Source organism: Eubalaena glacialis, chromosome 18 (assembly GCF_028564815.1).
Source record: "Eubalaena glacialis isolate mEubGla1 chromosome 18, mEubGla1.1.hap2.+ XY, whole genome shotgun sequence".
NCBI lineage: Eukaryota > Metazoa > Chordata > Mammalia > Artiodactyla > Balaenidae > Eubalaena > Eubalaena glacialis.
Window position 1 is genome coordinate 69,073,693 of NC_083733.1, and position 213,760 is coordinate 69,287,452.

Genomic DNA, 213,760 nt, shown 5'->3' on the forward strand with positions numbered 1-213,760 from the left:
GCAACATTATTCACGATAGCCAAAAGGTGGAAACAACTGAAGTGTCCATTAACACATGAATAGATTTGTTTAAATTTACTTATTTATTTATTTATTTATTGGCTGTGTTGGGTCTTCGTTTCTGTGTGAGGGCTTTCTCTAGTTGCGGCAAGCGGGGGCCACTCTTCATCGCGGTGCGCAGGCCTCTCATTATCGCGGCCTCTCTTGTTGCGGAGCACAGGCTCCAGACGCGCAGGCTCAGTAGTTGTGGCACACGGCCTTAGTTGCTCCGCGGCATGTGGGATCCTCCCAGACCAGGACTCGAACCCGTGTCCCCTGAATTGGAAGGCAGATTCTCAACCACTGCGCCACCAGGGAAGTCCTAGATTTTTTAAATGTGGTACATTCATACACTGGAATATTATTCAGTCATGCAAAGGAATAAAGTTCTGATACATGCCACAATATGATGAACCTTCAAAACATGCCAAACGATTAAAGCCAGACATGAAAGGAAAAATATTGTATGATTCCACTTGTAAGAAATATCTAGAATAGACAAGCTTGTACAGACTGAAAGTAGATTAGAGGTTTCCAGGGGCTGGACGGAGAGGGGAATGGGGGATTATTTCTCAATGGATACACATTTCCATTTGGTTTGATTTTTTTTTTTAAGCTAGCGGTAGTAGAAGCAAAATATTGCAAATAATGGGTGGGCTAAAAAGTTCGTTTGTTTTTTTCTGTAAGATGGCTGTAGTAGCACTTAGTTGTCTTTAAGTTCATTCGAAACAATGTTGTTAGATTGTATGTGACAGCTGTCATATCAGTGTGCATTTAAAAAAAGACTTATCAAAATTGGTGAATTTTTGTGTAGCCATTTGAATATTGAACATGGAAGAAAAAAGCAACCTTTTTGGCATATTATGCTTTATTATTTCAAGAAAGGTAAAAACACAACTGAAATGCAGAAAATGATTTGTGCAGTGTATGGAGAAAGTGCTGTGACTGATTGAACATGTCAAAAGTGGTTTGCAAAATTTCATGCTGGAGATTTCTTACTGGACAATGCTCCACGGTCAGGTAGACCAGTTGAAGTTGATAGCAATCAATTAAGACATTAATTGAGAACAATCAACGTTATACCACACAGGAGATAGCCAACATACTCAAAATATCCAAATCAAGCATTGAAAATCATTTGCACCAGCTTGGTTATGCTCATTCCTTTGATGTTTGGTTTCCACATAAGTTAAGCAAGAAAACCTTCTTGACCATATTTCCACATGTGATTCTCTACTGAAGCATAATGAAAATGTTCTGTTTTTAAAACAAATTGTGATGGGTAATGAAAAGTGGATACTGTACAATAATGTGGAATGGAAGAGATCATGGGGCAAGCGAAATGAACCACCACCAACCACACCAAACGCTGGTCTTCATCCAAAGAAGGTGATGTTGTGTATATGGTGGGATTGGAAGGGAGTCCTCTATTATGAGCTCCTTCCGGAAAACCAAACGATTAATTCCAACAAGTACTGCTCCCATTTAGACCAACTGAAAGCAGCACTCGATGAAAAGCGTCCAGAATTAGCCAACAGAAAACGCATAATCTTCCATCAGGGTACCACGAGACTGCATGTTTCTTTGATGACCAGGAAAAAACTGTTACAGCTTGGCTGGGAAGTTCTGATTCGTCCACTGTATTCATCAGACATTGCACCTTTGGATTTCCATTTATTTCGGTCTTTACAAAATTCTCTTAATGGAAAAAATTTCAGTTCCTTGGAAGACTGTAAAAGGCACCTGGAACAGGTCTTTGCTCAAAAAGATTAAAAGTTTTGGGAAGATGGAATAATGAAGTTGTCTGAAAAATGGCAGAAGGTAGTGGAACAAAAGGGTGAATATGTTGTTCAATAAAGTTCTTGGTGAAAACGAAAAATGTGTCTTTTATTTTTACTTAAAAAACCAAAGGCACTTTTGGGCCCATATTTAATGCCACTGAATTGTATACTTGAAAATTATTAAAATGGCAAATTTTTTTAAAATAAATTTATTTATTTTATTTATTTATTTTTGGCTGTGTTGGGTCTTCGTTGCTGGGCGTGGGCTTTCTCTAGTTGCGGTGAGCGGGGGCTACTCTCCGTTGCGGTGCACGGGCTTCTCATTGCGGTGGCTTCTCTTGTTGCAGATCACAGGCTCTAGGCACGTGGGCTTCAGTAGTTGTGGCACGTGGGCTCAGTAGTTGTGACTCGCAGGCTCTAGAGTACAGGCTCAGTAGTTGTGGCGCACGGGCTTAGTTGCTCCACGGCATGTGGGATCTTCCCGGACCAGGGCTCGAACCCGTGTCCCCTGCCTTGGCAGGCGGATTCTTAACCACTGCACCACCAAGGATGCCCGCAAATTTCTTGTTATAATTTACTAGTATATATACACACACCAAAAAACTGCAAAGTAAAAAAAAACAAAAACAAAAACAAAAAAAACTGCAAAGTGACAGATTTTTGTCCAAATTCCCAAATTAAAAAATTTTCTGTTGGACTATTTCAGAATTTCATGGAAATTTTTTTTGATGTAGCTAAAACAGCTAGTTTGATTGTATAAATATTCACCCACAATATTAGATCTCTTATAGGAATATGAATTTTAGGACCTAATTGTTCCCATCTGCATAGAATATACTTTCCTATAAAGAATATGAAAATTATTAGTCAACCAAATATTAATAGATGAGGGGAAAAAATTGAATTTCTGTAGAGAATAGAGTCAAATGGTCACAACCAAATTAGCAAAAAGTGTTTTCCTTGCCTAGAAGATAAAAAAAAAACTGCCTTACGAGTGACACGAGTATCACTGCAAATCAGCACAAAGGGGCTGAATGTTGGGAAACATAAAGACAAAAATATAGAGGTATCCACCAGCCACTGGCCTGGAATAACAAATAAACTCATCCAAATAGACAAAAGAGAAGACAGTGAGTAAAAGGAGAAAAAGGAGCTCACAAGGATCAAGATGGTACATGTGGCTCTGGCCTCAGCAGCAGATCTGGAAGAATGGCTGTTGCTACGAATGTGTTGGACTTGATGCTTGTGCCTGTGCAGGAAAACGACCATGGAGCCACTAGTCCAGACCATGAGGTCCGAACATATGAAGTCTATTGTGAAGAATATGGCTGTAACTACAAAACTTATAATCCTGTCTGGATTCAGTGAGGAACAGTATCCATAATTTACTTTTATATTAATATTAATGCTTTCACTGTGCCTTGGATTAGTCATTTGAAAAGGAATAAGGATATTTACCAAAACATGCAAGATCCAGCAAAGGAAGCAACAGAAGGCAATGCACTTTGGTGATCTCATTCTGAGCTCCATCCACTTAGAGAAATTGGGGCAAAGCCTAATGGTTTGGAAGCCACTGAGGATGGAAGTAGTGCTAAGACAAATCCCTCTGGCCACCCTTTGAAAACAGAAGAGAAATTTACATCCAGCCTCACTCAGGAAATATTTTGATCCAAAAGCTGTCATTGTACGAGGGATTCCTCTAGAGAAAAGCACCAAGGAGTTGGCTAGGACTAGTTGATTGAGAATCAAGTCTGTGGGTCTCACCTTGTGTCCAGTGAGCAAAGTGAAGTTATAAAGACAAAGGAGGAATGAGTTCCCAAGGATTCCCACTCCCATCTGAGTGACTAAGATAATTCCCATTTCCCACTTTGAAGAAGCCATCACATCAGTATCTATGGGACATTGATTTTAGTTGGAGCCAGAGGAATGGGCAATTCAACCAACAAAAAGAAATATGTTACCATCACCACCATGCCCAGTAACTTCCAGTGCTAAGTGTAACACATACTTTCTCAATTTAAATGAGCATTAAGTATGTGTTTATGGGTGCAGGGGTTACTCCTGAAGATTCTGGTTCTACTTGGAAACATGTATGCCTATTTATGGGATCTGGGTGAATGCATTATGGCCCATCTGTGCAACAGAGTTTTCTACATCTGTAAATGGAGTGAAGAGAATCTCTACACTCTGATCTACAGTTATGACCTGGATGCATTCTGCATTGAAAAGCCAGTTACAAAACTGTGCAGAGTGTGCTGGAGTTTTCCCAAGTATATGAAGAATTGAAAATACAGGCACAGAACACATATTTGTATAGGATGGGGCAGAATTTAAAGCTAGACTTTTAAGGAAAAAACTTGTTTGAGTATTTTAATTGTACAAGTGTACATGTTTCACATAATTATTAAATGATATTAAAGCAAAGTAAATGTTTTAAAAACACTAAATACACAGGTTAAAAAAAGTGATTGAATATCCAGTTGTTGGTCTCTATATGTAAATGAAATACTTCAAGTGAATTGAAAATACAGAATTTTGACTGTATATCCCTAAGGGGAAAATATGAGGCAAAACTACCTACAAAGAAACCTTACGTATTGTTTATATATTTTACTATAATGCATTGGTAGAGTATTTTAGAATAAAACATGTTAAAATAAATGGGAAAGTTTTTATGTGAGATAAAATAAATGCAAATATAAAACCAAAGAATTTTAATAAAAGTTAAAATCCACATTTGATAAAAACAATACTAACTCGTATAGTATTAGATTTTAAACTGATATGTATTTCGTTTCCCTTTCCATTGAAAAAAAATTCTGGAAAATTTGGACAACCCTACAACAATGTCTAATTCTAGCACCCAGTTTATGGACTCAATATATGACCCAGTATAAGTAAACAGAGTGTCTTGAGGGGAGGAAAAAAAAATCTTAATTACATTTAGGACACGAGCTTTCCAAGATAATCCTGAAACTACTTGTCATATAAGGGAAGCAAGGAAATTGAGCACCGATGTCACAGGATTCCACCTGAAGAAGCTGCTCCTGCACAATTTTGGTACAGTAGTAACTCCAAAAAATTGACTCATATAAATGAGATGTCTATAAATGATATAAAAATAACTACAAAAGTTAATGCTGGGGCTTCCCTGGTGGCGCAGTGGTTAAGAATCCGTCTGCCAATGCAGGAGACATGGGTTCGAGCCCTGGTCCGGGAAGATCCCACAGGCCGCGGAGCAACTAAGCCCATGCGCCACAACTCCTGAGCCTGTGCTCTAGGGCCCATGTGCCACAACTACTGATCCCACATACCACAGCTACTGAAGCCCATGTGCCTAGAGCCCGTGCTCCACAAGAGAAGCCAACACAATGAGAAGCCTGCGCACTGCAACGAAGAGTGGCTTCCGCTCGCCACAACTAGAGAAAGCCTGTGCGCAGCAACGAAGACCCAACACAGCCAAGTAAAATAAATAAATAAATAAATAAATAAATAAATAAATAAATGAAAGTTAATGCTGGAAGATGTTGAGGAAACAACTCATTATTCAAAAAACTGATAAAGCGTAAATATCAACAAAGTCTCCTGCAATAGCTGTACAGACTATATTTCTCAGAAAGGAATCTCGTGCAGGCACACAAAACAGGACTGTTTTGGATAAGACCTGTGGATGTCACATAAAAACATTATCCATCATGGGAAAAGATAAGACATGCAAAATTAAATAATAAAAAATAAATTCAACAATATTTTAGGGGAGACTTCCTCATGAGGACAATTCCTTCTTCCAGGTACACTAATGTTTCAGTATTGGATGATGAAATATGAGGACATTTTCAGATTGTGAAGACACAAAACCAGTATGCTGGACAGCACCTTACTGAGTCACCATCTTCCTGGCATGGTCATTTCAATATGGAGGGAATAATAGCTGTGAGATGAATTTCAGTTTCATGATCAAGAACTGAAATGGTTTTACACTTGAGGAATAAAGAAATTGCTATTAGGATCAATAATATAATTTAGAATAGTCACGAATCAAGACAGCCAACAGTCTTGCTTATTTTTCCTCTATATAGGCAACAGTCTCCTTAAACGTATAAGCAAAAATACATAAGTGAAATTTTGGAAAACATTTTTTTTAAGAAGTTTTATATATTTATTTATTTTTGGCTGCGTTGGGTCTTCGTTGCTGCGTATGGACTTTCTCTAGTTCCCTCAAGTGGGGGCTACTCTTTGTTGCAGTGCACGGGCTTCTCATTGCGATGGCTTCTCTTGTGGAGCACGAGCTCTAGGTGCGCGAGCTTCAGTAGTTGTGGCAAGTGAGCTCAGTAGTTGTGGCTTGTGGGCTCTAGAGCGCAGGCTCAGTAGTTGTGGCGCACGGGCTTAGTTGCTCCGTGGCATGTGCGATCTTCCCGGACCAGGGCTCGAACCCGTGTCCCCTGCATTGGCAGGTGGATTCTCAACCACTGCGCCACAAGGGAAGCCCTCGGAAAACAGTATTAAAATTAAGTAATGCAGGGAAAACATTGACTGAAAACCAAAACCTGCATTTAAATCATAGGATTCACTTTAAGTAACAGCAGAGAAAACTCTTGTCCTGGATGGCAATTTTCCCAATGTTAATATTTCAGTTCACACTAAGAGGTATGTTACTGAATAAAATTCCAATGAAAATGTTAACATTTCTGAAGTTCCTCTACTGATATCAAAATAACACAAATTTTGGGGCTTCCCTGGTGGCGCAGTGGTTGAGAATCCGCCTGCCAGTGCAGGGAACACGGGTTCGATCCCTGGTCCGGGAAGATCCCACATGCCGCAGAGCAACTAAGCCCGTGCACCACAACTACTGAGCCTGTGCTCTAGAGCCCGTGAGCCACAACTACTGAGCCCACATCCTGCAACTACTGAAGCCCACGCGCCTAGAGCCCGTGCTCTGCAGCAAGAGAAGCCACCGAAATGAGAAGCCCGCACAGTGCGATGAAGAGTATCCCCCGCTTGCCACAATTAGAGAAAGCCCGCGCGCAGCAACGAAGACCCAACACAGCCAAAATAAATAAATAAAAATAAATTAATTAATTAAAAAAAATAAATAAAATAACACAAATTTTGTAAAAAAAAATCAGTTTAACAAAATGAACTTGCCTTACTATGTATAAAGTATAATAATAACTACAGGATGCTACTGGCAAAAGTCAAAAAATAGAATAGAAGAAGGAGTTTGCAAATTATCTATGTTTGCAGGTATTTATATGATAAGTCTAGAGAAGTTTATACATGATAAAAGTTGATGAATTAGTTTGGAGAAATGACTTATTTAATATATGCTGTTAAAATATTTGGAGATTTAATTAAGACATTAGAGCTATATTTCCAACTTTAATCTTAAAGAAAATAAATAGACACTAGATCTAAACATAAGGAACAGCCAATCTCTTAGGTAAAAATGCTGCAGTATATCTTCATAATTTTGCCTGGGCAAAGTATTACTAAGCATGTACCAAACCTGTGGACTTAAAACATCTTTAACACATTTGTATTTATAAAAATTAGAACTTTTTTCACTTTTATCATACCTATTGCTAAAAGACTCCTAAAACAAATTTAAAAAAACTCAATGAAAACATTTAAATATACAGAACAATAAGAGGTGATTATAATCTCAGTGCTTTTTTTGGGGAAATGTATATGAATAAGTAATTCTTAGGAAAAAAATCACACGTTATAAAATATGATTTTCTCATAAACACCAGAAAAAGCCAAGTTACATTGAAAAGGACATTGAATGTTTCATATATACATTGGAAACTGACATTAGGGTCAGTTTCCTCTAATAAAAAATTATGTCGGGAATTTCCTGGCTGTCCAGTGGTTAGGACACCGCACTTCCACTGCAGGGGACACAGGTTCGATCCCTGGTCAGGGAATTAAGATCCTGCATACTGGGCAGTGTGGCCAAAAAGAAAAAAGAAAAAACAAGAATTAGATCATCTGTCTTTTGCATCAAAACCAATAATCAAATGATTTAAATTTTAGATTTTTAAAAAAACTGGCTTGCTACACTGTAAAAATTCAGGTTTTCCTGCTGCCTCAACATCCTCACAGACTGGGCGTAAACATCCCACCAGAGTGACCAGGTGCACCAGTGTGGAGGCTGGCCCCTGCCACAAATTCCCCTTATTGCCCTCCCCGGACTGTGACCAAGGAACATTCAAACCTTCCAGTGAAATCCTCCTTCACCCTTTGTCCCCTCTGAAACTCAATAAAGGCACTAGCCCACAGATTCATCCCCCTCCTTCTCTTTCCCTCGTCCCCACCTACTTGATTGAGCCCACTCCCTTGGTGAGCTCTCCCCATGTGGCCTCCTCTTGCCATGAGTGCCTGTGTCTCTAAGGCTTGTGACTATAACAAAATTTGTTTTCCTGGGCCTCTCGCACGTTCCCTTTTGTAGCTGCATCTGACAGAACATATGAAAGGTTACAAAACAACCACAAATTTAAATTGTTTTGAAAATCATTTAGCGTGCTGAATACATAAAATTTTATATGATATATTTTTCTAATCTTGTTTCCAAAATGATTGTGCAGTTTAGGATTCAGTAAATTAAATGCTTTGTAAAATATATATCAATCATATTTCAGTAACTGAAATAAAGAGAACAATTTGTATTTAAGTGTGAGGACACGCCTCGGTAAACAAACTACAACACTAGTGATAAAATGATCTAGCTGGGGGTGGGGTGGGTGAGTAGGAGAAGAACATATCTTATTACTGATGTCCATTCATATCCCTTGGACATTGATTAGTATGTTGTATAAGAGATGAAGAAGATGAATTCACTCAGCCATAAAGCAGCAGATATGATTTAAGAGAAATCTTAGTGACTGAATATAAATTCGCCAGAAGGATACTTCACTAGGTGAAGCAGGGTTACCTATCTGAGGTGAGACGGTGGAAAGAAGCAGGGTAGGGGGTGTCAGAGTGAAGATTCACCTTAAATTTATACACCTATAGATTTGTTAACATTTTCACAATGAAATTTATAGTTTTACAATTAAATTTTTTAACTTTATAATTTGGAAAACACCACTTAAGATTGAAAGGAGAAAATTTGGGTATAACTAATGAAATAAAAATATGCAATAGCATTTATTTTTTTGCCCAAAGGCAAAGATTTGTGAATCTTTAGGAAGAGACATCAAAAAATTAAATATAGGAACTTCCCCGGTGGTGCAGTGGTTAAGAATCCGCCTGCCAATGCAGGGGACACGGGTTTGATCCCTGGTCCGGCTAGATCCCACATGCCGCGGAGCAGCTAAGCCAGTGCACTACAACTACTGAGCCTGTGTGCCGCAACTACTGAGCCTGGCGCCGCAACTACTGAAGCCTGTGCGACCAGAGCCCGCGCTCCGCAACAAAAGAAGCCACCGCAATGGGAAGCCCCGCAATGAGAAGCCCGCGCAACGCAACGAACAATAGCTCCCGCACACCACAACTAGAGAAAGCCCACGTGCAGCAACGAAGACCCAATGCATTCAATAAATAAATAAATAAATAAATAATAAAACAGGTAAGAAGACATGGTATGCAAATTAATAACGTTTGTTTAAGTAGAAAGCCAGGATCCTGTAGATCTGGCAGTTGCTGCTGTTATTCATCATTTCAGCTCTTAAAGACTTCAGCAATACACGACAATAAAAGATCATGATATTTCCCTGATCATGGGGTTTCGGGTAACAAAGGGAGGCTCTAAATTAAGTGACTCCTGTTCTCAGAGAGAATGATGTGGACCTGGCTATCAATCAGGTTCTCTAGTCAGAATTTTATTTTATTGTTTTTATTCTTATCTTTTTAGACCGATACACTCATTGTGCCCAGCCCCCATCTCTGACAACTTCCAACTGTTTTCTGTATATATGAGCTTGGGTTTGGGTTTTTTTCTTCTTTTTTTAGATTCCACATATGAGATTATACAGTATTTGCCATTATCTGTCTTATTTCACTTAGCATATAATATCCTCAGGTCCCATCCATGTTGTCACAAATGGTAAGATTTCATTCTTTTCTACAGCTGACTGATATTCATCTATCTATCTATCTATCTATCTATCTATCTATCTATCTATCTATCTATCTATCTATCATCTATCTATCTATCACATCTTCTTTATCCATTCATTTACTAATGGACACTTAGGCTGTTTCCATATCTTGGCTGTTGTAAATAATTGTGCAATGCAATGAGTTAGTGTTTTTGTCTTCTTCGGGTAAATACCTATAAGTGGGATTGCTGGATCATAAGGTAGTTCTATTTTTAATTTTTAAGGGAGTCTTCATACTGATTTCTATAGTGGGTACACAAATTTACATTCCTATCAACAGTGCACAAGGATTCCCTTTTGTCTTAATCTTGTGTTTATCAACTTGATCCTTCCAAGTGTTGTGCCTATAGTTGCCCAGATAATGTGATTTGCAAATAGATATAAACACTGAGTAGTAGAAATTCGATTTCATCTGTAGTTGATGAAAGTACAGTGGAAAAGGACACGGTACTCCACACTTCCACAGTCCAGTGGGAAAGCACAGGGATTAGAAACACACAGATAAACATAAAGTTGTAACTTTGATAAACACAGTGAAGCAGAAACAAATGTTGTTCACAAGGAAGAGTAACTTTGGAGAAAAAGAAAAAAACAAACAAACCAGGAAATGTGATGAGGGAAAGTTTCCTAAGGTTGTATCACTGGACTGACGCAGCGGTGTAGCTGGGGTGGCCAGACAGATGTCTGCGCCTGATGAAGTTTTCAGCACAGAGAAGTAATTTTTATGGATTCTGCCCTATTGTTTCTATTTTGTTCACTTTTCTCTACTTCTTCTAATACTTTATTTTCTTACAGTAATTGAAAGAACATACTTCACACAGATCATTGTCTTTATTTAATTATATTGAACCAGTGTCATGTTTTTCATAAATCAAGTGACTGAGTACATGTCACTCTGTTTTGGGACACTATTCTGTTCTGTTGCTCTATTTGTCTATCTTTGTGCCACTATGACACCATCTTAATTATGATAATCTCAATAAAATTTTACTATCTGATTGTGTAAATCCTCCAAATTTATTCTTCAGAAATGCCCTGTCTATTTTTTGGCCTTTTGCTATCCATGTCATTTTAGAATTGCTTTGTCAATTTTCACACACACACACATACACACATCTTTTGGATTTTCCTTGAAAATGCATTGATTATATAATCAATCTGGAGAGAACTGCCATTTCCTACAATATTGAGTCTTTCTATCAATTCGTAAACATAGCTTTTCTTTCCATACATTTATTAATATCTTGTAGTTGTCTGTATAGAGGTCTTGTATACCTTTCATTAGATTTGTTTATAGGTATTTAATATTGGTAATAGTGATAAAAAGTTTTACTTTAATTTTATCTGCTTCTCTTATGATAGAAATTGATTTTGGAATATCGACCTGTATAAAGCACCTTGCTAAATTCATCTAGTCTAATATTTGTAGAATATTTTGGATTATTATTCAAACAAAATCGGGCCATCTATAAATAATAGTTGATACATTTTCTTTTTTCTATTTTTTTAAAATTAAAAACAATTTTTTTTTTTGCTGTGCCATGCGACATGCGGGATCTTAGTTCCCTGACCAGGGATAGAACCCATGCCCCCTGCAGTGGAAGCATGGAGTCCTAACCACTGGACTGCCAGGGGATTCCCTGATACATTTTCTGATCTTATTTCACTGGCTGGGTACCAGTCACATGTTGCATAGAGTTGATAATGGGCTTCCATCTCTCAATCTCAAGAATAAAACTTTTAAGAATAATTTTTGTTGTAGCTATTTTGTAAATACTTTATCACAATGAAAGGTTCCTTCTATTCCTAGCTGAATAAGAGTCTTTCTCAGGATTGAGTGCTGACTTTTATTGAGCATATTTGATGTATCTGCTAATATGATAGCATGTTCTTTCAAGTCTATTAATGTGGTAAATTATATTGCTTTTTGAAATTTAACCCAAAATGCATGTAGAAGATAAAATCCACCTATACATGACATATTTTCTTTATAAATGACTGGGTTTGATTTGCAGATATTTAGATTAGGATTTTTGCATCTATGCACATATGAATTATTGGCCAGTAGTGTTCCTTAATGTACTTGTAAAGTTTTGTTATCAGGAAGGTTAATTAATTAAAATAGGAGTGTCTCCTCTTTCTCTATGCTCTGTGAGAATTTGTGTATTATAAGTTATTACTTTCTTAAATTTCTCAAAATTTACCTATGAAGTAATCTGAGCCTGAAATGTATGCTTCCTTTTTGTTTTTTAATTATGTTTGTGATATAATTAGATATAAATCTCTTCTGTTTCTATCTTATGATCTTTAAGCCTCCACCACTATCAACATATCATGCAACATTTATGCAACATTTGATTGTTACCTAACTAGTGAAATAAGGCCGGAAAACATATCAAATATTATTTATAAATGTCCTGATGTTGTTTTGAAACAGATCTCCAGAAACACAGGACTTCAAGAACTAAATCCTGGAAGTTGAATCTCTGAGAAACATTGCCAAGAATGGATTACAACTTCAGAACCTCATTTCTATGTGAACCATCCAGGGATGACCCAAGATCAGCAAACACAGATTTTAAGCCCAGCCGAGGACCTGCTCTTCAAAAGGCAGAAGATATCTCTGAGTTTCAGAACACTGAGCACAGCTTATTTCAAAACACCAATAACTCATGTGCAAGGAAGGAACTGCAAAGACTCTACAAGTCATTTCATTTATGGCTGCAGCCAGAAAAACACAGCAAGGATGAAATTATTTTTCAGGTAGCTCTGGAACAGTTTATGAAAAATAAGCACTGCAGTGAAAGGTCTACTTTGAAAGAGAAATGGGAAACAAGTGATGGAAACCTGGAGAAATTCATGGAACACTTGAGTGAGGATGGCACAAGGCCACTTGGCTTAGTGAGTAGAGGATTCTGACCTCTGGGGTGACGGGCAGAAAGGAGTAAGGAATAAATACATTTAGTTGTAGATAGATGCCTGGAAGAAGAGAAAGAAGGGTTATTGTACACCCAGTTATTAGTCAGACCATTCTTCCTCACCAAGGCAAATATTTACTGTCCTAAGTAAGCACGAATAAAAATTTTATAAGCATTTATTCAGTGGGACATATAGGAACCAACGTATTAATTAGTGTAATTGATTTTCATTGGTGAAGTGGTAGGAGGACGCACTGAGAAATTGTCAATTGGGCAGAAACCTCAGGCTGAGAAAGCCCTTGACAAGAGCTGGTTCTTCCCTCAGAAAGCCTTAGTATTCATCTTTTTTTCGTTATGGAAGACACACTAAAGAAGAAATTACCATGAAATTTAATACAAGCAGAAATAGGGCAGAACAAAGGTGTGGGAGCCCACAGTACAAAGATATTGGGAAAGCCTGACTGAGGAGGGTTTTCCACAACAGGTTTTGTTACATAGTAGATCCGTATGTGAGGAATCATGCTTTTTTTTTTTTTTAAAAACAGGTCCATGTCCACATGCAGGGAGAGGAAGCCCTCTTTTCTGAGAGTATGCCGTTAAAAGAAGTCATTGTTCACCTAACAGAACAGTTGCCAATAGGAACCCCAGCAGGGGTAAACATGGAGACACCCTCCTGGACTGTGCAAGATACTTCCCTGGAAACAGGACAAAGTGAGTGGGGAAAGCCCAGGTACCAGAGGGATGATCTGTGTGGACTCTTTCTTGGGTATGACTTCACCGAGTCACATTTTCCCCCCCTACAGGAAATGAAGATAAAGAAAATGGTGGCAACATTTCTTTGAAAACTTGTCAAGTAAATGACAGTATTACTAGTCCAAGCAATCAAGCACCTTCCTTACTCATTATCCAAGAAGAGAACAGTCCAAGGCCTGAAGAAGGAGGTGTTTGTTTGGAGAATCTACTCAGCTCCAGAAGAGCAGGTCCAGGCCCCTCCAGGTCCCAGGAAGGGTCCCTGCAAGGACCCTCCTATCAAGATGTCCTTATGGAGGTGGAACCAGTGTTTCTCTCCAAGCCAGAACAGGTCACCCTTGAGCCTGTTTCTACCCACCAGAGCACTGAGGGGAACTCTGCACGTGGGGAACTCTGCACGTGGGGAACACCAAGAAAGATTCTACGGAGCCCCAAAAGTATACAAATGTGAGACGTGTCCCAAGATCTTTAGGTATTCCTCTCGGTTGGAAGTTCACCGAAAAGACACAATAATGAGAGGACATATATTTGTGCCGAGTGTGGCAAAGGCTTCTTCCAGGCATCAGACCTACATGTGCATCAGAGGATTCATGCAGGAGAGAAGCCTTTCATGTGCAGCATGTGTGAAATGGCCTTCAGCCACAAAACCAACCTTCGGGCTCACGAGAGAATCCACACGGGAGAGAAGCCCTATGTATGTTCCCTTTGCCAGAGATGCTTCTGCCAGTCCTCCACCTACCACCGCTGCCTTAGGTTTCACCAGAAAATTGCCCTCAAAAGTGTTCCCTCCACACTAAAAGCTTCCTTGGCTATGGCCCCAATGTGATGTATATAAATATGTATGTGAGTATGTGTATTTTCATAGTATTGTACTTCTCCATTTAGAACATACTTTATAATTTCCTGATGTTATTTCCCATTGTATCACCCCATTAAAATGTAGGTTTAAGGAAGGAAGGTAGTTTCTCAGTTTTGTTCACAAACCCATCTCAGGTGCTTTGAAATAGCTGACACATTTCAAACAACTAATAAATATCTGTTGAATACGTGAATTTATCTTTAAAGTTGGTGTTATTTTTAAAATTTAGGAATGTGCCCCCCATGAGAGGACAGTGAGTCCAGTGCCAGAACACACAGACACCAGCTCAGTGGTCCAGTGAGGCTTTTGCTGCCTGCTACCCTGTTCTCTGTCCACACTCTTAATCTCTTGTGGGTCACAGGAATGTGAGGAGCAGAGGTGAGAACCAGGAAATAGGCCCTAGCCTACGAAAGGGAACATTTATATTTAATAATCATAATCATTTCTTTAATCCACTGGAAATAATAATAGTTAAACTGGACCAAAATAAGACCTCTATGAGGCGGGGACAAACCTTTTCTAAGTGACTTTATTAATTACTAAACCATCAGTTCCATGTCTTCTGGAACACTCGGTATTGTGACTCGTCTGACTTTAATATCCAGACCCGGGGTACAACTTATTAAATTAAGTGGGCAAAATATAGGGGCTGGCTCCACCCCCCGTTTAGCCAATATGCTTGGATTTTGCAAGTTAAATGCATGTTTGACACTTCTCCATGACACACTAGCTGCGTGTTGGACTCTACTTGGCATCACAGAGGTACTGGAGTCACAAATAGATAAAATGATCTCAGGCATCCCACCAACTCTGGATCTCAATGTTTGTGTCCAAAGTTCGGGGATACAAAAGCTTTTCGACGAACATCTTTGTACTTAAGCCTTTATACACTTGGGAGCGAGAGTTAAATCCCTTGGAGGAAAAGGTTGGAACAAAGAACGTTGGGACTTGCAGCCAGCCACGCGCGTTGCTCTCTGGGACTCGCCTGCCACAGCGAGCTCTGCACACGCGCAAATGAGGTGTCTTCTCCAGGGAGATTTCGGGGGCAACGGCACGTTATCTATTGCACTAATGCAATTAAAAATGAACATTTAAAGATTAAAAAGGAATAATCAAACCTGCCTCCTCACCTCTATAATATTTGCTTCAGCTTTTCAGCAACTGTGAAGCTGGGGAGATCCCCATCGGGTTGAGGACATCAGATCTCATTGTCCTCCCAGGTCATCGACCCTCCCCTGAAGACCCTCAATAAAATGGTTTGATCCAAAACATTTAAAAAATAAATAAGTAAAATATTTCCTTCAGTATCATCTTCCCTAATGAGTCTTATTATTAATATCCTGTTTCATGTTGCAACCCTTCCTTGACAACTAAACATCTGGACTCTGTTTTTTTCCATTTTCTATGCAATATAATACCCTCTGAAAAGTAAAAAATTTAATAACTTAATTTTATTTAATGCTCTCTTTCCCTCCACTAGAATTTAGGTTCCATGGTTATATACTGATGGTCCAGTGTAGCTACCAAAGTGCCCAAGAGACATAAGAACCTGAATAAATATCTTGCAGAACACTTAATGAGTATGAAATCACAGATTTCTGTCCATTTGAACAGATAGGCTATCCTATCTCTATTCATTTACTACTCTCCCTTCAATTTCAGTGCCCTCAGTGAACTCAGGAATGGAAAGGAATCACATTTTGAGACAAACTTTCAAAATTATTAATAATCCTGGGTAAGGAGGTGCTCATTTTCATTCTCTCACTTATTAGGTTCCAATGTTTTCTGGCCTGCTCAGTGTCCCCTGAGTTTTGTTTTGTTTTTTTAGTGTTTCACAGGTAAATTGTTCCCCAGCTATTTCTGCATTTTTCAGTAGAAAATTTTATAACCTAATATTAATTGCCTTAAGTAATTTGTACAATCTGCAAATGTTTTTCAAAGATAACCTCAATTCCCTATTCAGGTATTGTCACTAAAGTTACAGGTGACACGATAATCACTTCCCAACAAGCAGATGACATCATGGTATCACAAACCTTTATCTGGGGTAGACATGCCTCTTTCCACACTTGCACAGATACTGCCTGGGCACCCACTGTTCTGATTGCCAATTTTATTTGATAAATGTCTATTTTTTTTAGATAAGTGTGAGATTCATAGAAGAATTATATCACAGAAAATCCAGTTAAAAATATGAACATAAATCTCTCATGTGTTTTCTGGGGTTAGAGCACAAATATATTCTTGTATATAGTGAAGAATGAAGCTTTCTGAGAACATCTGATGCATACTACCCCTTTGCCACCTGCCTCAGGGCTGCCTGATGTCTCTTCTTTTTTCTCACAATTAAAGATTTTGTGAAATCTTCTTTCATTTGTCCTGTCTAAAGTGCTAAACCTCACAGCAGTATAGCAGGCCAATTAAAAAAATTCCAAACTGTGCATCATATTTGACTAATTATTATTTTTTATATGAAAGAAAGATGACACAACTTATCTTTAAGATGAAATTAATCCTAAAATGAAATTTGAGCAAGAGTCTGTGTATAGGGCTTCCCTGGTGGCGCAGTGGTTAAGAATCCGCCTGCTGGTGCAGGGGACATGGGTTCGATCCCTGGTCTGGGAAGATCCCACATGCCGTGGAGCAACTGAGCCTGTGCACCACAACTGCTGAGCCTGAACTCTAGAGCCCGTGAGCCACAACTACTGAGCCCGCGTGCTGCAACTACTGAAACCCACGCGCCTAGAGCCTGTGCTCCGCAACAAGAGAAGCCACCGCAATAAGAAGCCCGCGCACCTCAACAAAGAGTAGCTCCCGCTCACCGCAACTAGAGAAAGCCTGCACACAGCAACGAAGACCCAACGCAGCCAAAAATAAATAGTCTGTGTATATATATGAAAAAACAATGTCATTTTCAATGTAATATGGCTTTTTCTGATTTTATGAGAAAAACATATTTTATAATGTATAGTTTATTTTCAAAAAGTTGCCTCTTCACATACATTGCCAGGAGAAGCACTGAATTTATTGCAATTGCCCCTTATGTTCTACATATTTAATTTTTTAAAGTTTTATCTTCTTTTTTGGCCATGCCCTGCGGTATCTCAGTTCCCCAACCAGGGACTGAACCCGGGCCACAGCAGTAGAAGCGACAAATCCTAACCACTAGACCACCAGGGGAACTCCCTAAAGTTTTATCTTTTTTTTTAAACATCTTTATTGGAGCATAATTGCTTTACAATGGTATGTTACTTTCTGCTTTATAACAAAGTGAATCTAAAGTTTTATCTTCTGTTTGTTTTAGGAAACTTAAAAGATACTACAAAAATGAGGAGTTTTAATTTTTTTATTTAAAAATATGGTAAAAATGTTTGAGTTCTTAAGTTGGGTACATGCTTAGTAATATGTACTTTGCTCAGGCTAAATTAGGAGAGCATATTACAGTACTTTTTCTAAGAGATTTGACATTCTTTATGTTTAGAACAAATATTTATTTTCTCTAAGAGTAAAGCTAGAAATATACCTATAAAGTCGTTTTTTTTTTTTGTTTTTTTGTTTTTTTGGCTGCATTGGGTCTTCGTTGCTGCGCTTGGGCTTTCTCTAGCTGTGGCGAGCGGGGGCTACTCGTCGTTGCAGTGCGCAGGCTTCTCATTGCAGTGGCTTCTCTTGTTGCAGAGCACAGGCTCTAGAGCGCAGGCTCAGTAGTTGTGGCACACAGGCTTAGTTGCTCCATGGCATGTGGGATCTTCCTGGACCAGGGCTTGAACCAGTGCCCCTTGCACTGGCAGGCAGATTCCTAACCACTGAGCCACCAGGGAAGTCCCCCTATAAAGTCTTAATTAAATCTCCAAATTTTTTAATACTGTCTGTTAAATAAGCCACTTCTCCCAACTAATTCATCATTTAGTTTTTTTATACATATGCTCCTATAAACTTATCCTATAAAAATGCCTGCAAATGTAGATATATTGCAACCTTATTGTTCTATCCCATATTTGTTTTTTGCCAGTAGAAGTCTGTAGTCACTACTAAATTTTATATATATGTTAAGGATAGTTCGTTTCATTAAATTGATTTAAAAAATTTTGTATATTTTGATGTTCGTAGAAACTTCAGAACTGTTAACATTTTCACCGGAATTTTATTAGATAACACACTTGTTGTGTGAATTGAATTATTAATATTGGGAAATTTTCCAACTAGAAAAAGTTTCTCTGCTGCTATTTAATGTGAATCCTATGATTTGCATACAGTTTTTGATTTTCACTCAATAACTCCCTCACATTACTTAGTTTTTAATGTTGTTTTCCAAAACTTAATTTCTTTCACTGGTGTATTTTTGCCTATGCATTTAAGGAGATTGTTGTGTATAAACGAAAGTATTGGCAATCTTGATTTGTGACTGTTCTAAATTATATCATTTATCCTAATAACAAGTCCTGTGTTTCTAGAGTGTACCTCAAGTGTATAAGTGTTTCATTTCTCAATCATAGAAATTAAATACATCTCACAGTTATTATTCCTGCTATATTAAATGATCATGACAGGAAGATGGTAATTCAACAAGGTGCTGTCCAGCATGGTGGTTTTTTGTCTTCGCAATATGAGAACGTCCTCATATTTCATTGTCCAGTACTGTAACATCAGTGCATCTGGAAGAAGGAATTGTTCTCATGAAGAAGTCTCCCCTAAAATGTTGTTGAACTTATTTTTTATTATTTAATTTTGTACCTCTGTATCTTTTCCCAGGATGTAAAATATTTTAAGTGACATCCATGGGGGTCATCCAAAACAGATCAATTTTGTGTGCCAGCACAGAGATTTCTTAATTGTGAAATACAGTCTGTATAGATATTCCTGGAGAAATGATTGATACTTTCCCATCACAGTTTTCTGAATAATGAGTTGTTTCCTTAACATCTCCCAACATTAACCTTTGCAGTTATTTTTATGTCATTTATAGGCATTTGGTTTACGTGAGCCAATCCTTTGGAGTTAGTTCTGTACCAAAATTGTGCAGGAGCAGCTTCTTCAGGTGGAATCCTGTGACCTCAGTGCTCTGTTTCCTTGCTTCCCTTAAATGACAAGTAATTTCAGGATTTTCTTGGAAAGCTCCTGCTCTAGACTTGGAATAAGATTTTTTCCCCTCTCAAGACACTCTGCTTACTTATATTGGGAAATGAATTAATAGTCCGTAAAGTGAGTAGATTTAGGCATTGTTATAGGGTTGTTCATAATTCCTAGATTTTCTTTCAATTTAAAGAGTAAGGAAATGCATGTATTTTTAAAATCAAATACTATATGAGTTAATATTGATTGTTCCTATAAAATGTAGGTTTTAGTTTTATTCAGATTCTTTGGCTTTGTATTTGAATTTATTTATTCTTACATAGAAAGTTTTGTTTTCCACTTATATTAATATATTCGTTTCCAAAATACCATACCAATACTTTTAGTAAAATACATAGACAAAGTTTAAGATCTTTGCAGGTAGTTTTACCTTGATATATCTCCCTAGGGATATAAAGTCAAAATCCTGTGTTTTCTTTTCTTTTTTTCCTTTTTTTTTTTTTTTTGGCCGCGCCTCACAGCTTGTGGGATCTCATTTCCCTGACCAGGGACTGAACCCAGGCCACGGCAGTGAAAGCACTGAATCCGAACTACTAGACCACCAGGGAACTCCCTGAAATCCTGTGTTTTCAATTCACTTGAAGTATTTTCTTCTCATATAGAAACAAGCAATGGGATAGTCAGTTATTTTTTAACCTTTAGAGTTTATACTTTAAAAACATAAATTTGCTTTACTATTGTTTAATAGTTATGTGATATTTGCACATTTGTACAAATAAAACACCATAACAAGATTTTTTTTCTTAAAAAGTCTAGCTTTAAATCCTGCCCCCTTCTATATATGTTCTCTGCCTATATTTTCATTCCTCAATATACATGGAAACACTTAGCATACTCTACAGAGTTCTCTACCTGGATTTTCACTTCAGGAGACATAAAGTTCATAACTGCAGATCAGAGTGTAGAGATCCTTCTCACTCAACTTATAGGTGTAGAAAACTCTATTGTGCAGCTGGGCCATAATACAGACATCTGACTAATACAGATAGACATTTAAAGTTTTTTCAAGTTAGAATGTCCATGAATAGCCTCTGCACCCAAAAGCACACATACTTAATGCCCATTTAAATTGACAGAATATGTGTATGATTTAGCATTGGAGGTTACTGGGCATGATGGTGATGGTAACTTTTTTTTTTTTTAAAGACTATTTTTTAGAAGAGTTTTGGGTTCACAACAAAATTGAGAGGAGGGAACAGAGATTTCCTATATATCTCCTACCTCCACACATGCGTAGCCTCCTCCATTATCAGCATCACTCATGAGAATGGTACATTTTTTTTTACCAAAGATGTAACTATTTTGATACAGCATAATCATTCGATATCCATAGTTTAAGGTTCACTCTTAGTGCTGTAAATTCTATGGGTGTGGACAAATACATAAGGACTACATTCATCATTATAATATCATACAGCATATTTTCACTGCCATAAAAATCCTCTATGCTTTGTCTATTCGTCCCTCCCCACTCCTCTCCACTCCTGGCAACCATGCTCTTTTTATTGTCTCCATAGTTTTGCCTTTTCCAGAATTTCAAATAGTTAGAATCATACAGTATGTAGTCTTTTTAGATTGCCTTCTTTCACTTAGTAATATGCATTTAAGTTTCGTCTATGTTTTTTCATGGCTTGATAGTTCAATTCATTTTAGTGCTGAAGAACATTCCACTACCTGGATGTACCAAAGTTTATTTATCGCATATATGTTTTTGTTCGTTGAACTGTCATTCATCGGGCTTCAAATAAAATCAATATCCCATAGATATTGATGTGAAGGCTCCTGCCAAGTGGGGAATGGGGATTATCTTCCGCTCTCAAATAGGAGTGGGAATCCTTGGGAACTTCTCCCTCCTTTGTCTTTATAACTTCACACTTCTCACTGGACATCAGATAAGACCCACAGACTTGATTCTTAATCAACTCATCTTAGCCAACTCCCTGGTGCTTTTCTCCAGAGGGATCACTCATACAATGGCAGCTTTGGATCAAAATATTTCCTGAATGAGTCTGGGTGTAAACTTCTCTTCTTTTCCACAGAGTGGCCAGAGGGGTTTCCCTCACCACTACTCCCCTCTTCAGTGTCTTCCAGACCATAAAGCTTTGCCCCAATTTCTCTAGGTGGGTGGAGCTCAGAATGAGATCCCCAAGGTACATTGGTTTCTGCTGTTTCCCTTGCTGGGTCCTGCATCTCTTGGTAAATATCTTTGTTTCTATCAATCTGAATGGCCCAAAGCACAGCAAAAATATTAGTGTGAAGGACTTCCCTGGTGGCGCAGTTGTTAAGAATCCGCCTGCCAATGCAGGGGATACGGGTTCAAGCCCCGGCCCGGGAAGATCCCGCACGCTGCGGAGCAACTAACCCTGTGCGCCACAACTACTAATCCTGCATGTCACAACTACTGAAGCCCGCGCGCCTAGAGCCCGTGCTCCACAACAAGAGAAGCCACTGCAATGAGAAGCCCGGGCACCGCAATGAAGAGTAGCCCCCACTCACAGCAACTAGGGAAAGCCCGCGCGCGGCAACGAAGACCCAAAGCAGCCAAAAAATAAATTAATAAAAATAAAAGAATAAAAGTTAAAAAAATTAGTGTGAAAATAAATTATGAATATTGTTTCTCACTGAATCCAGACAGACTTACCAAGTTTGTAGTTGTAGTAATATTCGTCACAACTGACTTTGTGTGTTTAGGCCTAATGGTCTGCACTAGTGGCTCCATCGTCCTTTGCCTGCACAAGCACAAGCACAGGCAGCGAGTCCAACACATCTTCCAGATCTTCTGCTGAGGCCATAGCCACATGTACTATCTGGATCATTATGAGCTCCTTTTCCCCTTTACTCACAGTCTTCTCTTTTGTCTATTTGGATGAGTCTATTTGCTATTCCAGGACAGTGGCTGGTGCATACCTCTATGTTTTTGTCTGGGATGGAACCAGCCTGGAGTCTTTTCTCTCTCGTCCTGACCCAACGCACTGAACCCGTCCATCCTCTTCAACGTAGGAGGGACAGACCCACGTTGTGTCTAAGTGACTCTGTAGAATGATGTGTCCATGTCCATGCATCACTTTGGGAGCCGCTGAAATCATATCTTTAGCCTTCAAAAGTAGTTGAGCTTGAAGAAGGCTGAAGTGATTCCTTTCTCAACACTTCGGTGACCTGCAGACAAGATTCCCAGAAATCAGCCTTCGGCCTCTTTAAGAAGGAGTTAAGCTCCGCCTCTGCGCCCGGAAGTTGGCAGCTCCACTTCCCAGTGTCCCTAGTGGGGCCGTTTAACCTGTGTTCCCCGTCACTGATGCGGCGCGCCGCTTGCCGAAGCCTGTGGAGCTGTGGGAACAGCCCAGAATGCCTTCTGCTAAGCGGAACAGACGCTAAGCCAATGAACACTGGGTAATGGGGGGTGTGTTTGGATCACAGGCTTGGGGCGGGACTTCCGGCATCGCTCAGGTAGCGGCTGTTTTGTCTGCTGTTAGCGTCTGTCCGCTCCATCACAGCTTCAAGAATGCGGTGTTGGGCCCAAGGTGACGAGAGCGGGAAGGCTCGAACGGAAAAGTTGTCCCTTCCCAACTGCACAGCGACATATCTGAAGGTCAGCGGTGGTGGATAACAGCTGTGCCCTCGTCCCTATGCTTCTCCACCGCCCCTTACGACCCCGCTCGACCCACACCTGCGATGGCGGTCGCCGCGTGGAGGGACCCAGCTCAGGTAAATACAGCGTCCTGCAGGTCCTCACCCTACCTTACCCCCACTCGTGTCCTAAGAGTGAGGGGTGCCTGATCACATCACTGCTTCCCAGCCACAAAGATTTTAAAAAATCATTCTGACAGAATATAAAATATTTATTAGATACAAATGATTAATATTCCTGACTATGAGTTCATGATATTTTATGGTCAAGAACTACTGAGATCCTCTCTCTTTTCTTTTTTAATATTAATTTAATTTATTTATTTGGTTGCGCCAGGTGGGCTCCTTAGTTGTGGCATGCATATGGGATCTAGCACCCTGACCAGGGATCCAACCCTGGCCCCCTGGTTAAGACTCCTGAGCGCGGAGTCTTAACCACTGTGCTACCAGGGAAGTCCCCCAAAGCCTCTCTTTATTCGACAATTCTTATGCATCAAAATTGAGAGAACATGAACCCAGGAGAGAAGCATATAATTTTAAGGTAAGAGTTAAAGTCAGCTGTTATTTCTGATAATATAGCAGGGAAGGATCCAGAGCTCACTTATGTACTGAAACAATTTAAAATGCAGGATTTGAAAAACACACAAAGACATCCTTGATCACCATCTGAGAGTCTGCACTGGAATAAGGCTTTAAGAGTCTAGAAAATGTAGGAAGCCTTTTGCAACAAGTTCTCATGTGTTCAGCTCTAGGCAGTCTACACTGGAGAAAGGCCTTACTGGTAGTGCAGTGAATATGGGAAATCCTTTAGCCAAAACTCCTATCTCAATGGCCATTTGAGAGTTCACACTGGAGAAGGCCTTATGAGTGTGGGGAATGTGGCAAAATCTTTATGTACAAATACAAACTTGTCCAGCACCAGAGAACTCACAGCAGCAAAAGGCCTTTAGAGTATAGCTAATGTGGGACGTTCTTTAGACAAAACTTCAGCCTCATTAAATACCAGAGAATTCACCCTGGATCGAGGCCTTATAAATGCAGCAAATGTGGGAAGTCATTTAGAAAACATTGCAGCCTCATTCCCCACTGAAAATGTCACACCATGGACAGGACCCATAAAAGCAAATGTGGGGGCTTCCCTGGTGGCTCAGTGGTTAAGAATCCGCCTGCCAATGCAGGGGACACAGGTTCGAGCCCGGGTCCGGGAAGATCCCACATGCCGCGGAGCAACTAAGCCCGTGCACCACAACTACTGAGCCTGTGCTCTAGAGCCCGTGTGGCACAACTACTGAAGCCTGCGTGCCCAGAGCCCATGCTCCACAACAAGAGAAGCCACCGCAATGAGAAGCCTGCACACCGCAACGAAGAGTAGCCCCCCCCTCGCTGCAACTAGAGAAAGCCCGTGTGCAGCAACGAAAACCCAATGCAGCCAAAAATAAATAAATTAATTAAATAAATTAAAAAAAAAAAAAAAAGCAAATGTGGGAAATCATCATTTCCAGGTCTAACATGTTTTAGTACTAGAAAGTTCACACTTAAGAAAGGTCTTAGATCTGCAGAGAATGTGATTGGTGGTAAAAGTCATTTCTTTGGACTTCCCTGGTGGCGCAGTGGTTAAGAATCCACCTGCTGATGCAGGGGACACGGGTTTGATCCCTGATCTGGGAAGATCCCACATGCTGGGGGGCAACTAAGCCCGTGCACCGCAACTACTGAGCCTGTGTTCTAGAGCCCACGAACCACAACTACTGAGCCCGTGTGCTGCAACTACTGAAGCCCTTGCACCTAGAGCCTGTGCTCTGCAACAAGAGAAGCCACCACAATGAGAAGCCCACGCACCGCAACGAAGAGTAGCCCCCACTCGCTGCAACTAGAGAAAGCCCGCGCGCAGCAGCAAAGACCCAATGCAGCCAAAAAAACAAAAACAAAAGTCCTTTTATGAAATGTGGGTGAGAGTAGATGATAGTTGATGTCTGTGAGATGTCCTCTTTGGACCAAAATCATCAGCAAATCATCCTCTCCCCCACCACTGTGACCATTAAATCCTCCCACTCACACTTCCCCCTTACCTCATGTCTACTTTCCTCCATGGCTGTTGGCCCCACACAGCTGCTATGAGCTGTTTCCTCCTTAGTGTAGCACCCAGCAACACATCTCTGGAGCCATTCCACATGGTGTCAAATCCCAGCTCTGCTACTTTTGAGCAGTGTGACCCTGGGCAAGTTAATGAACTCTGTACATCAGTTTCCTTCTTGTTAAAATGGGGTAATATGACATCTACTGTGCAAGATTGTTATTAGGATAAAATGTTTAAGAGAGGAGCACAGAACACAGCCTGATGCTGTGGGTGAATTAGTGGTTTTGATCCCTGCTGTCATTAGCATTGTGATCATCCTGCCTGATCTCAGCACCTTGTGGAAATAAAGTCTATACACTTCTATTCCTTGGTCATCAATTTTAAAGATCCACCTACATCTGTTTTGGAACTTCTGTTTCCCTTCTTATCCTCCACAGTAGAAGTCTTGCATCAGGCCATGGCCAATTGCTATAACAGAGTATGCATGATACTTTCTCATGTTTTCTCTGCAAACTTGCTTCATTTATTTCCTGGATCTTCTGTATCTTAATCATCTCTACTCAACAAAAAATATGCTCTGATTGGATGAAAAATAAAGCCAACAAAAATATTCTTGGATCTATAATGACCTTTAAACTGTGTTGACTTTACTCATAAAATCAAGCTATTAGAAGAAGTTGAGTAGTTCTTGAAAGGGAAGTGTGTTGTTCCTTTTTTTAATCCCATTTACTCTTTTTGATTTTTGTTTTTGTTGTTGTTTTTTGGCTGTACCGCATGCGGGATTTTAGTTCCCTGACCAGGGATTGAACCCGTGCCCCCTGCAGTGGAAGTGCAGAGTCTTAACCACTGGACTGCCAGGGAATTCCTTCCATTTACTCTTTATTTCATTTTTTAACTAAAATGTACAATGATGCACACAAATCTTATGGGTTCACTTATATTTTTACACATGTATAAACCAAAATGTTCTTCACTCAGATCAAAATTTAGAATATTTCCAACACTTCGGTAGGTTCCTGGTGGCCCATCCTTGTCAATAGCTCCTCCTACAATGGTAACCACTATTTACACTATCACCATGGATTTGTTTTGACTGTAATTGAGTGGAAGTAAGTGGTGACCTACAAAATTTTCTCTTTTGTGTCTTCCTTGTTTTGAACATTATTATGTCTATGACATACGTCTGTTACACATACCAGAATTAAGTTAGGATGAGGTCAGAATGCAGTAGTGTAAGCCCTTAATTCAATATAACTGGAATCCATATAAGAACAGAAAATTTGGATACAGTCCTTAGAAGAGAATGCCAGGTGAAGATGAAGGCAGAGATTGGGTTGATGCTTCTGTGTAACAGGAATCATTAGAGATTGTGAGCAAATCATCAGAAGTTTTGGGAAAGTCATGAAACAGCTCTCAGAAGGAACCAACCCTGCTGACATCTTGATCTCAGGCTTCTAGCCCCCAGAGCTGTGAGAAAATAGAGGGACCCAGAGACATATGTCACCCTTGTCTACTTGCTTTATGGCTGCCTGATTTTCTTCTCCACATTCTCTCTGTTAGCCTGTCTGAATTCCTCTTTCATTTCTGACCAAACTGACTGATCCTCACATCCATTCTAAAGCCTTCACTACACATGCAGTGAAGATCAGTAAAGAGTGTGTTGAACTCACAGCTACTGAGCATTCTTTTAGCATCTCTATAGCCATTGTTGACATACACTATTAAAAATTCTTTTCCAGGTGCAATTTGCTAGTGGAAGTTGAAAGGAGTTTTTCTCTAAATTTCTCTCATCACTGAAAGAGATAATCGTCCTTTCCCATTTTGTGAACTGAAAGAGTCACATAAGAAAAACATGACTGAATGTTTGCAAGTTTCAAATGGCAGGAATGATCAGGGATGTGAAGAATCCCCAGATATAAATGTTACTGTGAAATAGAAGCATGTTTTATATGTACTTAATATCTTAATTCCAATAATATCTCACCTCCATTCAGTATAAAGATCTCAGATACTTCTTGGTTCTTAGTGTACCACTTACAAGACATTAAACAGTTTGGTTTAACCAATATTCAGACCACAAACACTGTGCTGAGTATCTTCATATCCCTTTCTTGGAGAGAGGCATTTTCTTTTTTTTTTTTTAATAAATTTAATTATTTATTCATTTATTTATTTATTTATTTATGGCTGCGTTGGGTCTTCGTTGCTGTGTGCAGGCTTTCTCTAGTTGCGGCGAGCGGGGGCTACTCTTCTTTGTGGTGCATGGGCTTCTCATTGCTGTGGCTTCTTTTGTTGCGGAGCACCGGCACTAGGCATGCGGGCTCTAGAGCGCAGGCTCAGTAGTTGTGGCACACGGGCTTAGTTGCTCCGTGGCATGTGGAATCTTCCCCAAGCAGGGCTCGAACCCGTGTCCCCTGTGTTGGCAGGCAGATTCTTAACCACTGCGCCACCAGGGAAGTCCGGCATTTTCTTAATTAACTCCAATTATGCTCCTGTAGAATCTTTTTAATCAGAGGAAGGTTAAGAGCCTTTATTTGTTATTGAATGACTGAAGTTCTTAAGGGTCAGCTGTGGTCAGTAAGGAGGACAAATTTTGGATTTAAAAGCCTTTCTTGTCTCTAATACAAACTGTTCATTCTTACTCTAAGATGGTCAAACTTTTAAACAAATTTATTTCCTAATTTCTCTTAACAGTAGTTCTGTTTCTTTCCTTATAGCTCTTACTATATTTTGCTTCATCAATATAATTTTTTGCTTCATCAATATAATTCTACTAGTCATTTCTCTTTTTTTCTGTTTAATTTTAGTATTTAATTAGTTTATTTATTTTGGCTGCTCTGGGTCTTGGTTGTGGCACGTGGGGTCTTTGTTGTGGAATGTGGACTTCTTAGTTGCGGCATGCGAACCCTTAGTTGCAGTGTGCGGGATCTAGTTCCCCAACCAGGGATGGAACACCAGGCCCCCTGTATTGCGAGCGCGGAGCCTTACCCACTGGACCACCAGGGAAGTCCCCTCTGTTTAATTTTTTTTTTTTTGTATGTGAATGTTTATAGTGGCTTTATTCATAATCTCCAATAATTATAAACAACCTAAATATCTTTCAATGGGTATATTTTAGAATAAACAGTGATACATGGATACAATAGAATGCTGACTGACAATAAAAAGAACTACTAAACCATTAAAATGTGAACAAATGTCACAGATATTATGCCAAAAAACATATTACATGATGTTCTGGAAAAGACAAAACTAGGAAAACAAAAATTTGATCAGTGGTTACTAGGAGTGGGAACTGACTTTTGAAAAAACATGAAGGAACTTTGGTGGTGGTGGTGCTTCCCAAACTGTATAGATGCCACAGCACTGCACACAAAAAAATCAATTTTACCAAATGTAAATTATCAATAAAACCAACTTAAAAAACCCATCAGTCGTTTTTCACCTATCTATTGCCAAAAACCCAAGTCTAATGACCCATCATTTTAGGGAGCCTGTAGGGTAATGGGCACTCTTATACATGAGTATAAATTGGTACAACCTCCATGGAAGGCAGTTTGGCACCATCTACCAAAACTGCCTAAATCCTTTGACTCAGCAAAAAGCTAATTCTTACCTGGTACTTGCTCATCTGTATGCGTGCCTCAAGTTACTACATCGCACTCCGGTACCCAGTACTTTCTGAAAGTTTGCTTTAACCGAAAGAACTTCATTCGCACCTGTCTTTGTTAACTGGAAAAAAATCGAGATTTTCACATTTATGAAAAAAGGCAAAGGGGGAAAACAGCAGTTTGTTTTGCAGAGAGCCACTAGAGACGGCAGCATGTCTGGGCAGTGGGAGTGGCACTGCCAAGCTCTTTCACTGGGAACTACACTCTGGCATCTCAGCATCCAGAGCCATCACTTTGAACTGTCTGTGAGCATCTGTGTTTTATCCCATTTTATGTCTCTGTTAGCAAGGTTTCAGAGGCATACTCTACTTTTGGATAGCAGGGGAAACCTGTATAATTACAAATGATGGAAACCCAAATATCCATAGAATGCACTACTATACTATGCAGCAGTAAAGATGGACACTTCCTATGGAATAATCAAATGCATTTGTTATCTGTATAACAGCATGTACTGCACATGGGGTTTTTGGTTAAAAACAGGGAAAGGTAATTATACTAATTTGTTGTGTATGCTTTAAGAAACTAGATACACAAGAAACTAATAGTAATGACTATGGAGAAGGACTGAATTGGGCAGAAATGGATGTTAATTTATGGAAAGGGAGGGAAGTTTGTGGCCTGAAGAGCCCACAGTTGTTTCTTGTACAGTTAGTACTGACTTGTTCAGTGATGGCCGGGGAAATGCCACTACTTTGTATTGGTAGGTGCTTTGTGAAAAAGCTGAGAAGACACTTAGGAAGCTAAGAATGTTGATCCAAAGAGGGGATTCCACTGCAGCTGATAGCACTCCCCTCCAATCCCACTCCTCTTAGTAGGGGCTAACATCCCATCAAATTGGCTGAGTCATACCACACCTTCAGGCAGATTAAAAAAAGAGAGAGAGAGAAAAAACACAAAGGAAATGGACTGAGTTATTTAATTAGGTTCTTTGTAAGAAGTTTAGAACACTGCTTTGTGAGGATAAATTCCGTTTGTGAGAGCAAACACAGGGCGGAGGTAGCCCTGGAGCTGAGGAACAGCTTTGATTCTTCGCAGAATTTGTGAGTCCACAGCTTTTTGATCAACCTTGCGCTGCTCTGTAATCTCGTATTTCTCTCTCTCTGTGTTGAAGATCTCACCTTCCTGGTGCCTGGGCTTACGCAGCTTCTTCTTTAAGTAAGCGTCAGTGAGATGTTCTGGGATTTTCACACCACTGACATCAGTTTTGGTGGAGGTGGCAATGACAAATTTCTGGTGTGTTCTCCGCAGAGGATCTCGATTGAGGGACAGAGGCCCAGTCACAAGTAGCAAGCCACTGCTCAGCTGCTTCAGAAAATGACCCTCTTGCCTCTGTGGTGCCCAGTGAGGATAATCAGAATGATGTTAGCGCGCAGTTTTCTCACATGCTTACTGTAGGGTTTTTGCCATGACTCAACAGCTTTCAAGGCACATCTTCAGTAGGATAATACCTAGGCATTTTGCGAAGTTTAACCACCGGGTATCACCATTCTTGTCACCACCAACTGGTTTTGTGACAGTAGCAAGGACCTTCACCTTCTTTTTCTTTTCAACCTTGGATTTAGATGCTGAATACTTCCTCTTGTACAAGGCCTTTCTGGAATACATAGCCGATCGGGAATATCTGCCAATTCCTCTGACCAGGACAGGGTTTCGGCTGCAGTGGGGCTTCCCCTTCTTAATCTGCTTCACCTTTTTAACCTTGCCACCAGCCTCAGCCTTCTTGGCTTCAGGTTTTTTCTCCTTAGTATCTGGCTTCTCAGCCTTTTCACCTGCCATATTGCAAGATGAGAAAGAGCCCCTCTGTTTAATTTTAAAGGATGTTAATAGGTTCATCATCTTGGCAGGGTGCTGAAGCAGTCTTGAGTTTTCTACTCCCTACATTCTTCTGCGATTCATTCTGATTCTCCTCTCTGCACTGCTGCTGCCTCCCATTAAGCCCTCACTCTCTCCACCTGGAATATATATTTAAACTTGACATATATGTCATGTGTTACCATCAAATGCAGGTATGTGTTAAAACTGGGGATATAGTCGAGCACAAAACATAAAAATCACTACCTGTCTAGTGGTAATGAGCTCCCTTCAGCTTTTGTTTATCTGGTAATGTCTTTATTTCTCCCTCATTTAAAAAAAATTAATTTATTATTTATTTTTGGCTGCATTGGGTCTTCGTTGCTGCACGCGGCTTTCTCTAGTTGCAGCGAGTGGGGGCTACTCTTCATTGCGGTGCCCGGGCTTCTCATTCTGGTGGCTTCTCTTGTTCCGGAGCATGGGCTCTAGGCACATGGGCTTTAGTAGTTGCAGCATGTGGGCTCAGTAGTTGTGGCTGGCGGGCTCTAGAGTGCAGGCTCAGTAGTTGTGGTGCACGGGCTTAGTTGCTCCGTGGCAAGTGGAAACTTCCTAGGCCAGGGCTCGAACCTGTGTCCCCTGCATTGGTAGGCGGATTCTTAACCACTGCGCCACCAGGGAAGCCCTCTCCTCTTTTTTTTTTTTTTTTTTTTTTTTTAAATACATATATGCTCTTTTTTTTTTTTAATAAATAAATTTATTTATTTACTTATTTTTGGCTGCATTGGGTCTTCGTTGCTGTGCACAGGCTTTCTCTACTTGCAGCGAGTGGGGGCTACTCTTCGTTGCCGTGCGTAGGCTTCTCATTGTGGTGGCTTTGCTTGTTGCGGAGTATGGGCTCTAGGCACGCGGGCTCAGTAGTTGTGGCTCACAGGCTTTAGAGCGCAGGCTCAGTAGTCGTGGCGCGCCAGCTCGGTAGTTGTGGTGCATGGGCTTAGTTGCTCTGCGGCAGGTGGGATCTTCCCGGATCAGGGCTCGAACTCATGTCTCCTGCATTGGCAGATGGATTCTTAACCACTGCGCCACCAGGGAAGCCCATCCCTCATTTTTTAAAGGGAGTTTTGCCAGGTATAGAATTCTCAGTTGACAGTTTTGTTTTTAATCTCTGTGGGGGAAAGAGGGCTTGGAGTTTACTAGTCCACCATTTTGCTGATGTCACTCCTCACATAGTGTTTTAATTGAAACTTTTTTAACTTAAAAAAAGAATGGGTCTAGCAATCTGGATTGGATGACCTGGTGACACAGTAAAAACTTGGTCAGAACTAGGAAAAAACTAGGAAAAAGAGCACACTATGTTTTTGCCTTTTCCTGTTTGCACATCTGCCCGTATGCCATTTCTTTTAAGAAGTTTTTAGAAACAACATGTATGTAATTTCAAATTTTAAATAAAATTTTTACTGAAAATATTATCATGGAAATGTTTTATCTTTATTTCATTCTCTTATTTATTAATGTAGAACACTGTCATATTGACTTTAGTTGTCATTGGAAATAATTCCTTTTTTGGTTAAATCCAAAGTTTGGTACACAGGTTTATTTTAGTTTTGTTTCCATTTATGTGACTATATCTTAAACCATTTTGTTATATCTATTCAGGCACAATAATTACATAATTCTAAAACAAAAACAAAACAAGTACATTCTGAGCGCTATAGTTTCATCCTTTCTCCTCTGTCCTCTTCCTTCTCCTCATCTCACAGGTGCCCCTTGTATACGGTTTTTATTTTTCCATTATTAAGATACAAATGCATAAATATATAGAAATGCATAAACTATATGAATTATATTCATTTTCTTGCCAAAATAAAGCTAACTGCACAAAGTATTCTGATAGTTACTGACAGTTTAGGTCTGCATAGTTGAAATAACTTACTCCTCATGTCCACAGCTGCCCAGTGCTCTCTTAGGAGGATGCACCCTGATTTATTCAATCTTGGTTATTACCAAAAATGCTGCAAAAATAGTTTTGTGCTTGTGAAAAAATCTGCTTTTAACATTTATATAAAGTTGGAATAATTGTTAGGAGAGCAAACAAGTTTACTGGCTCTAATAACAGGTACTCAATATTTTATAGTTTCCAGAGTCCTCTGATTGCAATAATATCAAGCTCCAACATTCCCTCTAAATTTAAAAATAATGGTTTTTACTAATCTAAATGTGAGTATTAATTTCCTCATTCAGACTAAGGCTGGGATGCTTGGAACTTTCTCACTCCTTTATCTGTATAACTTTACTTTGGTCACTGTATACATTCTTCCATCCACTGACTTGATTCTTAATCAGCTGGTCATGGCCAGCTCTTTGGTGCTTTCCCTCCAAAGAAATCCCTCTGATAATAGCAGCTTTTGGATTGCAATATTGCCTGTATGATTTTGGATGTACAGTTCTATTTACACTGAATGGGCAGAGGGGTATCCCTCAGCACCACCTGCCTCTTTAGTGACTTCTAGGCCATTAAGCTTTGTCCAATTCCTTTACCACCTGTCACACTTGGGGCATAGTCTCCACTTTTCCCAGTTGTCCAAGCTGGCAGAGGGGTCCTGTGTGGGGGTCAAGCCACCAGGGTGAGCCCTGGACTCTGGCTGAGAACAGTGCCAGCCCTTTACCACACAACTGCTGAGACAATCTCGGGACTGGCCTGAGGGAGCAGGACCTGTCCAGGACAGTGTACGCATCACCGAGGCTTCCTGCTATCCTCAAAGTACTGTGGCCAAATGCCGCCCCAACCTTGCAACCCAGACTTACCTGCATCCCAAGGCCCTAAGAGGGCATCTTCACCTCTCCTCTTTCATTCTTTTTTTTTTTAATTTTTTTTTTTTTTTTTTTTTTTTTATGGCTGTGCTGGGTCCTCATTTCTGTGCGAGGGCTTTCTCCAGTTGTGGCAAGTGGGGGCCACTCTTCATCGCAGTGCGCGGGCCTCTCACTATCGCGGCCTCTCTTGTTGCGGAGCACAGGCTCCAGACGCGCAGGCTCAGTAATTGTGGCTCACGGGCCCAGCTGCTCCGCGGCATGTGGGATCTTCCGGGACCAGGGCTCGAACCCGTGTCCCCTGCATTGGCAGGCGGATTCTTAACCACTGCGCCACCAGGGAAGCCCCTCTCCTCTTTCATTCTAATGTACTTTTAATTTAGTACTTCTTTCATGTTTCCTGTCTGTGTTCCTTAAATGGTCGAAAACTCACAAGGGCAGGCTTGTCTGTCTTGTTTTCTGACTTTTCTTGTGCACCTACAGTAGTGCCTGAAACTCAGTAGATGCTCATTGAACATTTACTAAAGAACTGAGGGACTTCTGTGGTGGGGCACTGGTTAAGAATCCGCCCACCAATGCAGGGGACACGGGTTTGATCACTGGTCCGGGAAGATCCCACATGCTATGGAGCAACTAAGCCCATGCTCCACAACTACTGAGCCTGCACTCTAGAGCCCGCCAGCCACAACTACTGAGCCCACATGCTGCAACTACTAAAGCCCATGTGCCTAGAGCCCATGCTCCGCAACAAGAGAAGCCATCGCAATGAGAAGCCTGCGCACCGCAATGAAGAGTAGCCCTTGCTCGGGGCAACTAGAGAAAGCCCGCGCGCAGTAACGAAGACCCAAAAATAAATAAATAAAATTAAATTTAAAAAAATTTATTAAACATGACAACCTAGATTCCACATCCATTTTTGCTTTTTATTGTCAAGGTTACCTTGAAAGTCCTTTTAAGCTATACTTCAAAGTATTAATATTTTCACGAATGAAAAAATAATCACATTTCGAAAACAAAATCCTGAGTGGCCAAAGTTTCAGCATAGCCACTGCTCAGATAACTGTCTCTTCTCAGACTCCAGTGTGCCCTGTTCAGTTTTCTTTGAGATCTTAACTTTTGTTTTTTAATCCTCTACTGATATTTTCCCAGAGCTATCCAGCCATTATCTTTAAATAAGTACATAATCATTAGTGGCTTTCAGTGATTTTCATTTCACAACTTTTTCTGGAATAATCTCAACTTCCCATGCCCATGCAATCCCTGCTATAACAGTAGGAATAATAATCACTTCTCATAAAAGAGATCAGATTTTGGTGTCCCCCCAATTTTTTAATTTTTTTTTTTGGTTTTTTCCACACTTTAATTTATTCATTTTTCAATAAGTTTAAATCCTTGAGGGGTACGGCGTCACACAGATTCTGTGTCCACGGCCTTGGCAGCAAGGTTGCTTGGGAATTCGGCACGAACCATGCCACTGTCTCCGTGAACACAAGGTACCTTTCCCCAGGTTACTCTGGTTTTGTTCGGTTTTCCACCAGGAGTTACTTTGTTTTCTTTGCTTTGTACACGTAAACACGTCTCTTGCCTAGATATTTAGAATTCTGTTTCATTTCGAGCATAGACCCCTTCAATTTTAAGAGCTGTGTGTTCCCTCTGGTTCCAGAGACTGGGCTTATAGCCAGCAAAAATGGCCTTGGACCACAGCCTTCCAGGCATATTTGTCCTTTCAGAAGTCCTGTTCCCAGCGGGCCTCCACAGGCTTCAAGATGGTTGAAACAGAAAGGCCGATGTCCCAAACTTTTATCTCAGGGTTCTGGTATCTTTGCACAGGTGCTCTAACCGGGCCACTTTACCTGGCGGTTCAGGTGAGCAGCGCTCCACGCTCGGTCCCAGAGCTGTTGGAACTACATTTCCCAGAGGACGCTGCGCCGGGGGCCTTCGGCGTTAAGCCAATTAAAGCTCAGGAGAACGACACTTCCCTGCGAGAGCATCGCCTAGGGGCGGGACTTCCGGCATTATCCTCGTGGCGGTCGTTTTGTAGGCACTTGGGGTGTGTTCGCTCGGTTTTAGGTTCCGCAGCTGTTAGTCGAGACCGAGAAGGTCGGAGAGGAGACGCTGTCCGCGCCAGGCCTGGGATAGGGTCCACTGTGCCCGCGTCCCCCCCTCCTCTCCCGCCGTTCCCCGCCCCGTCCACAGTCCGATGGCGGCGGCGGCGCTGAGGAACTCGCCTCAGGTAAACGCTCGTCCTCCGGCCCTCACCGCCCTCACCCCACAGGACACGAAAGCCCCGAGTGCGGGGCGCCGTCTCACGTGCCCGCAGCCCAGACCCCGGTATTCAGGACGGTGAGGCGGCCGTGGGTGGGGCCCTGTTTCTGACAGACGGTGTGATGGCGCGTGGCAGAGGGTCACAGGCGGAGGGACCGGCAGGTGCAAAGGCTTGGAGGTCGGGTTGAGCCGGGAGGATTCGGGAACTCCGAGATCTGCCTTGTGTGTTCAGGGAACAGAGAAGGTGAGGCAGAGTCTCGCTTGGAATGCCAGGCTGCTATTTTCAGGAGGCCGGGAGCATTGAGAGTTGTGAACAGAAAAGGACTCTCCTGATTTAGGCTTTCAGAAGTTTTCCAAAAGCTGTTCAGAGGGTTAGACTGGTTGCCTCGCGTATAGGTACCAGAATGTGCAGGTGCTTGCAAGGGAGACTGAGCTAGTTCAAGGGAATCTCAAGTCTCCTTTGTTTCTCATGGGAACAGAGAGCAGGGGGCAGGAGTCAGGCCTGGAATGGCGCTCTGAGAAGTTGAGTGTCTATTCTGCAAGTGATGGGAACAATGGGAGGTTTGGAGCGGAGGAGGGAGGTGATCTGATCCAGCTCTTATCAGGCTCCCTGTGACTGCAGAATGGAGAACCGAATGGGGCGGGGGGGGGGGGTGAAGAAGGTGGTAGGAAAACCAGGGAATACGCTACTGCAATAGTCCAGGTGAGTCTTGATGATGTGGACCAGTGTGGTGACCTTGGAGGTGGTAGACATGGTTAGATTCTGAATTCAATTTTTTCATTAGATCTGCTCAGATTTTCTGATTTTGAAGGTGAGAGTAGAAGTCAGGGATGACCGCAAGGTTTTGGGGTGTAGCAGCCAGAGGGATGGAAGCTCCATCAGTTGGGATCTGGAATTTGGTAGTAGGATTAATTTTCTTTTTCTTTTTCTTTTTTTTTTTTTTGACTGTGTTGGGTCTTCGTTGTTGTGCCTGGGCTTTCTCTAGTTGTGGTAAGCGGGGGGCTACTCTTCGTTGCGGTGCGCGGGCTTCTCATCGTGGTGGCTTCTCTTGTTGCGGAGCATGGGCTCTAGGCACACGGGCTTCAGTAGTTGCAGCACGTGGGCTCAGTAGTTGCGGCGCGTGGGCCCTAGAGTGCGCGGGCTTCAGCAGTTGTGGTGCGCGGGCTCAGTAGTTGTGGTGCACAGGCTTAGTTGCTCTGTGGCAATTGGGATTTTCCCGCATCAGGGATCGAACCTGTATCCCCTCCATTGACAGGCGGATTCTTAAGCACTGTGCCACCAGGGAAGCCCCAGAATTAATTTTCAATCGGTATTAGGGTTTTTGTTTTGGCCATGTTAAGTGTATGAGATGTTTCAGAGAACAAATCAGTAGAGGTATTAAGTGGGCAGCTGGACACACAGGTCTAGGTCTCTGGGGAGGGTTTCAGGACAGACACCTGAAGAAGGTGGTGGATAGTATGTGGACCAGGGTGGAGCTGTGTGTCTTGGCTTAGATGGCTAGAACAGAATACTTTTTATTTCTCACAGTTCTAGAAGCTGGGAAATCCAAAATCAAAGTATTGGCAGGTTGGATTCCTGGCGAGGGACTCTCTTCCCGTCTTGCAGATGGTTCCCTTCTCCCTGTATCCTCACGTAGACTTTTCTTGGTAGAAGGAGGTGGAAAGAGCAAGAGATGCCTGTCTTCCTCTTATAAGGGTTCCTTCTTACAACCTAATCTAAACCTGATTACTTCCCAAAGGCCATGCCTCCAACTACCATCACATTTGGGGTTAAGGCTTCAACATAACAAATTTTGGGAGGATGCATACATTCAGTCCATAACACTGTGGGTCACATTTAGTGGCGATAATCTTGGTCATGATAGTGTTAATAACAGCCCAGGAAGGGGAGAGTGGGGTCTGAGGACTGGGCCTTGTCCTTGGGCACCAAGGTGGAGGATGATAGACATCACAAACATAGGTGAAGGAGATAAGTGGTCGTGGGAACAGTGTGGGAAAGAGGATGAGCTACCAGGTGATTTAGATTTCTGAGGGATGAGTGCACATGAGATGGAAATGGCGGCAAAGGAGCAATTGAGGCAAGATTGACAGTGAGGCCAGGACTACTGCTTATTCACTGCTCTGGGCTCACCAGGGTTTTGCTGTGACCTTCTGTTTCTGGGGGGTTTTAGTCAGGTTGGTGGATTAGTTTAAGGGACACAAGTGGTCATCTGGGAGAGTCACTGGACCTGGGGTGGAAAGTGTCTGGGACTCTGTTTTGAATGATGGTTAGGAAGGGAGAGGAAGTCTGTGACGGGAGAGCACATCAAGTGTAGCTCATGTGGAAGAGGTACATGGCTGTATGAGATCCACAAGTGGTTCTGGGTGGCGGAGGTTGAAGCAAGGAGCAGAGTCAGGCAGGACTGCCAATGGCAGTGGGGACCAGTGGAGGTCTGGGTAGTTGGATCCTGTTTGAATTTGCTGAGCACTCTGTATATGCCACGTGTTCCGTGACACGTAGGAAGGAGAGGCAGATGCCTGTGTTGCAGGGCAAGAAAGAGGTGGTGACTGAGAGAGTCACGTTGTACAAAGAGTGATGTGGAAAGGGAGTATAAGCTGATGGCCTGAGGGCCCTGGCACTGAGGACATAAGGGTGAAATGTGAGCCCACACCCTCGGTTTTGTCTGGGAGGCATGATCTGGGCCATCCTAGGAGAATTGCCTCGTAAGAGGGAGTCCTTCCCTGTGTGCTAGGCCCAGAGCATAGATATCATCTGTCTGCCCACCTGTCTGGTGCTGTGGGTGGACAGGGTAATCAAAGGGACCATGAGAAGAGTGTGCATATCAGTGACACCAGGGCCTGGTATCTCCTCTGAGATGAGAAAGTGGCGGGGGGTGGTGAGCAGGGTATGAGTGGGTGGGTGGATGAACTTGGAGTCCTGTGAGAGAAGCTGATCATGGAACAAACTGTCCCCATCATGGCAGGCCTGTGTGACCTTTGAAGACGTGGCCATTTACTTCTCCCAGGAGGAGTGGGGGCTCCTTGATGAGGCACAGAGGTTCCTGTACCATGATGTGATGCTGGAGAACTTTGCACTTACAACATCCCTGGGTAAGGCCTTCATATTCCTCCCAGTGTCCTCAACTGTCCTCTGTCTTTCCCCCTGTCCAAGAGGCAGCTCTGTCCATTCCATGGCTAGACCATGGTCTCTGCTAACTTCCCCACTTGCCTGGCATATGTGCTGTGGGTGCCAGTGCTGAGCTGTGTACACTGCCCCGAGCACTGTACTCCTCAAGCAGCCCCAACGTCTGATACCCCGAGGAATGCAGGGAAGTGTCTGGGAGTCAGTCTGGCAGTCAGCCTAATAGAGCTCACATTTCTTGTCCTCTCCTTGGCAAGATGACTGTGTCCAGATCTATGGTACCTTGTGCCCCAGATTCTTCCCCTTTCCTCTTTTTTTTTGAGATATAATTGGCATAGGACATATTAGTTTCAGGTGTATTACATAATGATTTGGTATTTGTATATATTGCAAAATGCTCACAACAGTAAGTCTAGCTAACATCTATCACCATATAGAGTTACACATTTTTTTCCCCTTGTGATGAGAACTTTTAATTTTAAGACTTTCTTGTGACTGCCTATATCAGGATTGCAGGCATTGTCATTGTCACTACTTATATATATGCTTTTCTTGAAAGACGCTGTTTTGGGATTTTGTTGTAATATTCTTTCCTTTCCTGTGGTCTGCTGTTTCCTGAGTTGCTCTGAGCCAGTGCTGACCACTCACATGTCCTGTCTTTCCCTAAGGACTTGTTTCATTCCGGTCTCACGTAGTTACAGAACTGGGGGGGTGTGGGGAGAGCCCTGATTGCTTTACAGGGTGAACATGGCAAGTTGGTCTCAGAGGAGACCTGGTCCTGGTGAGTGGCAACTGGAGGGGGGACGAGGGGTGGGCATGAAAATGAGGCTGTGTTTAATCATACTGGGAAGCTACCCTGTGTCCACCAGTGTTTTGGTGCAAGTGCCACTGGACGCAAATCATTTCTACACTTTCTTCTGCATACTTGACACTTTTCTGATTTGTCATTTCCAGTTTCTGACTGTCCCCACCTTCCAGACCTGTATGCATCATGTCCCTCTCCACTGCACCATCTGTAGTTTCTCCCACAGTGACTTACACTTATCCAGATACCTTGGAGATGTGGGTTCAGTTCCAGACCACTGCAGCACAGTGAGTCACGCGAATTTTTTTGTTTCCCAGTGCATGTAGAAGTTATGTTTACGTTATACTTTAGTGTATTAAGTGCAGTAGAATTATGCCTAAAAAACAATATACCTACCTTAATTTGAAAGTACTTTTTTGCTAAAAAATCCTAACCATTGTCTGAACCGTCAGTGAGTCATAGTAGTAACATCAAAGATCACTGATCACAGATCGTCATAACAAATAATAATGGGACAGTTTGAAAGATTGTGAGAATTACCAGAATGTGACATAGAGATACAAAGTGAGCAAATGCTATTGGGGAAATGGCACCGATAGACTTGCTGGACGTAATGTTGCCACAAACCTTCAATTTGTAAAGAAAAAAACCAGAATGCAGTATCTGCAAAGGGCAATACAGCAAAGTGCCATGATAACGACATATGCCTGTAAAGTGTTGTGAGGTGTGCACACATTCTTAAATAGTCCTTGAAAACCAGCTACTCAGTTCCAATTGTATTTCCCTGGGCCTGGACACAGCCATCCTTCTGCATAGTATGGACATGTTCCCAGCTGACAAAATCTTGCTGAAGGCTGTTGGCAGAGGAGGGAGTAAGTGATCCTGCCTCTCCTCCCTGTGTTACACCCTGTATTTGTGCCCTTTGTCCTGGAAAGTTACCCACCTTCTGTGATCTTTAGAGGCCCAGTACTGCAGAGCAGCCCTCCCTTCAAATTAGTGCCTCATCCTGAAAACATTCCCATGGATTCATTAGCACTTTATTAGCATTCCTCTGCTTTCAGATTGTCAGTGTGGAGCAGAGGATGAGGAGATCCCTTCTGAGCAGAGTGTTTCTGGAGGAGAATCACAGGTCAGGACTTCTCAGTCAGTTCCATCGACCCAGAAGACTCATCCCTGTGAGAAGTGTGTCTCAGTCTTGAAAGACATTTTGCAGCTGACTGAGCTCCAGTCAGCATATCTTGGGCAGAAACCATACTTTGGTGGGGGGTCCAGCGGCTTCTGGTTGAATGCAAGCCTTCACCAGTATCAGGAGCATGGCAATGGAGAGAAAAACTTTAAAATGGACGTGGACAGGGCCTCGATTGTGACGAGCTGCAGACTGCATGTGTCAGGGAAGCCCTTCCCCTGTGGGGAGGATGGAAAAGACTTCCTAGCTACCTTGGGCCTTCATCAGCACCAGGCCGCTCCCAACAGTGAGAAGCCACACAGCAGCATTGAGTCTGGGGAGGCCTTAAACAATGGAAAAAGTCATAACAAGTGGATTGAATGCAGGGAAGTTTTTGGCAACACTCATATACTTCACCACCAGAGAGTCTGCGCTGGAGAAAGTCTTGATGAGTGTAGCAAATGCAAATACAGATTTGTTCAGCACCAACAAATTCACGTTGGAGAAAGGCCTTATGAGTGTAGTGAATGTGGGAAATTCTTTAGCCGTAAAACCCACCTCATTCGACACTGGAGGGTTCACACAGGAGCAAAGCCTTATGAGTGCAGTGAATGTGGGAGGTCTTTTAGCCAGAAATCTGACCTCATTCAACACCAAAGAGTTCACACTGGAGAAAGGCCTTATGAGTGCAGTGAATGTGGGAAATCTTTTATCCAGAAATCCATCCTCATTAAACACCAGAGAGTTCACACTAATGAAAGGCCTTATAAATGCGATGAATGTGGGAAATCGTTTAGCCAAAGTTCTGGCCTCCTTCGACACAAGAGAGCTCACACAAGAGCAAGGCCTTATGAGTGCAGTGAATGTGGGAAAGCCTTTAACTGTAAAACCCACCTCGTTCGACACTGGAGAGCTCACACAGGAGTTAGGCCTTATGAGTGCAGCGAATGTGGAAAATCTTTTAGTGAGAAATCTGTCCTCATTCAACACCAAAGAGTTCACACTGGAGAAAAGCCTTATGAGTGCAGTGGATGTGGGAAAGCCTTTAGCCAGAAATCTGTCCTCATTCAGCACCAGAGAGTTCACACAGGAGAAAGGCCTTATGAGTGCAGTGAATGTGGGAAATCCTTTAGCCGCAAAACGCACCTCATTCGACACCGGACGGTGCACACTGGAGCAAGACTTTTTGATTGCAGTGAATGTGGGAGATCCTTTACTCAGAGCTCTGGTCTCCTTCGACACAGGAGAGCTCACATGCAATGAGTATAGGAAATCCTTTACCTGCAAATCTGACGTCGGTCAACACCAAAGAGTTCACACTGGAAAAAGGTCTTGCACATGCAGTGAATGTGCTTTTTTCTTACTTAGCATCATTGTATTGGAGGAAAGCCTCTGTGAGGAACCATCTGCGTGAATTGAATCTCGCGTCGGGATATCCACAGACTAGGGATTGATTCACCGTAAGTTTCACGGTTGTGTGGGAAGCATGTGTAACCTGTCCAAGGTCACTGCCAGTTTCTCTGGCAGAAACTATCTCACCTCTAGCATCTGGCAGGCCCTCACAGTTGGCATCAGTCACAAGCGTAGTATGCTCAGAGCAACTGGCTTCTGTGCTGTCCCGTTTGTTGGAGGAAGTCGTGAGTATCCTGAGCCCTTATGGAGTCTTCATTTCCTTTTCTCTGACAAGTTAGGGCATGGACCTGACCTGTGTTGGCCCTGAGAACGCTGTCTGAGTTCTGCTGGCAGCTTGCAGAGAAGAACTAGCTTTTTCAGGGACACAGTTGGTCTCGGGTAGTTGTGATGAATGTTTCCAGCTTCCAAGTCACCCAACCAGAAATTGCCTGTTACACATTGCTCTGGTTTGTGTAATAATAAAGGCCTTTTTGTTTAAGCACCTTAATTTTGGAAATGCTCTTCACTGTGTGGAATAGTTTGAAAGCACAATAGGACCATCAACTTGAGGGTAAATGACTTTCGTGGAGATCCAAACTTTGGATGCCTCAGAGGACATGGTATGATGGCCAAATATAGGGCTCTCGTTTTGGCCTAGTTTGCATTGCTGCCAAGGCCTCCTAGGAAAGACTACTTTGTTATAATTTTTTGCCTGGATGCCAGAGGTCTGTGCATTCTAGTGCTTCTGGAGACAACATGGATTCTTTTTTTTCTTGCGCACAGGGGGTAACACACAATGGCCAGCACTACTGAGGGAAATCTTAACCCCAGTTCTCCTCCAAAGCAGCCATATACCCTGATACCTGGTATTCCATAGGCTAGTGTCCATAGTTGTAGGGCTGCAGGGGCAGGGAAGACCGCAATTGGTACAGAAACACTGGTTACTAGGGAGTGGAGGAGACTGCAGCAAGCTACGTGGAACGTACCGCTTCTAAAGGTACATCCACAAATGTTCTACTGACAATGACTGCAGGATGAGTGTGTCCAGAAATCTCAGGACCTCCAGGTATGTTTATGTTGTGAAGTCATTGGCAGACAAAATAAGGTTTTGGGGGATCCCTCTAGCCTTTCTGAGCTGTTGACCTCAAGGCCTTTGCTATACAGGCAACAGAAGAAGGATGGTGAGATACTGTGGTCCAGGCATGTGGTTTTTGTGACCCAGCCAGCAGTCCTCTTGACTCAACCGGAAATGGCCTTCACTGTTTGCCAGTGTTTCCTGTCCCTGAAGAGAGGCTGCACCTCAAGGCATGAGGAATGAGATAGTGAAGTGATTTTCTGAAGAGTGGGATATTTAGATTTTTATTATGAACCACTTTTTAAACCTGCATGATGGTATAATGGGCATAGAAATGTTGTACGTATTTAAAGTGTACAATTTGATAAGTTTTCACATGTATACACTTGTGAAACCATTATTATGATAATGAGCATATCTGTCACCAGCATATTTTCCTCTGCCCTTTTCTAGTCTCCTTGCTCTCCCTGGCCATACAGACAACCATTTATTTACATTCCTTTACAATAGATTGCGTTTTCTAGAATGTTATGATTGATCATAAAGTGTTTACTTTTTTTTTTTTCTGGCTTCATTGATGCTACAGAATTACTTTGAGAGTCATTCATTGTACTTACATGAACATTCTTATTTCTAAGAATGCTTAGAAATGGAAGCTTTCTCTTCCATGTATAATTGACTATGTTCATCCATTCATCTGTTTATGGATATTTCAGTTATTTCCAGTGTTTAGCTTTTGTAAATAAGAGCTGATATGAACATTAGTTTATAATTACTTATATGGATATGTTTCATTTTTCTTGTATTAATAACTCAGAGTGCAGTACCTCAGTCGTGGGGTAGGTGAATAGTATAACTTTTTAAGAAATTGCCAAACTGTAATCTAAAATGTTTGTGTGTTTTTGCATTCCCACCAGCAGTGTGTGAGACTTCCAGTTCCTTCACACCATTGTCAATACCTGGTAAGGTTACTTTTTAATTTTACCCTTTTAAAATAAGTGTGTAGAGGTAATCCACTGGTTTTAATTGCATTTCCCTAAGGATTTACAACATTGAGCATTATTTCATGTGTTTGCTGTATATATCTTTTTTAGTAAGATGTCTATTCTTTTCTTTGTCCTATTTTCTATTTTGTGAATTTGGCTATTTGCTTTTTAGTTACAATAAGACAAACAACAAAGACATGTTGGTATTTTACTTATTCTTCAATGATGTGAGTGACTTCTTTGCTGCATGGGATAATTGTTTTTGAATACTGGAAGAATATTTTGTTATTTTTTACTTTTTTTTTTTTTTGATGGAATGCACAGTGTGTGGACACCTATACCAAACATTTAAGTTTCATCAGCATTATTAACATATTCTCCATCACTTTTCTAAGTGTAGACATTCAATATACTGCATTCAGTAATACTATAAATCAAGCCTTGGTTTGTAGTGTTTGCCAGTTTCTTTGGTATAAATACCATGAATAATTTCAAACTACCAACCTGATGTCACTGAATAGAGTTGGGAAGAGTTGGCAGTATCACACCATTCTAAACAGAGAAATGATTAGACAGTGATGATGTTTCAATATTTGTAACTTAAAAGAGTTTAATTGATATATAATTGACTTATGTATATATTAAAAATGTCAATTTTGATGTTTTGATGCATAAAATTTCCTTAAGCCCTTTTTAAATTTGTGCTTTTCAACTTATAAGATTTCTGATACAGGATATAGTCTACTGTTTGTAATTGCTATTTTCAAATATATACAAAAGTAGAAAAGACTGTCTTATGGATCCCCAACCTTCTGTCATTGTTTATAGTCATTCGTGTTTCATCTCTCATGCACATTAGTGGGTTCTTTTACTTAAAACCCAGAGATTGTGTCGTTTAATGCATAGTTTCTTGAGAATGCTTCTCTAAAATGTAAGAGTATTTCCATAATGACAATAACTTTCTCACACAAAATAAAAATATTTTAAAGTGTGATAAATATGTTATCAGTGCTGGATTTTATCAATTTTCTCAAAAATATATTTGTTCTTTAAGGCAGACTACAGGCGTACCTTGTTTTATTGTGCTTCACAGATACTATATTTTTTTTTAATAAATTGAAGGTTTGTGGCAACCCTGCACTGAGCAAATCTATTGGCACCATTTTTCAAACAGCATTTCCTCATTTTGTATCTCTGTGTCACATTTTGGTAATTCTCACAAGTTTTCAAACTTTTTCATTATTATTATACTTCTTATGAGATCTGTGATTAGTTACCTTTGATGTTACTTTTTTTTTTTGTCTGCCATGCAGCTTGTGAGATCCTAGTTCTCTGGGCACGCATTGAACCCGGGCCCTCAGCAGTGAAAGCACAGAGTATTAACCACTGGACTGCCAGGAAATTCCCAGTTGGTTTTTTTTGTTACTTTGTTTTTTGTTTTTGTGATGTTACTATTTTAATTGTTTTGGAGCACCATGAGCTGTACGCCTATAAGATGGTGAACTTAATTGATAAATGTGTGTTCTGACTGCTCCACTGATTGGCCATTCCCCTGTCTTTCTCTCTCTCTTTGGCCTCCCTATTCCCTGAGACACAACAATATTGAAATTAGGCCAATGAATAACCCTACAATAACCTCCAGTGTTCCAGTGAAAGGTTGGAGTCACTTCACGTCTTCCACTTTAAATCAGAAGCTAGAAATCATTAAGCTTAATGAGGAAGGCATGTCAAAAGCTAAGAGCTTGTACGTCTGTCGGGAGTGGGCCCAGAACAGTATTTATGTACTTTTTCCAAACTTATATTTTTGGCGTTGCTTGGGCCATGCACCTGTTTGTGTGTTTTTTTAAATTAATAGACTTTTACTTTTTTTTTAAAGTATTTGTTTTTTATTTATTTATTTATTAATGGCTGTGTTGGGTCCTCGTTTCTGCGCGAGGGCTTTCTCTAGTTGTGGCAAGCGGGGGCCACTCTTCATCGCGGTGCGCGGGCCTCTCACTATCGTGGCCTCTCTTGTTGCGGAGCACAGGCTCCAGACGCGCAGGCTCAGTAATTGTGGCTCACGGGCCCAGCTGCTCCACGGCACGTGGGATCTTCCCAGACCAGGGCTCGAACCCGTGTCCCCTGCATTGTCAGGCAGACTCTCAACCACTGCGCCACCAGGGAAGCCCCATGCACCTTTATAGCAATATGCGTATTTACTAGGAGAGTCAGGATCCAGCAAAAGGAACAGCAGAAGCCAATGTACTTTGAGATTCTAATTTTGAGCTCATCCACTTAGAGCTACTGGGGCAAAGCTTTAAGGCTTCGAAGCCACCAAGGAGGCAGGTAGTGCTGAGGGAAACCCCTCTGGCTACTCTATGAAAATAGAAGACAAGTTTATATCCAGCAACGACCAGGAAATATTTCAGTCCAAACACTGTCATTTCCTGAGGGATCCCTTTGGAGAAAAGAACTAAGCAGTTGGCTAGGACAAGTTGGTTGAGGATTTGGTCTGTGGGTGTGAGACTTCTTCCAGTGATCAAAGTGAAAGTATAAAAACAAAGAAGTGAGGAGTTTCCCAGGATCCCAACTTTCATCTGAGTGAGGAGGATAATCACCCAGTCCAGGTTAGTAGAAACCATCACATCAATAACTTAGGGATAATGTTTAATCGGAGTCAGAAGAATCAAATTGATATTTGATGCCAGGACAGTAACTGCAGGGGTAATATCCATGCAGGTGTGGAAAGGAGTCATCTGGACACTAATGCAGTCACCCAGAGGCAGAGCTCTCCCCCAGTCCCTGGGGCTCCAGGTATTCCTGCATGCTGGCAGGTTGTGTTCCTTTCTGGAGGCTCTGGGGAACCAGATTCTTGCTTGTTTGGGTTGTTGGCAGAGTTCAATTCTACGTGGTTGTAGAACTGAGGACTCTCAGCTCCCTAGATGCTCTCTGGTTGTGTTGAGGGCATCTGCGAAGTCCCAGTTTCTTCAAAGAGGTTTTTGTGTGACTGACAGCTCTGACCTTTCCATCTTGCTGAGTCAGGACTAAGGTTGCTGGCTGTCAGACGTGTACTGTCCTTAGCTCCTACGGTTCCTCTCCCGTCCTAGCACAAAGCTGTTATCTCAAAACCAGCAATAGGGCATCAAACGCCCTTATCGTACTGCCATATCTCTGACTCTGATGTCTGCAACTTTCTCCCTGCAGCTGGGATAGTTTCTCCACTCTTTTAAATTAGTTAATTAATTAATTAATTAATTAATTTATGTTTTTGATGGGTTTTGCTGGATGTTACAAGTACTTTTGTTTTTTTAATTAATTAATTAATTTTTATATTTGGCTGCATTGGGTCTTCGTTGCTGCGCGCGGGCTTTCTCTAGTTGCAGCGAGTGGGGGCTACTCTTCATTGTGGTGCGCGGACTTCTCATTGCAGTGGCTTCTCTTGTTGCAGAGCATGGGCTCTAGGCACCCGGGCTCAGTAGTTGTGGCTCACAGGCTCAGTAGTTGTGGCGCATGTGCTTAGTTGCTCTGCAGCATGTGGGATCCTCCTGGACCAGGGCTCGAACCCGTGTCCCCTGCATTGGCAGGCGGATTCTTAACCACTGCGCCACCAGGGAAGTCCTAGTTTCTCTACTTTTAAAGACTTATCTGTATTTTTTTTTAAGATTATTTTCTTTGTATTGTAGTAAAAAATACATAACATTAAATTTATCATCTTAACCATTTTTAAATGTACTGTTCAGCAGGGTTAGATACATTCACATTGTTGTGCAACAGATCTTAGGGGCTTATAAAGACAAGGAAAGGAGGTTTACATTACAAAGAATTTTAATTGGAATTGGAGGCAGAAAATAGTCTTGGCTGAACATGATTGACTGCTAAGTCCATCACTGAAGGGAGGTCAAAGTCCGTTACTGTGACAGGTTCTTGCAGAGCTCTTGGAAGATTTGTGGTTTGACCCAGATCAGAAGTTCATGGTTCTACCCGTTGAGGACGTGTGTCAGGTTCACCTCCTTAATGGACTCCCAGCACCATTTTATTTTTTTAAACACTTTTAAAAGAATGTTTTATTTATTTATATTTTAAAAGTTTGTTTATTTTTGGCTGTGTTGGGTCTTCATTGCCGCGCGTGGTCTTTCTCTAGTTGCGGCAAGGGGGGGCTACTCTTCGTTGCGGTGTACGGGCTTCTCATTGAGGTGGCTTGTCTTGTTGCGGAGCAGAGGCTGTAGGTGTGTGGGCTTCAGTAGTTGTGGCTTGCAGGCTCAGTAGCTGTGGTGCACGGGCTTAGTTGCTCCGTGGCATGTGGGATCTTCCTGGACCAGGGATCGAACCCGTGTCCCCTGCATTGGCAGGCGGATTCTTAACCACTGAGCCACTAGAGAAGTCCCCCAGCACCATTTTAAAAGCCTTGACATAAGTGACTCCATTTTGTTTCACATTTCACACTTGGGATTAGAACAAAAACACTGACGGAAGAGACATGTTCCTATGAGACCTCAGTGCACATGAATTAAAGTGTTTCTTTTTGTCCTGTTAATCTGTCTTGTGTCAGGTTTTTTTTTTTTTTGGCCACACTGCCCGGCATTCAGGATCTTAGTTCCTGGACCAGGGATCTAACCCACGCCCCCTGCAGTGGAAGCGTGGAGTTTTAACCATTAGACGGCCAGGGAAGTCCCTTGTGTCAATTTTATTATTAGTCCAGCCACAAGAACTCAAGAGGGGTAGAGGGGGAAATTTCCCCCTCCCTGACATAGCCTTGCCTCAGTCTCCCATAGTCACAGTACCCATTGCTTTCAGATATTCCATATTGGGCATAGATGCTCTGACACAATAGAAATGGATTAAAATTAAGACTTTGACATTTACAAATTGGCTTGATAAATGTGACCCCATGTAAGTCAAAACAGGACCTTCAAGGATTAAAACTTATGTGTAATAAAATGGTGATTATACCCCACTGCTTCTCCATTTACAGTCCAATTTTGCTTGTTCTTAAATCTGAAAAAAATAATGAGCACCACTTGATAGATTACTGCAACCTTAATGCTATGGTCCTGTCCATCAAGGTTCCATATCCAATACCCAGTAAAAGTTACTGATTCTGTTCAATCAACAACGGGTGAATATTTTTTGCTCTATAGATTTGGCTGACATGTTCTGTTCAGTGCCTGTTTCAATAGCCTCTACTGCAATTTGTTTCTACCTTAAGAGGGATACAATACACCTTTTCCTGGCTACTCCAACATATTCGTCATTCCAAATTTTACTTCCAAATTAAAATCAGCAGGCACTCCTGATAGTGCCCTCAGAAACTCTACCATAGAGGATTTGGCAATTTCTCCTTAAACCTGCTGGAGTCTGGACACATGATGGCTGTAAGTTGACCAAGGGCTTCTGATACAAGAAGCTGGCCTTCTCTGCCCATGATGTCTGCCATTAAAACCACCGATGACTGGCTACCTCCTGGGTCTTCTGGAAATAGAGGCTCTCACAGACCCTGAGCCTGTGACTCTCCGTATTCAGCTGCCCATCATGCTTTGAGTCATGGAAACAACACAGTCCAATCTCAGCACAGCTACCGAGGCCTCTGTAGATTAAAAACAGCCTGGAAACAAACCTGGAACCTCTGGCATATTCCACCTGTAGGAGTGGTGGCATCCTCTCTCTTTAGTCACTTGCCAGATTCCATGGTGCTGGAAGGTCACCTCCATTCAGGCCCCTTGTCTACCTGGAGAGCCCCTTGGGATTAACTGAGTGAACTGCAGTGGAAGATGAACAGCACTGCCAACCATCAGACATGGTGGAGCTCAGTGAAATGTTGCTTCTTTCCATCCTTTAGCCAGGACATCCCTGATAAAACACAGGACCCAAGGGACAACACCCTTGGGCAAACTTCAGGCAAGAATCTTAGCATGGGGTGACCTGGCTCACAATGGCCACATCTCCACATTTATTATAAACTGTTGGGTCATTACTTAAAAATTGTCCCCTCGGTAAAAATAGCAAGAACCTCTAGGAATCTCTTGCCTCACAGTTAAATCAAAATCACACGTCTCCACATGTATTAACGCCACAATATGAGGTCTTGCCAGGACATTCCTTTTTCACTTCGGAGTTATAATTTGAACCTAAACTTCCTCCACGAAAAAACCAAAAACCTGTCAAGTGCAGCTGCACACCATTCTTGTGACTTGATTTTTCTGCTACTGGTCTGAGTACTTTTATCAATTTTCAAGAAGCTCCAACCCTCCAAGGAAGCCATTGTTTCAACTAAACATGGCAAATGCTGAGGTGCACATCAACTCAAGCGGGTAACCTCTTAGAAGGGACACTCGCATCCAACATCCCAGACAACATCATCCTGGCCCAGGAGCTCATTGCTGGAGATGACATCACCTCAGATGATAACAGTTCAAATGACGTTGTCCCAACCCAAGACCTCGAAGTTGGAGTTGACTTCACCCCTTACACTAAAATCTTCACCCCGGCAATGCCCATGGACTGCCTCTCCTAAGGCACAAATTGGACGCAGGACATGTATTGCATCTCTTCCTTTCTTTTATTATTATTTTTAAAGGCATCATTTATTTATTGAGGCTGCGTTGGGTCTTCGTTGCTGCACACGGGCTCTCTCTAGTTTCAGAGAGCAGGGGCTACCCTTTGTTGCGGTGCGTGGGCTTCTCATTGTGGTGGTTTCTCGTTGTGGAGCACGGGCTCTAAGGTGCGTAGGCTTCAGTAGTTGTGGCGCAGGGCCTTAGTTGCTCCGCAGCATGTGGGATCTTCCTGGAGCAGGGCTCGAACCTGTATCCCCTGCATTGGTTACGTGCATGTAAAGAACAATAAATAAAAGCTGTGAGTCAAGTTTATTCAGTATCTTACTGAGAACTATCGCCCAGGAGACAGCCTCTCAGATAGCTCTGAGAAACTGTTTCGAAGAGAAAAGAAGGGAGGTCAGGGGACTTCCCTGGCAGTCCAGTGGTTAAGACTCTGCACTTCCAGTGCAGGAGGTGCAGGTTCCATCCCTGGTCAGGGAACTAAGATCCCACATGCCACTAGTCACGAGGAATTTTAGTTAATGGTTTTAGTGTTTTTCTAAGTATGGGAAGATGCAAGAATCCAGGTTCATAAAAAATTTCTCCTCAAAAAATGTAACTTTCTGAAAGCCTGTTCTGCCAGTTTTCCCAGAGCACAGACTGCCTCATTCCTTATCTCTGCCCTGATCTTTTTTCAGGGTGTGCTGGGGATCAGTGACTGCATTGGCTAATGACTCAATCCTTATAGATCCAGATGGCTAGCAGCATTCTTTAGTTGGCACTAACAATGTACATATTTTATGTCCAAATGACTTTATGGAATTGTTTGTCCATTTGTATCTGTAGACTTTGTTTTATTTTATTTTATTTTTAACATCTTCATTGGAGTATAATTGCTTGACAATGGTGTGTTAGTTTCTGCTTTATAACAAAGTGAATCGGCTATACATATACATATATCCCCATTATCTTCTCCCTCTTGCGTCTCCCTCCCACCCTCCCTATCCCACCCCTCTAGGTGGTCACACAAAGCACGGAGCTGATCCCCCTGTGCTATGCGGCTGCTTCCCACTAGCTATCTATTCTACATTTGGTATTATATATAAGTCCATGCACTCTTTCACTTCGTCCCAGCTTACCCTTCCCCCTCCCCGTGTCCTCAAGTTCATTCTCTACATCTGAGTCTTTATTCCTGTCCTGCCCCTAGGTTCTTCATTTTTTTTTTTTTTTTTTTTAGATTCCATGTATATGTGTTAGCATATGGTATTTATTTTTCTCTTTCTGACTTACTTCACTCTATATGACAGACTCTAGGTCCATCCACCTCACTACAAATAACTCAGTTTCGTTTCTTTTTATGGCTGAGTAATATTCCATTGTATATATGTGCCACATCTTTTTTATCCATTCATCTGTCGATGGACACTTAGGTTGCTTCCATGTCCTGGCTATTGTAAATAGAGCTGCAGTGAACATTGTGGTACATGATTCTTTTTGAATTATGGTTTTCTCAGGGTATATGCCCAGTATGTATCTGTAGACTTTGGGAGCACCTACAATATTACTTTTACCGTCTGGGAACATGCTTCATGGGGTCTGAAATAGTATTTCTGAAAACTTTTAGTGATTATTTGCAGACAACACTCCCCGTAAGTCTCCCTACAGCCACTCTAAGAAGTAACGAAAGCCTCCCCTCCAGCCTAGTTAGATCCCTCACAGTGCCTCTGGGTTTGTGGGGGTGGGACCACCAGCTAGAGCCCTAGCTAGACCTCTGAGAACTACATTTCCTAGAGGACTGTGCGCCGAGAGGCAGCGTATCTAAGCCAATGAAAACCCAGGGTAAAGACATTCCTGCGCATGCGCTTCTCATCGGGGAGGGACTTCCGGCCTCCTCCTCGTGGCGGCCATTTTAATTGCTCTGGATTTGTTCTAGTTCCGGAGCGCTCCGTGGGGGCTGAGATGACTGAACTAAGCAGGTCCGAGTGGAGGTGTCCCCGTTGCACAGAGGCGGGTCTGAGTTTCGGCGACACCGCCCGGGGTGTCCCGCGTCAGACCCTGGATAGGGCCGGCCGTGGCTGGGTCCCCTCTGTTCTCCCGCCCCTACCGGCCCAGCTCCGCGCACAGAGTCTGATGGCGATGGCGGCGCTAAGGGACCCGCCTCAGGTAAAGGCTCGTCCTCCGGGCCCTCACCGCCCTCCCCCCACCAGACACTAAATCCCCTGCCCACATGCCCGCAGCCCAGGCCGTGGTGTCCAGGACTGTAAGGCGGTCGTGGATGGGCTCTGTTTCTGACAGTGTGATGGCGCGTGGGAGAGGGTGACAGGCAGAGGGACCGGCAGGTGCAAAGGCTTGGAGGTGAGACTGAGGCGGGAGGATTCGGGAAACCTGGAACTGTCTTGTATTTGCATGGAGCGGAGAGTGTGAGGTGGACTCACACCTGCACTGTCAAGCTGAGGGTTTTGTACCTCCGTTCTGAGGACCATGGCAGCCATGGTGGGTTGTGAAGAGAAGAGGGATATAGTCTGATTTAGGGTTTTAAAAGCTTTCCAAGAGCTACTCTGAGGGAGAACAGATTGGAATGGGGGTGATGAGGGTAGTGAGGCACAGGGAGGTTGAGTCCTTGTCCAACATAGAACTGGGAAGAGGCAGCACTGAGGTCTGAAGCAGAGAGTTTAGTCTTTTAGCCCAAGGTCATCTGGCCTCCAGGGCTGGCGAGGGGTACAGGGAGTTTTGAGCCCCTTAGAATACACCTTTATGGCTTGCTTCTGCCCACAGGTCCCCATGGCTGAGGAAGCACTTATGGAACCTACACAGGGAAGTGGAGGGTGTCCCAGGCCCTCACTGGTTTGGATCTCACTCATATGAACTTGAGATTGTGGTGTCGTGGGACTCTTCACCTGCCATTCTCCCAGCCCTTGGGTTTGGGGACCTGGGAGAAATCCTCTAGACGCATTCTAGTCCAGGCCAAGGGTTTCATGGAAGAGTTACTTTCTGGTCATCTGTGGAAAATGGTGTAGAAGGTTATCCCAGAAACAGGTACCAGCATGTTCAAATGTTTGGTAGTGTGTCCACAAACTGGGAACAGGGCACAGCAGGTCTCCTTTCTTTTAGCAACAGAGAGCAAGGGGACAGGAGTCAGTCTTGTAATGTGGCTGTCTGAGAAGTTGAGCATCTATTGTGGAGGTAATGGGAGATTTGGAACAGAGGAGGGAGATGATCTTACTTAGGTCTAAACAGGCTCCATCTGGTTACAGAGTGGAAAACAGACTTTGGGAGGAGGAAGGTTGGCCAGGGAGGAGGGTACTGCAGAAGTCCTGGTGCGTGTTCATGGACCAGAGTAGTGGCTGTGGAGTTGGAAGAAGTGGTTGGATTCTGTATCTATTATTTAAGAAGGGCTGCCCAGATTTTCTGATTTTGAGGGTGGGAGAGAGAACGGTAAGAGTCAGTGATGGCACTAAAGTTTTGGTCTTAGCAGCTGAAAGACTGGAAGCTTCATTAACTGAGATGATATAATCAGTAGTAAGAGTGATTTTCATTGGGGATATCAGGAATTTTGTTTTTGGCTGTGTTAAAATTATGAGATTCTTCAGAGAACAGATGAGTAGTGGCATCAGGTGGGCAGCTGGACACAGAGGTCTGGAAATCTGGGGCGTGGTTCAGGATGGAGACATCTGAAAGTGGTGGCTAGTGTCTGCACCAGTGTGGAACTATGGATTGTATTTAGAAAGTGGAATTCAGACCATGGTGATAATGTTATTAGCAGGTCAGAAAGAAGTGTATGAGTTCCGAGAATTGATCTATTGCTTGGGCACCTGGTTGGGGGTTATGGACATCATAAACACAGATGTGGGAGAGAAATAGCCGTGAAGGGAGTATGTGTGGGACTGGAGGTGTTGGCAGGTATCCAAGACTTCCAAAGGAAGAGTAGACAGACAGATGCAGAGGCAGAGAACTAATAGAGATAAGATGCATTTGCTAGAATTTTGTGGTGAGCTTTGGTGGGATGTTTCAGTACATAATGTAGATAACATAATGGGCAAATGTGGTCATCTGTGAGAATCACTATGCCTAGTGTGGGTACCATTGTGGCTGGGATTTTAATGAGAGTTAGGTGGAGAGAGGAGGATTGTGGCTGCTGAGGGAATGAGTACAGCCTAGAAGTAGGAGAGGGTTATGGGTATCTGAAATTCACATATGGTTCTGTATGACTGATGTTGAAGCTAGAATTAGAAACAGGCAGAAAGGCCTTCAAATGGTGTTGGGATCCATCAGAGGTCTTGGGTAGAACTGGATTCTGTTTGAATTTGCCAGATTCTCTGGGGTGAGTCTAGGAAGATGACTATAGTGTGGGACAGGGAGTTGGCAGTGGCTGTGAGGATGCAACCATGGGGTCTGGAGATGTGAGAGAGGTACATGTGGAGAGAGGGAGCATGAATTGATGGCCCCTGGGACCTGGTACAGGGGACTTAAGGGTGATGGATGACTCCACATTTTATTGTGAGGCATGATATGGAAGACCCCCCAGAAATTGCCTGGCAGGAAGAGATGGAGCCATGCAGTTCTGTCCCTGAGCATCTCTCTGATGACATCTCTTTGCCTACCTGTCTGTAGTTGCTGAGGGCTGGGCACAGTGATTATTGGAACCGTGAGGAGAGAGCAGTACCAATGGCATCAGGTTCTGATATCTCATCTGAAGTGGGGAGCCTGGAAGAAACTTGGGCATGGGCTGGATGTGTGCAGGATGGATTGTGGGTCCTCAGGAGAGAGGACCAGTGGTTTCATCTGTCCCCATCATGACAGGGCAGTGTGACTTTGGAGGACGTGGCTGTGTACTTCTCCTGGGAGGAATGGAGTCTCCTTGATGAGGCTCAGAGACACCTGTACCATGATGTGATGCTGGAGATCTTTACACTTATATCCTCACTGGGTAAGGCCTGCACACCCACCCCTATGACCTGGGCTAGACTTTGCCTTTCTGCTTTTCCTTAGGGGCTGCTCTGTCCTTCTTGCATCCAAACCATGGGGACTACTTCCTTTCCTAGTTCCTTTGGAAGGTGCTGCTGTTGCTAGGGCTGGGTTGTTTGCACTGCCCTTTTCTCTCCTTGGAGACCTAATACCTGCTGCTCCGAAGCCTAGTAGGAAGCCAAATGGGTCCCATCTTGCTTGCTTCCTCCCTGCTTGGGTGACTTTCCAGATCCATGGTTCCTAGGTTTTGCTCCCTTCTTCTGACAGTTCTTTCATGTCTGTCTGTGCCAAGAATTGCATGTCACTGGCCATGGGCACTACTTAGGTGCACCATGAGCTGTTTTTGTGATACCCTCATCTGAGGTTCTTTTTGTAACATTTAGTTTTCTTTTCTGTGCTCTGTTATGTGATGTTTCTTTGGGCTGGAATTGGCCACTTGCCTGTCCTGTCTGTCCCTTAGGACTTGAATTTTCTAAGTCCCATGTAGTTAATGTGGGTTGCAGGGGAGAGTCTTGGGTGCTTCATAGAATGGCCCACTGTGGCACAATGGGCTAGAGGGGGCCTGGCAAGGACATGACATCAGGGCTGTGTTCACATCATACCAGGAACCTGTTCAAACTAGTGTTTTGGTGCCCCTGCTGGGTGCCACACCTCATTTCCGTCTCTTCTTCCCCATTCTTTATAGTCGGCCAGCTTGTCACTTTAACTCTGACTTCTGGCCCCTGGCTATACCCAACTTTCCTGCCTCCACCTGTTACGTATTCTTCTCTACTGCTGCCTCTGCAGTGTTCTCCAGTGTTGGCGCACATGTAACAGGTGGTGTGCACATATCCTTGATAGTCCTTGAACACCAGTTAGTCATTTGCAAATGGATTTTTCTATCCCTGGACAAAAATTTCTGTACAACACTCACATGTTAGCAGCAGCTAAGGCACTGCTCAAGGTGTGAGGAGTGAGTTGAAAACTGCCTGCCTCTCCTCACTGTGCTGCATCACATTCTTAACATTTTTTCATCTTGTGAGACTTCCCTACTTCTGTAACCTTTTAGAGTCCCAGTACTGCAAAACAGCCCCTTCCTCATCCTGACTCCAACTCCATCATCCTGAAAACCACCTCATGTATTCATTCTTTGGTGTGTCAGACACATATTTGTGATGTGGCTGCCACCAGTCCCCAAAGTGAAGTCCCCACGTACTTCATTAGCATTTTTCTGTTTTCAGGTTGTTTGTGTGGCATAGAGAATGACAAGGCTCCTTCAGGACAGAGTGTTTCTGAGGAAAGAATGCCACAAATCAGGACTCTAAAGCCAGATCCGTCAACCCAGAAAGCTCATCTCTGTGAGATGTGTGTTCCTGTCATGAAGGACGTTTTGTACCTGGCTGAGCATCAAGGAACGTATACTGGGCAGAAATCGTGTACATGTGTAGCATGTGGGGAACAATTCTGTTTCAGGGTGAATCTTCACCAACACCAGAAGGAGCACAGTGGGGAAAAACCCTGCAGCAAGGGTATGAACAGGACCTCCTTTGTGAAGAGCTACAGAATCTATTTGTCAGGGAAGCCTTTCACCTGTGGGGAGGGTGGAAAGGACACCGTGGGCCTTTTCCAGTACCAGGCCACTCCCAAAGCGGTACTGAGTATACACAGCAGTACTGGCTGTGAGGAGGCCTTTCACTGTGGAAAAAGTCCTTACAAGTGTGGTGAATGTGGGAAAGCCTTCTGCCGCAAACGTACACTTGTTCAGCACCAAAGAATTCACTCTGGAGGACTGTATGAGTGCAGTGAATGTGGGAAAACCTTCACTTACAAGCACACATTTCTTCGGCACAAGACGCTTCATACTGGAGAAAGGCCTTTTGAATGCAGTGAATGTGGGAAGGCCTTCAGGTTCAAATATAAACTTGTTCAGCACCAGCGTATTCACACTGGAGAAAGGCCTTATGAGTGTGCCGAATGTGGGAAAGCTTTTGGGTGCAAATCCAAACTTGTTCGGCACCAGAGAATTCACACTGGAGCAAGGCCTTATGAGTGTACTGAATGTGGCAGATTCTTTAGACAAAGCTCCAGCCTTGTTCAGCACCAGAGAATTCACACAGGAGCAAGGCCTTATGAATGTGGTGAATGTGAGAAATCTTTTAGCCAAAGCTCCAGCCTCATTCAGCACCGCAGAATTCACACTGGAGAAAGGCCATATGAATGCAGTGAATGTGGGAAATCCTTTAGCCAAAGCTCCAGCCTCATTCAACACCGAAGAGTTCATACAGGAGCAAGGCCTTATGAGTGCAGGGAATGTGGGAAATCCTTTAGCCAAAGCTTCAGCCTCATTCTACATCGGAGAATTCACACTGGAGAAAGACCTTATGAATGTGGTGAATGTGGAAAATCTTTTAGCCAAAACTACAGCCTCATTCAGCACCATAAACTTCACACTAGATAAAGGCCTCAAGAGTACAGCCAACATGAGAAAGCCTTCAGTTAACAGTCTGCTCTGATTCAACACCAAAATCTCACAACTCAGATCTAAGTTTTAGGAATTCAGCTAATGTGGAAAAAATACCTTCTGCGTGAGGAAATCTACATAAGATAATGGCCTTAGACCTTCAGGGAATGTGCTATCTCTTTGCTCAGTTTGATAGCACTAGAGAGCCTCTATGAGGAGCCATCTGCCATGAGTTCCAGGTATGTGAGAAATTTTCAGGAGTGGCATTTCATATTTTACCTGCTCAGGAACCTTGCCATAATTAAGTCACTGCCAGGTTCTGTGGCAGAAGTCAACTCGCCTCTACCATCTGGCAGGTCCTCATAGTGTGCATCAGTCACCACAGCATGCTCAGAGAAGACAGATGTTTGTGCTCTCTCTCCCATTCTCTAGAGGAAATCATAGTCCAAGCCCCTAGGGAGTTCCCATTCCCTTCTCTCTAACTAGTTATGGCACGGACCTGACCCAGTTTGGGCCCAAAGGACCCAGTCTGGGAACTGCTGGTGGCTTGTAAAGTTTTCCTTCTTCATGGCGTTGTTGGTCTTAGGTGATACTTTTGAAGCATTTTCTATCCTCCAAGTCGCCAACCTGGGAACGATCTGCTGCATATTGCTCTGATTTGTATAATAATAAAAATCTTATTGTTTAAGTCACCTTTAATCTTAACAGTTTTATTCACCATGTGGGGTAGTTGAAAACAGAATTTGAAAAAAACAAAATAGAATTTGGCTTTGCTAGTGTGAACAGGTGGACAGGTTTCATGAGGGTCTCAGGGAACAGTATGGTGTAAGAAAGTCTGTCTTACTGCAGTTTTTGTCTAAGCTGTATTCCTGTCTGTGGTAAAATAAAAAAGTAAATATTTGATGTTTGTCCCCGGTTCCTGGCAGAGATCTTCTAAAACCCTTGGAATTTCCTGAGTAATAAGAGTGTTTTTTTGTGTGATAATGAAATGACTCAAGGCGGAGGCCTGTAAAGATCTTCAGCATGGGGGCTGGTCACCAGATATTAGAGGGTTAGAACTTTTAAGCCCCACCCCTGACATCTGGGGAGGGGAAGGAGCTGGAGATTGAGTTCAATCACAATGGCCAGTGATTTAGTCAACCTTGCCTATGTAATGAAACCTTAGTAAAAAATCCCTAAACAGTAGAATTTGGGGAGTTTCCATGTTGGTAAACACATCCAACCAGGAAGAGGGGTATACCCTGACTCCACTGGGTTAGGGGCTCCTGTGCTTGGGGTTCTTCTGGACCTCACTTCTTTATCTGGCTGTTGACTTGTGTCCTTCATAATAAACTGTAATTGTAAGTATGGCATTTTCCTGAGTTCTATAAGTCATTCTAGCAAATTATCAAACCAGATTTGTAGCCGACTTGGCAGAAGTGGGGGTAGCCTTGGGACCCATTTTGTGGCTGGCAGTCTCATGGGACTGAGTCCTTAACCGGTGGGGTCTGCACTAACTCCAGGTAGTTAGTGTCAGAATTGAATTGAATTGTAGGATACCCAGTTGGTGTTGGAGAATTGGAGAATTGGTGTTGGAATGACATATTTGGTGTCAGAAAAAGTCACACAATGTACAAGGCCTTCTGGGAAAGACTGCTGGCCTCTGTGGTCCTAATAAGTACCTTGGATGCCAGGTTTTGTTTTTTTTATTTTATTTTATTTATTTATTTATTTATTACTTTTGGCTGTGTTGGGTCTTCGTTTCTGTGCGAGGGCTTTCTCTAGTTGCGGGGACTGGGGGCCACTCTTCATCGCAGTGCGCGGGCCTCTCACTGTCGCGGCCTCTCTTGTTGCAGAGCACAGGCTCCAGACGCGCAGGCTCAGTAGTTGTGGCTCACGGGCCCAGTTGCTCCGCGGCATGTGGGATCTTCCCAGACCAGGGCTCGAACCCGTGTCCCCTGCATTGGCAGGCAGTTTCTCAACAACTGCGCCACCAGGGAAGCCCCGCCAGGTTTTTTTTTGTCGGCCCAAAGACCACCCTCAAGAGAGTACAGCTATTACAAACTACAATACTTTTGGAACTGCAGTATCTAGGACGTGATAATTGTTCCCAGGTATAGTGAGAGAAATCAGTAGCACTTAAATTATGCAACATGACATTATTGAAGCATGATAATCTAAAGTGAATTCGGAAAATACAAAGTGCTGATTAATCTTTCTTTGGCTCTGAAATTATTGTGAGATTCTTAAATATTAAAACCAGTTTTAAAAATCTTCATATCGATATTTATCATTAAACTTGAAGTTAAATTTTAGGATCGTCTCTGCATGGAAATTTTATTAAGACCGTTGATGGTGACTTCCTCATTGCACAATTTCCACCTACACTTTTATCAGCCCAGAGGACCTTTGCTGCAGTCTCCATGTTCCATTTGCTCAGCCACCATCTCTTACAAAGAGCCTCACTATAGGCGTACCTCAGATGTTGTGGGTTCAGTTCCAGACCACTGCAGTAAAGCAAATATTGCAGTAAAGGAAGTCACATGAATTTTTTGGTCTCCCAGTGCTTATAAAAGCTATGTTTATACTGTAGTCTATTAAATGTGCAATAGCATGATGTCTGAAAAAACAATGGACATACTTTATTTAAAAGATACTTTATTCCTAAAGAAAAAATGCTAACCATCCCCTGAGCCTTCAGTGAGTCATAATTTTTTGCAATAGTAACATCAGAGACCACTAATAAAGATCATAACAAATATAATAATGATGAAAATGTTTGAATTGTTGCAAGAATTACCAAAATGTGACACAGCCATAAAGTGAGCAAATGCTGTTGGAAAAAAACAGCACCAATAGACTTGCTTGATGCAGAGTTGCGACAAACCTTCAATCTGTAAAAAAAAAAACAACTCGGTATCTGCAAAGCACAATAAAATGAGGTATGCCTATAAGTTCCCTTTTGTTTGAAGGGAACACATATTGCAGAGCTGAACTGTAGTTCTAAGATTTTTTTTTATATCTTAAGTTTTTGTTTTTTAATATTTATTTTTTAATTAATTAATTTTGGCTGTGCCAGGTCCCAGTTGTGGCACGCAGGATCTTAGTTGCAATATGCGGACCTCTTAGTTGCAGCGTGCATGCAGGATCTAGTTCCTTGACCAGGGATTGAACCTGGGCCCCCTGCATTGGGAGCACGGAGTCTTACCCACTGGACCACCAGAGAAGAAGTCCCTATTTTTGTTTTTTTACCCTAAATCTGCACTCTTTGATCTGACATCCAGAATGCTAAGGGCTTCTTAAAATCTTATTTTTGCTTTGTACACTCACACCACTTGAATTCTTATTATGAACTCAGTAGCATCTTCATGGTGTGTCATAGGCCGTTTGTAGTGGAACACATAATTCTTATTTGTGGTTCTAATGGGAACTGTCCTTACAGCACAACCACTAGATCCCAACAGTTAGGAAAGTGTACTTGCACCCTACCCCAATAACCCTTGGCCCAGTTGCACATGCCAGCCACTTACAGCAGGGAGCATAAGATGCAGATACAGGGGAAGACCAGATCCATCATCAGGTTCACAAACACATTCTCTGCTCTTCAGAGCTACATAATTCCTGAGCTCAACAATCACTGCTCTAACATTCCATTGCTCCTGTTGGCTAAAAAGACTCCATATTTTGATTACTTATTAGCCTTACTAACTGCCACCACCTGCAAACTTCACATCACTTAGTTGGGGAATGTCCACATAACCTAGGACCTCTTCTAGCCTGAATTGTCCTACTAATTAGTCCTACTAAGTATCTATAAATGTTTAGTCCATCTGCTTAAAAAGCTGTCATTACTGATCTCTCATTTAAAAGATTCCAAATCCTGGTCAAGGACTTTACCTGAATGCTCCAGTTGTCCCCTATTCCAGCAGCACCTTCCCCACTTCTGCTACTTGCCTATCCAGCTTGGTGTTCCTAGCTTAATATATTCACCGAAAACCTCAAGAATCTCAGAACTATTTGTTACTTTATATAAAGTTCCCCCAGGATTACTTCTATCTATATTAACATTCTGCTACCTTTATACAGAGAAAAGAAAATCATTATTTGATTTTATTTGACAATACCCTCTGCCTCCCAAATCTAAAACAAATATCTTATGGGCTCCCTTATGTTGAGAAGGTAGTGATGCCTCCCCTCAATTTAGGGTCAGTCCCTCCATTAATGCCATCTAAGGATGATTTTCCCATGACTTAGCTTCTGAGGGGTTTTGTTCTTGGTTTTGTAAATCTATTGATGATAAACCACCCATCATTGATCTTCAGTCTTTTAATCTGTTTTACAAATAGCATCAATAAAATTTGTGTACTTCATAAAATAGCTACCCTTCACTCTATGATATAGTACATTTTCTGTTCTACCATTTCTCTCCCTCATGCTTTATGGCTAAATTTTATGAACATTTTCTCTCTCTTTTTGTTTCTATTACCTCAACTCCTATGTAGTTCTCTAATCGTTCTAATGAGAGTTTTTATCTTCACAACTCCATCATCATTAATGAATTTAAGATTTTCCTTAAAGTTCCTTTCAGGAGCTTTTGACACCTTTTTTGTTTTCCTTTGTATTTTTTTTTTTTTTTAATTTATTTTTATTTTTGGCTGTGTTGGGTCTTCGTTTCTGTGGGAGGGCTTTCTCTAGTTGTGGCAAGCGGGGGACACTCTTCATCGCTGTGCGCGGGCCTCTCACTATCGCGGCCTCTCTTGTTGCAGAGCACAGGCTCCAGACGCGCAGGCTCAGTAGTTGTGGCTCACGGGCCTAGTTGCTCTGCGGCATGTGGGATCTTCCCAGACCAGGGCTCGAACCCGTGTCCCCTGCATTGGCAGGCAGATTCTCAACCACTGCACCAGGGAAGCCCCCTCCTTTGTATTCTTAATATACTGGATTTGTTTTTTTTATTTTTTAATTTAGTTTTTTAAAAATTTATTTTTTTTGGCTTGCTGTGCAGCTTGCAGAATCTCAGTTCCCTGACCAGGGATTGAACCCGGGCCACAGCAAGAAAACCCGGAAGGAATCCTAACTACTGGACCACCAGGGAACTCCCTGGCTTTGTTTTTTTAAAATGCATTCCCTTAATATTGTAATAAACAGCGCTCAATCAGCAGTTATTTCTCTCTTCACAACCTATACACATTCTGTTGGTAATCTTATGCAATGGCATGGTTGTAAATGTCATTTTAAGCTCAAAACTTCCAAATGTATATCTCCATCCAAAAATCCAGTGATTGTCTAATGATCTACTTTGTAACCTATTCCTGGACATCTGGTAGACATCACAGACTCAACACCTTCAAACTTCTCCTCAGGTTTCATTTAAAAAAATTTTTTAAACTTTATTTATTTAGAGCAGTTTTAAGTTGACAGCAAAATTGACAGGAACGTACAGCGATTTCCCATATACCCCATGCCCGCATATATGCATAACCTCCCCCATTATCAACACCCCCCACTAGAGTGATATATTTGTTACAATTGATGAACCTAAAATGACACATTATCACCCAATGACCATGGTTTACATTAGGGTTCACCCTTGGTGTACATTTTATGTGTTTGGATAAATGTATAGTGGCATGTATCCATTGTTCTGAGCTGGTCTCAGTCTGTCAGTGAGCAATGTTGTGGTTGGACTGGCTCTTGTGGTTCTTATTGTGATTGCAAGATGCCCTTCAGCAATATCCAGGAAACCGAAAAAAAATACAGGTTTATTATTATTATTTTTAAACAGTTTTTTACTACATTTATTTATTTATTGTTATTATTTGGCCGTGCAGCATGTGGGATCTTAGTTCCCTGACCAGGGATCGAACCTGCGCCCCCTGCAGTGTAAGCGTGGAGTCTTAACCAATTGACTGCCAGGGAAGTCCATATAGGTTTATTATTTACAAACATGGAAATTACATAGTACATCCGGATCCACATAGCAAGGTCGAGGGGAGAGAGACAGTACGTGGGCCTGGGGTTCTGCTTTTATTGTGGTCGAGAGTGGGGGTGTAGGGTTTCATGGGCTCACTCTTTATTGGGGAATTTAAAACATAAGAGTAGGAGTTTAAAGCACAGGAAGAGAAAAAAACAAGTAGCCCAAATGGTCAGTTACATAAATTAACCAACAGCTCCTAAAGCAAAGGAGCCCCAGTGGGAAAGGCAGCCTGGCTCTTTATCTAATCACCTGGCTGGCAATGTTGTTTATTCCAGATAGCCATCTTTGAAGTGGATGCCTCTTTGATGCCTTGGCAAACAAAGTTTAAGTCAGGCACTTGCGTTACAAAAAAGAAAATAAAACAACTGTCAGGGCTTACACTGCAATCCACCATTAGAGTTCCATTCAGATGAGTTTCACTGCCCTAAAAATTCTCTACCTTTTTATCCCTCCCTCCTGCCTAAGGCCTGGTAACCACTGATATTTTTACTGTCGCCATAGGTTTGCCTTGTCCGAAATGTCAGAGTTGGAACCATACAGTACGTAGCCTTTTCAGATTGGCTTCTTTGCCTTAGTAATATGCATTTAAGTTTCCTCCATGTCTTGTCGTGGCTTGATAGCTCATTTCTTTTTAGAGCTGAATAGTATTTCCTTGTCTGTATGTACCACAGTTTATTTATCCATTCACCTCCTGGACATCTTGCTTGCTTCCAAGATGGAACACTGGCAGTTATGAATTAAGTTGCTATAAACATCCATGATGTGCAGGTTTTTGTGTGGACAAACGTTTTCAATTCCTTTGGGTAAATACCAAGGAACAAAATTTCTGGTTTGTATGGTAAGTCTATGTTTAGTTTTTAAGACACTGCCAGACTGTCTTGCAAAGTGGCTGTGCCACTTGCATTCCAGCCAGCAATGAATGAGAGTTCCTGTTGCTAAACATCCTCACCAGCATTTGGTGTTTTCAGTGTGAGCTTTCTTTTAATTCTACTCTGGTCACAGCTTTCCCATTTTCAGTCGATGCCAACGCCATCCTTCCAGTTGCTGAGACTAAAAACTCTAGGGATCATCCTTGACTCATTCTTTTTCTCATACCACAGAACCAGCCCCATAGGAAATCTGATTGGGTCCACTTTCAAAATATATCATGAGTCTCACCACTTTTCATCACCATGCCTGCCCCCAGCCTGATTAGCACCATCCTCTACCTGGATTTTTGCAATGGTCATCTAACTGATTTTCTCTATCCTATGCTTGTTTTTTTGCAGTCTATTCTCAACTCTCCAGCCAACATGACCCTTTAAAACTATGAGTCAGGTAGTGTCCATCTTTGACTAAAATCCTGGAAAGACTTCTCCTTTTACTTAAAGAAAATTCAAAAGTTTTACAAGACCCTGAGGCACTTCACAGGCCTTTAGCCTATGTTCCTCTCGACCTCCTTTTTTTTGAATTTAAAAAAATATTTATTTATTTATTTATTTATTTATTTACTTATTTATTCACACACACACACTGTATTTTATTTTTTCAAGAGATAAATAGACTGACACCAAGCATTGTAAATGGATGACCACAACAAAAGCAACAATGATTGCAATTACCAAACACGAAACACACTCATACTATGTCACAATATTGACATTCAGTCCAGTAATCCTCCACTGTAACAGCTCCTTTACTTTGCAGTGAAAATTGATTTCTATATTCTTTGCCTCTGAGTCCTTGTGGGATTTTTTTTTTTAAATTCAAACAGAAAGTCACAAAAATTATAATCATCCTCATCAGTTCATTCAGTCCCATGGAATTAATTTTTTTTTTCATCTTGATCTTTTGTTAGCACTTTTATGAGTTCATCAGTTTTTCATTAGAGTTCTGAAAATGCTTATTCATTCAGTTCAGCAGTACAGTTACCAGAAACCTGTACTTGTCAGAGTCTTTTCTATGAATTCCTTGAAGATGAAACCCTTTTATAGGAACATATTTGCAAAAGCATCAGAGTACACCCAGAACTGTCTGTAAATGACAAAAGACTCAAAAATGACCACAGTTAAAGATTTGATGAAAGTTCATAATAGTGCAATTGACAAGGAAATTTAGTTTTTTCTGAGATATACATTTTAAAGTAATAACTAGAATTATGACTTATAACATTATACCAGAACATATAAGATTTTTAGAAATTTCACGTAATGTCTGAAACATTTATATTAACATATTTCCATACCAATAACCCAATGAAAGTTTAGTATTAGTTGTTTTGTTTGTTTTTTTATACTGCAGGTTCTTATTAGTCATCAATTTTATACAAATCAGTGTATACATGTCAATCCCAATCGCCCAATTCAGCACACCACCATCCGCACCCCACCGCAGTTTTCCCCCCTTGGTGTCCATATGTCTGTTCTCTACATCTGTGTCTCAACTTCTGCCCTGCAAACCGGCTCATCTGTACCATTTTTCTAGGTTCCACATACATGCGTTAATATACGATATTTGTTTTTCTCTTTCTGACTTACTTCACTCTGTATGACAGTCTCTAGATCCATCCACGTCTCAACAAATGACTCAATTTCGTTCCTTTTTATAAGGCTGAGTAATATTCCAAAAAATATTTATTTATTTAGGCTGCACTAGGTCTTAGTTGCAGCATGTGGGATCTTTAGTTGTGGCACATGTCTGGGATCTAGTTCCCCAGCCAGGGATGGAACCCAGGCCCCCTGCACTGGCAGCGTGGAGTCTTACCCACTGGACCAGCGGGGAAGTCCCTCTGACCTCCTTTTTTTTTTTTTTTCCTATAAATTTATTTATTTATTTTGGCAGGCTTCTCATTGTGATAGCTTCTCTTTGCAGAGCATGGGCTCTAGGTGCGTGGGCTTCAGTAGTTGTGGCTCGCAGTCTCAGTAGTTGTGGCGCTCGGGCTTAGTTGCTCCATGGCATGTGGGATCTTCCTGGACCAGGGCTCAAACTTGTGTCCCCTGAATTGGCAGGAAGATTCTTAACCATTGTGCCACCAGGGAAGTCCCTGACTTCCTTTTTAAAACTCCCTTCATCACTCACCTAGTTCCATGGACATCAGCACCTGGCTTTGCTTAGGACATGACACTGGCTGATACAGTGCTTGGATATGCACAAAAATGCCACATGACTTAATTCTTCATCATTTTTCAAGTCTTGCCTGAAGTATCCATGAGGTTTCTCATTACTATTCTATTTAATATTACACCGTCTCATTCCCTGCTCTTCCCCGAAATCCAGCTTTTTTCCCCCAAGGCACCTATCATCATACAGCATATCGTATAATTTACTTATTTTTTCATAATTGCATCTTTGCTTCTCTCTTCCATCTGTAAGTATTTAAAAAACAAGGAAATATGAGTGGACTATGAGTGGACTCAAAGTGACATTTGATGTGGTGTGTCCATTAGGTTTTGTAGCTTTGGGGAATATCTGAGAGAACATTTCTAAACATTTCTTCAATCCTTGCAGAGTACACTACACGGAAACTGGGCGCGGGCTTCTTAAGAAGAGTGAAGCTCCGCCCTGTCCTCGGAGCCGCGAGGTCCCAGCGTCCCTTGTGGTTCCACGCGAGGGCGTCAACGAGTCGCTGCGGCCGATGGCTCAGCGGGAACTACATTACCCAGAAGCCCGTGCGCCGCGCAGCGGCGGCACTCTTAAGGGCATTTCCGTACGTGCGGAAGTCGTCTGGGAGGGACTTCCGGCATCTTCTTCGCGGCGGACATTTTGTTGGCTCCTGGTCGACCCATCAGAGCATAACGTCGGGAGCTGAGGTTCGATTCAGAGGTGACGGAAAGTGAGAAGGCGCGAGAGGCTACCCTGTCCTCGATGCAGAGTGGCTCGGTGGTGGCAGCGCTCGCGAGAATTCCGCCGCCTGGCCGAGCAACGGCTATGCCCGGTTACCGACCTGGGATCCTTCCCGAATCTGTGTGGTCCAGACTGTGATGGCGGCGGCCTTGGGGACGGACCCGCTTAGGTGGGTGCTGCGTTCCCCGGATCTTGACGCGTTCCGCCCCCCACCTTCGAATCGTAGGACCCCGAGTGAGTGGTGCCTATTGAGGCTCTTGTGGCCCAGACTCCAGGGCGTTTGCAGATGGAGCCGCCATTTCTAATAGCCAGTGTGGTGAAACGTTTAAGAGTGGTACCCCGCCGAGCCACTAGCAGGAGCAAAGACTTGGGGTTGTCACTGAGTCGGGAACTTTCGGGAGACTGGGGTGCTCACATCTTCAGGGAGCAGAGAGTGTGAGTAGTAGTCATGCCTGGAACGTCAGGGTGAGGCGAGTGCTTTCATTAGGAGGACGTTGGGAGCCGTGGAGGGACATGATGTGATCAGGAATTTTTAAAAGTATTCCCAAAGCTCAGGGGAAAACAAACTAGGGTGGGGTGGAAATGATGAGGATGGAGGCAGGGAGACCGGTCAGGAGGCCACAAACTCCAGGAACGTTGTGGTGGTGGCTGTACCAGAACAGTGGCAGGGGAGGGATTGGGACTGGATAAATCATTAAATTCTGGAGAGATTTTAAAGATAGAACCAACAGAATTTTCTGGTGCGTTAGATACGGCTGTGAGTGAAAACGGGATGTGAAGGACCACCTAAGTTTTGTTTTTCCCCTGAACATCTGAAAGAATGGAAATGGGTAAGTTGGACGAGGGACGCACCTTTCAGGGGGATCAGGAGTTGGACTTAGGACATGGTAAATCCATAGTGTTTCACAGTAGAGGCGTCACATAGGCATTTGGATATGCTGGTCTGGAGTTCTGCAGAGCAAGCTGGGCTGGAGACCTCTGAGGAGTGAGGTCTTATCAAAGCCTGGAGATGAGATTTAGGGGGAGAATATTAAGGTTGTTATTTTATGTGGTCCCTGAGGTGAAAGAGTACAGGGAAAAGGGGTGGACGTCCCTGAGATTTCCTCCAGAAAGGAGAGTTCCTGGAATATGAAAGGGTTGTGGCTGATGTCAGCAGGAGGAGAGGGTTGTAGGGTATTAGGAACCTGACCTGAGATGGAGAGCAAGGTGTAAGGTGCTATAAATTTGCCACTCTGTGGACTCAGCATGCCCCTCTGTGGAGCCGAGGAAAAGTCAGCCAGGCTAGTGGAGCAGCCCCACCCCAATCCAGGGCACTGTTACATCAGTTCCCTGACTCCTCAGGTGAGGAGAGATGATGAACACCTCTAATGAAGGGCCACCAGCATGCTCACCTTTAGAGGAATATATACCAGGTAGGCTGGTTTGGTGAAAGGATCTAGTGTATACCTGGCAAGTATACATTAGCAGGCAGTTAAAAATTAAAAATGTTTAGGTATGATAAATTTATACCACTGCTTAATTGATTGAAAAACTTGTCTCTTAAGTATTTGGTTACAATGAAAAGTCTTAAGTACCAAGTTTTATTAAAGATTTAAAAACAAACCCAGAACTTAAAAGAACCTATTACATACTTCATTCGAACCAAAAACATTTGCAAAACTGTTAAGCACGTGGACGGTAAAAGTTAATTCAAAGAGTACTTGACGCGTACTAACACGTCTGATATAAACAACCCTATTAGGTGGATACCACCATTATCCCTGCTTTGTACGTGAGAATACAGAGAAATCTTGGATCGTGGTCACATAGCTGGTAGGAGGCAGCACTAAGGTCTGAGTATCTTAAGTTAGACAATCTGAAATCATCCTCACCAAAGGGCAGGGCAGGGGTGAGAGGAACAGTTCAGTCTCTGAGATCCCACTGTGGTAACCTGCCACTCCCAGTTCCCTCTTCCTGCCAGATTGCTGTGGTGGCAGAAGCGATTATGATCCCTGCATAGGTGAGTGCAAAGTGTACAGGTCCTCAGTCAGCCTAGCCTACCTCTCAATGATCTTGGCAACCCATTATGGCAGATAATGGTGTCTTGGGAATCTTAACCTACCCTTCTGCCTGCCATTGGGTTTGGGGATCCTGGTGTCACCAAAGACCTTGTGCCCTGCAAACTATTCTGGAATTATATGGAAGGGTTTCCATTTCCAGCAAGCAATGGGAAGAAGTATGGAACAGTGCCCATGGGAACCAGCATATGCAAATACATCACTTGAGACTGAACTGGTCTTGTTCAGGGAACTTTAGTTCTCCATTATGTCTAGTGATCAGAGAGCAGGGGACAGGATTCAGCTCTGAAATGGCAGCCTGTGGAGCTGGGCTTCTGTTCGGAAAGTGGTGGGACCCATGGAAAGTTTGGAGCAGAGAAGGGAGTGATCTTATTCTGGTCAGGGTTCCTCTGGCTGCACAGTGAAGAAAAGACTATGGGGGTAGTAAAGAGGACTGCTGATGATGGCTGGGCCAGAGTGGTGGCTACGGGGGTAAGAGACAAGTGCTTGGATTCTGGTGGGGTTTGTTTGTTTTTATTTTTAAAGTAGGACCAACCAGATTTTCTGATGTGGAGCGTGAGAGAAAGACGGGGAAGAGTCAGAGATGACCCCACAGTTTTTTGCCTGAGAAGACATAAGGAAGAAAAAATTCTCAATTGAAATAGTGAAGTTGGTGGTGAGAGTAACTTTCAGAGGTAATATCCAGAGTTAGGTTTTGATCATGTTGAATCTGCAGTGGTCCAAAGACATCTGAGTTGACATATCAAGTGGACAGCTGGACACATGGGTATGGAGTTCAGAGGAGGGATTCAAGTTGGAGACATCCACAGGGTGACAGCCAATATGTGATTAGGGTAGAGCTGTGTATCAGATTTAGAGAGAGAACCTTTATATCATGGTGGCAGTGCCTTTGGGGGTCTGGAAAGGAAGTGGGCACAGTGGAGTGGAAGTAAGAGTTACCTTAGAGGCAAGAAAAGGGAGGTTAGTGTCCATTGGTGAGCAGGGAAAATAGGATCTGGCAGTTGATGAAAGGGAGAAAGTAGACATGAGATGAATGCTGAGGTAAAGCAGTAATAGAGATGACATGAAAGACCAAAGCTGGTGCTTATTCCCCTCTCCGTGTGCTTTTCAGGTTTTTGTGGTGACCTTTGGTGGGGACCTGGGGAGTTCTAGTCGAGCTGGTAGGTTAGTTCAGAGCTAAATTGGGTCAGCTGCAGAGTCATTATGCTTGGGGTAGAAGGCCAGTGGGTATGGGCTTTGAACGAGAGTTTAGTGGTAAGTGTTAAGCCTGTGACTGATGAGGGAGGGTATAGTATTCCCAGCATGCAGTAGCAAGGTGGAAAAGGTCTGGCTTTATCTGATAATCTGCACGTGCTTCTGAATTGCTGAAGTTTAATCAAGGAAGGAAGAAATTAAAAGCTGAGTTTGGCAGTGGAGGCCATTGACTGGGGCTGGATGTAATCCTGGATGCATTAACCAAGCATTCTCTGGATGCCATGTGCAGGTTTACATCTGGGAGGTACCTACTTTGGGAGCCTCCTTAGATAACGAGGGAGGTGTGATCTAAAGAGTGATGTGTCCATGGAGATGGAATCTGACTTCATGGCCTGGGAGCTCTGGTACTGAGGGCTTTAAGGGGAATGCAGAGCTCAAATTTGTGTATGAGAGGCATAATCTCTGGATCCCATGGGAACTAGCTGGCTGGAGAAGGGTTGGTTCCTGCCTGCCAGGCCCAGACTGTACAGTGTTTATCTGTCCACTTGCTTGTTGTTCTAGGCTGGGTGAAATGATTAATGGAAAATGAGGAAAGAGGAGGCATCAGTTACACCGGGGCCTGCTGTCTTGTTTTGAGTTGGGGAGCTGGGGAGGAATGTGAAAGTGTGGTGGATACACTGGAAATCCTGGGGAGAGAGGCTGCCCTTGTGCTGTTGTCCTGTTCATGTAGGATCATGTGACTTTTGAGGGTGTGTTTGTATATTTTTTCTGGGAGCAATGGGGGCCTCTTGATAAAACTCAGAGACTCTCATATCACAATGCAGTGCCTTCTATGCTTTGCTCTTACGGTTTTCCTGGGTAAGGCCCTGCATATCCCAGTTTTCTGGGCTGTGTTCTGCTCTTCCTGTTTTTCTCCTAGAAGTTGCGATTTCCTTCCTATAGCTGGACCGTGGGCACTCCCTCACATATGTCCTCTGGGTGCCAGGTCTTGGCTGGGTATGCTCCCTATGCTTCCCGACTTCTGTTGCCCCAAAATTGTCAGGAAGGATTTGAAGGTCAAGAGTCTTATGGTCAGCCCAGTGGATACTACCCTGCCTGGCCTCTTTCTGGGTGGACGGCTCTGTCTACACTCATGATGCCTTTTTTGCTCCAGATTATGTCCCTTTTCTTTAATTGATGTTCCCTTGGGCCTAACTCTGTCATGAATTACAGTTATGGTCACTGCTTGTGGGGCCCACTGGATTGTTCCTTTAAGATGTTCATTTTGTATTTAATCTCTTCTGGGTGGGCTACCCTGGGCCATTGCTTTCCTATTCGCTTGCCCTGTCATTCCTGTGTGACTTGTATCTTCTAGATCCTCTGTGGTTGCTGAACTGTAGCAGGGGAAAGATGAGTGCCTGATTGAGAGGTCCTGACTAGCCACAGCAAAAGAGGCGTGGACAGGCCCTGGTGAGTGGGAGCCTGGGCAGGATGTAACTTCAAGGATGGGTTCAAATAACACCAGAAACCTGTCCTATGCCCACTGCTGTTTGGTGCCCAGGCTATAGGCCATACCTTATTTCTCTTTTCCTCCCCATTCTGGACTCTTTACATACTTGTCACTTCTATTCTGGTCTGTGACCCAGGGCTGCCCACCCCACTCATCAGTGCTCTCTACTGCTCCCTCTGTGGTGCTCTCGTCTGTTGGACAATGCTAATGTGTCATGAAACATAAACATGTCCTTAAATAGTTTTTGAATACCAGTTACTCATTTTAAATCACATTTTCTGGGCCTGGACATAACATTTCTGGATAGTACTCACCTGTCACCAATAGTCAAGGCCCTTCTAAAAGTCATTTGCAAGGTGTGAGTTGGAGAGCTTGCCTGAGCAAGCTTCTCCCTGAGCTACACCCCATCCTGTGTCTTTGTTGTAAGGCCTTGCCCATTCTGTGACCCCCAGAGTCCAGTACTGCACAGCAGCTCTTTCTTTAACCTAATCCCAAAGCTGTTGTCCTGCCAGCAACCCTGTGGACTCAATCCTGGGTATGCTAGATGATACACATTTGTGATGTGTATCTCCCACTGAAGTCAGCATGCAGTTCAGCAGCATTTTTCTGCTTTCAGGTTGTTGGCACGGAGTGGAGAATGAAGAGGCACCTTCTGAGCAGAGTGTTTCTGTAGCAGTGTCACACGTTCATACTTTCAAGGCAGATTCATCGACCCATATGGCTCACCCTTGTGACTTATGTGGCCCAATCTTGAAAGATATTTTGCACCTGGATGAACACCAAGAAACACACCATGGACTGAAACCTTACACATGTGGGGCATGTGGGAGACAATTCTGGTTCAGTGCAAACTTTGACCAGCACCAGAAGCTGTACAATGTAGAGAAACTATTAAGAGGAGACAAAGGCAGGACCTCATTTGTGAAGAACTGTAGGGCTTGTGAAGAACCTCACCTGTCAGAGAAGCCCTTTGCATGTGAGGAGGAGCAGAAGAACTTCCAGACTAGTTTGGGCAGTCACCAGCAAAAGGCCACCCACAGCAAGAGGAAAACAAGGAGCACTGAGAGCAGGGAGGCCTATCACATTGGACAAATGCATTACAAGTGCAGCGAATGTGGGAAAGCTTTCAGTCGCAAAGATACACTTGTCCAGCACCAGAGAATCCATACTGGAGAAAAGCCTTACGAGTGCAGTGAATGTGGGAAAGCATTCAGCCGCAAAGCCACACTTGTCCAGCACCAGAGAATCCACACAGGAGAAAGGCCTTATGAGTGCAGTGAATGTGGAAAAGCCTTTAGCCGCAAGGACAACCTTACTCAGCACAAAAGAATTCACACTGGAGAAATGCCTTATAAGTGTGGCGAATGTGGCAAATACTTCAGCCATCACTCCAACCTAATTGTACACCAGAGAGTTCACAATGGAGCAAGGCCTTATAAGTGCCACGATTGTGGGAAAGTCTTCAGACACAAATCCACACTTGTTCAGCATGAGAGTATCCACACTGGAGAAAATCCTTATGTTTGCAGTGAATGTGGGAAATCCTTTGGCCACAAATACACCCTCATTAAACACCAGAGAATTCATACTGAGGCAAGGCCTTTTGAGTGCATTGAATGTGGGAAATTCTTTAGTCGAAGCTCTGACTTTATTGCACACCAGAGAGTTCACACAGGTGAAAGGCCTTTTGTGTGCAGCAAATGTGGGAAAGATTTCATCAGAACCTCCCACCTTGTTCGGCACCAAAAAGTTCACACTGGAGAAAGGCCATATGAATGCAATGAATGTGGGAAATCGTATAGCTTAAGCTCCCATCTCATTAGGCACCAGAAAGTTCACACTGCCAGAAGGCTTTAGGAGTGCTTCCAACACAACAGAACTCATGGCGAGGAGCTCTGTGACTGCTTTTAGAGAGGGAGACATCAATCGTGTCGAACCACGTATATCTGGACATTAATACTGTGGAGTATTTATGAATGCCAGGTGCAGGGAAAGCTTTCAGGGGTTATGTTGCACTTTCAGACCTGCTCAGGTTCCTTGCCAAATTTCTTAGTGTCAGTGCCTGTGGCTGAAACCGTCTCAACTCTACCAGCTTAATTACCCTAATATTCTTAAGGGAGGCAGAACTTCATACTCTCTTCAATCCCTAGAGGAAATTATAAGAAACCTGAATTAAATGGTGGTCCTTATTTGCTCCCTTCTGACCAGAAAAGGTGTGGACATGATCCACCTTTAGCCAAGAGGACCTGAGCTATGTTCTGGTAGCAGAAAAGGTTTACTTTATTCATGGACATTGTTGGTCTCATGTGATACTTGTGATGAATTTTTCCAGCCTCCAAGTCACCCAGTCTGGATAACTACTTGCCTCATGTTGCTCTGGTTTGTGTGGTAATAAATACCTTATTATTTAAGCCACCTTTAATCTCGGAGGTTCATTTTAGTGTCTGGAGTGGTTTAGAAACCGTTAGACTCTGCCAAACTGAAGAGGTAAACTGTGGTGGGCTCTCTGTGTGCCTCAAATGGAACAGCAGGTTGGCAGAGAACAGTTCTCAGTCCAATCTTGGTGTTAATTTCCATTGCTGACAAAAGCTTGGGTGAGAACTCAGGGCTTTGTGGGCCTGATTTTGTCTGGATTTCAGAGTTATTAGAGGGTCCAGACATCACCTTGAGGAGGGTGGTATTGTAACAACCTACAACATGTTTGGGAGCAGCATGGCTTCAGTGTCTTGTTTTCACCATATATCCCACATTCCCTGGCACTGTTGAGGGGCAGCTGTTCCTCAGGACCTGCCAAGTGCCATATGCCCTGAAGGCCAGAAACTGGTACAGGAGTCACTGGCTGTAAGACTTACTGTGTCTAGGAAGGAAACAAAATTGATACAGAAACACTGGGTGTGAATAATTGGGATTGGAGAGACTGCTGCAAATGAGAATGGGTATGCCCATGCTAAAAACACATCCATAAACATTCAAGTCACTATTGCTGGATGAGATCATGTATGGAGATTGTCATGCTCTCTGGGGCTGTCTCATTCTTATGACCAGGGTCAGTGGCAGAGCAAAGAATGTAGTTTTCCTCAATTTCTGTGCCTCCGTGGGCTCTTCAGCTGATGTCTTTGCTGCATGGGCAGGAACCCTGGGACTGAGAATAGAACTGTAGTCAACATGCAGTATACTGCACACACTGTACAGTTTGGTAAGCCTTAATATATGTATACACATTTGAAATCGTCTAGTCATGATATTGGATATATCCATCACCCTTTCTCTGTGCCTTTCCTAATACTTTCCCTACCATCCATAGACAACCATTGATTGACTTTCAGTATAGATAAATTTGCCTTTTCTAGAATTATATTTAAGTGGAACCTTAAAAGTTTATTTTTGTCTGCTGTCTTGCAACATGATGATTTTGAGAATCATCCATAGCTCATTCTCTTTATTGCTGAGTAATGTTCTGTATGGATATACCACACCATATCAATTTATCTTAAATGATATTTGGAGGTTTCCCCCCCCCCCCAGATTCTAAATATTAAAAATAAAGCTACTGCAAATATTCATGTGCAAGTATTTTTATGGACATTTAGCTGAGGACATTTCTAAAAATTGTTGAAAGTTGCGGCCTCGTTTCTTCTTACTGATTATAGTAAAATGTGATAAGGAAAAGTAAATATAGGGAAGACATAAAAAACAGAAAAGACCCAAGACTTGATGATTTGGGAAATTCTCAGCACTTTTTTTTTTAAGACTTTTTTTTTTTAATTTATTTTTGGCTGCCTTGGGTCTTCATTGCTGCGCGCGGGCTTTCTCCAGTTCAGGCAAGTGGGGGCTACTCTTCATTGCAGTGTGCAGTCTTCTTACTGCAGTGGCTTCTCTTGTTGCGGAGCATGGGCTCTAGGCACGTGGGCTTCAGTATTTGTGGCATGTGGGCTTGAGTTGTGGCTCATGTGCTCTAAGCCCGTGCGCCACAACTACTGAGCCTGAGCTCTAGAGCCCACAAGCCACAACTGCTGAGCCCATGTGCCACAACTACTGAAGCCTGCACGCCTAGAGCCCATGCTCCACAAGAGAAGCCAGGACAATGAGAAATCCATGCACTGCAACGAAGAGTATACCCCGCTCACTCCAACTAGAGAAAGCCCGTGCACAGCAATGAAGACCCAATGCAGCCATCCATAAATAAATAGATAAACAGATAAATAAATAAACCGTGCCCTTTGATTTAAAAAATAAAATAAAAAATTTAAAAACCAAAGTAGGCAAAAGGAAAGAAAGAATAAAGAGCAGAAATTAATAAAATAGGTAATAGAAAATAGAGAAAAATCAGCAAACTCCAAAACTGTCCTTCGGATCAACAGAATTGATAGATCTCTAGGTAGATTGATCAGAAAAAAAGAAAAAAAATTACCAATATGAAGAATGAAAGATGGAATAGCACTAAAGACATTAAAAGGATTATATGTGATATTTTATTTATTTATTTTGTTGCACTGGGTCTTAGTTGTGGCAGGCAGGCTCCTTAGTTGCAGCATGCAGACTCTTAGTTGTGGCATACATGTGGGATCTAGTTCCCTGACCAGGGATCAAACCCAGGCCCCCTACACTGGGGGCACGGAGTCTTAACCACTGCGCCACCAGGGAAGTCCCTATATGTGATATTTTAAACACTTTCCAACAACTCTACAAAAACCAGAAATTGACAAAAAAATTTCTTGAAATACTCCAACTACTCAGCTTCACTGAAAAAGAAATGAGTAATCTGAAGTGCCCTCTATTATAGACATTGAATTGGTAGTTTAAAATTTTCCAGGCCTTCCCTGGTGGTGCAGTGGTTAAGAATCCACCTGCCAATGCAGGGGACACGGGTTCGAACCCTGGTCCGAGAAGATCCCACATGCCGTGGAGCAACTAAGCTCGTGTGCCACAGCTACTGAGCCTGCGCTCTAGAGCCCGTGAGCCGCAACTACTGAAGCCCACGCGCCTGGAGCCTGTGCTCCGCAACAAGAGAAGCCACTGCAATGAGAAGCCCACACACCGCAACAAAGAGTAGCCCCCACTCGCCGCAACTAGAGAAAGCCTGTGCACAGCAACAAAGACCCAACGCAGCCAAAAATCAATTAATCAATCAATCAAAAAAAATTAAAAAAAAAAAATTTTCCTACTATGATTTCATGCCAAGATGACTAGTGACCTCTTCTAGACATTTAAGGGAGAAATAATTCCAATTCCACTCAAATTATTATTTTTGTAAGATGGAAGTCTTCTCAGCTAGTTTTACAAGATTAGCTTTAACTTGATACCAAAATCAGGCAGTACTGTTAATAGCAAACTGCAGACCAACACCCACATGTACATAGATGCAAAACATCCTTAACAAAATTTTAGGAAATTCAAAACCCTGTCATAATTTGGGATAGAGATGATCATCCTTCAGGTGATTAAAGATGCAATTTACTGTGAAAACATGGTAATACAATACCTGCATGTACCAACACAGCTTCACATGGGAAAAGCACAAGGGATAGAACTTCCTGGAGAAAATGACCAATCTGGATCTGACCCTGTGGTTGATCAGATCTCGTTGATTTGAATCACTGATGCTCTGTTTTCTTCTTTTACAAATTGCATTGTAAATACTGTCTTTTCTATAAACAATAGTCTGCCTACTCCTTGGCCAAATATGCTCCTTGCTTCTTTCATGTCTCTTACTTTTGTGTGACAGTTTTTCAAGAGACTTTTCTGTACTCCCTGTTTTCCTATCCTGAACTCTTATTTCATTTCTGTGGGATCTCACCCTGTCTTATGACTGATATACCATCTAACAGTTCTCAAATGGATGTATTCAGCCAAGTTACTTCTCCCAAATTTCAGACTTGTACCTAATTCCTACTGGACATTATCCTTAGATGTCTGGCAGGTACCTGAGACTGAATAGGTTCATAACCAAGCTCCTTCTTTTATTTTTCCAAATCTTGACTATATTTTTTAATATAGAAAATGCATTTTTGGAAGCCAACCCTAATTTTCCCCCTAACATAATTCTTTACCTGTTGAACAAAATAAAGTACTGGGACTTCCCTGGCGGTTCAGTGGTTAATACTTGGCCTTCCAATGCAGGGGGTGCAGGTTCAATCCCTGGTTGGGGAGTTAAGATCCCACATGCCTCGGGGCCAAAAAACCAAAACATAAAACAGAAGCATATTGTAACAAATTCAATAAAGACTTAAAAATAAAGTCCTAACTCTATATACATCACATGTACCATACAAAAATGTATCCAAAGTTTCTATTTCCCTAAAAACCTACTCCAGGGGCTTCGCTGGCAGTCCAGTGGTTAAGACTCCGCAATTCCACTGCCGAGGGCAGCGGTTTGATCCCTGGTCAGGGAACTACGATCCTGCAAGCCACGTGGTGTGGGCAAAAATAATAATAATAAATAATAAAAACCTACTCCAACTTCAACCTCCCCTATTTCTTTCAAGAGCACCTCATATTCCAGTTGCCCAGGCAAAAATTCTCAGACTCATCCTCGAAGCCTCTGTTTCTCTCCTCACGTCTATCACATAGGAGTCCCGTTGCCTTCACCTTCCAAAGGTACCAGGGTTTGACTACTTTTCGTCATCCACCCTGCTCCCTCCGAGTCAGAACCACCATCATCTCACACTCAGAATCTTCTACATGGTTTCTGTGCTTCCACCTAGCCCCTTCCACAGCATTTTAAAAATTTTATTAATTTATTATTTTATTTTTGGCTGTGTTGGGTCTTCGTTGTTGCACGTGGGCTTTCTCTAGTTGCGTGGAGCGGGGGCTACTCTTGGTTGCGGTGCATGGGCTTCTCATTGTGGTGGCTTCTCTTGTTGCGGAGCACGGGCTCTAGGCACATAGGCTTCAGGAGTTGTGGCACGTGGGCTCAGGAGTTGTGGCTCATGGGCTCTAGAGCACAGGCTCAGTAGTTGTGGTGCATGGAATTAGCTGCTCCATGGCATGTGGGATCTTCCCGGACCAGGGATCGAACCCTTGTCCCCTGCATTGGCAGGCGGATTCTTGACCACTGCGCTACCAGGGAAGTTCCCTGCACCCTGATTTTTATTGCAATTAAAGTACATTTTGATGATAACTCCATAGCAGTGTGTAGATAATTTCCAGATTCATTTGTTACAGCTGCAAAGTTTTACAGTCTGTGTATATGGCAGAGTATGTCTACTGGTACCCTACTTTTACATTGTTTTCAGAACTGTGCTTTTACATAAAGTACTTCAATTAAAAAAAAAAAACCTTTGCTTTCATAAAGACATTCTCAGGTTTTTTTGTTTTAAATTTTATTTATTTATTTATTCATTGGCTGCACCAGGTCTTCGTTGCTGTGCACGGGCTTTCTCTCTAGTTGCGGTGAGCAGGGGCTACTCTTCGTTGTGGTGCGTGGGCTTCTTACTGTGATGGCTTCTTTTGTTGTGGAGTACAGGCTCTAAGTGTGCAGGCTTCAGTAGTTGTGGCTCACAGGCTCTAGAGCGCAGGCTTAGTAGTTGTGGTGCACGGGCTTAGTTGCTCCACGGCATGCGGGATCTTCCCGGACCAGGGATCGAACCCGTGTCCCCTGCATTGGCAGGCAGATTCTTAACCACTGTGTCACCAGGGAAGCCCTCAGTTTGTTTTTAATGTCAGGTTAAGCATTGAACACTTCTGGGAATAAGATTTAATATAGTTTTTCTTTTCTTTTTCAGATTCTTCTGACTACAATTAAACATTATCCCTCAGGTACTGATGTGATGGTTTCTACTAACCTAGACTGGGTGATTATCTTCCTCACTCAGATGAAAGTTGGGATCCTGGGAAACTCCTCACTTCTTTGTTTTTATACTTTCACTTTGATCACTGGACGAAGTCTCAGACCCACAGACCAAATCCTCAACCAACTTGTCCTAGCCAACTGCTTAGTTCTTTTCTCCAAAGGGATCCCTCAGGAAATGGCAGCGTTTGGACTGAAATATTTTCTGGTTGTTGCTGGATATAAACTTGTCTTCTATTTTCATAGAGTAGCCAGAGGGGTTTCCCTCAGCACTACCTGCCTCCTTGGTGGCTTCTTGAGGGGAGGGGGAAGCTGGGGCGAAGTGAGAGTAGCATCGACATATATACACTACCAAATGTAAAACAGATAGCTAGTGGGAAGCAGCAGCATAGCACAGGGAGATCAGCTCGGTGCTTTGCGATGACCGAGAGGGGTGGGATAGGGAGGATGGGAGGGAGGCTCAAGAGGGAGGGGATATGGGGGTATATGTATGCATATGGCTGATTCACTTTGTTGTACAACAGAAACTAACACAGTATTGTGAAGCAATTATACTCCAATAAAGATATATAAAAAAAAAAAAAAAAAACTTTGTCCCAGTAGCTCTAAGTGGATGGAGCTCAAAATTAGAATCCCAAAGTACAATGGCTTCTGCTGTTCCTCTTGCTGGATCCTGAGTCTCCTAGTAAATATGCATGTTGCTATAAAGGTGCATGGCCCAAGCAACACCAAAAATATAAGTTTGGAAAAAGTATATGAATACTGTTCTGGGCCCACTCCAGACAAATTTACAAGCTTACTGCTGGCAAGCATAATATTTTTCATTGACTGTATTTTTGTGTCTCATGGTCTGGGCTAGTGGCTCCATGGTCCTTGTCCTGCACAGACACAAGCAGCGAGTCCAACACATTCACAGCAACAGCCTCTCCCCGAGACCTTCCCATGAGGCCAGAGCCACACGCACCATCCTGATCTTGGTGAGCTTCTTTGTTTTACTTTATTCTCTTTCCTCCATTTTGACTTTCTGTGTAGTCCTAAGTGTGAATCCAGCTCTATGGCTGGTAACACATCTGTGTTCGTGGCTTTTATGTTTCCCGACTCTCAGCCCCTTCGTTCTCATCACCCATGACACGTTTGTCTCTAAGTTACGCTTTGCAAAGATTGCTTTTTTCTTCATGGGGTGTAATAAATCTGTCCTCTACAGGGCACTAAATTACCCATTTCCTTCTTTATTCACATGCAAATGTCTATCAAGTGCCAGTTCTCTGAGGTAGCACCGCGCAGCTTGTGGGATCTTAGTTCCCCAACCAGGGGTCGAACCCATGCCCCCAGGAGTGGAAGCACAGTCCTAACCACTGGACCGGCAGGGAAGTCCCATCTCGAGGCAGTTTTGATTAAGGTAATGTATTAAAAAGTGTATTAAAAAAAACAACAAAAAAACCAGAAACTGCCCTATTAGATTTAGCCAAATTGGGACCTATATGTAAATAGTTATACAAAGACCGTGAACCTAGTTTTACCACCTCCTTCAGGAATAGCTGAGGATATTTAGAAATAGTATAAGACTTCCCTGGTGGCTCAGTGGATAAGAATCTGCCTGCCAATGCAGGGGACACAGGTTTGAGCCCTGTTCTGGGAAGATCTCATGTGCCGCGGAGCAACTAAGCCTGTGAGCCACAACTACTGAGACTGCGCTCTAGAGCCTGTGAGCCACAACTACTGAAGCCCATGTGCCTAGAGCCCATGCTCCGCAACAAGAGAAGCCACTGTAATGAGAAGTCCGCGTACCGCAACAAAGAATAGCCCCCCCACGCCACCGCCGCAACTAGAGAAAGCCTGCACGCAGCAACGAAGACACAACGCAGCCTAAATAAATAAATAAATAAAAACAGAAATAGTATCCCTGATCGGGGAACTAACATCCCACATGCCCACACAGTGCGGGCCTCCCCTGCCAAAAAAAAAAGAAAAAAAAGAATTTCAATTTAAGATTTTATTTTACGTAAGATACTCAGGGATTTTATGGCACTATTTTTTTGGGGGGGGGGGCTTTTCTATATTACCACTGGAATTATATTTCATTTCATTTTTTTTTTTTTACGTTTCTTTACTCAGTTTTATTCTCCTGTGAATGTATAGGGGAGTCTTCCAAAGACTTCATGGGATATTCACAATTAACTGTGTGAGGCTGGAATTCCTCTATGTATTTCAAACAAAACATCCTATTGTATCAGATTGAATGCAGAGGCAATATATTTCATTTCTTGAGAATGTATATACACACACATGTGTATACAATTGTGCACCAAATTTTTCCACTATAAAGCTTGCTCACACTATTTTGGGTTTACCTTTTCCATTTTTTTAATAGAAATTCATATATTCCCTAATATTCTTTTTTTAAAAATTGAAGTATTGTTGATTTACAGTGTTGTGTTAGTTTCAGGTGTGCAGCAAAGTTATTCAGTTACACATACATATTAATATGTATCTATTTTTTTGGATTCCTTTTTCTTATAGGTTATTACAAAATATTGAGTATAGTTTCCTGCGCTATACAGTAGGTCCTGGTTGTTTATCCCTAATATTCTTTTTGCCTGTGAATACACAGTAGACAAAGAAGAATCCTTAATTCTCCCATTACTTCAATTCTCACAGGACTTAGGTTTGGGAAAGGGGTGAGTACTTTTCATGTCAAACCAATCCAAATGCTTTCCAGTTAGTAAACCAAGGTTGCCAGCTGACATTTGCAGACTGCAAACATTGGGTCACTTTCTATTCCAATTCATAACTATAAAATGAAAATTGTGGTCTAGGGCTTGATCCCGCTCTGATTAATCTCAGTTTACATGGGAACATGACGCACCCCTAGAGGAAACAATTCCTACCCTACCTTGATGGGATCCCCTCCCAGGCGGAACCACCTCAAAGTAACAGTAAATACTGACTTTGCTCAGACCCCTTCTTACTCAGTCCTTGCTACTCCTTGCTTCTATTTATCCTTTCCTTGTTCATTTTACATTTTCCAGCAGCAACAAGATCTGCTCAAAAGAGATCTAAAAAAAACTCTCAGATGGGGACTTCCCCGGTGGTCTGTGGGTTAGATTCCTGGTCAGAGAGCTAGGATCCCACATGCCTCGGGGCCAAAAAACCAAAACAGAAGCAATATTGTAACAAATTCAGTAAAGACTTTAAAAATGGTCCACATCCAAAAAAAAAAAGAAAAAAAAAGGGACTTCCCTGGTGGCACAGTGGGTACGACTCCGCACTCCCAATGCAGGGGGCCCAGTTTCAATCCCTGGTCAGGGAACTAAATCCCCCATGCATGCCACAACTATGAGTGTGCATGCCACAACTAAGGAGCCCACCTGCCACAACTAAGATACGGCACAACCAAATAGATAAATAAATATTAAAAAAAAAAAAAACCTCTCAGATGTAGTTCCTGTCAATTTGGAAAATCACACAAAACTTACCTGGTATTTGGAGATTAGTGGGGTGCCCTATAGTTTGCTCTTTTTCATCCTGTTAGATTCCAAGACACAGTACCAGGTTTTCAGGGTGTAATCAAAGCTCTTCCTCATGGTATAGGGGTCACAACTCTCAGAATCACTTTTTTGAGAATCCTCAGTAAGGTAAGGCACTGCAGGAGATGCTGCTGTTACACATGCTGCGATGACCCTGTATAGACTGTGAAGCAAAACGGAAATTTGATTAAGCCTGACAAATAATATTTAAAACTAATGAACTTAAATTTACGTTTAGTTACGTATGGAATGGACAACAGTAAAATGCATGAACTCTTTCTCCCCTGCATTAAAGAAAGATTCAGATTTGCACAACTGTCCATAATATACAACATGCTTTTCACTGGGCACAAAGGGAGACCAACAAACTTGATTCTTCATCAAGTTGCTTCAGCCAGACCTTTAGTTATTTTCTCAAAAAGGATCCCTCACACAATGGCAGCTTTTGGATTGAAATACTTTCTGTAAACGCTTCTATTTTCTCAGAGTGGCGGGAGGGGATGTCCCTCAGCCCTATCTGCCTCTTAAGTGGCTTCCAGAGACACAAGAGAGGCCCCAATCCTCTATTTTTAGGACATCATTTAATGGTTTTTCCTGATAGCATTCCCTGTAGTGTATAATTCTCCGACATATAGTCGAAAATTTCCTGTATTATACCTTTCTATAAATGCAATCATATCTTATGGAATCTGTTTGGTCTAACTTCTTTCACACAATAAATCTCTGTAAGACTCATCCACGTCACTGCATGTTCTCTGTCTTACTCATTTTCACTGCTGTTAAGAATTCTATTGTCATAAATTATCTAGCCATTCTCCCGCTGCTGAGCCTTTGGGTTGCTTCCAGTTTGGGACAGGTACAACAATGATACTATACACATTTTTGTCTACGTATTATAATGCATATAAGCAAATATTTTTCTAGGCTAGAAGTTCTCAAAACTTTTGGTCTCAGAACACTTTTTACACCCTTAAATGTAATTGAGAAATTCAAAGAGCTTTTGTTCATATGAATTATATCCATTTAGGGTTTTCCCATTTAAAGATAAATCCCTCTGTAATCCATATGCAATCCATCTGCAATTGATTTTTTTCCCTATTTTATTGTGAAGGTTTCAAATAAACAGCAAAATAGCATAAATTTCATAAGGGACAGCTGTAAACTTAGCACCTGGATATGATCCTCTATCCACCCATAAATCCATCTTATTTTTTTATACATTCAAAGTAAATTACACACATCTGTACACTTCCCCTAAATAATTCAGCATGCTAATCACGGAGTTCAATATTTGTTTACAGTTTAGTTATTTATTTATTTTGGCTTTGCTGTGCGGCTTGCAGGATCTTAGTTCCCCGACCAGGGATCGAACCAAGGCCCCCAGTAGTGGAAGCCCAGAGTCTTAACCACTGGACCGCCAGGGAATTCCTAACAGTCCATCCTTTTGATATAAAATATAGATACAGTGAAATGCTCTAATTGTAAATGGATATTTACCGAGTTATATAGACCATTACCATCACCCAGGGAGTCCTCTCATGCTCCTTCCCAGTCAGCCCTCACCCCCAGTCCTAAAGAAGACAACGGTTTGAATTTATTTTTCCATCAAAGATTAGGTTACTTATTACAGAACTCTATATAAATGGAATTATTTGTTATGTACTCTTGTTGGTAAGGCTCCTTTCTCTCAGCACAGTTTTGAAATCCATCAATATCAATGTAGATCATGGGTCCATCTTTCTCTCTCTCTTTTTTTTTTAACATTTTATTTAGTTATTTGACCACGCCATGCCACTTGCGGGATCTTAGTTCCCCAACCAGGGACTGAACCTGGGCCCTCGGCAGGGAAAGTGTGGAGTCCTAACAACTGGACTGCCAGGGAACTCCTGGGTTCATCGCTTTTCATTGCCAAGTAACAATATGTTATTTGGATACATCACATTTGCTTCTCCATCATCCTGTATGTGTATGTGTGTATATCCACATATATGTACATATACACACACACATATATATGATTTTTATTTTTAAATTTTAAAATAATTGTAGGTTCATATGAAATTGCAAAAAAAAAAAAAAAAAAAAAAACAATGTACAGGGATGTCCCATGTACCTTTGTGCAGTTTTCTGCAATGGCAACAGTTTGTAAAAATGTACTAAAATATCAAGGATGTTGCAACCATCCACAGGGTTTTTTCAGATTACACCAGTTTTATATGTATTTGTGTATATGTGTATGTGTACGTGTGTATAGTTCTATGCAATACCACCAAATTCAAGATGCAGAACTTTCCTGTCACAAGTTTCCTTTGTGCTACCATTATAGCCTCACCTTACCTATTCCCCCCACCGCCGCCCCTACATTCCCAGTCCCAAGCCACCACTAATCTGTTTTCCACCTTTATAATTTGGTTGTGTTACACATGTTATACAAATGGAATTTTATAGTTTGTGACTTTTTAAGCTTGGCTTTTTAAATTCAGTGTAATGGACTTATGATCCGTGCCAAGTCATTGCATGTATCAACAGTCATCCCATGTTACTGCTGTGTAGTATTCCATGCTATGGCTATATCATTATTCATTTAACTATTCTCTTGTTGAAGGATAACTGAGTTATTTCCAGTTTGGGACTATCACAAATAAAGCTGCCATTTGTACAGTGTGCAGATTTTGTGTTATTATGTTTTCACTTCTCTGGGACAAATACTCAGGAATGCAATTGCTGTGTCATAGGGGCAGTGCATTTTTAGTATTGTAAAAAACTTCCAAACTCTTTCCACAGTGGCTGCATCATTTTATATTCTCACCAGAAAGGTATAAACCTTTCACTTTCTCATGTTCACCAGCATTTAGCGTCATCACTATTTTTTCTCATTTTAGCCATTCTGATATATGTATCTGATTCTGGTTTTAATTTGCATTCCCTAATGCCTAATAATATTGAATATCATTTTATGTGCTTATTTGCCATCTGTTTCTCTTCTTCAGGTTCTGTCTTTTGTTTATTTTCCTGTTGGACAGCTGTTAAATTTTAAGAGCTCTTTATATATTCTAAGAACAAGGCTCTTGTTGAGTATTTTGTTTGCAAATATTTTCTCCTACTCTGTAGCTTGCCTTTTCACCCTCTTCACAGTTCTTCAATAGAGAAAAAATTTTTAAATTTGAAGAAGTTTAACTTTTTTTCCCATAGATTGTACTTCAGCTGCCATGTCTAAGATCTCTTTGCTTAGTTGTAGGTGAGAAAGATTTTTTTATTTAAATTTTTTAATTATTTTATTTTATTATTATTATTTTTTAGAAATTTAAATGTTTTCTTTTAAATTTCTTTAAATTGTTTTACAATTTAGATTCAAACCTGTGATTTATTTTGAGTTAATTTTTGTATATTGTCTGAGGCTTAGGTTGAGGTGGGTTGTTTTTTTTTCCCTATGAACGTCCAATTGCTCCAGCTACATTTGAATTGTTGTGTAGGATGTCATTCCTCCATTTAATTGATTATGCAACTGTTAAAAATCAGTTGGGGGCTTCCCTGGTGGTGCAGTGGTTGAGAATCCGCCTGCCAAAGCAGGGGACACAGGTTCGAGCCCTGGTCCGGGAAGATCCCACATGCTATGGAGCAACTAAGCCCGTGTGCCACAACTACTGAGCCTGCGCTCTAGAGCCTGTGAGCCACAACTACTGAGCCCGTGTGCCACAACTACTGAAGCCCACATGCCTAGAGCCCATGCTCTGCAACAAAAGAAGCCACCACAATGAGAAGCCCACACACCGCAACGAAGAGGAGCCCCTGCTCAACACAACTAGAGAAAGCCCACATGCAGCAACGAAGACTCAATGCGGCCAAAAATAAAATTAATTAATTAATTTTAAAAAATCAGTTGGAATCCATATGAAAAATTAACTGGAATCCCTATGAAATTCATCTAAATTGATTTTTTTACATAAAGGCTGCTGTTTGAATAAATGATGCACCATTCACATACTATCTTTCTCTACAGGCATAATTTGAATGAAGGTCCTCCTTACCATGCCCATGCATGATGTTACCTTCAGGATATATTCTTTTTTTTTCTTTTTTTCTTTTTTGGCCACGCAGCATGCAGGATCTTAGTTCCCTGACCAGAGGTTAAACATGTGACCCCTGCAGTGGAGGCACAGAGTCACTGGACCGCTGGAGAAATCCCCAGGATATATTCTTAAGTGAAAAAAGGGAGGTGAGTTATGTCCACAAAAATTCAATTAACTATCAAGTTAAGAAGAAAAAAAAGGGAATTTTATTCAAGCCAAACTGAAGATTATAAGCTGGGAAGCAGATTCTCAGAAAGCTCTGAGAACTGTTCTGCCTATTAGAAGTTGAAGGCACAGTCATATACATTTTTGAGAGAAAGGATTGTACATCAAAATGACATATTGATATTTTACATAAAGTCCACCAAGGATACAAAGTCCAGGTAAGCACATACAAAGCAAACAGCAAGTCACCATGACCCCCTGCAGAGCTGGGAATGAACACCATTTTAAGAAGTTACACTGCTAAGTGCAGAAGAAAGGAAAAAATTGATCTTTAGGGTTGAGCAGGCACTTCCACCTTGAGGATCTCTGGTTAATGTGTAATGCAGATGCACACTGCACATTAGGGAGGGAGGGAGGAGGCTCAAAAAAACACAAAGAGAATTTTATGTGTAATTTTTCTTGTCCAATCTTAAAGTATAAATTTTACTTCCGGGACTTCCCTGGTGGCGCAGTGGTAAAGAATCTGCCTGCCAATGCAGGGGACACGGGTTCAAGCCCTGGTCCAGGAAGATCCCACATGCCGCAGGGCAACTAAGCCCGTGAGCCACAGCTACTGAGCCTGCGCTCTAGAGCCCTAGAGCCACAACTACTGAGTCCGTGTGCCACAACTACTGAAGCCCGTGTGCCTAGAGCCCGTGCTCTGCAACAAGAGAAGCCACTGCAGTGAGAAGCCCGCACACTGCAACAAAGAGCAGCCCCTGCTCACCGCAACTAGAGAAAGCCCGCGCGCAGCAACGAAGACCCAACGCAGCCAAAAATAAATAAATAAAATAAATAAATTTATTAAAAAAAAAAGTTTTACTTCCTCAGGTAGAGTGTATAGTATTCTACAATTATTCTTATGATTGTGAAGGAATAAGAATATAAATAAATGTAAATAAACACACATGCACATATATACAACTGCATTTTAAGTACTTACATATTTTAATATTTTAAAATATTTAAGAATTAACTAGAATCTTAAAAGAGTGATGGGGCAGAGACAAAACAGTATGGAGGAACAGTAATAGAATCTAGACATATGCAAATTTACCTGAGTTATAGTTTTGAATTTTGGACAAAAATACATATTTTATATATAATTATCAAAAAAATATCAAAATGAAATTAGAACAATCAAATTCAATGACAAAATTATGACAAAACATATAAAACTGACCATGTAATAAATCTGTAGTTTATCCATACAAAATTGTAATATTTCAAGTATATTTTAAAAAAATAAATTTTGATTGTATATTTCTACTGAAATATATGCATTGAAAATACCTATAAAGATCTTAACATTTTATGTGTAATTTTATTTTTCATAAAATATTGATATTAATATTTTGGTATTAATAAGTAAGTACAGTACACAGTGGAAACTGGGGCTTTGATCAAAAGGGAAAAAAATTGAAAAGAATTTAAGTAAACACTGTATAACTTTAAATTTGTTTGGAAGAATAAATATTAACTTGATCTGTATTTGATTTAAGCCATGTATATTTATTTTACCTCTTTCCATTAAACACATCTACATATGATGGTCCTCTCTGGAGTAATTACCATCCCAATTACTCAGGTTGTGTTATTCAAATGCAATTTCTCACTAAAAGAATATAGTGTCTTTTTAAAAATTGCCAATTCCAGATCTCAAGCAGGAAATGTTCAAGATAGAACATCTATTCAAACCAGGACACAAGGAAACTATCAGAGGACCGGGGTCAATTTAGGATGAGGATGCCACAAGATTCAACTTGAATAGAATCCCATTCCCCAATAAGCATCAAAGAAAAGCACCTGAACAAGATTTAAACACAGCAAGTATTTTAATATCCACATTCTCCTAATTGATAGAAAGCTACATTGTTTAAGGAATTGACTAGTTATTCTGGAATCTGAAAAATAAAAGGAAAATAGGAAACATTTCTCCTGCTTTTCCAGTACAGACTACTTCAGGGTAACCAAATAGAGAATGGGGAAAAGGTCTTCTTTACAGAATTCTAAGTGAAAATTCACAACTAGAAATAGGATATCAACATTTTGCTTCCTCTAATATAATAATAGACCTACAGAATGATCATCAGTAACAACTGAAACCAGCAGACAACAGGCTGGTGGGAAACTGGTATTGGGGAAGCACATGGACTTCTCAATCGTCGCATCACAGAAAGAGCTATGTACAACATGTCATAATGGCACCCAGTTGTAGGCAATGAGAAAGACACTGCACCACCTCTGAAGTATCATTGACAAAAAACTGAATCTGATTTATATTATCCTCTAGAGCTAATTCTGCATTTATTGGCAATTTGAGAGAATGCGTTAGGCAACATCAAAAGGCAGTAGTTACGGAATTCCCTCGTGGTCCAATGGTTAAGACTTGGGCTTTCACTGCCATGGACCTGGGTTGATCCCTGGTTGGGAAATTAAGATCCCACAAACTGGGCTGTGTGCCCTCCTCCCCCCCCCCAAAAAAGGTGCAATTGGCTAGTATACTGGTGGAAATGATCCTAAACAAATGACCCATTTTCTTCTTCAAAAAAAAAAAAAAAGTAAGAAAGAGAGAGAGAAATTAAAAGACGCCTAAAAGACAAAACAGGTAAATGCAATGTAGCTAACAATGCTGAGATCCTGATTCAAATTATCTAAACCTTTAAAAAATTTTTCTTTTGATAAAATTGGGGAAGTGTGAACCCTGACTGTGCAATTTGAAATTGCAGTCTGAAATGCAAGAAACTGAAATCTCCTATTCCTGAGGGCTCTATACTTGTCAGCCCTGCAGAGGAAAGAGCAGGGAGTGACCAAGGTGAGATCCCTGTCTTCAAAAGTTCACATCCAGTAAATAATGTGAGACATTCCTCTGCTCTGTCCACTCAGAGGTGATCATAGTTAATTTCATTTCAAACACAGAACAACACTACCACGTGAAGAAATTTAAATACAAGTGAATAGTGTAACTGGCACTCTCCTTGCCCCATCAGACACAACTAACCCCTGTTAAAATGTTCATGTTTACATCCTGTCTTTCGCATAATGTGCTTTACTATGGCAAATCAGCAAATTGTAGGAGCACCTCCATAAAAAGTTTTATGTATGTTCAGCAGCAGCTCTCAAATCTTCATATTGTCTCTGTCCTCCCACTGAGAATTCCAAGGAGGCAAGTCTAAGCCTTAAGGCTCATTTCATTTCTGTACATAATGTAATCTTACAAGGGAAGATGGGAATGTAGTTAATATGGGCAGACATAGGCCCACAAAACAGGGGCGAATACATTCTAGCGGAAAACTTGTAGTTTCCAGGCAACCGCACATCTGGGTTCCGGTATCCGCAGGCCCCACCCAACTCCATCTTTTTTTAAAATATTTGTTTATTTTTATTTTTGGCTGCATTGGGTCTTCGTTGCTGCCTGCGGGCTTTCTCTAGTTGCGGCAAGTGGAGGCTACTCTTCATTGCGGTGCACGGGCTTCTCATTCTGGTGGCTTCTCTTGTTCCTGAGCATAGGCTCTAGGCACATGGGCTTTAGTAGTTACAGCATGTGGGCTCAGTAGTTGTGGCTGGCGGGCTCTAGAGTGCAGGCTCAGTAGTTGTGGAGCACAGGCTTAGTTGCTCCGTGGCATGTGGGATCTTCCCGGACCAGGGCTCGAACCTGTGTCCCCTGCATTGGCAGGTGGATTCTTAACCACTGAACCAACAGGGAAGTCCCCCACCTTCTCATTTTAAATGGGCATTAATATGTGTTTATGGATTCAAAGCCTAGTAATTAGAATCCCATGTTGGAAACAAACATACAACTAAAAGAGGATGTTTAAATAAATAATGCACCATTCACACAACAGAATATCAACATTTGTAAAAGTGAATGAAGAACCTCTCTAGACATGTGTATGAAGTTATCTCTGGAAGAGAAGAGGAGATGGGGAAGAGAATGCATAGTATGCTACAATTTTCTTAGGATTCTGAATGAATATGAATACACACATGTATATGTATTAAATTGCTTTAAAAATCCATATTAGAATGAACCCCAAACCCATATAAGATGAATGACATAGAGATGCATAAACAATACAAGCTTGGAGGTTCAGAAATGAAAACTAGATGTATATGGGTTGATCATGTGTTATAGTTTTTACTTTTAATAAGAACTAAAAGTTCACTTCACTTAAAATGTAATTTAAAAAGTCCTAAAATTCAAAGGCAAATTTATGATAAAACATATAAGGCTCATTATGTAATACGTATGTGGCCTATCCACAGAACATAGTAAGACTTTAAGTAACTTAGAAAAAATGTTTGGGGGGGACTTCCCTGGTGGTGCAGTGGTTAAGAATCCTCCTGCCAATGCAGGGGACACGGGTTTGAGCCCTGGTCCGGGAAGATCCCACATGCCACAGAGCAACTAAGCCCGTGCACCACAACTACTGAGCCTGCGCTCTAGAGCCCGTGAGCCACAACTACTGAGTCCGTGTGCTACAACTACTGAAGCCCGGGCGCCTAGAGCCTGTGCTCTGCAACAAGAGAAGCCCCCGCTCAACGCAACTAGAGAAAGCCCATGTGCAGCAATGAAGACCCAACGCAGCCATACATACATACATACATACATAAATTAAAATAAAATAAAATAAAATAAAAAATGTATATACCAAGCTAAAGCAGGCCCTGCTGCATGAGGCACTCAAAGAGGAAGTAGGAACATACCCTACACCACAGATGGTAACTTGCCAAAACCTCCAGTAATGACTCTACCTCTTGTTCAGTGGGGACCAGAGGATGAACATTAGTGCTCTCAAAATAAGGAAGGCAATGGTCTTCCTTTACCAATGGAGCAAGCACAGGGTGTAAGGAATTCATACAATGCAGTCTATCCCCACTATTCACTCACTCCGATTTCCACGTGGGGAATAGACCACAGTGTCGAATAAGCAGAGTGCATGTAATTCTCCTACTGGTACCACATGCTTTGGATAAACATTTCCCTAACGTTCATATTTTTACTGACTTCTAGTCAGTGGATAGTGAACTAACTATTTGGTTGAGACTTTGGCAACATTAGGGCAGGAAAATACAAGGCGAAATGGGGTGGGAGAAATCACCACAGTGGCTCCCCCTCTGCCAATCCTGGTGCAACACATGTCAGCTCACACCGAACAAGGCATGCAGGAGGCACAATACAAGGCCAAAGCTGGCAAACTAAATAAACCACCAAAGCAGGTAAGCCTCTTGGTAGAGGGGAGCCACAGAACTTTAGGACAAACCACCATGTTTCTTCTATCTATGAGCACATGCGAGATCAGAGCAATGGGGCATTATGGGGATTATGGAAATAGACTGTTAATACAGGAATTGATCCACAGAGCATGATTTACATAAAGCCATTAGAGACTGTGTAACATCGCAGGAAACTAGACACTAGGCCTACTATATGGGAGGATAAATTCACAGAGTGGACAGGACACCAAATGCCACAAAAAGACTTCATGGTTACTCTTCCTACAGCACAAGGAGCCATTAAACATGCCTTAACAATTGGAGATTCCTATTCTGGTCTCCTCCTGGCCTACCCATGCAAGGTACTAACCTCTGATAATATTACTGAGGAGATAACAAAACAGCTTTTATACCCTTTGAGAACTTCCACGAGTTATACAGTTAGAAATAGGCTCCCACATCACCACAAGGCAAACACAACACTGGCCATTAAAAAAGCATTGTTGATAGCTTTTCCTCTAAGAGCAGGAACAAGACAAGAATGCCTACTCTCACAACTTTTATTCAACACAGTACTGAGAGTCCCAGCCAGTGCAGGTAGGCAAGACAAAGAAATAAAGGTATCAAAATGGTAAAGGAAGAAGTAAAACTGTCACTATTTGCAGACGACATATTATATACATAGAAAACCCTAAAGACTAAACATCAAAAAGCCTATTGGAACTAATAAACAAGTTTAGTAAAGTTGCAGTATACAAAATCAATGAGCAAAAAACAGTTGCATTTCTATACACTATCAGAAAGAGAAAATTTAATCTAACAATCTCATTTACAATTGCATAAAAAAGAATAAAATATATAAAGAACTCATATAACTCAACTAATTTAAAAAAAGTCAAACAATCCAATTAAAAAATGGACAGAGGATCTGAATAGACATTTTTACAAAGAAGACATAAAAATGGCCAAGAGGAACATGAAAAGATACTCAACACCACTGATCAACAGGAAAATGCAAATCAAAGCCACAATGATTTATCACCTCACACCTCTTAGAATGCCCATTATCAATAAAACAAATAAGCGTTGGTGATAATGTGGAGAAAGGGAACACTTGTGCACTGTTGGTGGGAATGTAAATTGGAAAACAGTATGGAGTTCCGCCAAAAAATTAATAGAATTACCATATGATCTAGCAATTCCATTTCTGGGTATTTATTTGGAAAAAAAAATGAAAAAAGATATATGCACCTCCATGTTCAGTGCAGCATTACTTACAGTAGCCAAGACATGGAAAAAGCCTAAGTGTCCACTGGTGGATGAATGGATAAAGAAAATGTGATACAGGGGACTTACCTGGTGGTCCAGTGGTTAAGACTCCACGCTTCCAATGCAGGGATGCAGGTTCAATCCCTGGTCAGGGAAGTAAGATCCCACATACCGTGGGGCAACTAAGCCCGTGCACGGCAAAGCCCGAGCACTCTAGAGCCCCTGCACCACAACTAGAGAGAAGCCGGTGGGCCACAACGAAGATCCCGCGTGCCGCAACTAAGACCCAATGCAGCCAAATAAACAAATAATAAATGCTTTTTTTAAAAATGTGATACATACACAAACACAGACACACAGACACGTACACAACAGAATATTATTCAGCCATCAAAAAAGAAGGAAATCTTGCCATTTTGGGCAACAAAAATGGACCTTGAGAGTATTATGATAAGTGATATAAGTCAGATAGAGAAAGAAAAATATCATATAATCTCACTTATATGCAGAATCTAAAGAAACAAAAACATCAAAAATAAGAACCAAACTCATAGATACAGAGAATAGATTGGTGGTTGCCACTGGCAGGAGGTGGAGGGTGGGTAAAACGGATCAAAAGGTACAAATTTCCACTTATAAATAAGTCATGGGGATATAACGTACAGCATGGTTACTGTAGTTAATAATACTGTATTGAGGGCTTCCCTGGTGGTGCAGTGGTTGAGAATCTGCCTGCCAATGCAGGGGACACGGGTTCGAGCCCTGGTCTGGGAAGATCCCACATGCCGCGGAGCAACTGGGCCCGTGAGCCACAACTACTGAGCCTGGGCGTCTGGAGCCTGTGCTCCGCAACAAGAGAGGCCGCGACAGTGAGAGGCCCGTGCACTGTGATGAAGAGTGGCCCCCGCTCGCCGCAACTAGAGAAAGCCCTCGCACAGAAACGAAGACCCAACACAGCCAAAAATAAATAAATAAATTTATTTAAAAAAAAACCAAAACAAACAAACAAAAAAACTTTATAAAAAAAAATACTGTATTGAATATTTGAAAGTTTCTAAGAGAATTTTGAAAAGTTATCACAGAAAAAGAATTTTGTAACTATGTATGGTGACAGATGTTAACTAGACTTGGTGTGGTGATCATTTTGAAATAAACATATACAAATATCAAATCATTATGTTACACCTGAAACTAATACACTTCTATATGTCTATTACACCTCAATAAAAAAATACTCCTGTGTTCTTCAGTTACCCTATCATTGTACAGCAGCTGGTATCACAGAATGATATAATGGGCATTTAAAACAGGGCTGCTGAGAGAACTTGGAAGACGATCCCCCAGTTGGTCAAGAATACTGTCCATGTCACTACATTAAATCCAGACACCTATCACATAATTATACTATATTTAAATGCGTGGGAAATGAGGAGACCACCAATTGAGCCATGGGGACCTTTGCTGATGCACACACCCACGCCATAAAATGCAGTTTCCAGTTTTCCCAGACACGAGAGCCCTGATATTGCTACCCCCAGCAAGGGAACATCCACCTCGTACTTTCACGTTTTCCTCATAGAGAGTCCAGAGCCCAGTCGCTTCTCCCTGGATCCCAGTGAGGACCTTAAGTGCACCACTAGCTCTGGGACCATCCTCAGCCTGTGTTCACTTATCATCCAGTGCAAGCCAAAAAAACCCCACCACTACTCTCTGAAGAGGCAACCTAATCTGCCAACCATGTACTTTGCTCCACTAAAGGCATTGTGGAACAACCTGGACCTGATTTCAACATCAAGAAGTGGAACTAATCACGCCCAGAACAAGTGACACCATTTGGGTGATACCCAAGGGACAAACAAATGCCCTACTACTGGCCTCCGGATGACCCCCTACTTTAATCCTTACTCTGTTGCTATACCCCTTCTTTATCCGAGAAATTCCAACCCTGTGTAGACTACACATCCACTGGTGGACTAACCGATCCATGGTAAGCTACACTCTCTTCATACACACCACAGGGAACCACACAAGCGTCAGATTAGGATCAATGGGAACCATGTTTTTGTCTATTTGGCTTGATCACTCCCACCAACCACAATGATAGATATCAACACTGAGGCCAGTACACTTCCTATCTCTATTGCCACTAATAACTCCTCTTCTACCAAAGTCAGCCTCCATGATACTGCCTATAGGTCACACATGTCTCCATACTACCATGGGTGAAATCTTGTTTCAAATGAGATTAAACACAATATTACCAACCAATGCCATCAAACAAGTAAAGATTCAGTACCTATGGAATCTCATTTAAAGACTGCCCATGCAGGGACTTCCCTGGCAGTCTGGTGGTTGGGACTCCACGCTTTCACTGCCATGGCCTGGGTTTGATCCCTGGTCAGGGAACTAGTATCCTCAAGCTGCATAGTGCAACCAAAAAAAAAAAAAAAAAAAAACTCCATACAGCAACGTGGATGGACCTAGAGATTATCATATATATTTTTTTAATGTGGACCATTTTTAAAGTCTTTATTAACTTTCTTACAATATTCCTTCTGTTTTATGTTTTCGTTTTTTGGCCGTGAGGCATGTGGGATCTTAGGTCCCCAACCAGGGATCAAACCCGCACCCCCTGCATTGGAAGGTGCAGTCTTAACCACCAGAAAAACAATGATCATACCATATCACTTATATGTGGAATCTAAAAAAAAAAAAAAAAATACAAATGAACTTATTTATGAAACAGAAACAGACTCACAGACATAGAAAACAAACCTATGGTTACCAAAGGGGACAGTGGGGGTGGGGGGAGAGGGATAAATTAGGAGTTTGGGATTAACATATTCACACCACTACATATAAAACAAATAAACAAGAACTTACTGTACAGTACAGGAACTATATTCAATACCTTGTAAAAGCCTATAATGTAAAAGAATCTGAAAAAGAATACACACAACACACACATACACATATATAACTGAATCACTTTGCTGTATACCAGAACCTAACACAACATTGTAAATTAACTACACTTCAATTTTTTTTAATTGTTAAAAAAATTTTTTTAAATAAAGAATGCCGAGACATAATGTGCATCCAATATCATAATCAAGATGCCCATGTCTGTGCAAGCAAATCAAGATTAAATTCACACAGAACCAGTACCAGAAAACACTTTGGGATTATGACATAAAATAACAACTCTTGCTTATCAATGAAATAATAAATGTCAAATACTGAGAAGAATGTACACCTTTACAAATATTGGCATCCTTCCCTATCAATTATAACAATCTACTATCACTTCTGGTAAACCTCACTGAAGGCAAAAACCCAATCAAATGGTCAGTGCATATTGCTATAGCTTTCATCTTTAACCACTAAACAGAATTTACAGGGAATAGGATATATGCAACATATCACCTGGGGGATTATATTTGAAAATATTTTTAAGTTTCTGTAGATGTTACTGAAGTTATGAAAGATGCCTTATATTTTAGAAATGCACTATGGAAAGGTAATCACATGATGTCTAGGATTAAAAATAAGGGACTTCCCTGGTAGTCCAGTGATTAGGACTCTGCGCTTCCACTGCAGGGGGCATGGGTTCAATCCCTGGGCAGGGAACTAAGATCCCACATGCCCCTCGGTGTGGGCAAAACAAAAACAAAAAACCAACAACAAAAAATAAAATAATCACCCTGCATGGAGACACATGAAAAATGAACGAATGAACTAATGAAATAATCATTAGTAAAAAATAAAGGTGCTTCCCCTGTGGCGCAGTGGTTAAGAATCCGCCTGCCAATGCAGGGGACACGGGTTCGAGCCCTGGTCCGGGAAGATCCCACATGCTGCAGAGCAACTAAGCCCATGTGTCACAACTACTGAGCCTGAGCTCTAGAGCCTGAGAGCCACAACTACTGAAGCCCGTGCACCTAGAGCCCATGCCCCACAACAAGAGAAGCCAACGCAATGAGAAGCCCACGCACCACAATGAAAAGTAGCCCCTGCTCGCTGCAACTAGAGAAAGCCCGTGGGCAGCAACGAAGATCCAATGCAGCCAAAAATAAAATAAATAAAATAAATAAATAAAGTTTAAAAAACAGAGATAAAGATATAATAAATAAAGATGGAGTATTGGGGGAAGGATTAACAAGACTTCATAATTTTTTTCCAATTTTTGTATTTATTTGAAAATAGTCATTAAAAATGGTAGAATGTCCTTTTATCATCATTTTATGTTAATAAAGATGAATTTTTAAAGGCAGGAGGAAATTTTTGGTTTCAGAGTGTAAGTATGTATCAAATATCAAATGTACACCTTAAATATGTGCAGTTTATATGTTAAGTCAATTACACTTCCACTAAATTGTTTTAAAAACAAATATTCAAGGGACTTCCCTGGTGGCGCAGTGGTTAAGAATCTGCCTGCCAATGCATGGGATACGGGTTCGAGCCCTGGTCCAGGAAGATCCCACATACCACTGAGCAACTAAGCCTGCGGGCCACAACTACTGAGCCTGCACTCTAGAGCCCATGAGCCACAACTACTGAAGCTCGTGCTCTGCAACAAGAGAAGCCACCATAATGAGAAGCCTGCGCACGGCAACAAAGAGTAACCCCCGCTCTCCACAACTAGAGAAAACTGGTGCACAGCAACGAAGATGCAACACAGTGAAAAATAAAATAAATAAATAAATAAAGTTTTTAAAAAGTATAATGGTGGGCTACTGGCAACTTTACCCAACTCCATGTTCAGTGATGCCACACTGGCAGTTTGAAATTGGTCATGGTGGGAGTATTTACACCAGGGAAATTGGCAAACACTACAAACCAGGATTTAATGTACTGTATTATTTAATGTCTGAAGTCAGGAACATGATGGAGAATATGTGAATCATACAGATTTAACTTAAAAGTGGGACTTCCCTGGTGGTCCAGTGGCTAAGACTTCATACTCCCAATGCAGGGGGCCTGGGTTCGATCCCTGGTTAGGGAACTAGATCACACATGCCAGAACTAAGAGTTCGCATGCCGCAACAAAGATCCTGCATGGAGCAATGAACATCCCGCATGCCACAACTAAAACCCAGCACAGCCAAATAAGTATTTTTTAAAAAATAAATAAAAGTTTACAGTGTATGTGAGCATTACACTGTGCATAGCATGAGGAAAATATGACCTGTTTCTTTGCTAATGAAGAGAGAAATAGCCACAATCCACAAAAAAGTAAATAGAGAAAAAACATAAACAGATATTTAAAAAAAGACATACAGGTGGCAAATAAACACATGAAAAAATGCTCAACATCATGAATCCTTAAGGAAATGAAACTATTGCACACTTATTAAAAGGGTAATTTCAAAAGACTGACCATAATAAGTATTGGTAACAATAGGGAAGAACTGAAACTTTCATACATTCTTAATAGGTATGTAAAATCGAACAACCATTTTAGACCACTGTCTAGCAGTCACAAGTAAGCCTTCATCTATCCTGTGACTCCGGATACTTTGAATTATTGGCTCAAGAGAAGTGAAACATATATACATATAAAGAATTAAACACAAATGTCCATAGCAGCATCATTTGCAATAGCCAAAATGCTGGAAATAACTCAAATGCCCATAAATTGGTGAATGGATAAACAAATGGTTATCCATAGAAAATGTACTACTCAGGAAAAAAAAGAAAGAACTGCTCATAAGCATCACTGAAGAAATCTCAAAATAATAATATACAATGACCGAACTCAGAAAATAAGAAAACATTTTATTAATTAATTCATATAAAATTCTAGAAATACAGATTAGTCTATTATAAATGAAGGCAAACTAATAGTTGCCTAGAGGGCTGAGGAGGGGAAGGAGAGGTTTCCAAAGGACATGAGGTAAATTAGGGGTGACAGATATATTCATTACCATGATGATGAGTTCATGGGTTCATATGTATGTCCAAAAAATTTTTACACTTTAAACAACTGCAGTTCATTACACATCACCTATATTGAAAAAAGCTTTTCAGGGTTCAAAATAACATTGAGACCTCCACTCTCTTCGTAAAATCAGGTTGGGCAACCCTGTATTGACTCTCATTCCTGATAAACTAAAGAGGGGGTGACTTGCCTCAGTAGCAGCAAATATTGGTGAGCAATGAAGTTCTTTTCCATCTCAGTCACCAGGAATGATGGCTGCATCCCAAATCCACACGGCTGGGTTAAGGGATCTCCCTTTTATCTAAGCCTGTTTTCTTCCTTGTGCATCAATGGCCTTGAGGTGAACAACCCACAGAAGCTACAGGAATCCACAAAAACTTCTCTGACAATAAATAAAAAAGATGAACATGCCTAGAGGTCCTAATAGCTTATGTGCACATTGATCCTGCAGTCACAATCACTGGAACATTTGTGGATACACTTTTATAAGCGACACATACCATCTACGTGGCTGCAGTCTCCTCCACTCTCTATTAATCAAGTGTTTCTGTACCAATGATTGCGCCCCCTTACCTCTGTACTTTTACAGTGACACTAGCCTACTGAATTCTGGGTATCAGGATACATGCTTCCTTTGCAGTATTTGGGGTAGGGATTCCCAGCAGCAGTAATGGGCATTATGTGAACAAGAAAAACGATTCATGTTGCTCCCAGAAGCACTCATTGTCACATCTTCCCACCTCCTCAAAATGTTTTCTGAGCCCACAAAATAATCCTGGCATCCAGCCCAGAAGTAGAAACACAAAATCCTACAGTCCTTCCTAGGAAGCCTTGGGCAACAATGCGGCCCAAGGGAGCAGCTTTTGGATCTAGGCCAAAACTGGAAAGACAGCTATATTCTTCCATCATTATCTCACCTCTGAGAAAAAGTATGGAATTCCCCCAAAAGCTGTTCATCCCTTAACACTGGCAGAGCCAAATTCTATTTTGAAACCACCTCACACAGCGAATAGAACAGCAAGATCAAAGACAGCTTGAACAATATCTATTTTACTGCAAACCCCAAGGCACTGTGAGACAGAAAATTCTCAGGTTGGTGATTTGGAAGCTGGAATTATCACATGAAACATTTCCCTGAAAAGGCAGTCTTTCTCAGCAAGCCACGAACAGAACTAAAATTGCGGCATCTCGTCCAAATCTGGGTCACGTCCCACCCAATATCATCAGAGAGAAGGGAATAAGAATCCCAGAACAGCTAAGACTACTGATGCGTTCCTCCAACAAATGGGGAGGGGGCAGAGATCGGCTTCCCTAAACATGATGGGGTGATGACGAACGCACACTGTTTAGACATGCCAGGTGGCAGAGGTGAAATCACTGTAGCCACAGAAACTGGCACCAATATAAATCTGCTAAGAGACCTGGGCAGGTTAGAAAGTGCAACTCAGATCCTTACAACTCCCCATATACCTGGGATGTATGAGGAATCTCCCCACCGTAGACACACCTCCAGGTATATGAAAGGCAATTCAAGTAGACATCCCCATCACAGGGATTCTCTTCCAGTGTAATTCTATTAAAGAAATTGTGCATCCCTGTACATCTCAGTCCTTTCCCTAGTGTGAACACTCTGGTGTTGGTTGAAGCTGAAGCTTCAAATAAAAGATTTCCCACATACTCATAAGGTCTTTCTCCACTGTGAACTCTTCAGTCCTGAATGAGGGTGAACCTTCGGCTAAAAGATTTTCACATTCTTTACACTTAAATGGCTTATCTCCAGTATGAACTTCCTAGTGTTGAATGAGGCTGGATTTCCCAAACTCAGCACACTCATAGGCCTTTACCAAGTGTGGACTTTCTGATGAGCTAAGCAGCTCGAGTTATGCTTGAAGGATTTCCCATACTCACGACATTTCTATGGCCTCTCATGACTGTAAACTCTCTGGCATTGCATGAGGCTGAAGTTTCAGCTAAACAATTTCCCATATTTGCTGCATTTATAAGGCCTTTCTTCAGTGGGAACGCTGATGATAAATGAGGTTGAACTTCGGCTGAAAGACTCTCCACGTTCTTTGGACTTACCAGGCATTTCTCCAGTGTAGATTTTCCTATGGTTACTGAGGTCATAGCTTCAACTAAAGGAATTTCCCACATTCACTGTATTCATAAGGCCTTTTTCCAGTGTGAACTCTCTGATGTGTAAGGAAACCGTACTGGCAGATAAAAGATTTTCCTGAATCACTGCATTCATACGGCCCTTTTTGCCAGTGTGAACTCTCTGATGTAGAATGAGAGGAACCTTTAGATAAAAGATTTCCCACGGGCTTCCCTGGTGGCGCAGTGGTTGGGAGTCTGCCTGCTAATGCGGGGGACGCGGGTTCGGGCCCTGGTCTGGGAGGATCCCACATGCCGCGGAGCAACTAAGCCCGTGAGCCACAACTACTGAGCCTGCGCGTCTGGAGCCTGTGCTCCGCAACAAGAGAGGCCACGATAGTGAGAGGCCCGCGCACCGCGATGAAGAGTGGCCCCCGCTTGCCGCAACTAGAGAAAGCCCTCGCACAGAAACGAAGACCCAACACAGCCAAAAATAAATAAATTAATTAATTAATTAAAAAAAAAAAAAAAAAAAAGATTTCCCACATTCACTGCACACATAAGGCTTTTCTCCAGTGTGAACTTTCTGGTGTTGAATAAGGTTAGTTCTTTGGGTGCAGGCTGTCCCACATTTGCTGAACTCACCAAACCCTTCACTAGTGAGGACTCTCTCATCCTCAACAAGTATTTCTGTCTGGCTGGAGGCTTTCTTGCCTTTTCCCCAGCTGTGATGACCTCTTCCACTGTGAAAAACAGCTTCACACTCCTTACTGTTGTTTTGTTGCTTCCTGGTATTAGTGGCCTCTTGCTGAATCCCATGTTGGCCATGAAGTCCTTCCCAATCTCCATGTAGGTAGAGAGATTCCCTGATGCGTAGACTGTGTAGCTCTTCAAAAACGAAGGTCTCCCCACATCACATCAGAAGGGTTTCTCTCTAATGTGCTGCCTCTGGTACTGTTGAAGGTTTGCAGTGAAATAGAATTCTTTCCCACAGGCCCCACATGTGTATGCTTTCTGGCCCCTATTTACTCCTTGCTCTTCAGCAAAGTGCAAAATGTCTCTCAAGACTGGGACACACATCTTACAGGGCTGGGCCTTCTCAGGAGATGAACCTGCCCTGGGAGTCCTCACCTGTTGACACTCCATCCTCAGATATGTTCTATTCAGATATGTTCTATTCATGCTTGACTCCACACCAAGAACCTGAAAACAAAGAAGTGATGGTGAAGTTCTTGTTGACTCCACTGGGGGTAGTGACACCATCACAATTGTATGTCTGACATGTGAAGGAAACAGTCCAAGGGATCGTGTTCAGGAAATGAAGTTGGGGTCACACTGAGGAAGCAGCTGCTGTCACCAAGTACAGGGCACAAGGACTGGATGAGGCCCAAGACAAAAAGCGAGTTCTACAATTCACTCCTCTGTCAGTTGCTTTTACCAGAACCACATCTTCTGGTGACCTGCAATACTGTGCAGAAGTGTATGTCCAGCCCCAAGAAAATCTGACTGGAACAGATAGCCGGTGTCCAGAAATATTAAAGGATACCTGCGTGTTTGAGAACATAACAATGTCAGTAAGTACTACAGGGAAAACAGTGTGAAGACCACACGAGGTAAGTGGTTTAGAGAGGTGGCATGGAATAGATTCTAGCTTAGTGTCAGACTGAAAATGGGAGTAATAGAAATAACAAATTGGTAAAGTGTCAAGAAAGGAGAAAGGAGTAGAGAAGTGATTTGGGGCTACTGGCAATGGCACTAAAACACTAGTCACACAAGATAACGTTCCTGATATGACTTGAACACAGACTTGATGTCAAGCCCTCTTCTAGCTGCCATTCATCTTATCCAGGCTACCTCTGAACTCTTTAAGCTGAGACCAGAGTCATGTCCATCCCATGAAGCATCAAGCACTCTTCACCCCCAGCTGAAAAACTACATGGGATGCAAATGATACAAGTCCTAATGGAAAGTAAGGACAGGTGCGTGGCCAACACTGGCCCAGAGGAATTCATCACACAACAAAGAAATGATATTTAAGTGTTCCAAAAAGAACCTACAGTACAACCAGAGAGAAGGATGTACAGCAGATGGAGAACCAAGTGTTAGGAATCCATCTCCTCACCTAAACAACAATTGTACGGGCAGAATATAACTGAGGTAACTATTTTGCAACCCTGGATTCTACTGAACATTTGCAGTGCCCCAAAAAATAAAGTTTGAAGAGACAAAGGAAGCTTCAGAACCAGAATTAGATAACACAGTGATGTCGGAATGATCATATTGGGAATATAAAAGAATTACAATTAACATCCTAATTAGTATCTGTTAGTGGATAAAGCAGACAGCATACAAGACCAGAAGGGCAATGTAAGCAGAGAGATGGAAATTCTAAGAAAGAACCAAAAAGAAATGCCAGAGATCAAAAACACCAGAACAGAAATGAAGAATGACTGTGATGGGCTCATTCATAGACTGGACACAGCTGAGGAAAGATCTCTGAGCTTGATGTTCTCATAGTAGAAACTTTCAAAACTGGAAAACAAAGGGGAAAAGAACTAAAAGAAGGAAGAAAGGAAGGAAGGAAGGAAGAAAAAGAGAAAGAAAAAAAGGAAACAAAGAAAGAAAGAGGGAGGGAGGGAGGGAAGGAAGGAAGGAAGGAAGGAAGGAAAGAAAAAGAAATGCAAATCAAAACTACAATGAGGTACCACCTCACACAGGGCAGAATGGCCATCATTAAAAAGTCTACAAATAACATGATGGAGAGGATGTGTAGAAAAGGGAACCCAACTGCACTGTTGGTGGGAATGTGAGCTGGTGCAGCCACTATGGAAAACAGTATGGATGTTCCTCAAAAAGCTAAAGATAATGTTGCCATATGATCCAGCAATCCCACTCTGGGGCATATATCCAGAAAAAACTATAATTCAGAAAGATACATGCAGGTTCTTATTAGTTATCCATTTTATACATATTAGTGTATATATGTATAAAAAAATAAATAAAATTCAAAACTTAAAAAAAAAAAAGATAATCGACTAAATTAGTCACCTGATATCGGAATTAAACATTGACCAATAAAAATTTTAAAGATTTAAAAAAAACAAAAGATACATGCACCCCTATGTTCATAGCAGCACTATTCACAATATCCAAGACATAGAAACAGCCTAAATGTCCACCGACAGATGAATGGATAAAGATGATCTGGTACATATATACAATGGAATACTACTCAGCCATTAAAAAAAATAATAATAATCCCATTTGCAAAAACATAGGTGAAACTAGAGATTATCATACTCTAGTTGAAGTCAAAAAGAGAAAGATGAATACCATGTGATATCACCTATATGTGGAATCTAAAATATGACACAAATGAACTTATCTACAAAACAGAAACAGACTCACAGACACAGAGAACAGACATGTGGTTGCGAATGGGGAGGGGGAGGGTTGTGGGGGGGTAGGAGTGGGAGTTTGGGATTAGCAGATGCAAACAATTATATATAGAATGGATAGACAACAAGGTCAACTGTATAAGCACAGGGAACTATAATTAATATCCTGTAATAAACCATGGTGGAAATAATACATAAATAATAATGTATATATAAGTGAATCACTTTGATGTACAGCAGAAATTAACACAACACTGTAAATCAAGTACACTTCCATTAAACAGAAACAAAAACAAAAAAACAGAATACCCAAAAACTCTGGAACAACTGCAAAAGGTTTATTCATACTATAACTTATCCATATATAAACTTATAACCTTATAACTTATTCATCTTATAACTAAAACTCTGTAGCTTCTGGCACCCTTCACCCATTTCATCCAATCCACTTCCTCGGCTCTGGCAACAACTAATCTGTTATCTGTATCTGAGTTTGGTGGAGGTTTTTGTGTTGTTTTGTTTGTTTTTAAAGATTCCACATGTAAGTGTAATCAGGTAGTAGAGCTGACCCTTGAACAACATGGGTTAGAACTGCATGGGTCCACTCACATATGGATACTTTTCAATAAATACACACAGCATTACATGATCTGTGGTTGGATGAATTCACAAATGTGAAACTTCAGAATCAGAGAGATGACTATGGGACTTAAGCATCCACAAATTTCAGGATGTGCAGAGGCTCCTGGAATCAATACTCTGCAGAAACGGAGGGACAACTTTGTCTTCCCCTGTCTGACTTATTTCACTTAGCAGAATGCCCTCAAAGTCCAACCATGTTGTTGCAAATGATAAGATTTCCTTATTTTACGTTTGAATAATATTGAATTGTATTCCATATATACGTGTTTGTTATCCATTCATCCATCAGTGGACACTTAGGTTGTTTCCACCTCTTGGATATTGTAAATAATGCAGCAATAACCATGGGGTACAAATATCTTTTTGAGATGATGACTTCAACCCCTTTGGATAAACACACCGGTGGAACTGCCAGACCATATGGTAGTTCCTTATTTAATTTTGTAAGGATTCTCCATGTTCTTTTCCACAGTGGCTGCAACAATGTACATTCCCACCAACAGTGTACAAGGGGTCTCTTTTTTCCACATCTTCACCAACACTTATTTCTTGTCTTTTTCATAACAGACATGATATGTGAGGTGGTATCTCATTGTGGTTCTAATTTGCATTTCCCCAACCATTAGTTATATTGAGCATGTTTTCATGTAGCTGTTTGCCTTTTGCATGTCTTCTCTGGAAAAAGCCTATTCAAATCTAACAGATAACACTGTTCAAAATAACACTAGTAACAGTGTACTCCATTATGCGTTTTTATACACACACACAGTATGTATTCTTCTGTAAAAGTGAAATGAATGACAACAATGATACAATGGAGGAAAGTAATGAGGATTTTTTAAAATTAGAAGGTACTCAAATTACCTGTCAAACCATACAGTGTTATTCGAAAGTGGACTTCGATTAGCTGTAAAAACATATTGTAAATGCCAGGGCAACTACATAAAAAAAGATAAGAAGTACAACTGATATGCTAACAAAGCAGAAAGAATGAAATCATACAAAATACTCAATTAGAATCATAAAAAGAAGAGTGGAAAATTAAAACAGGAACAAAGGCAATGAATAGGAAATGGTAACAAATACATTAGATACTTATTTCACTATATCAATAAATTAAACATCAGTAGTCTTAGTGCACCAATTCAAAGAGAGATTACCAGAGTGGATCTAAAAACATGACTCAATTATATGTTGTCTCCAAGAAACCCACTTTAAACCCATAGATGCTTACAGATTATATGTGAATGGATAAAGAAAGATAGGACACAGCTGAGGAAAGAATCTCTGACCTTGATGTTCTCTTAGGAGAAACTTCCAAAATTGGGAAAAAATAAAAAAGAGAAAGGACTAAAAAAAAAAAAAAAAAATTAAACACAATATCCAAGAACTGTGGGACAACTACAAAAGGTTTAACATATACATATGGAGAGACCTCCCTTGTGGTTCAGTGGATAAGACTCTGTGCTCCCAAAACAGGGGCCTCGGTTAGAGCCCTGGTCAGGGAACTAGATCCCACATGCCACAACTAAAGATCCCGCATGCAACAACAAAGATCCCGCATCTAGCAACTAAGACCCAGCACAGCCACATAAATAAATAAATAAATAAATAAATAAATAAATATTTTAAAAAATACACACACACACATGGAAACATCACAATGAGAAAGAGACAAAGGAACAGAAGAAATATTTGAAGAAATAATGGTACAGAATTTGCACCAAATTAATGTCAGGCACTAACCCACAGATCCAGGAAGCTCAGAAAACAACAAGCAGGTTTAATGCAAAAAAAACCAAAAAAACAAAAAAACAAAAACCAATAAACAAAACAAAAAAAAAAAACCCTACACCTTGGCATATCACATTCAAATGTAGAAAAAAAAATCCTGAAAGAGCCAGAGGAATAAACCCCTTAACCACAGAAGAGCAACAAAAAGAATTACATTTGAATTCTCCTCAGAACTCACCCAGACAATAAGGGAATTGAGTGAAACATTTGAAATGTGGGGGTGGAGTGGAGATGACACACACACATCACCAACCTAGAATTCAGTATCCAGCAAAATTATCCTTCAAAACTTATGTTCAAATAAAGACTTCCTGTGACACAAAAAAAATTGTGGGAATTTATAAAAAGAAGTTTTACAGAGAGATGAAAAAAGATATAGATCAGAAATTTGGGTTTCATAGAGAAGGGGAGAACATCAGAGAATTTAAAGAATTTCATTTTCTTACAATTGACATGGAACATTGTATTTGTTTAAGCTGTATAAGGAGATTTGACATGTGTATACACTGTGCAATGATTACTACAATTAGTGAACATAGTTACAATTTTCTTTCTGATGAGAATTTTTAAGATCTACTCTCTTATCAAACTTCAAATATACAACACAGTATTGCTAACTAGAGTCACTATGCTGTGCTTAAATCACCAGGACTTATTCATCTTATAACTAGAAGTCTCTCACTTCTGACACACTACACCCATTTTATCCACCCCCTCCTCTTTCCCCGCTGTGGCAACCACTAATCTGTTGTCTGTATCTGAGTTTGGCTTTTTGTTTGTTTGTTTTAAAGATTCCACATTTAAGTGTAATCATGTAGTACAGTTGAACCTTGAACAACATGGGTTAGAACTGCGAGGGTCCACTCATATTTTTCAATAAATACACACAGCAGTAAATGATCTGTAGCTGTATGAATCCAAAAATGTAAAACTTCAGAATCAGAGGGCTGACTATGGGACTTTAGAATCCGCAGATTTCAGTATATTCAGTGGCTCCTGGAACAAACGCTCAGCAGAAACGGAGGGACAACAGTATTTGTCTTTCCCTGTCTGACTTATTTCACTTAGCATAATTTGCTGAAACTCCATCCATGCTGTTGCAAACGGCAGGATTTTCTTCTTTTTTATGGTTGAAAACACTGAATAGTATTCCATACAAACCACATTTTGGGTAGCCATTCATCCGCCAATGGACACTTAGCTTGTTTCCATGTCCTGGATATTGTAAATAATGTTGCAATAAACACAGGGTCCAGATATCTTTCTGACATAATGATTTTACTCCCTTTGGAGAAGTACACAGAGGTGGAATTGCTATATCATAATGTAGTTCCTTCTTTAATTTTTTAAGGATTCTCCATACTCTTTTCCATAGTGGTTGCAACAATGTACATTCTCACCAACAGTGCACAAGGAGTCACTATTCTTCACATCTTCACCAACACATATTTCTTCTCTGATAACAGACATTAAAACAGGTGTGAGGTGGTATCTTATTGTGGTTTTGATGTGCACTTCCCTGAAAGTTAGTGATAATCAGCATCTTTTCAAGTATCTTCACAATTTGCATGTCTTCTTTACAAAAATGTCTACTCAGATCTAACAGATACCAGTTTGTTCAAAACAACAATAGCAACAGTGCACTCCATTATACATTTTTATACAACACACTTAGGTAGGTTTATGTAATATTAAAACAAATAATAGTAATCACACAATGGAGGAGTGAAAGCAATTAGGATTTTTTAAAATTATGAGGTATTCAAACTACCAATGAAGCCATATACTGTTATTTGAAAGTGGACTTCAATTAGTTGTAAATACATACCACAAACTCTAGGGCAACTACATAAAAAAAATGGAAAGAAACAAGTATGTCTGATATGCTAACAAAGGAGAGAAAATGAAATCACACAAAATATGCAATAAAAAACACAAAAAGAAAAGTGGAATATTAAAACAGGAACAAAGAAGGAGGAGGATGAATTGAACATGTTAACAAATATGTTAAACATTTATCCAACTATATCAATGTATGAAACCTCAATAGTCTCAATGCACCAATTAAAAGATTACCAGGGTGAATCAAAAAACAGGTAACATATGTTGCGTCCAAGAAACCCACTTTCAACATAAAGATGCATGTAGATTAAAGGTAAATGGATAGAGAAAGATAGATTAACACTAATTTTTTAAAAAAGTGGTAGTAACTATATTAATCTCAGAGCAGATTTAAAGGAAGCAAAGTTATCAGGGATAAAGATGCCAATTCACCAGAATCCACAACAATCCTTAACATATCTGCACCTAAAACCAGAATGTCAAAATATGAGGCAAAGCAGAACTACAAGTAGAAAGAAATGGATCTGTTATAATAGTTGGAGACTTCATTTATCATACCTCTACCAGAAATGAACAGATCCAGCAAACTGAAAATTCATAAGGATTTGTTGAACTCAAGAGCACCAACATCAATGCACTGGATAAAATGACACCTACAGACTACTACGCTACTCCATCCAACAAAAGCAGAAGAGACAGTCTTCTCAAGCTGACATAGAACATTCACCAGATAGACCACATCTGGAGCCGAAAGACACACCTTAACAAATTTAATTTAAGAACAGAAATCATTGAGACTTCCCTGGTGGTCCAGTGGTTAAGAATCTGCCTTCCAATGCAAAGGATGCGGGTTCGATCCCTGGTCGGGGAACTAAGATCCCACATGCTGCAAGGTAACTGAGCCCATGAGCTGCAACTGCTGAGCCCACGCCCTCAACTAGAGAGCCTGAGGGCCGCAAACTACAGAGCCCGTGCGTTCTGGAGCTCACACGCCACAACTAGAGAGAGAAAACCCGCACACCACAACTGGAGAGAATTCCGTGTGCAGCAACTAAGACCCAACGCAGTCAAACATAAAAATAAATAAATAATAAATAAGTATTGTAAAAAAGAACAGAAATCATACATCTGTTCTCAGACCACAACAGAATTACACTAGAAATCAGTAACAGAAAGATAGTTGGAAAAATTCCAAAATACTGAGAAATTAAAGAATACACTTACAAATAATACATGGATCAAAGAGGAAATCTCAAGATAAATTTTTAAGTATTTTGAAAGAAACAAGCATACCACTTTTCAAAATATGCAGATGAAGTGAAAGCAGTGTTTATAGGAAAATTTATAGCATTGAATGCTTATATTAACAAAAAAGAAAAATTTTAAATCAATCATCTGTGCTTCCACCTTACAAAACTAGGAGAAAATTAAATCCAGAGGAAGAAAGAAAGAAAGAATTTAAACCAATAGAGAAAAATCAACAAAGCCAAGAAAAGCTGGTTCTTTAAAATGACCAATAAAATCAAAAACATTCTATTATTGCTACTGAAGAATTAAAAGGACATTAAAAGGACAACAATAAAATATATGACAACAAACAAAACCATAAATTTGATAACTAGATGAAATGGATCAATTGCCTGAAAGACGCAGTCTACCAAAACCCACACAAGAAAAAATAGAAAATCTGAATAGGTCTACATGTATTTAAGAAATTGAATCAATAAATAATAACCTTCCAAAACAGAATGCAACTGGCTCAGATTGGTTCGCTGATCAATTCTGATGAACATTTAAGGAAGATATTATACAATTATCTACAATCTCTTTCAGAAGACAGAAACAGAGGGAATACTTCCTAAATCATTCTAAGAAGCCAGTATTATTCTCTTAATACCAAACCAAAGACGTTACAAGAAAACTGTAAACCAATACCTCTCATGAACACAGATGCAAAAATCTTCACAAAATATTAGGAAATTTATGCAAAAACTATACAGAAAGAATCATACACCATGACCAAGTGGGACTGATGCAAGGTATACAAGGGTGGTTTCACATTTGAAAATTAATATCATCCACATCCTCGACAGGTTAAAAAACAGCACATGATCTCATCAATAGAGAAAAAGGATCTGACAATATCCCATACCCATTCATGATAAAAATCTCCAACATCTAGTTAACTAAAAAGAGGAAAACTTCAACTTGTTAATCCAAATAAAATCCTATAACTATCATCATACTTACTAGAGAATAGCAGCAAGATTTCTCACTAAGATGAAAAACAAGGCAAAAATGTTCCCTCTTACCACTCCTTTTTGCCTTTATTTTGGAAGTCATAACTAATGCAATGAGATGACAAGGTTATAGAGAAGGTATACTGCTTGGGAAGGAAGGAATAAAACTGTCTTCATTCTCAGATGATATGATCAGCTACGTAAAAAACCCGAAAAATAGACCAAACGAACAAAATCATGGAACTAAAAAGCAATTATACCAAGGTTTCAGGACACAAGGTTAATATACAAAAGTCAATCACTTTCCTATAAACCAGAAATGAACAAGTGAATTTCAAATTAAAAACACACTATCATGCACAATAGCACCAAAAAAGAAAAAAGAGAGAGAGAGAGAAAGGAAAGAAATATTTAGTTATAACTCTACCAAGACATGTACAAGATCTACGTGAGGGAGACTATAAAACTCTGATGAACAAATTCAAAGGACTAAATAAATGGAAAAATATTTGACATTCTAAAATAGGAGGACTCACTATTCTCAAGATGTCAGTTCTTCCGAATCTCATCTATAGATTCAATGAAATCAAAATCAAAATCCCAGTGAGTTATTTTGTGGATATAAATACACAGATCCTAAAGTTCATATAGAGAGGCAAAAGTCCCAATATAGCCAACAGGATACTGCAGAAGAACAAAGCTTGCAGACTGACACTACTCAACTTCCAGACTTCGTATGTCCAGTAATCAAGCCTGTTTGCTATTGTTGAAGGGATAGAAAAACTGATCAATGAGCAGTATTGAGAATCCAGAAATATACCCATAGAAATATACTCAAATATTTGAAATATACTCATCTGTTAAATATATTTTAACAGATGAGCAAAGGAAATACAATGGAGAAAAAGGAAGTCTTTTTAATAAACTGTACTGGAACAACTGAACATCATATACCAAAAAAAAAAAAAAAAAAAAAGTCTAAACACAAACCTTACACCCTTCACAAAAAAATTATCTCAAAATGGATCATAGACATAAATGTTAAATACAAAAAACTTAAAACTCAGCAAGTAAACAAAAACCCAAATACAGAATGAGCCAAACACCTTAATAGACAAGCCTCATTAAAAGAAAACATACGTGCGTATACAAAGAGGCAAAGAAATGCAAATTAAACTTAAGAGATACCATTACATACCTATAAGAATGGCCCAAGTTGGGCTTCCCTGGTGACGCAGTGGTTAAGAATCCTCCTGTCAATGCAGGGGACACGGGTTCGAGCCCTGGTCTGGGAAGATCCCACATGCCTCGGAGCAACTAAGCCCATGAGCCACAACTACTGGGCCCACGTGCCACAACTACTGAGGCCTGTGCGCCTAGAGCCTGTGCACTGCAACAAGAGAAGCCACCACAATGAGAAGCCCATGCACTGCAACGAAGAGTAGCCCCCACTCGCCACAACTAGAGAAATCCTGCCTGCAGCAACAAAGACCCAACACAGCCAAAAATAAAATAAATGAAATAAATTTATTAAAAAAAAAAGAAGAATGGCCCAAATCCAAACACTGACACAAATGCTGCTAAGGGTGTGGAGGAACAGTAATTTCATTCATTGCCCATTGAAATGCTTAATGGTACAGCCCACTTTGAAAGAGAGTTTGGCAGTTTTCTACAAAACTAAACTCTTACACATCATATAGGAATTGTATTCCTTTGTATTATAAAAAAGGAGTTGAAAACTTACATCCACACAAAAACCTTCACACAGATATTCACAGTAGCTGTATTCATAACTGCCAAAACTTAGAAGTAGTTAAGAACTCCTTCAGCAGACAAATGGACAATCAAGATATATCAAGATACCGGGAACATTATTTAGAGCTGAAATGGAATGAACTATCAAGTCATGAAAAGACATGCAAGGGAGTTCCTTCACGGTCCAGCGGTTAGCACTTGGCACTTTCACTGCCATGGCCCGGGTTCTGGAACTAAAATCCTGTAAGGCACGTGGCGGGGGGTTAAAAAGAAAAGAAAAACAGAAAACTTAAATGCATGTTACTAAGTGAAGGAAACCAAGATGAAAAGGCTGCATAATGTATGATTCTAACTATATGACACTCTAGAAAAGGGGAAACACATAGAGACAGTAAAAAAAAAAAAACAAAAAAAATCAGTGCTTACCAAGGAGCACAGGGGAAGAAAGGATGAACAGGTGGAGCACAAAGGATTGAAACACTGAAAACCATTGAAACCACTCTATAATGGGGAATGCGAATCATTAAACATTTATCAAAGCCCATAGAATGTACAATACCAAGAGTCAACCCTAATGTAAACTTCAGATTTTGAGTGATAATAATGTGTCAGTATAGACGCATCAATTTTAATACTTGCTTGGGGGATTCCTGAGTCAATACAATACCTACTAAATTCCCAATGACATATTCAAAAAATAGAAAAACTCTTCCAAAAATTCAAACGGACTCTCAAGGGATTCCATATAGCCAAAGCAATTATGAAAAAGAACAAAGTTGAAGGACTCACACCACCTGATTTCAAACGTTACTACAAAGCTACAGTAAGCAAAATACTATGCTACTGGCATAAAGACAGATATACACAGCAATGGAATAGAACAGGGAGTAGTCTAAAAGTAAACCCTCATATTTATGATCAAATAACTTTTGACCAAAGGACCATTACTATTCAATAAGGGCAGCCTTTTCAATAAATGGTGCTGGGAAAACTGGATACCTGCATACACAAGAATGAAGTTGGGAACTCACCTAATACCACAAGGAAAAATTAACTCAAAATATATCAAAAGCCTTGGGACTTCTCTGGTGGTGCAGTGGTTAACACTCCACACTCCCAATGCAGGGGACCCGGGTTCAATCACTGGTCGAGGAACTAGATCCCACATGCGTGCTACAACTAAGAGTTTGTGAGCCGCAACTAAGGAGCCCTCAAGCCACAAGTAAGGAGCCCAGCTGCCACAAATAAGACCCAGTGCAACCAAATAAATAAATAATAAGTTTTAAATATATATATATCAAAAGCCTAAATATAAGAGCTAAAACTATAAAATTCTTAGAAAAAGCAAAGGGGAAAAGCTTCAAAATGTTCGATTCAGTTATGATTTCCTGACTATGACAACAAAGGCACAAGCAACAAAAGAAAAAATACAAAAACTGCACCTAATAAAAATGAACAATTTTTGTTGGATGCCTTTAAGTTACACAACATTATGCGTCAATTATACCTCAATAAAGCTGGGGGCGGGGGGGAAAGCGAAAAAAGAGACAAACTTTTGTACATCAAAGGACACTATGAACACAGTAAAAGAGCAACCACAGAATGAGAGAAAATATTTCCATATCAGGTATACAACAAGGGATTAATATCCAGAATACATGGATAATGCCTTGAACTCAACAACCGCCAAAGAACCAACTTGATTAAAAAATGGAAAAAGGACCTGAATTTTTCTAAAGATATACCAATAAACACACCAATGAGCACACCATTATGGAAATGCAATCGAAATGGAAAAGATACACAAGTTCACATCCATTAGGACGGCTATTATGAAAAAAACAAAATAACACATGCTGGTGTGAATGGAGAGAAATTGGAAACTTGGAAAAAGGTTCATGATCTGTTTCAGTAGTGACCAAGTCAGTGACTGTTGTACAGTCAGGCACAAATAAATGTCAGGTTCAGGAATGAAGCAAAACTTCGGTGCCATGGATTTTGACATTTGCCTGGTCAGAGAGGGCAAGCAAGGAGAGAGCTACCAGGCTGACTGCAACACTACTGACCCTGAAGCATCACCTGCAAGACTTTGGGGCTACAGGTGTCCAGGCACTAAGGAGTAGGGAGGCACTAACCTAGCTGTAGTAACCACAGCACATAACCAAGGAATTTAACAAGGTGTGCCCGGGTCCAGATGTGAGAAACAGAGCTGTCCTTGGGTAAGAAAAGAAAAGCAGAGCCTAGGTCAGAGGATGGAGGTGGGTGTGAGAGACTTGCCCAGCATGCTGACAAGTGCAAAGTTCTCCAGCATGACATCAAGGTACAGGTGTATCTGAACCTCATTAAGAAGACACCATTCCTCCCAGGAGAAGTACACGGCCACATCCTCAAAGGTCACACTGCCGTGGTAAACAGGGACAAATAAAACCATGAACAGTCTCACTCCTGAAAACCCACAATCCATCTTCCCACACATTTCCCCTACTGCCCGACCAGATGGAGACTCTTGAGACCTTGGGAGGAAAACCTCCCTCCTCTAATCTGAAGCTCCCATTGCCTCCAGAATACACAGGCAGACGTTTAAAGCAGAAATCCTGCTCTTCTGTGTTGTTTACTTCCACTAGAAAAAAAAAAAAAAAAAAAGAGACCTGCACTTACCTAAACCAACTCAGCCTCACCTTGACGCACTTCCACAACTGGTATCGAATCCAGGAGTAACCTTACGCAACTCCTTCCATTTGAGGTGGGGAATGGGACCCCCTCCATAGAAACCGGCCTCCACTCAGGACCCTGAACATGGGGTCCTCCAGGGTTCCCAAACCAAAGGGCTGGGAAAATGACTAGTGAAGAACCCCAAGACCCTCCTCAAATACAAAGAATGTGTGCATGGGGTCACAACATGTGAGGGACTGGGACAACCTCCATTTAACGAAGGTGCTTCTCTGGCCCTTGGAATCTGTGGGAAAAGGCAGGCGATGGAGGAAAAGTGACCAAGGCGGTGCTCCAGGGGCACAGGCCTTCCCTGGCCCCCTGGCAGTACCAGAACGAGGTAACCTCAGGCTGACTAGCAAACCTCTCCTCTGTGCCTCAGTCCACAGTGCTACCGCTTTTACCATTTGGGACTTTGGAAAAGCCACAACTTCCCTCTGCCTCACTGTCCTCATCACCCCCCTACATTATGTTCTTCCATTGAGCAGGCTTTGGAGTATTTTTAAAACCCTAACTCAAATCATGTCCTTCCTATGCTCAAAACTTTCCACAGGGACTTCCCTGGTGGTGCAGTGGTTGAGAATCCCCCTGCCAATGCAGGGGACACACTTCGATCCCTGGTCCGGGAAGATCCCACATGCCGCGGAGCAACTAAGCCCGTGCGCCACAACTACTGAGCCTGCGTTCTAGAGCCCGCGAGCCACAACTACTGAAGCCCACGTGCCTAGAGCCCGTGGCTCCTCAACAAGAGAAGCCACCACAATGAGAAGCCCACGCACCGCAAGGAAGAGTAGCCCCGGCTCGCCGCAACTAGAGAAGGCCTGCGCGCAGCAACAAAGACCCAACGCAGCAATCAATCAATGAATAAATAAATAAATAAATGAATAAACGAATGAATGAATGAATAAATTTATTTATTTTAAAAAAACAACTCTCCACCACTCCCAGGGCCCAAAGAGAAAAGTACAACTCTCATCTACCACTCCAGGTGCAGCCTGGTCTCAAACTTTGTTCCTCCCAGAAACAGGATGGACTCCAGGCTCCGAATGTTCCTCCTTTAGTTGCGTCTACAAGGCTCACCCAGACCACGTTACACTGGTGGTCAGAAATAGGGACACGACACCTGAAGGCCTCACTGTCTTGGACCAGACGTAAACAGGCGCCTCTCACGCCGGCCGTTCGTATTTGGGTGGGGAAACGGGCAGGGGAGAACCCGGAGCACGCAGCGTTTACCTTAGCCGGGTCCCTCAGCACGGCCGCCGCCACCGAGTCCCCAAGCGGAGGGGCCACAGCCCAGTGACCAGGTCGGACTCGGCGTGGATACTCCACGCAGACCGCGGTCTCCCCAGCCCCGAGACCCGCCCCTGTGCATTGCGCACAAGACCTCCTTCTGTGCCTTCTTGCCCCGTCAACTGACCCCCAACACCACACACCTCGACTTTCTGACGAGCTCCTCAGACTCCACAGCAATCAAAATGTCCGCCACGAAGACAGCCCTCTCCCGGAGGTTCGCCCTCCCGGAAACGCACCCTTTCTGGATTTTCATTGGATCAACGTTGCTGCCTTAACGCAAGTTGTCCTGGGTAATGTAGTGCAAAGGCCTCAAGGAAGCACGGGGCCCCACACCTGAATCACTTTGAAAACAGCCAAGTAGCCCCTGAGGAGCGCTGGGAAACGACTTCTAGGGCGGGGTTGGGGGTGGGGGGTAGGGGGCTCCATTATTCTTATGGGGGCGGGGAAACTTTCCGGTGAGTGTTGAGCATTTAAGGCTCTATAATGCTACTGATTGCTGAAGTGTTTGGATGTTATCTCAGACTCCACGAAGCCAACCCAAGTTGACATCCACTGGTAACAGGAAGCAAATAAACATTATCCTATTGCTCTTGAAACGCATGCGGTCTGAAGCGTTAGTCATCTTGTAAGCTTTGGTAAGGGACAAGAGAAAATTAAGACAGGACCCTGACCAGGAATATGGAAAGGAGATATTGGGCAGCCCTGAAGCAGCTGGACAAGAAGGAGAGCGCTGGTTCTGGTCACGTCAGAAATGGCTCTCCTGTCTGCATAGTCAATGACTTGCACAACTCAGCAAGAGACGGATGATCAGGCCACCCACCATGGCTGTCCTCTTGCTCTTTGTACATCCCCTGGTCCAGCAGTCTGATTCACCTGCACCCTACTCACATGGCTGACCTTCCCCCTTAAACATAAAGCGTAATCAGCAAACACCTGGGTACCTGCCCAGGCCTCAGCTAGTGATTAATCTTTAGATCAGAAACTCTCCACTTTGATAGTGTTATCAGAGGGGATGTGAGGAGCATGCTCCTCTGCTGCTTTCCTTGATAACCAATAAGCCAGCATGATGTCAATTCCCGCTAAAGCTGGTAACCTCCTTCTCCAGAAGCTAAAACTGCTGAAACATCCTGCCCGCTGCCTGCCTACCAAGATGGGGTGTCTCTGCAGGACCTTGCTTTGGATGACTTAGATCCAATATCCATTAAACCACTGATGTCTCTGTCACTCATTTAGCAATACATCTTGCACCTGACAGCTCCTTAGGAAGACCACTTGTCTACTTAAAAACAGCCCCCTTCTTTCAGGGCCTGCATTATTGTCCCTTGTCTGTATACACCAGAGTTTGGCTCTGAGCAACCAAAGGCCCCTCATTCCCTGCAGAGTCCCTCCTTCAAAGCACAGAAACTACATGCAGATGCCCAGGGGTCCATCTCTGCTGGTCAGGCCGCATTTCTACCTCCTCAGCCTCAGGACAAAGATCAGTTCCTGTGGCTAACTGAGGGGGGATGGGGAGGTGTCTTGAGGCCAATGTCAAGGATGCTTCCTGTCCTGGGAGACTGTCTTAAGGCTGTCCAGGCGGGAGTGTGGAAGTGATGGCTCCGAGGCTGAAACCCCACATCGGGACCGCAGCGGGCAGGGGCGTCCCGGAGTGGACCAAGACCCTAGAGCGTGGGCCCAGGTGCCACAAAGCTTCTTTTATTTCTTCTCCATCAAAGCGCACGTGGCCTCTGGGCCCTGAAGGAGGATTCAGCCAGGAGGAGGGAGATTGGTCACCGCCACTCAGGGGTGCACTTTTGTGAGGAAGCCGGGCCACGGCAGTGAAAAGGACGGACTCAGCCTTTGGGCAAACATTCTGGATTTCGTGTCTTGCACCAAGCCTGAGGGAGCATAGGGGACACAGCCTGTGGGACCAGGGAGGAGTCCCAGCCCAGGGGTCTTTCATATGGCCCACCTTCGTGTGGCGCCACCATCTCCAGGTTCCCCCCGTGTCCCCAGGCCACCCCGCCCTCCTCTGGAAGTCTGTGGTTCCCCTATCCCCTACCCTGGAGACCACCTAGCTCTCTTCCTTTATCACTGTCTCCTCTGATAGGTTACCTCAGATCACACGTGGTGCCCCTGGACTTGGTGCACATGGGTCCGCAGAGGAAAAAGCCTCAACAGGTTCCCTCTAGTACACGGTAGCAGGAAGAGACACGAGCAAACCAGACCTTGTGGGGCGCCCATAGGACCCTCCACCCTGCACTCCTGGGCCTGAGTCCTTCTGAGAAACTGCAACAAGAACTGGCATGAACTCAGTAACCCTGGAACCCCCAGCATCTTCCCAATTCAGGGTGTCTGTAAAAGCAGCCCCCAGAAGTGGTGAAATCCATGAAGGTAAATAGCTGCTGGAGACCAACAATCAACAATTATAGAATGGGACAGATGAAAATCACTTGGACTAGAGCGCAGAAGGTTAGAACCCCTTACAGGGGAACTGGTTGTGTTTCTGCATCTCCTGTAAAAATAAACCAATAGGGGGACTCGCTGTGCTACTAAGGAGGTGGGGCGGGGGAGGGGAGTCATTCCCTGTTTCCTTTTGATCTTGATAGGTTCAGAGTAAAGTACATCAAAATAGCGCATCTTGGCATACAGAATATCTTAAGCTCAAGGAGATTAAGAAAACCACAGAAGCAGAAAGGTCACTATGACCTCCCCCCACTGCTGAAGAGAAAATTGCCAACCGAGATTTCTATGTACAGCAAATATGTCCTTCAAGAATGGATGAAACAAAACGATTTGAAATGAGAAAATTAATGCACAATTAACCCAGAAAAATGAACATTAAAAGTTCTATTCAAGGACAATGAACAATGGATTGTAATTCCAGTTGAAAGATCAGTGATGACAGAAGGAATGATAACTGAAGAGAGAAATGCATGTGTTGATTGACATACATGTCACTAATTGTGTACAGCATTTAGTATTTCCTTACAGATTTAGCATGATAGAATCCTTATGCATACCTTGAAAAACATATATTCCTATGGGAAAAATTAATATTTTAAACCCCTTGTAATATGCAGAATGAAGAAAAAAATGTATTTATTATAACTCTATGCTCTAATGTGTTAAATAAGTGATTTGGGGCTTAAACAATAAATAGAATAAAGGTATATATTTTCAAAGCTAGAAGTAAAGAAAATTGAATTACAAATAACTAATAAATACAGGGTTAAAATTCTTTTAAAGGCCAAGATAAAGAACAAGGGGCAGGGGAAGAAATCCACAAAATAAAAGGATATATTTCAACCCAAATATATCAACAATTACATTAAATGGCTTGAAATAAACATTCAAAGTAGCCGTCAGTACTTTTGGATGGCCCTAAACTTCCTTAGCAAGGGATTTAATTTTCATCAAGTGAAGTTCAAGGGCAAGTTTTGAATTTCTATTCAAAGAATAACTAATGTTCCCTGGCAGGCTCAAACACATACAGCTACAGATGCTACAGATACACACCACCACCACACAAGTCTTCCTATCCAGCCTCATCTAACCCTGGCAGGCCCAAGGAAAGCAAGGCCACATAAAACTCATCTACCCAAATAACTGTCAGGGAGCAGTCCTGCCTATTTTTTGTCCCAGGCATTGGAAACTTTGGCTGCAGTTACTCCACATAGCTGACAGCTGATCCAGAAATCTAACAGAACAAGCTAAGCCTCTCAGGCCCACAGATGCAACAGCTCGCTCTTGAGGACTGAAGGGAAAAAAATCATTCTCTGGGACTCACCCCATCATCTCAATTATGCACACGTCCTGCCAACTCTGCCTCCTACTAATGTGTCCCAGGTCATCCTGTCCTCACCATCTCCAATGCCACCATCCTGGGCCGGTCCATCATCATAGGGCTCCGGACTACACAAAGGATTCTGTCCTCTCTCCTACATAAGTTCTTCCCTCCTAAGTTCACTCTCCACACAGAAGCCAGAGAGATTTAGAAACAAATAGATGATCACACCATCTTGCTACACCCCTTCTTCAGCCTCCCAGAGTAGTAGGAACAAAATCCAAAGGATATCACCATAAAGAAGTGATCAAAGGAAACACTGCCAATACTGGGAAAACAGACATCGTGTTTCCTGATATGGTACACTGAAAAGGACAAGGCAGCACTTTCGTATTATCTTGGATGGGAGCAAAACAGCAACAATAAAAACAATAAACCACATAATCTGAATCTATTTGTAAGGATATCTTATTGTATATCAAGTGAGGGAAATTTTACAAAATAATTGTCATGTATTGTATAAAAAATACCAAGGGAAAACAACTTGAAGGAAATCAGAGAGATTGTGTCAGAATGGACATTAAAGGGAGATGAGAAATAAATGTAATTTGTGCGACTTTACATGGTTCTGGACTGAAAAGACTAGATATAAAGGACATAAATAGGATGCTTGAGATCAGTAGGATGGCAGTTCTCTGCATTACACTGGTATTCCCTAATATGCCAGAGGTCCTCTCTAATGCAGTAAAGAAAATGAACATATAACAATTGGAAAAGAGGAAAGCAAGCTGTCCTTCCTTAATACAAGTCAGTATTTCCACAACTGTCCACCTTCACTAAAGTCCTACTCTGGATACCCTATTTACTCTTTAAACCCATCCCAAACCCATTTTTCCTCAACTGTAACTTGCTCTTTTTCTCCCTTTTCATAGGAGCATCTCATTCTAATATTCCATGAAATCTAATTACCTAGGTGCAGTTTCCATCAACTATAATATTGCTTACATAAGGACTGACTCCTTTTTATGTCTTGGACATGAATATATCCCATTTACTAGAATATGCCTTACTCACAAGATTGCTGCTATATTTCTTGAGACACTGAACCCATATGATAATAGACGTGTGTTCTTCATTTGCATCACTTCGGATAGTTTTTCTAACTCCATTATGTCTTCTTTCCGTTTCATGATTGCTTTGCATAGTATTGTCATTGTAACAATCTTAATTCTTCCAATGCAAGAGCACAGGATATCTTTCCATTTCTTTATCTTCAATCTTCTTCATCAATGTTTTGTAGTTTTCTGAATATATGTCTTTCAAGCCCTCAGTTAATTTGCTACTAGATATTTTATTCTTTCTGATGTGATCTGAAGCAATTTTATTTTTTTTACTTTTTCTTTCTGATAGTTCATTATTAGTGTATAGAAATACAACAGATGTCTATATATTTGTACTATATCCTATAGCTTTGCTGAATTCGTTAATTAGTTCTAAGAGTTTTGAGGTGGACACTAGGGTTTTCTATATAAAGTATCATGTTATCTGAAAATATCTGTTTTACCTCTTACCTTCGAATTTGGATGCTTTTGCTTGTCTGATTGCTGGGGCTAGGACTTCCAATACTATGTGAAATAGAAGTGGTGGGAGTGGGCATCCTTCTCTTCTTCCTGAATTTAGGGGAAAGCCTTTCAGCTTTCCACCAGTATGATGTTTGCTGTGGGTTTGTCATAAATGGCCTTTATTGAGATATGTTCCCTCTATACCCACCTGGATGGGTTTTCATCATGAATGGATGCTGAATTTTGTCAAATGCTTCTTCTCTGTCTACTGAGATGATCATGTTATTTTTCATCCTTCCTTCTGTTAATGTGGTGTCCTACATTGATTAGTTTTCTCTGTCCTGGGACTGGGTCACATCCACATCCCAAGGTTGAGTCTGTTTCTCGATTTTGGCTGCCCCACATCTACTGCACACCTGTGGCATGGAGTTAGCAGGACCAGATCATGATCGGGTACATAAGTCGGATCCTTCATAGGAAAGCCATCAATATTTGTTCCCAGTGAAACGACAGTCCTGTCCAGTCACATGCGGGGAGGAGGGGGTGTCCTGAGCAGAACTCTTTGTGTCTGTGTGAGGGTGGCAAGAGGGTGTCCGAATGGACAAAGTGTTGAGTCCCCAAAGCAGGGTAGGGAGTGAGAGAGGAGCGCTGTGGCCAGACTCCTCATGGCCTGAACCAGTCAACCTAGCACTGTATCCTAAATCCCTGTCCATTGCTGGGAGTTCACAAGCAGATGACACCCCTTCCCTCACCCTGAGTTTCTTCTCTAGAAATGGTCCATCTGTTGCATGATGACTGCACCTGTTCCTCCCATTCTGTTACCATGTCAAACTCCTCCGAACCCCAGTGGCGTCCTTATCGGCTGCATTCATAGAGCGTTTTCTCCACGGTGAACTCTCTGATGATGAATTAAGCTGCACTTTTGGATAAAAGATTTACCACATTCTTTGCACTCATGAGGCCTTTCTCCAGTATGGATTTTCCTATGGGTACTGAGGATTTGTCTCTGGCTAAAAGATTTTCCACATTCACTGCACTCATAAGGCCTTTCTCCAGTATGAACACTCTGATGATTTCGGAGGCCAGACCTAGAAGTAAAAGATTTCCTACATTCCTTACACTCATAAGGCCTTTCTCCTGTGTGAACTCTCTGATGATTTTGGAGGCCAGATCTCGCAGTAAAAGATTTCCCACATTCCTTACACTCATAAGGCCTTTCTCCTGTGTGAATTCTCTGATGATTTCGGAGGCCAGCTCTCGCAGTAAAAGATTTCCCACATTCATTACACTCATAAGGCCTTTCTCCTGTGTGAACTCTCTGGTGTTTAATAAGGCCAGAAATAACAATAAACAATTTCCCACATTCACGGCACTCATAAGGTCTTTCTCCAGTATGAACTCTCTGGTGATTTCGGAGGCCAGACCTAGCAGTAAACGATTTCCCACATTGGCTGCACTCATAAGGCCTTTCTCCTGTGTGAACTCTCTGGTGTATAAGAAGTTGACATCTATGAATAAAGGACTTCCCACATTCACTGCACACATAAGGCCTTTCTCCTGTGTGAATTCTCTGGTGTATAAGAAGTTGACATCTATGAATAAAAGATTTCCCACATTCACTGCACACATAAGGCCTTTCTCCTGTGTGAACTCTCTGGTGTATAAGAAGTTGACATCTATGGAAAAAGGATTTCCCACATTGGCTGCACTCATAAGGCCTTTCTCCAGTATGAATTCTCTGATGATTTTGGAGGCCAGACCTAGCTGTAAAAGATTTCCCACATTGATTACACTCATAAGGCCTTTCTCCTGTGTGAACTCTCTGGTGTATAAGAAGTTGACATCTATGAATAAAGGATTTCCCACATTCACTGCACTCATAAGGCCTTTCTCCTGTGTGAACTCTCTGGTGTATAAGAAGGTGACATCTATGAATAAAGGATTTCCCACATTCATTGCACTCATAAGGCCTTTCTCCTGTGTGAACTCTCTGATGATTTTGGAGGGCAGACCTAGCTGTAAAAGATTTCCCGCATTCATTGCATTCATAAGGCCTTTCTCCTGTGTGAACTCTCTGGTGTATAAGAAGTTGACATCTATGGATAAAGGATTTCCCACATTGGCTGCACTCATAAGGTCTTTCTCCAGTATGAATTCTCTGATGATTTTGGAGTCCAGACCTAGCTGTAAAAGATTTCCCACATTGGCTGCACTCATAAGGCCTTTCTCCTGTGTGAACTCTCTGGTGTATAAGAAGTTGACATCTATGGATAAAGGACTTCCCACACTGGCTGCACTCATAAGGCCTCTCTCCAGTATGAATTCTCTGATGATTTTGGAGGGCAGACCTAGCTGTAAAAGATTTCCCACATTCACTGCACTCATAAGGTCTTTCTCCTGTGTGAACTCTCTGGTGTATAAGAAGTTGACATCTGTGGATAAAGGATTTCTCACATTGGCTGCACTCATAAGGCCTTTCTCCAGTATGAATTCTCTGATGATTTTGCAGGACAGACCTAACTGTAAAAGATTTCCCACATTCACTGCACTCATAAGGCCTTTCTCCTGTGTGAACTCTCTGGTGTATAAGAAGTTGACATCTATGAATAAAGGATTTCCCACATTCACTGCACTCATAAGGCCTTTCTCCTGTGTGAACTCTCTGGTGTATAAAAAGTTGACATCTATGGATAAAGGATTTCCCACATTCACTGCACTCATAAGGCCTTTCTCCAGTATGAACTCTCTTATGTTGAAGGAAATTGGACTTTTTGCTAAAAGATTTTCCACATTCACTGCATTCATAATGCTTTTCTCCAGTGTGAACTCTCTGATGTTGAATGAAGCTGGACCTTTGGAGAAAAGATTTAGCACATTTCTTGCATGCATAAGGCTTTTCTCCGGTGTGGATCTTCCTATGCACACTGAGGTGGTGGCTTCGGCTAAAGGATTTTCCGCATTCGCTGCACTCATAAGGCTTTCCTCCAGTGTGAACTCTCTGGTGCTGCATAAGATTACAACTTTGGGTGCAGGCTTTCCCACATTTGCTGCACTCACAAAACCCTTCACTAGTGACGACTCTCTCACACATATCTGTGTGGCTGGAGGCTTTCTTGCCTTCTCCCCAGCTCCGATTAATTGTTCCACTGTGAAAAACAGCTTCACACTCGTGACTGTTGTTTCGTTCCTTCCTGATATTACTGGCCTGTTGCTGAAGTCCCATGTTGGCTGCTAATTTCTTCCCAATTTCACTGTACACAGAGAGATTCCCTGAAGCGTAGACTGTGAAGCTCTTCAAAAATGCAAGTCTCCCCACATCACATCGGAAGGGTTTCTCTCTAATGTGCTGCTTCTGGTGCTGTTGAAGGTTTGCAGTGAAATAGAACTGTTTCCCACATGCCCCACATGTGTATGCTTTCTGGCCCCTATTTGTTCCCTGCTCTTCAGCCAAGTGCAAAATGTCTCTCAAGACTGGGACGCACATCTTACAGGGCTGGGCCTTCTCGGGAGATGAACCTGCCCTGGGGGTCCTAATCTGTGATACTCCCTCCACACATATGTTCTCTTCAGAAGGTGTCTCTTCATCGACTCCACGCCAAGAACCTGAAAACAAAGACGTGATGGTGAAATTCATGTTGACGTTGTTGGATGGGGGTGACACCATCACAACTGTATGTCTGACACATGAAAGAACCAATCCACGGGACTGTGTTCAGCAAATGGAGTTGGGGTCAAATTGAGGATGCAGCTGTTCTGCATTATTGGGACTTAAGGTCACAGAATTGAGGAGGCCTCACCAAGCACAGGACACAAGGACTGGATGTGGCCCAAGGGTGAAAGGCATGTTCTACAATTCACTCCTCTGTCAATGGCTTTCACCAGGACCACATCTGCTGCTGATCTGTGATACTGTGCACAAGTATATGCCCTTGCACCAGAAAATCTGACTGAAACAGTAGCTGGTATTCATGGAACATTAAAGGTATACCTGCCTAATGCCATTCAACGATACCTGCACAATGTCATAAAGTACTATAGAGAAAACAATGTGAAGACTACATGAGAGAAGTGGCTTAGAGAGGTGGTAGGGAATAAATCCCAGGCTGCAGTCAGAATAAAAATGAGTAGTCGTAGAAATGACAAGTTGGCAGAGTACCAAGAATGGAGAAAAGACAAAAGAAGTGATTTGGGGCCACTGGCAATGGGGCTAAAACACCAGTCACACAAGATATGTTCCTGATATGACTTAAAACACAGACCTGATATCAAGCCCTCCCCCAGCTGCCATTCATCTTGGCCAGACTACCTGTGAGCTCTTTTTGCTGAGACCAGAGTCATATCCATCCTGTGAAGTCCCAAGGACTCTCCATCCCCAGTTGAACAACTACATGGGACACAAATGACACAAGGCCTAATGGAATGTCAGGACGGGTGAGTGGCCAATACGAACCCAGAGGAACTAAGCACACAACAGACAAAGGAACGATATTTAAATACTACAAACAGAAACGTCAGTGGAGCCAGAGGGAAGGATGTACAGTGGATGGAGTACAAAATGTTAGGAAACAAAATGGAAACAAAATGTTAGGTGTTTTTCTCCCCACCTGAAAAACAGGGGATGGGTTAGGAATCCATCTCCCTACCTGAAAAACACTGGATGGAGTAAAAGGTGTTAGGAATCCACTCCCAACCTGAACAACAGTGTATGGAGTACAAGGTGTTATGAATCCGTCTCCCCACCTGATTTTAAGGGCCAGTGTCTCTTTTCCCACTCTTCATTTTTCTGTTTTTTCGCTTTTGGAGAGTGAGATATTTAAGGACTAACATTCAAAATCAGCCACTTATATGGAGGAATTTCAAAAGTCATAGTGCACCCCCAAGAAAGGCAAAGTGAAAACCCCTTAAGTTTACACCTCATGTTGATATCCAGGAAAGAGTCACCTGAAAACATCAACAACAAAGAGAAGCCCCCACCAGCAAACCCTTGTTAAAGTGAATACAGGATCTCCAGAGTTACCATATTATAAGATACAAATGCTCAGTTTTCAATGACAAAAACACAAGACATACAAAGAAACAGGAATGTATGATACAGTCAAAGGAAAATAACAAATCAACCGCAACTATAACTTATAAACAGGTACACAAAAAATAGATGGCAAACTAACTAGAAAGATTTAAAAACAACTGACTACAGGATGTTCAAATAGCTAAAAACAAAAAAACAAAAAAAACAAAACAGGTGTACAGAAAAAAAATGTTGCCTGAACAAAGTGGGAATAACAATAAAGAAAGAGAAAGTATAAGTATTGTAAAAATGGAAATTTGGGAACTGAAAAGTACAATTGCTAAAAAAAAAACAGGTGTACAGAAAAAAAAGTGTTGGCTGAACAAAGTAGGAATAACAGTAAAGAGATAGAAAGTATAAGTATTGTAAAAAAGGAAATTTGGGAACTGAAAAGTACAATTGCTGAAGTGAAAAATAAAAATAAAAAACACTAGAGGAATTTGAAACAGAAAAACATAGCACACTTATGGATTGATATGAATAGGAACATCCAAAAATCTAAGTAAACTCCAAGCAGAATAGACTGTGAGAGCCATACTGCAGCACATTATAATAAAACTGTTGAAATGCAGAGACAAAGAATCTTGAAATCAGCAAGAGAAGTGACTCATTCCAGACAAGGGATCCCCAAGAAGGTTATCAGCACATTTCTAATCAGAAATCTGGCCAGAAAGCAGTGGGCTGATATATTTAAATTGTTGAAGGAAAACAACATGTCAACCAATAACCCTACATCAGGGAAACATCCTTCAAAAACTAAGGAAAATTAACATATTCCAACGTAAACAAAAGCTAAAGAAGTTCTTTAACACTAGCCTTGCCTTGCAGCAAATGCTAAATGGAGTCTTTCAGGTTGAAATGAAAAAAACACTAAATGGTAATTCAAAGTTATTTGAAGAAATAATGATCTCTGATAAAGATAAATCCATAGAAAATTATAAAAGCTACTGCGATTGTAAGTTTATAACAGCACTTTTTCTTTTTCTACCTGATTGCACAGAATAATGCATTTAAAGAAACTGTAGTCTCAGGTTAAACACACCGCATACAAGTATGTAATTTTGTAAAATCAATACTAGAAAATGGTGGGGATAGAGCACTACAGAAGGAGAGATGTTTTTGTAATGTTATTGATGGTAAGCTGGTGTAAATTAAAATTAGTATACTGGTAGGTTTAGGATATAAAATGTAATCCCCATGGTAACTACAAATAATCATATAATGTACACAAAGGAAATGAAAAAACAATTAAAACATATCACTAAACAAATTTAAATACAAAAGGAGAAAATAACAAAAAAATAAGGAACAACAAGCTCTAAGGCATACAGAAAACAAAGAGCAAAATGACAAAAATACCTCTTATCAGTAATTGCTCTAAATGTGAATGGATTAAACTCTCAAAGCAAAAGACAGACTGACAGATTTTTTTAAATGATCCAACTGTATGCTGTTGACAAAAGTCAATTAAATTGAAAATGAAAGGTTAGAAAAAGATATTTCATGCAAATAGTAACCAAAAGAACACAGGGGTGGCTATTATTCATATCAAACAATAAAGAAGTCTAGGGACTTCCCTGGTGGTGCAGTGGTTGGGAATCTGCCTGCCAATGTAGGGGACACAGGTTTGATCCCTTGTCTGGGAAGATCCCACATGCCGTGGAGCAACTAAGCCCGTGCGCCACAACTACTGAAGCCCACACACCTAGAGCCTGTGCTCTGCAACGAGAAGCCACCACAATGAAAAGCCCGTGTGCCGCAACGAAGACCCAACGCAGCCAAAAATAAATACATAAAATAAATAAATTTTTTTAAAAAGACCCAATGCAGCCAAACATAAATAAATAAAAAAATTAAAATAAGTATACATATTTACACACCTCATAATAGACCATCAAAAGATATAAAGCAAAACCTGACAGAACTGAAAAGAGAAACAGTTCTACTATAGTATGGGAACACTTCAATGCTCTGCTCTCAGCAACAGACAGGAACAATAGTTTAAATTAGATAAAGATCATACAAACTGTCCTCTCCAACTGAAACAGAATGAAGATAGAGATCAATCACATATGGAAAACTTAAATATCCACAAATTTCTGGAAATTAAACAACATGCTTTGAAACAACCAATAGGTCCATGAAAAAAAACTCACACAGGAAACTAGAAAATACTTAAGAGACTAAAGAAAACAATAATATAACATACTAAAACTTATAGGATGCCACAAAAGCAGTACTAAGGAGAAAATTTACATCTATAAATGCTTACATATAAACAAAGAAATATCATCAATCAACAACTTACCTTTACAACTTGAGGAACTACAAAACAAACAAACTAAACAAAGCCTTCTGAAAAAGGAAATGATGAAGATTAGAAAAACAAAATAGCCAGAACATTCTGTTCTTAACAAAGCCTGCCCTCAGTAGAAACTACTTAACCAGAGCCTAACAACTGTCATTTTATCAGAGCCTAACTTACCTGGGAAAGAGGAAATACCCAACTACAGCCCCCAATATCCAGCCTGTCCCAACTAAGGGAGGGAAAATTAAATTGAGAAGAAGTTGTGAAGTTCAGGATCCAGACACACAGGCTCATTAAAAGATTGAAAATTAAATATAATATGAATGCTAACAGCAACATGCATGCTTCCACTCTCCACATCTTACCAACACATCAATAAAAGCCTATCTACAATGGTTCCTTTTAGGCAATACATCATGCCAGTTACAAAGAAAAAAATTACAGGGCCAACTAAAAGGCCAAAAAACAAATTTTGAAAAGGCAAAGGAAGCTTCAGAACTAGAATCATGTATCACAGGGAGGGACTTCTCTAGGGATCCAATGGTTAAGTCTCCACAGTTCCACTGTAAGGGGCACTGGTTCAATCCCTGGTAAGGGAACTAAGATCTTGAATGCCAGGAAGGGAAGGGAGAGGATGGGAGGGGAGGAAGAAAGAAAGGAGGGAGGGAGGGAGGGATATCACAGGGATGTTGGAATGATCAAATTGGTAATGTAAAACAATTATGATTAATATGCTAATTAATGCCTGCTAATGGATAAAGCAGACAGCATATAAGACAAGAAAGGCAATGCAAGCAGAGATGAAAATTCTAATAAAGAACCAAAAGGAAATGCTAGAGATCAAAAAGAACAGAAGAGGAATGAAGAATGAATAGGATGGGCTTATTAAGACTGGACACAACTCAGGAAAGAATCTCTCAGCTTGAGGTTCTCGTAGTAGAAACTTCTAAAACTGAAAAACAAAGAGAAAAAGGACTAAAAAAAAAAGAATATCTAAAAACTGTATAATACCTGCAAATGCTTTAACATACATAAATAGAAACATCAAAAGGAAAAAAAGAATAAGGAATAGAAAAAATATTTGAAGCAATAATGATGGAGAATTTCCACCAAATTGTCAGACACCAACCCACAGATCCAGGAAGCTCAGAGAACATCAAGCAGGTTTAATGCCAAAAAACTACGCCTAAGCTGGGGCTTCCCTGGTGGCACAGTGGTTAAGAACCCGCCTGCCAATGCAGGGGACACAGGTTTGAGCCCTGGTCCAGGAAGATCCCACATGCTGTGGAGCAACTAAGCCTGTGTGCCACAACTACTGAGCCTGCACTCTAGAGCCCGCAAGCCACAACTACTGAGCCCACGTGCCACAACTACTGAAGCCTGTGAACCTAGAGCCCATGCTCCGCAACAAGAGAAGCCACGACAATGAGAAGCCCGCACACCACGATGAAGAGTAGCCCCCGCTCACCGCAACTAGAGAAAGCCCGCGCACAGAAACGAAGACCGAACACAGCCATAAATAAATAAATATATTAAAAAAAAAAACTACACCTAAGCATATCACATTCAAATACAGAAAAAAAAAAAAATCCCAAAAGAAACCAGAGGAATAAACACTTTAGTCATGGGGAAGCAACAAAAAGAATAACATCTGAATTTTCAGAAATCATGCAAACAAGAAGAGAAAGGAGTGAAACATTTAAAGTTTGGCGGGGTGGGGGGGGGTGGCCAATGTCAGCCTAGAATTCAGAATGCAATAAAATTACTCTTAAACAGTGATGGTGAAATAAACACTTTCTTAGATGCACAAAAATCGTGCGAATTCATTTTAAAAAGTTCTTTAGAGAGATGGAAAATAATACAGATCAGAAATTTGGGTTTCACAGAGAAAGAAAGAGCATTGTAGAATTTTAAAAGTTTCACTGACATATAATTGATGTGGAACATTTTATTTGTTTAAGCTGTACAACATAATTTGATATGTGTATACATTGTGCAATGATTACAATAAGTTTAGTTAACACCACAATACAATTTTTTTCTTCTGATGAGAACTTTTAGGATTTACTCTCTTAGCAAATTTGAAATACACCATACAGTATAATTAACTATAATCACTAAGCTATGCATTACATCCCCGGGACTTATTCACGTTACAACTAGAAGTCTGTAGCTTCTGACACCATTCATGCATTTCATCTAACCCTGTTCGCCCATCCCCTACTCTGGCAACCACTAATTTCTGTGCTGTCTCTGAGTTTGGTGTGTGTGTGTGTGTGGTTTTTTTTTCTTTAAAGATTCCAGGGACTTCCCCAGTTGTCCAGTGGTAAAGAATGCGCCTTCCAATGCAGGGGACGCAGGTTTGATTCCCTGCTCGGGAAACTAAAATCTGACATCCCGCGGGAAAACTAAGCACGCACGCCACAACTACTGAGCTCGCGTGCCTCAACTAGAGACTCTGTGTGCCACAACTACAGAGTTCACAAACCCTGGAGCCTGCGCACCACATCTAGAGAAGAGAAAAACCTGCACACCACAACTAGAGAGAACCTTGCGCTGCAACAAAGAGCCTGAGCGTCCCAACGAAAGATCCCGCATGCCTCGATGAAGATCCCGCGTGCTGCAACTAAGACTCACCACAGACAAAAGGAAAAGATTCCACATGTATGTGTAATTATGGAGTACAACTGACTCTTGAACAACATGGGTTAGAACTGCATGGGTCCACTTACACATGGTTATGTTTAATTAAATAAACACAGCACCACATGATCTGTAGTTGAATGAATCCACAAATGCGAAACTTCAGAATCACAGGGCTGACTGTGAAACTTCATCATCTGCAGATTTCAGTATATGCAGGGGCTCCTGGAATCAATCCTCTCTGGAAACTGGCAAATAACTGTATTTGTCTTTCCCTGTCAGACTTATTTCACTTAGCATAATGCTCTCAAGGTCCATCCATGTTATTAAAAATGGCAGAATTTCTTTCTTTTTTAATGGTTGAACAATATTGAATAGTGTTCCATATACAGCACATTTGTTACCCATTCATCCATCAATGGACACTTAGGTTCTTTTCATGTCTTGGATAGTGTGAATAATGCTGCAATAAACAGGGGGTACAGATATCTTTTTTTTTTTTTTTAATAAATTTATTTATTTATTTTTGGCTGCTTTGGGTCTTCGTTGCTGCACACGGGCTTTCTCTAGTTGTGGCGAGCAGGGGCTACTCTTTGTTGTGGTGCATGGGTTTCTCATTGCGCTGGCTTCTCTTGTTGCGGAGCACGGGCTCTAGGCACAGGAGCTTCAGTAGTTGTGGCTCACGGGCTCTAGAGCGCAGGCTCAGTAGTTGTGACACATGGGCTTAGCTGCTCCGCGGCATGTGGGATCTTCCCAGACCAGGGCTCCAACCTGTGTCCCCTGCATTGGCAGGTGGATTCTTAACCACTGCGCCACCAGGGAAGTCCCCAAATATCTTTTTGATATGATGATTTCACACCCTTTGGATAAACACACAGAGGTGGAATTGCTGGATCATACCGTAGTTCCTTAATTAATATTTTAAGGACTTCCCTGTGGTGCAGTGATTAAGAACCTGCCTGCCAATGCAGGGGACATGGGTTCGATCCCTGAGCCAGGAAGATCCCACATGCCGCAGAGCAACTAAGCCCATGCACTGCAACTACTGATCCTGCGCTATAGATCCTGCACGCCACAACTACTGAAGCTCACACATCTAGAATCCATGCTCTGCAACAAGAGAAGCCACCACAATGAGAAGCCCATGCACCACAAAGAACAGTAGCTCCCACTCGGCTCAACTAGAGAAAGCCCACACTCAATGAAGACCCAATGTAGCCATAAATAAATAAATAGATAGATAGACAGACAGATAGATAGATAAATAAATAAATAAATAAATAATGTCGGGTGCAGAAATGGAGCAACCTTTGAGTAGTATGGATCCGTACCCTCACTTGGCCCAAGAGAGGGCAAGCAAGGAGGGATCTCTAAAGCGGACTGCAACACTGCTGAACCTGAACGGTCACCTGCAAGACTTTGGAGCTACAAGTTTCATGGCACTAAGGAGTAGGGATGCACTCTGCCTAGCCATTGTAACCGCAGCACATAACTTTAAGAAGAAAGCAGTGCCCATGGTCCAGATGTGAGAAGGACAGAACTACTTTGGGGAAAAGGAGAAAGGCAGAGCCTAGCTCAGAGGATGGGGATGGGTGTGAGGGCCTTACCCAGCATGCAGACAAGGGCAAAGTTCTCCAGCATGACATCAAGGTACAGGTGTATCTGAACCTCATCAAGAAGACACCATTCCTCGCAGGAGAAGTACACGGCCACATCCTCAAAGGTCACACTGCCCTGGTATAACAGGGACAAATATAACCATGAACAGTCTCATTCCTGAAAACCCACAGTCCATCTTCCCACACATTTCCCCTACCGCCCAACCAGATGGAGCCTCTCAAGACCTGGAGAAGAGAACCTCCCTCCTTTGATCTGAACCTCCCATTGCCTCCAGAATACACAGGCAGTCATTTCAAGTCTAACTCCAGTTCTTCCCTGTTTATTTCCATCAGAAAAAAGGAGACCTGCGCTTACCTAAACAAGCTCAGCCTCACCTCAAAACACTGCCACAGGGACTTCCCTCGTGGTCCAGTGGTTAAGGTTACGAGTTTCCACTTCAGGGGGCACAGGTTCAATCCCTGGTGGGAGAACTAAGGATCCCGCATGACGTGTGGTGTGGCCAAAAAAAAACATTAAAAAAACAATGCCACGTACTGGTACCGGTTCCAGGAGTAACCTTCCACACCTCCTTCCATCAGTGGTGGGAAACTAGAACCCCCTCCACAAAAGCTGGCCTGCACTCAGGAAACCAAGCATGGGGTTCTCCAGGGTCCCCAAACCAAAGTGCTGGGAGAATGGCAGGTGAAGAACCCTAAGACACCTCAAATACACAGAATGTGTGCGTGGGGCGTGAGAACAAGTGAGGGACTGGGACAACCTCCACTTGCCCAAAGTGCTTCTCCAGCCCATGGAACCTGTGGGAAAAGGCAGGCGATGGAGGAAAGTGACCTAGGCAGTGCTTCAGGGACTTACACCTTCCCTGGACCTGTGCCCAGTACCAGAGCCAGGTAAACTCTGGCTGACTTGCTAACCTCTCCTCTGTGCCTCCATCCTCAGTGCTCCCACTTACCAGTTGTGACCCTGAAAAAAGCCACAACTTCCCTCTGCCTCAATGTCCTCATCACTCCCCTACATTCTGCTTTCCGTTGAACACTTTGGAGAATTTTTAAAAGCCTAGCTCAGATTGTGCCCTTCCTTTGCTCAAAACTCTCCACCGCTCCCAGGGCCCTAAGAAGAGAAACACAACCACTCGTCTACCACTCCAGGTGCAGCCTGGCCTCAAACTGCGTTCCTCGCAGAAACAAGATGGACTCCGGGTTCCCGAATATTCCCGCTTCAGTTGTATCTCCAAGCCTCACTCAGACCACATTACAACGGTGGTCAGAAATAAGGACGCCACCCCTGCAGGCCTCACCGTCCTGGACCAGACGCCTCTCACTCAGGGGTTTCGTATTTGGGTGGGGAAACGGGCAGGGGAGAACCCGGAGCCCGCAGCATTTACCTGAGCCGGGTCCCTCAGCGCAGCCGCCGCCATCGGAGCTCCTGGGCGGAGAGGAGTGGCGACAGTCGAGGGATCCGGTCGGACTTTGTACCGATGCACCCCGCAGGCGGCGGTGTCCCCAACAGTCAGGCCGTCCCTTTGCAGTGTGTACAAAGCCTCCTCCTGCGTCTTCTTGGCCCGTCACCTCACTCCCATCACCGCACACTCCGACCTTCCGACTAGCTCCACGATCAAAATGGGCGCCACGAGGACGCCGGAAGTTCTTCTCCCGGAGGTTCGCCCTCCCGGAAATGCCCCCTTCCTGGATTTTCATTGGATGAACGTCGCTGCCTTAGCGCAAATTCTTCTGGGTAATGTAGTGCCAAGGACTCAGGGAAGGTCACCCCGCACCTGAATCGCCGGGAAAAAGCCAAGCTGCACCAAGGAAGCACTGGAAAATGACCTCTAGGGCGGGAAAGGGGCTCCTGTCTTCTTAAGGGAGCGGGGAAGATTTGTTGTTCTTTTTCTAATTCTCATAGGTAGTAGTTTAGGGGCTCCAATCTTCTTAAGGGGGAAGGGAACCTTTGTCGTTCTTCTTTTTCTAATTCTCATAGGTAGGAGGTTAGGCTATTTATTTGAGATGTCTCTTGTTCCTTGAGACCTGCATTGCTATGGACTTCCCTCCTAGAATTGCTTTTGCTTCATCCCATAAATTTTGGAGTGTTGTGCTTCAGTTTACATTTGTCTCAAGATATTTTCTGCTTTCCCATTTGATTTCTTCACTGACCCATTTGTTTTTCAGTAGCATGTTATTTAGACTCCACATATTTGTTCTTTTCCCATTTTTCTTATTGTAGTTGATTTCTGGAGAGATCCCTGCTCGCCTAGTGGTTAGGATTCAGCGCTTTCATTGCCGTGGCAGGGTTCCATCCCTGTTCAGGGAACTGAGATCCCACAAGTCATGTTACAGGGCCCCCACAAAAAAATAATAATAATTACTGTAGTTGTGTTTTTGATGTCATATTTTACATCTTTGTGCTTATCCTGTTGTGTGTGGTTCTACTTCCTTCTACATTTTAAAAAATCTACTTACCAGCTTATTTAAACGATCTTCATTCTTTACTATATATTTGCCATCCCTAGTGAGATTTTCCCTTTCCTGAAGATTATTACTTATTTTCCATTTAGAGAAGACTCTTCAACATTTCTATTACTGTAGGATTAGTATTGATGAATTCTTTTGGGTTTTGCTGATCTGGGAAGTTCTTTATCTCTCCTTCTTTTCTAAATGATAATCTTGCTGGTTAGAGTATCCTAGGTTGCAGCTTTCTCCCTTTCAGCACTTTGAATATATCCTGCCATTCCCTTCTGGCCTGCAAAGTGTCTGCAGAGAAAACAGCTGATAGCATTATTGGGATTCCCTAGTTTATGACTCTTTCTTTTTCTCTTGATGCATTGAGAACTCTATCTTCAACTTTTGCCATTTTCTTATGATATGTCTTGGTGTGGGTCTGTTTGGGTTCATCTTGTTTGGGATCCTGTGTATCAATACTTCCTGTACCTGAATACCAGTTTCCCTCTTCAGGTAAAGGAAGTTTTCAGCCATAATGTCTTGAAAAATATTTTTGTTCCCATGCTCCCTCTCTTTTCCTTCTGGAACCCCTATAATTCGAATATTGGAACACAACGTTATCCTAGAGATCTTGTACATTCCTTTCATTTTAAAAAAAAGTAGTTTTTCTGTCTGCTTTCCTGATTCTGTGATTTCCATTATTCTATCTTCCAGACCACTTATGCATTCTCTGTATCTCTTCCTCTGCTGTTCATTCCTGCTAGCGTGCTTTTTATTTGAGCCATTGAACTTTTTTTTTTTTTTTGGCCGCTCCACACAGCTTGTTGGATCTCAGTTCCCCAACCAGGGATTGATCCCGGGCCACAGCAGTGAAAGCCCAGAATACTAACCACTAGGCCACCAGAGAACTCCCTTGAAGTATTTATTTTTAATTGGGTCTCCTTTTGTTTTCTAGTTCTCTGTTAAAATGTCCAGTGTTTAGGTCAATTATTTTTCCTAGTTCATTTAATATTTTTATTACCAATGTTTTGAATTATTTACGTTGTAACAGTTATTTCTGTTTCATTGTTTATTCTTTCAGGGGTTTTCTCTTTCTCTCAATTGAGAGTATTTCATTGGCAATTTTCATTTTATTTAACTTTCTCTACCTCTATACACTTAGGTGATACAGTTTCCCTTTGGGGTCTTGAAGGGGTGTCCTTCTGAGGGACTATGACTATGCAGAGTGGGTATACCCAATGCTTTTGGTGGGAGGGCTGGATTTGATGTGGGTGCAAGTCACGTCTTTCCTCAGAGCGTGATGGCAGCTATCACCACAGTAAGGGCTGAGACTGGAGACTGAAGGACTACAGCCAGCACTGGGTGTGGGACCTGATCCCAAGTTGCAGGAACAGAAGCCATGAGGGTCGGGCTGGGGCTGGCTCTGTTCCCATTAAGTGTGTGTTCTTCCCTCTCCCCACACTGGGACTTTAGCCACAGGAAGGGAGTGCTGAAACAAGTGGAGTTTTCGTGCATACAGGGGTCTGGTATGCTGCCTGTGTAGGCCTCTGTGGCTATGCTCAGATGCAACCTAGGGTCTTTTCCCCAGTTGTGGCTGCCCCAGATCCAGTGCTGCACTGTGGCATGCAGTGGGCTGGAGCATTTTCTTGGCTTGGACAGGGTGCACTGGACTGGGGACCATGGTGAGGTGATCATGGTGAACTCAACAGCTGCTAGAGGCCTCTCTCTGTCCTGCATTGGAAACAAGACCTCTTGCTCTCTCACAGCTGATCAGTATCTCCACTCTCCCTCACTCCCGCTGTGTTGTGGCACCACTCCATAGGGAGGAGGCGGGTCCCTGTGGTTTCTGTGCATGTATGGTGGGGTGGATGAGCTGTGGCCAACCAGCTGCCGTCAGAAGACTGGGCTGCTTCTGATATACCTGGAAAGTAAGTGCCAAGAATGGCTACCAAAACCCCACTCTGACTCTGCACTGGGACCAGGTTGCCTCTGCTTCCAAAAGTTGACTCTTTTCCCAGGTCTTGGTGGCCACACACGCAGTCCCGTGCTCTGGCATGGAGTTAGTGAGGCCAGAGCATTTGCTCCACTCTGACTTGGGTGTGCTAAGATCCTGGTCACCAGAAACCTGCAAAAACCTGCTAATGCAGACCTCTCTCTGCCTGGCCGCAGGGACAGGCATTTGCTTGCTCACTCCTCCCAAGCAAAGTCCAGGCTCCTCCAGCCTTTCTCTCTGTCCCAGTGGTCCTCCACCCCGTCAAGGAGGCTTGTCTCCACAACATAGACACGAGGACTGGAACACCTAGTCTGTACTTCAAGCCACTCACTCCCCGGGGAGTGAGCTCACTGCCCAAGTGATCGCCTTTCCTCTCTGAGTCCCACATCTCCTGACCACATTGCTTTTCTTCCCTTCCTGCCCAATTACGTGTATATGTTTCTTACAGCCTTGGTTGTACAGGAGTCCTTCTGCCAGTTTTCAGTGAGGATTGTTCCAAAGTAAATGTATTTTTGATGTGTTCGTGGGGGAACGTGAGCTCCATGCCCTCCTACACTGCCACCTTGATTTCCTCTCAGCTGGTCCATAATGAACAAAAACAACCAAATGAGAAATGAACCTATGTTGTTTGGAGGACAAGCCTGCTTAGCCCAGTTTTATCAAGAAACCTGAAAAGCCAGTTTAGTAAGAATAACTCCTCCATTGATGTCTGATCAAACACCCATTTCCTACCCTTGATATCTGATCTGAATAGCAAGATTCTTATTAAGTCGGTTTAGCAAGAACACCCGTTACCCTGTTTTCTGTTGGTAATTTTCCGTCCACTGACTCCTTCACTCTACTTCTTGGCTATAAATCCTCAGCTGTCTTTACTTAATGTTGAACTCAATCTTTCAGTCTTTGGGGACTCCTTTAAAGAACACCTTGCCCATCCTGATACCCTGTGACCCTCCACCCAAGAGCCCTGCTCATACCCTACACCCCATGCTGAGGGACAAGGGTATATTTTACTGGGAACCAACATTGATGGCTTTCCTGTGAATGACCCCATTTATCTACCCAATCTACCTAGTGCTACCTAGTAATTATTATTACTCCAGTTTGTGAAAGGAGGAGTCTGCAACTTAGAGAGGTGGAGGGACTTTCACAAATGTACACAGCTCTCAGGCCTTTGATGAGAGTGATTCCTCTACACTGAACCTGTCCAATGGCATCTCTTTGGGCCCTTCCAGCAGGCACTCCATCTGCTGTGTCCCAATCATGAACTACACACACCTGACGTCTGCATCTCCACCAGGGCCTCCAGCTCCACTATCCCCAGTGCACACCACCTCTCTGCAAACAGCCTCCCTCTTAGGAAGTTCTTCACAGGGACAGCAGCACCACCCAGCAACACACACAGGTCTTCGGTTTCACCTCAGATGTGACACAGGCCTCCATCACCACATGCAGTGATTTGTTTCCAAGGTCATGTCCATCTTCATGAACCTACTTCATGATGTGCCTTTGTCCAAATTCTCCCAGTCACTATTCCGAGTACTGTGAGGGACCCTGAAGGACTAGGAATGTCCACTGTATCCCTCTCCCAGTCCCCAAGGCTCTTCCTCCTAACTCTAGGACCCACTGCCTAACTGCTCCTCCTACCCACCAGAAAAATATGTCACCAAATAATGATTGCTAATCTTCAAGAACGTGCCCACATCTCCTCGGGACTCATGCTTGACAAACCTAAGTCTAAATGCTATGTGCTGAATGCAGGCTGACACCTCCCATAAAGCCTGTAAAACCCCACCCCAAGTCCTTCTGCTTGCTTGACAAAGCTGCTCACAGGTGTGAATCTCCAGGTTGTAACAAGGTGGTTACCCAGTCCCTGGTCTGAAAACCATCAGTGCATCATCATACTTGCAGTCATGTGGGAGAAGTTGTTCTTTCCAAACCAGTCTTCACTCACCTCATCACACATTATCCAGGAGGACTGGGAGATTATGTGCGGCCCACACACCAGAATGTTGGGCATCCCTATCACATGCCTGCCGCAAAATCTCGCTGGAGTATTTGTGAGTTTTGTAGCCACACCTGCTGTGCTGGGTCAGCACCTCCCACTTTATTTCCCAAACAGGTTCTCACTTCTGTCATAAATCCTTTGTGCTGTGGTACAGAAGTTTGTAGGTCCAGGATGCATTGAAGTGTGTTAGCAATCAAAATCTGTCACACAGTGTCCCCAGTTGTGCTGATATGCACTGATATTTAGAATACTTTCGTGTGTAATAAAGTTACTGGAGTTATGAAAGGGCTCTTTTATTTTAGAAACACATTTTAAGAAATTATGTATTCAGGGGCTTCCCTGGTGGTGCAGTGGTTGAGAATCTGCCTGCCAATGCAGGGGACATGGGTTTGATCCCTAGTCTGGGAAGACCCCACATGCCAAGTGCTGCAACTACTGAAGCCCATGCGCCTAGAGCCCGTGCTCCACAACAAGAGAAGCCACCACAATGAGAAGCCCATGCACCGCAAAGAAAAGTAGCCCCCACTCGCTGCAACTAGAGAAAGCCTGTGCGCAGCAATGAAGACCCAACACAGCCAAAAATAAATAAAAGAAATTTAAAAACAAAGAAATTTATGTATTCAAAGACATGATACCTGGGATTATAAATTGTAAAAACCACTAAGTAAATCACGATACACAAACACAAAATATCTGCAAAAATACAGTAAATGATGTTAAGATACAGGAAGGTTCCTACACATTCTATTTATATATACATTTGAAAAAAGTTATTTCAAAAGTAGAATATGCTCTTGCATCAGTATTTTTAATTTTGAGAATGAATTAAAAATGACAGGAGGAAACTTGTTTCAGGGCTTTACACAAGTATCACAGTGTTAAAATGTACATTTAAGATACATGTAATTTATTTTCAGTCAACTACACATACATTAAACGATTTTTAAAACAAATATGCAAAACCTGTCACTTTATAATCATTCTACTATGGTTTATTAGCAACATTCTTAAAATTATTTGTGGCTACTGCACCTGTAAGGTAGAAAAAGAATACAATGGTGGGCTCCTGGCAATGCTTCCCAACTCCACATTCAGTGACATTATGTTGGCAATTTGACATTGGATATGCTGGGAGTATTTACACCAGGGAAACTGGCAAAGACTACAAACCAGGATTTCATTTACTGTGTTACTGAATATCTGGACTTAGGACTGAGGTAGGATATGGGAGTTCCCTGGTGGCCTAGTGGTTAGGATTCTGGGCTTTCAGTGCTTGGGCCTGGGTTTGATGTCTGGTCGGGGAACTGAGGTCCCATAAGCTGTGTGGTGTGGGGAAAAAAAGGGGGGGGGTAGGTGAGAATTAAAAAAAGGAAAAAAACCTGAGGTAGCGTATGTTAATAGTGCAGATTTATCTTTAACATATATAATGTATGTGGCCATTACATTATGCATAACACCAAAATTAAGAAAAAATTGAGAACATATTCACTATGCCAAATTACAGTTCCATGCAGAAGTCACTCACATTGGGTAAATGTGTGAAATCTCACAGATACCTTTGTTGTTTCCCTGATCTCCTATTTGTCAAGGAAAGAGAAAATAGACAAGAACTCACAAAATAAAAGCAGGTAAAAGGCAGAAATAGAAATTTATCAAAACAAGACATGCAGGTAAAAAATAGACACATTAAAAAAAAAAACAAAACTCAAACTCAAGAATCCTGAGAGAGGGAATCCCCTGGCAGTCCACTAGTTATGGCTCTGTGCTTCCACTGCAGGGAGCACGGGTTCAATCCCTGGTTGGGGAACTAAAATCCCACATGCCACAAAGTGCACCAAAAAAAAAAAAAAAAAAAACCATGAGAAAAAAGCAATTAAAATCATACTGATTTTATACTGTGATTTTACAGTCTTCATCAGAGGGGTCAGCCAGCATTCAGTCTTAGCTTTTAAGCTAGGTTGGTCAAGTGTAGGTTGCAGAAGGGGGACAGGAAAGTTCTTGCTGGTTAAAAATCATTATTTGGTGACTTACATTTTGGGGAGGGGGGCGGGGGAGGAGCAGTAAGGAGATGGGAAAAGGGATTAGGAGGAAGAGCCTTGGGTACCAGGCCATGTGAGGGCCACAGTGGACATTCCTAGTCCTTCAGTGTCCTTCACACTGCCCAGAACAGTGAGCGGGTCAACTGCATAATGGGGAAACAGGGACATCCTGAAGTGGATTTATGAAAAAGGAAAGGACCTTGAAAATGAATCACTGCATATGGCAGTGGAGCCAGTGTCACATCTGGGGTGACTCCAATGATCTTCTCCACAGTGCCTGGCTTGGTGTTGCTGTCACTGTAAGAACATCCCAAGAGGGAGGGTGTTTGCAGGAAGGAGATGTACACTGGGAAAAATGAAGCTGGAGGCCCAGGTGGAGAAGAACACATCAGGTGTTGGTAGTTCATCGTTGGGACAAAGCAAATGGAGTCCCTGCTCGAAGCAGAAGAGATGCCACTGGAAGGGTGCAGTGTAAAGGAAGCACTCTCATCAAAGGCCTGGCAGTAGTGAGGCCTTGTGGAATTCCCTCAACGTCTCTGGGCTGCACATGCCTTCCTTTACAAATGGGAATAAAAACACTATGAGCACTGGTTTGGTTGGGTAGATGAACGGAGCCATTTCCAAGAAAGCCATCAATGTTGTTTCCCAGAGAAAAGACAGCCCTATCCATCAGCATGGGGCTATGGTTATCAGCAGGGCTCCTGGGGTGGGGGGCAAAAGTGTCCAGATGGACAACATGTCTTTGAGTCCTCAACGGGGGAAAGGGGGGAAGAGGACTGAAGTGACCAGACTCCCCATGTCCTGAACCAGGGAACCTGGCATTGAATCCAGATCACTGTTCACAACAGATGATACATTCTCTCTGGGCCACAGTTTGTCCCAAGAAAGGGTACATTTGCTACACAGTAACTGCAGGGGTTCTTCCCACCCTGTTACAATCTCAAACTCCTTGAACATCAGTCCCATCTATATTCGCTATATTCATAAGGTCCTTTTACCAGTGTGAACTGATGTTTAATGAAGTGGCACCTTTCAATAAGATTTATCACATTCCTTGCACTAATAAAGCTTTTCTCCAGTGTGGATTTTCCTATGGATATGGAGGAGCTGTCTTCGGCTAAAGGATTTTCCACATTCAGTGCACTCATAAGGCCTTTCTCCAGTGTGAACTCTCTGATGACGACGAAGGCTTGACCCATCAGTAAAACATTTCCCACATTCATTGCACTGATAAGGCCTTTCTCCTGTGTGAATTCTCTGATGAACATAAAGATCAGATATAATACTAAAACATTTCCCACATGCACTGCACTCATAAGGTCTTTCTCCACTGTGAACTCTCTGATGACGATGAAGGCTTGAGCTACCAGTAAAACACTTCCCACATTCACTGCACTCATAAGGCCTTTCTCCACTGTGAACTCTCTGATGATAATAGAGACCAGAACTAGTAGTAAAAGATTTCCCACATTCACTGCACTCATAAGGCCTTTCTCCACTGTGAACTCTCTGATGATAATAGAGACCAGAACTAGTAGTAAAAGATTTCCCACATTCACTGCACTCATAAGGCCTTTCTCCACTGTGAACTCTCTGATGATAATAGAAACCAGAGCTAGTAGTAAAAGATTTCCCACATTGACTACACTCATAAGGCTTTTCTCCACTGTGAACTCTCTGATGGTAATGAAGGCTCGTCTTAGCAGTAAAAGATTTTCCACATTTATTGCATTCATAAGGCTTTTCTCCAGTATGAACTTTCTTATGGGCACTGAGGTGTCCGTTTCGGCTAAAGAATTTCCCACATTCACTGCACTCAAAAGGCTTTTCTCCACTGTGAACTCTCTGATGATTACAAAGGATCGACCTATTACTAAAAGATTTCCCACATTCACTGCACTCATAAGGCCTTTCTCCAGTGTGAACTCTCCTATGATAATAGAGGCCAGACCTAGTAGTAAAAGATTTTCCACATTCACTGCACTCATAAGGCCTTTCCCCACTGTGAACTCTCTGATGTGTAAGGAAACTAGATTTGTGGGTAAAAAATTTTCCACATTGGCTGCATTCATAAGGCCTTTCTCCAGTGTGAACTTTCTGGTGCTGACTATGGTTACTTCTTTGGGTGTAGGCTTTCCCACAGTTGCTGCATTCACAAAACCCTTCGGTAGTGAGGACTCTCTCATCCTGAATAAGTATTTCTGTGTGGCTGGAGAATTTGTTGCCTTCTCCCCAGCTGTGATGACTTTTCCCACTGTCAAAAACAGCTTCACACTCCTTACTGTTGTTCAGTTTCTTCCTGGTATTAGTGACCTGTTTCTGAAGTCCAATTTTGGCCACGTAGTTGTTCCCAATCTCCATGTAGGTAGAGAGATTCCCTGTTGCATGGATTGTGCAGCTTTTCAAAAATGTGGGTCTCCCCATATCACAGCTGAAGGGTTTCTCTCTAATGTGCTGCTTCTGGTGCTCTTGAAGGTTTGCAGTGAAATAGAACTGTTTCCCACATGCCCCACATGTGTATGCTTTCTGCCCCCTATTTGTTCCTTGCTCTTCAGCCAAGTGCAAAATGTCTCTCAAGACTGGGATGCACATCTTACAGGGCTGGGCCTTCTCAGGAGATGAACCTGCACTGGGAGTACTGATCTGTGACACTCTTTGTGCAGATACGCTCTGTTCAGAAGGTGTCTCTTCATCCTCAACCCGGTGCCAAGAACCTGAAAACAAAGAAGTGATGGTGAAGTTCTTGTTCACGTTATTGGGTGTGAGTGACACCATCACAACAGTATATCTGACACATGAAGGAAGCAGTCCACAGGATTGTGTTCAGGAAATGGAGTTGGGGTCAAATTGGGAAAGGTGCTCTCACCAAGTACAGGACACAGGGACTGGATGTGGCCCAAGGCAAAAGGCGAGTTCTACAATTCACTCCTCTGTCAATGGCTTTTACCAGTACCACATCTACTGGTGACCTACCATAATATGCAGAAGTGTATTTCCAGGCCCCAGAAAATCTGACTGCAACTGGTAGCTGGTGTTCAAGAAATATTAAAGGATATATACATGGTTGAGGACATAAACAATACCAGTAAGTACTAAGGGGAAAACAATGTGAAGACCACATGAGATAAATGGGTTAGAGAGGTGGTAGGGAAATTATCCTAGGCTGGAGTCAGAATAAAAATGGGAAGTAGGGAATTCCCTGGTGGTCCAGTGGTTAAGACTCCATGCTTCCAATGCAGGGAGTGTGGGTTCAACCCCTGGTTGGGAAACTAGGATCCCACAGGCCGTGGGGCATGGTCAAAAAAAAAAAAAAAGGAAGTAGTAAAAAGGACAAGTTAGCAGAATGTCAAGAATGGAGAAAGGACAAGAGAAGTAATTGGGGGCCACTGGCAATGGCCCTAAAACACTACTCAAATAAGATATGTTCCAGGTATTACTTCTCAACACAGACCTTATAACAAGCCCTCTCCCAGCTGCCATTCATCTTACCAGGATACCTGTAAGCTCTTTATACTGAAACTAGAGTCATGTCCATCCCATGAAACCACCAAGGACTCTCCATCCCCAGCTGAAAAACTACACGGGACAGAAATGATACAAGCCCTAACAGAGTCAGGACAGGTAAGTGGCCAACATGAGCCCAGAGGAACTCAGTACACATTAGACCAAGGAACGATAATTAAATACCACAAAAAGAACGTCCAGTGGAGCCAGAGGGGGGAAGGATGCACAGTGGATCGAGTACAGACTGTTAAGAATCCATCTCCCCACCTAAACGGGAACAATCTAACTGATGTAACTCTTTTGCAACTATGGAGTCTACTGAAGATTTGCAGTGTCCCACAAAACGAAGTTTGAACAGACGAAACTTTAAAACCAGAATCAGATATCACAGGAATGTTGGGATGATCACGCTGGGAATATAAAACAATTATGATTAATATGCTAATTAACGTCTGCAAATGGATAAAGCAGACAGCATACGAGAGCAGAAGGGCAATGTAAGCAGAGAGATGGGAAATCTAACAAAGAATCAAGAAATGCTAGAGATCGAGAACACCATAACAGAAATGGAAAATGACTGTGATAGGCTTATTTATAAACTGGACATAGGTGAGGAAAGAATCTGAGCTTGATGTTCTCTTAGGAAAAACTTCCAAAACTGAAAAGAAAAAAGGACAAGACAAAAAAAAAATCCAATATTGGTGGGACAACTACAAAAGGTTTAACATACACATATGGAAACATCAAAAGGAGAAAGAGACAAAGGAACAGAAAAAATATTTGAGGCAATAATGATGGAGAATTTTCACCAAATTACTATCAGACACCAAAGCACAGATCCAGGAAGCTCAGAGAACATCAAGTAGGTTTAATGCGAAAAAACTACACCTAGAAATATCACATTCAAATGCACAAAAAAGTCCTGAAACAAGCCATAGGAATAAACACCTTACCCACAGAGAAGCAACAAAAACAATTACAGTTGAATTCTCCTCAGAACTCATGCAGACAAGAAGAGAATGAAGTGAAACATTTAAAGTGCTCAGGGTGGGTGTGGGAGGTGACCTTCAGCAACCCAGAATTTGGTATCCAGCAAAAATTACCCTTTAACACTGATGGTGAAATAAACACTTTCTTACATACAGAAAAATTGTGGGAATATATTAAAAGAAGTTCTTCAGAGAGATGAAGGGACTTCCCTGGCAGTCCAGTGGTTACCATGCACGCTTCCACTGCAGGGGGCATGGGTTTGATCCCTGGTCAAGGAGCTAAGATGCCGCATGTGGCACAGCATGGCCAAAAAAAAAAAAAAAAAAAGGAGAGAGAGATGGTAAATGATATAGATCAGAAATTTGGGTTTCATAGAGAAAGGAAGAGCATCAGAATAAAAAATATTTTACTGACACATAATTGTTAAGGAACATCGTATATCTTTAAGCTGTACAACATGATTCTATATATGTACACACTGAAATGACTACCACATAAGTTCAGTTGAATTATGTCTTACAATTTTCTTTCTTCTGACAAGAACTTTTAAGATCTACTTTCTTAAACACTTCTAAATATACAATACAGTTTTGTTAACTAAAGTCACTATGCTGTGAATTACATCCCCAGAACTTAATCATCTTATAACTAGAAGTCTGTAACTTCTGAAACCCTTCACCCATGTCATCTACCCACCTTCCCGCATTCTGGCAATCACTAATTTGTTGTCTGCATCTGAGTTTGGTGGTGTTGTTGTTGCTGTTTTTTCCAAAGATTTCCCATGTAAGTATAATCATGTAGTACAGTTAAACCTTGAATAACATGGGTTAGAATTGCTTGGGTCCATTTATACACGGATATTTTCCAATAAATGCACAGCACTACATGATCTTTAGTTGGATGAATCAAAAAATGGGAAACTTGGGCTTCCCTGGTGGTGCAGTGGTTAAGAATCCACCTGCCAATGCGGGGGACATGGGTTTGAGCCCTGGGCTGGGAAGATTCCCACATGCCGTGGAGCAACTAAGCCCGTGTGCCACAACTACTGAGCCTGCACTCTAGAGCCCGTGAGCCACAAATGCTGAAGCCTGTGTGCCACAACTACTGAAGCCTGCACGCCTAGAGCCTGTCCTCTGCAACAAGAGAAGCCACTGCAATGAGAAACCCGCGCACCACAACAAAGAGTAGCCCCTGCTCGTTGCAACTAGAGGAAGCCAACGTGCAGCAACAAAGACCCAACACAGCCAAAATAAATAAAATTAATTAATCAATATTTTTAAAACAATGGGAAACTTCAGAATCACAGGGCTGACTATGGGACTTAAACATCCCCAGATTTCAGTATATGCAGGGGATCCTGGCACCAATCCTCTGTGGAAACATAGGGACAACAGGATTTCTCTCTCTGACTTATTTCACTTAGCATAATGCCCATAAAATCCAATCATGTTGCTGTAAATGGCAACATTTCCTTCTTTTTTTAATGGTTGAATAAAACTGAATAGTATTCCATATATAAGGCGTGTTTGTTATCCACTCATCCATCAATGGACACTTAGGTTGTTTCCATGTCTTGGATATTGTAAATAATGTAGCAATAAACATGGAGTACAAATATCTTTTTGAGATGATGATTTCACTCCCCTAGATAAATACATAGAGATGGAACTGATGGACCATATGGTAGTTCCTTTCTTAATTGTGTAAGGATTCTCTACTCTTTTCCATGTGGTAAAAATAATGTACATTCCTACCAACAGTGCACACGGGGTCCCTTTTCTTCACATCTTCTCTTATACTTATTTATTGTCTTTTTCATAACAGACATTATAACAGGTGTGAGGTGGTATCTCATTGTGGTATTAATTTGCATTTCCCCGACCATTAGTGATATTGAGCACCTTTTCATGTAGAAGGTCACCGTTTGCATATCTTCTTCTCAAAACTGTCTATTTAGATATAACAGTTTGTACAAAACAACAATAGCAACAGTGTACTCCATCATGTATTTTTAAACATACCCATATATGTATGTTTACGTAAAATTAAAACAAAAGACAACAATAATACAATGGAGAAGATGGAAAATTAGGATTTTTTAAAATTATGAGCTTTTTAAACTACCCACGAAACCACAGTGTCATTTGAATGTGGGATTGAATTAGCTGTCAATACATATTGGAAACTCTCTCGCGACTACATAAAAAATGAAAAGGAACAAGTATAGATGATATGCTAACAGAGGAGAGAAAAAGGGTCATTCAAAATGCTTCATTAAAACCACAAAAAGAAGGGTGGAAGACTCAACTAGGAACAAAGAACAAGGGCAATGAAAAGAAAATGGTAACAAATATGTTAGATATTTTTCCAACTGTATCAATATATTAAACATCGATAGTCTCAATGCACCAATTTAAAGAGAGATTATCAGAGTGGATCAAAAAACAAGACTGAATTATATGTTGTCTCCGAGAAACCCACTTTAAATACAAAGATGCACATAGAGGAAGCTCCCTGGTGGTGCAGTGGTTAAGAATCCACCTTCTAATGCAGGGGACGCGGGTTTGATCCCTGGTCTGGGAACTAGATCCTACATGCATGCCGCAACTAAGAGTTCGCACACCACAACTAAGGAGCCTGCGAGCTGCAACTAAGGAGCCCATCGGCCACAACTAAGGACTCCACCAGCCACAATTAAGGAGCACACGTGCCACAACTAAAGGAGCAAGTGAGCTACAACTAAGGAGCCTGCGAGCCTCGACTAAGACCCAGCACAACCAAAATAAAAAAATTTTTTTAAAAAGATGCTTAAAAATAAGATGCATATAAATTAAAAGTATGTCAATACAGAAAAAAAAGGTCAACACAAATCAAAAGAAAAAAAAGAAAAGTGGTAGTAACTATACTGATATCACAGCAGATTTCACATAAGCAAAGTTATCAAGGATAATGAGAATGACACAATGGTAAAGGGATCAATACTCCAGAATACACAACAATCCTTAACATGTCTGTGTCTAACAACACAATGTCAAAATATGAGGCAAAACAGACCTACAAGCAAAAAATAGATGAATCTGCTATAACACTTGGAGACTTCATTCAACACACCTCTATAAGAAATGAACAGATCCAGAAAAGGAAAAATCCATAAGGATGCTGATAAACTGAGGATCACCATCATCAGTCAACTGGATGTAACAGTCACCTATAGATTACTAGGCTACTCCATTCAAAAACAGAATATTCTTCTCAAACTGACATAGAACATTCACAAGATGGACTACATCTTGGGCCAGAAAACACACCTTAACAAATTTAAAAGAACAGAAAACATACAAGGTCAGTTCTCAGAACAAAGTGAATTACACCGGCAACCAGTAACAAAAGGATAGCTGTAAAATTGCAGAACACTGATAAATTAAACAATACACTTCCAAGTAAAACATGGGTCAAAGAAGAAATATTAAGATAAATTTTTAAGTATTCTGAAAGAAACAAACACAGCACTTGTCAAAACATGCAGATGGGTACTTCCCTGGTGGCGCAGTTAAGAATCTGCCTGCCAATGCAGGGGACATGGGTTCAAGCCCTGGTCTGGGAACATCCCACATGCCGCGGAGCAACTGAGCCCATGTGCCACAACTACTAAGCCTGCGCTCTAGAGCCCACACGCCGCAACTACTGAAGTCCGCACGCCTAGAGCCCGTGCTCCACAACAAGAGAAGTCACCGCAATAAGAAGCCTGTGCACTGCAGTGAAGAGTAGCCCCCACTCACTGCAACTAGACAAAGCCCACATGCAGCAACAAAGACCCAACGCACCCAAAAATAAACTTAAAAAAGAAATGCAGATGCAGTGAAAGCAGTGTTTATATGGCAATCGGTAGCACTGAATGCATATATTAGATAAGATGAAAGACCTAAAATCAGTCATCTGTGCTTCTATCTTAGGAAACTAGGGGAAAATGAAATACAAAGGAAGAAGAAAAGAAATAATTTTAAAAATCAGTAGAGAAAAATCAACAAAGTCAAAAAAAAGCTGGTTCTTTAAAATGCCCGATAAAATCAAAAACATGCTAGTCAGCCTAGTCACAAAAACAAGAGAGGACACAAATTACTAATATCAAAATGAAAAAGGAGGGCTTCCCTGGTGGCACACTGGTTAAGAATCCGCCTACCAATGCAGGGGACATGGGTTTGAGCCCTGCTCTGGAAAGATCCCACATGCCGTGGAGCAACTAAGCCTGCGCACCACAACGACTGAGCCTGCACTCTAGAGCCCGTGAGCCACAACTACTGAGCCCAAGTGCCACAACTACTGAAGCCTGTGCGCCTAGAGCCTGTGCTCTGCAACAAGAGAAGCCACCCAATGAGAAGCCCACGCACCGCAACAAAGAGTAGCCCCTGCTTGCCACAACTAGAGAAAACCCTGCGTGCAGCAGCAAAGACCCAACACAGCCAAAAAAATAATAATAATATAAAAAGTGCACAGTTTGTTCAGTTTAAAAAAAAAATTAAAAAGGACACATGACTATAGATACAATGGATGTTCAAAGGATAATAATGAAATATATGAGAATCTCCAAGACCATAAATTTGAAAACCTAAATGAAATGGATCAACACCCTGAAAGATACAGTCTACCAAACTCACACAAAAAGAAACAATCTAAATAGGTCTACATGTATTTAAGCAGTTAAGACTCCATGCTTCCACTGCAGAGGGCCCAGGTTAGATCCCTGATAGGGGGAGCTTAAGATTCCACATGCCTTGGTGTGCGGCCCCTCCAAAAAAACCTAAAACTAAACCAACAAAAAAAAGAAATAGACAATCTCAATGGGTCTACATTTACTACAGAAATTGAATCAATGATGAATAGCTTTCCACAGGACTTCCCTGGCAGTCCAGTGGTTAAGACTTTGCCTTCCAATGCAGGGGGTGTAGGTTCGATCCCTGGTCAGGGAGCTAACATCCCACATGCCTCAGGGCCAAAAAACCAAAACATAAAACAGAAGAAATATTGTAACAACTTCAATAAAGACATTAAAAATAGTCCACATCCAGGGACTTAACTGGTGGCACAGTGGTTAAGACTCTGCGCTCCCAATGCAGGGGGCCCAAGTTCGATCCCTGATCAGGGAACTAGATCCCACATGCATGCCACAACTAAGAGTTCGCATGCCACAACTAAAGAGCCTGCAAGCCGCAACTAAGGAGCACGCCTGCCGCAAGTAAGACCCGAAGCAACAAAATAAAGATTTTTAAAAAATTGTTTTTTAATGGTCCACATCCAAAAAAAAAGAAATTCTTAAAAAAAAATTAATAACCTTCCAAATTTTCTGGGAATACAATTGGCAGACATTGGTTCACTGGTCAAATCTGACAAACATTAAGGAAGATAGTACACAATTCTCTACAACTGCTTTCAGAATACAGAAACAGAAGGAATTCTTCCACACTAATTGCATCAGAACAGCATTACTCTAATATCAAACCAAAGACATTAAAAGAAAAGTATAGACCAGTATCTCTCATGAACATAGATGCAACAATCCTCACAAAATATCAGTAAATTGTTTCAAAAACAGTTGGAAAAGAATTATACGGGACTTCCCTGGTGGCACAGTGGTTAAGAATCCGCCTGCGAGTGGAGGGGACATGGGTTCGAGCCCTGGTCTGGGAAGATCCCACATGCCACAGAGCAACTAAGCCTGTGAGCCACAATGACTGAGCCTGAAGGCCACAACTACTAAGCCCGCGTGCCACAACTACTGAAGCCCGCGCTCCACAATAAGAGAAGCCATTGCAATGAGAAGCCCGCGCGCCACAACGAAGAGTAGCCCCCCGCTCGCCGCAACTAGAGAAAGCCTGTGCGCAGTAACAAAGACCCAGTGCAGGAAAGGAGGGAAGGAGGGAGGGAGGGAGGAAGGGAGGGAGGGAGGGAGGGAAGGAAGGAAGGAAGGAAGGAAGGAAGGAAGGAAGGAAGGAAGGAAGGAGGGAAGAATTATACACCATGACCAACTGAGAATGATCCACGTTACGCAATGCTGCTTTAACATTAAAAAATCAATTAATATAATCCATGTCATCAACAGGTTAAAGACCAACTCATGATCTCATCAATAGATGCAGAAAAAGGATCTGACAAAATCCAACAGCCACTTATGTTAAAAATCTCCATATAATATAACCTAAAAATTGAAAAAAAACACTTCAACTTGATAAACTAAATAAAACCCTATAGCTACTATCATACTTACTAGAGAAAAACTAGAACTCTCCCACTAAGATGAAGAAGGCAAGGATGTTCCCTTTTACAACTCCCTTTCAACTTTATAGTGGAAGTCAAAACAAAGGCAATGAGATGAGGTTATATAAATGGCATACTGATCAGGAAGGAAGGAATAAAACTGTCTTCATTCTCATATGACATGACCAGCTATGTAAAACACCCAAAAAATAGAGGAAAAAAAAAATTCCTGGAACTAAGAAGCAATTACAGCAAGCTTTCAGGACATAAGCTTAATATACAGAAGTCAATTACGTACTATATACCATCAATGAACAAGTAAATTTGAAATTAAAAACACAATACCATGTAAATTAGCACCCGCTCAAAAAAAAAGAGAGCAAGAGAAAGAAATATTGAGTTACAGATCTATCAAAACGTGTACAAGATATACATGAGAGAAACTATAAAACTTAAATAGAGGAATCATGAATTCCATGGTGGTCCACTGGTTAGGACTCCATGCTTTCACTGCCATGGGCCTGAGTAGGGGATCCCTAGTAGGGGAACTAAAATCCCTCAGGCCTCGCAGTGCAGCCAAAAAACAAACAAACAAACACTCTAATAAAGAAATCAAAGAAATAAATAAATGGAAAGATATTTCACGTTCATAAACAAGAAAACCCAGTATCGTCAAGATGTCCGTTCTTCCCAACTTCATCTATAGATTCAATGCAACCCATATCAAAATACCAGCAAGTTATTTTGTGGACATAAATACTTTGATCCTAAAATTTATACAAAAAGGCAAAAGTCCCAAAATAGCCAACACAAAACTGAAGAAGAACAAAGCTGGCAGACTGACACTACTCAACTTTAAGACTTAGTATCTAAAGTAATCAAGCCAGTGTGATATTGTTGAAATGACAGAGAAACTGTTCAATGAAAAGTATTGAGAACCCAGAAATAGACCCATAGAAATACACTCAACTGACCTTTGACAGATGAGCAAGCGCAATACAATGGAGAAAAGTTAAGTCTTTTGAATAAATAGTACTGGAACAACCGAACATCACATGCCAAGAAATGAATTCTAGACACAAACCTTCACAAAAAATTAACTCAAAATGGATCACAGACCTAAATGCTAAATACAAAAAACTCTTAAAACTTAGTAAGAAAACAAAAACCCAAATGAGCAAAACACCTTAACAAACACCTCATTAAAAGAAGATATACAGGACTTCCCTGGTGGCGCAGTGGTTAAGAATCTGCCTGCCAATGCAGGGGACACAGGTTCGAGCCCTGGTCTGTGAAAATCCCACATGCCGCGGAGCAACTAAGCCCGTGTGCCACAACTACTGAACCTGCGCTCTAGAGCCTGCGAGCCACAACTACTGAAGCCCGCGTGCCTAGAGTCTGTGCTCTGCAACAAGAGAAGCCACTGCAATGAGAAGCCCGCGCACCACAATGAAGAGTAGACCCCGTTTGCTGCAACTAGAAAAAGCCCACGTGCAGCAACAAAGACCCAACGTAGCCAAAAAAAAAAGATATACAGATGACAATTTAGCATATACAAAGATGCAAGGAAATGCAAATTAAACTGAAAAGTACACACTATTACATACCTATAAGAAGGGCCAAAATCCAAACATTCACAACACCAAATGCTGGTAAGGGTGTGGAGCAACAGGAATTTCATTCATTGCTGACCGGAATGCTTAACAGATGCCAGTGTTGATAAACAGAAATTGGAACCTTGGAAAAAGGTCTTACAGAAACAGCTCATGGTCTGTTTTAGTAAAGACCATGTCAGTGACAACAGTCTGTTGTGAAGTCAGGCACAAAAAAAATGTCATGAACAGGAATGGAGCAAAACTTGGGTACCATGGATTTTGACATTCGCCTGGGCAGAGAGGGCGAGCAAGGAGGAATCTATCAGACTGAGTGCAAGACTACTAAACCTAAATCCTCACCTGCAAAACTTTGGAGCTACAGGTGTCCCGGCACTAAGGAATAGGGATACACTCTGCCTAGCCATAGTAACCACAGCACATAACCAACCAATTGAAGAAGAAAGCAGTGCCTGTGTTCCAGATGTGAGGACAGAGCTGCCCTTGGGGAAGAGAAGAAAGGCAGAGCCTAGCTCAGAGGATAGGGGTGGGTGTGAGGGCCTTACCCAGCATGCATACAACTGCAAAGTTCTCCAGCATGACATCAAGGTATAGGTGTATCTGAACCTCATCAAGAAGACACCATTCCTCCCAGGAGAAGTACACGGCAACATCCTCAAAGGTCACACTGCCCTGGTAAACAGGGACAAATAAAACCATGAACAGTCTTACTCCTGAAAACCCACAATACATCTTCCCACACATTTCCCCTACTACCCAATCAGATGGCACTTCTTGAGACCTGGGGAAGAAAACCATCTTCCTTTGATCTGCACCTCCCTTTTCCTCCAGAATACATAAGGCAGTGATTTCAAGTCTAACTCTTGCCCTTCCCTGTTTATTTCCACCAGAAAAAAGGAGACCTGCACTTACCTAAACTAGCTCAGCCTCACCTCACAGCACTTCCACATACTGGTATTGGATTCATGAGTAACCTTCTACGCCTCCTTCCATTGGTGTTGGGAAATGGGAACCCCCTCCATAGAACCCAGCCTGCACTCAGGAACCTGAGCATGGGGTTCTCCAGGGTCCCCAAACCAAAGAGCTGGGAGAATGGCAGGTGAAGAGCCCCAATACACCTCAAATACAGAGAATGTGTGCGTGGGGGGTGAGAACAAGCGAGGGACTGGGACAACCTCCACTTGCTCCAAGTGCTTCTGCAGCCTGGGAACATGTAAGAAAAGGCAAACTATAGAGGAAAGAGACCATGGCGGTGTTCCAGAGGCTCATGCACTTGTATGCATGCTGGGTAAGGCCCTCACACCCACCCCTATGCTCTGAGCTAGGCTCTGCCTTTCTCTTTTCCCCAAGGGCATCTCTGTCGTTCTCACAACTGGACCTCTGTCGGGTACCAGAGCCAGGTAACCTCGGGCTGACTGGCAAACCTCTCCTCCGTGCCTCGGTCCCCGGTGCTACCTCTTACCAGCTGTGACCTTGGAAAAGCCACAACTTCCCTCTGCCTCAATGATCTCATCACCCCCTACAGTCTGTGCTTCCACTGAACAGGCTCTGGAGTATTTTTAAAGGCCTAATTCAGATGGTGTCCTTCCTGTGCTCAAAACTCTCCACCGCTCCGAGGGCTCTCGGAGCCCTTCTCGGAGGGCTTTCTTCTCGGAGAAGAAAGGTACAACCTCTTATCTACCACTCCAGATGCAGCCTGGCCTCAAACTTTCTTCCTTGCAGAAACAAGATGGACTCCAGGTTCCCGGAATGTTCCTGCTTCAGTTGCATCTCCAAGTCTCACTCAGACAGAAAAAGGGAAAAGACCCCTGGAGGCCTCTCTGTCCTAGACCCGGGGCCTGGGATAAAGCAACGTGAACAGCCGCCTCTCAGGCGGGCCGTTCGTATCTGGGTGGGGAAACAGGCCGGGGAGAACCCGGAACACGCAGCGTTTACCTGAGCCGGGTCCCTCAGCGCAGGCGCCGCCATCGGAACTTCTGGACGGAAAGGAGTGGCGACAGTCGACCGACCGGGTCCCACTCTGCACGCACACTGCACGGGTCTGTCCCCGACCCTCAAAACCGCCCCGGTTCAGTGCGCACAGACCCTCCTCTTGCGCCTCTTAGCCTGTCACCTCGCTCCCAACACCGCACACAGAAGCCTCTGACCATCTCCGGAGACTTCACCGTAACTAAAATGGCAGCCACGAAGAAATCGGAAGTCCCTCCCCCGGAGGTTCGCCCTCCCGGAAATGCCCCCTTGCTCGATTTTCATTGGATGAGAGTCGCTGCCCCTTAGCACAAATTCTTCTGGGTAATGTAGTGCAAAAGTCTCAAGGAAGGAAGCCCCACACCGGGAAGCACCTGGGAAAAAGCCAAGAAGCACCCGGAGGAGCACTGGGAAATGACCTCTAGGGCTGGGGAGGGGCTCCAGCCTTCTTAAGGAGGCGGGGGACCCATGGGGGCGGGGAGTGTTAAGAGCATTTAAGAGTCCTTAATGCTACTTATCAATGACGTGTTTGGACATTATCTCAGAATCCTTTTAACCAACCCACGTTTAAACCCACCGGTAACAGGAACAAAAACTAAACATTATCCTATTGCTCCTGAAATGCATGCAGCCTGAAGAGTTAGTGATTTTGTGGGCTTTGTTCAGGGACCAGAAAAAAGTCAGACAGAACGCTGACTGGGAATATGGAGAGGAGATTTTGGACAGGCCTGCTCGGCAAGAGGGAGAGCACTGCTTCTCGTCCCCCTAGAAAGGGCTCTTCTGACTGCATAGTCAGTGATTGTGCCCAACTCAGTGACAAAAACTGATGATCAGGCTACCCACGATAGCTGTTCTCTTGCTCTTTGTACATTCCCTGCTCCACCAGTCTGATTCACCTACACCCTATTCACGTGAATGAACTTCCCTTACTATTGTTATTTTATTTATTTATTTATTTTGGCCGCACTGTGTGGCTTCTGGGATCTTAGTTCCCCAACCAGGGATCAAACCCAGGCCCACAGCAGGGAAACGGTGGAGTCCTAACCACTGGACCTCCAGGGAATTCCCTGACCTTCCCTCTTAATCATAAGGCCTAATCAGTCAATGCATACCTAGTTATCCTGGCCCCAGCTAGTGAATGTGCTAATCTTTAGATCATATTTCACTTTGTATTTCCACATTTTTATCTATTACTGAAAATGGTTTGATCTGATGTACAGAGGCTACCCAGAGGTTTCACTGAAAACAGAGCAGTTTCGTGTGCAATGCACAATTTTCTTAATATAGACTTTACAAAATTATCAATATTGGTGGATTCCTAACCCAAGATAGATTTTTCTGTTTTTTGGAAAAAATATAACTATCAAAAACACAATTGAATAACTGGCTGAGCTTAGAAGCACCTGTATATTAGGCAAGATTTACTTTCTCCAGATTACTCAGTGCCCATTTATCTGATACAGCTGAGCAGAAGATACAGCTGAGTAGAAGTAGGTAATACATTTGTTTATCTTTCTACCATTTCTTTGTCTCAAATTAAAATCAATATCTCCTAGATATGAAAGTGATGTGCATGCCAACTTGGAAATAGAGATTATGTTCCTCACTCACACTGGAGCTGGGGTCCTGGAAAACTCCTCCTGCCTTTGTCTTCATAACTTCACCTTGCTCACCAGTTACAAGTTGAGACCCACTGATCAGACTGTCAACCAACTGATCTTGGCCAACAACTGTTTTGCCAAAAGACTGCTTTCGGTTTTAAGGTTCGTTGGATTCGCTGGCAAAATAACCACTCGTCTCACACGAATAAACAGCTTCAATCAAATCTTTAATAGAAAGTGATTTAACTTAACTTCAATATACAGTCATTAGAGGGAAAGGAATAAGAATATTAACAGAGTATATAAATTTCAATATACAATCATTAGAGGGAGAGGAATATTAACAGAGTATATAACAGAGCATACATCACCGAATTGGGCCGACACCTACTTCCAGATCCAAGTGGCAGCTAGGAATTCCCTTGAACAGCAATCTGGAGTCCCAGTTGGGAACGTCCCGGGCGGTGAGTCCACCCCACGGGTGGGACTTCAGAGTGCTGCCCAAAGGAGTCCTGCTTTTAACGCCAAGCCGCAAGCTGATAGTCATCAGCTTGCGTGCAAGTATGCAGCTCTGGCTATTATCGCAAATGTTTTGATATTTTAGTTGTAAGTCTCAGAATGTTCGCTGAATTCCGGGAACTGGCCAGATTCCCAAGTCCCAGGAAGCTTTGTGACTTACTCCCTTCTTTATCTGTTGTATCCCAAGACTGACTAGCACCGTTTCTGCTGACCTGCATGTAGTCTAGCAGCTCGACGTGTAGCTCTTTCAGAGTCTTTGTTTAGTCAAAAGCCTATTGTTGTCTCTGAAGCCTGAACAAGACTATTTTATTAGCCTCCCCAACAACAACTTGGCTCTTTGCTCCAGAGGGATCCCACAGACAATGACAGCTTTTGGATTGAAACACTTCCTCTATGATCTTGGGTGTACATTTGTCTTGTATTTACAGAGTGGCCACAGGGGTTTCTCTTGGCACTACCTGCCTTCTGAGTGGCTTCCTGGCCATTGAGTTTTGCCCCAGAACCTCTTGGTGGATAGACTTCAGAATTCAATCCCCCCAAATGCATTGGCTTCTTTACTTTCCTTTTCTGGTTCCTTCAGGTGTTGGTAAATGTCTATATTCCTATGAACATGATTGGTGCTGGAAACAGCACACATGTGTGAAAATATTTTTTACATACTGTTTCTCAGCCACGTCAGACAGAAATCTCGGCTTATTACATGCATTCATATTTTATCCCCTGGATGTTATTTGGGCTTCAAGATCTGGACCAGTGGGTGCATGATATTTGTCCTGCACAGATACAAGCAGCAAGCCCAATACAACCACAGCAACAGACTTTACCCCAGACCTCCCCACGTGGCCACAGCCACATGCACCATCCTTATCCTGGTGAGTTTCTTCATCTCTTTTTACTGTCTCTCTTCCATTTTGAGTCTTTGCGTTACTGTAATTGTAAATCCAGGCCAGTAGCTGATGGAAACATCTGTGCTACTAGCTCCGGATTTCCCAGCTTTCAGCCCCTTTGTGCTCATCAGCAGTGACACGGGTGTCTCTAGGTTCTTCTATGATTTCTGCTCCAAAAAAATTATTTTCCTAATATTGTTAAACATTTATGCCTTATTTCTGCAGTGAATCAATTAAATTTTTTTTTAAGGGAAATTTGGGGATCTACTCCTTCCTAGTTCAGCCACTTGAGAGGTCTGGACCTCAATTTGTTTTCAATTTATTTATTATTTATTTATTATTTATTTTTGTCTGCGTTGGGTCTTCATTGCTGCGTGCAGGCTTTCTCTAGTTGTGGCGAGTGGCGCGTACTCTTCATTGCGGTGCTTGGGCTTCTCATTGCAGTGGCTTCTCTTGTTGCGGAGAACAGGCTCTAGGCGCACGGGACTCAGTAGTTGTGGTACGTGGGCTCAGTAGTTGTGGCTCATGGGTTCTAGAGTGCAGGCTCAGTAGTTGTGGCGCATGGGATTAGTTGCTCTGCAGCACGTGGGATCTTCCTGGACCAGGACTGGAACCCTTGTCCCCTGCATTGGCAAGCAGATTCTTAATCACTGCACCACCAGGGAAGTCCCTAATTTTCTTTTTTAACTTAGGTGATTGTCAGGTACAAATAATTATACAATGAAAAGGTGATTGGCTAAGGGTCTTTCAATTTTCATTCATTAATTGGGATATATTGGTGAATAAGAACAGATAAATTCTTGCATTTCTAGAGCTAATAGAATATCCAGAAAATGAAAATTTTATCTAGTTATACAGAATTTACTTAATCTACTTATACTTTACTACCTAGTAGCCACTCTTGGGAAAGTTTTCATTAAGTAATTAAGTACAATGGAAAGAAACAGGAAATTTAGACATAAAAGTTTGTGTCTTTATGTACTTGTATCTTATATGGTTACTTTAAAAACAAATTTTTAAAGCATATTCAGATCCAGGAGTTCCAGGTAGACGAAATAGCACCTCTAGAGCCCCACACATAACTTCACAGAGTTATCAGAGATCTGAAGATATCCACCATGTTTGGAATGCAGAAATAGAGGAGACATATGGTGGGAGGAGAAACAATAAATATATGTAATGGTTGGTGCTGACTTATATTATAAAACCAGTCCAAAATTCTAATTTTGTCCAACAAATATATATATCACATATTAGCCATCCTAATGAGTGTCAGGTGGTCTCATGGTCTCAGTTTGTTTTTCTTTTTTTTCCTTTTTGGCCTTGCCACACAGCATGTAGGATCTTAGTTCCCTGACCAGAGATCAAACCAGTGCACCCTGCATTGGAGTCTTAACCACTGGACCACCAGGGAAGTCCCGGTCTCAGTTTGTTTGTTATTTAATTTATTTAATTTATTTATCTATTTTTGGCTGTGTTGGGTCTTCATTACTGCGCACAGGCTTTCTCTAGTTGCGGCAAGTGGGGGCAAATCTTCATTGAGGTGTGCAGGCTTCTCATTGTGGTGGTTTCTCTTCATCGAGGTGTGCAGGCTTCTCATTGTGGTAGCTTCTCTTTTTGCGGAGCATGGGCTCTAGACACACGGGGTCCAGTAGTTGTGGCTCGTGGGCTCTACAGCACAGGCTCAGTAGTTGTGGCACACAGGTTTAGTTGCTCCATGGCATGTGGGATGTTCCCAGACCAGGGCTTGAACCCGTGTCCCCTGCATTGGCAGGCAGACTCTTAACCACTACACCACCAGGGAAGTCCTTGGCAGGTGGAGTCTTTTTTTTTTTTTTTTTTTTAATTAATTAATTTATTTATTTATTTATTTTTGGCTGTGTTGGGTCTTCGTTTCTGTGCAAGGGCTTTCTCCACTTGTGGCAAGCGGGGGCCACTCTTCATCGCGGTGCGTGGGCCTCTCACTATCGTGACCTCTCCTCTTGCGGACAACAGGCTCCAGACGCGCAGGCTCAGTAGTTGTGGCTCACGGGCCTAGTTGCTCCATGGCATGTGGGATCTTCCCAGACCAGGACTCGAACCCGTGTCCCCTGCATTGGCAGGCGGACTCTCAACCACTGTGCCACCAGGGAAGCCCACAGGCGGATTCTTAACCACTGTACCACCAGGGTAGTCCCAGGGCTCTCTTATTTTAGAAATGCATTCTAAGAAATTATGTATTCAAAGACATGATACCTAGGATTATAAATGTTAAAAACTACTAAGTAAATCATGATACACAAACACAAAAAAATGTGCATAAACACGATAAATGATGTAAGATATAGGAAGGGTCCAACACAGTCATTCCATTTAAATATACATTTGAAAATATCTGTTACAAAAGTAGAATATGCTCTTGCATCAGTCAGTTTAATGTTGAGGATGAATTAACAATGGCAGGAGGAAACTTGTTGGGGGGCTGTACACAAGTATGTCAAAATGTACATTTTATTTATTTATTTTTAATTTTTTTAAAAATAAATTTATTTATTTATTTATTTTTGGATGTGTTGGGTCTTAGTTTCTGTGCAAGGGCTTTCTCCAGTGGTGGCGAGCGGGAGCCACTCTTCATCGCGGTGCGCGGGCCTCTCACTGTCGCGGCCTCTCCCGTTGCGGAGCACAGGTTACAGACGCACAGGCTCAGTAGTTGTGGCTCACGGGCCTAGTTGCTCCACGGCATGTGGGATCTTCCTGGACCGGGGCACGAACCCGTGTCCCCTGCATTGGCAGGCGGATTCCTAACCACTGTGCCACCAGGGAAGCCCCAAAATGTACATTTTAAATAGGCAAAATTTAAGTCAACTATTCATCCAGTAAATGATTTTCAAAACAAAGATGCAAAACCTATCACTTTATAATCATTCTACTAAGGTTTATTAGCTACATTCTTAAAATTGCGGCTACTGTACCTGTAATGGTGGAAAAAGAATACAATAGCAGCCTACTGGCAATGTTTCCCAAATGAATGTTCAGTGAAATTATGTTGGCAATTTGACCTTGGCTATGGTTGGAATATTTACAGCACGGAAACTGGCAAACACTACAAACCAGAGATTAATTTACTGTGTAATTGAATGTCTGGACTTAACACTAAGGTAGCATATATTAATAATGCAGATTATTCCTAAACCTGTATAATGTATGTGGCCATTACATTATGCATAGTATAAAATTGAGAAAAAGTTGAGAACATATTCTTTCACTATTCCAAATTATAATTACATTCAGAAAAGAAATCACTCACATTATTGATGAATGAGTGAAATCTAACAGATGTCTTTGTTGTTTACCTGCTCTCTTTTGTCAAAAAAAGACAAAAATAGCCATATCTCACAAAATAAAAGTAGGCAAAAGATAGGAATAGAAATTTAACCAGACAGGACACACAGGTAAAAAATAGACACATGAAAAACAAAATTCAACATCAACAATCCTAAGAAAGGGAATTCCCTGGCAGTCCAGTGGTGAGGACTCCCGGCTTCCACAGCAGGGTGCATGGGTTAGATTCCTGGTCAGAACTAAGATCATGCATGCTGTGTGATAGGGTCAAAAAAAAAAATCCTGAAATAAATGCAATTAAAATCACGATTAAAAAAAATACATTTATTTATTTATGTTTGTTTGTTTATAGCTACATTGGGTCTTCATTACTGCGCACGGGCTTTCTCTAGTTGTGGCGAGTGGGGGCTACTCTTCGTTGTAGTGCACGAGATTCTCATTGCGGTGGCTTCTCTTTGTTGCGGAGCATGGGTTCTAGGCACGCAGGCTTCAGTAGTTGTAGCACGCGGGCTTAGTTGCTCCGTGGCATGTGGGAAATTCCCATCCCAGGGCTCTAACCCATGTACCCTGCATTGGCAGGTGGATTCTTAACCAATGCACCACCAGGGAAGCCCCTAAAATTATAATTGTTTTATACATGGGTTTTTAAGTCTTCATGGGAGGGGTCAGCCTGCATTCAGTCTTAGCTTTTAAGGTAGGTTGATCAAGTGTGGGTCCCAAGGGGAGGAGGGCAAGTTCTTGCTAATTAAAAATCATCATGTTGGTGAGTTAACACTTTTCTGGAGGGATGGAAGGAACAGTGAGGCAATGGATCAAGGGCTTAGGAAGAGGATGCTTGGAGACCAGGCCACGTAGGGTCACACTGGACATTCTTAGTCCTTCCGTGTCCCTCACACTGCCCAGAACAGTGAGCAGGTCAACCACATAACAGGGCAACAGGGACATCCTGAGGTGGGTATGTAAAGATGGACAGGACCTTGGAAACAAATCACTGCATATGGCGGTAGAGCCCATGTCAAATCTGGGGTGACACTAATGACCCAGTCCGGACTGCCTGGCTTAGTGCTGCTGTCCCTGTGGAGAACCTCCCAAGCAGGAGGGTGTTTCCGGGAGATGTGCACTGGTGAAAATGAAGCTGGAGACCCTGGTTGTGATGCAGATGTCAGATGTGGGTAGTTCATGGTCAGGACACAGCAAGTGGAGGCCCTGCTCGGAGGGAAAGGAGAGAAGACAGTGGATGGGTGCAGTGTAGAGGAACCACTCTCATCAAAGGCCTGGCATTAGTGAGCCCTTGTGGAAGTCCCTCAACCTCTCTGAGCTGGACACCCCTTCTTTCACAAATGGCAATAATAATAACTGAATCACAGCACTGGATTGGTTGGGTACATAAATGGAGTCAGTCACAGGAAAGTCATCAATATTGGTTCCCAGAGAAAAGATAATCCTGTCCATCAGCATGGGGCTGGGGTATGAGCAGGGCTCCTGGTGTGGGGGTCGGGGCACAGAAGTGTCAGGATGGACAAGGTGTTCTTTCAGTCCCCAAACCTGGAGGTGGCAGGCAGGGGAGGAGTGAAGTGACCAGACTCCTGATATCCTGAACCAGGCAACCTGGCATTGAAGCCCAGATCCCTGTCCATTTCTGGGAGATCACAAACAGATGACACATCATCTCTGTGTCTCAGTTTCCTCTCTAGAAAGGGTCCATTAGCTGTACGGGTTCTTCTCACTCTCTTACCACCCGGAACTCCTTCAATGTCACTGCCGGCCATGTTCGCGATATTCATAAGGCCCTTTCTTCAGTGTGAACTCTATGATGTTTAATCAAGTGGCACCTTTGGGTGAAAGATTTACCACATTCCTTGCACTCAAAAGGCTTTTCTCCAGCGTGGATTTTCCTATGGATGCGGAGGAGCTGTCTTTGCTTAAAGGCTTTCCCACATTCAGTGCACCCATAAGGCCTTTCTCCAGTGTGAACTCTGTGATGATCATAGAGAGAGGATCGACTAGTAAAAGACTGCCCACATTCGCTGCACTCATAAGGTCTTTCTCCACTGTGAACTCTCTGATGACGAAGAAGGCTAGAGCTACCAGTAAAACATTTCCCACATTCACTGCACTTATAAGGCCTTTCTCCAGTGTGAACTTTCTGATGATCATGAAGGCCTGACCTAGCAGTAAAAGATTTCCCACATTCACTGCAGTCATAAGGCCTTTCTCCATTGTGAACTCTCTGATGATATTGGAGGCCACTCTTAGCAACAAAAGATTTCCCACAATCACTGCACTCATAAGGCCTTTCTCCAGTATGAACTCTCTGATGATATTGGAGGCCACTCTTAGCAACAAAAGATTTCCCACAATCACTGCACTCATAAGGCCTTTCTCCAGTATGAACTCTCTGATGATGATACAGGTTAGTCTTAGCAGAAAAAGATTTCCCACATTCACTGCACTTATATGGTCTTTCTCCACTGTGAACTCTTTGATGATCATGAAGGCTCGACCTAGCAGTAAAAGATTTCCCACATTCACTGCACGCATAAGGCCTTTCTCCACTGTGAACTCTCTGATGATACCAGAGGCTACTCCTAGCAACAAAAGATTTCCTACATTCACTGCACTCGTAAGGCTTTTCTCCAGTGTGAACTTTCAGATGTTCAAGGAAATTGGATTTGTGGGCAAAAGATTTTCCACACTGGGTGCATCAATAAGGTTTTTCTCCAGTGTGAACTCTCTGATGTTCAATTAACATGCATTTTTGGATGAAAGGTTTAGCGCATTCCTTGCATTCATAAGCCTTTTCTCCACTGTGGATTTTCCTATGTGCTCTGTGGTACTTCCTTAGGCTAAAGGATCTCCCACATTCACTGCAGTCACAGAGTGTTCCTCCACAGTTAACTCTCTGATGTCCAAGGAGACCAGATTTGTGGCTAAAATAGTTTCGACAGTGGCTGCATTCATAAGGCCTTTCTCCAGTGTGAACTTGCTCATGCTGAATAAGGTTACATGTTCGGGTGCAGGCTTTCCCATATTTGCTGTACTCACAAAAACCTACACTAGTAAGGACTCTCTCATCCTGAACAAGTATTTCTGTGTGGCTGGAGCCTTTCTTGCCTTCTCCCCAGCTGTGATGACCTTTTCCACTGTGAAAAACAGCTTCACACTCCTTACTGTTGTTTCATTTCTTCCTAGTATTAGTGGCCTGTGGCTGAACTCCTATGTTGGCCACGAAGTCATTCCAAATCTCCATGTAGGTAGGTGGATTCCCTATTGTGTGGATTGGGTAGCTTTTCCAAAATGAGGGTCTCCGCATACCATATCGTATGGGATTCTCTCTAATGTGCTGCTTCTGGTGCTCTTGAAGGTTTGCAGTGAAATAGAACTGTTTCCCACATGCCCCACATGTGTATGCTTTCTGCTCCCTATTTGTTCCTTGCTCTTCAGCCAAGTGCAAAATGTCTCTCAAGACTGCAATGCACATCTTACAGGGCTGGGTCTTCTCAGGAGACAAACCTGCCCTGGGGGTCCTCATCTGTGACACTCCTTCTGCAGATATGCTCTGTTCAGAAGGCATCTCTTCATTCTCAACTCCAGGAAAAGAACCTGAAAACAAAGAAGTGATGGTGAAGTTCATGTTGACTTTATTGGGGGGAGTAAGGCCATCACAATTCTACATTTGACAAGTCAAAGAACGAGTCCACAGGATCGTATTCACGAAATGAATTTGGGGTCAAATTGAGAAGCAGCTGCTCTCACCAAGTACAGGACACAAGGACTGTATGTGGCCCAAGGCGATAGGCATCTTCTACAATTCACTCCTTTGTCAATGGCTTTTACCAGGACCCCATCTCCTGGTGACCTGTGATAGTGTACAGAAGTGTATGTCCAGACCTCCAAAAATCTGACTGCAAACAAGTCGCTGACATTCAAGAAATATTGAAGGATTCCTTATGTTGAGGACACAAACAGTGTCAGTAGGTACTATGGGAAAAGCGGTGTAAAGACCACATGAGATAAGTGGTTTAGAGAGGTGTTAGAGAATGAATCCGAGGCCACAATCATACTAAAAATGGGAAGTAGTAGAAATGACAAGTTGGCAGAATGTCACGAATGGAGAAAGTCGAGAGAAGTGCTTTGCAGCCACCGACAGTGGCACTAAAACGCTAGTCAAAAGGAATTCATACTTCCTGATATGACTTGAACACAGCCCTGATATCATGGCCTCTCCCAGCTGCCATTCATCATAATCAGGCAACCTCTGAGGCTTTTTGCTGAAACCAGAGTCATGTCCATCCCGTAAAGCCCCAAGGACTCTCCTTCCCGATCTGACCAACTACACGGGACACAAATGATACAAGTCCTAACATAATCAGGATGGCTGAATAGCCAACACTGGCCCAGAGGAACTCAGTACACAATACACAATATTTAAATATTACATAAAGAATGTCTGGTGGAAGGACTTTCCTGTTGGTACAGTGGTTAAAACTCTTTGTTTCTAATGCAGGAGGCACAGCTTTAATTCTTGGTCGGGCATGCCACGCAGCGTGGCCGAAAAAAAAAAGAACATCCGGTGGAGCCAGAGGGAAGGATATACAGTGGATGGAGTACAAAATGTTAGGAATGTATCTCCCCACCTAAACAACTATTGTACTGGCAGAATCTAATTGATCTAACTCTTTGCAACCATGGCTTCTTCTGAAGATCTGCAGTGTCCCACAAAACAGTTTGAAAAGACAAAGCTTCAGAATCAAAATCAGATATCACAGGGATGTGTGAATGATCACACTGGGAATATAAAATAATTATGACAAATATGCTAATTAAAGTCTACTAATGGATAAAGCAGACAGCATACAATGCCAGAAGGGAAATGTAAGCTGAGACATGAAAATTCTAACAATGGACCAAAAAGAAATGCTAAAGATCAAGTACACTATAACAGAAATTCAGAATGATGTGATGGGCTTATTCATACCCTGCATACAGCTAAGGAAAGAATCTTTAAGCTTCATGTTCTCTTAGGAGAAACTTCCAAAACTGAAAAGTGAACTGAAAAATGACAAAAAATAAAGTAAAAAAAATACCGGAATATACAACACGCGTGGGAGAGCTACAGAAGATTTATCACACAAGTATGGAAACATCTCAAACAGAATGAAAAAAAGAAATGGAAGAAATAACTGAGACAATAATGATGGAGAATTTCTAACAAAATGATGTCAGACACCAACCAACAGATCCAGAAAGCTCAGGGAACATGAGGCAGGTTTAATGCCAAAAACACTACATCTTTAGGCTTACCACATTCAAATGCAGAAAAAAAAAGAAAACAACATAAAAGAGGCTAAAGGAATCAACACCTTTCCCAAGAGGAGCCAAAAAGAACAATTACATTTGAATTCTCCTTAGAACTCAGGGAAATAAGAACTGAATGGAGTAAAATATTCAAAGTGGCAAGAGAGAGGGGACATCACCAACCTAGAATTTGGTAACCAGCAACATAAATCTTCAACACTGATGATGAAATAAACACGTTCTTAGACACAGAAAAATTGTGAGACTATATTAGAAGTAGTTCTTCAGAGAGGAAAAATGACATAGATCAAAAAATTGGGGTTTCATAGAGAAAGGAAGAGCATCAGAGAAGATAAAAACTTTCATTGACATAAAACTGACATGAGACACTGTATTTCTTTAAGTTGTACCACATGATTTGATTTATGTATACACTGCTATGACTACCACAATAAGTTTAGTTAACATACATAGGTACATTTTTTTTTTTCTTGTGATGAGAACTTTTAAGATCTACCCTTCTGGAAACTTCTAAATATACAATACAGTTTTATTAACTAAAGTCACTATGCTGTGCACTACATCCCCAGGACTTACTCATCTTATAACTAGAAGTCTGTAAATTCTGACACCCTTCACTCACTTCATCTAACCACCTTGCCCCACTCTGGCAATCACTAATCCTTTGTCTGTATCTGAGTTTGGTGTTGTTCTTGTTTTAAAGATTCAACATGTAAGTATACTCATGTTGTACAGTTAAACCTGGAACAACATGGGTTAGAACTGCTTGGGTCCACTTGTACATGGATATTTTTCAACAAATATACACAGGATCACATGATCTGTAGTTGGATGAATCCACAAATGGGAAAACTTCAGAATCAGAGGGCTGACTATGGGACTTCAGCATCCACAGATTTCAGTATATGCAGGGGCTCCTGGAACCAATCCTCCATGGAAACAGTGGGACAAGTGGATTTGTCTTTCTCTCTCTGACTTATTTCACTTAGCATAATGTCCTCCTATCCATGTTGAGGCAAATGGCAAGATTTCCATCTTTTTTTATGGTTGTATAATATTGAATAATATGCCATATATACCACATGTTTGTTAGATCCACTCATCCATCAATGGACACTTAGGTTGTTTCCATCTCTTGAATATGGTAAATAATGCTGCAATAAACGTGAGGTACAGATATCTTTTTGACATGATAATTTCACTCCCTGTGGATAAATACACAGATGTGGAATTGCTGGACCATACGGAAGTTCCCTTTTTAATTTTGTAAGGATTCTCCATACTGTTTTCCATAGTAGTTGCAACAATGTACATTCCCACCAACAGTGCACAAGGGGTCCCTTTTCTCCACAACTTCACCAACACTTATTTCTTGTCTTTCTCATAACAGACATTGTAACATGTGTCAGGTGGTATCTCATTGTGGTTTTTTTTTTAATTTAAGAAAAAATTTTTAATTTACTTATTATTTATTTTTGGCTGCATTGGGTCTTTGTTGCTGTGCGCAGCTTTCTCTAGTTGTGGCGAGCAGGGGCTAATCTTTGTAGTGGTGTGCGGGCTTCTCATTGCAGTGACTTCTCTTGTTGCAGAGCTCGGGCTCTAGGTGCACGGGCTTCAGTAGTTGTAGCACATGAGCTTAGGAGTTGTGATTCTCGGGCTCTAGAGTGCAGGCTCAGCAGTTGTGGTGCACGGGCTTAGTTGCTCCACAGCATGTGGGATCTTCCTGGAACAGGGCTCGAATCCATGTCCCCTGCATTGGCAAGTGGATTCTTAACCACTGAGCCACCAGGGAAGCCCTAATTTTTTATTTATTTTTGGCTACATTGGGTCTTTGTTGCTGCGTGTGGGCTTTCTCTAGTTATGGCGAGCGGGGGCTACTCTATTGTTGTGGTACGCGGGCTTCTCATTGCGGTGGCTTCTCTCGTGGTTTAGCACAGCCTCTATGCGTGCCATCTTCAGTAGTTGTGGCGCATGGGCTTAATTGCTCCACAGCATGTGGGATCTTCCCAGACCAGGGTTCAAACCTGTATCCCCTGCATTGGCAGGTGGATTCTTAACCCCTATGCACTCCAGCAAAGTCCAGAAACCCACTTTATTTTTTTTATTTTTCAGAAACCCACTTTAAATACAAACCTGCGGGAATTCCCTGGCAGTCCAGTGGTGAGGACTCAGCACTTTCACTGCTTTAGCCTGGGTTCAATCCCTGGTCAGGGAACTAGGACACTGCAAGCTGTGGTGCAGCCAAAAAAAAAAAAATCCACCAATCATGATCTCATCAACAGATGTGGGGTCGGGGGATGAGAAAATCCAACACCCATTCATGATCAAAATCTCCATTTCCTAATAATCTAAAAATAGAAAAAAAACTTCAACTTGATAATCTAAATAAAACTCTACAGCTATCGTCATATTTACTAGAGAAAAACTAGAAACATTCCCAGTAAGATGAAGAAAGCAAGGATGTTCCCTCTTACAACTCACTTTTGACTTCACACTATAAGTCATAACTAATGCAATGAGAAGAGAAAGTTTTATTAAAGTTATACTGATCAGGAAGGAAGGAATCAAACTGCCTTCATTCACAGATGATATAACCAGCTATGTTAAAATCAAAATATAGAACAACAACAACAACAAAAAAATACTGAAACTAGGAAACAATTATAGCAAAGTTTCAGCATACAAGGATAAGATACAAAAGTCAATCACTTTCCTATATATCAGGAATAAACAAGTGAAATGTGAAATTAAAAACACAAGACCATGTACATTAATACCCCTACCCCCGAACAAATGGAGAGAGAAAGGAAGAAATACTTAGTTATAAATCTACCAAGACATGTACAAGATATACATGAGGTAAACTATAAAACTGTGATGAAGAAATCAAAGAACTAAATAAATGGAAAGATATTTCACGTTCATATATAGGAAGACCCACTACAGTCAAGATGTCAGTTCTTCCCAACTTAACCTATAGTTTCAATGCAATCCAAATCATAACCCCAGCAAGTTATTTTATGGATATAAATAAATTGATCCTAAAGTTTATACACAGAGGCAAAAGTACTAGAATAGCCAACACCATACTGAAGAACAAAGGTTGCAGACTGACACTACTCAACTTCAAGACTTAGTATCTTAAAAAAAAAAGAAAGAAAGAAAGAAAGAAAGAAAGAAAAAGTAAAATAAGACAGTATCTAAATTAATCAAGCCTGGGAATTTCCTGGTGGTCCCTTGGTTAGGACTCCGCACTTTCACTGCTGAGGGCCAGGGGTTCAATCCCCGGTTGGGGAACTAAGATCCTACACGAGGCCTAGCAGGCAAAAAAAAAAAAAAAAAAAAGAAGTAATCAAACCAGTGTGGTATTGTTGAAAGGATAGAGAAACTAATCAATGAACAGTATTGACAGCGCAGAAATAGAGCCACAGAAATACACTAATCAGACCATTGACACATGAGCAAGTGCAATACAATGGAGAAAAATGAAGTCTTTTGAATAAATAGTACTGGAACAACCAAACATCACATGCCAAGAAATGAATTCTAGACACAAACCTTACACCCTTCACAAAAAATTAACTCAAAATAGATCATGGGCCTAAAAGTTAAGTACAAAAAACCCTTAAAATTCAGTACGAAAACAACAACCTAAATACAAAATGAGCAAAACACCTTAACAGACACCTCATTAAAAGACATCCACATGAAAATTTAGCATATACAAAGATGCAAGGAAATACAAATTAAACTCAAAAGCAGATACCAGGGCTTCCATGGTGGTGCAGTGGTTAAGAATCCGCCTGCCAATGCAGGGGACATGGGTTCGAGCCCTGGTCCAGGAAGATCCCACATGCCGCAGAGCAACTAAGCCCATGCGCCACAACTACTGAGCTTGCGCTCTAGACCCTGCGAGCCACAACTACTGAGCTTCCATGCTGCAACTCCTGAAGCCCGTGCGCCTAGAGCCCATGCTCCGCAACAAGAGAAGCCACTGTAATGAGAAGCCTGCGCACCGCAACAAAGGGTAGCCCCCGCTTGCCACAACTAGAGAAAGTCCATGCGCAGCAACAAAGACCCAATGCAGCCAAAAATAAATAAAAATAAAATAAATAAATTATTTAAAAAGTGCAGATACCAATACATACCTATAAAAATGGCCAAAATCCAAACACTGACAATACCAAATCCTGGTAAGGGTGTGGAGCAACAGGAATTTCATTCATTGCCGACTGGAATGCTTAATGGTAGAGTCCACTTTGAAAGGCAGTTTGGTACTTTCTTACTAAACTAAACATAATCTTATATCCTCCAGCAATTGTACTCTGTGGTATTTATACAAAGGAGTTGAAAACGGACATCCACACAAAAACCTTCAAACAGATATTTACAGTAGCTTTATTCATAACTTTCAAAACTTGGAAGTAATCAAGAAGTCCTTCAGTAGATGAATGGATAAACATGATACATCCAGAGAACAGCAACATTATTTACAGCTAAACTGCAATGAGCTATCAAGTCATGCAAAGACATGCAGAAAACTTAAATGCATATTACTGTGTGAAAGAAGCCAAGATGAAAAGGCTACATACTGTATGAGTCCAAGGATACGACATTCTCAAAAAGGGGAAACTAATGAGACAGTAAAAAAGTAATCAGGGGATACCAAGGAGTACGGGGGAAGAAGGGATGAACAGGTGGGGCACGGAGAATTTTTAGTTGAAAATTGAACACATTCTGTATGATACTATAATGGTGAATACATGTCATTATACATTTATCAAAGCCCACAGAATGTACAACACCACAAGTGAACCCTATCGCAAACTTTAGATTTTGAGTGATAATGATGCGTTCGTGAAGGTTCATCAATTTTAACACTCACATGGGGGATTTTTTGATTCAATGCAATCCCTATCAAAAACAATGAGGCCTTCAAGAAACAGAAAAATTCAGATTCAAATTCACATAGATTCTCAAGGGATTCGATACAGCCAAAGCAATTGTGAAAAACAACAAAGTTGAAGGATTCACAACACATGAATTCAAACTTTCTTACAAAGCTACAGTAAGCAAAACAGCATAAAGTGCTACTGGCATAAAGACAGATATATACTCCAGTGGACTAGAACAGAGACTAGAGTATCTAAAAATCCGCCCTCAAATATATGATGCAATAATTACTAACAAGAGGATGATTTCCATTGAATAAGGACAGCCTTTTCAACAAATGGTGCTGGGAAAACCAGATACCCACATGCACAACAATGAAATTAGAACCTTACCTAACACCATACACAAAAATTCAAAGGCCTAAACGTAATATATATATCAAAGGCCTAAACTATAGGACTAAACAAAGGCCTCAAAATATATCAAAGGCCTAAACGTAAGAGCTAACACTAAAAAATTCTAAGAAAAAACAAACAAGAAAAGCTTCAAAATGTTGGATTCAGCCATGATTTCTTGCCTTTGACAACAAAGTCAAAAGCAAGAAAACGAAAAATACACAAACCAACCTCATAAAAATGAACAATTTTGGTCTCATACCTTAATTTACACAATCTTATGCGTCAATTATACCTCAAGAAAGCTGGGGGGGAAACGGAAAAAAATGAAAACTTTTTAACATCAAAGGACACTATAAACACAGTAAGAAAGAAACCACAGATTGGGAGAAAACATTTCCAAAACATGTATACAAAAAGGGATTAAGGGCTTCCCTGGTGGTGCAGTGGTTAAGAATCCACCGGGCAATGCAGGGAACATGGGTTCGAGCCCTGGTCCGGGAAGATCCCACATGCCGCTGAGCAACTAAGCCCGCGTGCCACAACTACTGAGCCTGCACTCTTGAGCCCGTGAGCCACAACTACTGAAGCCAGCGTGCCTAGAGCCTGTGCTCCACAACAAGAGAAGCCACCACAATGAGAAGCCCTTGCACCGCAACGAAGAGTAGCCCCTGCTCGCTGTAACTAGAGAAAGCCCGCATGCAAAAACGGAAGACAACACAGCCAATAAATAAATAAATAAATAAATAAATAAAATAAAAAAGAATAGCTCAACCACTAAAACAAAACAAAAAAAGGGGATTAATATCCAGAATCTATGGATAAATCTGTAATTCAACAACAACCAAAAAACCAACCTGATTAATTAATAAAAAAGGACTTGAACAGATATTTTTCTAAAGATATACAAATGGCCAATAAGCACACCAAAAGGGATGTAATTGAAATGGGAAAGATATACCATTTCACACCCATTAGGATGACTATGATCAAAAGAACAGAAAATAACAGGGACTTCCCTGGTGGTCCAGTGGTTAAGAGTGCACGCTGTCACTGCAGGGGGTGCAGGTTGGATCCCTGGTCATCACTTCTTGGGGAACCAAGATTCTGCATGCCCCTCAGTGAGGGCAAAACAAAACAAAACAAAACAAAAGAACAGAAAATAACAGATTCTGGGACTTCCCGGGGGGCGCAGTGGTTAAGACTCCGTGCTGCCAATGCACGGGGCCGGGGTTCGATCCCTGGTTAGGGAACTAGATCCCACATGCATGCCACAACTAAGAATTTGCATGTCACAACTAAGTAGCCTGTGTGGTGCAACTAAGGAGCCTGCGAGAAGCAACTAAGGAGCCCGCAAGCCACAACTAGGGAGCCCGCCTGCAACAACTAAGACCTGGCACAACCAAAATAAATTAATTAATTAATAAGAAAGGAAAGAAAGAAAGGAAGGAGAGAAAGAAAGAAAGAAAGAAAGAAAGAAAGAAAGAAAGAAAGAAAGAAAGAAAGAAAGAAAGAAAGAAAGAAAGAAAGAAAGAAAGAAAGAAAGAAAGAAAGAAAATAACAGATGCTGGCGTGGATACAGAGAAACTGGAACCTTGAAAAAGTGTCTTGCAGCCACACTTCATGGTCTGTTTTAGTAGTGACCAGATCAGTGAAAATACTGTCACACAGTCACACAAAAAAATGTCAGGTACCAAAATGGAGCAAAACCTGGGTACCATTAATTTGGACAGTCACTTGGCCATAGAAAGGGCAAACAAGGAGGGATCTACCACCAGGCAGAGGGGAAGACTACTGACCCTAACAAGGCAACAGAAATAATAGCAAAAATAAACAAATGGGACCTAATCAAACTTATAAGCTCTGGCAGAGCAAAGGAAATCATAAGCCAAACAAAAAGATAACCTATTGCCAAATAATATAACTGAAAAGGGCTTAATTTTCCAAAATATCTAAACAGTTATACAACTCAATAACAAAAAACAAACAACCCAGAAGACCTAAATAGACATTTCTCCAAAGCAAAAACACAGATGGGCAATAGGCACATGAAAAGATGCTCATCATCGCTAATTATCAGAAAAATACAAATCAAAACTATTCAATACAATGAGGTACTACCTCACACCAGTCAGAATGGCCATCATTAAAAAATCTACAAATAACAAGTGTTGGAGAGGGTGTGGAGAAAAAGGAAACCTCTTACACTGCTGCTGGGACTGTAAATTGGTACAGCCACTATGGAGAACAGTATGGAGGTTCCTCAAAAAACGAAAAATAGAGTTACCATATATTCCAGCAATCCCATTCCTCGCCATATATCCAGCAAAAATATGGTTTGAAAGGATACATGCACCCCAATGTTCAATGCAGCACTATTTACAATAGCCAAGACATGGAAGCAACCTAAATGTCCGTAGACAGTTGAATGGATAAAGAAAATGTGGTGTTTATATACCACAAAAAATTACTCAGCCATTGAAACGAATGAAATAATGCCATTCACAGCAACATGGATGGACCTAAGATTGTCATACTGAGTGAAGTAAGTCACAAACACAAAGACAAATAACGTATGTTATCGATTATATGCGGAATCTAAAAAAAATTCATACATATAAACTTATTTAGAAAACAGAAACAGATTCACGGACTTAGAGAATGAACCTGAGGGGGAAGGCTGAAGGGGATGGATAGTTAGGGAGTTTGGAACTGACATGTACACACTGTTGTATTTTAAATGGATAACCAGGGACCTACTGTACAGCAGAAATTAAAACAAAATTGTAAATCAACAATACTTCAATAAAATTAAAAACAATCAACAAAAAAAGACTACTGACCCTGAATCCTTACCTGTAACTTTGGGGCTGCGGGTGTTCGGGCACTAAGGACTAGGGATGCACTCTGCCTAGCCATAGTAACCACAGCACATAACCAAGGAATTTAAGAAGAAAGCAGTGCCCATGTTCCAGATGTGAGGACAGAGCTGCCCTTGGGGAAGAGAAGAAAGGAAGAACCTAGCTCAGAGGATAGGGGTGGGTGTGAGGGCCTTACCCAGCATGCATACAACTGCAAAGTTCTCCAGCATGACATCAAGGTACAGGTGTATCTGAACCTCATCAAGAAGACACCATTCCTCCCAGGAGAAGTACACGGCCACATCCTCAAAGGTCACACTGCCCTGGTATAACAGGGACAAATAAAACCATGAACGGTCTCACTCCTGAAAACCCACAATCCATCTTCCCACACATTTCCCCTACTGCCCAATGAGATGGAGCCACTTGAGACCTGGGGAAGAAAACCTCCCTCCTCTGATCTGAACTTCCCATTGCCTCCAAAACACACAGGCAGTCATTTGAAGCTGAAATCCTGCTCTTCTGTGCTGTTTATTCCCACCAGAAAAAAAAGGAGACCTGCACTTACCTAAACCAGCTCAACCTCACCTCAAAGTGCTTCCACATACTGGTACGGGTTCTAGGAGTAACCTTCCATATTCCCTCCATAGAACGTCTGGGCCTGCACTCAGTACCCAGAGCATGAGATTCTCCAAGGTCCCCAAACCAAAAAGCTAGCAGAATGGCAGGTGAAGAGCCCTGAGACACCTCAAATGCAGAGAATGTGTGCGTGGGGGTCAAAACAAGTGAGGGATTGGGACAACCTCCATTTACCAAAAGTGCTTATGCAGCCCTGGGAATCTGTGGGAACAAGCAGGCCATAGAAGAAAGTGACCATGGCGGTACTCCAGGGGCTCAGGCCTTCCCTGGTCCCCTGGCGGTACCGGAGCCAGGTAACCTCGGGCTGACTGGCTAATCTCCCCTCCCTGCCTCCGTCCCCAGTGCTACCGTTTATCAGTTGTGACCTTGGAAAAGCCACAACTTCCCTCTGCCTCAAAGTCCTCATCACCCACCTACAGTCTTTTCTTCCACTGAACAGGCTTTGGAGAATTTTTAAAAGCCTAACTCAGATCGTGTCCTTCCTTTGCTCAAAACTCTCCACCGCTCCGAGGGCCCTAAGAAGAAAGGTACAACCTCTCAGCTACCACTCCAGATGCAGCCTGGCCTCAAACTTGGTTCCTCGCAGAAACAAGACGGAGTACACGTCCCCGGGATGTTCCTGCTTCAATTGCATCTCCAAGCCTCACTCACACCGCATACACTGGTGGTCAGAAATAGATAAACTACCCCTGAAGCCCTCACTGTCCTGGAGCAGACGTGACCAGGCGTCGCTCACTCGGGGCGTTCGTATTTCGGTGGGGAAACGGGCAGGCGAGAACCCGGAGACCGCAGCGTTTACCTGAGGTGGGTCCGTCAGCGCAGGCGCCGCCATCGGAGCCTTTACGCGGAGCGGAGCGGCGACAGTCCAGCGACCGGGTCGGAGGCGGCACGGTTACTCCCCGCAAGCGGCGGCGTCGTCCCCGTCCCTAAGACCCGCCCGTGTAGTGCGCTTAAACCCTCCACTTCCGCCTCCTAGGCCCCTCACCTCTTTCCCAACACCGCACAGCGGAGCTATTGACCAGGTCCACAGTCTCAACAACAATCAAAACGTCCGCCACGAAGACACCGGAAGTCCTCCTCCCTGATGTTCTCCCTCTCGGAAATGTCCATTTTCTAGATTTTCATTGGATGAACTTCGCCTTAGCGCAACTTCTTCTGGGTAATGTAAGGGTAAAGGCTCAAGGAGTGGCGCTCCCCACTAGAAGCACCAGGAAAAAAGCCAAGTAGCATCGCGCGGAGCGCTGGGAAATCAACGGGGGGGCAGGCGGGGAGGCGGCTCCATCCTTCTTAAGGCGTGGGGGATCCATGAGGGAATTGGCGAGATTCTTTTTTTTTTTTTTTTTTTTAATAAATAGTATCTGCTGTTATTCTTTTTTTTTTAATTTTTTAAATTTATTTATTTATTTATGGCTGTGTTAGGTCTTCATTTCTGTGGGAGGGCTTTCTCTAGTTGTGGCAGGTGGGGGCCACTCTTCATCACGGTGCGCGGGCCTCTCACTATCGCGGCCTCTCTTGTTGCGGAGCACAGGCTCCAGATGCGCAGGCTCAGTAATTGTGGCTCACGGGCCTAGTTGCTCCACGGCATGTGGGATCTTCCCAGCCCAGGGCTCGAACCCGTGTCCCCTGCATTGGCAGGCAGATTCTCAACCACTGCGCCACCAGGGAAGCCCGGCGAGATTCTTCAGCGCATTTAAGAGTCTTTAATGCTACTGATTACTGAAGTGTTTGGACATAATCTCAGACTCCTTGGAGCCAACCCACGTTTACATTCACTGGTAATTAGAAGCAAGTAAACATTATTCTATTGCTCTTGAAATGCATGCAGCCTGAAGTGATAAAAGTAATTTTGTAAGCTATGGTCAGAGAAAAAAAAAAAAAAAAGCTACAGGACCGTAACTGGGAATATGGAGACGAGATATTCAGCAGGCCTGAGGCAGCTAAACAAGAAGGAAAGCACTACTTTTGGTCCCCCAGAAAAGGCTCTCTTGCCTGCATCGTCAGTGATTGTGCCCAACTGAGAAAAGCTGAGGTATAATCAGGCACCAAAAATGGCTGTATTTTTGTTCTTTATACATCCCCTGCTCCACCAAGTCTGACTCACTGGCACCCTACTCACATGGCTGAACTTCTCTCTTAATCATAAGACCTAATCAGTCAATGCCTACCTTCTTTCTCTAGCCACAGCTAGTGATCGTGTGTCTTTCTTTTTCTTCTTTCTTTCTTTCTTTCTTTTTCTTTCTTTCTTTCTTTCTTTCTTTCTTTCTTTCTTTCTTTCTTTCTTTCTTTCTTTCTTTCTTTCTTTCTTTCTTTCTTTCTTTCTTCCTTTCTTTCTTTCTTTCTTTCTTTTCTTTCTTTCTTTCTATCTTTCTTTCTTTCTCTCTTTCTTTCTCTCTTTCTTGGCTCTGTTGGGTGTTCATTGCTGCCCACGGGCTTTTCTCTAATTGCGGCAAGCAGGGGGTTGCTCTTCCTTGTGGTGCTCAGGGCTTCTCATTCTGGTGTCTTCTCTTGTTGTGGTGCATGGGCTCTAGGCGCGGGCTTCAGTAGTTGAGGGATGCGGGTCACAGAGCGCAGGCTCAGTAGTTGTGGCACACGGGCTTAGTTGCTGCACAGCATGTGGGATCTTCCCGGACCAAGGATCGCACCCACATCCTCTGCATTGGCAGACAGATTCTTAACCACTGCACAACCAAGGAAGTCCTAGAGATTGTTCTAATCTTTAGTTCATAACTTCTTCACATTGATAGTTTATCAAAGGGACTGTGAGTGGTATACTCCTCTGCGGCTTTCCCTAAGAATTGATGAGCCAACCTCAAATCAATTCCCTTTAAATCAGGTAAACTCCCTCTGCTCCACAGTAAAAAAGACTGCTGCCACTTCCTACCTAATGTGTCTGGACCATGGTGGAGTGTCTCTCATGGACCTTGCTCTGGATAAGTAAGATCCGTATCCATTAAACCACTGATATCTCTGTCCTTGTCTCTGGGCTCTTTCTTTGGTCTTCAGGCTGGGCAATTATGGATATATTATCCTGCCTCTGGGACAAGACCCCTTACTCTCTCCCAGCTGATCAGTGTCTCCAGCCTCTGCCACTCCCGCCCTGCTGTGGCACCGCTCCACAGGGAGAAGGCAGGGCCAGTGTGGTTTCTCTGCGTGTATGGTGGAGTGCGTGAGCTGTGGCCAAACACCTACCGTCAGAGATGTGGGCTGTTTCTCATGTACCGGTGGAGCAAGTTCCCACAATGGCCACCGCAGCCCCACCTGGGCTCTGCCCTGGGACTGGGCTGCCTCTTCATCCATAAATGGAGTCCTTCCCTGGTCTTGACTGCCCCAGATCCAGCGACATGTTGGGGCATGGAGTTAGTGGAGCCAGAGCGTTTTTTCTGCTCTGGCTGCGGTGTGTGGTGAACCTGCTCACTGGAAACCGGCAGCTGCTGAAGCGGACCTCTCTCTGCCCGGTCCCAGGGCCAGGTGGGAGCATGCACACACCTTCCGAACAGAGTCCAGGCTCCTCCAACCTTTCTCTCTGTCCCACTGGTCCTCCAACCGGTAAGGAGGCTTGCCTCTACCACATAGAACCTAGGACTGGGTCACCCAGTCTGTGGCTCGATCAGCTCACTGCCCAGGGTGGGTGTCTGCCCATGTGATCTCCCTTCTCCTCTGAGTCACACATCTTTTGACCCCAGTACTTTTCTTCCTTTCCTGTCCAATTACATGTGTATGTTTCTTACAGCCTTGGTTGTACAAGAGTCCTTCTGCCAGTTTCCAGGTACATATTGATTTCCTCTCAGCTATTCCTTAAGGAACAAAAGCAAACAAATGAGAAAAAAAACCTGTGTTCTTCAAAGGAAAAAAGGTCTCTTCCTTCTTTGAACAACAGGAACTGACAGACTGTGTCTAAGCTATATTTTATTTTTAAATATTTATTTATTTATTTAGGCTGTGCTGGACCTTCATTGTGGTATGCGCTATTTTTAGTTGCAGCATGCGGACTTCTCAGTTGTGGAATGTGAACGCTTAGTTGTGGCATGCATGGGGGATCTAATTCCCTGACAAGGGATTGAACCTGGGACCCCTGTCTCTTTGCCTAAGCTTTAGTCAGATTCCTTTGAGCTCTCTTCCCCACTGGTCCTTGGCCCTTCCCACATCCTTGCAGGGATGGCTTAGCTCAGTTTCAGAAAGAAAACTGCAAAGGTAGTTAGGTAAGAATAATCCAACCATTCATACCTGATCTTCTGATCAAATCCTCAATTCCTATCTTTGATATCTGATGTCTCTGGCCTTTCTTCAGCAAGATTCTTATTAAGTCAATGTAGCAAGAACCCTCCTCACGCTTGATGTTTCCCATTAGCAATTTTCCATCCACTGAACCCTTCAATCTGCTCCTTGTCTATAAATCCTCAGTTGTCTTTACTGTATCTAAAGTTGAACTAAATTTTTCTCCCATATTGTAATAATCTTGACACCTATCCCAGTGGTACTGAATAAAGAATGTCTTACCATTTTAATAAATATCAGAATAATTTTTTCCTTACCACTGTTAAATTCATTTCCGTTAAACCTGAACCTACTTCTATAGACACAGACAGAGGATGGGAGGATCCTTACCCACCTCCCAAAAGAGACACCTAGGGGACCACCTGGGCACTCAGGGGCTTGCATGACACATGTACCCTCCCCTGTCCTCTAAATCAATGGAAGGAATTGCTAATACTGCCACTCCAGGACTAAGGAAATGGAGAACAAGGGCTGACAGGGAACTTCCTCAACGTCACAACCCCAGAGGGGGTCAGAGAGAATCCACGCAGAAGTCTCTGGACTCTGCAGCCCCCGGTCCTTCTTATGGCTTGGTCCAAGGACAACAGATGGTGTCAGGGGGTTTTGAGGAGTCCCATTCCCTTAGCTTGGAAATGAGGGAGGGGACTGAGGGTGTGTTTTTTGTTTTTGGGGGTGTGTTGGCCATGCCACGTGGCATGTGGGCCCATAGTTTCCCAACCACGGATCAAACCTGTGCCTTCTGTAGTGGAAGCCCAGAGTCTTAACCACTGGACAACCGGAAGTCCCTGAGGGTGTTTAGATGTAGTAGGAAACCGAAAGGTAATGGAGGGCACTGGGGGTGGAGGAGTGTGAGGTGATAAGAGGGTAGGAGGATGCAGGTGCGTTAATCTTGCAGCAAATGGACCATGTCTAGGGAGGAAACAGGCAGAGGGTGGCTGTCCTCTACTCGTGATCTCCCAGCAAGAGACAGGGATCTGGGATTCAATGCCAGGTTGCCTGGTTCAGGGCATGGGGAGTCTGGTCACTGCACTCTGTTTCCCTCCCTATCCAGTTTGAGGACTCAAAGAACACCTTGTCCATCTTGTAATTTGGAATAGTGAAAGAATATGTTCTCAACTTTTTCTCAATTTTATACTATGCATAATGTAATGGCCACATGCATTATACAGGTTTAGGAATAATCTTCATTATTAATATATGCTACCTTAGTGTTAAGTCCAGACATTCAATTACACAATAAATTAATCTCTGGTTTGTAGTGTTTGCCAGTTTCCGTGCTGTAAATATTCCAACCATAGCCAAGGTCAAATTGCCAACATAATTTCATTGAACATTCATTTGGGAAGCATTGCCAGTAGCCCGCTATTGTATTCTTTTTCCACCATTACAGGTACAGTGGCCGCAATTTTAAGAATGTAGCTAATAAACCAGAGTAGAATTATTATAAAGTGATAGGTTTCCCTCCCTATCCAGCTTTGAGGACTCAAAGAACACCTTGTCCGTCTTGTAATTTGGAATAGTGAAAGAATATGTTCTCAACTTTTTCTCAATTTTATACTATGTCTCCCTCCCCCCAAGAGCCCTGCTCATACCCCAGCCCCATGCTGATGAACACAACTATCTTTTGATTGGGAACCCACATCAATGGCTTTCCTGTGAATGGCCCCATTTATCTACCCAAACTGCCCAGTGATCAGTCTATTATTAGTCTTCCTGTTTGTGAAAGGAGGGCTCTGCACCTCAGAGAGGTTGAGGAGCGTCCACAAAGGCACACAGCTGCCAGGCCTCTGATGACAGTGCTTCCTCTACACTGCACAGGTGCACTGACTTCTCTTCTACACCTCCCTGAATGGACTCCATCTGCTGTCTCACAACCATGAACTACCTACACCTGACGTCTGCATCCCCACCAGGGCCTCCAGCTCCACCTCCACCAGTATACATCTCCCTGCAAACATCTTCCCTTTTGTGAAGTTGTTCACAGGGACAGCAGCACCAACCCAGGAAACCACACAGGGTCTTCAGTGTCACCCCAGATGTGATACTGGCCTCCACCATATGCCATATGCAGTGATTTGTTTCCAAGGGTCTGTCCATCTTCTGCACAAACTCGCTTCAGGATGTGCCTGTGTCCAAATTGTCCTGGTCACTATTCCGAGCACTGTGAGGGACCCAAAATGACTAAGAATGTCCACTGTGGCACTCTCCCTGTCCCCAAGGCTCTTCCTCCTAACCCCCTCACCCATTGCCCCACTGTCCCTCCTACCCCAACAGAAAAATATGAATCACCAAATGATTGCTAATAAGCAAGAAGGTGCCCACATCTCCTCGGGACTCACCGTTGACAAACTTTAGTCCAAATGCTAAAGGCTCAGTGCAGGCTGACACCTCCCATAAAGCCTGTAAAACCCCACCCCAAGTCCTTCGCTTGACAAAGCTGCTCACAGGTGTGAATCTCCAGCTTCTAACAAGGTGTGACCCAGTCCCTGAACTGAACACCATCAGTGCATCATCAAACTTGTGGTGATGTGGGAGAGGTTGTTCTTTCCAAGCCAGTCTGCACTCACCTCACCACATGGATCCACGAAAACTGTGTGACTGTGTGTGGCTCACACACGAGAATTTTGAGCATCCTGATCACATACCTGTGCCACAATCTCCCTGGAGTGTTTGTGTGGCCACACCTGCTGTGCTGAGTCACCACCTCCCATTTTATTTCCCCAACAGGGTCTCACTTCTGTCATACATCCTTTGTGCAATGGTACATAAGTTTGTAGGTCCAGGCTGGATCAACGGGTGTTAGCATTCAAAATCTGTCACACAGTGCCCCCGGTTGTGCTGATATTTAGAATACTTCCGTGTGTAATAAAGTTACTGGAGTTATGAAAGGGCTCTTTTATTTATATATATAGATAGATAGATAGATAGATAGATAGATAGATAGATAGATAGATACACACACATATACATATTTGGCTGTGTTGGGTCTTAATTGCTGCACGCAGGCTGTCTCTAGTTGCAATGAGCAGTGGCTACTCTTCGAAGTGGTGCGTGGACTGTCATTGTGGTGGCTTCTCTTGTTGCAGAGCACAGGCTTCAGTAGTTGCCACACGTGTGCCCTAAGGCGCGCGGGTTTCAGTAGTTGGGGTGCACAGGCTCACTTGCTCAGCAGCATGTGGGATCTTCCCGGACCAGGGATCAAACCCATGTCCCCTGCATTGGCAGGTGGACTCTTAACCACTGCGCCACCAGGGAAGTCCCTGGCAGGTGGATTCTTAAACACTGTGCCACGAGGGTAGTCCCAGGGCTCTCTTATTTTAGAAATGCATTCTAAGAAGTTATGTATTCAAAGACATGATACCTAGGATTATAAATTTTAAAAACTACTAAGTAAATCTTGATACACAAACACAAAAAAATGTGCATAAACACGATAAATGATGTAAGATACAGGAAGGGTCCAACACAGTCATTCCATTTATATATACATTTGAAAATAGCTATTACAAAAGTAGAATATGCTCTTGCATCAGTCATTTTAATGTTGAGGATGAATTAACAATGGCAAGAGGAAACTGGTTAGAGGGCTATACACAAGTATGTCAAAATGTACATTTTAACTAGGTAAAACTTAAGTCAACTATTCATCCAGTAAATGATTTTCAAAACAAAGATGCAAAACCTATCACTTTATAATAATTCTACTATGGTTTATTAGCTACATTCTTAAAATTGCGGCTACTGTACCTGTAATGGTGGAAAAAGAATACAATAGTGGCCTACTGGCAATGCTTCCCAAATGAATGTTCAGTGAAATTATGATGGCAATTTGACCTTGGCTATGGTTGGAATATTTACAGCATGGAAACTGGCAAACACTACAAACCAGAGATTAATTTATTGTGTAATTGAATGTCTGGACTTAACTCTAAGGTAGCATATATTAATAATGCAGATTATTCCTAAACCTGTATAATGTATGTGACTATTACATTATGCATAGTATAAAATTGAGAAAAAGTTGAGAACATATTCTTTCACTATTCCAAATTACAATTACATTCAGAAAAGAAATCACTCACATTATTGGTGAATGAGTGAAATCTAACAGATGTCTTTGTTGTTTACCTGCTCTCCTTAGTCAAAAAAAGAGAAAATAGCCATATCTCACAAAATAAATGTAGGCAAAAGATAGGAACAGAAATTTAACCAGACAGGATAAACAGGTAAAAAACACACACATGAAAAACAAAAATTCAACATCAACAATCCTAAGAAAGGGAATTCCCTGGTGGTCCAGTGATGAGGACTCCAGGCTTCCACAGCAGGGGTCATGGGTTAGATTCCTGATCAGAAGAACTAAGATCACGCATGCTGTGTGACATGGTCAAAAAAAAAAAAAAAAAATCCTGAAGAAATGCAATTAAAATCATAATTTTTTATAAATGAATTTTAAAGTCTTCATAGGAGGGGTCAGCCTACATTCAATCTTAGCTTTTAAGGTAGGTTGATCAAATGTGGGTCCCAAGGGGGGAAGGGCAAGTTCTTGCTAATTAACAATCATCATGTTGGTAAGTTAACATTTTTTCTGGAGGGATGGGAGGAACAGTGAGGCAATGGATCAAGGGCTTAGGAAGAGGATGCTTGGAGACCAGGCCAAGTAGGGTCACACTGGACATTCTTAGTCCTTCCATGTCCCTCACACTGCCCAGAACAGTGAGCGGGTCAACCACATAACAGGGCAACAGGGACATCCTGAGGTGGGTATGTAAAGATGGACAGGACCTTGGAAACAAATCACTGCATATGGTGGTAGAGCCCGTGTCAAATCTGGGGTGACACCAATGACCCAGTCCGGACTGCCTGGCTTAGTGCTGCTGTCCCTGTGGAGAACCTCCCAAGCAGGAGGGTGTTTCCGGGAGATGTGCACTGGTGAAAATGAAGCTGGAGACCCTGGCAGTGATGCAGATGTCAGATGTGGGTAGTTCATAGTCAGGACACAGCAAGTGGAGGCCCTGCTCGGAGGGGCAGGAGAGAAGACAGTGGATGGGTGCAGTGTAGAGGAACCACTCTCATCAAATGCCTGGCATTAGTGAGCCCTTGTGGAAGTCCCTCAACCTCTCTGAGCTGGACACCCCTTCTTTCACAAATGGCAATAATAATAACTGAATCACAGCACTGGATTGGTTGGGTACATAAATGGAGTCAGTCACAGGAAAGTCATCAATATTGGTTCCCAGAGAAAAGATAATCCTGTCCATCAGCATGGGGCTGGGGTATGAGCAGGGCTCCTGGTGTGGGGGTCGGGGCACAGAAGTGTCAGAATGGACAAGGTGTTCTTTCAGTCCCCAAACCTGGAGGTGGCAGGCAGGGGAGGAGTGAAGTGACCAGACTCCTGATATCCTGAACCAGGCAACCTGGCATTGAAGCCCAGATCCCTGTCCATTTCTGGGAGATCACAAACAGATGACACATCATCTCTGTGTCTCAGTTTCCTCTCTAGAAAGGGTCCATTAGCTGTACGGGTTCTTCTCACTCTCTTACCACCCGGAACTCCTTCAATGTCACTGCCGGCCATGTTCGCGATATTCATAAGGCCCTTTCTTCAGTGTGAACTCTATGATGTTTAATCAAGTGGCACCTTTGGGTGAAAGATTTACCACATTCCTTGCACTCAAAAGGCTTTTCTCCAGCGTGGATTTTCCTATGGATGCGGAGGAGCTGTCTTTGCTTAAAGGCTTTCCCACATTCAGTGCACCCATAAGGCCTTTCTCCAGTGTGAACTCTGTGATGATCATAGAGAGAGGATCGACTAGTAAAAGACTGCCCACATTCACTGCATTCATAAGGCCTTTCTCCACTGTGAACTCTCTGATGACGAAGAAGGCTAGAGCTACCAGTAAAACATTTCCCACATTCACTGCACTTATAAGGCCTTTCTCCAGTGTGAATTCTCTGATGATCACGAAGGCTCGACCTAGCAGTAAAAGATTTCCCACATTCACTGCAGTCATAAGGCCTTTCTCCATTGTGAACTCTCTGATGATACCGGAGGCCACTCCTAGCAACAAAAGATTTCCCACATTCACTGCACTCATAAGGCCTTTCTCTAGTATGAACTCTCTGATGACACTTGAGGTTCAGCCTAGGAGTTAAAGATTTCTCACATTTATTGCACTCATAAACCTGTTCTCCAGTGTGAAATTTCTTATGGGCATTGAGGTGTGCCTTTTGGCTAAAGAATTTCCCACATTCACTGCACTCGAAAGGCCTCACTCCACTGTGAACTCTCCAATGATTGCAAAGGTTCGACCTACTCGTAAAAGATTTCCCACATTTATTGCACTCATAAGGCTTTTCTCCAGTGTGAACATTCATATGGGCACTGAGTTGTTCATTTCGGCTAAAGAATTTCCCACATTCACTGCACTCAAAAGGTCTTTCTCCACTGTGAATTCTCTGATGATTACAAAGGATCGACCAAGTAGTGAAAGATTTCCCACATTCACTGCACTCATAAGGCCTTTCTCCAGTGTGAACTCTCAGATGATAATAGAGGCCAGAGCTAGTAGTTAGAGATTTCCCACATTCATTGCACTCGTAAGGCTTTTCTCCAGTGTGAACTCTCTGATGTGCAAGGAAATTGGATTTGCGGGCAAAATATTTTCCACATTGGGTGCATCGATAAGGTTTTTCTCCAGTGTGAACTCTCTGATGTTCAATTAAGTTCCACTTTTGGATGAAAGATTTAGCACATTCCTTGCATTCATAAGGCTTTTCTCCACTGTGGATTTTCCTATGTGCTCTGAGGTACTTCCTTAGGCTAAAGGATTTCCCACATTCACTGCAGTCATAGAGCGTTCCTCCACAGTTAACTCTCTGATGTGTAAGGAAATGGGATTTGTGGCTAAAATATTTTCCACAATGGCTGCATTCATAAGGCCTTTCTCCAGTGTGAACTTGCTCATGCTGAATAAGGTTAGTTCTTTGGGTGAAGGCTTTCCCACATTCTCTGAACTCACAAAACCCTTCAGTAGTGAGGACTCTCTCATCCTGAATAAGTATTTCTGTGTGGCTGGAAGCTTTCTTGCCTTCTCTCCAGCTGTGATGACCTTTTCCACTGTGAAAAACAGCTTCACACTCCTTACTGTTGTTCAATTTCTTCCTGGTATTAGTGGCCTGTGGCTGAAGTTCCATGTTGGCCACATAGTTGTTCCCAATCTCCATGTAGGTAGAGAGATTCCCTGTTACATGGATTGTGCAGCTTTTCAAAAATGCAGGTCTCCCCATATCACAGCTGAAGGGTTTCTCTCTAATGTGATGCTTCTGGTGCTCTTGAAGGTTTGCAGTGAAATAGAACTGTTTCCCACATGCCCCACATGTGTATGCTTTCTGCTCCCTATTTGTTCCTTGCTCTTCAGCCAAGTGCAAAATGTCTCTCAAAACTGGGATGCACATCTTACATGGCTGGGCCTTCTCAGGAGATGAACCTGCCCTGGGGGTCCTCATCTGTGACACTCCTTCTGCAGATACGCTCTGTTCAGAAGGCGTCTCTTCATCCTCAACTGCAGGAAAAGAACCTGAAAACAAAGAAGCGATGATGAAGTTCATGTTGAGTTTATTGGGGGGAGTGAGGCCATCACAAGTCTACATTTGACAAGTGAAAGAACCAGTCCACAGGACTGGATGGGGCCCAAAGCGAAAGGCGTCTTGTACAATTCACTCCTTTGTCAATGGCCTTTACCAGGACCGCATCTCCTGGTGACCTGTGATACTGTACAGAAGTGTATGTCCATATATACACTACGAAATGTAAAACAGATAGCTAGTAGGAAGCAGCCGCATAGCACAGGGAGATCAGCTCGGTGCTTTGTGACCACCTAGAGGAGTGGGATAGGGAAGGTGGGAGGGAGATGCAAGAGGGAAGGGATATGGGGATATATGTATACATATAGCTGATTCACTTTGTTATACAGCAGCAACTAACACACAATGTAAAGGAATTATACTCCAATAAAGATGTTAAAAAAAAAAAAAAAAAAGAAGTGTATGTCCAGGTCTCAGAAAATCTGACTGCAACAGGTCGCTGGTGTTCCAGAAATATTAAAGGATCCCTTATTTTGAGGATACAAATAGTGTCAGTAGGTACTACGGGAAAAACAGTGTGAAGACCACATGAGATAAGTGGTTTAGAGAGGTGGTAGGGAATGAATCCGAGGGTGCAGTCAGAATAAAAATGGGAAGTAGTAGAAATGACAAGTTGGCAGAATGTCATGAATGGAGAAACACGAGAGAAGTGATTTGTAGCCACTGACAATGGCACTAAAACACTTGTCAAGAGGAAGTCATACTTCCTGATATGACTTAAACACAGACCTAATATCAAGGCCTCTCCCAGTTGTCATTCATGTTAATCAGGCTACCTCTGAGGCTTTTTGCTGAGACCAGAGTCATGTCCATCCCATGAAGCCCAAAGGACTCTCCATCCCGATTTGACCAACTACACGGGGCACAAATGATACAAGTCCTAACATAGTCAGGATGGCTGAATAGCCAACACTGGCCCAGAGGAACTCAGTACACAATACACAATATATAAATATTACATTTTATGTCTGGTGCGGGGACTTTCCTGGTGGTCCAGTGGTTAAGACTCTTTGTTTCTAATGCAAGGGGCACAGGTTTAATTCTTGGTCGGGCATGCCATGCACTGGGGCCAAAAAAAAGAACATCCGGTGGAGTCAGAGGAAAGGATGTACAGTGGATGGAGTACAAAATGTTAGGAATGTATCTCCCCATCTAAACAACTATTGTACTGGGAGAATCTAATAGATCTAACTCTTTTGCAACCATGGCATCTTCTGAAGATCTGCAGTGTCCCACAAAACAGTTTGAAAAGACAAAGCTTCAGAATCAAAATCAGATATCACAGGGATGTTTGAACAATCACATTGGGAATATAAAATAATTATGACTAATATGCTAATTAAAGTCTACTAATGGATAAAGCAGACAGCATACAATGCCAGAAGGGAAATGTAAGCTGAGAGATGAAAATTTTAACAAAGGAACAAAAAGAAATGCTAAAGATCAAGTACACCATAACAGAAATGAAGAATGACTGTGATGGGCTTATTCGTACCCTGGACACAGCTGAGGAGAGAATCTTTGAGCTTCTTTTTCTGTTAGGAGAAACTTACAAAACTGAAAAAATACAAAAAATAAAATTAAAAAAAACACCCGAATATACAACATCCGTGGGACAACCACAAAAGGTTTAACAAACACATATGGAAAAATCTCATACAGAAAGAAAAAAAGAAATGGAAGAAATACTTGAAGCAATAATGATGGAGAATTTCTAACAAAATGATGTCAGACACCAACCAACAGATCCAGAAAGCTCAGTGAACATGAGGCAGGTTTGATGCCAAAAACACTACATCTTAGGCTTATCACATTCAAATGCAGAAAAAAAAAAAATACTAAAAGAGGCTGAAGGAATCAACACCTTTCCCAAGAGAAGCCAAAAAAAAAAAAAAAAAAATTACATTTGAATTCTCCTCAGAACTCAGGGAAATAAGAACTGAATGGAGTAAAATATTTAAAGTGGGAAGGGGGAGGGGACATCACCAACCTAGAATTTGGTAACCAGCAACATAAATCTTCAACACTGATGATGAAATAAACACGTTCTTAGACACAGAAAAATTGTGGGACTATATTAAAGGGAGTTCTTCAGAGAGGAAAAATGACATAGATCACAAATTTGGGTTTCATAGAGAAAGGAAGACCATAAGAGAATAAAAAACTTTCATTGACATAAAACTGACATGGGACATTGTATTTCTTTAAATTGTACAACATGATTTATGTATACACTGCTATGAGTACCACAATAAGTTTAGTTAACATATATAATTATATATTTTTTCTTCTGATGAGAACTTCTAAGATCTACCCTTTGGAAACTTCTAAATGTACAATACAGTTTCGTTAACTAGAGTCACTATGCTGTGCACTACATCCCCAGGACTTACTCATCTTATAACTAGAAGTCTGTAACTTCTGACACCCTTTACTCACTTCATCTAACCACCTTGCCCCACTCTGGCAATCACTAATCCTTTCTCTGTACCTGAGTTTGGTGTTGTTGTTGTTGTTTTAAAGATTCAACATGTAAGTATACTCAGGTAGTACATGTAAACCTGGAACAACATGGGTTCACACTACTTGGGTCCACTCGTACAGAGATATTTTTCAACAAATACACACAGGATCACATGATCTGTAGCTGGATGAATCCACAAATGGGAAAACTTCAGAATCAGAGGGCTGACTATGGGACTTCAGCATCCACAGATTTCAGTATATGCAGGGGCTCCTGGAACCAATCCTCCATGGAAACAGTGGGACAAGTGGATTTGTCTTTCTCTCTCTGACTTATTTCACTTAGCATAATGTCCTCAAGGTCTATCCATGTTGAGGCAAATGGCAAGATTTCCATCTTTCTTTATGGTTGTATAATATTGAATAATATGCCATATATACCACATGTTTGTTAGATCCACTCATCCATCAATGGACACTTAGGTTGTTTCCATCTCTTGAATATTGTAAATAATGCTGCAATAAACCTGAGGTACAGATATCTTTTTGAGATGATGATTTCACTCCCTGTGGATAAATACACAGAGGTGGAATTGCTGGACCATATCGAAGTTCCTTTTTGAATTTTGTAAGGATTCTCCATAGCTTTCCATAGTAGTTGTAACAATGTACACTCCCACCGACAGTGCACAAGGGGTCCCTTTTCTCCACAACTTCACCAACACTTATTTCTTGTCTTTTTCACAACAGACATTGTAACATGTGTGAGGTGGTATCTCACAGTGGGTTTTTTTTTCCTAACTTTTAATTTATTTTTGGCTGCATTGTGTCTTAGTTGCTGCATGTGGACTTTCTCTAGTTGCAGTGAGCGGGGGCTAGTCTTTTGTTGTAGTGCACGGGCTTCTCATTGTGGTGGATTCTCTTGTGGCGTAGCACGGGCTCTACGTGCGCAGGCTTCAGTAGTTGCAGCACGCAGGCTCGATAATTGCGGCACACAGGCCCTAGAGTGCATAGGCTTCAGCAGTTCTGTCGCATGGGCTCAGTAGTTGCGGCGCAGGATCTAGGGCGCACTGGCTTCAGTAGTTGTGGCACTCGGACTCAGAAGTTGTGGCTCATGGGCTCTAGAGCGCAGGCTCAGTAGTGTGGCACAGGGCCTTAGTTGCTCTGCAGCATGTGGGACCTTCCCGGATCAGGGATCTAACCCGCGTCCCATGCAGTGGCAGGTGGATTATTTTTTTTTAAATAAATTTATTTATTTGTTTTTGGCTGCGTTGGGTGTTTGTTGCTGCATGTGGGCTTTCTCTAGTTGCCGCAAGTGGGGGCTCTCTTCATTGTGGTGCGCGGGCTTCTCATTGCGGTGGCTTCTCTTGTTGCCGAGCATGGGCTCTACGCGCGTGGGCTTCAGAAGTTGTGGCACACAGGCTCAGTAGTTGTGGCTCGCAGGCTCTAGGGTGCAGGCTCAGTAGTTGTAGCTCACAGGCTTAGTTGCTCCATGGCATGTGAGATCTTCCCAGATCAGGGCTCGAACCCGTGTCCCTGCATTGGCAGGTGGATTCTCAACCACTGCGCCAGCAGGGAAATCCTCATTGTGGTTTTGATTTGCATTTCCCGACCATTAGTGATATTGAGCATCTTTTCATGTAGCTGTTGCCCATATGCATGTCTCTAAGGAACAATAGTAATTGTATACTCCATTATTCATTTTTTAATTAATGAATTTATTTATTTTTGGCTGCATTGTGTCTTCGTTGCTGCATGTGGGCTTTCTCCAGTTGTGGCAAGCGGGAGCTACTCTTTGTTGTGGTGTACAGGCTTCTCATTGCAGTGGCCTCTCCTGTTGCAGAGCACAGGCTCTAGGTGCACAGGCTTCAGTAGTTGTGGCATGCAGGCTCAGTAGTTGTGGCTCACGGGCTCCAGAGCACAGGCCCAGCAGCTGTACCACATGGGCTAGCTGCTCCGCGGCATGTGGGATCCTCCCAGACCAGGGCTTGAACCGGTGTCCCCTGCATTGGCAGGCGGACTCCCAACCACTGCACAACCAGGGAAGCCCCATTATATATTTTTAAACACACCCATTTATGTCTGCTTATGTAAAATTAAAACAAATGAGAACAATAATACAATGCAGGAGAGATAGCAATTAGGATTTTTTAAAATTATAAGGTATTCAAACTACCAAGGAAGCCATACAGTGTTATATGAAAGTGGACTTCAATCAGATGTAAATACAGACTGCAAACTCTAGCACAACTACATAAAAAAAAAAATGAAAAGAAACGAGTATATCTGATATGCTAACAAGGAGAGAAAATGCAATCATACAAGATGCTCGATCTAAACAATAAAAACAAGAGTGGAAGACTAACATAGGAACAAAGAATAAGGGCAATGGTAGAAAATGGTAACAAATACATTAGATATTTATCCAACTATATCAATATATTAAACATTGATAGTCTCAATGCACCAATGAAAAGAGATTATCAGAGTGAATCCATAAGCAGGAGTCAGCTATATGTTCTCTCAAAAAAACCCACTTTATTTATTTATTTATTTTACATCTTCATTGGAGTATAATTGCTTTACAATGTTGTGTTAGTTTCTGCTGTATAACAAAGTGAATCAGCTATCTGTATATGTATATCTCCATATTCCCTCCCTCTTGAGCTTCCCTCCCACCCTACCTACCCCACCCCTCCAGGTCATCACAAAGCATCAAGCTGATCTCCCTGTGCTATGCAGCTGCTTCCAACTAGCTGTTTATTTTACATTTGGTAGTGTATATATGTCAATGCTACTCTCTCACTTCGTCCCAGCTTACCCTTCCCCCTCCCCGTGTCCTCAAGTCCATTCTCTACATCTGTGTCTTTATTCCTGTCATGCCCCTAGGTTCATGAGTACCATTTTTTTAAGATTCCATGTATATGCGTTAGCATATGGTATTTGTTTTTCACTTTCTGACTTACTTCACTCTGTATAACAGACTCTAGGTCCATCTGCCTCATTACAAATAACTCAATTTCGTTCCTTTTTATGGCTGAGTAATATTCCATTGTATATATGTACCACATCTTCTTTATCCGTTCATCTGTTGATGGACATTTAGGTTGCTTCAATGTCCTGGCTATTGTAAATAGTGCTGCAATGAACACTGTGGTACATGTATTTTTTTGAATTCTGGTTTTCTCAGGGTATATGTCCAGTAGTGGGATTGCTGGGTCATATGGTAGTTATATTTTTAGTTTTTCAAGGAACCTCCATACTGTTCTCCATAGTGGCTGTATCAACTTACTGCATGTGTGCTTTCTCTAGTTCCAGCGAACAGGGGCTACTCTTCATTGCGGCATTCAGGCTTCTCATTGTGGTGGCTTCTCTTGTAGAATACGGGATCTGGGCACGCGGACTTCCATAGTAGCAGCACACAGGCTCAGTAGTTGTGGCTCACAGGCTTAATTGCTCTGTGGCACGTGGGATCTTCCTGGACCAGGGATCAAACTCATGTCCCTGGCATTGGCAGGTGGATTCTTAACCAATGCGCCACCAGTGAAGTCCAGAAACCCACTTTAAATACAAATATGTGAGAATTCCCTGGCAGTCCTGTGGTTAGGACTTGGCGCTTTCACTGCTTTAGCCCAGGTTCAATCCCTGGCCAGGGAACTAAGACACTGCAAGCTGTGGCACAGCCAAAAGAAAAAAGAAAAAAAAAATCCACCAATACATGATCTCATCGACAGATTCAGAAAACCAGATCTGGCAAAATCCAGCACCCATTCATGATCAAAATCTCCATCTCCTAGTAAACTAAAAATAGAAAAAAAACTTCAACTTGACAATCTAAATAGAACCCTATAACTATCATCTTTACCAGATGAAAAACTAGAGAAAAACTAGAAACTTTCCCAATAAGATGAAGAAGGCAAGGATGTTCCCTCTGGCAACTCCCTTTCAACTTTATAAGTCATAATTAATGGACTGAGAAGAGAAAGTTATATAAAAGTTATACTGATCGGGAAGGAAGGAATCAAGCTGCCTTCATTCTCAGATGATATAACCAGCTATGTAAAAACCAAAATATACACCAAAAAAAACCCCAAAACAAATCCTGGAACTTGGTAGCAATTATAGCAAGGTTTCAGGATACAAGAAAAATATACAAAAGTCAATCACTTTCCAATACATCAAGAATAAACAAGTGAAATTTGAAATTAAAAACACAAGACCATGTACATTAACACCCTCCTAAACAAGTGGAGAGACAAAGGAAGAAACACTTAATTATAAATCTACCAAGATTTATATAAATAAACAAGATTTACATGAAGGGGGACTTCCCTGGTGGCACAGTGGTTAAGAATCTGTCTGCCAATGCAGGGGACATGGGTTTGATTGCTGGTCCATTAAGATCCCACATGCTGTGGAGCAACTAAGCCTGTGAGCCACAGCTACTGAGCCTGTGTTCCAGAGCCTGCAAGGCACAACTACTGAGCCCACATGCCACAACTACTGAAGCCCGTGTGCCTAGAGCCCATGATCTGCAACAAGAGAAGCCACCGCAATGAGAAGCCTGCGCACCGCAATGAAGAGTAGCCCCTGCTCGCCGCAACTAGAGAAAGCCCGCGCGCAGCAAGAAAGACCCAATGCAGCCAAAAATAAATAAATAAATAAATATAAAAAGAAAAAAATCTACATAAGGGAAACTCTAAAACTCTGATGAAGAAATCAAAGAACTAAATAAACGGAACTAAATAAATGGAAAGATATTTCACATTCATAAATATGAAGACCCACTACTGTCAAGAAGTCAGTTCTTCCCAATTTAACCTAGACTGCACCTAGATTCAATGCAATCCAAATCAAAATCCCAGCAAATTATTTTGTGGACCTAAGTAAATTGATCCTAAAGTTTATACAGAGAGGCAAAAGTCCCAGAATAGCCAACACCATACTGAAAAACAAAGGTCGCAGACTGACACTACTCAACTTCAAGACTTAGTATCTTAAAAAGAAAAAGAAAGAAAAAAAGAAAAAGGAAAAGAAAAACAAGACTTAGTATCTAAGGTAATCAAGCCTGTGAATTCCCTGGCAACCCTTGGTTAGGACTCTGCACATTCACTGCTGAGGGCCTAGGGTTCAATCCCTGGTTGGGGAACTAAGAACTTATAAGCTGCATGGCATGGCAAAAAAAACTCAAAAAAACAAAATGTAATCAAGCCAGTGCGGTATTGTTGAAAGGATAGAGAAACTGATCAATGAACAGTATTGAGAGTGCAAAAACAGATCCACAGAAATAAACTCATCTGACTTTTGACAGATGACAAGTGCAATACAATGGAGAAAAATGAAGTCTTTTGAATAAATAGTACTGGAACAACTGAACATCACATGCCAAGACATGAATTCTAGACACAAACCTTACACCCTTCACAAAAAATTAACTCAAAATGGATCATGGACCTAAAAGTTAAGTACAAAAAACCCTTAAAATTCAGTACGAAAACAACAACCCAAATACAAAATGAGCAAAACACCTTAACAGACACCTTATTAAAAGAGATATACACATGACAATTTAGCATATATAAAGATGAACGGAAATGCAAATTAAACTCAAAAGCAGATACCAATACATACCTACAAAAATGGCCAAAATCCAAACACTGACAACACCAAATGCTGGTAAGGGTGTGGAGCAACAGGAATTTCATTCATTGCCGACTGGAATGCTTAATGGTAGAGTCCACTTTGAAAGGCAGTTTGGTAGTTTCTTACTAAACTGAACATAATCTTATATCCTCCAGCAATTGTACTCTGTGGTATTTATACAAAGGAGTTGAAAACAGACATACACACAAAAACCTTCAAACAGATATTTACAGTAGCTTTATTCATAACTTTCAAAACTTGGAAGTAATCAAGAAGTCCTTCAGTAGATGAATGGATAAACATGATACATCCAGAGAACAGCAACACTATTTACAACTAAACTGCAACGAGCTATCAAATCATGAAAAGACATTCAGAAAACTTAAAATGCATGTTACTATGTGAAAGAAGCCAAGATGAAAAGGCTACATACTGTATGAGTCCAAGGATACGACATTCTCAAAAAGGGGAAACTAATGAGACAGTAAAAAAGTAATCAGGGGATACCAAGGAGTACGGGGGAAGAAGGGATGAACAGGTGGGGCACGGAGAATTTTTAGTTGAAAATTGAACACATTCTGTATGATACTATAATGGTGAATACATGTCATTATACATTTATCAGAGCCCACAGATGTACACCACCACAAGTGAACCCTATCGCAAACTTTAGATTTTCAGTGATAATGATGTGTTCATGTAGGTTCATCAATTTTAACACTCAGATGGGGGATTTTTGATTCAATGCAATCCCTATCAAAAACAATGACGTCTTCAAGAAATAGAAAAACTCAGACTCAAATTCACATAGATTCTCAAGGGATTCGATACAGCCAAAGCAATTGTGAAAAACAACAAAGTTGAAGGATTCACAACACATGAATTCAAACTTTCTTACAAAGCTACAGTAAGCAAAACAGCATAAAGTGCTACTGGCATAAAGACAGATATATACTCCGATGGAATAGAACAGAGACTAGAGTGTCTAAAAATCCGCCCTCAAATATATGATGCAATAATTACTAACAAGAGGATGATTTCCATTGAATAAGGACAGCCTTTTCAACAAATGGTGCTGGGAAAACCGGATACCCACATGCACAACAATGAAATTAGAACCTTACCTAACACCATACACAAAAATTCACTCAAAATATATCAAAGGCCTAAACGTAAGAGCTAACACTAAAAAGTTCTTACAAAAAACAAACAAGAAAAGCTTCAAAACGTTGGATTCAGCCATGATTTCTTGCCTCTGACAACAAAGGCAAAAGCAACAAAGCAAAAAATAAACAAATTGGACCTCATAAAAATGAACAATTTTGGTTGCATACCTTTAATTTACACAAACTTATGTGTCATTATAGCCCAAGAAAGCTAGGGGAAGGAAGGAAAAAAATGAAAAACTTTTTAACATCAAAGGACACTATAAACACAGTAAGAAAGAAACCACAGATTGGGAGAAAACATTTCCAAAACATGTATATAAAAAGAGATTCATATCCAGAATCTATGGATAAATCTGTAATTCAACAACAACCAAAAAACCAACTTGATTAATAAATAAAAAAGGACTTGAACAGATATATTTCTAAAGCTGTACAAATGACCAATAAGCACACCAAAAGGGATGTAATTGAAATGGGAAAAATATACCATTTCACACCCATTAGGATGGCTATGATCAAAAGAACAGAAAATAACAGGGACCTCCCTGGCAGTCCAGTGGTTAAGACTGCACGCTGTCACTGCAGGGGGCACAGGTTCGATCCCTGGTCATCACTTCTTGGGGAACTAAGATCCTGCATGCCCCCCGGCAAGGCCGAAACAAAACAAAACAAGAGAACAGAAAATAACAGATGCTGGAACATCCTGGGTGGAGCAGTGGTTAAGACTCCGTGCTTCTAATGCAGGGGGTTGGGGTTCGATTCCTGGTCAGGGAACTAGATCCCACATGCATGCCACAACTAACAGTTCGCATGCCACAACTAACAGTTCGCATGCCACAACTAAGGAGTTTGCAAGCTGCATCTAAGGAACGAGCGAGCCACAACTAAGGAACCCGCCTGCCACAACTAAGACTTGGCGAAACCGAAATAAATAAATAAATGTTAAAAAAATAAAAAGAAACAAAAAACCAGATGCTGGCGTGGATATAGAGAAATTGGAATCTTGAAAAAAGGTCTTGCAAAAACATCATATGGTCTGTTTTAGTAGTAACCATGTCAGTGACAACACTGTCACACAGTCAGGCACAAAAATATGTCAGGTACAAGAATGGAGCAAAACTTGGGTACCATTCATTTGGACAGTCACCTGACCAAAGAGAGGGCAAACAAGGAGGGATCGATCAGGTGGATGGCAAGACTACTGACCATGACAGTCTCCCAAGGCAACAGAAATAAAAGCAAAAATAAACAAATGGGACCTAATCAAACTTATAAGCTTCGGCACAGCAAAGGAAACCGTAAAGAAAACAAAAAGATATCCTATTTACAAATAATGTGACTGACAAGGGCTTAATTTCCAAAATATATAAACAGCTATACAACTCAATAACAAAAAACAAACAACCTAGAAAACGTAAATAAACATCTCTCTAAAGCAAAAACACAAATGGGCAATAGGCACATGAAAAGATGCTCATCATCGCTAATTATCAGAAAAATACAAATCAAAACTATTCAATACAATGAGTTATAACCTCACACCAGTCAGAATGGCCATCATTAAAAAGCCTACAGATAACAAGTGTTGGAGAGGGTGTGGAGAAAAAGGAACCGTCTTACACTGCTGCTGGGACTGTAAATTGGTACAGCCACTATGGAGAACAGTATGGAGGTTCCTCAAAAAATGAAAAATAGAGTTACCATATATTCCAGCAATCCCATTCCTTGCCATATATCCAGAGAAAAACATGGTTTGAAAGGATACATGCACCCCAATGTTCAATGCAGCACTGTTTACAATAGCCAAGACATGGAAGCAACCTAAATGTCCATCGACAGTTGAATGGATAAAGATGTGGTGCTTATATACCATGGAATATTACTCAGCCATTAAAACGAATGAAATAATGCCATTCATAGCAGCATGGATGGACCTACAGATTGTCATACTGAGTGACGTTAAGTCACAAAGAGAAAGATATGCAGAATCTAAAAAAAAAGTTGATACATATAAACTTATTTAGAAAACAGAAACAGACTCACGGACTTAGAGAATGAACTTGTGGTTGCCAGGGGGTAAGGGTGATGGGGATGGATTGTTAGGGAGTTTGGAACTGACATGTACACACTGCTGTATTTTAAATGGATAACCAGGGACCTACTGTACAGCAGAAATTAAAACAAAATTGTAAATCAACAATACTTCAATAAAATTAAAAACAAAATTAATCAACAAAAAAAGACTACTGACCCTGAATCCTTACCTGTAACTTTGGGGCTGCGGGTGTTCGGGCACTAAGGACTAGGGATGCACTCTGCCTAGCCATAGTAACCACAGCACATAACCAAGGAATTTAAGAAGAAAGCAGTGCCCATGTTCCAGATGTGAGGACAGAGCTGCCCTTGGGGAAGAGAAGAAAGGAAGAACCTAGCTCAGAGGATAGGGGTGGGTGTGAGGGCCTTACCCAGCATGCATACAACTGCAAAGTTCTCCAGCATGACATCAAGGTACAGGTGTATCTGAACCTCATCAAGAAGACACCATTCCTCCCAGGAGAAGTACACGGCCACATCCTCAAAGGTCACACTGCCCTGGTATAACAGGGACAAATAAAACCATGAACGGTCTCACTCCTGAAAACCCACAATCCATCTTCCCACACATTTCCCCTACTGCCCAATGAGATGGAGCCACTTGAGACCTGGGGAAGAAAACCTCCCTCCTCTGATCTGAACTTCCCATTGCCTCCAAAACACACAGGCAGTCATTTGAAGCTGAAATCCTGCTCTTCTGTGCTGTTTATTCCCACCAGAAAAAAAAGGAGACCTGCACTTACCTAAACCAGCTCAACCTCACCTCAAAGTGCTTCCACATACTGGTACGGGTTCTAGGAGTAACCTTCCATATTCCCTCCATAGAACGTCTGGGCCTGCACTCAGTACCCAGAGCATGAGATTCTCCAAGGTCCCCAAACCAAAAAGCTAGCAGAATGGCAGGTGAAGAGCCCTGAGACACCTCAAATGCAGAGAATGTGTGCGTGGGGGTCAAAACAAGTGAGGGATTGGGACAACCTCCATTTACCAAAAGTGCTTATGCAGCCCTGGGAATCTGTGGGAACAAGCAGGCCATAGAAGAAAGTGACCATGGCGGTACTCCAGGGGCTCAGGCCTTCCCTGGTCCCCTGGCGGTACCGGAGCCAGGTAACCTCGGGCTGACTGGCTAATCTCCCCTCCCTGCCTCCGTCCCCAGTGCTACCGTTTATCAGTTGTGACCTTGGAAAAGCCACAACTTCCCTCTGCCTCAAAGTCCTCATCACCCACCTACAGTCTTTTCTTCCACTGAACAGGCTTTGGAGAATTTTTAAAAGCCTAACTCAGATCGTGTCCTTCCTTTGCTCAAAACTCTCCACCGCTCCGAGGGCCCTAAGAAGAAAGGTACAACCTCTCAGCTACCACTCCAGATGCAGCCTGGCCTCAAACTTGGTTCCTCGCAGAAACAAGACGGAGTACACGTCCCCGGGATGTTCCTGCTTCAATTGCATCTCCAAGCCTCACTCACACCGCATACACTGGTGGTCAGAAATAGATAAACCACCCCTGAAGCCCTCACTGTCCTGGAGCAGACGTGACCAGGCGTCGCTCACTCGGGGCGTTCGTATTTCGGTGGGGAAACGGGCAGGCGAGAACCCGGAGACCGCAGCGTTTACCTGCGGTGGGTCCATCAGCGCAGGCGCCGCCATCGGAGCCTTTACGCGGAGCGGAGCGGCGACAGTCCAGCGACCGGGTCTGAGTCGGCACGGTTACTCCCCGCAAGCGGCGGCGTCGTCCCCGACCCTAAGACCCGTCCCTGTGTAGTGTGCACAAACCCTCCACTTCCGCCTCCTGGGCCCCTCACCTAGTTCCCAACACCGCACAGCGGAGCTATTGACCAGGTCCACAGTCTCAACAACAATAAAAATGTCCGCCAAGAAAACACCGGAAGTCCTCCTCCCTGATGTTCCCCTCCCGGAAATGCCCCTTTTCTAGATTTTCATTGGATGAACGTTCCCTTAGCGCAAGTTCTTCTGGGTAATGTAGTTCCAAGGCCTGAAGCAGTGGCGCCCCACACTGGAAGCACCACGAAAAAAGCCAAACAGCACCGAGAGAAGCGCTGGGAAATCAGCTGGCGGTGGTGGGGGGGGGGGGGGGTGAGGGGGGTGGCGAGGAAGCGGCTCCATCCCTCTTAAGGTCGGGGTGGGGATACATGAGGGAAAGGGGGGGATACTTCAGAGCATTTATTTAATCTCAGACTCTCTTGAAGCCAAACCACGTCGACATCCAGTGGTAACTAGAAGTAAATAAACATCCTATTGCTCTTGAAATGCGTGCACCCTGAAGTGCTAGAGTCACTTTGTAAGCTATGTTCAGGGACAAGGAAAAAGACAGGACCCTGACTGGGAATCTGGAAAGGAGATATTGGGCAGGCCTGATGCAGCTAAACAAGAGGGAAAGCACTGCTTTTGGTCCCCCCAGCAAAGGCTCTCCTGGCTGCATAGTCAGTGATTCTGCCCAAGTCAGTGAGAAACACTGACGGATGATCAGGCCACCCAAAATGGCGGTATTCTTGCTCTATGTACATCTCTGCCCCACCAGTCTGATTCACCTGCACCCTACTCACATGGCTGACCTTCCCTGTTAATCATAAGGCTTAATCAGTCAATGCCTACCTTCTTGCCCTAGCCACAGGTAGTGATTGTTCTAATCTTTAGATCATAACTTCTTCACATTGATAGTTTATCAAAGGGACTGTGAGTGGCATACTCCTCTGCGGCTTTCCCTAAGAATTGATGAGCCAGCCTCACATCAATTCCCTTTAAATCAGGTAAACTCCCTCTGCTCCACAGTAAAAAAGACTGCTGCCACTTCCTACCTAATGTGTCTGGACCATGGTGGAGTGTCTCTCATGGACCTTGCTCTGGATAAGTAAGATCCGTATCCATTAAACCACTGATATCTCTGTCCTTGTCTCTGGGCTCTTTCTTTGGTCTTCAGGCTGGGCAATTATGGATATATTATCCTGCCTCTGGGACAAGACCCCTTACTCTCTCCCAGCTGATCAGTGTCTCCAGCCTCCGCCACTCCCGCCCTGTTGTGGCACCGCTCCACAGGGAGAAGGCAGGGCCAGTGTGGTTTCTCTGCATGTATGATGGAATGGGTGAGCTGTGGCCAAACAGCTACCGTCAGAGATGTGGGCTGCTTCCATGTACCGGTGGAGCAAGTTCCCACAATGGCCACCGCAGCCCCACCTGGGCTCTGCCCTGGGACTGGGTTGCCTCTTCATCCATAAATGGAGTCCTTCCCTGGTCTTGACTGCCCCAGATCCAGCGACATGTTGGGGCATGGAGTTAGTGGAGCCAGAGCGTTTCTTCTGCTCTGGCTGGAGTGTGTGGTGAACCTGCTCACTGGAAACCGGCAGCTGCTGAAGCGGACCTCTCTCTGCCCGGTCCCAGGGCCAGGTGGGAGCATGCACACACCTTCCGAACAGAGTCCAGGCTCCTCCAACCTTTCTCTCTGTCCCACTGGTCCTCCAACCGGTAAGGAGGCTTGCCTCTACCACATAGAACCTAGGACTGGGTCACCCAGTCTGTGGCTCGATCAGCTCACTGCCCAGGGTGGGTGTCTGCCCATGTGATCTCCCTTCTCCTCTGAGTCCCATATCTCTAGACCCCAGTGCTTTTCTTCCCTTCCTGCCGGATTACGTGTGTATGATGCTTACAGCCTTGGTTGTACAGGAGTCCTACTGCCAGTTTCCTGTTAGTTTTCAGTCAAGATTGCTCCACCATAGATGTATTTTTGATGTGTTCATGTGGAGATGTGAGCTCATGTCCTCTTACACTGCCACCTTGATTTCCTCCCAGCTGGTCCATAATGAACAAAAACAACCAAATGAGAAATGAACCTATATTGTTTGGAGGACAAAAGGTCACTTCCTTCAACACCAGAGAATGACAAAGGCTCTCTCTTTGCCTAAGCTTTAGTCAGACTCCTCTGAGCGTTCTTTCCCACAGATCTTGGTCTTTGACCCATCCTTGCAGGGCCTGCTTAGCCAAGTTTTATCAAGAAATCTGCAAAGCCCGCTTAGTAACAATAACTCCCTCAGTGATATCTGATCAAACACTCATTTCCTATCCTCGGTATCTGACCTCTATGGCAAGATTGTTAAGTTGGTTTACCAAGAACACCCCTTACCCTGTTTTCTGTTGGTAATTTTCCATCCACTGACCCGTTCACTCTACTCCTTGGCTCTAAATCCTCAGCTGTCTTATTTAAAGTTGAACTCAATATTTCACCTATACTGTCAGAAGCTTGACACCTATCCAAAATATTGATAGTTCTGAATAAAGAATTCCTTACCATTTTAACAAGTGTGAGAATAAATTTTTCCCTTAACACTGTTAAATCCATTTCAGTCAAACATAAATCTACTTTCTGTAGACACGGACAGAGTATTGGGAGGATCCTTACACACCACCAAAAACGGCACCTAGGGAGCCACCTGGGCACTGAGGGACTTGGATCACACATGTACCCTCCACAGTCCTCTAAATCCATGGGAGGTATTGATAATATCCCCATTTCAGACCTGAAGAAATGGAAGGGCTGAGAGGGGACTTCCTCAAGGTCACAACCCTAGAGGGGACTCAGACAGAATCCACAAAGAGGTCTCTAGACTCTGCAGCCTCTGCTCCTTGCTGTGGCTGCTCAAAGGGGACAAATGCTGTGAAGGGGATTTGAAAAGTCCCAATTCCTATCCAAGGAACTGTGGGAGGGGACCCAGGGTGTTCAGATGGAGCAGGAATCAGAAAGGTCACGGAGGGCACTGGCGTTGTAGTTTAGGTGGTAACAGGGTGGGAGGATGTAGGGGCATTTATCCTGCAGCAAATGGACCATTTCTTGAGAGGAAACTGTGGCCCACATACAGGGTATCTTCTGCTCTGCTTGTGAACCCCCAGCAATGGACTAGGAATTGGGATTCAATGTCAGGTCACCTGGCTCAGGTCACAAGCAGTCTGGTCACTGTAGTCCTCTTTCACTCCCCAAGCAGGTTTGGGGACTCAAAGAACACCTTGTCCATCCTGACACCCTCTGTCCCCTTCTCCCCAAGAGCCCCGCTCATTCCCTCTACCCCATGCTGATGGACAGGACTATCTTTTCACTGGGAACAAACATTGATGGCTTTCTTGTGAATGACCCCACTTATCTACCCAACCTGCCCAGCGCTCAGAATCTATTATTATTTTTCCCATTTGTGAAAGGAGGGGTCTGCAGTTCAGCAAGTTTGAGGGACTTCCAGAATGGCATTCAGCTGCCATCCCTTTGATGAGAGTGCATCCTCTACACTGCACAGGTGCACTGGCTTCTCCTCTGCACCTCCCTGCACAGACTCCATCAGCTGTGTCCCAACCATGAACTACCCACACCTGACGTCTGCATCCACACCAGGGCCTCCAGCTCCACCTCTCCCAGTGTACATCTCCCTGCAAACACCTTCCCTTTTGTGAAGCTGTTCACAGGGACAGCAGCACGAACCCAACAAACCACACAGGGTCTTCAGCATCGCCCCAAATATGACACGTACCTCCACCATATGCCATATGCAGTGATTTGTTTCCAAGGTCGTGTCCATGTTCTTCATGAACCCACTTCAGAATGTGCCTGGGTACAAATTGTCCTGGTATTTCAAACCCTGTGAGGGTCCCTGAACGACAAAGAATGTTCACTGCAGCACTCTCCCTGTAACCAAGGCTCTTCCTCCTAACCCCCTCACCCATCTCCTTACTGCTCCTCCTACCCACCAGAAAAACATAAATCACCGAATGATTGCTAATCAGCAAGAACGTGCCCACAACTCCTCAGGACTCACCCTTGACAAACCTTTGTCCAAATGCTAAGGGCTGAATGCAAGCTGACACCTCACATAAACCCTGTAAAACCCCACCCCAAGTCCTTTGCTTGATAAAGCTGCTCACAGGTGTGAATCTCCAGCTTGTAACAAGGTGGTGACCCAGTCCCTGAACTGAACACCATCAGTGCGTCATCAAACTTGTGGTGATGTGGGAGAGGCTATTCTTTCTAAGCCAGTCTGCACCCACCTTGTCACACGGATCCACGAGAACTGTGTGATTGTGTGTGGCCCACACGCCAGAATGTTGAGCATCCCTATCACACGCCTGTCCTACAATCTACCTGGAGTGTTTGTGTGGCCACACCTGCCATGCTGGGTCAGCACCTCCCATTTTATTTTCCCAAGAAGGTTTCATTTCTGTCACACATCTTTTGTGCTGTGGTACATGAGCTTGTACGTCCAGGCTGCACTGAAGGGTGTTAGCATTCAAAATCTAACACACTGTGTCCCCAGTTGTGCTGATATGCAGTAATATTTAGAATACTTTCATGTGCAATAAAGTTACCAGAGTTATGTGAGGGCTCTTTTATTTTAGAAATACATGCTAAGAAATTATGTATTCAATGACATGATACCTGGAATTACAAATTTAAAAACCACTACGTACATGATGTTACACAAGCACAAAAATGTGCATGATATGATAAATGATCTAACATAGGGATAGGATCCAACAGTCATTCCGTTTATATAAACATTTGAAAATAGTCATCACAAAAGTAGAATATGTTCTTGCATCAGTAATTTTTTAAAAATATTTATTTATTTGGCTGCATAGGGTGTTAGTTGTGGCATGTAGGATCTTTCGTTTCTGCGCCCGGGCTCCGCTCTAGTTGTGGCACGTAGGCTTAGTTGCCCCGAGGCATATGGGGTCTTTGTTCCCTGACCAGTGATCCAACCCGGGTCCCCTGCATTGGAAGGCGGATTCTTAAACATTGGACCACTAGGGACGCCCCTTGCAACAGCAATTTTAATGTTGAGGATGAATTAAAAATGGCAGGAGGAAACTGGTTTCAGGGGTGTGCACAAGTATCAGAATGTCAAAATGTACATTTCAAATACTTGCAATTTATTCTAAGTCAACTATACATCCATGAAACGATTCTTAAAACAAATATGCAAAACCTGTCACTTTATAATCATTCTACTATGGTAACTACATTCTTAAAATTATTTGCTGCTGCTGAACCTGTAAGGTGGAAAAAGTATACAATGGTGGCCTACTGGCAATGCTTCCCAACTCCGTGTTCGGTGACATTATGTTGGCAATTTGACATTGGCTATGGTGGGAAATTGGCAAACACTACAAAACAGGGCTTAATTTACTGTGTAATTGAATGTCTGGACTTAGGACTGAGGTAGCATATGTTAATAATGCAGATTTATCTGAAACATGTGTAAGTATGTGGTCATTACGTCATGCATAGTAAAAAAAATTGAGGAAAACATGAGAACCTATGCTTTCACTATTCCAAATTACAATTACATTCAGAAAAAAGTCACTCACATTATTGGTGAATGAGTGAAATCTCACAGATGTCTTTGTTGTTTCCCTGCTCTCCTATGTGTCAAAAAAAAGAGAAAATAGGCAAATCTCACAAAATAAAAGTAGGCAAAAGATAGGAATAGAAATTTAACCAGACAGGACACACACTAAGTCCTGGTTAGGACTTAGTTTGCATGATATGAAGACAAAATGCTAAGATGCCTAGATGTTTCAACCAACAACTGTAATATAATAGAGTTACACTTTGAATGAGTTAATGTGAAAAATTATATGTAAATATAATTTCTATACATTTTGAAGTATGGATTTTTGGTTATACTTCAAGTTTGTTGCTAAAGATATTTTTAATAACAATAAACATATGTGAAAATGAGAGCTGAACACTCCATTGTCTTCAAGAAAGAAGGGTGAAGTTGGAGAGCTGAAAGCAGAGGTGGTTTTTGATCTTCTGTTCACTCGCTGTTAATTGGGAAGAAGGACTTAATTATGGATCTCAAACTCTTCATCTGTGAAGGAATTATCTTTCTGCTTCCTCTGTTCATGGGTATGAAGTGAGCATTAAATGCAATAATATATGTAAATGAATAAAGAGCACTTTTTGAGGAAAAAAAAACAACCTCAACACCAAGAATCCTGAGAGATGGGGTTTCCCTGGTGGTGCAGTGGTTAAGAACCCGCCTGCCAATGCAGGGACACGGGTTCGAGCCCTGGTCCGGGAAGATCCCACATGCAGCGGAGCAACTAAGCCCGTGCGCCACAACTACTGAGCCTGCACTCTACAGCCTGCGTGCCACAACTACTGAAGCCCGCATGCCTAGAGCCCGTGCTCCACAACAAGAGAAGCCACCGCAATAAGAAGCCGCACACCGCAACGAAGAGTAGCCCCCGCTCGCCACAACTAGAGAAAGCCCGGGCACAGCAATGGAAGACCCAACGCAGCCGAAAAAATAATTAATTAATTTAAAAAAAAAAGAATCCTGAGAGAAATGCAATTAAAATCATGATTCCATAATGCCATTTTACAGTCTTCATTGGAGATGTCTGCCTGCATTAAGACTTAGCTTTTAAGTTAGGTTGGTCAAGTGTGGGTCCCAAAGAAGGGTGGGCAAGTTCTTGCTGATTAATAATCATTGTTTGGTGACTTACATTTTTCGGTGGTGGTGGGGGAGGATCACTGAGATGATGGGTAGAGGGGTTAGGAGGAAGAGCCTTGGGGACCAGGCCACATGAGGGCCACAGTGAACATTCTTAGTCCTCAGTGTCCCTCACACTGCCCAGAACATGAGTGGGTCAACTGCATAATGGGGCAACAGGGACATCCTGATGTGGGTTTATGAAGAAGGTGGACAGGACCTTGGAAACGAATCACTGCATATGGCGGTGGAGCCCGTGTCAAATCTGGGATAACACCAATGACCCAGTCTGGAGTGTCTGGCTTAGTGCTGCTGTCCCTGTGAAGAACTTCCCAAGTGGGAAGGTGTTTCCGGGAGATGTGCACTGGTGGAAATGAAGCTGGAGACCCTAGTTGAGATGCAGACGCCAGGTGTGGGTGGTTCACGGTCAGGACACAGCAAATGGAGGCCCTGCTCGGAGGGGCAGGAGAGAAGCCAGTGGATGGGTGCAGTGTGTAGAGAAACCACTCTCATCAAAGGCCTGGCAGTAGTGAGCCCTTGTGGAAGTCCCTCAACCTCTCTGGGCTGCACACGCCTTCTTTCACAAATGAGAATCATAATAATTGAATCTGAGCACTGGTTAGGATAGGTAGATAAATGGGGTCACTTACAGAAAAGTCATCAATGTTGGTTCCCAGAGAAAATATACTCCTGTCCATCAGCATGGGGCTGGGGTATGAGTAGGGCTCAATAGGGTGGGGGAGGGGTGGTTATGGGGTGGGGCAGAAGTGTCAGGATAGAGAAGGTGTTCCTTCAGTCCCCAAAACTGGTGTGGGGGGGTGGAGAAGTGAAGTGACCAGACCCCCCCATATCCTGAACCAGGCAACCTGGCATTGAATCCCAGATCCGTGTCCATTGCTGGGAGATCACAAACAGATGATACATTCTCTCTGTGCCTCAGTTTCCTCCCTAGAAAGGGTCTATTTGCTACATAATAACTGCACAGGTTCTTCCCACCCTGTTACCACCTCAATTTCTCCAACATCAGTGCCATCCACATTCTCTGCATTCATAAGGCCTTTTCTGCACTGTGAACTCTCTGATGTTGAATCAAGTGGTACCTTTGGGTGAAAGATTTATCACATTCCTTGCACTCATAAGGCTTTTATCCAGTGTGGATTTCCCTATAGATACGCAGAAGCTGTCCTTAGCTAAAGGATTTCCCGCATTCGCTGCACTAATAAGGGCTTTCTCCACTGTGAACTCTCTGATGTTCAATTAAGTTCCACTTTTGGATGAACGATTTATCACATTCCTTGCATTCATAAGGCTTTTCTCTGGTGTGAATTTTCCAGTGGGCAGTGAGATACTTCCTTTGGCTAAAAGATCTCCCACATGGGCTGCACTCATAAAGCCTTTCTCCACAGTTAACTCTCTGATGTGCAAGGAATCTGGACTTGTGGGTAAAAACTTTTCCACATTGGCTGCATTCATAGGGCCTTTCTGCATGTGAACTTTCTGGTGGTGAATAAGGTTAGTTCTTTGAGTTCAGGCTTTCCCACATTCTCTGAACTCACAAAACCCTTCACTAGTGAGGACTCTCTCACCCTGAACAAGTATTTCTGTGTGGCTGGAGGCTTTCTCGCCTTCTCCCCAGCTGTGATGACCTTTTCCACTGTGAAAAACAGCTTCACACTCCTTACTGTTTTTCAGTTTCTTCCTGGTATTAGTGACCTGTTTCTGAAGTCCAATTTTGGTCATTAATTCCTTCCCAATCTCACTGTACATAGAGAGATTCCCTGACGCGTAGACTGTGCAGCTCTTCAAAAACGAGGGTCTCCCCACATCACATCAGAAGGGTTTCTCCCTAATGTGCTGCCTCTGGTGCTGTTGAAGGTTTGCAGTGAAATAGAACTGTTTCCCACATTCCCCACATGTGTATGCTTTCTGCCCCCTATTTGTTCCTTGGTGTTCAGGCAAGTGCAAAATATCTCTGAAGACTGGGACACACATCTTACAGGGCTGGGGCTTCTCAGGAGACAAACCTGTGCTGGGGGTCCTAATCTGTGACACTCCTTCTCCAGATACAGTCTGTTCAGATGGTGTCTCTTCATCCTCGACTCCATGCCAAGAACCTGAAAACAATTGTGAAGTCCATGTTGAGTTTGTTAAGGGGGAGTGACACCATCACAATTGTACATCTGATACATGAAAGAATGAGTCCATGGGATTGTGTTCAGGAAATGGAGTTGGGGTCAAATTGAGGAAGCAACTGCTCTGCAGTATTGGGCCTTAAGGTCACAGAATTGAGGAGGCCTCACCAAGCACAGGAAACAAGGACTGGATGTGGCCCAAGGGTGAAAGGCATGTTCTACAATTCACTCCTCTCAATAGCTTCCACCAGGAACAAGTCTACTGGTGACCTGTGATTCTGTGCACAAATGTATGTATGTCCATGTCTGACTGCAACAGGTATCTGGTGTTCAAGGAATATTACAGGATACCTATGTGTTTCAGGACATAAACAATGTCAGTAGGTACTACGGGGAAAACAGTGAGAGGACCACATGAGATAAGTGGCTTAGAGAGGTGATAGGGAATTAATTCCAGGCTGGAATCAGAATAAAAATGAGAAGTAGTAGAAATGACAAGTTGGCAGAATATCAAGAATGGAGAAGGCGGGACATCCCTGGTGGTGCAGTGGTTAAGAATACGCCTGTCAATGCAGGGGACACGGATTTGATCCCTGGTCCGGGAAGATCCCACATGGCACGGAGCAACTAAGCCCGTGTGCCACAACTACTGAACCTGCACTCTAGAGCCCGCGAGCCACAACTTCTGAGCCCGCAGGCCACAGCTACTGAAGCCCGCGCACCTAGAGCCCATGCTCTGCAACAAGAGAAGCTACCACAATGAGAAGCCCGTGCACCACATGGAAGAGTAGCCCACGCTCGCCACAACTAGAGAAAAGCCTGCGCGCAGCAACAAAAACCCAACGCAGCCAAAAATAAATAAATTTAAAAATAAAAAAAGAATGGAGAAGGGACAAGAGAAATGATTTGTGGCCACTGGCAATGACACTCAACCAGGATAGGTTTCTGGAATGACTTGAACACAGACCTGATATGAAGCTCTTCCAGCTGCCATTCATCTTGGCCATGTTACCTGCGAGCTCTTTTTGCTGAGACCAGAGTCATGTCCATCCCGTGAAGCACCAAGGACTCTCCAC

General features: G+C 42.4%; 8 protein-coding genes and 2 pseudogenes across 9 annotated transcripts in view; 4 read left to right on the top strand and 6 right to left on the bottom strand.

The window, feature by feature from the left end:
• Positions 1–14,416, top strand: part of LOC133077806 (zinc finger and SCAN domain-containing protein 4-like) — a 16,113-nt gene extending 1,697 nt beyond the window's left edge. Inside the window, 5 exon segments of the mRNA XM_061172547.1 lie at positions 12,472–12,823; positions 13,386–13,551; positions 13,644–13,960; positions 13,962–14,085; positions 14,088–14,416. Coding sequence (XP_061028530.1) covers positions 12,472–12,823; positions 13,386–13,551; positions 13,644–13,960; positions 13,962–14,085; positions 14,088–14,416 — 1,288 coding nt within the window.
• A 15,477-nt stretch (positions 14,417–29,893) lies between these two features.
• Positions 29,894–30,730, bottom strand: LOC133078413 (large ribosomal subunit protein eL6-like; annotated as a pseudogene).
• Positions 30,731–34,934: 4,204 nt separating this feature from the next.
• Positions 34,935–35,266, bottom strand: LOC133077539 (large ribosomal subunit protein eL33-like; annotated as a pseudogene).
• A 339-nt stretch (positions 35,267–35,605) lies between these two features.
• LOC133077540 (zinc finger protein 530-like) lies at positions 35,606–58,965 on the top strand. Its single transcript, XM_061172301.1, has 4 exons — positions 35,606–35,783; positions 38,779–38,905; positions 40,803–42,134; positions 57,549–58,965. The coding sequence occupies exons 1-4, from the start codon at positions 35,751–35,753 to the stop codon at positions 58,268–58,270; spliced, it is 2,214 nt and encodes a 737-aa protein (XP_061028284.1). The 5' UTR covers positions 35,606–35,750; the 3' UTR covers positions 58,271–58,965.
• An 8,752-nt stretch (positions 58,966–67,717) lies between these two features.
• LOC133077538 (zinc finger protein 134) lies at positions 67,718–75,203 on the top strand. The gene is made up of 3 exons (XM_061172300.1): positions 67,718–68,217; positions 72,654–72,748; positions 73,405–75,203. The coding sequence occupies exon 3, from the start codon at positions 73,506–73,508 to the stop codon at positions 74,643–74,645; it is 1,140 nt and encodes a 379-aa protein (XP_061028283.1). The 5' UTR covers positions 67,718–68,217; positions 72,654–72,748; positions 73,405–73,505; the 3' UTR covers positions 74,646–75,203.
• A 79-nt stretch (positions 75,204–75,282) lies between these two features.
• Positions 75,283–118,847, top strand: LOC133077807 (vomeronasal type-1 receptor 1-like). Its single transcript, XM_061172548.1, is given in 5 exon segments — positions 75,283–75,984; positions 80,513–80,872; positions 81,155–81,405; positions 81,407–81,638; positions 118,518–118,847. Coding segments are annotated over 4 exon segments (1,128 nt in total). The 5' UTR covers positions 75,283–75,984; positions 80,513–80,557.
• A 5,004-nt stretch (positions 118,848–123,851) lies between these two features.
• Positions 123,852–137,141, bottom strand: LOC133077536 (zinc finger protein 211-like). Its single transcript, XM_061172298.1, has 3 exons — positions 136,921–137,141; positions 135,527–135,653; positions 123,852–127,503 (listed from the first exon to the last, which is right to left on the bottom strand). Exons 1-3 carry the CDS (start codon positions 136,951–136,953, stop codon positions 124,769–124,771), a joined length of 2,895 nt encoding a protein of 964 aa, XP_061028281.1. The 5' UTR covers positions 136,954–137,141; the 3' UTR covers positions 123,852–124,768.
• Positions 137,142–144,991: 7,850 nt separating this feature from the next.
• On the bottom strand, positions 144,992–158,519 carry LOC133077578 (zinc finger protein 211-like). The gene is made up of 3 exons (XM_061172370.1): positions 158,303–158,519; positions 156,913–157,039; positions 144,992–146,722 (listed from the first exon to the last, which is right to left on the bottom strand). The coding sequence occupies exons 1-3, from the start codon at positions 158,333–158,335 to the stop codon at positions 145,068–145,070; spliced, it is 1,815 nt and encodes a 604-aa protein (XP_061028353.1). The 5' UTR covers positions 158,336–158,519; the 3' UTR covers positions 144,992–145,067.
• Positions 158,520–165,745: 7,226 nt separating this feature from the next.
• On the bottom strand, positions 165,746–179,701 carry LOC133078291 (zinc finger protein 211-like). Its single transcript, XM_061173287.1, is given in 4 exon segments — positions 165,746–167,402; positions 167,571–168,266; positions 178,328–178,454; positions 179,570–179,701. Coding segments are annotated over 4 exon segments (1,815 nt in total). The 5' UTR covers positions 179,603–179,701; the 3' UTR covers positions 165,746–166,443.
• A 7,807-nt stretch (positions 179,702–187,508) lies between these two features.
• LOC133078070 (zinc finger protein 211-like) lies at positions 187,509–203,863 on the bottom strand. Of its 2 annotated transcripts, XM_061172957.1 has the most exons (3): positions 203,675–203,863; positions 202,433–202,559; positions 187,509–190,625 (listed from the first exon to the last, which is right to left on the bottom strand). In XM_061172957.1, exons 1-3 carry the CDS (start codon positions 203,705–203,707, stop codon positions 188,635–188,637), a joined length of 2,151 nt encoding a protein of 716 aa, XP_061028940.1. In that variant the 5' UTR covers positions 203,708–203,863; the 3' UTR covers positions 187,509–188,634. The 2 variants fall into 2 exon arrangements, with proteins under 2 accessions (XP_061028940.1, XP_061028941.1); XM_061172958.1 differs by lacking the exon at positions 202,433–202,559.
• Between the last annotated feature and the right edge of the window lie 9,897 nt (positions 203,864–213,760).

Bases quoted from the DNA above. Each gene is read 5' to 3' on its own strand.
- LOC133077540 (XM_061172301.1), top strand. From the start codon at position 35,751: ATGGCGGCGGCGGCGCTGAGGAACTCGCCTCAG. The intron at 38,906-40,802 runs GTAAGGCCTTCA...CTCTGCTTTCAG, and splicing joins TGCACTTACAACATCCCTGG to ATTGTCAGTGTGGAGCAGAG. The intron at 42,135-57,548 runs GTCTCCTTCGAC...AATGTGGGAAAG, and splicing joins ATCCTTTACTCAGAGCTCTG to CCTTCTGCCGCAAACGTACA.
- LOC133077538 (XM_061172300.1), top strand. From the start codon at position 73,506: ATGGCTCACCCTTGTGACTTATGTGGCCCAATCTTGAAAGATATTTTG.
- LOC133077536 (XM_061172298.1), bottom strand. From the start codon at position 136,953: ATGGCGGCGGCTGCGCTGAGGGACCCGGCTCAG. The intron at 135,654-136,920 runs GTAAATGCTGCG...CTGTTATACCAG, and splicing joins CGCTGAGGGACCCGGCTCAG to GGCAGTGTGACCTTTGAGGA. The intron at 127,504-135,526 runs GTAAGGCCCTCA...CTTTGTTTTCAG, and splicing joins TGCCCTTGTCTGCATGCTGG to GTTCTTGGCGTGGAGTCGAT.
- LOC133077578 (XM_061172370.1), bottom strand. From the start codon at position 158,335: ATGGCGGCGCCTGCGCTGAGGGACCCGGCTCAG. The intron at 157,040-158,302 runs GTAAACGCTGCG...CCTGTTTACCAG, and splicing joins CGCTGAGGGACCCGGCTCAG to GGCAGTGTGACCTTTGAGGA. The intron at 146,723-156,912 runs GTAAGGCCCTCA...CTTTGTTTTCAG, and splicing joins TGCAGTTGTATGCATGCTGG to GTTCTTGGCACCGGGTTGAG.
- LOC133078070 (XM_061172957.1), bottom strand. From the start codon at position 203,707: ATGGCGGCGCCTGCGCTGATGGACCCACCGCAG. The intron at 202,560-203,674 runs GTAAACGCTGCG...CTGTTATACCAG, and splicing joins CGCTGATGGACCCACCGCAG to GGCAGTGTGACCTTTGAGGA. The intron at 190,626-202,432 runs GTAAGGCCCTCA...CTTTGTTTTCAG, and splicing joins TGCAGTTGTATGCATGCTGG to GTTCTTTTCCTGCAGTTGAG.